Consider the following 226395-nt stretch of genomic DNA (forward strand, 5'->3'; position numbering starts at 1 on the left):
GGAAATGTTAATATGAACAAAATAATTACTCTATTTGAATATTGATAAGACTTATTTGCAACAAAATCCTCTTATAAATATAAAGAAGGAACACTGATCACTATGGAGCTTGAAAAGCAAAATAACAGAAAATGTCATCAAGAAAAGGTACAGTCATAGGTGAAAGACTTTCATTACATTACTTTTCAATATATCTCTTCTACTAATGTCAGAATAACAGGTCAAGGCTTAAAATTCCCAGCATATGCCATATTTATTAGGCAGAAATACCTGAACTTCTTGCACTCTGAGGATTTTCTTGTGATTGCAGTTTTTTAAAGCTGCTGAACCAATGTTTTAATTTAGCAAAGATAAATATAATTTCCTGTGTATGACCTTGAATTTTAAGTCTCAACCCAGAGGGAATATTTACAACCTGTAAACAGGCTCTGATTATGGAAATTCTGATAAATCTCACCATTATGATGCTAGTTACATTCATCTTCCAATTTTTTTCCCCTCTCCCCTCTCTAAGACATAAATATTAACAGCTGACTAAAATCCTTGTCTTGGGTGTCTATCAGAACATCTCAGACATTTTCAGCATAAAAAACATGGGTTCACTTCTCATTTACTTCAATTTGACTTAGTGTGTATGAAGTCAGCTTGTATTCAGGCCTGTATTCCATTTTGGAGTGTTTTACAAAGTAACTCATATTGGCAAAATTTAAGCACAAGATTGACTACCTTCATTTTCACAAAGACTGTAGATTTCAAAAAGTGTTCTTTTTGCTTGTTCTGACTGGCTTTGCTGTCTCATACTGCCACTGTAAAGCAGGAAGTTTCTCTTTCACTGCCTTTCAGAAACCATACATCACCTCCTAAGTGAAATATTGACAATATAGACAAGAAGCTGGAGACCAACAGGGGTGTATCTCGGTTCTATTGAATCCATATTGTGAGTGCCCACCAGCGTTTCAGGTTATGCAAACTGGTGCTTGCTGATCATCTTAATTCTTGTGACAAAAGCATCATCAGTCCATGCTTGTTCTTACTTATCATACAGTTCAGCTCCAGTAGGGCTACTACTCATCCCCAGAGAAAAGGATACCCATATCTTGAGTTCTCAACCCACTCTTCTGATGAGCAGAAGAATATTTTGCTATTTTACAATGCCAGTATACTGCACCTATTGTAGTGTTCTTTGGGGTTTAGGATTCGCAGTTATTAGTGTGATTATCATTTCAGTATTTGGGGAATGAAAGGAGAAAATAAAATCTTCTCTAGAGTCCATCCCCTACAAATATATTTATTAAATATAAATATAATACGTGAGTGGCCTTGGTGTCAGCTGTCTTGTTGATTTGAACCAGTACAACTAATCTGTAACAAGTCTCTCTGCGAAAGTCCTCTCCTGTTCAGCTTCACAAACTGCTTAAACCTCCAAACTCTGGAAAAGAAGTTCAGCTGTTAGAGACTGATTTGGAGAAACCAGTCAGCAATGTGCTGACTGAAATTCCTGCTGCATTGCATCAGACATAGCTAAGGAGAGGGCAAACCTTCCAGAAACTGAAACACCCTGTCACATGCCTTTCAAAATCAGGAGGAAAGATTTGTCCCTTGTTCAAGAAGAAAACACTAAATTATCTCAAAACAAGCCAAAACCTCCAACATCACAAGTATTTTAACTTTTGATCTCTATCTCTTCACCCATATGTTATCATATGATAACATGGTACAGAACTACATTACAAATTGCATCCCTCTTTTTATTTTGCTTCCTGTAGCTGCTAGTCTTCTAGGAACATTGTGGTTTAAACTGCTTTTTAAGCTCCAGAATCATAGTGAAAAAGCAAAATTCAGTGCAACTATTTGTCTAGATATGTTCATTAACTGTGATGGAAAAAGAAAACAACCCCAAAACAGAAACCAGCTGTATCCAAGCACGTATAGCAGCATGTATAATTTTCCATAGCCTTAGGCAAGAGATCTATTCATAGCAAAATTTCTAAGGTGTCAGAGTAACCAGAAATGGATTAACAAGAAGATAATTAGGGACTGATTATGAAGACTTACCAGATGGATATAAAATTAAAGATTGGGGGATTTGTTGGTTTTGAGTTTTTATGTATTTCCTAAATAATCTGTATATTTAACTACAGTCAGCAATTTTATGCTCCCTGTTACCCAGTATAGCCAAGAAATTACTTAACTGTTGTTACTAGAATTTCACTCACAAGTTCTTCCTGATTTGATTCAAATGCTTCATCTGGTACCCAGTTCATGCCTTTTGTTCACTAGGCTGTCAAAAGGTTAAAAATCAATCAGTAAATAAGCAGAAATATTTTTTATTTAGAAGCAGTTGTAGAAGGGATTGTCTTTTCAGTAATGTTTACATTACGAGCAACTACTTTTCTTTGAAACAGTACTCTTTTTGAGAAAAAAAAAAAGGGTACTCTATATGCTGTCTCATCCATAAAAATTACATTACTGAGATACTATGTTTAGAAGTCTGGGCATATATACGTCAAGAAATTCACTGTGCAAGCTCCCTAGCTATTTTGTTCTCATTTACACACAGTGAAAACTCCTCAATGGTTGTACACAGCAAGCAATGCCCATACCGAAATATTTGCACTACCTGTGATATCTAAGAAGTTAGCAAGTGAGAAGGAAAAGACAAAGTTGATATCAACATGTAGACTGAAAATGTCCAAGTTTCCTCACAAGACAAGTTCATCATTAATAAAATGTAAGGCATGCAGGGATAAAGTTTTTCTATTAACAAAGCAAGTGCTTGTGTAAAGCAAAATAGAAGCAGTGCAAGTTTTCCAAAATGTCCTTTTGCTATGCCATAAACCAGTTCTGGTAGGACAACTCCTGAAAGCTATCCACTCAGTTCACTGCTGCCACACTAAGATTGCAAGTGAGAGTGACAATAGATGTCTAAAAAAAAAAAAAAAAATCTCACCACTAAAAAAAGAGTTCATTTAGCATAATTTTCTAAACGGCTGTCAAATGGTAACAGCTTCTGGTTATTACTACTAGAGTCAAATCATTGCTCTGGTTTCAAGATCTCTAGTTTTTAATTATTGATTCCTCAGCCTCTCCAATCCCTCCAATTGTCCATTCACATGTCAGCTGTAAGTGCTCTTGGTTTATGATGGAGCCATAATAAATATGTGCATTGTGCAAAAAATATTTACCGAAAAAAAAAATTTATACATCCTAAACTCACAGCAGTACTCTGAATATCATCTTAGTGATCCCATCAGATTTTATGTCTCAGGAATACAGAGATCCTTGATAGCTCTACCTAGTCCTTGCCCTGCATCCCCAAAACAAAGAGGACTTGATACATGAACAAAGAGAAAGAGAGGGAGAGAGAGAGAAATTTTTGTGTGCTCTCACTAAATAAGTTGTCTGACAGGAAGCAAGGAGAGTTGTAATGCGCATATGTACTATTGTGGGAAAACCTATTTGGGTCTATTACAATAAAGAAACAGATGAAGAACAGTCCATCTGTGCAAAAATATGACCCCTGTGATGCTGCCAACATCAGAGTGATCTGCCAAATGATACCATCTGCACAAATTGAAATTCTTCTATGGGCAGATTGAGCTCACGTGCAGATTTAGTAAAACTCTTAAAGGAATACTGTATCCAGAGACTGTCTGCTTTGGAGGTGGGGGAAACTTGCTATCTGCTAATTCTTGTTCTGCTGCATGACAGATTGAGGGTCTGAAGGATGTTGTCTTTTACAGATTGGTGGGGAAAAGGAGCAGTATTGTGAACTTTTCAATTTCTTGGGATCTCTGAGCAGGACAAGGGCATCTTGTTCTCTTTTCCAGCCAGCAAGAACTAGCTCCTTTCCTTGTACCATTCTAAGAGGATTCCTCTTTCTCACCTCAGTGAGGGCAGCTGGAAGACCCTGGTTCAGGGTTGCACTATTACTGCACTGCAAGGACCTTATGGGACCATGATTTGGGATTCTCAATTTTGAGTGCAGCATCTCATCTCATAGAGCTCCTGACCTGCAAAGAAGGAACCTAACACTATGGCACAGCACCTTAATTGCTTTCCAACTGTGACCCCATTTCTGTGTGACCTCCCAAAGAGTAGCACAGATGGATGAATCTATAAGGAGTTTAACCACTCCTTTGAGAACAACCACCCTAGAGGGAGGACATCTGTACCCTGGAGCACAATGAGGTTGCCTAAATTCACCAGCACTTTCACAGCTGACCTTATGAGGGAGGTTTCCAAGAAAGCCATCAGAACCAACTGGCAGAGTAGAAGCTGTCAGTGTGCTCTGGAAGTAGATTGGGCCCCATGGCTTGACAAGAGCATGTGTTGCAGTCACATAAATATTAATATAAAGGTGCAACTGTTTGCACCTATACTGTTTGCGTAGGAAATGAAGACAGTGAGTCCCCTAAGCCACAGAGAGCAGCCTCGGTCAAGGATCTACCCGCAGATGCCATGAAGTTGAAAAAGAGCCTGATCTAACACAAAGAGCTTAAAGCAGTTGTGAATCTTTTTACCTGTTGCTGAGTCTCCTTTACAATTTCTCTGGACTTAAAATCATATTTTAAAATCTTCATCTGTCCTCTGTTCCTTTTTAAAAAAACAGTACATAAGAGAAGAGACCAAGTAATTGACTTTGTAGTGAAAACTAAATCTGACCATGCAGATTGCCAAAAGATACTAGTGAAATTAGAAAAGGCAAATATATATATTTCCTTTAATCCTCTTTCTGTAAGGCATTTTAGATATTACATATACAACAAATAATAATAAATTCAGAAATAACTAATGTTAATGATATCCCTGGAAAAATACACAGCATATGGACTTCACTTATGGTAGGCCTTAAACCACTTTCATTCAGTACTATTTCAATGGAAAAAGTTTGGATATCTTAGCAAGAAAGGTGATGTCTTTATGTATTTTCTTCTGGATGCCCTTCTAATACAGGGAAATATCATCATTTTTCTTATCCATAAGCAAAAACTTCTTACCAGTATTTGGTGGTCCTGATCTGAGATCAGGCCTTGTATCCACAGGTATTGATTGATTAAAGCGCAATTCCAAAACTGGGCTTAGTCTGCAATGATGAGCACTGAAGTAATCAGCTTGAGGGGTCAAAGTTCTGGAACAGAAATTGTAATATTGAGACAGGTACTTGGGGATCTCCCCTGGGCAACCCAGAGGTGGGTATGCAGTGTAACAAGATTGATGTGGGCAGGCCTTAAACACCATGATTTGCTAGGCACCACGTCCTGTGTGCAGTGCAAACAAAAGACAACCTGCTCTCTCCAAATCAGAGCTTTAGTTCTTCCCTTATGAAGACAAAAACAGCTTGCTTCTTTTCTCCCTTGGAGAGCACAGCTACTGTAGGACATGGCGTCACCCTTTTACATAAATAGATCACTTTTCAAAAGTGCAGAAGAGCCACTTTCCCTGTATTCCTCAACCTAAAGGCATTTGCAGCTGCACGTCTCCCAAAAGAATGTTAAAAGTTACCCACTATTCTGGAAAGAAGGTACTCTCCCATATTGCAGCAAAAAAGGAGACAGTAAAAGTGCCTTGATGAGTAGGTACCAGGTAGATAGGTTCATCATCAGTGACTGTTTCACATGAAACTGAAGTAGCCTGCGGAGCATCGACTGGAACTTCTTCTCCTGCAAACACCCCGATTACAAATTTGTGACCTATATCAGTTGCAAAAAAAAAAAAAAAAAAAAAAGACAAAAAAGTCAGCTATTCTGTTTGATGAGAGATGTCACCCTCCAAAATGTCCATTCTGAATTTAGCATGTTTTTTCCTTTTTCAGGGTAAGCATTCAAACTATTCAAACATGCTTAAAAAAAAAAAAGCTATATACTTGTGAGAGATGACTGATTGAAACATGCTGTCAATGGACCAGTTTCCAAGGTGATAGTGACAGCTCTTCCAATAAGTCGCTTTATAACTGGGTTTTGAGGGTGCAGGGAAATATGTATAAATATAGGTATAACAGAATGCCTTCTGTTCAAAATTATTTTTCTTCTTCCAAGAAATGTTTTAAATGTTGACAACCAAGCTGTATCAGAAAACTAATCAGCACATCGACACCCCAGAGTCAAAATGAAATGCAGACTCCACTTATCTTGAATGGCAGTTGCATAGTGACACTTGTCTTCTGTGAAAAATATTATGGAATAGAACCAAGCCCTGCAAGATTTGGGTTCTTTGTTTTGCCAGCCTTCCTGTGAGACACTAACCAAGATATGGGGCTTATTTTTTGTGGGGTTTTTTGGTTTTTTGTTGGTTTTTTTTTAGTTATACATTAGCTTATTCCTGAGTTATGTGAGGAATTTAGTTCAGAAAGTGATAAAAATTTGTTGGATGAATAACATCAGCCTGCTGTCTACATTTTGCCATCATACTAATCGCTAGGGACACATCTGACTTTAGATACTAAAGAATACCTACAGGAATTATCTTTTCACATATTTTCAGCATTAATTATTTTGCTTCCAGTTTGCTATGTCATTTTATTATAACAGAACTCAGACAACTATGTTCAATCTGCCTGGGATAAATTTCCTTAATTTTTCTCTTGAAGAACTTAACTTTTTAAAAATCAAAATCTATATACAATAATATAACAATATAGTACTATAAGAATGCTAGACATATGTAAACCACTTAGTAAATTGTGATTTCAACTTTGTTTTTATCAACATACTTTATATTATTCCATCCATCTACACTCTGCATTAAGCAGAGTGTTTACAAAAATGCAACAGGAACAGGTTGTTCTCACAAAAACCTAATGCACTAGAACACAGCAAGATATATCAGAAAGAAAATAGTAAAAATGAGACTAATAATAATGAAGGTTAATTTTTTATCTAATTTTAGAATTTTCTGCTAATATTACAGGTTTTGATGAAATTCTTTTTTGAGAAAAACAAAACAAATAAACAAAAGTAGGAGGAATTATTTGCCTTATGCAAGATGATAATTTAACTAAGTATTTTCTCAGCTGAGAAGTCTTTCAAGTAAGACTGCATAGGTTGTATTATGAGCAAGGTACTATCTTTCTCTAAGTATTTTGCACACTGGGGGATATTCCAAGGACAACTCTTGCTCTTTTCTTCCCAAGATATCTTATAAACTGTCAGGTGGCCATTTATGCCACCTAGTTGAAGGTCTGTTTTGAAGGATATTTGATTAGGTTCCCCTGATCAAGATAGAGATCTAACATTACCAGGAGGATGGTAAGTTCTATTCCCAAGTTAAACGTTCAGAGGTACATGCATTTAACATAGTTTCTTCTCCTATTTCAGACAGATTACAGATAATGTTTCTTCCTCTGTAAGATACAGATCTTACTGCAAGTTCAAGACTGCACCAATCCCATATGACAATACTGGCTCTTTATGCTATTCTACAAGATTAATTTGCTCATTTTCATAAACCATAAACTCAGTTCTAAAATTCTGTTATTTAACTGAGTTTAAAATCATTAGAGGTAAAGGCATTTAAAATTGTGTGGCGTCAAAACATGAGCAAGAAATGGCCATGAGCTAACTTCATGCCTCAAACAGTTATTCCCGCTAGACTTTGAAGAACTACATCATACACAGTTTAGATAGTTTCATCCTTTTTTTTAATTTTATATAAAAAGAAAAGCTTGTGCAGGTATTATAAAAAGCACTATACCAGGATAGAAAGCCTACAAAATTTAAAAGATTAATCGACCTACAGGAAAGAGATGGATGACCATTGATTACCCTGCACACATGTCCAAGATGATAGATGAATGCTGTTGGACCATTGATCTTTGTGAATTAGCCTGCTTTTGGTCAACGAGCACTTGTCTTTGGGACTTCTTCCATTAATAGCTATCCTGAAAACAAACAAACAAACAAACAAACAAACAAACAAACCAAAACCCAACATCTCTCACTGAGTTTTAAGTCATTACGTTATCACGGTCTCATTGATACAGCCATAGCACATCGTAATCTTAGAGCTGTTCTGCAAAAAAAGAAGAGATTGCTTCATTTTTTCACAATTCTGTGAAAAGATCCACAGGATTTTTTATATTTTCTGCCGGGACCTATATTCAATCTCCTTCTCCCATATGGTCTTTTTTCCCAATAAAGTTTACATTTACATTTCTAGAACAGGTTAAAAATGTGAGAAACTGTTCTACAAAGATAAAAATGTTTATTGAAGCTTTCCCCGACTCTCATTCTGATCTTGTACTTTTATACTTGCACAGTGTTAGATCAGTTTTAAATGAATGTTTTTGCTATTCAACAATAGAAGCAAGATCCAGATCAGCCTATTGAAAACAGATGTGAATTTTCTGCTGACCTTTGTTGTGCTATAGAAGATCTAGGCCAAGTAATCAAGTGCTTTCCTATTCCCTATTCTTTTTCTGAGATCTACTCAGATGATGAGCTGCAATCACTACATGCAGCACAAAATTCAAAATCTGATCTGTACATGTAGGTACATCATGGTTTAAAATTGAACAGATATATGAGGAAATAAAGTGTGCCTATTTTACCACCAACTATGCACAGACACCTTGGAACATGGCTATTGATCATGTCTAGGTTTGTCATTATTCACAGCAAGATCCTCAGCTTCAATTTTCAGAGTTCACTGACATTGTATACTAACTTACAAGTCTTTCAGCCTTGATGTGAACCTTCAAGAAAGACCAATATACACTGTTATTTATGCTGAGGAAACTTAGCCTGGGCACACACTGGCTTCATGTCCAGTGAAGATCATAGAAACTGCAGGCTAGATGTCTAAGGAGATATATTCTTGACCACCCAGGAAACATTTCAGCAAATGCACTGCCTGAGATGTTAATGTTGATAATGGAGAGGGTAAAGTCTAATAGCTAGCAAAATGCTCATTAAATATGATAATTTCATACAGGATTCCTTCCTTACCCCTAGAGGAAGGTCTGGTCTGACAGCAAGGGAAGAAATCACTCTAGGAAAGGGGCTGAAACAAAGAAAAGTAACAAGCAGATGAATTTTAATACTAGGCTGTGCTGGTTTAAGAGTTAACCAGCAGGGGAAATGAACTCAACTCAAAGGAGAGATTATAAGTCAGAATAACAATTTATTAAAATAATACAGTAAGTACAATCATACAAACAAACAATTGGTCTTAACCCACAAAACCCAAATGTATAACCCAGTACCCTGGGGCATGAACAAAGTGCTGTTCCTTGGGCCCCGCTTGAGTCCAAAGTAAAGGGAGAGGGGAAGAACCTGCTGGTGGGAGAGCTGTTGCAGTCTGGCCAAAAGTGGTGATTGCAGCCCAGTTGAGGGTGGTCTAAGTCTGTTTGAGAGTGATGAGCTGCAGCCTTCCTCTGGATCCCATGAGTGGTTAAAAATGTTCCAAGATTCCAAGATTATATATCCTCCAGTTCAGGCAGGAATGCTCAGTACTTCCCTCAGGGCGGGGAGTTCCACAGAGGGTGTGAGGACAAGAGCAGCCTCCTATCTCACAGGCCTCTTAACACCTAGTTTATAGCCTGAGGAGTCAGGCTCTATGGGCAGAGGGTGCGAATAGTCTATTGACAACAGTTTCTGGGAAATGGCATGGAAGGCTATAGAATACACAGTTTTGGGTTACACCCATACCATGATGAACTGGTCTCAGCTGTCCTAACTAGGACATAGGCTCTAGATAAGTACCTAAACACACTTGCTTAGCAGCAGATAAGGCAGACTATATGCAAACCTTACTCCTAATGTTATGTATATCATAATTTGTGGTCTAAAAACTACACTTTATGAACAACTGTGCTTCACAGCTCCTACTAAGCAAGATATAATAGGTATATCTATACCAAAGGTACCAAAGTTAGACAGGGTCCTTGCAGGTCAGTCTAAGATTAGAAAAATTCATCCATTTTACAATGCTCAAGGTCATTTCACCATTTCTTGAGAAAGAAAAAATATCTGGCATATCTTGGGAACTTTGTAAATCACTAAAATACATTCAGTGACTAAACTGATTACCAAATAGAACTGGTGAAAATCAGTTTTCACCTCATGGATAATTCAAATATTTCACTGTTTGTTTGCATCCAGAATTAAAATGAAAAATCTACGTTTTCAAATGATTCACAAAAGGATTCAGTTTCGTAGAAGGGCCTCAGAAATGTCAAAATGAAGTTTGACATTGCCAAGCAAGTAAAAATATTTTGTCGTTTGCAAACTTCTCTCATTTCACTTGACAGTACAAGAACTTTTGGGAGGGATGAGGGTGTGTTCAGCACAGATCTGTTTTCTCCAACAGAACTGGAGAACTCTGTGATCCACAGTCTATATTGCCAGGTCCATGCTCTCCTTGGTGGATCAGATCCTATTCTGACAACAGGTGTAATGAATGCTCTTTCCCCATCTGACTTAAAAGATACCCCTTGAGTTCAATCAGGTGAGCAAACCTCAGGTATCATTTTCTGATTCATTTAGGGAAAATTTCCATTTTAGGAAAACTGTATCTGTCATAAAAACAATGAAATACTAAAGTTCCCAAAGAGTTTTTAAAATATTAGTTTAAGTTCCCTTCCTCTAGTGCTGTTATAAAAACATCAGGGCTCAAATTATAGGGTGCTTAAGCACTTTTTGTAATACAATTGTAGAACAAGTTGCCACAAGACCAACCCGAACCCTGTGATTGATCTCTTCTATTGAAACCAAACTAAAATATTCCATTTATTTTCTTTTTTACTGTGTAGCTGCTCTCACTTCAGTCTGCTACCAGATGCTTATTTTCTGTCAGACTGTCATATCCTTTTTGCAAGCATTTTGCTCCCTTTAAAAATGTTTCCACTTAATAATTTCACTTGACCAAGGTGACTTTTTAACATTAGTTCATTGACTACACTTGTGAAGTTCTAATCAATGCAAGTTCAAAGCCTGTTTTTCATCCAAATCTCTTCTGTTTTCACTGATCTCTTGCTGAGAGAGCAATTTAACTTCTTTTGGTTATTTCTCATATATCATATATAACAGGTGTTGTTAAATACTTGTCTGCACTTTCACAACACCATTTTTCTAGCTTTCTAGAGAGCACCACAGTATTAAATAAAAGACTTCTTGTATTTGTTTTTTTTTTTTTTGGTTGGGTTTCGTTTGGGATTTTTATTTGTTTGTTTGTTTTAGGTTGTTTTGTTGTTGTTTTGTGGGTTTTTTTAGAAACATCTATGAACCTTTGATATCCACATTTGTTATCACAATATAAATCAGGTTGGAAGGACAACACCCAGCCCCACACCCTGCTGCAAGACTGCACAATATGTCCATGAGCCTGCTTGGCTACCCTTATGGGCAGTATGAAACTCTCATTTCAGTTTGTTCCCACTGTCCTTTGTGCTCCTGATCTATCATTGACATTTGTGAATTTTAGGAAAGTTCTCCTGTTCTCTTTTCTTTAACCTATGCACCAGGTTGGCAGTCACTCTGCACATGTACTGCACAAATTCTGCAAGGCGTGCTGAGGTTACCCAGTCTGCTCAGAGTTGATGCTCAGGTGTTTCTGGCTGCCACTGTACTAGTAAGGACTACACCTCATTTTGGGTGCTGGAGACCTATTTAGCCCAGCACTCCAGCCTAGAAGGACGTGACAAAGTCCTGAAATACTCCTCTGCAGGAACTCTGAGGCCTGAAGCCTTGTGTTACTTTAAAAAAATGTTGCTTTCTAGTTATAGCTTATTAATATAATCCATGTAAAATACTAATTTTTAGTCTTTCTAAGACAATAACCTCACTGAGGTTATTGTCACTTTTTCTGAAGAAACTGAAAGAGGTACCCATTATGAAAAATAGGAAAAATTTCTAGTAGTGAAGTAGTAATACAGATAGTATTTTGGGGCCCTCCTGTATATTTATATACCTCTCCTCTCATACTAATTTCACCACCCTGGTTCCTCTACGAATGAGGCTGGCATCATACAGAAGGTTCAATCATCCCAAGCTGCTCCATGTGTCCTTTCTCTGCCAGTGCCACTGCTTCTCTTCAAACCACAGTGGAGGCACCTGCTTTTCTGCCTGTTGGGAATTCTCACACAAACACTGAAAGCATACCTGATAAACATTCAGAATAGGAGAATAAGAAACTTTATGTAACATCACTGTTTTCTTTTCATAGTGCTACATCTCTCATTGCTGTCCCCAAACCTACTCTAAAACCAATATAGCCTCCTATGTTTCTATAATGTTCAATTGAAGTACTGATATTTGCTCTTAGTCTTGCCTGTAAATCAGGGTAGATTACTAGAATACCTCCTTTCAACCTGTCAGTCCAAGAATCTGTGGTACATGTAGAAAAAACTCCAAAACCTATTGAAATATATCTATGTTTACCAGTTAAAACTTCAAAAGTAATCCCAAGAGGAAGTCTGGTGCAATTGTGCTTCCACAGCACATTGTGTTTCCACAGCTCAGTCACTGTGCTTCTCTTTAGTCCTTTTATGAGTGACGTGATATGTGGTCACTCTGAAATCCATTTGCAACTCTGACAGACAAAAATCAAATTCAAGACATATTATGTCTTTATTTTGCATGCATAATTTCTTTAACCCAATCACATCTTACACAACAATTAAACCAGACAGCCATATAGTTTTAAGTCCCTTTGAGTTAAAGCATTTGAATGGTTCCTAAATTCTCTTTGTTAATCAGAAAACATCTTGCACATCTCACAGTATTTTGTACCATGGCTTATATACCCATCCACTCCTGAATTGTCAGCTTTAGGTACTTGGGTTTGAAGTAGAGTTATTAAATATGCACTCAACTTTCTGCTTTGTCTTTATTTTTAGTTGAGTCATGCAGCCATTTCATTCATGCTCCCCTTTCTGCTAGGAAGTAGATTTTCATTGTCTGAACTTGTTCCACATTTTCAAGCTGTTCAATCAAATAATGAAGCTATTTTCTACATATGTTTCCTCAGCTATATTGTCCCCTGTATATCATTATTAAAGCTTTGTGTAAAAAGAATTTTCTGAATTTATCCAAAGTTTATGAATAGTTTTGGTCATATACAGTTTTACTTTTCAGACAATTAGTTTTTTCTGTAGAATGTTACCATTCCTCCAATTAAAACACCACCATCACCTCCAGTTTTATAAGCCCTAACTTCTGTGTTGTTTTGTGCGAAAATATTTCTAGAAGTAATTTTAAGGAGTAACTGTCCCAGATGTCACTATGAAAGCAGTTCTTAAAGCCTTAAGAAATACTTTCACATCTCCAGATGAAAGATTTAGGTAATACCTAAGGGAATTCTCTGTATTTCTGTCAACGTATCTAATTTGCTAGAGGATTTGACTCCTGCATCCTCTAAATTTTGTCAGCAAGTGCAAGCATTTCCTTTTATTCTTTTCTGTAAACTCATAAAGATGAAGAACTCTGGACCCTCCCATTCTTCTGGCCAAATACTGTGCTCACTCTTCTGAATTTTTAAAGGATATCATACATTGTTTTGCAGCTCCTTCTCCTTTCTGATTTTTATTTAAGGAATATATTTGTAGCACGTGCTACAGAGAGGAATAAATACAGTTGAAAAGAGGGTATGTTAACTGGAGATTTTAACCCATGTAGGCATATTTGGAAAAATTCCCAACATTATTTCTGGGGGAAAAAAAGGAGGGGGGAAAGGGGAAGCAGAAAATTTTAATCCTTTTTGTTTACTACAGGAACATTTTACTGAATATTAGAATATTTCCCTTCTAAGCAAAAAGGAAAAAAGAAAAAAAAATGAGAAAAACTCTCTCAGATCCCCCCAGGGTTTCTCAGTCTGGCTCATTCTTCTACTGTGAACTTTTGTGGCTTACATGACTGTGGTCCATCCTGGGAGATGCAGCTTTATTAAAGACCCTGTCAAGAAGCAAGAGCAGGAAGCATTGAAACAACAGTTCCTTGGCCCTTGGCCATATCTTGGAGTATATTTATCATCCCAGGCCTACGTAGGATCGCTGGGTACTACTGAAGTCAAAACAGCTTTAAATGGGAATGAACATGTTCAGTTTGTAGCAGCTATATACTGTCCTGAGCATTTGATAGGGTTGGAATAGTAAATTATGATTCCTTTGAGATGACAGACGTGTTAAGAAGTGGGTTTTTCACACTGCTGTGCACATGTTGTTGTGGAGAAAAAGATAATTATTATTCTGACATTGTTATCATAATAATCCATAGGAAAGCTTTTCTTTTTCTCAGCCAAGCCAGTCACAGGTGCCTTGATGGCCTGTTTGATGTGTGCTGGTACTTATTCATTTCACCAGAAATGAACCTGCTAAGGTGTTTCATGTAGGTATGTAGTTTTTAAGTTTGTAAAATTAGATGCTGCCTGAAATGTATTTTTCATGTGTCCCCCACTCAGTCAGATTTACTGAAAACAAACATCATCACAATTACAAGATCAGCACACTTGAAACATATCTTTACATATCCAAGGAAATAATAACCTAACGCTTGTCCATTCTTCTTTAATATGATCCAAAAGTGAAGTCTGTCTTTCAAGGCACTGCCTATGAAGAGAGCATGTCTAAAATGTGTGCAAGCTTGAACTTTGAGGCAAGGAGTACATCTTTTAAATACAAAAAAGAAGGCTGTTTACCTGCCATGGACATTGTTGCAACCTGTTTTATATGTTAAAGAATCTCACAGTTTTCTGCCAAAACTGAGGCTGTTTTCCATTCTAAAAATAAATAAACAAATATCATCTCTTCCATATAATGCAGGCAGGAGCTATTAGCCTTCTCAACACCTACTGGGCATGGCTTACAGAAGACCTGACCAGCATAGCAGCTTCATCATGGCCAAGGCTGCATAAGTGCATGTGAAGATACAGTGCTACCCTTCATTGGAGAAGTTACAGGTCAGTTTGTGTTTTCTTTGGGCAAAAGAAAGGCCCTATACTGCTTACCTGCCCTGCTTCATGTTTTCTAAAAGGTTCTGGATGTTTTCTCAACAATAGTTGCACTGCTGGAGTCCTTCAAGCAGAGGTGAGACAGGAGTGCTGTTCCTCAGCCCCAAGGAGAGCAGTTTACAAAAGATGATCCCCAAAAGCTCCAGCACCAGGTTACCTCATTCCTGCTCAAAGTGGGGGGAAAGGGAATATATTACAATGACTGTACAAATAAATATAACATCACATTATACACATGATCACAACTATCTCTACCATGACATATAGCATTTACAATGGACCAGATCTCTTCTCCCCTCCAAATAAAAGTCCAGGAGGGAAAGAAGGACAGATCCCTTCCAGTCCTTAAGCAGCAGCATCTTCTGAGGCAGCAGTCTGTCTGTCTTCTCCACATGCAGCAGCTGATAGCTGGCTTTCTGCCAGCACTCACGAGGGAGGTATCCAAGCCTCTCTCTTGGCCCCATCGCCTCCAACCGAGGGGTCTTCTGTGGGCTTCGTAACCCCAGACAAGGTCGTTTCACCACGTCATATCACGAAGACACAGGGGGGTCTTCGTGACGGTCTGGTATCTCTTGCAGGGCCTCTGTGCCCTGTCTCTCAGGCTGCCACTGTGGCAGCAGTGCAAGGGGGGGGAGCCAAGGTCAACTCCCCCCTCATTCCATCTGGCTGTCCCGGTCCAGCTCCGGGACGTCTCTGAGCTTCTCAGCTCCTCTCTCTCTCTAGTGCTGCATGTTCAAAACTGCTCTCCAAAATAGGAGTCCATGTCCCTCTTCTCCAAGAGGGGTCTCAAGGGAGTTTTGGGGGATCTGGTACAGTCTTACCCCAAACTCTGTCTCTCTGCTGCTAGCTCTCTTTCTCCCGGCTCTGTCTTCCAGGAGTCTTCTCTGCGGTGCTGCATGTTTCTGTGGCTTCTTGGTCTTATCTCTGGCTCTCTGACACCGTTTCTCTGGTCAATCCCAGCTGCTGCTCTGTGCCCATGGAGAAAAACATCTCCCGGCATAACTACAGGCACCTAGCCCAGCTTTATGCTGTTCCAGGTCCCTGCAGCCCCCCAGCCGGGGGCTGGGAGGCCCCAGAGGGCCCGAGGGGTTCAGAGCCCCTTCCTCGTGGCTCTACAACATGGCCACCACTCCTACAACCCTTAAATATGTCTCTCTGTGCTAAATGTAAGTAGCGTTGGTAACCTCTTCTTATCAACCAGACTTTTTGTTAAATTTCAGAGTATTCACATTTTCATAAATTCCTTTTTATGTAGCCTGGAAAAAAAAAAAAAAAGGTATTTCTCAACTCCTGCACAAAAAACTGTTAAAACGAAAGGCCTGTTACCCACCAGAAATAACCAACTGCGTGAAGCATCTTTAAGCACCTGACTGCAAAACAGGTTCATACTGAAAGATCCTGTGAGTATAAACGGCTCTTTTGTGGCCTGACAGGCAAGGACTCCCAGAAAACTCCAGAAGTTGCCTCTCCTCCCTACACATGTGAGATCTCAGGAAACCTAATGAGCCTCTGTTGCTTCCCAGTGCTGCCCATTAAGATAGCTAATGGCTAATGAAGCCTTGCTGCAGCTTAACTCTGCTTCTCCTGGGTTCTGCTGCCCCAGGGAGTGGGGTGCTCCACCACAAACCTTTCACAAAATCACGCAGTTCCCATATAGGGTTTGAAGGGAAGTGAATTCAGGCTCCATCGTGGCTGAGGAGAAATTGTGCTGCTCCAAATGTATTACAATGCACCCCAAAACACAAGTCTGCTTGAAGTGATCCTGAAGAGAGTCTAAGCTTGAGATAAACTCATGCCTGTATGAAGTAGGATGGAGAAACTGAAAACAGACCTGTTAGGAAAGGAAATGCATTCAAACTCAGCAATGTATATTGCCTGAAATATACTTTTGTCATTGTCTCAGTCTTAGGAGCAATGAATCTGTTTCAGGCACATGCCTTAAATTGCTGTAAGCTTTTGTAACACCTTATAAAGATGTGTTCTCAAATCTCAAAGGGTTGCATAAAAATTGCTTTGTTTCATACTTTAATTTCAGACATATGTTTGATAAACTGTTGATTAATTAGTTTCCTGATCACATCCAGAACTGTATTTGTTTATATGACCACAGTTTGGTATAAAACAAATTATATTCTGATTCTCCCAGTCTGTAGCAACAGTCACAGCTTCAGGTTTTGTCTTTTTTTGTCTTTTTTTTTTCCCCCCTTAGTTCTTTCTAGTACAACAAACAACATGTAGTCAGGATGAGAACTGCAGACAGAAGACTGCAAGCCCTGGGTTCTTTAGGGACTCTACTGAAGGTACAGGCAAACCAGATGAATTCCATAACTGTAGGTTTTAGATGGACCCTAAGTTAGATTTGTTCTTCATAGAGAAGTGAAAAAACTGCAAGTGGCCATTAAATCCAAAGCCCTGTCGAGGACCATCATTTCCTTAAGATATAAGCCAAGGACTGGCCAACCTTCCTCTTGGAGCATGATCTTATGCCCTGGGTCAGCAGCCAGCCTAGGAGAGCATTATTGACTCCCTTCCACTCCCTCCAAATGCTCTTGATAGCAGACCTGGGGCAAAATGCCCCGTTCTTTGTTTTTCAATGAAAGCAGACACAGATGACTCCCCTGTGGCTAAGATCCCCATAAATATAGACACCTCTCGGTCAAGAGAATTAGATGTGAATTTCCTTCCTGCAGGTGAACCCTGGAAACAATAACAATACCCTGGACAAACAACAGATTGTAGCACCTTTAATTATGTTTTGCTTGCCCTCAGTAATCACCAGCAAAGCAGAGCTCTTCATATGCATGATTAATGTGATAATTAAACAAGTGATCTATAGCAAAGGCACAGCAAGTAAAGTAGAGGTTTTGTTTGTTGGTAACTAGACATGCATCTGCCTACCAACAAACAGCACTCCCTGGTCTACAGGAAGATGGCCTGATAAGGACATTACTCTGACCTGATCTTTTAAAATATTTATGCATGTACTGTAGTCCCTCATGAACCTCCACAATATTTAATTGGAGACACATAGTCCTACTACTGGTCTCTCACTGCAGTAAATATTTAATCACAGAAGGAAGTGTGCCTTTGCAAGAGGAAGCATCAGTCACTGACTCTTAAAAACAGCACAAAGGGCACTAGTACCTGGAAGAAGTATTTTACTCTGTAGTCTAGAAGTCAAGAAAGGTCCATCTGATTATTTCTGCGGTGAAATAGCAGTCTCTCTCTGTGAGTTTGACATTTATCCCCTCTTCTCTGGAAAAAAAATTAATTGAATACAGAATTATAGCTTTTCCTAGCTAGTTTATTACTAGATTTTGTAGCAGGATCCATGGTGCTTGATTAAGTGGTCAGCAACATTTAATTTGTTTTCTAAGACACTGTACAGGCACTGTACTGACAGTATAGGTTCTGGGACTGCCCAAAAATTCTCATGCCAGGTCATCCTTATACTGCCATCTAAAGTTGCCTCTCTCAGGATAGAGTTTTTAATAATCACTCAGCAAGTATGAAAATGTGTTTAAAATAATTCAGAATAAGGTTTGACTGACTCAAACAGGTGATGAAGAATTAATGGCAAAAAGACATCTGCTTTTATAAGTGACATCTGCTTTTTTAAGTGATTTGCACTAATCCTTGCAAGGTTGTTAGCAGAAAGGGGGATAGATAACTACAATCTGGGAATATGAGGGCTAAATACAACTTGATATACACAGCAAACAAAGTGATGATTTGAGTAGGCATCAGGAGGTAAAACTCAGAAAAAAACCATATTGAGGAATGTATCAGGAAAGTAAAGTATCAGAATGAGGAAAATGGAGCAGAATGTGATTATTTTGGACTCAGAACAAGTTTAGTGGGGCATAGTATACTCATTCTGCTTTGAGTCTTTTCTGCTAGAGGTCTAGATTGTTCCATGAATTTAACTGTTGAATGATGGGCAGACAAACATCTCTAATATAAAAAAAAAAAAATTAAAAATGCTTTTGTTTGAGTCTTAGTACTTAGGGTTTTTTTCTAACTGGGATGTATACCTGGAATACAAAATTATGTAGGGCAATTAAAGGATACTACTATTAAATCACTGCTTCTTTTGATTCTGAATTATGTTTCAATTCATTAGTCAGAAACTATCTTGGATTATTCTCTAATTTAAATTTTCAGAATGTGGCTTTCACTGGAGTTGATGACATAAGTTTTTCTTAATTATACTGGAATAAATCAAAAGTAATAATGCAGCAATCTGTGGAATTGCTCTGGGTATACAACAACTTAATTGGAAACAGAATTTGAATCACTAATTCAGTGTTCTTTTTTTTTTACTGCCTTGCGTGTATGTGTCGCACTACATTAATTTTATATGAGGAATATTCTAGAAATACAAACCTACCTATAACTATTATTTTTCTTTTTGCCTGACAAATGCGTATTTGTTGCAATATAGATCATTTATGTAAAAATATTTTCTGAGAAAGTTACACTAGGGTTAAAGTAATCTCAGGATGATATTACAATGAAAGGGGTGTAAATGTTTCTGATCTAAGGACACCTTTTTTCTTTTTTAATTTCAGCTAATAAAATAAATCTAAATCCTTAAGCCAAGGTTTAGGAGTAGACAGCACATAAGGATTCTAAACAAGTATTGATGGAGATAGTAGCAGACATCAAAATGTCAATATGGTGGGTTTTTTGCAACAAACAGTTTCCTAAAAAATGTCCAGATGCTAAAGTTCAGGTAAATCCACACCCACAAGTCATTTAGTCAATTAGTAAAATTGCCAATGCCACACACAAGATTTTCCTTCTATTTAAATCTGTGTTTTGCAATAGATTTGTAATGAAAAACCTAATAAAAAAAACCATCTCTATAGAGAGGAATTTGGTGCATAAGGGATAGATCACACACAGGCATATACAATTTCCATTTTTCGATAGTGACAAGATGCAATTTGTGGTCTTCAGTGACAGAAGACCAAGACTTTGCTTAATTTGTTATATGTTTAAAGCATTGGACCAAGTGAATTGGGAAGATTGTTATCAGACATCTGGCAAAGACTGTACATTGTAATCTGGGCATGTATATTATTTTGATGTTTCAGGTTTGACACTTCCCCTACTATCAAAATGTATCAAATCCGACAGATGCAGGTCAACAGCTGGGTGTCCACACATACAGCTTCCTTACTTAGTTCAAAGGCAGATTCCCATTTCTGCAATCCGTGGCTGTCATCCAGGAAATGAGAAACTGCAAATAAAAATTTTTCCATGAGAATTTTTTTACAAAATTTCTTGTTTCCCTGGGGAAAAAAACCCATGTCAACGCAAAACTTCCATCTCCAGACAGTTCAGAACATTCCTATGAATGTATTTTTCATGATTGCCTGAGAAGCCTTCTTCACTGGTATTTTTCTATGGGCTCTCTTCAGCTGCCAATACCAAGCTTGGCAAGATAAGATTCTCCTGAGTTGTTGCACAGCCCAGCCAGCCTGATTAGGTTGATTAGGAGGTCTGGAGCCTGGGACATATTAACAATTGCTTAATCTCATGACACTCTATATGCCAAGGTGGCACCAAAAACCAAGGGGCCTTTGGATGTTGTTTGTACCAAAGTAATAAACACACATAAATAAAACGAAAATTTTAAAGTCCCAGGCCCATAGACAAAAATCTGAAATTTGAACACCTGGTGAAACTGTTTGCAATATGCCAGAACAAGTCCCATGACCCATAAGACTACACCTCAAGTTTGAGATCTCATTAGAGTAGGCAATTAAGGAATCCTGAGATTCTCTAAGACTGATGCTGTAACTGCAGAGCCCGCATGGGAGCATGGGACAGACACATACTCCTGACATATTAGATTCATCCAGAAAGACGCTTAGTTAGGACACAACTACTGCTTCCCTTGCAAAAAGGTGTATAGTTATGACAGACCAGGGACAGCCCCAAGAGCCTAGATGTGGTCACCAAACACCTCACAGACTGTGTTGGAAATACCTCTCCTGCCATGATAGGGAGAACTTGGTTGTCTTACATGGGTTTCCCTTTAGGAATACTACAGTCACCATGCACAGCGGTAGGTAGTTATTTGTAGTCTAAAATTTCACCCTGGTAGGCCTAGGATTAAATAGACATAGCCACAGTGGAATCATCTCGTTTGAACATGACCAATGCAAGCCAATGGAAGCAGAGGTTCCTGGGTGTGTGTCTTCATATACAGACACCAAAGCGCAGACGGACTTTTACGATAAAAGTGTCACTTGGGAATTTGCCTGTGACCTTTCAGTGATGCATCTGGACAAGGAATCTCATCAGTGCCTTTGCCCACTGCCTCAGCAAGAAACCAAATAGAAACACTCTACCAGGGTAGGGTCAAGATCACTGAGCAAACTGTGAGCTCACACTGTCCCTAGGTGGTGGTTGGAGCCACTAACACAGTCCCACCAAAACCCCACACATAGATTGCTTCCCAGAAGTGTCAAGCTTATCTGCAGCATCCAGCAGTTCTTATACAGGTTACTCCCAAAGGAGTCATCTTAAATCCAAAAATCCTCTTGGATCTATCATCCTTAACAATAAAAAGCACATTAAAAAGTGAGATTAAAAGCCATAATAAATCTATAATTATAAGGTAAAAAAGCCAAGAAGTTGTTAAAATTGAAAACTTTTTTCTTTCTTTTTTTCTTTTTTTTTTAACATGACAGCATAATAGCAATATACCAGCACTGTTAGTTTGAAGGGCTGTCCCAGCTTAGAATAAGAAAGTAAATCTTTATGTGCATTTTAATATGAATGAAGCAGTTAAGTAGTTCTCTCTTATAAGAAAGAGTATTTTTTCTCATAATCTTTGTGTGTACTTTAATGAAACTATAGCATCTCATATTTGAAAAGTGTTGGCCAAGACAAAAATCCGAAATTGTTGGGTTTCTGGTACCTATGACTACAAATGCCTATTCAGGCTAAATGAAAAGAGAGTTTTTCAGATGTTTCAGATATACGTATGGGGAATGGATGTCCCCCAAAAGGGACAACCTTTCCACAAGCATGTAGAAATTTTGATGTCCTTGGCTGAAATGTGAAGAAAGAGGTTCTTTTATTTGATGATTTCTCAGAGGAACAAAGCCCTGACTCATTCATTTTAGTTCAATCATTAAGATATAATAATAACAGGGTTTCATCTCTTTGACAATAATCCATTTTTAAACAAGTTATTAATTGAAAATGTATTAAGTATTACTTTCAGTTTTCAGTGCATTGTTTTAATGTAGTATTACATTAGAATGACTTCAAAAGAGTAATATATATGTTACTGCAATATAGTAATAGATATACAAATATAATTTATAGATAAAAAGATACATATAAAATAGAAAACAATTCAATTTAATCATTCTTTAGCAAATTGCAGTGAAAGGGAACATAGAGATATTCCTGAGAATTGAAATTAGGATGTCTTCTGGTAGAAGGTGAATCTTTAGAAGAGTTTTGTTTTCATGGGTAGTTATCAAATACTGTTTTACAGGAGTGAAAGCAACTTGTGCACTGATCCTTAAGAGATGTTGTGGAATTCCCAGAACATAACCTACATATTTTTAGCTGAGATCTTCAGCTACAAGCAGTAGGAGGAGAGATAAGAAAGACTATGACAGCTCTTAATAAGTAGTGTGCACAGCTGTGAAACTAGGAGTCAGATTAGAAGAAGACAGAAGGGAAAAGAAATTAGAGAGAACTGTGAAAGGAGGAGAAAAGTAGAAAAAAATTCCATCTGAAGACTATGTGAGAAGGAGACTGTAAAAAAGAAGGTTTCATGATGAAGATAAAAGATCTTCTTTACAATCAAATAAATCAATGAAAAGAATGAGAGGTTGATATCTTCCTGGGAGAGGTTGATGTGGCAGGCTGACCAAAGCTTCAGCAGAAGGGTGGCTGCCCATAGCATGTGTGCAACACACAGTCAGTGCAAGATCAACCAGCATTATGCTAAATTGATGCAGTGCAGCAGTGGTAACTGCCCTTAGCAGTTCTCTTCCATTGAAGAGAAGGATCATTAAATTTTAAAGGAATTATTGTTGCTTTAATTATTATTGGAAGCTAGGGAAAGAATCACCAAATTCAACTTTTTTTCCCATATCTTTGAGTCAAAACTGTTGCCTACTTGCCCACCTGTTGGCAAGCAGGTACATTTAAATAAAACCAGACATTGGTGTGGTTCTGTTGAGCCTTTTTCAAAGGCACTAAATTTTATTGGACAAAGAAGATCCTAGGGAATACAGACAGGGACAGAAACACAGTTTGCATTTAAGCCAAAAGTGTTTGTTTGGTCGTCTTAATTTCTTGACTACATTTCAGTCAACACCCTATTTGAAAGAATGCTGCCAAGCTTTGCACAGCCAAAATGGGACTTACCTTTTTTTGGTTAATTTTAGGGATAAATTGTTAAATACTCTCAGTTTCTTATTACCACTTGCTTCTGCTGCTAATAGAAAGCTCAGAGCCAAGTAAATCAAAGTATCCAGATGGAGGAGAAAAACAATTCACTCAAGAAAAGGAGTTCAGCTTCAGTTTTCCCAAGAAGCTTTTATAAACATTAAGGAACAGAATGTTCATGAAAAATGTCTCGTCAGTGTCCTTTTAAATGTGCCACACATACGTAGCATATACAAAAATGTTAGAAGGGAAATGAAGTTCCTGTAGATACTCCATGTCATCTGGGCATTTGGAAGCCACCCATGCTCTAGTTTCAGAGTACTCAGCAATACCTATAAGCCCAGAAAGGATCTATTATAACAAAGGTTTCTATCTGCCATGTATAGGGGAGAAACACATTGAATTGAATATGTTTGGTTTGGGAAATCTGTTTTTGCCCATTAAGCAGAGCTCTCCTTACACATTAATAGAAAGATGAACGTAATGTTCATCGCCTCATGTGGTTTTGTGTGTCCCAGGAATACTACTACTACAGTCTACAACTACAAGGCTCCATCTGGCTGCTCAATTGGAGCCCAACGTGACAACTAATTGTTATGCAAAAACAATTGATTAGATTTTTATGTCCCTCAACAAGCTGACTCAATTACAATGAGTATAATTTTTCTTTTATTTTTTTTTTCTTTTTCCTTTATAGCTTATAGTTCATTTTATTGTTTTCCAGATCTGGCACTGAAGTCTGTGGACTATCAAACGCCCTTGCCAAGAGGAAGCTATACCACTCTGGGAGCTTGATGTGCTGTGAAGGGCTTCTGGGAGGCTTAGCAGCAACTTTGCCAAAGCACAGTTGATTATGCAGCATTCAGACAGAATTTCTGAGTAGTCTTGTTAACCCCCTCTCCAAAACAATTGGGAGATGAATATTAAAAATGAATTTAAGCTACTAACTGTTCATCTATTTACATCTTCTGAGTTAGTCTGCTCTTCCACTTTTAAAGCTCTATTTTAGAGATGGAGTGAGCCAAACCCTTGACAGTACTGGTCTTCCTCATTTTGCACAGACTAGCAACAAGGTCTAGGGGAAAGAGGCTATCAGGACCTGTCACACTCAGAATCCAGACTGCCCTCTCATCTTCTGGAAGAATTGCTTTCCAGTGAAGTTCTTCACATTTCTATTGATGCTCTGAGAGAAGAATTAGGACCTCAGAGATGGATTTTTCCTCAGCATTATACTGATTTCTAATAAGCTAAAGAGCAAATATAGCTCCTTCTCCCCTGCGTATCCTGTATCTGGGAGTAACATCCTTGTGTTTATAAAGATTTGAGACTGCTATACTTATTTTCCCAATGTCTAGGAGGTGTGTATATACAAAAACATCATCAAGAGTGCACTTTACCTTCTCAGGCCACTGAAGTTCATCCAGATGATGAGCATCCTCCAGGATGCTCCTCTGTGTTTGAAGGCTACTTTTAAGTATCATCAACTCAACTGGGCTGATTTCTCTGCAATGAACCTTGCCGCCACCACCACCAGCACTCACAAATTCCAAAAGGTGCCTGCCTCCTTGGCCTCCTCACTGAATTCTCTTGAAATACAGCCAGACTTGCCAAGTCCTGCAGCTGCATGACTAAACACCACACAATTTTAGGTCAGCAAAGGACTTTCTTTGTCAACTGGTGCTGAAGATCACTGGCTTATTCAAATACTTGATTCATGGGTTCATAAGAAAGAGCAATTAATGTACCTGTCTGGATGCAGGAAAGTTCACCAAAGCATCTGGGAAGGTGAGAAGAAATTGAAATATTTTCATGTTCAACAAGTAAGTGTTTTTCTCGGTCAGCATTTTAATATGAAAATCAAACATTACGAGTTTCTCAAAAAAAAAAAAAGACAATTCAAATATTTGTGGGATTTTTTGTTGTTTGGTGGGTTTTTTTGGGTTTTTGTTGGGTTGTAGGTTTATTTTTTTTCCTTCAAGGGAAAGTAAGGGCAGGGGACCTGAAGGCAGAGTTAATTTTTCAGGAGACTAGACTTCACTCGACACAACTCTTTACCTGTGAACGAGCATTGTGTAACTGGGACACTGGAGAGGGAATCACAGCATCTAGAAGCTTTATACAGATGAACTGGCCATAACCTCTGCTAAAAGCCAGAAGTTTCTTAAAAAGCCAGCTCTGTAAAGAGCTTAACTCTTTGCAATGCTTTGAAAGATTGGAATAACTACTGTTTCATGCCTACCTTAGGCTGTAGCACAAAGATGCTAAATACCAGTACATTGTGATTTTTATAAAGCATAGTTTCTTCTTGCTTTTGTAGGTGAGACCAATAAATTAAGGCCCATAGTCTATCCTACCCAGCCAGTGTTATTAGACTTGTTCCACTGGGAGGGAGTCCCAAAGGTTTCAGTCCAACATGAAATTATTCAAGCTGCACCCCTCTTTTTTTGCAAGTAACCTTTAATACTGAGTCACATCAGCAGGCCTTATTAGCAACATCAGCCCTGCTGGCCCATAGCCCCACATCCCAGGTGAGAAAAAAAGCAGCAGCTGAGAATTTATTTTGAACATTTAAAATATGTAGCATAAAGAAGAACTCAGACTTGGGAACAAAATAGATTTCTCTTGAAGAAACTGAAAAAAGGTATTTCCACACTACTAAAATCAAGCGCTGTTTAGTACAAAGCAGCTCAGCTGCCTCTCAGTTGAAGGTCATGGGGCTAGTGTCTACCATCTCAAGGTTTAGTAATGAATGAATGTATGCATCTTTTTCTCTCAGAAGTGACAGGTGAAAAGAAAGTAATTTGCTCTTCTTCTTACATGAGTCTGTGCACACTTCGGAGCACAGACAAGGAGGACTGTTGCTTGATCAAAATCCTTAACTTCCACAAAGACAGGGGGAATTTCAACTAGTGCTAGAGCTGTGTAACTATTCTATGTCAATGGATAAAGAGCCCAGCAATGAAATGGACTCAGGTCTCACATACTTAGGAAAGCTGACACAGGGTGATTGCTATTTGGAAGTGCAAATACTCACTGAAGTATATACCACGTTACTGTTCTCAGCAGCAATGTTCTTCAGCTTTAATCATGCTGTCAAAGCACTAATTTTACCAAAGGTTAGAGGGGTAACACTACCAGCATCACAACCTTTCACAAATAGTAATACCCTTCAAACCGGAGTGTTTTGCTGCAGAACACAGTTGAAATTTAATTTTCCCACCATATAAAATATTGAAATACTTAAGTAATAACATTCAGCAACATCATCTGCCGTCGGATAGTGCACAGAAACTGGGCAATTATGTTTCGCCTCGGGTGGCTAATAGGCCTATTTCAAATTTCAGGCATTATCGGATAATAACACTGCCTGCATCTGAGTATGTTATTATAATTATTAGCTGTAAAGAAAGGGAGGGGGGACATGCAAACAGGGAGGGAGAAGGATTGTTTTTAATTATTTAATTTTGAAGTTATATAAGTTTATTGTTCCTCATGAGTTAATATTCAGAGACCAAGTGCTGGCACTGCTGCAGATTTAACTCAGTTCAAACTGTTTTGTTTTCACATTCATAAAACCTAGTAGTTCTCTAGCATTCTGCAGGAAAAGCTTCAGAAATAGTGAGGTGAATTTACACTTTAGACCCAAACACAAGATAGAATAAAAAGGTTAACTAATGACTTAAACCTTTTTCATTATTTCATGTGAGACTGCTCTTTCCAGTCCTCAAAGGTCATTCAGTGCACAAAAAAACTAAATGCCTGAGAGTTGAGTGCTGTGTAAAAAACACCTTTAATGGACTTCCATGAAAAACAGAGAATAAGAAGTTCATTCATGGCTAGGCTTCGCGAACGAAGATTTGGGAAGGCTCTATCCACATTTGTTGCAGGCACGCTGGTGGCTTATGAGGCCAATACGTGACAGACATATCCGATTGCAAAAGGCACAGCAGAAAGACTCCTTAGGTGGTATATTCTGCAAGACACGGTTCTTTCTGCATTGCCTTTTCTCCTCAAGGGTGATCCTGCGTGTGTTCTCAAAGGAGACAGCTGCATTATAGATGGTGTTTCTCCAGACCTCCCGACTGGAGGCCAGAGTAGACCAGTTATGGTGATCAATATGGCCAAGGCTGAGATGTTGTTTCAGGGAGCCCTTGTATCTTTTCTTTGGGGCTCCTCTCTTGCGGCAGCCAGTGGCAAGTTCACCATAAAGCAAGATCTTAGGGAGGTGGTGGTCCTTCATCCTGGAGACGTGCCCTGCCCAGCTCATCTGTGTTCTCAGCAACATGGCCTCAATACTTGTGACTGTTGCTTGCTCTAGAACAGATGTATGGGTCACAAAATCTGATCAGTGAATAAGAAGTAAAGGCAGTTAAAAACACATATTTGTCTAATCACCCAGAGGCAAATAATCCTCCATTTGAACAGCCACCATGAATCACTTCAAGCCACCAGCATCATGCCTAGTCCCGTCCCACCAGCTTTCCAACCACATCAGAAGCCAGCTTCTCATCTCTTACACCATCATACATCTGTGTTTGTGGATATGCTAGAAATAATTGCATTCTTCCGAAAAATGGTAAACTTAAAAATTCAGTTTTTACAGATGTCTTTTTCTCTACACATACTGCAGTTGTCTCATGAATAATTTACAACTAGAAAAGCAAGAAAAATCTTCTGCCCTCTGCAGTGTTAGAAGGTGGCTGTGAAAGAAGAGTTGTTTCAGGGAACTCACAGCAATGGACAGCCAGGCACTTCTCCAGATCACTCCAAAGCAGAGCTGCTCTACCTCCCTAAAGGGGAGCTTTGGCTAAAACAAAACACTTCGTGTTTTTCCATTAACTAATCTTAAATACATATGTGGATTTAGTTGTAAAGGATAAGGTGGATACATTGCAAGGTCTCTGCCTCAGCAGCAGTGGATTTGATGAAGAACAGGTTTCCCTTTTGAACTTTTGTGAGCTTTCACAAAACAGCCTTGCCAGCACTCATGTAGCAGGTGCCAGCATTTGCAGTTCCTCTGGTCCTATGTTCCAGGAAACTAGGTAGTTGTCTCCAGTGCTTTGCTCCTCAGCTGCCTGCAAGATTTCACAGCATGGCCAGCCCAACCTGTGTAGCCAGACCATGTACAATGCAAGGAACTTGGTAAAGGGGAGAATTGATTCTACCACACATCAATAGGAGACTGAGCAGCAAACATATGCTTTGGTTAGGCTTGTAAAAACTGAGACCATTGGTAACAGACAGACAGAGCTAAGCTGAAAAACATACTGAACTGTGATCTCCAGCATAAGGGTTCTGAGATGTAACCACCGGGAGGCAAAGGCATCCTGGCTTCCCTGAGTCTACATGGGCAGAGTTTGTGCATAGCAATCGTGACCCTGACACAGCACCTGAGAATCAAAATAGGAGTGATGTTTGTGGTTACAAGTTGACTTTATGCCTTTTTTAACCACCGGGGAATTTTTCAGAAAGTTATTTTCTCAGGGCCACACCATGGAATTTTTCAGCATGATGTATGTACTTACTTAACGTTTCAGCCTTTCCAGTGCCACACAAGAGGTAATTGGAAAGGACATGAAAATTTCCATTACTGCAGAGCAGTGTATCTCAGCAATTTTTTTTCAAAGTACATTATTGATATGATATTTAGCAAATTCTGAATGGCAAATTACTTTCTAGTTTGCAAACACTGAATGTATTGAGCACTAAGATATTCAACTCTTATTGCTCTCAAATAGAAGTAAATCACATCACATATTTAAAACAAACAAACAAACCAACCCAAAAGCAGAAATAAAACTGTTTACTCTAGTGAAACAAATCTCTTAGCTGTGGAAATCTTCCTCTCTCTCTCTCTCACTCTCCTCCTCCCCCATATTTTGAAATGGCATTGGCCCAAAATACAGTAATCCAGTTTGTTCAGTGACCAAACACTCTCTCACGCCTGAAGGATCAACTTAAGATGCCGCACAGCGAGAATCAATTCATGAAGCTGACATACGAGCACCCTCTGAAGGCTGCAGTACCTGGGGTGCCTGAAATGCCATTATTCTCCCTGTAAGCAGCGAATCTCAAGAGGTGAAATCGCTTTTTCCCTGGCCTGTTTTCAATGGCAACATGTCAGGTTTTAATTGCTTAAAAGGGTCTTAAATTTAAAATGCTTTTTCCCAGGTTCTTGGATAATTTAAATCCTTGACTAGTTCATTAAAAGGCCATTTGCGATGAGGGGGGCTGGCGCATCTCTCACTTAGCACGCTCAGTTGAGCTAGGAATAGAAGCAAATAAATGGCAACTGTGCTTCCTGACACTGAGCATGAGCGTTTGAGGGCACTCACAGCAGTGGCAGAGGGCAGATATACTGAGGTTAAAGGGCTCCATTCTTCCTTGAACAAACATATAAGGTGAAATCTTGGCTTTAGTGAAGTCAGTAGCAAAATTCTCCAAGCTTTCAATGCGACCAGATTTTTCTCTCTATTAGTTCCAGGGCTCCTACAGGGTGGAGCCCTTGAAGGTGCAATGTAAATAGATAGCTGATCCATAAGGGTCCAATGTAGCTAATTGGAAAACGTAAACCAAATAGACCAACAACATGAAGTAGATGTATGCTTTGGCTCAATGCCTTCCTTAGGGTTTTGCATTTTCATTCTGTGTTCTGTTTGTGTCTGTGTATTACTTTAAAATGATACAGTATTAGATTAGACCCACTAGTGGAAACCTGATTTAAAGAAGCATTCAGGAGGTCTGTAAAAGTCAGTTTCCCGATGACTGGAAATGGCCCTATAATAAAAATGGAAAAGATGCATTCTCAAGACATTTGGAATTGTCTTTGAGAAAGAGCAATAACTGAGAGAAGTAGGAATAGCCTCTCGTACAGGTTTTGCTTTCTACGCAAGATTACTCTAAGAACTTAATATTTTCTAATTTTGGAAAATATTAATATTTTCCAAAGTTTTGGATAAGGTAGTTAGGAATATATAATTAGAAAATTTCAGATCATGTTTAATGACTATATGTATGCACATGTGTAGATGGTACTCATAGACACTGCAATCACTATTCATATATACATAAACAGCAATAATGTACATATGTACAAAGAAATAATGACACTTATAATGCAGCCACCTGCATTGTTCTCACCTGAATGCACATGCACGATGCAGACCCTCCTTTTCAAATCTTACAGACCCCAACCACGAATATTTCACCAGCCAGGACTGCTCGCAAAATTCTAGTTCTAAACGTCAATCACTTTATTAATAAATTTACTTGGCACTTTCATAACCTCTTTTGGGTAACTGATACCTTCTGGGTGCTGAGAGTTTTTCCTTACAAAAAAGCCATACATTTGTGGTATCACAGTTTCTTGCCACAAGCTTGGCACTATACAGTGCTGAAAAGTTTTGCTCTGCAGTGCAGCCTAATCTGGTGCTATACAAATGTAAGATGCTGCTGATACCTCTAATGAATTTTTCAGGTATTCTAATTTTGGCTCTTAGGTAGTTGGAAAGCTAAATCTGGGTGGAAGCTGCAGCTTACCAGAAGAGTCCAATGGTGAAGCATAGTTGTTAATTTCCAAATGCCTAGGTATTTTTATTTTCCCGATGTAGTTCTTTCCATCACAATTTAAAGTAAGCTTCTTGATTAACTTTTTACATATTTCCCAAAAAGTTCAAAAAAGGAAGTGTGTCCTTTTAACTCTATTATTTTTTAAAAAATCTATCTGCTTCCTTCCCTCCTCCTTTGAAATCTTTTTCCACCTTCGAAATCCTATTCAACAGAAGCAGCCTCTTTCTGCTTTCTGTTTTTCTGTGAAAGGTAAAGTCTCCAGGTTTTCCCTTTCTTGCTTCTCAGTGTCACTTTGCTGTACAACTGAACAGTAGGAAAACAATCCATCTCTGTAAAGGTTGTTTGTTATTAAACTTAATACCTATTTGAACTGCTGCTTCTTTTTCTTGAAGGCCTATATTTGTCTTTAATTAAGAAGAAAGGATGTGGATGATGCATAGCTAGCTCCCTCTGATCTTTACTGTTTGATCCCATCCATTTGAATATAAATGTTCTTTCTTGTTCATCGAGACACTAAATCAATGCAACAAATCCAAAGATCTACTGCAGTGTTCGTTTGTTTGTGGGATTCTTGTTTTCTGTGTTTTAAAGAATGGGTTAAAAAAGTGATATTAACATAGCTGGGCCTCAAGAGCTCAATATTTAAAACACAGAGCATAGCAAAGCTAGAGCTGTTATAGGCGATTCAGGATATTTTGCAACATAATGCAAACATCTACATTAGGAAAGCATCAAACTCAAAGAGTTAAATACCAAGAGAGGGATTACTTGAAGCTGACCCTACCTTCCAGGGAATGCAATACCAATATACACAGAGGATTAGCAGCCTTAATACAGGCTAAGTGTATCCATGTCTGACTAGCTCCTCTTTCATGCTATGGTTCAGTCCATATTCTGAATCAGTTCAATTTACTGTTCCATTCTTTTTTCAGACATGAACTACACCATAACTTACAGCTTCTTTTCTGCCCCAGATAATTATAATCCTCTCAGAGACAATGTCTTTTCTGCTTTGGTTTTAAAATTTTCCAGTTAGATTTGTAATACAAGATGAAATTACATTTCCATATCTTCTCCCACTAGCTCTCCTAGCTTTCCTGCTCTGCAGCTTTACATGCTAAACTCACAGCATTTTTTCTTAAGATGGGTCTTGCTAATCTCCTCTATTCAGCCCTGTCATGTTGGCACCTTAGGGTAGATCACATTGGAATAGGGAAGAGAAGGGACCTGGTATGTCATAAGTAGAAGATATTTTGCATATTTACCCACTTTCTCTTTTAAAAAATATTTTCTTCAGATTGCTTAATATCTTCTTCATATTGCAACTGTCTTTTGTGTCAGAGTCATTTATGAAATCCCTGCTGGAGAATTCTATCCTAAAAATTAGCCAGCTGGGGACTGGAATAGTTAGGAAATAATATCATTACAATGCAATAATGTGTTAACAGTGCTATTATAGCTTTGTAATTCCTACAGTTCTCATATTCCTGGCCTGCTATATGCTGATTTTTCCTTGCACTAAAGGAATTGCTATAGCAACATACCTTCAAACACATATGATTAATACTTTATATGCCCGTGACTGACTAGATATTTGTTCTAGGCATAGCATATTGAAAAACAAGATGGAATACCTGCCACGAATCCACAGAACAGAAACTGATTTATACTGGGAGAAAAATAAATCATAAATTGAATAAGAACAAGTTAAAAATACAATTTCATAGATTCAGCATACAGGCTAGTTGATAAAATATACTGCAGTGCTTTGATCTCTATGGTATACCTAAGAACCCAGAATATCGCAAGCCATTGTAATGTTACATATTAAAAAATGGAATCTTTTCCACACAGGAAAACAACTTCATCAATTTTTCACCTGTATATAGATTCCTCAACCTAGCAGTGAGATTCTTCCTTAGACCTTGGAGAAGATAAAGCTGTCTGAGTTTGGGAACCTAAGAAGTGGTCACATTTTGCAAATTTAATCTCGCATGCACCTTCAAGCCTATAGTAAATATTTGAGCTTCCTCTCAACTACAGTTCTGCCTGGTATCATTCAGGACTTTTGTATAACTGACTATAGTTGTCATTCCTGGTCAGAATAGACAATGAGCAAAATACATTTTCTTAAAAGCTAATTATACAAAATTTGCCATTAACCACACTGGATTACAGTTATGGGAGACTGATTAAACTTATTCTCAGAAGTCACCCGGTTTGCATAATGCATCTAATAGCAGAATTTCCTCATCTATAAAGCAAAAAGCACCAGGCTTTCCCAAGCGTAGTTACACATTTCATCTTTTAAAATTAATAAGGAATAAAGCTGAGTCATGCACTACATGGGGCAGTTGTCAATAGCAAAATTGCCTTGCTATGAACTGTCTGGCAGATTCAGGAGGATGCCCACACACTATTAACAAGTCTTTAAACCAGGGCTTTGGTACTGTGTGTGAGCTTTTGCCATGCAGATGGTAAATTCCACTGTACGGGTGGCCAGCGATGGTCATGGTGAAAGGCAAGTCTGTGCTCCACTCAGGTCTGTGGACCTCTTGGCTTTCTGAGACATCCATTTACCAGCCCAGATCCTTCAGTTCTTTTCTGTCTAACCCCTTCAACATGGGCTTTGTGTGCACGCAGAATGTGTTTCGCCCAATGCAGGAGTCGGAGAGTTTGTCATACAAAATGTGGAAGATAAATAGGGGGAAAGAAGTGTGATCAGAGTACCAAAGGGCAATCTCCAACTCAGAATGTGGAAAATGTCAAATCTCTCAGGAAAAATGGTGAAATCTGATGCTATAATTAATAGATTATATGGAACATTACTGATACTGGAGAGGCTCTTTAACATTCCTAGAGCTGGGATTATTTTTCTGGTTCCAATTTCTTGATGTTGCATGTGGTGCTCATACACAAGCCCCTGAACTCTATTAACCTGACAAGGTGTGTGTACACAACTCTTCTCAGTCTGTGATAAACACACCTTCAAGACATTGGCAAAGAGAAACATCTCAGACAATCTGTCTTAAATGACGCTAACAGAGTCACTTGTGTTGGCTACTTTCCTAAATTCTTTCCCGGGATTTTTAAAAGGCATTGTCTTCCTATGGACAATCTCAGGGTCTGAGTGTCAAGGTAAGTTTACCTGCTAGACACACACGCCTTCCCACTTTATAAGGATAAGTATCCCAGACATCTCTAGGTATCTCTGACCAATTAAATAGGCAGGTAGCTGCACGGGTGAATTTGATTTCTGACTGCTTATAAACAGCTGCTTGTCCTTTCATCTGAACGTGCACTTCTTATGCCCAAGTTCTCAGCTCATTTAACAAATTCTCAGTTTGCTCTGTTTTAGCATTTTTTGGGCTCACAGCCTTTTGTAGGCTTTCCATTTCAACTTAGGCAAGGCCAATGGAAAAAAATGTCTCTAGCCTCTTTTTTTAAGTCAAAATTTTTAAACTCTGATTGTGGCAATTTTAAAGGTTCAGACAGCCTTCTGGTATCATACTGTCACATAATGTGCCTCAGTTTCTCTCCTGGCAATGCCAACTCATGTTTTCCAAATAACTGCCTATGGTCTTGCACAGCCTCTATGTTTCAATGCTTTATCCTGAGCTTTTCCTCAAACAACTCCTCCCAAGTAATTTTTCCAAGACCTATAAAGACTCCAGCTCATGCCAACTCACACTAATTCTTTTGAGAAGGGAGTGAAAAAAAAATGATGCAAAATCCACTCCCTGTTTTCCTAAATAAACAAAACTAGGTTGTCTGACAACTGTCAGTTTAAGTGAATAAAGTACATTTGTTAGAATGGATGGAAGCCGATGCCTAAAAAAATGATAGGCAGCATTAATCAGTGATGAGGACAAAGAAATTAACTAAATTGTTAGTGAGTTAGCCCTGAGTGATCTTTCATAGAAAGGTCAAAGTCTTCCTCAGCCATCACTGCTAGCTTCATTAGTACCCACAAAACTTAACACAGGAGCTTCTCGAGCACTGATTTTTACCTGCGAGTTGACTGCCAGTTGCATTCTGAATTGGGGGAGCAAAGGGAAGAATGGGATAACACAGGCAGGAGGTAAGCAGAGAAAAAATCTCACTGTCCCCTCTGCAGTCCACTCCCTCTTCTCATCACACATCTCGTACCATCCATCCTTGCTGCAGAATCCAAGAGGCAGGAGAAATGTCATTTCAAGCTTGCATGCCTTTAAAACCACACTGACAAGGGGTCTCTTTTCTTTTTCTCCAAAAATGAGAAGGCACTGAGGGAGGCAGAATTATGGTGATTTGCTAGTCAGAGATACCATTCCTGAAGAATACCAAGACATTTCTTCTTTGGTTATATTTTCTTTTAAAATATATTTCATTTTAAAATATGCGTTACTTTAAAATATTCTAGTCCAGATGCCTATTTCATCCCCATTTGTCTGACTGCTATCTAAACACTGTCCACATATAATGATCAGGGGGATTACAATAGTGCTTTATCATAGTTCCCCATTTTGTCCAATATACATGCCTTTGCTTGTATCCTTGTACCTGTACAAAAGACTAAGACATTCTGTATTGAGGCAATGGTTTAAGTGATTTAGATGCATCCTTCTAGACTGTTCATATGTGAAGATTCCCTTTAATCTTAATTCTGACTTTGTGTTAATTTAATAAGCAAATTCAAGGCTCATAAAGCTTTAAATTGAGCAAGAGGAACTGAGTGCTTGGTTTAGAATTTCTTACTAGAAAGATAATATGAATAAGAAAGACCTTCCTCCCGAAAAACAAATTAAATTTATAAGGCCAGGTTTTAACCTGCAAAACAACATATTTTATAGCTGCAAGGACAGAGAACCTCTTAATTGCCTCACTCCAACACTTGCAGAAGGAACTTGCAACTCCAATCAACTGAAAAATCACTACCTCATCATTTTGCCCCTGCCAGTTAAAACCTGTTTCTGTCACTAAAATCCGGAGCCATATGTAAGGCCAGTAAGTATCCAGCTTCTCTGCATTAGTTTGCCCAAGTCTCCAAATGTGCTCTTAAGAGAGCAGATCCTTCTTGAGATGCCACTGGTTCAGCAGCAAAACACACCCCAGTTAGATCACCAGAATGGGAGTAGGTAGCTTTTAAAGCAGCAGAAAATAGCATTGCATCAGCAATTCTGCCTCTCTCAAATGTGAAGTACTGTCAGACTACAAGTACATTTGCAAGATATTGTCTTTCCAGAATTATTCTAGTGGGAAAGTATGACTAGAAATCAAAAGAAAAAATGTTTTTAATCACCTTCTTTTGCTATAATCTAACTAAATTAGAAAGAACTGAGTACTAACAACTGCAGAGATTTGAGATAAATCATATATTCTGGACCATATAAGATGATGGCTAGATACAACACTAAGACACCATAGGTGTAATGCAATTTTTAATTTTTCCACATGTTGAGGCAGCCTAAGTTTCATTTACCTGAATCAAGAGACCAAAAACTCTGCAGAACGTGAAGATATACTTTATTTGTCACTCAGGGATGGATATATTCCACTGTGAATACAAAAGAAAATTATCCTTCCTTTCTACACTAAAAGGAGTCTTCAGATCCATGAACACTTGTATGTGGAAGACCCACAGGCTTGCCTCTGTGAGAGAGTAGGGAAAATATCAACATGCTACATTTTGAAAAATTGGAGGAAAAGTCACATATCCTGTATTACGACATTTGCTCTTTCTGTCTCAAGAAAATGGAAGCAAGCCAGAGAAGAGTATATGGAATCTAATTTGATCTCCAAACATTTGAAAACTGTGGGATAGAGTAACTTGGGTAGATTACACAGAAATCTGTAGACATAGGATATGGCACTTACTAAATATGTTTAGATGTTTGGTAACTGTTTCTGAAGCTTTAAAAAACTTTCCATTGTGGGAAAGCCATCTGGCGGGTCATCCACATTTGCTCAATGAGAAATTCTTTGTAAAAGTGAAAGTTAAGGACTGTCCTGAGCCTGAATGATTAAGAACCAAGAGATATGTCTGCTGGCAGGGCCAAGTCCCAGACCTTTATCAGTTTCAGTTCAGACAAGAGCTGCTGGGAGAACAGTTGGACACCCCAGACAGTTTCTGACAGACTTCAGAAGGCCAGTGAGCAGTGAGGAAATGCTGTGGCCGGGACAGTCTTCTCAGACTCTGAGCACAGATGACATTTGCACAAACATACTGTGGTTATGCTACAAATTTTAAGAACTGCCTTGGGAACGAGATGAGAAGGGAATTCCTTTGTATGCAATAAAAAGTGCCCAAACCCTCATATTTGGATATAAAACTGTAAGTGAGTGAAAGTGCATAAAGAATACAAACAGAAATACTCTAGTAAGTTTTGTTTAAAATTTTTTGAGGGTATTCAAAATACATTTTAGTGTTACTGTTTACAATATTTTCTATGTACATTAAACATTTGCTTCATTAAGGAACTGTATGGTATTTTAAACATTTTCTGGAAGCTAATAACACCTGTTTTCCAGAGCTGTGTCTCCAACTCCTTGAGGTGTGAAACTTTGAGACCATCTTGAAAAATCAGGTCTGTAAACAGTTCCTCAGCTAAGAGTTAAAAGTGAAGACGGGAATTAAAGGACCTGTGCAAAACGTTGCCTACATCATTATATTAACATAACTTAGTCTGCAAAAAGCAAACATGTTTAAACAGGAAATACCTTAAATATGCTAGCCTACATCTCAGCTGATGTCCTTAATTTTACTTCGGGGATATACTGCATCAGCCCAAGTTCAGCATTACTGCAAAAGACCTTCCGATTTCCCTTTTCAGCCCTACATAGATAACCTTCCTTCATCAGCACAAAACCCGTCATTATTATTGGCCTGCTATTGCCTCATCTCTCTGCAGGACATCTTCCATTCAAGCTTCATGCTGAGGTACCACGTCCAGGCTCTGCCTTGATAAAAGTTGTTAGTATTTTCTGCTCAAAAGCTCTTGGAGTCTTTCCTTCAGAGCAGAAATTCTCATTCCCCATCTTGAATATTGCAGTGTTTCTTCCCTTACCCTTATCAAAAGCTCTCTCATCTCTCTGGAAAGCTGTTTTCCCTTCTTCTAGCTTGTTGGGTTGACTGTATCAAACCTCTCTTCACATTTTTCAGTGGCTTCCTTCTCTTTATGACATCTTTGTTTTCACTTCCAAGGTGCTCCACAATTTATCCCCTCCTTGAAATCATCTTTTATGATACAGTTAGCCCCTGATGCCAGCTTTTCTCTGCTCACTTTGTATTTGAGATTTTTCCATGAGTGCTGAATTAATGTTCTCAGAGTGACCTTGATATCTCCCTTCACATTTGTTTTCCCATTGCCTTAACTTTACTGGTAAATCAAGGCCCTGTTCTGTGCTTGTGGATGCCTTTGGGAGTTTTGCTGCAAGAATGAACAGGAGCAAGAGAGAACCTCTGCGATGAGATACTGGGATAGTGTTACAAACCTTAGCTGATGTTTTGGTTACCATGTCATCAGTGCATTTTGTTGCATATTGTTTCTCTTTCTTCTAATGGAAAAAAGTAAATGAGTAAAGCTGCATTGAATAAGGGGGGGATTTTGTGTTAAACTGTGTGTGATTCAGTTTTAAGAAGGACTGGAAGCAGTTCAGTGAAAACTAGACTGAATCATAAACTTAAAACTGAACACCTCTTGTCCTTGAAATTCAAGGTTGAAGGAAAAGTTCAAGCTTCAAATCTCCTTGGGTTTTGATTCTGGGCTGCATTCAAAACCAGAAGGGACTTATTTTGCAAATGCAATTTGATATGGCCTGGGATAGCATAAATCTCACACAAACATCTGGGAAGAATTTTGCTGATAGAAAGAACATGGAAGTAGTGTTTCTTCATAATGCACAGCATTATAAAGCTAACATGTATTTTTTCTGAAACGATTTCCACTCTGACATTAAAATGTGGGCCATTAGTCCAGAAGAATAGCAGAGTAACTTTGAATAATTCTTTGCATCCTAATTACATATTGTTATTTTTATTTCTAAGAAAATAAAAATACCTGCTTGGTAGAGCTAATGATGTCCAACACCATCAAAAGGACAGTGCAATTTAGGTCACATTTTGTGGTCTGTTCTTCTCACACTTCCTGAGCATTCAGAAAGACTGTTTTAAGGATGTTCCAGGACATATTCGTGTCTACTTCACTTCAGTCTTAGTACAGATCTACTGTCCATTAGTTCCTCTAATTCTTTCCTGAACCTAGTAGTATGCTCTGCCTCCACAGCTTCAAATGGCAACACGTTACAAAAGCTCACAACACCATGTGTAAAGACATCTTTTTGTCTGTTTTAAACCAATCTCTTACTAGCTTCAAATGCTCCCAAGTCCAGTTATTGTAGAGTGTGGCAAAGAGAAATTCTGTATTTGCCTTACCCACTGGCTTTGGATTTCATAACCCTTCATTGCGTCTCTCCCAACCCAGCTGTCTCTTAAGGCTGAACAGTCCCAAACTTTTTACTGTCTCCTGGTAAAGTAGCTGCTCCAACTCCTGGAACATTTTGTTATCCTCCTCCTCACCAGCTGCACAATATCCTTCTTCAGTTATGGAGATCAGAAATATACACCACATTCAAGATGTGAGCCCATCAAGCTTTTGTATAATTCCCTCCTTCCTCCTTCCTGACAACGCCCTGCATTTTTTTGGCTGCTGCTGCATGCTGAGCTAATGATTTCAGCAACAACTAAGAACTCTTCCCTGAGCCATAACTGTCATCTCTATGTTCAATTCAGTGCAGCAAACCAGTTTAGATTATTTTATTTCCAGATGCATTTGTTTATATTTATCTGCACTGGTAATCCTTCACCCCCTTTTTACCCTCAAGCTTTGTTTTCTGAGGTCCTTCTGAAGTTCCTTGTCATTAGCATGGCATTTGGCTGTCTGAGAGTGCTTACTGTCTGATGCTTGCAGATTGCACTGTGAACTCCCACCACCACATCATTGATGAAGGTTCCGAATAAACCTGGTTTTAACACTGATTCTGAGGGAACAAACTACTGACTCATATCCATTTAGAAAAACCACCTTTAAGGACAGCTATCTGTTTCCTGTCCCTTTACTAAGTTTAACTCCATAAATGATCCTTTCCTCCAAATCCATGACAACTTAATTTCCATAATAACCTCTGGTGTGGAACCTTAAAAAATTTTGGAAACTCCAGGTTATGTCCTTCATCCTTTATTGACATGATCATTGACACACTCCAAGTGCTTGATCAGGCTACCGAGACAGGATTTCCTTTTGAAGAAGCCATGCACCTTTCCTAAAAGCCCATGTTCTCAAAGCTTTTACTAATATTTTATAGCCTATATTATCTGAACTGATTTAATAGCCTGTAGTTATATCCAAAGACTTTCTAACCAGACTGCTGCATTAAACAATGATGCCTAATCTCCATAAAGCGTGTTCTCAATGTATTATTCATGTCCTGGAGATGGGTAAATGGTGCAAGTTTCCCAAAGCTGTAGCTCTTGCTGAAAATTATTTTTATATGCTAAGTATATAAGTTCAAGGGAAGCCAGCTCCGACAAGTGATCACACCCACCTAATTTCATTGCTAGGCAAAGAAAACAAAACCAAAATAAACCCCAGGTGTTTTACACCCTTACAGTTATAATGCAATTAGCAGCATGATATAGACTCCTTTCAACTAGGTTTCTCAGCTTATATACACAGTCCCCCCGTATTTCTATAGGAGTAGTCTTTTTATTTTTCTGTTTTAACTCCTAATTAAGTTATGTTTGTTTTTCATTCCCTCTCCATTGTTTTTCCTTCACTCATCAATTTTTCTTTGCCTTTCATATCTCTTAACTTCTTTATTTTTCCCACTAAGAAGTGGGAAAAATGCTAAATTATAACCTTTAATAAAATACTTCCCTTTGTTATTAGAATAGATCTATCTTCCACATCCATTTAAAATCAAAGTGCTGAAAAAAATGATCGATTATTGAGAAAATATTACCCTTTCAATGCCAGTAAGAAAAAAGGCTACGCAATATAGAAAAAATTCTTACAATATCAAGTTCTTACAAATGCACCTAATTTAAAGTAAGGAACATATGATGTTCTGATTTTCTAAAGAGAGGGATCTGACATTGGACAAACACACATACACACTGCTTACACATGTTATAGTGAAATTGCATGAACCAATACTCTAAGGGCTTGGCCCAACTACTCTGGCTGGCAAAAATAATGATGCAGTATCCAAACCTGTCTTTTGGGGGTTCACTTCATGGTATTTATCAGTCTTGACATTTCACCCCCACTATGCAGTAGAAAGGTTACTAAGAGCACAGCACAAATAGCCTGTATTCCCAAGAGCATATTTTAATCAGGAAGAAAAACACTAACTGCAGACTCTGATAAGAAAGGGGCTCTGTGTGAGGGAAATATCAGAAATTGCATGGAAGAGTTTTGCTCGTGCCTGCAGCCAGGCACATCCTGTGGTGCAAAAGGGAACGAACCATCACCTGCCACCAGCTAGAGCTGATCTCTGGAGTCAGGTACAGAGGTGCAGAAGAGATATGTCCTTTTCTTGCTTAGCTCCCATCACCTGTCTTTCCTGTGGATTAAAAAAGACAAACAAACATACAAAAAGTTGTTCCTTTTTGTCTATGAGGAAGCAAAATCTGTGGTACACTTGTGGTCTTATTCCCTTAATTTTCTTGGTAAATACTACTGGAAATGTGCCATCCGTTAGTGTTTCTCCCCTGATGTACCTTTCAAATTTCTTTTTACTTTATTTTGTAAGCCATAAATAGGAGGGTCAACATGGCTTCATCCTAATTTATTGCTCCTAAAAAAAAATTAAGCAGTATGTGACCACACACGGTTGCTGACTTCCACCATGCTTAGGTGATATGGCTGGGCTGGAGTCACGTCCCAGCCATTCCTGACTCCTTCAGTGGCATCTCTGCCCAGCAGCTGCATCTGGCTGCCTGCCCCTTGCCTCTGCTGCACAGCAGTCAGGCACCCACTCAAAGTGGTGGTTCGAGTGTGGGATTCCTCTCCATACACCACAAACTTGCAGCCTTGGACAGGGCCAGAGAGGTGCTGGGGAGCCCTAACCATACAGGCAAACTGGCAAACAGCAAGAGTGAGAATTCTGGGTGCAGAAACATCTTCAGCCTCTTTGTTTAGCCTCAGTGTGCTGTACTAGAGCCACAGTAGCATGCAGGCATGTATTAATCCCTCATAAGTCATCACAGGGGAGAAAGAGGCAGATACAATGGGTAGTAGATGAGCTCAGGTAAAAATACAAGAGCCAGTGATTTTGAAGAAGGCAGGCAGTGAGGGAATAGCAGGAGCTAGTTGCATATACAGGCAAATGGAGCAGACAGCCTAAGTGTTGAGTCCTCTAGACCAATCATGCTACATCATCTCCTGTTACACTGTTCCATGGACTTCAGCTTCTTGCACTGGAAACACTCTTCAGTCTCAGCATCATGATCTGGTGACTGCATCCCAAAAATGCCCATAGCTGTGCAAGCAGCAAGGGGTGGAAGACCACATGCCATCGAGTTTTCACCAGCGCACTATGACACAAAAAGCAGAAATAATTGAAGGGATTACAGCTTTTTATCTACTTTTCTGCCATGGTAAGGGTGTTGGAAACATTGAGTCCTCAGCTACTGAAGGTCAATTTGGTACGTTAACTTCAACCTCCCTTGTTGATCTCTTCACTCACATCAACTCTAGAGTTGAAGACTTGAACAAAGATGGAGAAAGGTGAGCACAGAGGTTGCACTGATAGCCTCGGATAGGTAGACTCCTAGCCTGAAGAATGGATCTCTTCCCCACGTATTTGACATCTACTTCAGAATTTCCCAACATAGCGAACTGGAAAGAACAAGTTCTGTGTGTCTGCAGTTTTGCTACTCTATTGCCTTTTTTTCCAGTTCCGTAACCTTTTTAGGTATTTTGTAGCTGAAAAAAAATCCTTATTTACTATTTTTGAAGATTTCACATTTCTAAGTGCACTTCATCATCAGAGGGGATCTGCCTCAGGACTTCTGAATGCATGGCACTGTCTGCCCATGATGCAGCCTACATTACCCTGCAAGCAGACACACACTTCCTAGTGCTGAAATTCTCAAGACATCTCTCCACTGTAGCTTCAGCTGCAGTCCCACAGCTCTGGATGCTGTGAGGTATATACCAACAAGGCTGACTGCCTCAAAAAGCTGCATGTTACCTAGCAGCAGCATAAAAAAATGTGCCTACTAAGTAGCAGTGTCACTCTCACCGCTTGACTGGAGAGCACAATGAGGCTGTTTGAGCCTAAGCCTGATCAGCATCCAGTAAAAATGAAAAACAATGTTGTAATAAATCAGCTTGAACTTCACTCCCTAGGTATTCAGTGACATTATGATGAATTTCTCCATTCACATGCAATCTGCTTCTATCTTTGCCAAAGTTTCTCCACCATATTTTCAATTCCAAAGTCATGGTCATCAATATTTGATTAATTTAACTAGGGATAGTTAAGATAACCTGGAGATATTATTTAGATGTAGAAGCCAGACATTAAAAATGAAGCACTTCTTAGAGTGTCCATAGGTCAATCATTACTCAAGTAGAAGATTCAGTGCAGAATTAAGTGGTTTTCTACCTTTGTCTGATGTAGGTTTTTATCAGCCCTAAAACAAGCTCTCTACACCACCCCACAACAATTACATCATGCATTGTTTACATCTGACTGAGGTTTAATAACATTTAAACTTGAAAAAAGGCTGCAGTTTTTAGTCTTCCATGATACCTTAGAAGCAAAATGTTCTCTATCAGGATATTTTGCCCATGTACTATATAAAAAATGTATAATGTGAATGTGGAGTATAAATATTTATAACACATTCACTTAACCTCAATCCATCATATATATTCAGCTTTAACTGTGTAAGTTTTGGGGGAGAAGTATAGCTTCCAGGGTAACTTGTCAATAGCCCATGCCTGTTACAGGATGGTTTTTCCTTCCTTCTTCCTCTGTACCCCACAGGGAAAGAACATGGTGGTCAAGACCAGAATTTATCATTCCAAAGCATAATTTATTATTAAAAGATTAATTTGTTGATAACTGCATGTTAATCTTTCCTGAGTTACAGACAAACACCACAAGGCATTATCCAAACTATGCTGGAGATATTCCCGTGGGTTTTCATATCTTCAGTAGGTTTTGGTGTTATCTTTGGCAGCACTCTAGCTGATCTCCTTACATATTGACTAGTGCCCTCACAAATTAGAGCACTATTATACTTCTTATTGTAGGGATCTTTAATTAATTAGTTCCATTTAAATCTCCTTGTTCTTGAAGCTTCATTAAACAAACGGATAGAACTCGCTTCCAGCTATCCTTACAGGATGGGTGTACAGTCTTCCTTACATTGGTGTGGATGGATGCTTTCATACTACTCTTGTATTTCAGACTGTCCAGGTTTGCCCTGCATGTATAGGTATCCTCTCTCACTAACAATTATCATGCACCACATCTGCAGAGGGATGGAGAAATTAATTAACAAAACTTTATTTTGCTTTAATCTTTTGAAAAACATTTTTGTCCAGTCAATGAAACAGATTAGCAAAGAAATATGAATTATGTAAGTGACACTACATGGATCACAATTACTTAATATATTAAATGTCATCTAATGCTGTAAGCTTTCTTAGTATAAAACTACTGTACACACAGGATTTCATGTAAAGAATTAGAAATTATATCTTAGCCCCGCAAAAAAAAAAAAAGCCTTCCAAGGCTTTCATTAATTTTCACGTAAAAATATCCAATTAATACTTATCACAGAATGTTTATTCTTCAATTTTTTTTCCAAAAGCCACATCTCAATGTACAAAAGGGGAGCTGAAAATAACACAGTTGTTCAATATCATATCTATTTAAATGAATGTTTAGCTGAATTGAATATGGGTGAAAATGCACTCACAGAATAAACAATTTAATTTTCCTCCTTAAGAGTGACCTTGCAAAAGCAGCTTTGCTCCAGGAAGTAATAACTGACTCATCATGATGACTAGTTCAAAATTAAAAGTGCCTCTGACTTTCCACACCATGCAAGTCGTGGAAGGTAATAGGCTCTACCTTGGTAAGAAGCCAGCCAGCTCCTCTCAAGGTCATCCAATCAGGCACTGCTATTTTTGGTAGCTAAGCAAGGCCAAACCACTGCAATTTTCAAAGAAAGAAGACCTAATAAATTTGAGAGGTAAGGACTGGGAAGGAAAGCCAAGTCACCCCATTGTGAGGAAGGAAGGTGAACACAGTGCAGCCAGCTGGGGCTTGGAGCAAGCCTGCTTCAGCTGCCCAGTGACATAAAAACTGAAAAAGAAGAAGGATGGATTAGAAAAATGTAATAAAACTGTTTAGGAATTTCTCCCTTTATTAGCTCTATTAATGGCCTTACTTTCCAAGGGAAGGCATCAAGCAGAGGATATTTTAAAATCTTATAACTGCAGTACACGGCATGAGATCTGAAAGTCAGAGGATTTTTCTTGGAGAGTGTGCCACCGAAGGATTGTTACCCATCACTGAGGGTTTGTGTTGCATACCCTATGGGCTTTCTGAGTGTACTATACATGTGGCCTACCTGCAAGGCAGGGACATTTTCCAGCCTCCCAGGAGCTGGCTAGTGTGCAGCTGCTTGTGGTCACCTTGCTCAGGTATGGTAGGGCTAAACCCTGCCAACCTCGCTCACCCTCAGCTCCTGCTCTGTTCCTCCTGCAGGGTAGCCTGTCCTTGCCACAGCCTGACAGATGAATCTTACAACAGAACAACATTCTACAAAATGTAGTGTCTGTTTTACATAAGCTATTTATGGACCTGGGTCATTCAGACAAGAAAGAGAGCAGGCTCAGAGGGCTGTTTGCAGTCCCATCACAATCATCCAATGTTTTTACCATTATTCTTCACAACAGCGAAGAACAAGAGCAGTAAGAAATGAGCACTGCAGCATTATAGTGACAAGATAAAACTGTATTCAGGCTAAATAGGGTAGCTGCTATCTGAAGCCTCAGGGTTTCAACTACAAAGCCAGTGTTAAGATTATGTTGATCAGACGGTTTTTCTACATAGAGAAAAGAAGAGGACAATCGAGCAAATTAGCAGAGGGAAGAAAGAGAGAGTACATGTCTGGAATATGTGCAGTAAGCCACAGAATTCATTATGAATCATAGCTATGTGTACATTTGCTAAGCCAGCTGTGTATAATATTTTATATATGCTATAGGGTAGTTTTGCACCAATAACTCTTTAAATATTATTCTGTTTCTACACTGGAAGTCTGTCCCTTCAGTGTACTGAAGTTCACCATTTCTTTGACAAAACCATATTAAATAAATAATCCACTGCTTTGATGTTTTTGGTTTGAGGAAAATGAAAACAACATTCTGCCAGTGAATGCTGCAAGGAATTCCATTTTCCAGCATTAACAGCAAACTGTCACTTGTGCAGTCACATCTGCATGCACACCTCCAATTAGGGTTGATGATAGTGTTTGCAAGCAACCTGGTCTGGTGGAAAATGTCCCTGCCCATGGAGGGCGGGTTGGAATTAAGAGATCTGTAAGGTCCCTTCCAACCCAAATCCTGCTATGATTCTATGAAGAATTGAAAAACATTTAATTTCACTGCTCCAAATCAATCTGTTGGGCTTGTTTGCTCGGATTTAATAACCTGGTGCTGCACAACTCTGAGATGCTGTTTAACAGTTTCTGAAGAGGAGCTCATATCATTATTAGCCTGGACGTTACAGTTAACAGATGTCACTCAGAACCCAGCAAAAAGTGTCTATAGTCCATACGGTTCATGCTACCTATTGGGATAGGTTACTGCAGGAGAAAGAAAGACAGAGCCTGGACTCCTGATACTCATTTTTACCTTCAGCTTTGTGCCCTTTTCACTAAATCCATCATGTTTAACACACTGCTGCAACATGATTGTTTCTACTTGACTTGTTAACCCTAAGGCTGATTGACGTTTTGGTTAGCATATATCACATTCATTAGCAGTCAGAGAAGACATCAGAGACACTTGTTCCCAAGCTGGAATTCCAAAGAAAGGGACCTCATTTTCACCTGGCTTATCTTTCCGATAGAAATGCAGTACAGTCACTAACATCATTTCAAGAATGAGGGATCAGAAATCAGCAACTACAAATCTTTTCTCATAAAGAATTACTTCCTTCTCCAGGTTAAGCAGTTGATGGCCATCCTGATCCTTCTCTTGACTAAATAAGCAAAGCTATGGCTCTGAATCAGATTCAGAATGAACTAGGAGATCTGTTCCCTGCTATGCTTCTATAAAACACTGGTACCTAAGAGCTTTCTGACACTACCCGCTGCTCCATGACTGGGACATCTGCAAGAGAGATATATATTGACATCTACATATCTACAGACAGACTAAGCTATAGATATAAATATCTGGATATCTATCTACCTACTGTATCTAGGTGCAGATAGACACTGATATAGACATCCAGGTATCTTATCTCCTAGTAGATTGATACACAGATGTCTAGCTAGCTAGCTCTATACATATACCAATATATGTCTATCTAGGTAGATAAAGGTATCAAGATATAGATAATCTTTCTTTCTTTCTGTCTATCTATTTATCTATCTATCTATCTGTCTATCTATCTATCCATCTAATCTAATCTATCTATAGATATCTAGAGTTGTATGGTTACCTATCTAGATCTACAAATATCTACATAGACAGATATCTAGATAGATCCAGACAGATAGATAATCCCTAACCATATAGATCTGTGTCTATATCAATATAAGTCTATCCGTTCCCAACCAGATAAGTGTAGATACTGGATACCAGACCAAGACATGTAGTTCAAACATTTGCTGGTTGCTCCATTCATTTCATCCCAGCTAAAGGAAAGTGATATTCTCACCAAACTAACAGTATGGACAGAAGAAAACAATATTGTTCACCACCTGCTATTTGATAAAGTTGTACTGCTGAAACAACAGGAATCTGATTGGATTTCATCAGAGGTCTCTCTGATTCTTCATTTTCTTGGAGATATTTAATTTAGATTACTAATAAAGTGAATTAAATTAGTATTAACCTTGTCTGTGAAAATGATGCTTCAGAAAGGTAAATATATTTCTCTTGGCATGCATGAAAATGAAATGCTAGATTGTCCAAATCTCAAAGCAGATGTAGCCTTTCTAATAAGTTATCACCAACGTGTAAGTCTATTAAGTTTGTAGATTGTCAAGTGGGATGATACTGGATGAATTTAGAGAAATCAGTCTTTGAATATGTTTAGAGATGAGTCTATGATACCATTCTAGTTCTAAATCTTACCTGGGTACAAAAAAGCATGGAATGTCACCACCATGTTAGGTGGACACATGTCTGAGCAAAACTGACAAGCTGAGATACAGTTTATCAGATTGGCTTTGTAGGAACTGGATAAACTTTATTATCAACTATATACTGCCTAAATTATTAATTCAGTAGAAAGAAATGAGACAGAAAAACATTTAATAAAACCCACAGTTCACTGGTAGCTATTCAACTGAGGTTAGCTTCCTAGGTTCATACTGCTTTTTAGCAAATGAGGGGAAAAGAAATGGCTCATATTACTCTTGTTTGCCTAATTTTGCTGATGATTATCATTTTATAGGGGCTGAAAATTGTATATCAGTCTCTAGATTACAGCTTGGGTTCAGATGTACCCTACTAAATTATTATCTGACTTAAATTTTCATGAGTGCTGCCTGAATACCTGGCTTTTGATGTTCAAGATAAATTAAAATAAAGTCTTATTCTGTAGTGAACTTGAGGCATCATCTGCCTGCCATGTATTTGTTTATTACATCCAGTTCTATTTTATAATTGTTCCTAAATAGAACAATCTATCTAACTATCTATCTATGGTAGAATTTCTATCCTTGTGACTCAGTTCTAAAGAAAGACATGAAAAATCTGTAATATTGTGATAGTAGAATGATTCTCATACTGTTTCACTAGCATATTGTAGAGTCTTGCATTTCTGAAAATCACTGAGTTTTCTGAAGGGCAAAAGCAAAACAAGAATACAAAATAAAAATAGAAAATCCAACAGGTTTGGGTCACTCCTCTCCCACAAACTTATACAAGCTTTATTTTTATTGCAAAGAAAGACTTTGATCCATGTCTTTGATGCTTTGTGCACTTTCCTTCACAGACCCTATTGCTGCACTGTGTTTTCAAAGAATAATATTCACTTTGAGTTCTCCTTGTTTCAGAAAGTCCACCCCCACTGACACTTCTCCTAAGCTGATGGAGATAATATCAGTGCCTTGTACCATATTTTATCCTGGTATTCTTATAGCATAAAATGGTATTACACAGCAATTGGCTTCATTTGGGTCATAAACCTGTCTCGTATGGGAGGTCTGAATTTTCTAAAGCTGCAGAAAACTATTTGTCTTGCCAGAATATGAAGAAGACATATATCAAAATTTTACAAATTACAACAACAAAATCCAGGAATCATAGTTCAATTTCTCCTGGGAAGATTTTTCCCAGCATTTCAGGGTGTAGAAGGTCAGAAGCTGCCAATATTTGCTTTTCACCAACTAAGAAGAGCTAGTTTTCCTTTACTCTCTTCCCTCCTTTTCAGTCCCACACTGCTTTTCTTTATATGTTCAATTTTTCCTTGAACCAGATTGGCTCTGATCTTCTCTGACTGCTTGCTAGACTAGTGAAAGGGGGTGAAATGGAACAGGCATAGAGAGTTCTATGGTATGAAAGAGAATAAAGGAAAAAGGAAGAATATGGGGTCTGTAATGTTTGACCCTTCTCATACGCATCACACTGCAGCACGGCACATTGCACCCAAGGTTGCGTTGTATGATCATACCCCATAAAGATGTGTTATAACCTATTGGAGTAACTCCACTGAGGACTATGCTACTCCCTTCCAAACAAACATCTTCTCTTAAAAGTCATCTGAACACACGGCAAAATCTCCAGGCTGACTTGAAGACAGTGTTTGAAAACTGTATGGAAGAAACCATGTTCAAAAGAAGGTGCTATTAGAAAGTGGCCTGATACATATTTGTTTTTAAAATGGAGCAGGATAACAATAAACATTACCAACAGATCCTATAGAAGTGACAGATGTTTAGTTCTCTAGTGAAGCTGTCAGGATAAAGGCTTGGTAGAGTTTGACTGAAGTATTTGAACCCTATAATTTCTGGTTCAGCTGTTTTCATAACCTGTTTTCTGATAAGCAGTCAAAATGCCAGTTACCTAAATGACCATTAGATGAAAAAGCCTAACCTTCCCATTCTCCCCACAGCAAAACCCTTTCTGTAGAGTTTCTCTAATTTTTAAGCTATGGAGTCTGTCAAGAACACATTTTGTCTTTGGCTAGCTGCTGAAAAAATTATATATATAGGATGGTAATATTATGTAGTTTTATGACTACATTATTTTATCCCTGTTTCACTTCATCTTTTTGGGACTCATCCATCCATCCATCTTTTGTTGCCATTGGACCCTGAATCTTCCATTGTTTATCAGAATAATTAGATCAAATAATAATTGATATTTACTGGAGCTCTTACAACTCATTCAGTGGGTTCCCGAAGAGTCTTGGAAATTGAACAAGTTCATATTTTGCCTTTTCCTTTCCCACCAAAGCATGCGCCAATTGCCTGGCAAACTCATGGTGCTGCACTAAACTGTCCTTTGACACAAAAGAGTTTGATAGCAGATCACAATTTCCCTTTCTCTACATGCCAGTTAGAGTGGGAGAGCTCAGACATTGCTCAGTTTCTCCAGATGACTAAAAAGCACTGGTTTTCACAGTGCAGAGAGCCAAGTTTAGTCTGCCTTGTTGAAAACAACACTGTGCACGAGGGTGGCTGAATATGAAATTAAAGAGAGATGTAATGAGGGGGTAGTAAGGATCTGACCAGGGTCCATGCACAGGACCCTCTGGAGAGAGGAAGAAAGAAGACAGTTTTCCAGCTGATGTTACAACCTCAGTTACAGCGTCCTGCACAGAGGAGGTGTCATAAGGAAATGGCACAGGGAGCACAGGACCTCTGCTGCGCTCTGAGCCCAGCGCTTTCACCCACTGTCACGCTGGGTCTCGGGGCACCACAATGAGACACCTGACAGTGCTGTGACTTACCACCACCCTTACATACATGTGGTGGGCACAGGGTCGTGGAATGGACACCAGCCATCTAACACTACCTTAAGCTCTTCAAATAAGTATCTGGCTATCTGTGCCAAGGAACACACTGTTGCACTTCTACTAACATAATATTTGTGTTCAACTCCTGCATGTTCTAAAGCAAACATAGCAGAGATTATTACTACTGGTGGAAAGCTTACAGTCTGGAAAGAAAAGGGCTACTTTCTTGAAGGGTAAAAAGAAGGTTGCACTGCTTCTTTGTAGTTCTCTGCACCATACCAGAATGGAAACTTCTTGAAGGCCACCTACATTTTTTTTTCTTTCTTTTTAAAGATATTAGGTATTAGATTTGAAATGTTGAGGCTGAATTGTCAGTTTAAGATTTACATAATGCAGGTCTCTGGCAAAGCTGCACATCTTTTCAGCAAGACTTCTCTTGGGAAACAGAATTTTAGAAAAATATCTTGAAACTTGAGTTATGTAAAATAAAGAAAGATTACTGTCAAATAACTGGTTCATGGAAAGCATCAGTCATATCCAAAGTGATCTGTAATGAGCTGTGTGCTTATTAAAATAAAACAGTAAATGTGAACTACTTGGTATATATTTTATCATCTACATCTTAGTACATTACCAGTTAAATATGCTTGGTGACTCTGAGATGATCAGCTGCATGGGACCTGTGTCTCACCCCTCCAAAACAAAGCCATAGCACCTCATTTCCAGCACATTGGAAAACAGCCCATTCATCACTGCCATTGGGACTGTAGCTACCTGACATTTTCCTGCTAGGGAGAGCAGAGGATTTTGCCAAGAGCTATTTGCTTGCTCACTGCTGCCATGAAGCATTGTTCTTGTCCTTTGGTTGGAATATTCTGCTCAGCACATAATAACCAGTGCACAGGTCACATGGGAGCAGAAGCAGGAGAGAGATCAAGATGTAAATGTAAATCTGTACCAGAAATAAACAAAAAACTAGCTAAGTTAGCTCAGTCAGATTAAAAAAAAAAAAAAGAGACTGCAAAAGTCAGAATGAAACGGTCGATTGTACCTTTGCAATGGGTTGATGGCATATACTCATGTTCTGATACGTATTTTTTTCACCCTTTCCCAGGAAAGACAATGACAGGCCATGGAGTCACAATCAAGGGTTGAACAACAAGAAAATTACAATGGATTTGTACTTCCATTTCCTTATTGTTTCTTTGGACTGGCAAAAGTGTTCCATTTCAGATACATTTCTGAAATGAACCACAAACATAATAGGAAGAGCAGAGTGAGAAAGTAGAAGTACAAAGGAAGGGAGAGAAAAGAAATGTGGGCTAGAAAATGCACAGCAGGATTAGGTAAGTATGCTGTTAGCATTCCTGACGTGGGTATGTACATGTCCAGGGAGCTTTCTGATGTGCTGTTGCTTTGATAAGCAGAACAGTCTTTAGGTTTGGGTTAAGAAAAAGCAAAATCAGCCAAAGGAAAGTGTCAGGTCCAACATTTGATAAAATTGGCCTAAAACTGAAGATCAGTTGAGAAATGAACCTCTTATGGTTTTCATTAGATCAACATATATGTGAGCTGATATGGAAGCACTTACCCCAAGTCCTAGAATGGCAATGCAGATCCAACAGTCCCTGGAGTGGGAGTGCAGAGCCTGGCCTGACCAGTAAGGGCTTCCTCAGAACTGCCTCCTTTCTGATTCTTTCTTATTATAAAAATACATCAGCTGGCTCTTGAAAGAATAATGAACAACTGGCCTCTGGTAGAAAAAGTAACACCAAATCACACACATGCACAGATTTATAGGTTATATGTGCTTTTCCTACAAGCAAAAGCTAGAGAATTCATGCAAATCTAAATTTTGCTCTCCCCTTTCTCTAATAATGCCTTACTTTAACAATGCCTCCATTTAATTTTTCTTAGCCTTTTCCCAAGAGATATCACAATTATAACTACCATTATGCTAAACCAGGTGATGCAGAAAGAAGTGTTCACACAATATATTTCTCATCCACATTGCACAAGAAAATTGGGAAAATACTGGTGCTGGACATAGATCCTGTACCCAGTAACATATACATGCTATCAGCAGACAGGAGCCTTTTATTTTATGAAATGGTAACATAAAACATATGCACAATGTGTGCTTACTTAACTTAAGCTTACCGCATGTACAGAAAACGTGATACTCACAAATGCCCTCTGCAAGCGTCCATCTTTCATGTTTTCTCTGAAGAAACTTCACCACGCTGAGCTGCCAAACGTGGCTAAAGCCCAGTGTGATGTCAGTGGTGGAAAGTGCTCATCACTGCACAGAACAGAGGGAAAGAACTGTAGGAGAAAGCTCTTCTGCTAACTTGCAACTTAGAAATCCTAGTTTTCCATGCTAAATAGACAAGATAAGTGTATTTCCTCTATTCCTGTCTTACAGAACCAAAAATTCTTTAGAAAACCTCTTCACAGAAGAAATTAGTCTCATGTAGGACCCATCCCCCACACACCCATTCAAAGTAACACCCTGAAGAACTAATGACACACTCTGCTTACCCTCAAGAAACTACTCGCCCATCCACCCCAGGCTCTGAGCGCCAGCCCTACCAACCACACGGGGCATAGCAATCAAACTGCTTTCAGGATGGCAGGAGGAAGGAGTTAAAGAGACTTTCAGTTTGGCCACAGTAGTGCTTTGCACAACCAGGATTTCAGACAGAGAATTATCCACAGTCAACATGGTTTGGCACCATTAGGATGGTAACAAAGACCCTGAACAGAGACTGAGCTCAGTCTTGTGTAACCCTTTGCTGCCTTAAGCTGAGTCAAAGTTAGACACTAGTTGGGATGAATATTCATGTCAAAATATGTAACACTCTTTTTGAATACACAAATTCCTTCTTCAAATACATTTTCCTAAAACCTAAATATTAATATATCTTTCCACTGTGTCCAGACAACTGCCTATTTCTAATTTTTTATACACATAAACAATATTTGTACATGTGAGGGTTTGGATATGGAACTGTAGGAACTCCCTTTGGAAATTTAGATGATTGTTAAAATAAATATTAATGTAGATTTTCAGGGGTTTTTTAGATATTGAAAATGTTTCTTTTGTGTTTTTGAGGAAATCAGGTATTGTTTGCATGATTTTATATCAGCTTAGTGTTTCTAAAACAGAATCCAATCAAAAGAAAGTCCTGAATGAAAGTTCATTCTAAATATAAAAAGACATAAACAATACCAAGGAAAAGAGCCCAGGCTGCAGGACACAGTTTTTCTGCAGTCTAAGGCTCTTTTTCTAAACTATTCTTTAGCAAAATGAAGCTCATTTTTCTTTTGTTTGCACAGATACTTCTTTTTTTTTTTTTTTTCTGAAATATAAGTTCTTATATTATGCTCTTCTGATTTAGCAGGCCTCTGTTGTACTCTAGGAGCAATATTCCCCCTCGGTGACTTATTTTTATCTTCTTTAATATTGATAGAGGTAAAGGTGGAGAGGGAGAGCTTTCTTAGCTACAGTGCTAATATTTAGCACAGAATTCATTTGGTAGCAACATGGCTTTAGCCTGGGCTGCCGAGCAAGCAATAAACCCTTTAAATGGCTCAGGGACCACTGGGGCCAGGGCTGTGAAGAATTCATGAAGCCAGGCCTGCAAAGGCTGCTACTTTGATATTGCTTTCAGTGCCTGGAGCTTTCTATCTGCATCCAGCCAAGCCTCTTTTGTAATCCTTCATATTGATCCACCCTCAAGAGCACAGCCGTGGGCAAAGGGCTGGAGCTGGAGGTCAACACCAGAGCCGAAAGTCACTGCTGTCGCCTTCAAGGTGCTGTCTGCCCATTTGGCTTAGTTGAGAGTCTTGGGGTTGCTGGGTTTGGGGAGCAGAGCTGCTGTCCTCATTGTAGCTCACAGTCGGAGAAGGAAGGAGTGTAGGAATGGACAAGGAAATGACATGACAAACAGAATAACAAGGTTTCATGGAGCCCTGCTAATAAAACGCCAAGAGCACCCTCTGATATAGTGAGGGATTCTGCCAATATATTCTGCACATAATGATAAAATCTATTTCTTTCCCCATTTCCTACCTCCCTTTGTTTATTTTCTTGCTTACAGGGCTTGCCAGGACCCCTTACTGTGCTTCTTTCTATTACTCTTTCCAGTTTAGTTGCTTTAGTATCAAGGAGATTTCTTTACTTTTTTCCTTTTTTTCCCTTTTTTTCCCCTCCCAGTAAAATAGTCTAGGGTATTTTTATTCCTTCACACTTGATAGTAATTTCTGCAGTCTCCTCTGGCCTCTGTGGCCATTTACAATGATTAGAGGTTTACAAGAGGTAATGAGTTTCTATCTTTTCCTTCTCCCCCTCTCTCTTTTACTCTCTGATCCTTTTTCTGGTACAATCTTTCAGGTATTCAAAATAAACAGGCAACTGCATAATTAACAACTTTAATGCCAAAAAGAAAATATAATTGAGCCTTCTAAATACTAAGGAAAGAGAGGGAGAGCTTGATAAATATCGCTACATTTTCTTTCAAGTCAGGGGGTTGGGATTTCTTCTCTACCCCCTTTAATTTCTGTTTAAGAACAAAAGATTTTTGTGTTTGCAAGAAAGAGGAGATAAATGATTTTAGATTTGCATGTTCTCTTCACTAGAGCCTGGCACTTTATTGAAAATAAAAAAAAATTCCATCTCAAAAATGAAAACATCTGTTTAAGTAAAAAGCCACTTGAGAAAAAAAATCATAAAAAATAATTATTATTATTATTTCAAAGCAGGACTGAAATATCCAGAGGTCAGTAGAAACTCCTCTGCGGTGATTAGTGACTGGACCTGAGGGAAAGGCCTGAAGTTGTGTCAGGGTAAGTTTAGACTGAATATTAGGAAAATGTTCTTTCCCCAGAGAGTGGTTGGGCACTGGAAGAGGCTCCCCAGGGCAGTGGTCACAGCACCAAGCCTGACAGAGTTCAGGAAGTGTTTGGATGATACTCTCAAGGACGTGGTGTGATTCTTGGGGATGGTCCTGTGCAGGGCTAAAGGTTGGACTTGATGACTGTTGTGGGTCTCTTCCAGATCAGCATATTCTGTGATTCTGTGAAATAACTAGCACTTATTTAAAGGTATCTCTTTCATTTTTTGAAACCTCCACTTAAACTGTGGATAAAAATCTGCATTAAATGATCTGCTCTCATTTCACACAAAACATCTTGCTTCTTTTGAACAACTGCAGAAGCCTTTTAAATATATCAATTTTAATGAAGCCTGTTTATCAAAGTTGGCCATATGCAAAGCAGCACTCAGAGACAGCAGCCAAGACTTTCTTCTCTGCCCTGGCCGGGTGGCATTGGAGCTGACTGAGCTACCAGCAGGCTGGGGAGTCAGGCAGGAATGGCGTGAGGGGTACAAGGCACTGCAGTCTGATTGTCAGAGTGCAGCCAAGATCTACATATATGTCATGACTCCCAGGCCAGGGGTCCATCCCCTGGGCCAAGTCAGCGCCTAGGAGGGGGCTTCAGTCTGTCACTCAACAGGTGTGGCAGTCTCACCAAGGTGTCCTGCACTGGACATTTGCTGTTCTCATAGCCTTGATGAGCCTTTGTAATGTCTCCAAGATATCTGCTGGCCACATTCAGGTCTCTTCATTTCCTTCTAGTTACTGGAAAAATACTTTCATTGTTTTCCATGTATTCTGAACAATTCTTTTTGAAGGGCAGAGTATAAGAATAGACAGAAATTTAAAAAAAGAATAAAAATTTGGAGATTGATTGTTCTTAATTGAATTCTGCCTCAGTTTGACCTGAAATAGAAACTAGGAGTCTAATCTTTGAAAAGGAGTTTGGAGAAGCTATTCTTGGACATCTTCTCAGCTTTGAAAATATCTGAAAGTAATTGATTTCTCCACTTTGACTAGTGAGCTCCCTAGGCACCTGAGCAAAATCTCCAGAAGTCCACTTCAGACCCCAGACTGGCCTGGTACATTTAGATTTCATATTAAATCCCTTAGACATTTCAATCCAAAATCCCACCATGATTACGTGTGATATAATACTTCTGTTACTCCTCATCTTTGCGAAATAATTTCTTAAATACAGCATTCACACAGGGAGATGGAAATCATTTTGGGAGTCAGCCTGGGGGGACTTGGCGTGTTGCTCCCATATTCCAAGAGGCAGCTGAGACTGAGTTGGGATCAAGCTGCTTTTATTTCTTGCAATACCTCATCTCTATGGGGCGAGTGACACAGCCTAAGAAAAGCCAAGCCTGATTCTGTGGTCTAGCTTACATTAGAGCCTCTGGTTGGAGGATGGGTTTTGGTTTCTGGTCCCAGATAAAGAATTTGCTTATGCTTTTTTACATTGGAATGTCACTGAAAAAAAGTACCAAAGAGCTGAGGAGCACACAGCAAGGCTCAGAGACCCACTCACAGCACTTCCACTCAGATGGAGATACCCAAGTAAAATGATCTTTATTTGTGGTGAAAAAAAAGATGTTTGTTTCTCAATAACCCAATATGTCATGATTTTTTTTCCAGTAAGGTGTGTTGATTTCATGTTGTATCTGATACTGCAGACTTTTTTTTTCTTGTTAAGAAAATATTATTTTTAAAGATCCTATGAACCTTTTGGAAAAACATAGTTGCTTTATCTTTCACTTGAAGCCCTGCCAGGGACAGCAGCTCCTCTGTTCTGCTGCTCCTCAAAAAACAAAAGTGAATCAGAAGATATATTGAAATCCCATACAAGAGCTATGCTTGGTGATGGCTCATGGGTTAGCCCAAGTCCAAGGCCGGTGCCAAGAGGCAGCCTGGATTCCCAGCCTATTTTAGGAAAAAACTTTCAGTTTTCTGGGCAAAAGTCATGCTCATGCTCTAACTTGGGGGCCAGGGAACAATCCCCAATCCATTTTATTTACTAGTAAAAATGTAGCCAGGGAGACCATTGTCCTAAGAATACCTAGTTGGCCTCAGCATACTTTATTAGTTGCTATTATTCTCTCTTACCTCTCTTGTCTTAATAGAAGACTTTTTTACAATAATAAAGTGAGTTGAATTTGACCCAACAGGAACATTAGTATGGGAGATCCCACACAAGCTGCTTTTGTTTTACAGAGCACACAGGCAGTGCAGCTCCAGTACTTTCACCACTGTTTATTTCTCTCTCAGTTCAGTCTCATCCTCTACATTTTCCAGTTGTCATGCTGAAGTATCTTGGCAGAATTCACACGCCTGTCAAGGTCTGGCCTGGCTCATGTCGCTTTACCACACTTACACACTTGTGTACGCTTCAGCCTTACAGTAACAGAAACTTAACACGCTGTAAATAAAGCCTATTGTTTTTACCCATGGGCAAGCCTATTATCATTAGCCTTAACTTCATAGAGGGCGAATATGTTCTGACTTATATAGCATGATTTTTTCCATTCTCTCGCCGATTTCTCTCAATATTTTATTTTAAGCTCTTTGTAGCTGAATATAGGCCAAACTCAGGACACTTCAGCTGCTCACACAGAAACGATTTACTCGGTTCCAACTGTGAGCCCAAGTCAGTCAAACTGCACAAGAAATGGAAAAAGAAAGTGGTTGTATATTTTTCAGTAAGACCTTCATGTGGAAAGGAGCCAGAATTTTCCCATGCCAAATTGCTGACCAAGGGAGAGTACCTTCCGCAGGGAGGGAGCCTGTTGGGTTCTGGCTGATCCCATGCAGGGAGGTACAGCCTTATGGGGATCTGGTGCCTGACCCAACCTCCACCAAAAGGCAGATTCAAAGATCATCTTGGTAGAAAGAAGTCATTTGGTGGCCTGATCTGTTCTCATGCCTTTGGCTAGAGAGCAGACTGGATGAAAGACCGAAATAGTCAGCATTACTAAGTCACTTCTGCAAATGGCCAATTTTGTTTACTGACACAGTCCATTGCTTTTTTTTTTGAATGATGTCACACCTTTGCTTTAGCTTTATACCATGCTATACTGCAATTCACTGATTAGGCCTCTGTTTTTAAAGAATCCTCTTCCCATTTTTGTATTTTGGCATATGATAAAATAAATTCTTTTAGTTTTTTCTTATTTTCTTGTACAAAGGCAATAGATTGAATTTACTTAGGTATACCATGGCAAATTAGGTTATCTATTTTCCTGCATTTTTGTTTTTCACTGGATGGCTATGGAACAGTGTATAAAATGCCCCATTCTAGGTCTCACTAGAATGAGGTAGAGGAAAAATAACTTCATTTCCCTTCTTTGGTTTCTGAGGATTCAACTGGCTCTTGTACCTCCAACATCATACATCGACATCCTGTTCAAATGGTTCTTTTTTTGAGTCCTTCTCAGAGGCACTGGTTTTGGAGATATTAAATAATTTTAAATTTGGTAATTTATAAACAAGGCTAGCAATGATCAGATGCATTTATTTTCTATAGTGAACTGAAGCAACCATGAACTAAGATTTTCATGGTGCATGGTCATGTGCTAACACTTTGATATAAAATAATGTTAAAAGAGGTCCATCTTGCTAAGTGTTACAATATCTTTGTACATGAATATCTGGAAGGAAATAAATAATACTGTCATTTAAATAACTTCCATTTAGGAATTAAGCACCTTGAAAAAAATATAAGACATTTTATTTTGAAGTCTTTTCTGGAAACATGAGTAAAACAACAGGTCTGCATTCAGGCTCCAGCTCATGGATATTCATTAAAACAAATAAACAATGAAGTGATGAGGAAAGCATTGCACAGCTTAAAGCCTGGTCTAGTATCAGATGAATAATTAATATATTAGTGTTGGTTGTGCAATGGCAAAATACATTTCTACATACCAGGAGATAATGAGGTCACTCAAAGAGCCTTGTGTATGAAAAGAGATTTCTGAAGAAACACATCACAGGATAATTGAGAATTTGTTATTTCTAATCCTAAGGCTTCGAATTTCCATCCCTCAGCTTTCTTTTTCTTTGATTTGTCTCAGCATACCGTATGTAGCAGTAAATACATATAAGTGAGCCCAATACAGGCAAAAGAGGGAAATACAGAAAGCAGTGCCTAATTGAGGTGCTATACTCAATTAGAACAACCACCCAGTTGCCCTAACATAATACGATATGTTTAGGAGTGGTAAACCATTTTAGTAACAATTATTCCTTCTTTTTTTTTTTCCCTTCTTTAGACGTTTTTTTAGTGCTAAACCCCGGCCAACATATTTTAAACCTTATGGAAGCCAAGTGACAAATGTCTTCAGTCATTTAGCACACACTCTTAGTAATCATAACAACATTTTTGTATTATTATATGCAGTATTGGCAGTATGTTCAATTGTGCATGGAATAAATAGCTCGCATTAGAAGTTTGCCTTAAAATTCATGTGATGGTAGCAGCCAGCTTAATTAAGCTCATCTTTCTGGGAAATCAGTAATAATAGTAATGAATGAACCTGCTGCTGACTTGCAGAAATGACAAGTCATTTCAAACATTGCTGAGTTTGGAATTAGGAATCACCTAAAGCTTCCTACTCCATAGTGCTGTGATTGGGAAAGGCAGCCAATACTACCAATATTCATCTTAGCTTGATAATTGTCCCTTTATTCCCTACTGGCCACTATACATCATGTTAGGGTTTGGTTGGTTTGTGTTTTTTTTTTTTTTAATGGGATTTTTTGATGTAATATTTCAACCAGACAAGGGGCTGCTGTGTGATTGGGTGCCTGAATTCTTCCACAAAAAATATTTAAGAGTAGTTTAGATATTTTGGCCAGTGAACCAGAAGCAAGAAGCATCCATTTGGTTTCAAAAACTAAATGTGTCTATTCAGATCATACCACCCTAAAACATGTCTGGGGGCAGGGGAAGCAAATACCTTCTACAAGAGAATTGTCTCTGATTTTGCAAAAATAACTTTTCAAATAAAAAGCAAAACAAAGAAGCTTTTCACTGGAAAATTCCCAACTAACTTTTGCATTGACAGATTGTGACTTCTGAGAAAAAGCCAAAAACAAACACAAAGGCATAGAGCCTGGAAAACTTGCCTTGCAAGGAAAAATTGAAAAAGCTGAGGGCAAACATTTGACAGAGATAGAAAGACAAATAGATGTTTAAACATATTTGAACTGCATAAACATCGAGCATGGAGAGAATTTCTCTAGTTAGACACATGCTGTCATAGAACCCATCAAGGACACTTATAGTCATGGGGCGGCCTAACAAGAGAGGAAGTCAGAGACACAGAGTATATTTTTATAGGTGAAATCCATTTTACTAATAGCAGTAAAAGAATGGAAAAGGTTAAGAGTACACTGCCTTAGTATTTGGAATGTAGAGAAGGAAGCAGAAAACAAACTAAACAAATGGAAATATTAAAGAATATAGTTGATATTATACAGGAAATATAGGAAAATTACAGAATATCCTATATCCATGTTGGTAAGAAAATGTGCTGAACAATGTAACAGAGCATTTTCTGATTTTTTATTTCTATAGCTGTCCAGAGACCAGAGTATGAAGAACCTGGATACCATGCATGGGACACCATAGACACAGAGAAGATGTTGTTGACAGGCAGTGAGTCATCATTGATGACAGTTATTTAAATAAAAACTATAGCACTCTTCAAATAAAGTTCTAGGAAAAGCCATAGGCAATAGCTAAAACCAGAAAGAGTAAACAAGAAAAGGGATGTGGGAGAAAAGTGTTTCATACCAAGAACAGTCTCCTTCAGCATTTTGAACTCTGCCAAACATCTCAGTCAGAAAAAAAATGTGCAGCAGTTTTGTTTTAAAAAGAAAGGACAGAGGGAAATCTTTGTTTTCCTTTCTTTTTCTCCTTATTAATTAATTAATAGCAGTGATGCATCTCATCTAAGCCAAGCAAAGAAAGGACAAAGAAACTGGAAATAATACCTTGCACTCTAAGTCTCTGAAATGATGGTCAGTTAGGGAAGACTTCCATTTCCAAGGGAAAAAAGACTCTTACATTTAACATTATTAAGGATACAATAAAGAATCATAATGCTCAGAATTAAGATTTTTTTTTTATTCATCACAGGGTCAAAAGTTTAGTAAAGCTGGCAATGCAAAATTTGCCCGAAAACTTAAACGGAAAAATTCTAGAAATCACAAATAATAAAGAACCATGAATTGTAGGATTGATACCCATATATGCTTTTAACCCAGATGGCCAGTAGTCAAATTTTAAATGAATTAAGACAAAGTCACTGGCTAAAGAGAAGACCTAAAAATGTACATAAAACCATAAAGGACTCCAAAGAATCAAGGTCTCAAAATCAGGAACCAGAAGTTAGAATATTTTCTTTAGTCCAGAGAGAATGTGTTCAAGGCTAGATTGGACAGTGCTTGGAGCAACCCGATCTAGTGGAAGGTGGCCCTGCCCACAGCAGGAGGGTTAAAACTTGATGATCCTCAAGGTCCTCTTCCAACCCAAGCCATTCTGTGATTCTATGATTCTCTGACATTCTTCAAAATCCTTGGAGCCTATAGCCCAGCAATCAAGCAAGGAGTCCAACAAGAGGTAAGGGACGAGACAGAGTAAAAGATACTGAAGTTCAGTTGAGTCCTCTGTAGGGTTGCTGAGGTCCATTGGTTGCTTTGCTGCTGATCTGATATAGTAGCAAAGCTTACCCATAACTGTGTTGTGGAGATATAACAGAAAAATAAATATTTCCATGCACTTATCATGTTAGCTTTGCTTCAGACTAGGTCTCTGAGTGTTATTGTTACAGGGCCAGACCACAATACTCACACAATCTATACATAATCTGGCTAGGCAGAGTTCAGAAAAAACAGATCTGGATTTCATTTTTTTTCAGTCTTGAGTAAGCTTGAGAAGTTCAAAGAGCAAAATAAAACCAATTAAACCCTATTCACCTCCATATCCACCCCAAGTTGCTGTGGAAAGGAGAGGATTCTTGGGGAATTACACTGATAATCTACCCTGTTCTGTTTTGGGGCTCCTTATCCAAGTCCTGAGGCCAGCAGCACAAACAGTGCCTTGTTCTCAGCAGCAGTGGCTGAATTCTCCTGCCATGTGGTGACACTGGTTCAGGGGAAAAGAAAGGGGAGGGGGAAAGGGAGAAGCCCTGCCGTTTCCATCAGTCAGACAGACAGTGAATTGAGGAAGGAGCAGAAGTTGTTTAGGACTGTCTAGCAAGTGACAACTGCTTGATTGGCAGGAGGCCACGATGAGCATGCGGTGCCTTTAAAATAGATGTCTATCTTCAGCCTGGAATACATTCAAATCAGGTTGCATAAAAAGCTGTTCCAGCTACTCACAAGCTACTTACAGCAATTAAAAACAGAGAGCTGCCTTTGTCTCCCAGAATCTGCATAGAATAAAAAGCAAGCAGAGAAAAACAAAACCAAAAAAAAGCAATTCCCAAGGTCAGTTCTAAGGTATTATCCTCCTTTTCTGCATATGCAATTGAAGTTTACCTATATAGGGCAGCACAAAGTCACTTCTCTGCAACACTTGATGACATACACTGCAGGAGATGAGGATCCTGGAGTATTTAGTCCATGTAATTTGGATTGTGAAACACAGGCAGGGACAGATTATCTGAGCTGCCAGTAGGCATGGTTAGGAGTAGGCAGGCAAACTATTATGCTCCAGACTCCTGTTCATCTTGCCTTTTTCCTCGGATTTTGTCTATGTTGGCCAAAAATATCATATATCCAGAGATCCAGTTTCTGAGTGCTCCTGGGGCACTTTAGCAGTGTGAGACCCAAAAATATGAAGAACTGATAGCAAAAATTGGATTCCATCCGCCCTACACAATCCCACTGTGATTTGCATTGGAAAACTCTGAATGTAATTAAGGCATGGAGGTTGCTCAGTCTACCCTAGTGCTCTGCAGAGGTATGCATCTGTGGAAGAGCATAAATAAATTTAATGAAGGGCATTCTGTCCCAGTCTGCTCTGCTTGCAAACATGCACCTTATTTGTATGTCAGGAGGGCAAAAGAGCAGCATTCCTTCCACAGAGGAAGCACTCACCCTCAGATCTCCCTAAAACAGTGAAGCTCTCAGCCACTTACTATTGCTTTGCTCTACTTCCAGACCACACAAAAAGGAATGGGAAAGAGGCTAAATGTATAGTTAGGTGATGGGATATTAACTTTCTCACAATTTGGAAACATGGAAAGAACCACAGTACAATATGTAAAAAAATATGTAAAAAAAATATTAATATACACAATATACACAATATCTATACTATATATACGTACATCAGTAAAATATATTGAGCAATACTAGTATGCTTATGGTAAGAACTCTGCCAGCTTCTTCAGCTAACACACCAGGACTTTGTCACTGTCAGTGAACACTTACACAGAAAATATTACAGTATGTTTAATAGTAAGTGAACCTTGCAAGTTTGACTGAGAGCATTGTATGAATAGGTATATGGTGATTTCTTCAGCATACTGAGTGTGCAGGGAATACCAAACCCAGCAGACCAGTCGAGGCAAAGCCATCACAACTACATGCCCCCAGGTCCATCCAGCAGCCAAGCTGAGCACATATTCCCAATAGGGGCACATGCAAATACCCATATGTGATACATGCACACACACACACACACGCACACACACACACACACACACACACACACACACACACATACACATATACACATACACACACACACATACACACACACACACACACACACACACATACACACGCACAGACACATGGCCAGCCACACAAAGTGTCACAGACACACTCAGCAATCACACAAGCACACACAGCACCAGCAGCCCCTTCCCTGTCCCCCTCTGGATGGCCAGGCTATTCCCATATTCCTCCATTTCAGTCTCTCCCTTTCCCCCCCTTTGGTGACTACCCTAAAGAACCCGTAATAACTTTTGTGTAATCACAAAAGGCTCTTCCCTGCATCCCAATGAGTCCTGTCCACATACTCATCTTTGCCATGAATTTGAAGGCTCCCCTAGGACAGCTCTAGGAGTGGCTGGGACAGGGTGTTGTTCATGTTTTCCCATCTGCCCTTGTGCCTCTGTTCTCTGTGTGGCTGCAGATGACACTCATCACACAAACCAGCACTTCTGCTCCCACTGAAACATTCTTTTTCATCAGTCTACACAAAACAATTTATTCCAAACCCAATCCACCTCTGATTTTTTCCTGGAAATACTAATAAATACCTTTAATAGATACAATTATATCAAGAAAGACAAATGATTTATCATTTTTCAATTCCATCTATTAATAAACAGCAGAGAGTTAACCTAATATTCAGGAAAGATGGTTATCCATTATTTGCAACTTCAGTTAAAATTCCTCCTAGTAAAATAGTCTGAACTGAAAAATGGGCTTAATCAAAATGGAAACTTTTTGTAATTAAGATGAAAAAGTTTTCTCTCACTTTTACAATTCTCTCCCCTTGTGTTTCTCGCTCCTCAGTTTGTCTAGGGAGAAGACAGCCAGTTTATTGACCTTTTAACCTTTCTTCCGGTGTATTAGAAAAATAACTCGTCTACTTCCAATATTTTATTTCAAGGAGCATTTTATTCTATAAAATTTCAGTTTATTTTATTCCATAAAATAACACTATCTTATTCTAGTGGAGTAAAATACAGTAGTTTTCCCAACCAAAAACTTTATTGGAAGCTTGGGAATATTTTATTAAATATTTTTCTCCTAGCATATCAGATACTCCTTAGATTTTCATATTTTACATATGTATATGCAAATATGAAAAGTATTTGCAGTAAATACTGAAGTATTTATATGTATATTAATATGTATATTTATATGCATATACATTAAATGTATATGCAAACATATACACTATTTCAAAGTGGCTCTATTTGTTTGTAACACATTCAAGTATGAACAAATTAATATACAAATTTCAAGATTGTTTTATTCCAAGTAATTTTTAAAATATGATGGAAATTTCATAATAGATTACAAATTCAAATTTCATTAGAAAAAACACCCTCTCAAATGTAGAGCATTTTACTAATAATCTAATAAATTGTTCATTGTACATCCACAAATGGATTAATTTATTTTGAATGCCTTTTTAAATAGTTATAACTTATCAACAGTCAACAAAATTTCCTTTATTCAATGATAAAGTCTATTAATTTTATTAAATATGTTTTCAGAGCTTGTCTAAGCCATTTATGTAAAAGTAAAATTTTTATGATGTAATATAGTGTCTATGTTTGCAGTAATCTGTGATGCTTGATAATATAACTGTCATGTCCTGTAAATGTATTGTAAGACATTTAAATCACTGTACAATACTGACAACGTCGTTTTAAACATGTCTTTGAGTCCTCACAATTTTTATACAAAAACCTATGAGGTTTGTTGCCACCAAGGTAATAGAAACTAAATGCTTACAGTATCTCAAGGTATATAAGGGAAGGAAATAGAGACTAGAAAAGGCCACACAGGCTAAACAGCAAATTATATAATCTGAAACACTCAGATGATCATGACTGCCGAAAAGGAACATTTTCTCTTCTATGTTTATTCAGGTTATGCGGTTGTTTCACAAGGGTTGTGCACCAAGGTGTACATACCATGAGGGTCTACAAATCTCGTTTCACTTGTACCACGAGAAGCACTGCACACATCATTGCAAAGATAACAAGATATTATTCAGAGCCCCTGGAGAAATTAAAAAACATACCCTGAAAAATGATCAGCTAGTTTCTTAGAAGAGAAATAATCCAAAATATAGAAACACAGAGCAGAAGCATGGAAAAGAGCATGAATTTACAATACCCCAAATTCAGAGGAGGGGCTAGCACAGTTTTGATCTTTAGATACAGGACATCACGTCATGATCTTGATGAAGATCAATCTGCTGCAGTATGGTGAGTGCGAAGTCATTCTCTAACAGAAATATATCAACTGACATACTGGAAAGAATTCTGATAAAGGCAAGAAAAAAATGGAAGTAATTTTATACACCAATCCAAATTCATCTGCTCTTGCTAGCCTGATGACCTATAGACATCTCTCTCTGCTCCAGACTTCTTGGGCTAAAATCTGGGTCTGTCTCTCTGACATCTCGTCATGAGTGTTTAGCTGTCAGCTGAAGTTAGGGAGGTTAAAACAAAACCGTGATTCCCCCTCCTCAACCTGGTTTCTCAATCTGTGTAGACAATGCCATTATTCTGCTTGTCACTCAGGCTCACAATATGGACATCAGCTTTGGAGAGCAGTCTGAGCTGGCAGTTTCCATCATTTTAGGCCAGCCTAAGTGCGAGTTGCCACAAAAAGCGTAACTCAATTTTTCTGGGCGACGTTTAAGTTGGATCAGTGCCCTAATCCTGCGGCAGCATGGCTCCATGGAAACTAACAGAATTGAGAGGAACATGGTGTCTCTTTTGACAACAACCTGTCCGGTCTCAAACTCATTATTGTAGTCTAAGTCCCAGTGCTAACATCTGGATTTTTTTTTTCTCCCATGCTACTGCAGAGGTGAAACTCCCCTCACACCACATCCACTTTCTGCACTCCTTGAAAAATGAAACCTTGAACAACTGTAATCTGGCACAGCTGAGCTCTCTCCAGAATGCTACTGCAAACACTGCACCCTGAAGTTGCTTTGACCGCAGCTGTCCATTCTTTGCACCCTTCACGAGCTTCTTTTCTCTGTCATACCCAATACAGACTGCTTATTTCCACTTTCAGATGATCCTGACTTTACGACTATCCTATCAATCATGTCAGTCACTGCTCAAACATTCACTCTTTAGCTGGCTTAAACTTAACTCTTACCGTAATAGTCAAAGCAAGAAGCTGTGTTTGCTTTTAGCTGGAGTTTGGTCCCTGGCCTCTGGATTGATCCCATTATTCTACACCTGAAACTGTTGATGGAAAATGTACCAAAGAGTGCCTCCTGTTCCCTGCTTTGTTCTTCTGAAGCTCCAGCAGATAAAATTACGGCAGCTGCAGCACTTGTCCATTGCAAGGAGTCCATCTGCTTGCAAAGGACATTCCTCTCTCCTCAACCCAAGCCCAACGCAAACACACACACAGACTGACGCTTAATCATCTGCCAGTTATTCTCATTTCAGTTGAAACCATTCCCCAAGGGAGTGCAGATTCGTCATTTCTAAGAACTTGCTGTTTTGAAGTTCTCTGTATATATTTATCTACAACCAGTCTCTTCCGTATTTAAAAACACACACCAGCCAGACCTATAGCAATTTACTGTTGAGAGAACCAGCTCGTGGTTAGTATCACCAGATATCACACCTTTAATAAGCAGTGAGGTAAAAGTTTTGGACCTGGACTTACAGTGCTAAGCATCAGAGCTCAGACTCAGTAAACGAAAGCCATGGCTACATTTCCTTGTGTTCCCATTGCTATTTGCACAAGAGGTCTCTTGCTTCAAAGCATGGTAGGGAACAATATCTTCATCTGCAGGATTCCTTAGAGTTATAAGAACTGCAAGAGGAACATGGTTGGTGGGAAAGACATCAACAGTTTTAAAATTAAATATAAAAGGTACAATATGAGTAAGGAACAGAACACTTTATCGGGTACCTGTTTCACCACAAACATAGGAAATATATGTCCAATCTATTAGTACGGGAAATCTACTCTCAAAGTGATCTCTTTCCTGCCATAGCAAATATATGTGATAAAATATCCAAGAATAATCACAAAGAGAGGAAAAGCTTTTGAGATTGCTACAACAACAACAACAAAAATAAATAAAAAAAAAAAGAAAGGAAGTAAACCTCATGCAATATATGCTTTAATAATACAATGTATCAGCCCACAGAATGGTCTCTAGGGGGTATAGATGGAAATACCATCATTCAAGGCATTTGCATATAGAGAGGACAAAGCACATGAGAACATAGAGTATAGCAGGTGTAATCTGTCTTGACATAGGAATGAATCATGTCCTCTGATTATAGGGAGACCAGTAAGGCTACCTTAAAATTTGGACTATAAAACTGAGCTCTGTTTTGTGATTGAACACTTAGTCTAGACTTAATTGCCCTTCCCCTTTCACAAGTTTATGATTTTCACCTCTTTTAGATATGTTGGTTGTAACAAGAGTATTTGAAATACAGTGAAGCAAAGATGATAGAAGGTGGATCTTAAAAAAGGGAAAGAAGGAATGACTCCACAATGTTGCATGTTCAAATGGTAACCTGTCCTCAAGATCTTCTCCTGGAGCTGCAGTCACTCTACCTGCATATTTCAGTGACACACTTCAGCATCCATCAGCAGCTACACCACTCTTTCTGGTAGCATTCACTTACCGACTTCCTGCAAGACCTAGTTCCTATCTGGAATTCTCACCAAGGTCTCCTATGCAAAATGTGAGTCCAACAACACTTTTCATGTTCAGTTAATACACATTAACTGTGCCACAGGTAGTTAACCTCAATCCCCCTGTCCCAGACGCTCTGTGCTTCGCCAGGAGCTCAAGACATCCAGCTCAGGTGGAGAACCCCTCACCTTGCACACATGTGACTTCAAGCAACATAAAATTTTTCTTTTAGTCTTTACTGCAAGAGGCATTACCAGGGGGAAGTAACTGTAGCCAGAGAGAGTACACACCTTAGTAATACTGCATCTCTCTACATTAACCTTCTGGGAGTCATAAGTAACAGTAAGGTTCAGAGATTACTTCAAAGTGGCCAGGGACCAACACAGTTCCCAATTGGCCCTGGGATTAGAGAGGCATAAAAGCAATTTAACGCTGAGCCTTCTTCCACACAGCAGCGCACAGCTGAGCACAGCTCCATAGAGTTTTGAAAGTAAGCCTTATGCTTTTAGTTTTGATATATTAATTCATTTTCAGGTTTTAGTAGATAACTTGGATTTATTTTTAGACATGTGATTTTGTTTAAGAAATACTTGATTATGAAAAAGTTCGTATATCCAGCAAACTGTATAAAATCCATTAAAGCAAAAGAAACTGAAAATTAGCCTGAGTGTTTTTCCCTCATAGTGTTTAGAAGAAATACTTGGCAAGCTCATGGTGGGCAGGAAAAAGAAGAAGCACCATCTTGCAATCGGTGAAGGGACATTTAATACTTCTCATAAAAATCACCAAATTTACTAGACAGTCCTGATTGATCACTAGGTTTTCCAAACTAAATTGAAAAATTCATACAAACATCAGAGCATAATCAAAAGCAAAAATTAATTAAGCAAGGTTATTTTAAACACTGAGCAAAGGAATACGTTCCTGTTTGGTGTTGTAAATAAGCAGCCAAAAAGGTTCACCTTTTCTTTGCCAATAAGGTTTCAAGTCTCATAATTTTAGGATGAAAATCACTTGTGAATGTGACAGGAGGAGAAATATTTGGGTCGGTGCCATCTGTTTAACAGACCCTTTATTTCTGTGTGATACAGGAAAGAAATATTGCAGGAACGTTCCTTGATGCCAGATGATGAAATCTCCTGAAACAGGTGTGTGTGGAAAGCCAGGGTTTGTCTCTGAGACCGTATGTGTTGTCAGCTATTACTCATCATTACACCTCACCTGCCACTTTAAGATACATTTTGTTAAGCGATTCCTGGATTGGACATTTATACTTTAGCAGATGAGGACCTGCAATTAAGTCCTGCTTACGAGCAGTTGGATCCTCACATACCAGCTACAGAGCCACCTTCGCCTGGTCAGATTTGCAGGTGTGATTGGCACGTAAACATGGCAAAACTGCTCCCAGGCCAGGTCAGTTCTGAAGAGAGCACAGCAGTTTTAGTGCAGCATCACAGCAGAACAGATATAATACTGCTTTATGTCAGCTATGCCCACACAGAACCATGGCTGGTGTCTTCCTATTGCATACACTAAGCAAAGAGAACATTGAAGAGACATGCTGGGCATGCACCAGGGTGTAAATCACATGGGATCGCTGGGCATGTGGGATCCAGGTTGATGCCACCAACAGTACTGTTTGCACATCCCAGCATGTAGTATTTCCACATGACCTGTGTGCCTTTCTGCTGGGTCTAGCTGGGGCCAACTCTGTGCATTTACACTGTGCCAAATCAAACAGGCCCCACACCAGAAGCTGGGGGCTGCTGCAAACGCATCCAAGAGGGTCTGTGGGAGCCAGTCTCATTCTTTCATGACCAGAGCCAAGGACCTGGACCCAACATCTCTGGCTGCACTCACCCTTGTCTCATCAGTGACACTGAAGTGGCCCTGCACTAAATCCTCAGTGAAACCCAGCGACAACAAAATGATCAATGCTTCACTCCTGCCAGTCAATCTCAGATCCTCACTGCGCTAGTAAACAGTAGACACGCACGTAGCCACTAGCCATTGAAATCGATGTAAATATTGGATTAGAAGCCACATTTTACAAGTGACAAATATTGATCTTATTTGCAGCAATAAAAAATCACTGATTGATGAGTAGCACAACACACGCCAGTGCCTACAGACTATATAGACATGACATTTTTGTCTCTTAGGGCATGTCCTTCATCATGGAGTACCAAAGATTATTTCTTTTTTAAACTAATACAAGGAAATGATTCGGTATCATATATTACAAAAAAAAAAAAAAAAAAGTTTCCGCATCAAACTTTTACAAAACAAGTATTCAAAGTACAGTTGGTAGAGTTTCTCCTTTTTTTCTGCTTCCCTAGTTTATTTTTCCAACTGGTTTTTCCACATGAACAGAAATCTTCCTGAAAATTGGACTAGAAGTCTTCAAATGCCAAATCTTTTCAAGCATAAATGGGCTATTTCATCTTAGTTTAAATTAATTATTGTATATACATTATGTGAACCAAATTGCTTCAGAAAAGGAAGAAGAGGAAGTCTGCACTAGATTATGCCAGATTAATTTCAGTGCAACTCCTTCAATTTCAATAAGAATAATTTACACCACGATCACTAGGAGCAAAATATGCCACAATGTCTGGCAGCTAATGGAAACTCAGTAACTCTGGCAAATGCAGTGCCCAGATTTTAGCTTTCTTTGTATAATCTTGTATTTTTTTCCAAGTGATTAAAGCATGTACAGAGAGAATCTATCAATTTTCACCTCACTCTGGTTATTCTTAGGGATTATTGGTTACTTTGAATGAAGTCTTTCCAAAGTCTCTTAAAGAAATATGGGGTTTATAAGAGATAATTTATTTTCAAGATTTTTTTCTTTCTTCTATTAGAAGTTGAGCTAGTTTGCAGTCCGGTCATTCAGAAGAGAATTAACACTACCTATACATATTAGTCACTTGTGGAAAAGAGGTCACCTGGATTTGCTGCTTATTTTCTCAATGAAAATCATTATTTATGTTAAAAAAGCCGACAGATTGTTCTGGAAAGGAAGGTGTATTATCCAATATAAGATGCCCATATAAACATGTTTAGTTTAATGCCACTGAAATTGTAAGATAAAAGCACAGAAAAGAAATGACAAAAAAAAAAGACTTTAATAAAATGCTAATCAAGCCTTCCATCAGCAGTTTGCTAACTGATTTAGACTGTAAACCAAGGCACTAGGCAAGCAATAAGAAGCAATACTTGAAGGAATGGGAGAAAGTCAGAGAGAAATTAAGAATCTCTAAGCAAGAAGACTGAGGAAACGTTCTACATAGTCAGGAGTCCTTGTCAGGTAAAAGCATTTTGAGGGAAAAAATATCACAGCTCACCTTGAAATTTGAGTTAGATTGCTAAAGAATGTGATTTGACTAAAGAGATCAAAATGGCTTTTCCTTCCAACTTCCCCCGAGAAGAAATTATGTTTAATAGCATTAGGAAAAAAACAAAACCCCATACATAACAAAAAAACCCAAACCCAGCAAAAAATGGCACTTAACCAAAATAAAACTGGACAAGTCACGAAAATAATGAAGAACAGGTCATAAAGGGATTAGACAGCTTTAAAACCAGAAAAATCTTATGTCAAGAGTAACAAAAACTATTTATGTTTTCCTCTGTCACAGCATATATTTTGTTATTGTTGTTCCCAGCACACTGAAAGTGTTCAGCTTTGGGACTCTGAAATATTAGAAAATTTGATTGGCAGAAAACAGGGAGAGGGAAAAAACAGGGTCTGGGAAAGTTAAAAACAAAGTAAAAAAATAAAACCCCATCTAGAACTGTTGTATTAGATGCATTTACTTGCAGGGAAGATGCAGGGAGGAGGGAGAGCAGTTATACCAAGCCTGGGACTGACCACAATTAATGAGTTGTGACCAAGACAGACATGAGCAGTTTCACAGCAAACAGATTTCCATTGTTCCTGAGAAGTTAGAAAATGCTGCTGCTTAGAAAAATACCAGCTGTATCCAAGAAACTGTCAGCTGCTGTTATCAATATTGCCTCTCAGTTCTTGACCCATTGCCCAGAAGTCCACTGAGTGACCTTGATCTCAATGGTTTGTAGTAAAGCAATAGCTATAAATAATGCATTAAAAGTGTTCTTCCATGTTGGCAGACTCACATTTGTCAGGCATTTCCATACTATTCTGGGCCACTTTTTGTCGTGTTCACTTAATATGTTGTACATTTTTCTTCAACTGCTTTAACGTGGATTTATCACTTCCTTAAATACAAATATATTAATATAGACTTGTCTCTCATCAAATATGGTCTGAAAACAACAGTTGGTGACTACAGTGGGGAAAAAAAAACAATTTAGGGATATCAGATAAAATATTGGCAACTTTACTACTTTTTAAAATGGTGTTTATTGTGAGGGAGCAACTTGTATGCTAATGGTGGTTTTTGTGTAATCTGATGATTCCAAATGTTTTACAAAGCAAATAGTTACATTCATAGGACGACAGAATATCATTATAGGCAATTAGGCATAAGTAGGATATTACTTATGTTATAAACTCAATAACCTCTTTATTATCAGATCATCAAAGGGGGGGCACAGAAGATACCACAAGTGGGCAACCTCTGCTCCAACGCAGGAATACCAGACCCTTAACCCAGCTTTCTCATCCACTCAAAACTCTCAGTGATGGACACTTCACACTTCTCCTTGGCACTCTACCTCTTTACTTCATTGTTAGACAGTTTTCCCAGAATGTAACAGAAATCAAACTCATCAACTTCTTAAAATCGGCTTAATTGGGATTGATTTTCTTTAACTCTCCTTTCCTAATTGCTACCTTTCTCCTTCACATTCTCTGCAAGATTTTCTTGTCAGAATCAAATTTCATAGAGGTCTCCATTAATTCGTTTTTTCTCCATCCATACAAAAAAATTTATTCCAACACAGTCTGATAAAATTTTGGACAATCCCTTCTGTTCAGGTGCAATCAGTCCGTGACAGGTGGTTAAAAGATCTCTATTGACAGTCAGATGTTGGATAACTTTGTTAGATTAAATCCACATCCATCTGATCCTTCTGCTGTGATAGAAATTCCCTTTTTTTATTATAGATTGACAGTAGACAACTACTCATTAAAACATCCCTGTTTTCTCTTTTTGTCATGGCATTGAGGCTATCAAGAAGACTATTTTTCCTCACCTCTGGGACTCTTTTGGGATAGGCATCCTTTTATTCACACCTCATTTCCTTCATTTCTGTCAGTCAGTCCTTCCTAAGCAAACTCTGATCTTCTATTTTAATGTTCTGTTTTGTTTGTCTTTATATAATTATGATTGCCTACTGGGACTTTGATGTCCTCCTGTTTTTTTCCCAAATTGCCTATGGCTTCTTGTGAGCTTGTGATGCCACCTGCACCTTTGAGCCCCACTTCCATGCCCTCCTCCTTGCAAGATTAGCAGGTCTCAGATGACATCCTTCATGGGGCTGAGAGAAAGAGGAACATGAGCCATCTTAAAAAAATATATCTCCAGCAAGCTCTCAAATCTAAGCAACATGATTCTAGGGGAATTTGGCTTTTAGCTTTCAAAATAGTGTCATGCATCTGAGTGAGCACATTTGAAGCAGAGGTGTCCCCAAAACCCTACAGTGGGGTGGGGCCACACCTCAAAGCGGCATGCTCCTACAGGCAGCCCTGGAGACCAGCAGTGCTGTGGTGTGCCTTCGATGTCTGCAGCTGAGAGATGCCCTGAAGGACTGCTCAGAGCCAGCAAGAACAGAAGATTCATGGCACGCTTGCTGAGTCTTCATATTTCTATTCTCAATAGTGGTCACTTATAGCTGAGTTTCCAACCTTAGAATCAGGAGTTTACTCCTTTGATGTACTTGATGTACCCTTTTTTTAAATAGACATAATGCACTGTTACAGAAAAATCCCTTTGGTGCTGAGAAACAAAGACAAATTTGGAGTGTCTTAGCAGCTGGGATGTGTTTCTCACCAACCTGCTAAAGTCTTTTGACGGATAAAACCATCAAGGGCCAAGACATGGAAAGAGTCATTCTGGTGAGACACTAACCAGTGCCTTCTGGCAAAGGACAAGCGACAGAGACACAGCCCAGGACTAAAGGAATCCCCATGTTGTCACAATCTATAAACAAGAAGTTTTGGGAAAGTTTCCAGGATTACTTGCCATTTTCATATCAGCAGCACAAGTTACCAGGAGAGACTTCTCTGCTTTTTCCAGTGCCTATCAACACACAACATGTGTCCCAGCTTCTTTGTCATGTGAAATTGTGAGAGTAACCATGCAGTCTTATACATCACAGACTGTTTTGTCTAATCATGACAAAAAACACTGTCTCAGCTGGTAAAACATCATGTGGATTAATCGAGGGGCAGTAGACAACTCTTAAACTTCTACAAACACTCATGACAATGCTGGATAACCAAAAGATACTTCTTTTGTCCCCGAGATTAAGTGACCTGTACTTTTTCAGATTTTTGGATGTTTTAGCAAGTGTTTAACCATCCTCTATAAGCATGATCTTTCAATAAGTGCAAATACAATAACTGACTCTTCTATGCTCTGCTTCCTGTAAGAGAAGAGAGGTTTTCATTTTGTGATACAAGTGCGTCTGTTGGTAGTAACCAGTACATCAGGTAGATATTGAATCATAAAGTCGTGATAAAACATTACATAATTATCAGCCTAGATCTTAAGCTAATTGCTGTCCTGGATAGGGATGTTTTCCCTTGCATCATGGACAACAATCCCGATCTGCTGTCACACTATATCAGAGACAGGAATTTTACTCAACCTTAAATTGGAAAGTACGTTTAAAGTATGCTATATTCAACTAGCATACTTTAAACAAACTTGTACAACCTGCTCTCACTAAAGGATCACACACAATCAATCTCATTGTCAGAGAATCTGAAAATATCTCAGATATTATAGACATTTTAGTCAAAGAGAAATTTTAAGTCATAATCAATATTATACTACTTTTAAACCATAAGTGAACAAAGATATTGAAAAACCTCACAAACTATGCTAATTTGGAATTGATCTTAAAAATTGTAATCAATGTTTCCAGAAACTTGACCTTCTTCACCTCAGCTAAAATGTGATGCTATAGAAATGCAAACACAGTTTTAGCTATAATACCACTGCTGTTTCACTACTAGTTATGCTTTCAGTAGAGACGGAACCCATGGACAGAGAGTGGTATGTAAAGCATATTTAAGTTTCTAAAACATGATGAAAAAGCACAAATGCAGTTCTTTAGTTCTGACCGGTAAATAAGCACTGACACCAGTGAGTATCATGCACCTAGTCTTCTGTGGACACAAGTTATGTTTAGTTGAACAGTCTAGTAGAGAACTTGGAGATTAGTGGTGTGGGCAAGATACATACAACACCTTTACATTACAAAAAAAAGGCTTTATACTTCTGTATGCCTGTACCCAGCCAAATAAAAGTGCACTGTCACTACTGCAGCTACCAAGTTAAAAGGTGAGAATTAGTCCAAGTCAAATTATAAACCCACTGTCTCTGGGCCCTTAGGAGCACTGGGGAAACAATTCCCTGATGCAGCTGCTGTGTATTGCTGCCAAGCAGCAGGACAGTGCACCAAGGGCAGTGAGGGAGCCTCGTCCCTCAGCACAGCAACCTCAGCCTCACACAGACAAGGGACCGCTCCGAGCCAGAGTGTCCTAAAGGATCTTTCTTTATTCTAAAAGAGGCCATGCTGTGCTCCAAAGCCTCTGCAATTTCTTCATTTGTGTGTACCCATATAGGTGTTGTCTGTCAAGAGTGGTACTTTCCAGGCTATTGCCCTTTTCTACTTTCTCTCATGCTTCACACAAGCAGGATTAGCAGGTCTTGGATAGCTTGGTGACAAGTTACAGATAGAGAACAACCCTGATTCACTGGCCCAGCACTATACCTCCTTAGCTTCAAATACCCTTCATAACACATAGGTTACAACTGTAGTCACCAAAAGTTTCTGTTTTCAAATTTCAGGTGTAGCTTTTTCCAAAACTTGGTAGCACTCACCCAAACTCATTAGACTTACAGGCACACGTGCAGAAGGCTACATGCAACCCTGGGAGCTGAAACTATTTTTCATACTCCCTGTCCAAAGTATATTTTTATCTATGTTGAATGAGAGAGGCCAACAGACTTATTTAGAGAAATTCTTTTTCTCTCTTTCCTTCCTGCCATGTTCAACTTCCAGCCCTTGCACTGCCCCAGCCAAGCAAACCCGAGAACATTTTTCTTTTACACCTCTGTGTTTTCCCTGATGCATGCACTCCTGCGCCTATCTGCTGCAGAAGATTCAGGGCATCACACTTAGCATATGTGACTGCCCACAGAGAGGATGAGGACATGGCCAGCAGCTGGCAGAAAAAGTGACATTCTCTTACACTGATATGGCGTTTAATCCTGGGTTCAATGAAATGTATGGCATGATATTTATTAACTAGCTGAGCCATCCTATAACAGAAGAAATTGGCTGCAGCTGTGACAGCCTGTGAACTAGTCCAGGAAACTGGCTGGGGGGCTTCTGAGAACGAAAATCACCACCAAATTTTAGCATCTTCCAAAAAAGCAGCTGTTTTCCTTTACCAAGTGTTGCTACCACATGGTGTCATCAGCAGAGCAGACAGCAAGGCCCATTCCTGGCTGACTGGTTCTTTCAGATTTGTGTGAGAGGAGAGAGTCAGCCATACCTGCCTGCACTGCAGTGCAGAAGTCTATGACAAAGGACACTGGGGGACACCACTGGGGAGATGGCAAGCCAAAAGATGGCCCGTCCCAGCTCTGACTCTCCCTTTCCTATGACTCTAGGGGAGTCAGTCTCAGTTAAAAGCTTCCTAATTATAAGAAAAGCCTAGACATAAACATACACACATGCACACACATATATGCGTATATATATATTTACATTCACATGTGGATACATGTATATGTGTGTGTATATATATATATGAGCATAACAGAGAGATATGATGAAGCTTAGAATTCAGCATATCACAGCTTTTCTGTTCAAACTCTGTGTAGTAGAAGGATTGTATTGGATTGCACTGGATTTTTCTTTCTTTTTTTTCTATTTTTTCCTGTTTTTTTACCTTGCTGCTGTAGACAGGAGCAGTCTGGGGGAGGGGAAGGATGCCCAGAGGCTACTTCATAAAGCTGGGGTGCTGCTGCCATCTAGTGAGGTGCCTCTGCCCGGGGACAGATATACACACACACAAGGTGTGGGAACACCTATGTGTTTGCATTTTCCAGGTAACATGGGGGGCATTGTGCCACACGGAAATTAAAAAGGCAGCTCAGCCTTGGGACAACACAGTATCCAGCGAAAGTGCTTTTTTCCTGTAGTGCCAGATTACAGCCTGTACAAGAGCAGTTTATTAAGAGGGTTCAAAGAGGCTGTAACAGAACCTACTAATGCCTGAACATTATCACTTCAGAGCTAATACATGAAGCCACCTGTCCAGGCTATACTAGCAATCAAATTATGAACATGACAATGATTTAGACCCCGTGTATGAATTGTCATGAGAGACCCCAACCTGTGAGCACAGCCTGCCATCTGACAAAGGCAGCAATAAAATGCAGCTTCTCTTCACCCAGCACTTCCATGGGAAAAAGGGAGCCTTCCCACTCACTAGGCAGCCCTTACCTAACCTATAGCCAGTTCCTAGGGTTTTAGATCACTCTGCATTAGTCAGGAATAAAAAGCAGACCATGAGACAATAAAATGCAAAGTGCACAGAGCTACCACCTTCATTTGCAAAAAACCTTGCGATTAGTATGTGTTATCCCAGCTCTGGAGGAACAGAGTATCCCCAGACAAAGGCACCAGCCTTGGGGGGTTCCATGTCATGGCTTGCAAAGCCAACCCATCCACACCATCTCCTTGTGGCCTGACTACACTTCCCCAAGCTGCCTCCTGTACTCAACAACTCACTGCAGGGCTGGATGGGAGAGTCCAGAAAGAAGTTCATATATACACATTCGGTAAAGGGAATGAATGAATTATATCACAATGTAGAAAGTCAGGAAGGGAGTTAGTTTTGTAGTTGTTAAATTAAAGCTCCAGAGGAAAGTAAGAGGTCTGGGCACTTGAAGTGCTTGTTTGAGAGTTCTCCTTCAACCCATAGCACATCAAAGCTGTTCCTCCACAGGGAGCCCTAGACACATGGTTATCTTATGATGCAGACATTTGGCATATTTTCCTAAATATGTTGAAAGACCTAAAGATGATACTGTAAAATCTAGTTTGCTAAAATACCTGAGAACTGATTGAAAAAGAAAGCACTTTAAGTGCTCATTGTGCTGGTTTTGAGTGTGAGACCATTAATTTTCTCCATAGTAGCAGGTATGGGGCTGTGTGCTAGAAACTGTGTTGATAACACAGGGGGAGTATCGTTATTGTTGAGCAGCACTTACACAGCACTAAGGCCTTTCCTACTCCTACTCCTCCTCCAGTGAGGAGGCTGGGTGTGTGTAAGGAGCCGGGAAGGGACACAGCCAGGACAGCAGACCCCAAATGACCAAAGGGATATCCCATACCATAGGGCATCATTACAGTATATAAAACTGAGAGAAGAAGGAGGAAGTAGGATGTTTGCAGTGATGGTGTTTGTCTTCCCTAGCCACCATTCAGTGCAATGAAGCCCTGCTTTCCTGGGGATGGCTGAACACCTGCCCGTCCTTGGGAAGCAGTGAATTAAATCTTGTTTACTCTGTTTATGTGCGCAGCTTTTGCTTCATCTATTAACGTTTCTTTATCTCAATGCAGGAGTTTCCTCACTTTTGCTCTTCCAATTCTCTCCCCCCTCCCGCCATGTGGGTAGAGAGCAAGTGGCTGTGAGACACTAGTTGTCAGCTGGGGTTAAAACACAACACTCATCAACTTTGAGACTTAAAATACCAAGTCTTCCAGGACTTTCTGTAACCTGGATCAAAGTGAAGCCATTCAGCAGCCTTCTGTTCTTGCATTATGGATTCCCCATTGACTGACTTGGTTGCTCTCAGGTCGGAACCTTGTGGAAACGACTGTTTTTGTCTACATTTGGATAACAGGTCTTCTAAGAAAATATTATTTTTCTGTTTCATTCTTTTTTTCTCAGGCTCATCTAGATTCTGGAGATAAGAATGCTCTTACACTGTCATAGAATTTTTTTTTTTCTTTTGAATATATAGATTCACTCTTGTGCTCTGATTTGGAACAGATTATTAAGATTTAGCTTCATACCCTTAGCCCAGCACATTTTAATTTCATGGCAGGATTATACAGCTATATAGATCTTTGCAGGACTCAGGACTGCATTTTTTTAAGTCTAGGATCTAAGGCACTGTTGCTATGACATTATAGAAAAATATCCTTCTAGCCAAGGAAAGTGTCTGCAAATTGGGACATTTTCACTGACAGCTATCAGCCTTTTCCCCTGGAAAGATATAATAAAAATTCTTAGTCTAATATTCAAGCTTCTCCTAAATCAATCAGCCAAGCAACAGTCTCTATTCTAGTCAACATGGGTGAGGAATCACACTCCAATCTGAATAAGAAACTACAGATGATAACACTTGAAGCAAACTATTTCCAAATCTTTATCAAACTAAAACTATATGCTGACTACAGATGGCACTCACCCAGAATAAAACAACCTCTAAAACCTGGACTGAGTCATGATTTTTAAAAGAAAAAAAAAAAAATGAGGACTGTTTTCAGAGCAAAAGTTTTGAGGCAGGTCTTCTGCCAGATCCCTGGAGTAGGTGACCCCAAATTAGAAATTAAATATAAACAAGCCTTTGTCATCAAAATAAATATGATGGTTGCATCACCCTCTCCCGTAATGGAACTGTAACCAGGTAGAGGATGAACTCCTGGTGTGCTGGAAAGTGAGTGAAGGAGAATTGTTGGTAGAATCATCAAACTGACAGAAATGGCCTATTTCCGTTAGAGTTGCGAGGAACCAGGTCCAGCAGAGCAAAGGATCTGGTTTAGCCTCAATGAGAAAATTAGATTCCTATTTGACTTTCTAGAGAACTTCACAGCTCCTTCACTGATGTATTTACCTTCTCTCCTTTTCCCACCAAACCATACTCACATTGAACCACTGTGCACAGTTATCACCTATAAAAGAGCCACAACCAACACACATATCATACAGGAGAGGCAGGGGATTTAATTCACCACCACAAATAATTTACACCTGAAGTCTAAATGCAAAAAGATTAACTCTGAGGCATGTCCTCATACTGCTGCTGTTTGTTACAGCACACCAAGCAATAGCAGTGTTTTTAATCTTTGCCGTAGATGGCATGTACTATAGTTTATAACATTATAAGCAATCCTCACATATTTTCTAAAAGGAGGAGAGCCAAAAAAACGCTGAGGAAAACAGAAAGATGAGACTGTGAAAAAAATAAACCCAGTGAAAGAAACATGCAGCTAAGAGCCATCTTATCCTGCTATATCTGTCCTCCCCTCTAGACACCCCTATGGAGCTCTTTTAGTAAGGGCAGCGATTTACTATATTGTAAGCCCTGTCGCTTGATTTACTGGGCTTTGGCTGCCTCAAGGAGTAAGAAAATCTCTCTCCCTTCTCAGCTTAGAACAGAAGAACATTTTATTACCATCTACGTGGTGGCCCCAGTCCTTTCTTAGTGATGCTATTTCTGGTGCAGACTGATTGAAAAGTGCTGCTGTCCCCCACATGGCTACTGGTTTGATACTTTTTGACATTTCTAAAATCTCGTGCTCTTCCTGCCAACTCCCCGTTGCTTTCTAAACCCTTTTAATCCTGAAGAATGCAAACTAATCTACAGAGAGAAAGAAGCCGTTCCTGGGAAGCAGAGCTGGAAATGTCAGAGTGGCAGAAATGATAAATATACCTGCTACGGAAAGAGAGCCAATACAGGAGAGGGGCAGTTAAGGGACATTGCTGACACTGTGACCTGTTAATGTTATCTGCTGTAAAGAAACACATAGTATATTATTAGGCAGAACTGTATAATATCTTTTTAGAAAAAGAATGGTTTGGAGGCAAGCACAAAACATGGTTAATCAAGTGGAATAAAGCAGTGATCCCTGAGGGAGATTTAAACTACTTAGACTTAAGTAAGGCTAATAAAAGTTAGTAATTCAAGAAAGTTTCCAAAAGGCTTTATTATTATTGTTCTATCATGCCTGATCTTTTGAATGGAAAGGTCAAAGAGCCTATCATGTGCTAACCTGATTGATTTATTTTCCACAGAGCACTCTATGTATTCAGAGAACATCAGTGCCCCGAAAGATCCCCTCTTCCCCCTTCTCACTTTCCACTCTGTACAATTACTTTTCAGCAGGCCTTCTCATTCCTGAAAGAAAAAGACGAAGTTTCTATTCTAACTATAACACCATAAAACAATAGACTCCAGATTTTTATCAGTCTCTCTTCATATTACTTTCCCTTCTTTCACTCACAATGCTGCATTTCAAAGAAATGTCCTCTGTCATTTCTTTGCAGCCATAGCTCTCTGCAGAAACAAGGCTACCTTCAGTCAAGTAACCACGCATCTAAAGACAAGGCAGCAAAATGTAACCATGGTTTACACTCAAGCACACAGCACTGCTAGCAGGAAGTCAAGTTTGAAAAAACCTGAGCTGTAACACACAGCTCAGTGTGTGGACAAGGGTTCTCAGCATTTCTAAGCCATATCTTCCCAGATGCCTGGTGGTCTTAATCTATTACTCTAGTGTGTCAAAAGCAGGCATGTTGCCTTCAAACTCAAACAATTTCCCACTGACAGTGCCTGACTGAAACTGGCTGCTCAGCACCCTTCCAGCCCAAGTGCGCCTATCCCCCACCCCAGCACATTTCCTCCCTGGTTCACATCACATGGGCAACATTCAGAAAACTTCCTCATTGGAATGTAATTAGGGTGATGTTAAGACTCTCTAAATACCACCTAGGTTTCATTGCTGTTTCAAGACACCAGATGCGTTTGACTGGTAAAAGCCAGAAGTTGAAGGATACAAGAAGTTAGGCTGTTCAATTCTGAATATAAGCAGAGTATTCAAAGATAAGACAGTCTGACACTTTTGGGTTTTTTATTCCTGCTGTATAATAGAAGAATGGATTAGACATTGACATTTCAACATAATTATTGTCAGAAATAACTTAAGAAATGCATCACCAAGAAAATAAAATTGTTTCTTTTTAGTCAAAGATTCACCACTTCTCTAGCTTTATGAACAATACACCACCAAGGAGCAGAACTCAACCTTCAACCAGTTTCTTTGTTCCTACCAAAGGGCAAGACTGAGAAGAAATATAAAGACACCAACAATGACAACCTGTACAGTACATACCTTAGATGACATCCTGGGTTAGCTTTAAAATGCGATTTATGTGTATTTTCTTTGACGTTTGGCAGCATATATTCCAGTACAACATAGAGGTTCCTTGCTATCAAGTATCTGCTTACAAGAAAAACTTCTAGAAGAAACTGAAGAGAAAAACATTAAGGAACAGGAAAGTAATTATTAGCTTGATGCCACCTGTGTCCATCGAAATCTTGACTTTCTCTTACACTCTTCTCTGTGACAAATCACTTCTGACACAAAATCTAGAAAACTGCCATTGAAAACTCCTGTACAAATTGAAATTAAGTCCAAAGACCTAATTTCAGTGACCTTCCATTTTACACAACCCAAACAGAGCTATCTATCTGCCTTCTTTGTGTGGTGTAGAATTATATGAACACTGGCCATCTCTCCTAGAAGGGAGTTTGACACTGTAGCAAAAGCAACAATGAAGAGTGCTAGCAGTGCTGCTTACTGTGCAACTACTAGTAATTCAGCTGCATTAAACTGAAATTTACTGAATTAATTAGGAACCTGAAATATATAGTAAAAAAACAGAACTCTGTGTTCCCTGCCTGTCAGATTAATAAATTCTGTAAAAGTTGCATTAGACATGTCAGGCTGATGAAGGGAGAACAGCACAAAAAAAAAAGGAAACTGAAGAGACAAACAATTAAATAACAAGAATGCATCCGAAGATTTCAGCATAATCAACAGGGTCTGCAAAACTCCCCCTTTTGCAAAGCATCCAACATACACTCAACCTACTTATACATTAAAACAGTGTGAATTTGATGGTCTCTCAGTCTCAAGTTGCCTTTCAGCACACCAGGGAATTTTACCCGTGTACCCAGTAACACAGGACCTACTGAAAACTAGCTTAAACCCAGAAGGGCTAGAAGAGGCATGCACAGTTTCACTGCAGACACAGCAGTGAACACAGGAAGTAAGAACAAGGTTCAGTTGTCAGCTCCATCACCCCAGGGATATCATCCTTTCTTGTGCATCCTTCCTGCTTTAGGAATATCAAAGGAAGATGTCTCCTCCCATGCCTAGCACAGTGCAGCTCTGATATCAAGGGGTTCGTGTGACACAAATAACAATGGAGGAATATACCATCACTCTTTTTGGGCCTCTCCAAATCTCTTGAGATTAGGATGGCTTCTCCCCCCTTAGGCAGTATACTGTCAATTTGGATCCTACTGCTGTGAAACACACATTTCCTTTAGGAAAAAGAAAATACACCTTCAGCGAATATAGCAATATCAGGCTGTCACTGGGAGGAAACAGGTGTGTTTCAGAATGTTGTAAGACAACTTTTTCCAGCAGAGTTTACCAGTCATCCCTAAGTGAGGGACAGGGGATAAAAAGGTTCCTCACAGTTAACCTTTTAAAAGGGCATCCTGGCAGTGAGCAACCATTTGACTTTTGGAGATCTCTGGGTCCCACAGCCAAAATCCCTCTGCTTATTCTACCCAGACAGAGAATGCAGAAATGTAAAAGAGCACTTGATTATAAACAGTAAGGGTAAAAGCCTGGTTTTAATAAGTCAGTGGTGAAACTCTCCTCAATTTCTCAAAGGCATTTCTGAGTTGCAGTATCGGTTTTGGTCTTTTAAGTTTCTGATTTTTTTTAACTTTTCCTTCTGAAATAGAGGTTTGAAAATATCTGTGATGGTGGCCACAATTACTTTTATACTAGATTATACATACAGTAGTTTGCCATTATATACTAGTGAGTTACTCTCACTATTTTCCCGTCTCCTAAAGGGCACAGTGTATGCAGTTTGGAGACAAAACTTACATTTCAATTTTCATGTTATTGCCATGCTAGTCTCCCAGGCTCATTTGAGCTTTGAATTTAGAAAGTTGAAATTCTTATCTCTCTGCCCATACGTTGTGTATGATTTGGGTCAGGTTCCAGAGTCCCTGATACTTTTTTATGCTGCGTATATAGTAGTACTGCAGAACTGAGTTTCTCAGCTCATATATCCTCTTTTGTCCAGATTAATATACTGAAGTCACAACTACCACAGCCCTTTTCTGACTTTAGAAGGATTAGAGGACCCAGAAAATCCATCTCACTTCACATCACTGTGACATGAAAAATTTAGATTCATACAGGGAGTCTGCTGCATAGCCATGGTAAGATTTACACCTCATAATGGTTAGGACATTGAATATCCTTTACCTGTGAATTCCTTTAATTTATCCTTTACTTGCTGAGCTTTGCTAGTGCTTTCTCTCTTATTAGTCATTATTAATTAGCCTTGAAGCAAACGTCCCTTTAATTTCACCTTTATTTCCATTGTAATCATCCCTTGTACAACAGCAGCCTCTTATATTTTCATGCTTGGTACACATATATTGGAAAATGGGTTTATCTACAGAGTTACACAGACTATCACAATTTATAACAGTGTGTTTAATTCTTTGGAACCAGACTGAGCACTAACTGCCTTGAGCTGTTTGGTGGGAAATTAGATTTGTGCTAAACAGCTTAAGGCTCTGGGGAATGCAGAATAAACTAGATGTGGCAATTTTATGAGTTTCAAAACTTCAAAATGACTATATTTTTATCACTATTACCAAGCTTGGATGTCATTATCTAAGATTTTTTTCCCTACATATCATTGTCCCAAAATGGATTTAAATAAACTGGGGGGAAGCGTGGTAGAGGGGGGTACTTGGGTATGCAAAACATCTCTAATTTAAAACACTTTACACTTAAAATATGGAATGGAAGAAAGAAAGATGATTTGGGAGCAGTTTCATTTAAATCTCATCTTTTAGATAAGACTACATCAGTAAATGTGATGTGCTTTCAGATGGGCAATCTAGAAGTAAAACCTAAATTGGAAATGTGGAAAACCACTTCTATCTTACTCCTTTTCCAACCTGTAGCAGAAGAACAGACCTCTTAAATCCATTCTTTTATGACACTACCCAAGTCTCATCAGAAAAAGAGGAAAAGAAACAAAGAAAATATGACAAAATCATTTGCGCTCAACAGTTTAGGCATTCCAGCTGACACCACACTTATTCTGAATAACAGCGCTGCTGTATGGACAAGAATTCTTTATTTAAATTCCCAAGTGCTGTTCATGTAATATGATAATGCAACACAATTAGCTATTTCAGCAAGACTTGATATTAGCAAATCTTTTATTGTATGATGAAGTGCCATTTCTATTATGAAATTTCATAAAATACATTTATCATGGCAAAAAATATATATATTTACAATAGGACAATAGAAATTGTTAACGAGATGATGAAGCTTCTGGAGCAGTAATTATGTGGCTAAAAGGCTGTGATTGTCACACAGTTCTTCTAAGGCAGTTCTCTGCAAGTGAGGTCTGCATTGCAATGTTTTGTGCTAAATTCACTGCTGATTCTGCCTTTGCTAAGGAAAGAAAATTGATATTTTTCCTGTCCTTAGCAATGCTGTGGAAAGATAAAATACACAGTGAAAGACTATGGATTTGCAAATGAACCCAGCATGTCTGCTGAGTTATGAAAATGGAGAAACCTTTGCTCTGAAAGGAGCAGAGTTTGAATATTTCCATATTGCTTTAGTCTGATGAACAGGCAAGACAAGCTTGACCCATCTGTCCAGTTGCTGTTGCCAGATATTGGCCTTCATAGGGTTCAGGAAAAAAAAAAATCCAAAAATGTATTAAAATTTAACTTCTTTTTTTGGTTGAATTGTCCAAAAAGCTACTTGATTAGGTCTTTTTTAAATGATAGACCAATGAACAAAAATGCCTGCAAAGACTTCACAGAGTCCTGATAGGACTTTCTACATTTTTAAGTCCTTGCCAATGAACATGTTTCCAAATAACTGGAGCTTTTAACAGGATTAGCTGTAATTAGGATTCACGTCATAAAGCCTACTGTGACAGGGAACAAGAAAGAACTGAAAAACAAAAGTAAGAATAAGATAGGGTATCAAATATATCGCAGTTGAATTACTAGATCTGGAGATCCATATAAACCTGAAAATCTAAAAAACAATAAGGAAAAAACTTGGCCTGTTATGATTTAAAAAACTATATGTACAGCATAAAAACTTGAGTCTGTAGAGACCTGGACTTCTAACTCAGTGCTTTTTTTCAGGAAGAGATTTGAAGAGACAGATGCTGTCCTCATATAGGGTAACTAATTATGGAGACTAATATACTAAAGCTTTAATAAGGGCTGTTGGCAAGTAATTACCTCCATTAGTATTTCTAGACTTACATCATTGTAAATTGTTGTTAAATGATGCCCTTTCCTGTCAGATGCATATCTACCAGGGCAGTGGTTTTCATAAAGCCAATTTCAAATTTTGGGAAAGGTAGACAGAGACTATTGAAAAGAAGAAACATTTAATGAAACCAAGAACACTACCTGTACTGTGCATGTAGATTGAAATCTTCAACCCATCCAAGTTGTTGAGCAGCCAAGAGTTAAAAGAGATTAAATGGATTTCATTCTGCAGTGTATAATGGAAGTAATTTCTGCCCTGCAACCAGTAAGTCTCCAAAGGTTTTCATTAACTTCTCTTTACTGCTGATAAGACTTAGAAGAAGAAAACTTGTCCAGTTGCTGAGAAAAATAGTTGGGCTGTCTTTCTGGTTGCTTATTATTCTTACTTTTTTTGCTGTTGTTGTTGCCATTGTTTTAAGCATATGACTATTGTTAGTAAGTTTATTAGTAAACAATATCATCTAAGACATTAATATTATACATCACAATATTTGGATAAAATTAAATAATCATATTACTGGAGCATGACTAAGAAGGGACACAATCTCTAAAAGTAAAATTTTAATTAAAACATGTGTTTTATCAATAAAGTTTGAACTTCAGTGTTTGGACAGGGAATTGGGAAGAACAAACAACAACTGCAGACACCACCACTCAATATGAATCATTCTTGTTTGAATTCTTATGCTCTTTCCGTGGTTTTAGCACTTTAGGGAATCTCTCTCTGATGTCAGTAATACTCCTCGTTAAGTAGCATACAATCCAGTTGAAGAGATCAGGGAAGATCAATTTCTACTAACAGAGAAAAAAATCCAACACAATTGCATCATTGTACATCTTCATTTGGGTTATTTTAATGACATTACGCAACTCTGCAGAGTTGGACAATAGAAAAAATTCATCACTTCCAATGACAGAAATAATTTTTCATTTTGGATATTTATCTTTTTAAAATCTTGATGCATATTTAACTCTAAGCAGTTTTCAAACTAATGAACACATGTATACAATGTTTTCTACATAGCTTTACCTCAGGTTTAGTTTTACAGGTATCTTCTAAATAGATTTCACAATAGTTTCTACAGTATTTCATTAAATCCACCTTTCTACATAAAATTTTGACTGAGAGACCTTTGCCATGGGACTCTTTAAGCTGACTAAGATGACCATTTTTTTGTCGTTATGTTTCTCTGACCTCAGGTCAGTGCAGTGGTACATGGCAGTTCCCTCTCAGAAGAATAGGAGAAAACAACACTGGCCCTCTGTCACAAGAGTCTGATTATGTATTGCTAGGATAGGTCCAATGTAACAAAAAATAAGGGAATGAGATTTTAATAGAAACATCTTCATGTTTTTCAGTCACTCAGAAGGAATTCTCCGCTCCGTGTAATTTTGTCTTTATACCATGGGAACCATCTGGATCCCTGTGTTTTCATACCATCTGTATGTGATCATTGAAACAGTCATGGGAGTCCCACAGCGCAACTGCTGTGCACTTCTGGAGCTCTCCCCAAAGAATGAACTAATACTTGAGATGACTCCATATGGTACAGTCCTGAAGTCAGCAAAAACACAACTACAAGAATTTGAGATATAAATAAATGGCAGTTGTGTATAAAAAAAAAACAACCCAGATATTGAGGATATTTTCTTGATGGTGTTTACAAAGACACCCAACAGAGCTTGAGATACTGGTATGAGCCACTGAATTTCAGTTGGAAAGGAACATCCAAAGCAGTATCTTTGTTAACAAGTAGCATATCCCCATAGGAATAGATTTATAGATCAAAATCTTTGATGTTGAAGATCTGACACCCCCACACACACCTGAATTTCAGGGAAATTTTATATCAAGTTAACTCCAGTCTAGCCCTGTGTACTGAAAGCTTGACTTCTGGGTGAAGCTTATGGAAAGGTTCAGTCTGTGTCCTCTGGGACTGCTCCTCAATGCAAATCCAACATAGCAAGTTGTGCAGCTGGGAGAGATTGATTTCAAAAGCAGGGTCAGGGCAAAGCAAGCTATTCGTACTTTAGACACACCTAACTTGCTCTGGAACTTCAGTAGCTCCTACCTGATCACTCCTCTGTGATTTTAGGAAGAAGAATACCATCGTGAATTCATGCCTGAATCTCAGTCTGGACCTTCTGAATTTAAAGGAAAAGTAAAAGTTTAGGTATCCTCAGATTACTGCCCAAGTAATGCCAGTGTGCATATATTATTTGTATCATGGCAGGAGACATGAAGAAAACAAAGATTTTATTAACTTCCTGGGGTCATTCCCGAAAGAAATTTTATAAACACTTGTTTTAAATCATTTATGTAACAACAAGTAAGGAATATACAATATTTCAGGAAATATTTTTAACTAGAATTGCTATTTTCCTCATTACATTCAATGGTTAGTTTTGACCACTCTACAAGTCACAATCTCAAGCAAATAAAAACAATGGTCAAGCAGGCAGCATGCAAAATATTCTGTCTGGAAAAGAGATGGGGACTTGGTTAATATCCAGAGAGAACTTTTTTCACTCTTTTTTCCTCAACTATCATTTTTCCAGAAAAGACAGGGGAGCAATTTCTAACGCAGTCAGACAAAATCTGTCCGTCCAAGCAGTCACGGCTACACTTAAAAACACATATAAATATAAATACCTATGGATAAACACTAGTGCCTGGAATAAGTCATTTAACATCAGTGCATATAAGGAGCCCAACTCAGGAGACAATTTTTGGGGGGGTCTCCCTAAATTTTAGGTGCTTGTTTAAGTTATTGGTTGCTTGGATCACAAGTGCTGCAGTCAGTCTGTTCTGGAGGAAGGAATCTCTGCAGAGAAAACACCATTTTGATTAATTTAATTAATCACAGCCCTTCAGAGTACAAGAAGCCCATCACATATAGCTAAACAAGACAAAATCCTCCTCGGAGCCCAGCACCTCCTCAGCAATCTTTCAGTCTCCAGTCCTCTGTCTTTAAGGAATGTTGAGTTCCCACTGGACTGGTTTCACTTAAACCAGTGCTTAGTGAAAGAGTTTTCAGGTTTTCTCTAGGAACTGAATGGGTTTGCCTACATACCTTCAGGAGAAGAAACTTGGCTTTAATTTTTTTTCTCCATCATTTATCATTTAGAATCTCTGGCTCCCTAGGAACATAGGACACTATATATAACTGCATTAAATTTATGAGATGTGTTTGAGTATTAATCATTTCACATATGTCAAAACACGTTTTGTAAGCTAGCCAAAGCCATATATAAATTTCTGTAATTTTAAAGGGTAACAGCAGCAAACCGCTAAACACAGTGCAGCAACAATGAGCTTCTAACATAGCTCTTCCTCAAGATCTTGATTTAAATTCAGGTTTATCAATAAAAAACACTACAAACTTTGAAATTTTAATTTCCTTTTGAAATAAAGGCCTCATCTAGATAGAGCTGGTGTTACTCGCCTCTCAATGCTTCCTACTTTCATTATACAGAATTTTTTCATACAGCTGCTAAATCCTATTTTCACAAGAGGAAAAAACAAAAAAGAAAAAAAATTGCACCTCCAATCATCAAAGCAGCATAATTTAGGCCTTTATTGTGTCAGTCATGAATTGTCTTTCTTGTGAGCTCACAATGTCATAATATTCTTTCTGATTAATGAGGATCCTACAATTACAGGGTAGGAACCATCATGCCATACTGCAGAGCCTGTCTAAAGGCAAAAATTACAGTTAATGCTAATGTGTTACCAAAGAGTTAGGGGTGGAATTATTACTGTCAGCAAATTGAAAGGATCTGCACCCACAAGACTGAGAGCTTCTGTCGTTTCTGGAATGCAATTCTGGGCAGCCAATGAACTTTGACCTAGGACCTCACCAATTCCCACTCCCACTTCTTGCATGCATAGTGCCACTGCACACATTATCTGGAATACCTCTGCCCACCCATCTGCAGATGGGGTCAGAAGCCTTTGAGCATGAAACAAAAGGGATCTAGCAAAAGCTAGCCTGACTAAATGGAAATCTACCGCACCAAAACCCAAGCAGTTTCAGTACAATCAACCTCCATCAGGCAGGTGAGCAGCTATGAAGGGCAAGGTATATGGAGGAAGGCAGAGGGCTTTATTTTACAAAAACTGAAAGGCAAAAATCAAATCAAACTTTGAATTTTTATAAGCAATTTTTCTCCCTGTTAGTAGCTAACAATGGATTTTCCCATCTGTAATCACACACAAAAAAATATATACACACAAACCAATATATCTTATGGTACAGCCAAAGTACTTAACTGATACCCATATGTCCAGATACTGATCCCTGCTGTAGAAAAGGCAGCATATTTTCTAAAATATTCTCTGTGACTCAGATAACTTAATCCTATGACTAAATGAGAAAAGGACATGACATTTTATGTGCTGCTTAAGTGTTTTTCAAATTTTTCTCTCAGAGAGAATTCTAGAGGGTACTTCAAGCTTTCTACTGTTTATTATTTTTCCACATCACTCAGTAGTACAAGTATATACTAAAGATCAAAACCATAGGACTTAAAATCTGAAAACCAATTTTTCCCTTCAGAAAATAAATACTCAGGATGGGAATGATTAAATAATGAGTAGCACAAGTGATGTCAAAAACCAAAGTCTCTTTGATGCTGATTTCAGAACACAATATCGTCTTCTTTGAATCCTTCTCTTTTGTCACATCTCCTTATTTAATTTCATTCTGGTAGGATGTATCATATTTGAACAACTCAAGTGGGGAGGCTCATTGCAACTTCCAATATGTCAATGCCATTAACTGAACACGTGTTTTGCAGTGGAAGAGACTGGCTGATGTAGCAGTGCAGTCACTATTTAGCAGGCAGACATCCAGCTGAAAGCCATTAACCTAGAGAAAACAAATGATTGCTCTCAGGATTTGCCCCTCCAAGTTTACACTGCTGCAAAGAAAAGTACTTCATCCCACACTGCAGTTCTCCTTCATGTAAAGAATTTTCTTTACGAAAAAGCATACCCTTCAAATTAACAAATAATTTAAAATATTTCTCTTAGCTTGGAAAGGCAACACATATTTAGGGAAATGGTTCTAGAAAGTAGGTGAAAACAGAAGCAAATAACATTTTAAGGATATGAGCAAATATTACAGGTTTCTACCAACTAAGGCGTTTCAAGGTGTAGGGAGGGGGAAAAGGAACAAAAACATTTTGACCTATCACAAGTTTTTTGAAGTTCTGGTTAAAGTAATAGTCTGTGATAAGTAGGATGTCAAGAGACTAGCTGATTCAGTAGCATTTGACAGTTATTAAAAATGTCATAGAAATTATTTTAGCCACAATTTTTAAGCATATTTAATGATCTATTGATAACCAAATATCAAGCTTTTTAGGTAAATAAAAGATTCAGCTTTAAAATATGTTGATGCTGCTAACATCATTGAGAGTTTAGCACCTAACTGAACTGGTCCTAAGATTATTGTGGAATGTGTCATTTTACATGGCAAAATTTCAAGAAAAATTCACATTAAAAACTCCCAGAAACTCAGGATGTTCCACGGAACAAATTAATCGTATATATAGTAAAATATTAATAGATTTTTCCATTGGATTTCATTTTTTGGGAAAAGTCTAATGCAAAAGGTGCTTAGGAAGATGAATAATCATTATATTCCTTTGAGGCATTTGTTAATACAAACTACAGCTTTGAAAATGTAAACTGATATATTGATTTTTCAAAACTCTTCAAATCTATTTCTTTCAGAACAAAAAAAAGAGAAAAAACCTGCATATTTAAAGAGCAGGAATCAACATAGGGGCTTCATAGTGAGTGAGGCTTGTAGACTATCTATTTCCAAGCCCAGTTCTTATAACTGGTAGTAGTGAATGTTTGGAAAAAAGTACAAGTGCGTGGCTAGTAAGCATCTTCATGCCTTACCTGTCCTCTAAACTTTGCTAATCAGCAGGTTAAGTCAAAAGTTGTATTGAGGGTAATGACCTGCAGCTGTCAGGGGATCGAGTCTCCATGAACTGGCCTGCCCTCTTTTGGAATCCATTTTGAGGAAGGATTCATGCAGCAAAACCAATAAGCAACTAGTATAGATTTTGGGGCAGACCACCAGAAAATGCCAGTCATTGAAACTTCACTCAATTCAGTATAGCACTCCAGTCTCTCACCAGCCAAGCCCATTTTAGGAAACACAATCTTTCTCCCAGTGTCAGCTAAACTGACATCGCAGACTCCTGTTTCCTCTGTTAATCCAATTGCCATTTGCATCTAGGCGTTAACAGTGCAAGCATTAGAAACAACTCACAAAATCATCTCTAAAGGCACTCTTAGAAGCCACTTCTCAGCTAACAACATCTTCTTGTTTCCGCTGATGTCAGTGGAAATTCCTTGCAATCACAGTGGAGCAGGACTGTGATGGGCAACAACTCACCTCTGCTAAGTGAGAAGTGATCCATATCCATCCTGTTCCTGGCCTCTACATTCATCATCCTCACTCCATAACACAGATTTCGACCTTATGGACTGAGATCCCATTGCACAAAGGAACGAACACTACAGCACAAACTTTTTGATTTCAACCCCCTGTTGTTGCATCAGACAATTATCCCGAACAATTTAATGCAGGAGTTTATCGAGTTTCATGTTCAAAAAAATTCAACCATCCCATTTCAATATTCTTCCGAAGGCTTGTTCCACAACCTTCTGTAGACTGCTTTGTATTCCAGATGGCTAGAAACTGTCTCCTAATTATCAACCTGAATTTATTCATGGGATCCATTCGTTCTTCTGCCAGCATTGTTTTGCAGCAACAAATTGTAGTTACTACTGAGTTGGGTTTGGATCAGCAAGTTGTAACCTAAAGGTAAAAGAATCATTGTATTGCATTTGTTTATGGATTTATTGCCCCTATAGTTATTTTAATAGAAAATATCCAGTGAAGTGCTGAGAAATATAAATGAATGGCATTGGCAGTTAAAATGATAGCTTACAAAGTTACACGACAATTAACAGTCTTCCTAAATTATAGTTTAAATTATTACTAATTATCTATATATGTATATCTCTATAAGCTAATTATCTGTAGGTTGTTAAATACATAAGTATTCTACAAAAACTTCAGTAATTATTAATAGAGTAATTAAAAAATTATCAATATTGTGCTTTGAGTAATTACATAGAAAATAAATTTATTACATATATTAACCTGATGAACTGATTTGGCTTGTTAGAAGCCTTTGTATCCTGCAGTACCTGAACCTTCTTTGCCCTCTCTGGGAGCCACAGTTGCCTGCTCATCCTTCACATCCCGCACTCACCTGTTCTGATCCACCAGGGCAACCACCCTGGCTCACCCTGCTGCCCATCTTCATCTTCTTGTGCTGCTGATGAGTTTATGCAAAACAGCTGGGCAGGGCCCTCTCCTAATGCACGTAAGAGAAAGTCAAGCCATTTGAGCAACCACAAATCCTGCCACTCTCTCAAAAGTATGTCCTCCCATACCTACACGTGTTGTTGGAGTGGAGATCCATGGCAGGGAGTGGCAGTTCAGAAAGCTTAAACCCTGTTTTCTGGTGTGAGTAAAGCAGGCAGCTTGCTACCTCCAGCACTCCTGTCACTTTCAAGAGTTTTAGCTGTTTGTTTCTGCTTGATCTTTTTGCACGTTGCCTGTAAAACAAGTGTGCATGGTTGAAGAGTCAGCAAGCAAGGATGAGGGAGCTGGAGCTGGCCAGGAGACAAAACCTGCACCACACATCCCAAATAATGACTTTGTCAGACAAAGATTCCTCCAGTCCTCAGGGCAGGATGCTGAAAAAAAGTACCAAACAGATAAAACAACATGTGTTTTTCATCCTCCCACAGCTGCTTAGATACTTGAAGAACAACAAGTACTGAGTAGTCTTGTCCAGTACATGGTTGGAGTATCTTTCCGACCAAGTGTGGCATGAAGGTGGGGAATTGTGGCTAATTCCTCTGTTAGCTGATAGAACAAAGCAGAAGCCCTGTCCTTACAACTCAAACTATACTTTGGCTCTCCAAGGTCACTGCACTAGGGTCCTGGTTCCCAGTGCAAGTTCATGGACTACTTAACGTAACTCAAGAACACATCCAGTTCTTAATAATCCTTAATGTTTTGGCGTTTTTTACTTACAAAACAGATTTCCACACAATTCTTGACTCAAAGCTGTCTCTAAAAAGTATGCCTACATGGTCTACCGCTAATAAATGTACATGGGCACATACATACAAAAGCTGCTTCTTCAAGCATAGTACCTATTTCTCCACACATGAACAGAAGGTGAAAGGACAGGCTTGCCTACTCTTGACTCCATGATAGCTTTGTGGCTGAAACCATTCCCATGGAAGAGAAATAAACTCCACTGCCACTAATCTTTATATTTTTGCTTTACAGGTTATAAAAGATTTTTGCTTCTCTAAAACACACTTAAAAAAACCCCAAAGGCAAATAATTCTGACAGTTTTCCTGAGATCCCCTCCCATACCTGTTGGAGACAATGATTTTGCTTTGCTTTATATAAAAATAAAAGGTCCAAACATGACAGGAGTACTACTGAATGAATAGTATTGAATAAAAGGGATATATACAAATAGTATTTTCCTTAAGTCTGAGTTGCATTAGTAGTAGGCCAGCATTTTTCTTCTTTCAAACGTTCACGCTTGAAAGAGGATGATATTCATAAAGGTGTATTTGGATATCCATAGCTATCTATAATTTTGTTACAGACAGGTAGTAAATAATACCAAGATAAATAGTAGCAGGTCACTGAAATTAATGGTTTGAACATTTTTTGAGTAATTTTTATAGATTATTTTGTAATATTTTTTGCAAAGAATATATCACTTAAATCCAGCTTTGAATCCAACATTTTGCACAGTCTCTCACTATTAAACCACACCACTTCTCTAAGTTTTAGATTTGCTGGTGCTGAAGATGGCAAGGAGAAAGCAGGGACTGCTGCATACCCATGAAAGCAGACTGACTCTGAGTTTTTGCATTTTCCTTGAAATATAAGTAGCCTCAGTGGAATAGAATTCAGGAAAATATATGAAATTGCCCTTCCTCCTCTTTCCCCCCATTAATAAGAAGATTCTCTGTGTGGTTTATTTTGCTTTAAAAAAAAAGAAAATCTACTCCCCATGACAGCCCGGATTGTAAATGCAGAATTTCAATTGGAAGATTAGTTAGCTTTCATGGGAATTAACAGAGAGTCCCATCATTCACAGCTAACTTGGACAACAAAATCTGTTTTCTGTCATTAATCTGGCACCAACTGGCTGACTGGTCACCTACAGCGAGCTGTGAGAGATGGGAAGTAGGGAACAGTAATGTTTATTCACGAGATAGTACTGTGGAAAACAAACAGAAAATTATCTTGGGAAAACTGTGGGCCACAGAGAAGTTCTTGTCCATTCAATGCAGGGTGCAAGGTTATTAATGTGATTCCTCAGAGCTCTTCTTTTACCCACAGCTCAGGAAAAGAAGCTATTTCCTTCTCATAGGAGGAAGGAACGGAAAAAAAATATACAAAAGATTGATAAAAGTAAAAAGAATAAACTCTGGCAATTCTTTGAGGAACTACTTATTCATTAATAATATTTACTTAGCAAAGCAGATGTTCAAATGTCAGCTTTTCAGTGTTTTAATACAGAATCTACTTTAATGTCATTACATCAAACCCTCAGTATGGCTGGAGACCAGAACTCTGGGTTTAGAACCATACCTCTGCAGGAACTCATTTTACTCCAGGTAGACAAGAGAACTTGAGAAGACACCCACTAGTTGCAGAAAGGACTTCAAAACTGTTTTGCATTTAGCAGTTGTTTCTCAAGCACCAGCCTTTTGTTCAGTTTGCAATTCCCGGTCCTGAATACTACAAGGAGGCTCAGGAAATGTGTTTGCTCAGCAGCACAGGAGTTGCTGTACAATAACCTGGGCAAATCTCAGAAGGCAGAGCTTGGGTGAATTTATTAAAGCTGGCTAAAAGTGAGTAGAACTAACACTGAGTTTTCAGGATGGCAAACCAGTGCCAGATTCCACCACAGCCTGGTCAACTAACTTCATTTGATACTAACAGGTTTTCTGATAGAAAAGCAGAAACCCATGTTGGTTGCTCCATTTTCAGATTTCTGATTGCGGAGATTGAAAAAAGATGCCAAACCAGAAGAAATGAAGAACTGTGTACCTGTGTGAGCTTGGTTCTTTGGCCACCTCCATGGCTGTGGATGCTTAGACTTAGATAAACCTTTCATAGGATTCCCCTGAATCCATATTGTAAGCAACTGACTGGTCACATATCCAGAGAAAAACAGAATATGCAAGAGGAAGTGCAATTTTACATCCTAGTTTTCAGGACATTCTACTGTTCTGTGTACTCCTCATCAACATTACTGTGGGCTGAAAAAGGCAGAGATGTGCACCAAGCCCAGCAATAGCCAAGACATTGTGTATTTTCCCTGAAATACGGGATGCCGTTCAGCTCGGGGTAGTTGTGCTGAGCAGGAGCACAGAGCCTAGAGGAAATCTCCCCTCTGTGTGTAAGGCATTCTGTACTTTTATCTTTGAGTTAAATGAGTAATTTTTGCCAAAAGTGAGAGAGAAGATCTGCTCTCAGTGAGTGACGGTGTCTGCCAGATGCGTGCTCAACATAAAAGAGGCTGTAAGTCCAGGACCTTCATCACTCTCAGACACAAAATACACTCAGATGGCTAACAGGACCTATTTTGCTTCCCTAGCAGGCATCATCTTCGGGTTTAGTCCTCACATGAGCAACAGCTCCCACCTAATCTCCGTATGATTTTTTATGGAGCTGGCTTCTCCCACAGAAAAAAAAGTGACTGATTTTCAAGTTACCACTCAAGACCTTTGTGCAAAAAAAGACTCTAAGTGGTTTCTTCCTAACTTACTTTAAGTAGGAGGTGAAAATGAAACTGTGGCATTTATGGCTGATTTTGTTCACTGCACCTGTAAAGTGAACTTGCAGTAAAACTACTTATAACAGAATTATTTTTTTTTCTGTCCAGATCAAAAAAGTTCATTATTAGCATGCACTTGATAGGTTAATTTTTCAGGTCTGCATGCCTAATTACAGCACTTTGAAGGAAACATCCTATACAACAGCAACTCAGTGTCTGTGTATTTAGTCCATTTCTTTCTAAGATATATATATATGCACAGGAATATTAGTGCCTTTTTTTTTTTTGGTAAAACCAAATCCATTTAAGAACTTAGAGTGCGCCGTTTTAAGCAAGTCAAAGTATAAAACAGGATAGAGTAAACATCACCAACTCACCAACTAACAGTTTCTTTTCTTTTAGTAAATATATTTTTTCTCTTAGAGACTGAATTTTCACTGAAACAAAATATGTTAGTGAGAAAACAGCTTTGCACTGTCGTCCTTCTGACATTTACAGACTATGTTACAGTAAAGTAAAATCAAGAATTTTGAGTTGAAGAAAATTACAATCTTAGTTAAAAAAAAGGAAAAAAGAAAGGAAAAGAGCAGTACAGAGTAAGGAGTTGAAGTCAGCTTTATTCACTGGCGTGACACAAGGATGTATGAAAGGTAGGAAAAGCTCAGTTTTTTTGAGAACTGGAATTGATTACCAAGAATCAAAACAATACTTGGCTTCATAGAAACAGTCTATTACAATAGTAATGCTACAGTCTTATGTAGTGTTTTTATTGTTAGGTCCCAAGGCTGTTTATAGTCAACGCACATAAGTGTTGTTGAGTAGTTACAAAATGCACAAAGCTTGCTTATAAAACACTTTTTAAAAGGGCCCCTCACCCTCTTAAAGACACCTAGATAAAAATGTGACCCACAGGGCCTAATTTGGCTCTTGATTGCTCTGGTACATGGAAGCTTTGCCCAAATTAATGCCACCAAGAGCCCGAGTGCATCTAAACAACTGAACGACCCAATCACATTGACATATAACATTAAAAGGCCACAGAATAAAAAACCTGGTCCAAGTCCATGCAAATTAATGGAAAACTTTCCTTTTTATTCCCCCACTAGGGTAGAAGGTGAAATATTTACCAAAACAATTGGTGTTGGGAATACACAATTTCCCTAGAAAGAAAGATCTTTACTATTGTACATATTTAGAAGGTAGGAAGACAGATGTGGAAGGCAAGAAATCAGATCCCTGGAATTAATAAGGCTTCAGTAGAAAAAAAGACCTTTCAACTGTGGGACCTGCAGCCAATGCCAAGAGCTACTGAAATGTGTAAAGACACAGACAAGACAAGAAAGAAAGTGAGCACACCTGTGCCAATAAAAAGTCAAAGCTGCAAGTGCATTAACCAGACAAAAATACCCCCAAGAGGTATCACAGACAACCTAAATACTTAGAAACAACAGTTCCACTACTAACCTCACATAGCTTTAAAGGTGAGTCTATAGCAAGAAGCAGTTTGAGGCCACACATTAAGTTTCTGCAAGTTCCTTCAAGACGTGTTGTACCATGCAAAAGAAGGGAAAGAGTGCAACTAATCCTATTTTCTACCTTCTTCAGCTGCCACCTTCAGACAAGGTGCACAGCGATTAGTGCCCTAGTCTTTCAGGTATCTAGCTACAGCAGCAATCTGTGCTCAGTAACACATTCAAGAAGACCCAGGTAGAATTGCATAATTTAGCTGAGAATTAATTTAGCTAACACTACCACTGGGGAGTTCCCATCTCAGGGATCAACTCTCTGGGGAAAGAAAGACTATAATATCTAATGGGACATCCAAGCAGAAGGGCCATTTTTTATATTTTTTTGGACTGTTCCTTAATATTCTTGTCACATATTTGTGGGTATGTTAGAAATACTTCTTAGATTTTATTGGACAGAAATTACATAGAGGTATAAAAAAATCATGAACTACTATCTTCTAATCAAAACAGCCTTATGACGACTGGAATACCACATCTATCCTCTCTAACTGGTCAAACTAAAGGTGTCTTCTATTACTGATTTCCTCATACATTTGCTCCAAGTTTTGATGTCAAGTGGACAGTAGGTCCACACAAAGTTTGCCGTATTGGGGATTTAGACTAAAGCCTTACAGCGATTACATAGAAGTTTAGAATCACAGAATATTCTGAGTTGAAAGAGACCCACAAGGATCATCAAGCCCAGCTCTTAAGTGAATGGCCCACACAGGGATCAAACTCATGATCTTGGTGTTATTAACACCATGCTCTAACCAACTGAGCCAATCTCCCAGTTTTGTTGAGGTTCAAAAGCTTGGCCCGTAAGACAAACAAGTTCTTGGAATTTAATTCTATTGGAAAGCTTTTAATCAGAAAGACTGGAAGACTGATTATCTTTGTGAAGAGAACGAGTAAACTAACCCTAACAAATGGACTTAATACGAAGTATGTTTCATGTATCATTAACTATGTAAGCAAATCTATCATTGACTTCATAGGAGAGGGGTGAGCCAGTAAACTAGAAAACTAATGAAATGTTTCTTAATAACTGGATCTTCCTTCTTTGAGAACAATGTCTCTGATTTTTTTCTTTCTTTTTACAAATGAAGCTTGGGGTTGCAACTTAGCAAATTCTTAAATCATGCAGCTAACCACACTATCCATTATGTATAGCACAGTGCATATTTTATCAATAGCACTGTTTTTGTTAATACTATTTCAACTAAATAAGTAGGGGAAAAATTGTCCACATTTTGTGGGTATTTTCAGTTGCTGAGTCAGAAAACAAAATAAGGTCTAACATCTGCATGTATTTTTTGTTCAGTAAAGCTTGCATCTCCCTTCAGGACTGAGAGCAAGCAAACTGCTGCTAACCATGATAATTACACAGTACTCAGCATGGTGAGTAGAATAACATTGTAATTGTCCAAGGGTTTGAACAATTTGGACTGATTTTGTATAGTGTATAATTTACAGTAAAGATTCAGAATGTGTTTTCTTTGCTCCAAGAACACTTTCATCCTTTAGTTTTGGATCATTATGCATGGAAACAAGCATCCACAATCAAATTCAATCCAGATGAAGAACATCTGCAAAAATAGAATAATTTATTTTATTGACATTTACATTTACATAATTTTATCTGTGTCTGATTTTGCTTGTGACAGTCAAGGTAATATAAAATAACCAAGACCCCATAGAGTCACTCAGACAAAATAAAAGTATGCAAACGCTTGAAATTTTACCATAATCATAACAAATTAGTGACAGTGACTGAAGCTGGGTGAAAGGACTCAAGAAAATATTAACAGGGTCCGTAGTTATGTATTGTTTATTTTCCTCCATGAGGTCAGGGCAAGACTTGATCATATGCAGTTACATATTAAGACCCTCATTCTGCAAAAATCTAAGTGCTTATTTTTACACACAGAAGAGTCACTGTGAAGCAACTGAGATTAATAACAACCAAGAGCAGTTATAAATCAGGGCCCGCATAATTTCTGAGTATCAGATGTGGTGGTGCATAGCAATGGGAACAACGAGTACCAGAGCCATCTTCATTGCCACTGTGTGTAAAGCAGCAGCATGACTTAAAAGTGTTCTAACTTTTCGCAGAAAGAAGTTAACAGTTCAGCTCTGTGAATGTACAGTACCATCCTTTATGAGACACAGACAAAAATCTCTACAAAAATAATCAGAAGTCTTAACAATGCTTTGTTTTCTATGGCCTTTAAGGACATAATTTTTTTTTTTTTTTTGTGGAATTGTTTTAAGTGGGGAAGAAAAGGGAACAATAGAGCTGAGGAGATGTCGGGGGAAAACGGGAGAGGATACGCTGCAAATATACAGTGAAGGCTTTTATTTTTTCCCATTAAGATGATTCTCAGTCAAAAAATGTCTTGAACAGTTGTGTTCCTGACTTGAAATGGGGAATTTCCCTCTCAGAGATTGCACTCCATTCTCATTTTGGTGAAAAAAAGAGATACCAAAACCAGTAGGATTTTTTTTTCTTTCTTTAATATTTTGTGGCTGCCATCTATAAAATGAGAATAAGAAATATCTTTGAAGAAAGAATTAAGGATAAATATTTCCAATATTGTTAGAAAGTTATATCATATCACAGAATAGTTCTAGCAGAGAATTAAGGACTGTTTCTAAATCACAGGATTGATTTAGATAGCTCCAAAAGGACATTTCTAAAGCTATTGAACTCATTGCTATTAGAGAATTTAAAGGGGTCATCGTGCCAGTTGCCAGCTTTATAATACTATCTCAGTATAGCAGTAGGTTAAACAGTAGATCCAATATCTGCATTCTTGAAAATTATGTAGTAGAATTACATAATAGGTGGTTCAACAATTTCTACATTAAAGACCTTCTAATGCTTCTTCTGTGCTTAAGATAAAATTTTAATTGTACTAGGTAAAACTGGACAAAAATTTTTAACTTTTTAAATTACCATTAAGTCTAACAGCTAGAGTAACTGTAAAGGAATTTAACTTTGCACATTGGATTTTATATATCTGACTTTGAACTGTATATCACAAAGACTGTCAAAAGTAAGATTCACAATCTTGCTTCCTATCAAAATGGACTTAATAGCAGTTACTGGACACAATGTATCAATGGCATATGACTGACATTTTATGCTTAGACAGCTTTAACCTATACAATGAGGAGGAGGAAAAATGGGACTTGTATATAAGGTGATATCCTTCTTAATGTCAACAAATATTAATCAGCTCTGGAAAGCAAGCCTGTGCACTATTGAGGCTAGGTGACCTTAACAATCAGAAACAGATTTTTCAATTAATTCAATATTCATCCCTATAATGCATTTAACACTGTAATATTGCAAGTCAAAACTTCAGACAAATCTCAGTTTCCAACAGTTGGTCTGATAAACTTAAAAGCAGATGCTACCAAATTAAACAACAACTAATAAAAAGTAAGAAGACAGAAGAAAATAAGGGTTATTTGCTTAAGGAGGTTTTCTACACATATTGCTATAGTTCTGGAGAAATGATTTGCTTCTTGCACTACTTTCTTCACTGCCCACAGCTCTAAAAGGAGGTGATGAACCACTATGAACAGAAGACAACCATTTGGTTGCTTTGCAAACTACACTTGGCTTCTATGGCATTGATTTCAACATTATCTCCTGGAGTGAAAACTCCAAGCACAGATGTAAAACTAAATGGTCCCAAATTGGCTGCTACACTCAGTAACATTGCTTATCCAACACACATTAGACATAAGATTTCTGAATTACAGCAGCCCTATAGCATTTATTCAGCAGGAGGTTAAAAACTCCTTCCTAAGAAAGGAGAGCAAGACCAAATGAAAGACATCAATCTGATCTAGGCACAGAATATCTTGGCAGATGTGGACATGAGCATGGCACCTTTTCTTGACATAAGCACTAATATTAAGGATGTCATTGTACACCACACTCTCCTCTGCTATTTCTAAGCTATTAGATTTACCTATATATCGGTGTATAGAGAATATATTTGCATATTCAATGAGTGCCCTGTGTCAGCTCTTGGTCTCAGGTGTACTCTGCAGAATTCTGAAGCAGTCTAGGTGAAGGAAGCGGAATCAGTTCTGAACCAGCAAAGCACATCATCTCAAGAAAGAATATGTTCATAAACATGTTGCCAAGCTGAACTCCTCACACACATCCTTTCTCGGATAAAAGGAACAATTTTATTTTACTGAATATAGTCTAGCCAGGTACACCCAGGATTCTGGTTCCCTCTCTATCCCAGGGGATGTAATATATAGCTCTCATAATGTACCGCAAGTGTGGAGGACAGAAAGTGGAAGGGAATATCTCTCCCTCCCACTGAATAGAAGCATTTAATTTAGGTATTTCTGGGCACAACAGGAACCCAAATTTTAAGTTGGTCTAAGCTCACCTTTGTACAAATAAAATAACTAACATAAAATGGAGTGTTTTAACAATATTATTTTTCTCCATTACCACAGAGGCAATTGAACAGGATTTAGGGAATATGTTCTTCAGACATGTGAAATCCTATGTTAGATCTTAAATTTTTTTTAGTTTCTTATTTGAAGTCTGTAAGGATTCTCAAGTCCATTCCAGGGAAGAGAATAAGAATCAGAAAACCTGGAAAGTAAATTTCCCAGAGCTCCCCAGGTTCTGTTCACCTCCAACAGGTCTTCTGTCAGGATATGGATCTACATTTGCCTGGTATTTCCATTTCATTTCTTCAGTAACAGTGAAGTTCCTTTTTCTTAAGAAAATTCTAATCACATATTTAAGACAGTCCACAGGCTTTTAAATAAATACACACTGAACTTTTGCATTGAAACATACAGAGATTTGGAATGGTTGGGATCTAGCCCAGAAAACTTGATTGCAAAGCAGGGTTGTATTTATGTCAGCTTTGCAGAAAGCAACATTTCAAATTCTAAAAGGAGACCTTTATATCTAGGTTCTACATTAAGCAGTCTGTTGTCTGGAAAATTATGCCAGTGAAAAGAAAACTGTTTTCTTAATTATCTCAGCCCATTCTAACCCCAACAGTCTTTTCTTCTTTTTTCTAATGAGGCTCAACCTGTGGAGTTTATTGTGTGTATAATTTCTGAGAAAGGGGAAAGAGAAAGACTGGGGTTTTTTATTATGTGATGAAAACAATGGAGCTGTTAAGGGTTGTGGGTTTTGGGTTTTGTTTTGGTTTTTTTTTGGGGGGGGGGGGTGGTTTAAGGATGCATGCAACAAAGTATGTCCCAAAGGATAGAATGAGATTGCTCACAGAGAGATTTTTCTTGATAACTTTTTTTCCAGGTTGCAACTATATTGAGTCATATACTCAGCTTCTGTAAGTCAGCATAACTTCACTGAAAACACTTATTCCAACAGAACATCACTGTTTTACAGTAGCTAAGAGCCTAGACAAAAATCTTGCAGAAACAACACATCCACTTAAAATAACTCCTCTTCTTCATTCCTAGCAAAGCCTCTATTTATAGGTTATTTGAATACACAGTAAGATGTCAATACCTCTTTGCCTTCCTCATCCACAAATGACCATTATATTTTATGCAGTTTATTTTTAGTGAACAGACTTGAGGCAATTAACTTTGGAACCAATTTGGTAAACAACCTTATCCTTCATCATCTTCCTACTGCAGTTATCTTTTTCCTGTTTCACGTGACATTGGTAGGAGATGCACCATGGCAATCCCACCTGTCCACTTCCCTAGACACAAAACCTCTGAGATTCAGAGAGATATATTAGAAGGGAATTTAAAAGTAACAGAGACAGTAGTTTCTGTAATGGTAGGAAAAAAGAAGTGTGAAACAGGCAGTAACTAGTTTGAATTTTTTTTTCAGGAAGCTACAAACAGACTGTTCAAGTGACCAGCTGAAGTCACGGAGTGCTAAGCATTGATCCCTAACAGAGAAAAACCTCGCTTGCTATGTTAAAATCCATTTTTTCTTGTGCCTCTCCAGAAAGCACAAATGAGCTATTAGAAATAGCACAGCTCTCCATGGCAAGAACAAAGAGTACCACAGGTTGCTCCTCAGCATCTGATTTTCTTCTCTTGGAAGCAGATCTGAAATCTCATAGCTGAGTTTGGGATGTTCTTTGTTTCAGGAATCTGTTGTATGTTGTAATATTCACTGGTGGGTTTTTGTAATGCCAGGCACAATGCAATGAGGGTATTTCACATTCACATGAAAGCAACAGAAGCTAACTTTGCCTTTTAAGCTCTTGCTTTATTGCTGCAAAGGTGTGTTTTGAAGTAATTACTCAAATATGAATCAAAGAAAAAAGTATGCTGGGCACTGGAGCTAATGAACATACGTCCACAAGGAGGTACAGCAAAATGAGGATTCTGATTTATATATATTTATAGTGTTGCTAGCTGTACTTCTGACTCCAAGTGCCTCAGAGCTATGACTCTTCAAGTTTAAGTTAAAATAAATGTTAAAAAAAATAAAATAGAAAAAAATATTTGTTACTTTTCAACCATGCACAACTGGTTACACACAGCACAAGCAGGAGAGGCTCCATCCAAGGCTCTACAGAATGGTCTTGGAAGGCAAATAACGGATTGAAGCAGACATGTCAATTCTTTTGACTGAAGTAACACATATAAAAAGAGTAAAAAAGCGCCTCAGTAAGAGGCCACCAAAAGCAAGGGAGCCTAGATTAACATGGATTGTTACAAATATAAGTCTGTCATCAACTCACAAATAAACTTGGAAGGAGTTTGTGCTGTTTTAATAATTGACTTTCTCTTTTAACAGTGTTTTAGGGAAAAAGAAAAATATTAATTTACCTATTCATTCTCATTGTCAAACATTGAAGTTAGAGCCTTTCACAGCAACATTTTTCAGTGTTGAACATTTTCATATATTTTAATGACTTTTAAGTAGTGTTGTTATTTTTCCATAACAGCTGTCTGCCTTCCTTAAGATATGTATATATGTACTTGACTAACTGAAAAGGACACTTGTATGCAGCAGTTTGTACATAATCCAACATTTCAGCATTTTCATAGTTTGCTGGAGACATAGCTCAACTCAACTGCATTTCCAGTGAGACTGATGCAGTTGAAACTAGGGAGATATTATGAGTTTAACTGCTAAAATACACAATTGTCCCAATCTGTTTGAATCTATAATTTCACTAAGTGAGAAGCAAAGAGGCTAGATTATGCATACAACATGGTCACAATATGTACAGTAGGGAATTTTGTGTGGGAGGCCCTTGTCACAGAGTGTACAAGATGCTTTTCATATCAGATAATCTAAGGAAAATATGTGGGGACGCAGCAGGAAAAGTCCTCTTAACTAACAGTGGAGAGAGAAGAAAAAGATATAGTGGTGCACCTAATGGCTAAAATATTTGATTTGCCTATAATAGTAGACTTGCCTTTTATTTTCATTTTTATTGAATTTCTATGTACAGCTGTTTTTAGAACCATCCAAACGCCTAAGTACTTAAAACTTTATTTTTAAAAACTGTGAAGAATTGAAATTTACTACTCATATTCTTAGTGCTTTGAGCATTTTAAATAATCTTAACATCCTTTCTCCAAGAACTCCAGTGTTTCGGTTTTATCCAGGTATACCAACAAGACATCTCCCATGGGTTCGGTTCTGTTGTACTTAATCATGCAATGGTATCCTTAGTATGCATCAGAAATGTGGATAAATACCACTGACATTACTAATGCATCTAGATTTATACATACTGCTGACAATAGAATTAGAAAACAAACTTTTTTCTGAGATTGTTTAAATTCAATTTATCAAAACAGACATTTTGACTCCGTCTAATCATCCAATCGCACTGATGTTTCTCAAGCAGACAATTTATGCTAATATTCACATGCTTAAGACTCCCAGCAACTCAGTAAATATCCAATCCTTCAGTGATAAATTGTGCTAAGAAGCACGGTAATATCAAAAACTATTCCCAATACCACGATGTTTCATCAGAAAGAAATTGCATCATTTTTCTTACAAGATAATCAAGAGAAAACAAAGAAAGTAAACATACTAGAGAATGCAAAATGTAAAGGTGATACAGCCTAGCACACATTGGTTAAAAAGTTATGATGGAAATGTAAACTGGGGGAGATATATTCACTGCAAGAAATTCACAAATAAGCAGTGATTGCTCCCTAAAGACTTCAGACAAGTACAAGGCAAAGGCAGGACACATTTATAGAAAGATACATATGATGAAGAGGAAAAGAGAAATAAATTATACGGCAAATAAACCAGATCCCTTTTGTCCCACATCTAAAGCATCACACTATGTGAAATTTCAGCTAATAGCCATGAAGTCCAGAAAATGAGTTCCATATACAGGATGGGAAAAATATTTGCCAACCTTTACAGAAATTCACATCACAAAATTGGCCATATATACATACTAAAAGTAAACTTAATCAGTGAAACAGAGTTGCAACAAACAGTGCCTTTAGAAGGAAAATTAGAGTTCCTTTGTTTTCCCAGACCAGCCTACAGCATATAAAACATTATGCCAAGAAAGAAACAACATATGCTGGGGATCCCACTATCCTCTATCAGGACATTAGCTCCCACTTCTTGGGCATGTTTCAGGGACAATACTCCTACTTACTGTTGGACACAAACTTAGGTGGAGCCCCCAGATGCACTAAGGTGAATTTTATAGATAGCAGCTGAGCTGAAATACTTTGAGGTGGCAAAGGCATGTCCTACTTAGTTAAGACAGATACCCCAAACCTAAACATCAGGACCGCATTAAACACAGATAGCAAATATATTTTTGGTTGTTTATGTGCGCTGGGCTTCCAAAGATCTCAAAGCTCCCCAAGAGCCTCTGAGTAGTGGACAAGAAGTGCAGAACCTGTGGAATAGAACTAACTGGAAGGAAACTTCTGCACATCCATTTCTAGATCTTCAACGTTTCAAATTTCCAGCGATGAATATATCATCAAAATTAACCTTCCAGATTAAATTTCCTGGAAATGCTAAAATATGCTGCACTAGAAGCAGTTAATACAAATAAATAATATACATGGTGAATACAAATAAACTAAAGCCAGTATTTCTCAATTTTCATTTTAAAGACCACCTAAACCTTTGAAATGGAACTCCAGTCCATCTTAAGGAGTATAGGTATGTTACTTCTCATTTCTAACCAAAATTAGACCCTGCTTTGAATGTTCAATTATTACTTTCTCTGTTTTAACTGATGAGATTTTTTTCCTGGGAGATTTTTTTCCTTGACATCATAGTTAAGTTATAATGCTTTATCAACCACAGCACACAAAGGATGTTGCTTTAGACAAAGAGAGGCTGTAAACCTTATGACAAACTTTGTGTGTGATTGTTATGGATGACAACGTTCAGCATATTTTTCTTATGAACAGCCTTTAAAAACATCTATACAGTTGGAATAAGTTTGGAGTTTATGTAAGCAGTGAGAACGAGACTACAATACATCTAGGACAGGGGAAATGCATTATTTTTACTTTTCAGACAAAAGGAGTGTCCAAATACCACATATATACAAGATGTAGTATATTAATTATACTGTCACTACTTTCAACCGAACTGTAAGGCTATGCATGTGTATCTCTTTTCTCCTCAGTACTTAGGACTTGGAGGTTGCCACTGCTGCTGTCATTTGAAGTACAAATGCTATTACGGATCTAGGATCTCAGTCCTTCATTGAAGAAAGTGTTTTGGAAATTTCTAATCCACTTACCTGGAAGGGACATTCTTAATCAAATGAAGCTGAAGATAACAATTCAGTGGTGAATCAGAAATTTTTTCAGTGCCCAGAGAACTTTACATTTCCCACCTGTTTTTCCTATATTGCAGTTCTCCATGCTAGTGTTGAACCAAATCTGAGGAGGGGAATGATGTTATTATTGCATAGAAATATGCATCCTTCTGAGTTTCAGCTTCACATTTCTCCAAAGAAAGACTGGATTATGTGATTTAATTCTACAGGCAGCTGAGAGTAAAATCTTTTTCTGTCATGCTTCATTGTGAATGACAATGCTTATAATATCTCTGCAAGATATAATTTTTTCATGTCAATAGAAATTTGATATTCATAATCTAAGTAACAATTTTCCTTTGTAAATGCCCTTGTTTTTGGCTGCCATGCTCCTTATGGTTGTTTCAATTCATCATCTCCTGCCTGTAGAAAGAAGAAATGCAGCCATTTATTCCAATGAAGAGAGGAGAAAAGAGACTTTTGTTTTATGGAAAAAATGTAAAAAGCTGGAGAGGTTAATACAATTAGCCTAGTGCTTGAGGTCTTTCCCATCTTCGAATTTATTCCTAGAATTCTGAAAAAAACCCAAAACTGTATTTGCAACTAAGAGTGGGACATTCTAACTCTTCCATATATAATTTCATTCCTTTGTTGCACTTTTAACTGTTTAATTGCAGAGGGTGGACTATATAACTTCCTCTTTTAGTAGGTTCTTCACTGAAAATAGTTTACCTGCTTGGAGAAATGCAATTGACTTTGATTTATAAGCCCTAACTAAAAGGCATGGTATCACATTGTTCTGTATGTGTATAAGAACCCATTCGTATAGAATATGGGGCAGAGGGTGGGAAGGGATTTCCTTTTAACTGCTATTGAACAACTGACCTAAAGCCTGAGGACTCTAACTTGATATTTTTAGCATTACAGATGCATGTAGCTTTGTCTTGTCTTCTTACATTGTTACACTTAAGGCTGCAGGGAAAGCACACTCTGCTTATTATCCAGCTGCTAAGATGTATTTGCAGCTACACATTATTTGCAAGCAGGCTTAACTCTTGCTTTTCTATTTTATTTATTACCATGAGTTATAGGGAAATAGACTTTTACACCCATCCAGAACACCTGTGCAAACTAAAAGCCCTTTCAATCCAGCAAACATAATAGGCAAGTGGGCAAGAAGTGGCCTTCTGCTGACCTACAGCAGAAGATCCCACAGTCAGACATGTCTTTCATACTCCTGTCTCTCCCCAGCAGGCAGCTTCCAAGGATGCTGTGACAACAGCTTTGGCAAACCTTCTAGTCCTCTGTTGTTTGTCCTTTGTTAGAAAAGCAAGAGCTCTGAAAGAAGCAAAAAATTTGTACACTTTACACAGAGAGAAAAAAAAAATCTCACTTTCATCCATAAGAGAGATTGCTGTGCTAAGGTTCACTCAGTATTAAAAAAATGTATAAGGCAAGATATCCCGAACAGTCACCTCTCTAAGATTAACTATAAGTACACGTCCTGCTGTTTTTCTGATACAAAACTACAACAAATCTTCCTCTTTTCCTCTTGGTGTATCTCAAATGTCAGATGAGGGGAAAACTTAACAGAAATATGAGAAAAGGCCACACTGGTAGGTCCTCACCTTTTATAGGAGTACCTACCCATGCTTAAATGGGTCCCTTTCCACAGCAGAGTTAAAGATGGAGCAATTGTAATAACTAGTAACACAGTACGATCAAACTATATTACATACAATTTACAAATACAATGTTTATATTTAGTACCTTTAGCTGAATGCACAAGAACAGTGTTCCAAAAAGGTGGTGCTCCTGAGGTTTTGTCCACAACCTAGCTTGGTAGGATAAAGGGGAGTGGAGATGTTGGAAATAATTAAAACCGACGCAAAGTACTTTCATTCGCTGGAAAGTGCCAACACCACACCTCTGTATTTTATTTACTTCTTCTGTGCAAAGTGATTTCCCCTGGTCACAACAAAGATTCTAGCATCTGTGCCCAGATCTTTACTTTCTTAGCTCTTTCTCTCAGCTGAGCCACCTTCCAGCAAGCAAATACTTTGTCACTAATCAGTCCCTTTTGTGGGCTTGCAAGTTGTGGGAGATTTGCTCAGCAAAACATACACTACAACTGTTCCTCTTCATCACTTGATTCCGATTTGCACTTAGTGCTCCTACTGCTGTTGATTAACTGATCTTTTTTCTGTATTTCACTTGTTGTTCATTGCCATAACTATACATTTTGGTATCCTGAGTGAATGCAACTTGACAGAGAGCATGGTGCTGTGTGACATGTCTCATCCACATGGCACACTCAGGAAAATTCATCTGAATTATCCTTTTAAGTGGGTCAGTTGAACCACATTAAAAGCCTAGCATAAATACAACCTAAATCTGTTTTTGTTTATTTTGCTGCAGTAACAAATTAAGCAAAATTAAATCAGGCCATGCTTTTGTTTGGTTTGGGTTTTTTTCTAAACGTATGACTTCACAGGGCTGTAATATGGTTTACCTAAGGTACTTTCAGTTTATACCTCTGTTAGTCTGCACAGGTAAACCCTTAAAATCCAGGAATTAGTGTTCAAGACAATTTTCCTATACATTCAATTTCAGGATCAGAGTGGGTTGCTTGATGAAACAAACCAGAGCAGCCAAAGCACTGCTCTCAATTTTCCATCCACATACTGCTCCCCGGACCCTCAATTCCACTGCAGTGGGGACTAAATTCCCAAATTCTGCATGCCTGTCTTTGACCTCCACTTTCTGAGATGCTCTTCTCCTGGAAAAAGATACATATCAAAACAAATAAGCTTCAGAAATGAGGGGAGAAAGTTGGAATAAACTAAAGGAGTGGAATGCAGCCAAAAAGTAAACACAGGTAAAAGAAACAGTGTCATTTCCATGGGAAGCAGAAACAGGGGGATCCTGTCTGTGCTATTTTAGTTAGACTGAACTAACCAGAGGGTATGATGTGGTGAAGGAAGAGAGGGGATAGAGGAGAATCATTAGTTATCTTCATATTTACTTTTCAAGTTAACAAATATACTCATTTATGAAAAACGTGAGGTGGCTTGGGAAGACCTCCAATAAGCAGCAGGCAGGGAGCCAGCTTTGGCTTGAAACACTTACTGAAATGACAAAAAAAATAAAAAAAAAAAATAAAAAAAAGCCCTAAAGTGAAGTCAAAATCCCTAATGCACTTGAAAGCAACGATGTCAATCTGCAAGTTCATTACAGACAAGAACAAGTCCCCACTGGTGAGAAGGTCTCAGATACAAAACATCTTTTTCAATGACAAAGTCATCAAAAGCCAGAAGCATCCATTCCTGTGATCCCACTGCTTTTTGAAGAGAAGGGGCTGGGCTGCAGGGGGAGCTGTGCACCCATCGTTTTGGTGAAGCAGTTGATAAGGTAATATGTTCTTCCACATTACAGTGACATCTCAGAGGTGTGTTCTCTATAGCAGCAGCAATATACAGACTCAGTGGAACCACAGTCTTGGCTACATTTCTGTCTGCATTTATTCTGTAGTTTTTCCAGCAGCTCTCCGAGTGCTACACTGAAAGTGTACTCCTGGACTCTACAGTTTTGTCTTGTGTATGTACTGTTTAATTTAAACTGGTGCAGTAGTTCCATTCTCATTTAGCACAGGAAATTTATCCTTTTTCCAAGGTGAAGAGCCAAGCACAGAAAAAACAACATGGTTTAAAAAACTTTTTAACTAATGACTACACCTTCTTCCAAATTCCAACTAAATGCTTCTACCAGCACAAAGAATGTCCAGATGAGTATCTGTCAATTTACCATCAGTACTAAGGAGATCAAGTGTCTAAAAAATATTTTCTGGCCAATCACTTCAAGAGAAGTTTAATTTTGCAGTATTCATATGGCCAACACACGAGTGGTAAACAATGTTGCATCAGGTATGCACATATTTGGAAACTGAAAAGGTTTTATAGTGACCTCTGAATCTGTAGAACATGCAGTGTGCCTGCTAATTTTGTCAATCTAAATTTATGCTTGATTTAAATAAAAATGAAGCAGAGGAGCCAGCTTAAGAATTCAGTATATATTCCATTTAATAGATAACTAAGCACACTGAGTGTATTTGATTCAGTAAATTCTGGTACAGACATGCATTTCCTGCAATACACAAGGAATATAGGCCAGGATGTAAACCATAAGAGGAATATAGGCTATAAATAGGAAGTGGAAATGATCATTATGGTTATTTCTATCTAAATTTATGGTGATTTATGACTTGGATATATTCATTTAGAGACTGACTTGGTAGCCGTGGAGGCTATTTTAAGTGATCAGCTCTACAGCCACAAACCTAACACACAAGTGCTTGGATATGGCACTGATGATAACTAATAGAAAAACCTGGCTGCAACAACATTCATCAAAGTGAGCAGTCTTGACAAGACCTCTGTAATCCCCTGCTTCAGCTGAGAAAAAACCTTGCTCTTTCCTGGGCTGTGCTAAAGCAGTTTGACCATATATTTTCAGCCAAATGTTGCTAAACAAGAAAGTTAATAATTTAGGCATTTTTTGGCAATCTGCCTTGCGCCAGGCCTAACAGGAGGCTGAAAGCATTTGTGTGATTATACCAGGAAAAACACAAGTAAATACTCTAGAAAAATTGTTAATGGAGTAGAAGAGGCATTACAGCTGGACTGTCTCTACAAGCTTATTTGTCAATGTCTCTATGTTGCCCAGTTGTTATTTAAAGCCACTTGGCAAAACTCTGTTTTTACCAGAGATCACAGAAGAGTAATTTACTGACCATTTCCCCTGCTTTATTCTCAAAAGAAATTTTCCATAGTCGTTTAGTCCCAACACTGTTAAAAACATTTATTTAGAGAATCAACAATGGAGAAAATGTAAAGAAACTATTAAACATAAATAAAAATCAACATGAGCAGGTGAAACAAATTAAAAAAGGAATTAGCAGTGCAAACATATGACATTCACATTTAAACATGAGAACATGGAGGTAACTTTTTAAAATGGTTTACACCATAAATACACCCTCACCTCCATCAAACCGCCTTCTGGAGTCTGATGATTAAAAACCTGTGAGGGTGTTTCAGCCTCAAATTTGGTTGCTAGGTGAAAGTATCGCCTCCTTGGCTTGTATACACTTGGGCATATCAGTCATTGTGGTATGGACCTGTAAAAAACTGCAGCTTACTTCTAGTTCAGAGATGCAGAAACTAGTTTGGTTTCTTAAATATTAGCCTTGAAAACGCTATCTTGTGGTTCTTGGTCATGCCCTGGGCTTTGGGAAGAAGAATATACACCACAGCACAAAAGCAAAATTCAGATTTCATATGTTCCTATTCACTGAGAGCAACAAGAACACAAGCTGGTGTTACGCAAGGTTTCTTCGAGAGAAAGCTAATTCTTTTGACTCAGACTTCCAATACTCTGCAGCAATAGAGCATCAAAGTAGCATGTGTAGCATATGTGCCATAGAAATTGATCAATGCTGCTCTAATGAGCAGCAAAGGGCCATGTTCTCATGTGACTCCACCAGAAACTGCCTGAAAAATGAGCAGAAAAAGAAAGTATTGGCTTACTATATAAGAAACTTCATTCTCACTTCCCAAGTATTTCAAGAAAAATAAAACCGTAAGAGAAGAAAAGTGTTTTAGTTAGCATGAGTATTGAGACCCTTTTTTTTGTTTTACAGGTAAACCATCTACTTCTACCAAAAATCCTAGATATTTTCAAGACTAGTTTTTGGTGCAACAGTCAAGAGGAAATACACGAGAAAGTATTTTAAGGTTGACCTGTTTGAAGTTCAGAGAGGAGTAATATACTCGTTTGCCTATCAACTTCAAACAGCTACTGTCTGTGCACACGTTGTGTTTATCACCAGGGTATCTTGGCAGTTATTCCAGCCATATGTCCACGATGTCCTCATAACTTTGCATACAAATGCTGCAATTTCACGCACAATTTATGAATTTACACTTAACAGTGTGAGGCAGCAATGTTCTCTTTGTTAAAGTGGGACAGAAGCCATGCCACAGCTTTTACCTTGTACATGTGTGTGCATCTATATTGTTTTTACCATTCATTCCCACCTGGACTGTGAGGACAGCTGGAGACAAGGTGGTTGTCCACAACTATGCATCTTTTTAGCCAGGATAATCTCTACATACATATATGTAACCAGAGAAGGGCAACATAGTTGAAGATCTGGAGCACAAATCTTAGGAGGAGCAGCTGAGGGAACTGGAGTTGTTTAGTCTGGAGAAGAGGAGGCTCAGGGGAGACCTTATTCTCTACAACTAACTCTTCTTCACTGAAAGGGCAGTCAGGCATTAGAATACTCTCTCTGGGAAGTGGTAGAATCACCATCCCTGGACTGTGGATGTGGCTTCCCTCAAGGGAAGCCATATGAGAACTTGGTCTGTTCAGCCTGGAGAAGAGGAGACTAAGGGGAGACCTCATTGCAGTCTACAACTTCTTCATGAGGGGAAGAGGAGGGGCAGGCACTGATCTCTTCACTGTGGTGACCACTGACAGGACCTGAGGGAATGCCCTGAAGTTGTTTCAGGGGAGGTTTAGGTTGGATATTAGAAAGAGGTTCTTCACCCAGAGGGTGATTGGATGCTGGAACAGGCTCCCCAGAGAAGTAGTCCCAGCACCAAGCCTGACGGAGTTAAATAAGCATTTGGATGATACTCTCAAGCACATGGGGGATGGTCCTGTGCAGACCAGGAGTTGAACTTGATGATCCTTGTGGGCCCCCTTCAACTTGGCATATTATGTGATTCTGTAAATCTGTTCCATTCATTGTTCAACTGTTGGTAGATGCATGCTGTTCAAGTACCCACCCATTACTTCTCTGAGCCCAGATCTTTCTACACCAACTATAGTCTTTACAGCTGAACCAACTCCTGTTCTCCCTCAGGCCACAACAACTCACCCTTTATATGGTAGTAATTGGCTTCAGTTGCCTTGAAAAACATATGCTGCTAATGAAAGCTTCTAGTCTTCTGCCAGACCTCCTCACACCTGCAGTCGTGCCTCATGATCTTACTTGACATTGTAAAGCTTTCCAAAGCTGGAGACTTACTGCATTTTTGGAAGTGACAAAAACCTAACCAACCAACCACACACATAAACAATCACGCCAGCCTGCTGAGCAGTCCCTACTTGATGCAAGCCAACTACTCCTGCTGCTGTATCAGGGGAAATCAGGGAAGGTTACACACATGTCCTCCTTCCTCTTGTGAGTGACAAATCAGGGAATGAGGCTCAGAGCCTCATGGCTAATTTAGCGACAAGGATGTTGAAGTGGCTTACAGAGACTGCTCTTTTACTAGTATCCCAGACCTTGCCACTCTGCCATTTACTGGGGCTTGACAGGTGCTCTGCAGCTGCTGCTGCTGCTCTACATCAGGGAGAGAATATCCTGCCTTTTGTGTACCAGATGAAGAAAATGTAGCCTATGAGACATAATAAGAGATTCCCTCTGGCCTCTGCAGAGACTAGGAATGCCATAATGGTACACCAGTTAATACATGGGGAGACAGAAAGAGCAATAGAGCACTGGAAAAAAAAATACAAAAAGAGTCCATGCATCTAATATATTTCTGAAAATGATCACTTTCCTACAAGACACGTGGGAACAACAGCTTTAACTGGCTGTGTAATGCCCCTTCACAGAGAAAAGGCCAATCTGCCTGACAGATGACACTGAACCCAGAAATGCATGATCATTCTCCCTGGGCCACGAAGCAATAAAGTCTCTGCACTAGAGTTACTGCCGCTATTAAGAGTAGGGGCAGGGCATTAATTATATTCAGAGCAGAAACAGAGGTACAGGCTGTGGCATAGCAGCATAATAGTATTGAGACTGTCATTTCCCAGTCCAAGCTCCTCTAATTAAGTCCCAGCTGAGGTCTCCCGTTCAGGTCCATAATCTCGATTTCAAAGGTGGGGGAGGGAATAAATAAATAAATAAATAAATAAATGCAAACAGTTTAATCTCTCTCCAACTAAAGAAGGCCAGCTATTTGGAGGGATTTGTGGGTATTTTTATTTGAGAAGGTTGGTTGATTGTTTTTATCTAGTCTGCTGGCCTATTTCGAAATTCATCAACAGCATTCGCACCATAGAACATGGATGACCTTGCAGGCCACCTTGGTGCCTCTTAGGCTTGCTTTTCACATTATAGCTCAAGATTCACTAAAAAATAAGAGCACAGGAAAAATCCCACCACAATCTTGCTCTATATCTCCACATAGTGATTATATCTAACATTTAACAAAGCACTATTATAACCCAGTCCTGATACCAAGACATAGTGTCATGGCACCTTATATGACTATTTTCCTTCCAGTTCCCAGATTGTTGTATGTAAATTTGACAAACAATTCTGCACATCTTGTGGTGTTTTCCTTTTTTTAATTTTTTTTCTTTTTTTCTTTATTTTTTTTTTTTAGTGGTAAGAACTATCTACAAATTTCTGCTACTTAGTACTTTTAATGAAACTTCATTCCCCGTAAAAAAAAAAAAAAAAAAGAAAAAAGAAGCTTCAAGGACAAATTTGGGAAAATTTAATTTTTTTTTTTAAATTTACATACTCAATGACATTTCAAACTAAAAGTTGAAATTTTATGTTGCTTCATGAGGAAAATGTTAGCAATCCCAATCCTCCTTATTTTTCCATTTGTCGATACACTACTTGAAAATAAAAAAAAAAAAAAGGATTTACAAAGGTGAGCACAATTGAAAAGAAAGAAATCACAATATTTGGAAAAAAGACAGTCCTTTTTCTTTCTAATATTTTCATTTTACTTCTAATTTCTTAAGTAGAGTCCATTCATGAGTGTACCTTGCTGTCAGCTTCCTTTTTAAATTTAAACTAGTTTTCTTATAGGTTTATACATTCAATCCTCTTGGGGTTGTTTAAGAAATCATTAGTCAATGGTTTATAAAATTGTAATTTCATTTTCCCAGGTTATTAAAAACTAATAGCATGCCATTTAATTAGACTAGATGATGAGAATCCACTTAAAAGTTAGAAATAGACTTACAAACTGCCTATCCTCTTCCTTACTGCCAAGCAAGATTTTATAATAAATCATTATTCCTTTTAAAGGAATTTAGTAATTACAAAGGACTTCATTATATTCACCACAGCTATACATATTTCCATAAGTTATCTCATTTATTTGTAACAAGAGTACTATTAAGTATAGCATTAATTTATCAGAGCGGGGTATGGAAAGAAGCCCTTAGAGGATATTATTGGTAATGGTCTGAAACAAAGCTTTTTGCTTTTCTGAAGAATGAGCCTCAGCAAGAACCCACAGGACTAACTCTCACATCACAGCATGGCAGTGCTTGCGAGTCCTGAGCAAGGGGACAAAGTACCAGGCAAAAGAGCCCTTCCGTGGCCATGTCCTTTCCAAGTGCAGTTCCTGTGCTGAGCCTTGAACTTAGATGACAATTACTGTCAGGTGGAACACAGGCCTCTTTCCCTAAGGAAATGAACCGAGACCTCCAATTTATTTCACATAGCCTATTTAAGAGCCATTGGATAATAATGGCCTTCAGTCATTGCCAATCCACGGTGAATTTAAAATAGTGACTTAGAGGAGAAAAGCTCTATGTCATAACCCCCTAGGTACATGATCCCCTCTATCATGCCATTTATTAGGCAGCTTGGCTCTGACACCACATTTATTTATACCATAATATTTCATGCTACATAGTCCGAGGTTAATAAAGTCTCATTAATAGTTGCTGGTAGTCCTCATAAAGTTCTCCAAGATTTCATTTTACAATAATGACAAAGAACCTCACAATTTATTTTCCTCTTACCCAATCTCAAAGACTCTACAGCGAAGGCTAAAATGGGGGAAAGAAGGGGAAAAAAAATCCCATAACAGGAAAATAGTTATCTGTGGAGGAGAAGGCAGAGCAAAATGTGTCTCTCTAATAGGCAAATATGTTTTCCCTGTGCACCAGACTATATTTCTATTGGTTAGTCAAATACTGCTTAAAGAAAAAACCTGGATAAGGATGACAGTGATTTTTAGTTGTTGTCTCTTTGCTGCAAAATTCTCATTGACCTGACTTGAATCAGAATTTCACCTCAGACCCTAGGCAGACTGCCATTTTCTGGAGTCCTCTGAACTTCTGAAAGATGAGTAGTCTTTCTCTTGAGGTCTTCTTTGATAAAGGCACAAGGGAATCTGTGCCTTGGTGCTTTGATATTTTGATTCTGAATATCACTAAAAATTGCTGATGATTTCTAAAAGAATAAGATTTTCAAGACATTGGGGATTGGGTTTTTTTTCTTTTGTAAAATGTATGAGCTTCTTACAAGGCACTTCAAGGGTTTCAGTAGATGCTCATAATTTCTTTCTTAACCTGTTCGATATCAGAACAGCTCTGGAACATTCAGAAAAGAAAATAAACTAACATATCAACTGAAGAGACTTCTTAAAATCTGTGTATTAAAAAGAAGCACATTGGAGCTTTTAAAAGAGAATAAAACAGGCAGCTGAAGGAGTGTGCCAGAAGATCATGGCAGAAATAAGATGTATATACTTTTTACATGTATGAAGGAGGAGAACAGCACATTCAGCACAGTCACTTGTGAGACAGGACAAACTTTGCCTCAATATGTCTGTCATTCTGAAATAAATACACAGTGTCTCTTCATCAAAGAAATCACAGTCCAAAAAAAGGAAACAGGAAGAAGTGAAAGACAAGAGAAGGGATGAGCAAGAAAATTATTTGTCTACGATCAACTTGAAACCTCCTGGCTCCTATTCTACACCCAACTTTGAGGAGAAGGGGTCAGGTCTAGTCTCATTTTCTTCCATATGGGCATTCCTCCCTTCCCCTGGCCCTAAAATTAGTGTTCACATGAAGATGGAATTTGAGGGGTTTGGAACACAATAGGTAAACACTGCATTGCTTGAAGAAGAGCAGCATATATCAGTTAGTGCTTTCTGTAATACTAAAGTGAGATTAAAGAATTATAAAATATTTATTCCCCCTCAGTTTTATGCTTATGTATGGCTAAGCACAATTTATGCATTATATACTAAAAAAATTAAGTTTTCACTGAAAAGTGAGTTATGAGTGGAAAGGCTACATATTCCTTCAGAAAGAAGGGAGGTGAACTTTTCAAAAAAAACAGTCACACGTGAGGATAGAGAGATGGATGTCAGAGCCTGTGAACACCACATATATATACCATATATAAACCACATATTTGAGATTTCTGCTGTATTCAGGTATTTACAAAGACAGAACTCACAAACAATGTCAGAGTTCATAGGATTATGAATAATAAAAAGGAATAATAAAAGTAATTGTTTCTTAAATAGCATCGGAATTATTCAGTGAATATCTAACATATATACACAATTTTGCAATCGCATCACACACTAAAATTTAAACATTTGCTCAAATGCTCAATCAAAAGACATGGGATTCTTTTGATATGAAACTAAAAATTTACATTTTCCTTTAGTCTCTCATCGAGATTATTTTATGTCTGTAAATTTTATACTAATAAAATAGACCACTGTATGTTGATGCTGATCTCTAGCATAAGAATTAGGAACAAAGAAATCAAGATAAGACCATTCTCTCTGTGTATTTGTTGTTGTCATTGTAGGGTTTTTTAATTCATATTCAAAATCATCCAGATGGGAAGTACCTTTGGTTTTTTGTTCTGTGAATGACAGGAACAGGTATGAACTGGGCACACTGAACTATTGCACTTCTAAAAAGAATACTTGCAGAAGTTTTACTTAGGATTGTGACTTTCTGTGTGCTTCCTTCTTTTAGATGTTCTTTCCCCTCTTTCATATCTTCTACATTTTTAATAACTGTTTTGAAATAAAGATTACATGGGAACTGTCCATCTGCTTGTGCAATAACATTGTATAACTCAACTGCAGTCAGACAAACTTCAGTTCTAGATGACTCAGGGCAGAGGCTCAGATTATGAGGCATAAGACTGTCACAGGATTGTTGCCCAGGCCTGGGAAAGGAAGATCTTTTAAAACTGATATGCTTAGCAATATTGCTTGAAAGAATGCAGAAGATAGGGCAGTATGTTAGAACTGCATTTCCATAATGCAACATCTGTGTTACAGCTCTCATGAGCCCCTACATAATTCAGCATTCAGCTCTGCCTGTAACTGTTTCTAGGTATCGATCTAGCAATCTGCAGTACTTCACATCACACATAAACAAAATTCCATTTATTTTCACACACCTATTGTCCATTATATAGGACCAGCACATCCAAAAAGCAAATGTTCAGCAGGATTTTAAAGATGATTTTGTAATAACAACTCTTTTTCATCTTGTTTTTGTTATTCATCAAAGGGTTTAAACTTCCTGAGCAGCTCAACCATAAGTTGTCAACACACAGGCTAACACAGCATGAGAAAGAGAAAACAACCCCACCCACAAACTCAGCATACAAACAGGTAATCCTCATTTGCCAAATCTATTACATTAAAGCACCTGTAAAAAGCAGAGAAATAGGAAAACAAGGGTGGTGGCTTCTGTTTGCTCTAATTCCAATCAATGAGAAGCAAAAAAGGTTGTGGGTACATAGAAGTAAGAAAAGAAAGGAAAGGGTAAAAGAGAAAACATTCTGCAAACAGAGCACTGAGCAGGAACACAAGAAACTTAGGGGTGACCGAAGCCTAGAAACCTTCAATACAAAGACAAGGAATACATGTAAAAAAACATAAAGATATCAGAAAGGCAAAAAAAGGAAACTGGCAGTGCTTTGCAGTCATCTTAGGATCTCAAGAATCACCTTTAGCAGTCTAAAGAGAGGAGAAGCAGAGACAAAATGCATCTGCCAAGAAGTCAAGTGTTGACATTTATTACATAAAAGTTTTTTAATGATTTAGAGTCACAAAAAATTACAGAGAAGTAAAGAAACATCAATAGCTCTGACACGACTGTAGGTAGTGGGAGTAACCAAGTACTATAACTAGAGAATTAAATATATGAAAACACATATGCAGGTGAACCAAAAAATCTATATATCCATTTTCCAGCTGAATTCAACCTACAGAAAAGGTAGAAATATTGAAGTTACATTTGAAACCTGCTCGCCACAATTAATATTACATGTATTTTACACACTTCATTCTTGTTTATTCATGACACCTTGGTAAGAGAATTTTCAAGGGTAATAAGGTACAAAATCACTTCAAAGAGAAAGACATCTGGAATTTTGATCAGATTATTATTAACATTTATATTCATAATTTTCTCCCTTCTAAAGTAGTTCCAGGTAGCTCCGTTTGTAACAATAAATTGAAGAGTCTTAATTGTGATACGCAAGGCAAAACAGGAAAGATGAAAAAATACCCATCCATTTAACAAAACAGTTTTAAAGAAGAAAAGAGGTAGCATGGAATTCACGCTGAAGAGAGCGTCATAGCAGAAGAGGCAGAAAGGTCTACTCGCATAAGTGTTTCTAGGATAATGCTGAAAACAATAGGATCTGCAAATATTTCTCATGATGAGGAGCAAGTATGAAATCACAAACACACAAGATTTTTGATCCCAAACATCCAAGGATATGGGCTTCCAGTAATATCCAGGCTGTTGTCACTCTTCCATCACGTAAGATACGCATCTAATTCCAAATGAAATGAGGAAGGAGTCACAAGTGCACATGTAAACCCATAAGATCCTGCAATACCCAAATGTGTCTGCAGGTCCCAGTGAGGGACAATGTGCTCATAGACGTGATAAGGGCTTGAGTTTTTATTATTTTTTGTTTGTTTCAATTTTTTTATTTTGTGGAGAATTGACATCTCCTTTTGAGAATAAAAAAGTTGAAGAGTGGGATGGGAAAAAACAGTGAATAAACTTTTCAATATTTAGACTCCCAAGGAGCAACAACAACAAAATACTCTTTTGAATTTTGAATTGACTTTTTTTTCAGACTCAAAACAGTGGCCAATATATTTTTAGTACTAGTTATCACACACGCTTTTCCATCTCCCTTCATTTTTGCCTTCTCAGCACACAACCTCCTTTCCACATTCCTAGCCTGAATAAACAAGAAAATGGGTTTCCATCGTCATTGCTCAGTAGTAAAGCAAAGCAGGAAAATGGAGGAAGAATTAAAAGCTATGCATAAGCAATTAAGTGAAAACATATTCTGGTAATAATTTGAAATTATTAGAAGCAAGGCAACGTGAATCTGGAAACATTAGCTCAAGTTCAGAGCCGTGCTTCTATGTGCTGCCTCTCACCACATTCACATTTCTCTTGCACTGCTTATTCTTGCTCCAGTCCTTTGGAAAGGGATTATCCCAGGCAGTTACTTCCAATAACAGGGATTTAGACTCAGTGACCCAGAAGGTCCTTTAGTCTGATGTCCCTCTGAGTAGTCTAATTCCTGCCCAGCCACACTCCATAAACTGCAGCTTTCCAAGTAATAGCTTGATCGACCTTTTCCTTACATACAACAACATCTTTTGTTGAAAGCAGAAATATTTGTCTGTATCCTAGCACTAAGTTGTACCACGGTAACTGGGCAAAATAGCATTCTGTTTGCACACTAGCAAAAAGAGGTAACACTGGCATCCAAAGAAAGAGTTTTATCTATAAAATCTTTTATTTTAGAGTATTAGGCCTGGATTGAAGTTACATTTTAACCATAAACATTGGAGAAGCTGTCCCAGATGGTAAATGTAAAACGTGATGTAAATTTTAATGAAGAAAATAAGTCACTAATAACCATAATGCCAACACTGCTGTGTTTTTGGTAGATGTTAATAAAGGAAAATTAAAAAAGAGCATGCAGCATTCAAATAAGTGCTTAAGAAGCCCAACATAATTTGCTAATTCAGCTATTCACACTTTGATTGCACAGCCCCTGGTCATCTGCTCACGTACAGCTGCTTCATGTAAAAACAAATAAAAAAAAAGTTTTATTGTCCACCAGATGTCCCAGCTTGTAATACTTGCTGCTATAATTCAGGTCACCCAAGGTTCAAGAACATTTAGAAATTAATCGTTCTCAGATGGCCAACCTTGTGACAGTGGTCAAGGCACTTTGGCTGTGGGTTTATTCAGCCAGAAGGTGAGAGAACTCTTCTGTATTGAAAGTGCTGTGCCTTCATATTATGAGTATCATAGGTATCCCAAACAGATAATTACTACTACAGCGTAGAGGAAGAGCTGGAAAGAGCTGGAGGGGGAAGAATTCAAGCAATATATGCCCTGTCTCATAAGGCCACTGAAAACCCATTAAGAGGGCCCTACCAGGTTTGTTTTCTTTCCTGAAAATGGATTTATTATTATTAAAGAAAAGGTATAAAAGCACAAGACACAACAACCACTGCTTTTCTCCCTCAATGTTCTCACTGCTCTTGATAGGGGGCTAGACTATATACGTAGTGCAGCCAGTGCTTCTCCCCTAATCAAATGTAAAAATCAATGGAGCAGAATTATCAGCTGGAGCTAAAACATCTTGCATGAGGGGTGCCTGCTGTTGTGCTGCATAGAGCAGGTTTAAAATCAGCAGGCAATGTTTTGTTTACGGATTTTACAGGGCTGACTACTAAGGAAAGGCTGGGCTGGAGGGAAAGACAGCTTGTTTCTGCAAACACCTCCTCCTCCAGAGCAGGAAAAGGGCATCGGTGAATGCAGGGAATCTCAGCAGAGGCAGGGACTCCTGACAGAGCCCTGCTGAAGGCACGGCTATAGTACATAGACCCCAACACCAGATTCCCATTAGGATGAACCAAGAAGGCTAATGATTTTATACAAGAGTGCATCACACCCAAAATACTATGCCTTTACTGCACAAGGTACTAAACAACCTGAAATTTCCCAAACGTGTCAAGATGTTTCAGAGCAATCTTTCCCTAAGTGGGACCTGTGCAGCCTGTCTTAGCAACACAAGCATCTGTTTGTCACCTTCTCCGATGATTTACAAGAAGCAATATCTTGACATGAATGTTTTGCAAGGAATAATGTTCTGCTATACATAATTTACACAGTGATGCAGAAGATAGGAAAAGTTACATGTTTGTCAGTTACCTACCTCTCATCACACCGTTCCTCTCAGTACACTGAACTTTTGCACCTGTATGCAGCCAACAGTAGCCCCTGGCACCTAAACATGTATTGCAATTAATAGAAAAGTGATTTGAGTGAAAACTTTTATTCTTGAACTTTACTACTATTAGCCTCAAAATGGAGAAAAATGCAAGAAACAGAGTATTAGTCAGATACTTACTCATTTCGCATAAAAATGAAAGTCCCTCTTGTCCTACTATGGACTGAATTTTGGAAGTGTTGTTAATATCTGTGAAGGGGCTTTACCTCTCAACTTGAACAGCTTTAAACCATCAGTCTATTTGTTCTTCAAAGCCTGCCTTTCTCATTTTGTTCTCACAGTTTGTGAGCATCTCCTTGCCTATTTTGGCTCTTCATCCCCACAATTGACCTGCCATGATGCCCACACAAGCCAGTTTATCAGAGTTCCCTCTGCTTCTCATTTTATTGCCAAGTCCCAATGGATAACCACAATCTGTGTCCTTGAGTGCCTTCAAAACTTCAGTCCTCCTTAAGGTTGTGCCTGCTTTCCAGCTGACACTGACAAAGAAATGCCACTGCATCTTTTATCTTTCTTCATTTCTCTTTTGAAAAGTTATTCCCACCTACACCAGTAGCCAATTGCTGTCTGTACTCTGTCACTTGGTGAGGCACTAAATAGCCAACAACAGTCTAAAGGACATGGAACAACAGCTGGCTCAGTGACTAGGCTACACTGAAGACAAGGGCGCACTGCTGCTGGTACAGGAGCTGTGCAAAGATTCTTGCATCTTCAGGGCCCTCTGCTATACTGTGCAACAGAAACAGGAGAAGAGCAACCTGGCTAGGTGCTAGCCTCAGGCTCACTATGACTTTGGGTCAGCCACTTCACCAGCCTTAACACTTTCTGACACATCAAAGCAGCAGAAATATCGTTCAGAAATGCAGTGAGCTTACATCCATTTAAAAGAGTGTGGAATAGACTCAGGGAGAGTGAAATGCAGCAGCTTCAAACAGTTAAAGGGATTAGGTTTGAAGAAGTTGGATCAAATTTTAATCATGTCAGGAGAAATCCACCTACACACCCAGGGAGCAAAATATCTAGCCCAGGACTTGCAAAGAGATTGTGGTTGCAAATGCACATCCTTGCCTTTTCCCCAGCTCACCCAGCGGCTCCTGGTTAATTACCCATCCAAAGTTCTGTGCCAAGTCTAGGTACAATTGGAAAGCTGTCTTTTCATTCCCGTTTATTACAAGTCCCCAAAAGCTGGGGCAAGTGTTGGAAGGATTAAATCACATTTAAAAAGAAAAAAAAAAAGCGGATGTGGAAGGGAACAGAAGGATGAGAGGAGATACCTGGACTCAGTGGAGGTGGGGTGCAAAAGGAGGGAGCAGGTGCAGGAAGCAACAGCATGACTCCCAATCATTTCTGTGGAGGTCCTAGTACAAGCTTTTCATCCTGGAGTGATGCTGGCAGCGTGCACCCCTTGTGAAGACAAAAGGAAGCCTGATCTGCTCTGTGCCAAGATGGCAGCCCCGGCATGCAGAATGCCCTGGAAACCCGCCCCAGCTGCAGTCACTCTGCCATTTTTGGCAGGCAGCACCATGGCACCAAGTGCCACTCCTGGCCATTGTACAGGCTCATACAGACTAATCCTCTCAGAGGTTATCCTAATGAATTACCAGCCACTGGATTAGATGTGAGACAGGCTGCAGCTGAAAGCTTGTACCTCTGTTTCTAAGCATCAGTTTTAGTTTCCAGCTATCAAAAGATATTTTTCCCCCTTTTTATTCAACTGCTCTGTTGAAGACCCATTGATCTGAATAACAATTTTGTTTGACAAATGACAAAATTTGATTCTATCTTTTTAAGACTCAGTGTCACTTTTAGGTTATTGCTAGCTCTCACAGTTTCATTGCCAGGCAGACAATAACAGGTATTCTTCAAGCTGCAAGGACTAAAGTCCAGGGATTTTGTAACTGGGAAAACAATATGTGACCCAAATCTAATGGCTCAGAAAGCAAATGTAAGGAAACAGTGATTATTTGTCAAGTCTCAATTTTAAGCCAATTTCAGGAGCTTCTAAACATTGAGGGTTGAACAATTTGTATCACTGCCAATTCCTTAAAACAAAATTTGTCCCCTCTGGTGTTTCAATTAGGCAAACTGCATTGTGTCTACAGACAGACAGTGTTTACAATTTCAATAACAGATCTTAATACCTAAGCAGACATGCAAGCAACTTATCTCACTGTGTTTTCTTTGAGTGTTTATCAGAAAAGGTTATTATTTTCTTGGGACTCTGCAATTAGAATTCACCCTTTATTGAACTCTGTCATACTTTGAATTATCCATTATCTGTTGTTACTAAATAGCTACTTTTGATTCTCATTTCATTTGCAGTTTCAGAGAATGGTTAATTCATGTAATTTAATGGAGTTAGGTCTTGCTTGTACCAGCAGAAAAAAAGCGTTGTGACTTCCATTTTCCAGCCTCTTAAGCAGTTACAGGTCTGATCTCTGAAGTCCATGGAAGTCAGTCACCCTTCAGACAGGTAACCTGAGCCAGATTCTAAGTCTGATATCTGGTGAAACCAGCAAATCAAAACTGATAGCTGCGGTAAGGCAACATCTGAACAGGAGGAATATGAGAAAGGCTTTAGAAGCCAACAGAGGACATGGCATTATGTATAGAATACATGAATGTTGCTAAGGGCTTTTTTTTTCCTGTCCCCCTTTTGTTCCTAAATGATACTTCTACTAAGGTTTTTCCTCTAGATTTCACAGTTCCCAGTCTTCTGTGCTAACTGTAGCTAATACTTTTTCTTCCACTAGCACTAATCCCCTAGCCTTATTATTGGTTTAAAGCTCAGCCCAAGGGCAGAAATAGGGCTTGCCATTCAAATAAGTATGAATGTATTAGCATATGTATTAAACTCTAGGAAGTTTTATTCTGAGGATGTTTTGCAATCCAAAGACAAATTTGGTTTTAAATTCTGGGGACACCTTTAGTGATTGTGATCTGACCTAAATGGTCCCAGATGGGGTGTATTTTAGAGATACAGGCCTATATATTTCATGCAAACACTCATGTGAAAAGGAGATAATAGATCAAATATTCTAGTCAAATAAATAAATAATTCCACAAATACTAAAGAAAAAGCCCACCTAGAAGAAAAGTAGACAAATTGCTATACAAGAGGGCTACTGTCAGACAAGTTTAAAGTGCAGTTTCAGATCTTCACTTAAAAACTTTGGCACAAAGAATCTCTTTCTGATGATAGCTAAGTACATTTAGTTCTGTACAGCATAGTGCACTTGGTAAAGCACTGTAATGCTTCTCTTCCTTCCCCTGATTCTCACTCTTTCCACATCCCTAGCAACATGCACTTTATAGTACAGAAGCTTCAAATAAATCAAGGGCACAGGGTCTATGGAATGGCACAGAAAGAAACAAGTGCCTCCCCAGTGAATGGTTTGTAAAACAGTGCAGTAAAGGTGAAATTTGTTTTTGCAGCTACTGCAGAGGTTTCTGTATAAGGACATTACCAACCAGAGGTCCCTTGCTGCATACCATTATACTGTGATCTGTGTGGCTTCTGTGATTTAGTCTAGATCACACATTCCAGTTAATTTATCTTCAGAGTGCCCTAGCGTGATCCAGATGTACCACCATCTTCCCAGGGACAGAAAATGAAGCAAACAGAACTTAAGACCTCCATCAGGCAATATTTCATAAATAATTATTTCTTAATAATCATTAAAAAGGACAAAAATAAAAAACAAACAAACAAACAAACAAAAACCCACAGAAAAACTGACCAGAGGTACCATGTGGGGATTCATCAAGATACAGACTATTTAAATGAAAGTTTTACTGAAGACCCAGGTTTATTTACCTTGATATCACTTTTATCAACTCCATGAAAATTTGTTTTTTATATTTTAATGCCAATAAGACATAATCCCCTTTAAATTAAAAGTGTATCTATTTCTCCCTCAAGAATGCTTCATCATCTGAATCTGCAGTGATTCTGAAAACTTCACATTAAGTGTAAATCTGTAGCAGAAATCTCAAAATTACCTACTAGGAAAAATAAGCTTGTGAATACTATATGTAACCTCAGTCTACTTGTAATAGTGTGTTTAAAGGTTGGCTAATGAAACCCATTTCATTTAAGTAAGATGGTCTCCTTTTGCATTATATCTCTGCTTACTATTCATGGCCTGCCTGGGCAATACTTTGTTAAAATCCCATTTTAAAGCCCTTGCTTGTGAGATGACATTTTAATGTAGTCAGTGCTCATCTCCAGAGTTTTTCTATGAAAAAAACGTGTCTGTTCTGGGGAGATAAAGCAAGAACACACACAGACTCAAAACCCCTCACAAGGGGGCAGAGGTTCAATGCTAATGTTTCTGTTCTCTGCAATTCTTTATTAAGTAGTTTGTTAATTAAAAGCCTTTTTTGTTTGGTTGGTTTTTGTTTGACAGAAGCAAAGCATTTGATCTGTTAAACCCTTTATACGTGGTCAGATGTGAATCCCTCTCATCCGCTATCACCACAGGACTACCTGCAATCCTCTTCAAACACCCGTTCTTGCCTTGGAGCCCATGGGGATTTTGCACAACCTGAATTTATATTAGCTCATGCAGTGCATTTTCTTCCCCTCACCACCTGCCCCCTCTTTGTCAGAAGATGTCTGTTGACTTGAATTCACAAGGATATTAACAACCTTGGGGGTACTTTTTCCTGAGTTTGTCTCTGCAAGATGACACTTGACATGCTTGGTGCCACAGTCTAAACACAGCTGGGCAACTGCTGCCCAGACATGAACACTCATGATAGATGAGTTTATTTAAAAGCTGTGTCAGATACTGATGACTGGCTTGCAACACCTGCCTCACCAGCACCACAAGAAAGTTGCCAGACCAGGGAAACACCAATCATCACTCATCAGCAAGAGATGATACTTGGCTAATAGTTAACTTTCTGACCTATTACTCTGCTTTCTGTTTATGTGCCAAACCATGAAAGATGAGGGGGCACACATTTAAGTCACCTGATGGCAAACATATGCCAATATTTACCTGCACTTTTTGATGCTGTTGTCATTCCCCCTGAATACAAACAGCTACATGGAGCATAAAAGAAAACCAGAGCTAACTTGTAGGCTGACTTTGCTGCATACTACTGCAGACACAGCCTTCTTCACAAGAATCATCCTACAAAATTTAATTCATTCAGCAACTAAACATCTCATATTACGCATCAGTGCTGATTGTGCATCAGGCTGGCATGTGGAAAGGTGATTCATTCCTCTTATTTTAGCATGGGACTAGAATAGAAGCGCCTGTCTCTCTCTACACTTAATATAGAAGCACCTGAGTCAGCAAACTTGTAAATGGCTAAAAATAGAAAGGCTGAATCCCTCTCTCAGCTCTGCAGTGTAGACCAGCCACAGATACAAACCATCTGTGTCAAAACCAATGTCGATCACGAGGAAATTCAGGAGACTCTCACAGCCAAAACCATCTCGCCCACCACTTTACTAAGGGAAAGCCAAGAGGACAATTAAAGGAGCATCAGTACCAGGCCACAGCATGAGCACAACAGACAAAACGTGATCAATTCCAAGAGGAAGCATGCATAGAGCTTGGGAACAGCAGGACCTTCAGCAGCTGAATGACCAGCAAACCACCACTGGAGTTATCCGCATGGCAAACTGTCTCATGTATCTGTTTGTTGCAGAGATGATGGATGCCTCTCACCTGTGGCAGCAGGATTCTAATATCTCTTTTCTTTGTAAACCAGCATAGTTATAGGAGAATTGCTAATAATGTATATGAGACTTCAAAATTAACCCAATCAGAAGGGAATATATCTTAATTTCTTATTAAAATCCCAAGTGAAGAAGAGGAGATTTATTAAAATTATGCTCAATAGAAAAGCAAAAGCAAACCAAAAACAGTAGGAGACTTTAAAACTAATTCTCATTTAAAGAACAACAGTGTAATTTCTAATATGTTTTTCCAATCAGAATAGTCCTAATACTGCAATGAAAATAAATATAGTTGACCACAATGCAAATGACTGAGAATTTCTCCACTTGTTTAGAGAGAGGAAAGAGAAGGTGGGAAAGTGAGAAACCTTTCCCTGCAAAAGCAGGAGTAGATGAGTGTGTTAATAAAAGAGTACTATTAATATGTAAGTATGCAAGAAATAATAAAGTCCAAATTTAATACTGGAGTTTATAGAATTAATATTGCAAAGAGACTCAAAGGCTTCAATAGAATAAGAACCAAGGCATCAGTATTTCCAGGTCTGAAAAGTCATGGTCTGTTTTGGGTTTTTAATTTGTTCAGCTCCTCTGCCAATCAAAAACTTCTACAGCTTTCAAAAATTATTTAGAGGCGAGATGAGGAGACAGCATGATCAGAATATATCTTACTTTTAGATCAAGGGCCACCCACAACTGTCAAAAAAATCTTAGAAGAAAAGAGGATGGATAAAATATGGAAAGTAGTGGTCATACCAGTAGCTGGTTACAGTGCCAATTCAAGCACTAGTTTTTCCCATGGACAGACCAACCTACTTAAATTGAAAATGCCACACACACACAGGTTAAGAGATGGTTTGTGCAGAGGACAGTTAGAAGGGATATAGATATTTGCAGAAAGGATCTAAGAGGGCAAGCAGCAGTCAAGTCAAAATTCAATAAAATAATATATCCAAGTAGTGTGAGTGTTTTGAAGTTATCCTAGCAGGTCACTGATGATTACTTTTTTCACAGAAGACTCACTTGCATATCCAGCTTTCTTTTTTTTTTTTTTTTATGTTCTATGTTAGTATGAGTTACACTAGGGAAATGAGAAGGACCCACTAAAAGCACCATCTATATTGACATGGTGCAGCAGCATGTTCAGGGGTCCCTGCTTCTTCATCTTCCAAATGGAAGATTTGATCAAAACTTCCACACACTTCTTCCAGGATGTGCTCCCAAATTTCCTTCCACAGATAGCAAGAGTTTATCACATCTAGAATGTAGAGAGTGTACCCTGTCATGGACTTCAGATGTAGCACAAAGCAGCACATAGATAACCTGGGAGCTCACGAGTGTCTGCTACCTGAAGTGCAGTCCAAGTGATCTGAACAAGTAGTAGCTTACGTAGTTTAAGAGCAGAGCCTAACAAAGACAGGAGACTAGTGTCTGGCAAGTTAGGAGCAGAGACCAAGTGCAATAGGAATTTTCTCCTCCTCCAACCACTGGAGGCAAGTGAATGTCAGCAGTATGTGTGGCAGTCGCCTGCAGCTCTTGCATTCAACTTCGTTGTGCTAAAATGTCAAACATGATCTTTGCCACTGGCATAAACATTTTAGAGAGCTTCAGGGAATATACTTCATTGCTTACATCTCTGCTAGTTCTTGACTTGCAACACAGGAAAGATCCCTCAGAAACAAACACAGACTGTGACTTGTAGTGAAGACTAGGATTTCAGCTGTGAACAGAGGAGGTTTGGGAAGGAGGGGAGGAGAGGTCTAAAGATTTGAGAAATTACAGAAAGGTCAGATGCTTACCTTACACATGCAGCTCTTTCAAAACAAACTCGTGCCACATGGTACTCTTAAAAATATAAATAACACAGTTCCCGCAGAATTTATAATTTCATATACAAAGTTCCCCAGGAGCAGCAGAAACCAGTTGTACAGAGAAGAGTGAAACACCAAGATTCAACTCAGTGTGAAGAAAGAAATATTTTGGCTTTCTCTGTGCCTATCAGCATGGTGATCACTTTAAATGCATAAGGCAGCAAACGAACACTTCAAGCACATCGTGTTTCTTAGCTTCATGGCCTATGTGAGATCCTGTTCTCCAAGAAAGCACTCTCTAAAGAATAAATGTTCCTCCTCCTAGTCAAATCCAGTAAACTTTGAGGCATTGCATGATGCCTCATGAAATCTTTGCAGAAAACACATGTTCCCACTAGGGTAAAAAATTGGAAAGGATCAAAGTAACAAATGAACACTCAATGTTTATAACCAATTAAGAAGTCAGAAGAGGGAAAATACTGCAGTAATGATCTGTATTTTTCCCCACAAGGTGAGGTAGTCTTTGATTTAAAAATATAATATATTTTTATATTCTATTCCCACTTTAGCTCTGTTACTAGACAAACTTTACCAAGAGGACAACAAATTACAAACACATAAGGATTGAAAAATATTGTGATGCACAGCTCTATATAGAGACTCTATTCCAACTCCAGCTCTGTTACTAGACAAAATTTACCAAGAGGGCAACAAATTGCAAACACACAAACACATGTATACTAGGGAGTGTGATGTCCTGAAAAGATAGCCAGCCTTATTAGTTTTTTCATCCCTTGTAAAGAATGTACATAACTGTGGCAGGATTGCTGAGAGTTGTGAGTTATATGGGGCTATATATAAACCTAATACAAGTTGTGCTCTCACAATTTGAATTAAGTGGAGTGTACAATGTGGCTAATTGCATTTATTCTTATCTTTATGCTCCCATACAATTTCCTTTCATCTTAGGAGCTGTGTTGGAAAAATGTAGAGACCATGCTAGTTTGTATTTTGTTAGCATTTATTTTATGAACTGCAATCTCAGACTACATATTACAGCTGTCAAGAACCACAAAACTTTAGAGAGAAGCTGCACTGATTTTTTTTCCTTATTTTATGCTATTGTACCACTGTCACAAAAGGTATTAAAATGGACAAACATTGCTTCATCATTTATGGCTTTATACAATTGTTGCACAATGAATGATATCCAAAAAAAATCCTTTTTTTCCCCCTTTAATGCTGGCAGATATAACAGATTGAGACATTGCTAGACAACTACTAGACTGAAGTAATTAAACAGTGTAATGTGCAAACAGCATTTTAGAGTCAGCAATTAGATCATTCAAATTAGATGTTTTATTTGCCCAAACTTGTCTGTAAATCTCATAGAACAAAAGACTTCATTTACAAACAATACAGCACCAGACTTTCAAAGCACAATGCTACAGCACTTTAGACCACTGCCTGTAGTCAGAGCCCAGTTCCTCCACTTGCCTATTCCTTTTCCTACCTGCAGCCCTCTTCAGCAGCAGAAATCTATCACACTGATGCATTGGCAAGACATATTGTCATTGTCATTGTGATACGTTGGAGAGAACAGCATTGTAATAAAAATAACATCCCACTGCCTGCTCTGCTTCAGACCTGCTTGCATGGTAGTAAAAAGACAAAAACTAATATTCCTGTGAGTTTTCTCTGTAGTCCAGGTCCACTTATTATCTAGAAAATGGTGTAAGTCAATCCAGTGAGTACCTACAAATCTTATAAAAATTGACAAATGACAGACTGTAGCATTCATTATTTAACACTGAAAAATCCACACAATTAATTTGTCTATACAGCAGCACAGGAAACACCTCTTTTATACTTTGCCTATCTTAAAAGACCAATGACCTTTGTTTCTCTTTCTCTCTCCTCAAGTTAATTCTTAAGGGATATATTTTGTCATTGTGCTGTCTGTGGCCACTTTCCAGATAGAGACAAAAAACTAACTGAGAGATCACCTACAATATTTCAATCCACTCTTTGACAATGCAATAGGAGCAACGCACCTTAGATAAGAAATCTCCCTATATCTTAGATAAGAAATCTCTTCCTTAATTAAATACTGTAAAATCCGTTCAGAAATATTGTAATGAGTTTATCCTAACACTTGACATTATCTTCCCTGTAAAAACAAGCAGAACTTGTGTATTAGTTTAAAGACATGTATGTGGCCAAACAAAAGAACACAACCCATTCAGAGACAGAATACTGCAGTCCACTACAAAACCAAAGTAAATTCTATGTTGGCTACAAATTTCTTATGGAACTTTGTCAGAACATTTTTGAGTCATGATTATAATATCCTGATATTTACAAATTAACTCCACTCTCTTCTGAAGCCTCCAAACTGAAAATGTTCCATGTCTCCATAGCTTTAGATAATTAAGAAATGCACTGGATACCTAAATCATATCCATCCTCAGTTAGGTGTGCATTAAGATGCATTTATCCTGATTTCAGTGGAGTTGGAACTAGATGTTAAAATACTCCTCTTTAAATTTAAAGTTATTTTGAACAATCTATGCTTCTAGGAACTACAGCAATAAAAAAAAATGGAATAATCAATGGGACCATTTATAAATAAGAGTGTTGGAATCATCTGTAGAAAGAAGTCTCCCTTCATTCCTTCAGTCTTGGGACAGGTAATAGCTCTTGCCAAAGCAAAGCTTCAAAGAACATCCTGTAGCATAGCAGGACTTCTGTCTTCAGAGGGTTAGTTGGTCTTGAAGTAGACATGTCACTTGGCATGAACACTTTTCAGTTCTCAATATTCCTTTATACCAATGTGAAGTTCAAAAGTGGAGAAAAAGGATTTTCCCTTAGTTTCTGGCTCTCAAAAGTGCTGTCTCATTTTCAGCCAGGAATTGGGATGCAAACTTATACTGTTATACCTTTTATTATTAATATTGTTGGTTTTACTCTTTGTTTTCTTATCTCACGGCTGTTTCCAGTAGATTGTGCTTACCTCAAACCCTGATCTTTACCTTTTGTGTCTCCATTTGGAGGGGGGAGGGACAGCAGCGCTTGGGTTTTTTTAAGTAGGAGTACTAAATTGGAGAATACAATTCCTAAACCATGATACACACCCACTAATAAGATCAAGCGCAGTAACAACCTTGCCTATGCCTAGCACAGTCCCAGGTTATTGTGATAATACAGTGTTCCTATTTAATCGTTCTTTTATTTCCTGATGGCGAGAAAATGGGAGGTAAATTCCCTTTCCTCAAGGAAAAGAAACCCACATACTGAAATTACCAGAGAATTCACCAAAAACGAACAGAAAGGAGAAGTTAAACTGAAGACAAGGGCAGCAAAACCAAAGTAGAAATCAAGGACCCATACAGGTGCCAGGAATGGCCTGGAGCCCCACGGCCCCTGCAGGATCTGCCGTCTCTCTGAGGTGCTCAGTGGTAAAGAGTACTGCTGCTCTTTCTGTGACAGATTCGCCAATTACTCTGGCACCAAAATACAGCTGACCTTAGCTGACCTTACCTTTCCTGCTGCAGCATGTTTACTTGCAAGGGGCACTGGAAATGCCCTGATGGTGAGTACAGCTGGCCTCCCCAGAAGAAGAACTAAGAAAAGACAACTCTGAAAAGTGTAACACGTGCTCCCAGTGACCACCTTCTCCAGGCCAGTGCAAGAATATCAATATAATCTCAGATATATGGGAGGTCAGACTATAGAGACTGAGCATCTTCTTGCAGCCCTCGATCGCTAGACTCTTCCATCTCCCTCCTTGAGTGCTCACTCCTTGAGCACATACACAGAGCCCAGCATTATTTAGCATTTATCATTTCAGCAATACAAAAGTTCAGCAAAAATATAATGATCTTTCCCTTTTTCTGTATATATGTGCTGTTTGTTTACTTTTGCTCTCACGTGAATGTCATTAGAGCAAGGGGCGGAGGTGTGAAAAAAGAAGACTGAAGGCATCATTGCATATTATTATCAGTTACTATATATGACCTTGCCACTGATACTTCCATTTCTGATTTAAGGAAAGAAAGTCAAAATGATTCAAAGTAGCTGATAAAAACAAACCAAAGCTACTGGAGTGTGATGAAAGCAAAGGAAGATTATTAATATGTTGCAAGTACAGGAGAGAGACACTGTTATAAGATTCAAGGGAAATAAGGCAGACAAAAACATCTGCAGTGAAAGTCTAATCCTTTGGAATTAATTCATTTACTGCATACTCCTGTCTTTTGAAGTTTGGGATTCACAGCAAATATTACCTCTTGTCAGAAGAGCTTTGACAGAACACACTTTGAAATACTCATCATCCAACCGCAAGGATAAAGTAGGCATTAGAAAGAATGTGTTTTCTTTTTTTGTTTGTTTTTTTTAAGGTAGTTATAGACACTAAGAGCCTTATTATCATTCTAGGGACACATTTCAAGGAAAATAAAAATAATTGTGAGGTTATTTTGTTTCTTTCTTTTTTCTTCTTGTTTACAAAAAGTTCTATGATCTTGACCACTAAAGTGCACTGAGCTCTTCATACTGTATAAAACATGTACATTGGGTCTTCTAAATCAGACACAGACCAAATAGCCCTGCAAGAGAATGAGAAAAATCAGGAATGTCTGCAAGAAATACTGACATGCAAAAATTAGCAGGTATGCCAAAAGATGGGAAGATAAAGTAGTAGGGAGGGCACTTCATCCAGAGCCTGACTACAGACTCCTGTCTGACATGTGGAATCCCCATCACTGGAGAGCTTTATGAACTGGTAGTGAGGGATGGGCTAGACGAGTGTCTGAAACACATCCAGTCCAGATTGTCTGTGATTAATATCTCTTGTTTGCATTAGAAGAAACTGAGCCATGGATGAAGACCCTCTGGTCTAGCCACTGCACACATGGGCCTTTATTCCATTAAATTTAGAAAGGCTGGAGACCATTCACATCATTCACATAATTTATTTAAAGGCTAAGGTTCCTTGAACCTCTGCAGCAAGGCCTAATTACCAAGCAGCATGTTTCTAGGTCTTTCCTTCTCTATAACTGACATACTGCTGAATATGGTTCCCTAAAATCCAGCTCACAGGCATGCACACCCCACCTCCCAGACATCCTACTCCTTCAAAACAGGCTGGATCAAATCAAAGGAGCCTGTCATAAAGGAAGCAAAGAGCTGCAAAGACTTCCTGTCAGACGAGTAAGGAGGACAAGATGGTGACAAGTGTACCATCTGGCAATTTGCTCTTCTCCCCGGGGTTTCAGCACACAGCCCAGATTGAAAAGCTTGCAGGAAATCCTTCCTACACCCGTTACCTCTCAGCTTCTGTGTTACTCTCCTCCTCACGCAACTTCCACACGAATTGGGCAATGTGTTGCTTTCACAACGTACAGAGACCACAAAATGATCCACAGTAGCTGGTATCACTGAAGCATACACAAAATTTCCTGTCCCCTTTCAGTTTAACCGGACAATGCCGTGGCATCCCAGGCTCCAGAGCCTGAGGCAGGCAGGTGGTGCACTCGGAGTCTGCAAAAAAAGCAAATCACCAACGGTCCCATCCCATTATATTTACACTTTTTAAAAGCCACTTTGTTCTGTATAAAATCATGTTAGAAATCAGGGGAGTTGTCACGGTAGGTGTGACACACACCTCCTATAAGTGAGAGAACAAGGCTCCATTCATGAGCTGGAGGCTAGGACTACAACCATTACATCACAGCTTCAAGCTGTAAACAGTTTAAATCAACCTTTTAAGATTCAGCTTGGCAGAATCTACACCTGCAATCCTAGTGATCTCAAGTGTCTAAACTCCATCTACTTAAAAAATTCAGGGAATTGCTTGTATTTGTGTAAGAAATTGATAAAAATAGTAGGATATAAAAATATATATTGCAAGTCAAGTTGAAGGACAAGTTTCTGGTACAGGACATGCTAGGTTTATTTAAGAAATGGTTTAAAATATAATACTGAGTAAAGAACTCAGCAATCAAAAATAAACCAGTTAATGAATAGTGTATGATAACTCTCAAAAGAGCTTTATTCTGTAAAATTTTCCAAGCATTTTACATTTTTAGAAGAAGTTCCAGTGTCTAACAAGAGTCAATATGAACTGGCTGTAGTATTCAGTCACAAATGTTATATACAGAGAGAGAGAGTTTGTGGTTTTGGCAGAACCCAAACATGGCAAACAACCATTTGCATTGAAGCTTTCCCATTTCTCTGCCTTTGTCAAAAATAATTAACTGTCCCTTTCATTAAGGCATCATTGCACAGATATCAACTTCTCTTTTTCAATACTGTGAGAGAGAACGAGGCATACCAGCCTTCTGGATTACCCAGCTACAGCTCTGGCACATAAACCCAGTCCAACAAGGCAATCCTGTGTTTGGATATGCAGATTTGAAACATAAAATCTATTACGTCTTTCCTCTCCCCTCTCCTGATTTATCTAGCAGGACAAATTTTGATGTATTACACAAGGGTGCAAGTTGTACAGGACCCACATGATGCACACATCAAAATATCAAGCCCAATTCTATTTGCCTAGTTACATCAGATTAAATACAGAGGCTCGTTAGATTTCGGTGGAGTTTTGGCTGGGGTAAACATTAAAAAAAAAAAAACCTAAAGGAGATATATTCCTGGAATGAGAATATTTTTTAAAACCAGCTTAATTTCAAGAAAAAGGAATTGGTGATAGAAAACTTAGCTAATTTCTTAGCATACAATTCTATTTACAGGACAATAAATTCATTCAACCACCTATCAAATAATGGTACTTTTTGATGGGCTTTAAGTTGTGTCTTTATAAAAAACTTCATTAGGCTACTAAGACCCTTTCACATTATCTTCAACTGGAAGAGCAGCAATAAATCATTTCATTGTTCATGATCCTGCTCTGACCCCTGACAATCGAAATGCTCATACATAGTCTAATATCTAATTTTTTGAAAAAAAAAAAAAAATTAATTTAAATGCAAGCTTTTTCAGTCATGGCATCACATAAGAGAATTAAGCTAGTTTGGAATAAGGTCATTCTTTTAGCAAATCAGTAAAGAATATGAAATAAAATCAAACTACAGGCTAATCTGAATTCATCTCACTGTAAATAAAACACATAGCTCTGTTTACATCCCAGTTTGAATAAATCAGCATAAGAGAGACACTTTTACTTCAGCTGAACAATGTACTATATGCTAATCTCACTACAGTAAGTTTCAATAAGTTTTGTTTAACTTAAAGGGGACACAAACTTCCTGCACAACTTCCACAAAGCTTCCCTTGTATTTTGCTTTCAGGATTTTCCTAGATAAATAGAGATACATTTATCCATACAGCTTTTTGCAAATTGTATATACAGAGTTAGTTTACCCCGTGCAAAGTACATATTGCCTCCAATACAGAAACCCCATATCTATGCTAGTGCAGCACTGTTCTCCAGCCATGTACCTCCGGTTCTTAGCACAATGTCAATGACAAGACAAGCCAGTGAACCCACAGGAACCTTCTCCCATGTTCTTCATGTTGGGCAGATCATGTACTCTGCTCCATGGGGGATTTTTTTTTGGTTTTTTCGGAGTTTTTTTACAGCCCCCAAACCATCTTCAGTAACATTAAGACTGAGGTGATATCCTTCCTTACATTACTAATATGTTTGATTTTTGAACAGTCTGATGAACTATCTTCCCCACAAAATTATCGGTAGATATTTCTGTTCTAGAGTTTACCTTGCTTTATTTATTCATCGATGTATTTTTCCTATTATTCTCCCTAGTTCTCACTGTACAGTGCCTTAGATGTGCAAAGGAGGTTTTTTGTTGCCCTCATTTAAAAGAACTTTTGAGTAATATCTTTTTTTTCTTTTTGTTCGGCATCCTTCTCTGCATGTAGTAACTAAATTTCCTGCATTTGCTTGATTGTTCTTTACAACTCCCTGACTCCTCTTTTCAGCTTGCTGTCATATACTGTTTGATTTTCAACCTTCAGATTCTACTTTTCTGTGATACCATTCCCTATCCCAGATGGCCAAAAAATATGTTCGTTTCCGATAACTTTGTTGCTTTCTTTCTCTTTTTCTTACCTTCACAAACTTTCTAGCGCTGCATCGCTTGTTCATGATGAAACGTGACCCAAAATACTGTTCTTACCTAATTTCCAAGGTCTTCTTAAGATTTCCTTCCACACAAAGATCATAAATCTTCTCAGTCAACCAAGCAACAAGCAACAAGCAATTAACTATTCTGGGGTCTTGTTTAAAGAATGTGTCATGATCAGATTTTCCCATCTTCCTCTCCCTCTACAGAGGTATCATTTTTGCCTCTCCTCTTTGTCATTCATAAGCCAAATATTAGTTTAAGATACTGCTTGAGATGGTCTGCAGTAACCATCAGGAACTGCTTACAGTATGCTAGAGGGATTCTGGAGGACACTTGTGAAGGTGACTGTGTCATATCTTTTGCTGTAACGCAAGCAGCTAAGTACTAATTCTAAGTGTTAAAAGGGGCCAGGGCATACATGAGCAATGGACATCTGATCTCCAGTCACAGGACATATCAACTGCAAACAGGTGATTTTGATATTGTGAAGGGGAACAGAGCAAGAATTATCTTAATTTACTGGATGTAATCTCACAGTACCTCAGTGAATAATTGCTGCCCATGCTAACATGAAAACTTAGATAAAATTTTAAACTTAGATAAAATTTTAAAGGTAGGCCTAGAAAAAAAACACAACTAAACGCTTCCATAATAAATGTGCATAAACCTAGGGAAGTACATACCAATTAGTCTAAAAGGGGCCTCTAGGATGTAGGTTTGTGGGAGATGAAGGATCTGTACTAAATTAAGAGGCAACACCTTACCTGACTTCCTTCAGGTCTTGCCACAAAGCATTGTGCTAATACAGAAATAGTCATTTGTAGCTCCTCTTATTCCTTTGCTAATTCATAATTCTGTTGCTCTTGCTCTACTTTGGAAGAACAGTTATCTGTAAAAACTGTTTATCAAGCACAAGTCCTAGCCAGCCTGCAGTATCCCAAGCAGTTCCCAGCTGCAAGGTGCAGGGTAGTATGTGACAGGGACTGTATCAACAGACAGTGAGATGAGATAGTTATGGTTGGTTGCAGAAGGAGAGTTCCCCTTGTCAGATAAGAAATTACTTTCTGTGCTTATTACTTACTTTTCAGGAAAAGAGGGCAAAATCTAAACTGCCTTATCTACTAACATAGAGTAGACTGCAATAATACTCCTGAAAAGGAAATTGTTATCTCATCTTGTTCGAAAATCATCACTGATTTTGGTCCCCTGAGTTGTTCTACAATTGTAGGAGATGCAGGAAAACTTGGAGCATTGACTGGAAAAAATTATGTGATCCATTCAGATGAGCTATTCTTTCCTTCTGCTAGCTAGTTGAATTAGAAAGCCTTATCCCAAAAACAGTCTCACACGTGGTGTGGGCCATTTTTTAAACCCTGTGCAACAGAAGAGATGAAAGGAGCAGGACAAATAATGGAAAACAAACATTTCCATGAATCCAGCCTCTCATTTTGATTCTGGTTTTTTTGTTCCCTTTTCCACACCCATTCACATGTATGAGTTTGTATTTGCATAAATGCTGAGAATAAGGGCCATACAAATACTTATTCATATGCAAACAAGGGTATTCACTCTTCTTCCAGAAGCGTTTGCCCTCTGTTTACAAGGCTTCAGTAGCAAAATCACACAGAAGAGAAATATCATGAATTCCAGCTGGTCAGTGATATCCCACCAATAATGCTCACTAGCGCAAAGAAAATAAAAACAAGCAAACAGAAACACACTGATGTTCACCATGTCTTGATGCAACTAGGTACTGAGAATAAATATACACAAATCAGACTCTGCACACATCATGCTTATAGAAATACTGCATTTGCTGATAAGCTGGCTGTTTCATAAAGACAGAGTCACCGTCTACCACAGTGGAGAATGGTGGAACACCTACCTCTGCCTTTTGCTGCTTCACAGGCAGGCAGATTTTGACTGCCATTCAGTAGTTTCATTCTGATGCACAAGAGCCCAGAAAGAAAGGAGAAACTCCCTAAGGAATGGTTGAGATGTTAACTTGGGAATGGAAGCAGCAGCATTGAGGTCACTGGCACTGACTTCTATAAAACAAATACTAGAACTTGCTTTTCTATCTTCCTGATAAATTAGACCACTGATTTCTTCTATGGCTGATAGCTCTCTGTCCCACTCAGCTACTGAAACTGCTAAACTTCTTCCGTCCTACTCTCCATTTGGCCAGAAGCACCTAATGTGTTGAGTGCACTTACCCTAGAACCACACTGGGCCACTTCCTGGCTTTCAGATGTACACTGAGCCTTGCTCTTTATTTCTGAAGTAAGCACTTACAAACACAGTGGTACACAGTGACCTCATCCCTCCTTCTTCTCTTGCCCAGATCTCCCATCCTGAGGGGTATTAGTTTATGGATGTATCAGCATTTTCTGACAGTAGGTTTGGTTGAAAACAATCCCATCTTACCCATGTGTCTTACCATCCACATTCTTTAAGAGCAAAAGACCAAATCTGAAGTATGAGATATTCAACTCCCCACAACAAAATGGAAAGCTTTACATACAAAATACATTACTTGTTATGGATTTTACTCATAAACTGTGAAGGCAAAGCATTGTTCTGGGACTTTTTCCCCATTAATCCTTTGCTAGGAATAATCCTATCAGTGATTTGAGATATGTCCTTCTTGCTTTCACTTTCATCCTCAAGAAGCGTTCTAAGAAGAGAAAAGTCATTTTATTAAACAGGATTTTTGAAGCATCTTAAATAAACTCATTTTTAAAGAAACTTAGAAATGCTGGCTCACATCTTGGCATCAGTTATGACAGTGCAAACATTGACACAGATTTCACAATCAAAATTTGTCTTTTGCATCTGTTGTCTACACAAAAAAAAAAAAAAAAGAAAGAAACCCACAATATGATCAATATTCATTCCGTATGCAGAGTGAAACCTCCCTAGATCTAAATTACAATTATGTTTTTAAAAATCTCTTCACAAGAAACACTCCACTTAGGAACAGGGAGTCTACAGCTGGGCACTGACCAAGCTCATGCCTGGCAGGCAGCGCAGCAGCCAGCACCCTGCAGAAGCCAGAATGACCAGTCAGTGGTGCTTCAGCAGGTCTGCAGTGCACCTGCAGCTCCTGGGATCTCAGCCCTAAAACAAAATAGCTGCCTGGCAGCCAAGAGCCTGCTCCTCCACCAGCGTCAGAGTGCCAGGAGTGGTTTCTAAGACATCTGAAAATAGCCCAGGAAACAACTGCAATTTACAACAGAAGTAATACCATGCACATTCTCAGGGAGGCAAACACACGGTCAGTCAAACCAAGAAAGGGGAATTACAGTAATGAGCATTCAGAACACGGTTCCACAGGAAAACCATTTTGGTAACACATCTCAAAACGTACTGAGTTTTCTTCATGAGGTTGGATTCTTTTGATTAAATCAGTAATTTTAAACTTTTTAGAATTACCTATTTTTCACTTCCTTTCCCAGCAAGACTTTCTGTTTATTGGAATTATCTTTGGTTGAGGTGCACCATTTACTCCCAGGTTTTTTCTCATTTTCAACAGATTTGCATGGGGCTGGGCTACAGCAATGAGCAGGAAATAGACAAGTCTTCTATGTATTTTGATAGAGACACATTTTGCATTCACTTAATTTATAGTTTGTATTTGTATGGAGCATAAACTGTATAAGGAAAGCAACTGATTTACAAAACAGACTACATGCAGCACATACAAACTGACTCCTCTTACCAAATAGGAAAGACTTTCTCAATGCAACAGCTTGGTGCAGAAGAGCATGCTGAGCTGAAAAGCAAATACAGCTATCTGATTAATTGATTCTGACCTCATAAATATTATACTTTGGGGGCTCTAATGGAACTTCCTGAGGGTAAATTGCATGGTTCACCTCATTCATTTATATCTCTGGCTGACAGATGTACATTATGAAATGTCACTGAATATGCTGGCAATAAATGAGGTATAACATTAGCATCTTGGTTCTGTTTTCCTGAAGGAACACTTTTGTTAAATGAATCCCACACCAGTAAAAATATTATTCTCTACTAGGTACACTTCTTTCTATTTTAATCAGTCCCACATAAATATATACTGGCCTTCCAAAAACACAGAGCCCTAGTAAATTAACAAAACAAGATGCTCTTTTGTTGTGCATGTTTCCATTGTGAAACTATATTGTTGGAGAATATTAGGCTGTGACAAGCATTTGATAGTGTAGTAGTTGCACTAATGTTATGGTTATTATCTTTACTACCACACAGTGAAACACAGTTAATTAAAATATAGTGAAGAAATTGCTCCCTTTTCCCTGCCCACACATAAATGAGACAATAAATTTGTTGTTGTAGTCAGCATATAGGGTCCCTTGACCTCTCTGCATGTATTTAGGCATTATTCCATTTTATTTTATTTTTTATTTCATTGCCATTTGAGACTGATAAAACTGCATACAGAGGTCTTGGGAATGACAGCAAATAACCATAATATGTACAATTTAATGAAATTATATACTGTGGTGCATTGCATTCATAAGAATATGTGCCACACTACTGTAAGGTATGCAAATTCCAATAAACCATTAATCCTTGCCATGAGCAGGCCATGACTGCAAAGGTAACTTTGCCAAGGGATGGGGTAAGGGGAAAGAGAGGAGAGGAGGGAGGGAGGCTGAGGGAAGGAGAACAGAGCTACTGGCAAGTGTGGTAGTTAGAGGAAATGAACCATCCTTTGGGATTAAACCTACTCCTAACTACCCCCTTTCCTCCCACTGGTAAGGCATAATCATTATAAAGAACAGCACTGGAAAAACATGTAATTTGTCTCTCAGTAGTTGCCGACAGCTATGGGAGGTTTAGGAGCCCAAGTGAGGCTGAAAGTTATTTCATTATATACTGTTACCTCTAGGACAGGTTCTGAAGAGCTGCATGGTGTCTGGCTGCTGCACCTCTGCACAGAGTGGTACAAAGGGCAGCCCCCATCTGTAGCTGCTTCCCAGACACTGGACACAGGCACATTCACCTCTAGCAAACCTTTCTCAGCAAGCTCCAAAGCTCTCTCTTCAGTATTTCAGAAGGGGAGTGAAGGAGGGAGAATGATAAGATTAGGAAAATTGACCATTACAGGAATTTTCTGCAAACAGAGATTGAAAGTAAGTCACGGAATTTGTGCCTGCTCCGCTACTACATCTGTGCACTTATTGATTTACTCTCAGGCACAGACTACAGCTGTACTGTAAAGGGGCTGCACAAGACACCTCTGTCTTTGCATAAAACTGTAGAGGTCAGCTGTCACTTCAGTACTTACATTTTTTTGGTTGAGTTTATGCTTTCAAAAAGGCTAGAAAAACACGTGCTAGAGGCAAAGAGCACCACTGAGCACTAAGAGCAGGAGCAGAAAGCATTGGTTTTGTAGTATCACCTCTGCTGCACGCTGTGAACGGTTCTGGGAGCTGCCAGACTCTGTAATTGGGCTCAAGGTGGCTGCAAGGGGAGAACAGTGTCCTTGGCAGACAAGGATACCTGGGATCCAGGGACATGGATGGTATGAGAAGAGCTCCTCCCCGCTCCAATGTAATTTACTTTGCTTGGTCAAAGTCATGAGTCAGACCACATAAAAATCATCAGGGTTTTTTTGTTTTGTTTTGGGTTGGGTTTTTAGTTTTGTTTTGTTTTCTTTGTTATTCTAAATAAAGCAGTGGAGATGAGGGGAAGCAAGTTGTAAACTCTGTGACATTGCCTTCCTGTTCAGACTTCTTGTCTTTTATTCTGCTAACAACATGACTCCTAGTCGCAATGTTTGCACGTTTGCTAGCATACCTGTCTGTTAAAACAGGAGCGGAGATATGTTAAAGATCAGTAAATAGGATTTCTACCCCAGAAAATCTTTAGAAAGTATGTTCTTAGATATAGACAATTAAATATTTATATGTAAAAAGCTGAGAGACAAGTAAATATGGTGATATTGGGTTTCCCTCTTCTTTGCATTTTTCTACCATTTAAGAACACTTGTTTCTTCTGCTTCTATCTTGCATACAGCTGAGAAAAACAAAACACAGAGAAAACAGGCATAAATAAAGCAAATGCAAGTGCTTTACCAGTTTCTGTCTAAATACTATCACACCCACACCTTGGCTGAAAATTTGGATTAAACAAGGGACTCCACACTGCTGCATAACGGGGGACATCATCATGTGCATGATTACCTCGTTGATAAACCAGGGTCTCAGTTACGCAGTATCCAGTGCCATAAACCTAAACCTGCCTAGGCATCAGACAGGTCAATGTGCTCTGAGGGTGCTTAGTGCTCCCACTCAACCTGGACACAGAGTGAGTTTTGCCCTGCTCCAAAACGTTTTACACTGTCAATCAAAGGTGGATCCATTAGTCATGGTCATGAATGACACCAAATTGGACAATTACAATCCCATCCAGCAGGGAGCAGTCAGGTGAACCAAGTATGTGCCATTAACCCTGTCTAAATCCTGGGGTAGAAAGCAGATCACTAACACAGAGAAGTCTGCTTCAAAAATATTAAGCATGTCACACTTGTACTTAATGTACAATGTCTAGACAGTATTGACTGTATGTACAGACCATCCTCTCAGGGATAACCATCTCAGAGACCTGAAGCTGTGCAGCTATAATCAAAGCTTACAGTCTTTTTGGAAGCCATTTGCTTTTACACTTAAAGTTTCCCTGTGTGGCCTTGCAAACAAGGTAGCTATATATACCTCCCTAATACAACAGGTGGAAGATGAGGAGAGGGGAAGTCCTCCAACCGACTGTGAGCAAATTTACCTGCTTTATAAAGCATTGTGGGTGATAGGAATAATGTTCTATTTATCTACATAGAGCAAAATTTGTTTTTCTTTTAAAATATCTAGTGTACTGGTTTATAATTTTGATCCCTAAACATCAACAGCAACCTTTAAGACAAGAACGTATTGTTTTCTCCTCACAGACTAGGTTTGCACTACACAGAAAACAGATGTTTTTAAACTCCACAAAAACTCCACTTTTCTTACAGCTAATTTGGTGGGTTTTTTCACCACACCTCTATAAATGGCCCAGCCAAAACATCATTAATTTTACCTCCAGTGGCTCGCCACACTCTAAGGGTATAAGAGCCAAGGACCAATTAAATTGCCTTAAGGCCCCAGGTTTGTCAGTTGTTTTGTCTCTCAGGCAAGTCAAGCCCTGCAATAGCCAGTGCCCATCATGGCACAGGAACAGCCTCTCAATTCGCATTTATTTGGCCAGCAGTGTTCAGGGAGCTGAGGACCGCCAACCATGTCAGCCAGCTCCCTGTATCGTTCTTGAGCAGCATAGCAGACACATCACTCAAAAGTTTCTCTATTCGCAAGTGACATTTCCATTAAAAATAAAAAAATCCTGGGCTGTCTTTTAAAAGACCTGAAATGCATTGCAATCTCCTTCTTTTTAAAGCTGGTACCCATACTGTTGTGTTACCCATTTCTCCTTTCATCCTAATGATCAAGCAAGAGGCACACTGTTGAGGGTATTTGCAGCGCACTCTCTCTCTGCTATTTGTGATTCAATAGCTGCCCAGATAAGGTCAGGAGCAGAATAATGTCTGGCCAGCTCAACATGCATATCTTTGGAGAGAAGTCAAAGGAGAACAGAAAAGAAATGAGACCAAATACATGTCAGAGGATGAAAGAAGAAAACAAAAGGAGCTTGAGAACTTAAGCTGACAGTCTTGAATGCTCAGCAATAATGCCACAGTGTTCTCCACACCAGACAGAACAGCATAACCCGGAAACTTGTAATATGTGCAGAGCTTTCTTTAAAATTAGGGTAGGTATCCATGATGAAGAAAAGAGCCTTTCTGAGATGACAAAGGAGTGAACATTTGGCAGACACCTATCAGTAGCGTACACTTGCAGTATCAGAGATTGGTTATGCAAAGGTAACTTACAGAAACACAGAAAAATTAATAAAAATCAAATGACAATTGTTGCAAGGAAGGACAATTTATCCCCCATCTCTGACCTTCCGATTCTCCTTGAAGAAGTAAACAGTGCCATTCCTCTAAAACACTAACCTTTCTCAAATGAAACCACACTATCTAACATCAATTTTTTTCAAGCATAGGCCATAATGAGGGATGGGGGGGGAGAGAAGACAAAAGCAGAACGACAAGCCTTAAAACAGTGTGAGCACTTTTTCTGTAATATTGAAACAGATCATGAGCTCTAGCTCTCCAAAGATAAGCAAAGGAATCTTGCTTAAGCATTCCTGAGTGAGTTAGCTTGGGTGTAAGCTAGAGAAAATCACATATTCTGAAATACCCATGATAAGCCACTACCATTTCCCCCTCATGTCATGCCAGCAGAGCTGATCTGACTGTTGTTTTTTTTCCCCTGCTGGACTAGGCCAAATGACACCTTCCCAATTACAAGAAGATACAGAGAAAAAAAATATATTAAAAAAAGTGTCTAGCATTGAAAGTTTGCTAACTCCTCATGAGGCTACATATTTTCCCATTGCCTGGGTCAGCATACATGATCTATTGGTTTTTAGTTATAGCCATACCTATATATCTATCTATATATATTACACACACATCCCCCTATCTAATTGGTTCAAATAATTAACTTACAAAAGTAGGTTACATATATTTCTCTCCATAAATCTTCAGTGGAATATAATACCACGAGTTTATGACAACCTATTTTGGTGATCCTTTGTTAAGTTTACTAGCTTGAGCTCTCTCCTAGTCTGTATGCTGGCTTCCAACTCACAGCCTGATCGGGAACTTATAGAAAAGCTAGACACAGCTCAGAAGCAGCTGGGTCAGCCTTGGAAGGCAAACCAGGAACCAATCACAAAGGAACTGCTGTCATGGACTGCCTCCTGGGGACCCTAAGTTATCTTTGGTAACAGCCTGCAATGTATCCAAGAGGATCTTGGAATCAGGACATATTGAAAATGTGAGAGAGAGAAGAAAAGGGCTATCATGCCCCCTATGTACGCCAGAAGTAGGAAGGAAGGTATCATGTCATTTGCAAGGTAAGCACAAGAGCTGATGGAAATGAACAAAGTTGCTTGTGTTAAAGCTCATTCATATGAGTGCCTGGGCAAATCATAAGAAAAGCAAGTCAACTTGCATTCTGAAGCACAAGCCAGAATAGCCGAGAAAGTATTGGCTCTAACAGTAAAGAAAGAGAATGGAGAAAACTCACAAACACTGCTCGTCTTCTCAGAGACAGAAGCCAGCTTTCCACTTTAGAATAGATCCCCCTAACTAGAAAAGCACTGAAAAAAATAAAGTCAGATCCTGCCTTTGATTTCCTCATTGCAATTTATGTATCCTGTCTGCCAGGGAATTAAAAGAAGAGAAGCAAATACTGGAGATTTGCATAAGTTACACTGAAGCAAAGATGCATGCTGGTCTTCAAAGTGGCAACCTTCAATGTGGCTTCTTCCTTCCCTGCTCACTTTATTTTATTATTTTTTTCTTTAACCTTTTTTTCCCTTAATGAGCCTCTCCCCACTGCCTCTCTTCAGAGTTACACGGAAAAATGCTGCCATCCAGCGGCATTCCCAAAAAGAATTCCAGAGGCTTTGAGGGTCCGAAGAGCAGGATCCCCCCTTTATCTTCCCAGAGTAGAGAGGCAGCAAAGGGTGCTCAGGAGATGGAGTTTAAAGACCTGCTGGCACCCTGCCTTTCACTGCCAGAAATGATTTTCTCAAATCAAGGAAACAGTAACTCCAAGCATCCTGCAAAGCACAATGATTATTCATTAGCTGAATCTGGTTTAATTACAGGTAAACAGAAAAAAAATCCTTTGAAAAGTCCTGATTTTTTTCCCTAGTACTATTTAAAGAAAACTGTACAAAAATTGACTGAAAAGTCAAATATCTAATTTTAAAAATGCAATTAGAAAGATAAAATCTGTAATTTTGAATGAAAAATACTTCCTTTTTCCTCATTCAGCACCAAAAATTTGGAATTTCTCAGGCTGAAATAATGCAGCCTGCTTCCATGTTATAGAACACTTTTTTTTCTCACCTTAAGAGCATTTAACATTGTTCAGTAACTTACTTGGGGAGAAATGTCCATAGCCTGTAAGTTAGAGTTTGAAGTCATACATACATACATACATATATAATGGCCAGTCTTCGCGAGCGAAGATTTTTGGGAAAGGTCATTAACCCTTCCAGCCTGCGCAGTGGATTTTTTAGGTGAGACACAGCGTGCGCTGAACTGAGCCCACCCTTTAGTCCTGAGGTTCATCTGCCGGGGCCGAGCAAAGCTTGGACAGTGGCAGTGAGGTCCCCAGGATGTAGGTTTGTTTAGAGTGACCTTCTCTTAGGTGGATTGCCTACCAAGGCTGACGAGCTCCACCTGCCCAGGGGGCCGGGAATCGAACCCGGGTCGCGGTGGTGAGAGTCAGGCACTCTAACCACTAGACCACCAGAGGCCCCACATACATACATACATACATACATACATACATACATACAAGTTTTCGGAATCCATTAAGGCTGTGGAGATCTCTTCATCACTTTGGTAAAAGCTTGAAAATATCTGTTCTGGACTAAGAAATTGTACTTATAAACACATAGTTTCATAGTTAATGTTGCTGTCTCTGGAAAGGAAAGTCAGGAAGGACTAGAGCAAAAAACAATCCTCTTAAACAAGCACACACACTTGCAGAGAAGGTCAACAATGGTCAAATTAAAAAAAAAGTGTCATTGCTTATGTATCTTAGGGTAAAGGGATCTTGTATAACACCATCACTTAAAAATACATATGTGTAAGACTAATCCACCAAGGTTTTTATGAAAAATTAGCATGTTTGTGGACCTTTCTTTTGACTGCTCCTTTAGCAGTATGTGTTAGTATATTGCATTCAGGTTGTGTCTGTAGCTTGAGTTTATGCTGCCTTCTTGCTCCATGCATCTCAGTCACCAGAAATGCTCAGCTTGACATGAATTTATCTGCTTCCAGAAACAGGCATGCAGCTCCCTCCCTGCCCTCTGCCCCCAAGGGGTGAATTTTGAATGCTTTCCATGGTGCTCACTCACAGGTGGTTGACTGCCAAGGCTAGCGCTCCCTGATGTCCAGTACCCACCATCCTGCCCTGGGTCACCTCCCAAGGAACAGAGGACCCTCTCCTCTCTTTCTCCTTCAAGACACAGCAATCTCGCAGGGACAAAACCAGTCCTTTATTTTGAATACAATCAATAATTTATGTTCATTTTCCCCAGTTTACAAAATCTACTCGCAGTTTCAACCTTTCAATCTCTTTACACACTGAATGCATAACTGCCTATTGCACAGTCCTACACTAAGTCCTACACTAATGAACAAAAGCCTCACCAAAGGAAGCAAAAGTGGTGACTGGATCATCCACACAATTCTCCCATGGGAGTGGTTAGAGTCAGACTGAGGGCTGGCTGGGTTTCAGTTGGACTGTCAGCTGTGGGGCAAAACACCAAGTCTGTAGATTTCCAGCTCATGTCCAGATTCCACCTTCCATATCATGACATCTACCTCCACATGTACCCATGAAAGAAAGCTAAGATAGAAAACTCATTGCCTCAGAGTAAATATGCAGCTTGGTTTCAGTTTCATGTACTTTATTCCCCGTATAAACCACTTTCAGTAACCCCACCAATTTATGGCAATCTTTTTACATGTAGTAGCTCTTTGAAACCCATAAACTGCAGGCCTGCGTGTAAATTCAAGAAAGACTATTTTTTTATTTCTGAAGCTTAAGTTTTCCATTCATGCAAAGCCAAAAAAGATAGTTCAATTTTAAATCAACCAAATCATCAATCAAAAGGCTCAGCCTTATAGGCAAGGTCAAGACATCTGTATACAGGACATAGAGGGACACATTCACAATATGTGGTAAAGGGACGTATATTCCACACATTACAGTGATAATGGAAGGCTGCAGTCCCTGTTAGACACCTTGGTTAAATCTATTGATGATCATTTCCTATGCCTGTTTATCCAAATTGTCTCTCCACTCTTTTTCCCTCAAAAAATGTTTTCCATCCTTGTCAACAGCTGGCTACCCTAGCTAGATGTTTTGTGAAATCCTTTATCACTCCTGTTTAATGTGTGTCTACTCTTCAACTAGACATGACTTTACACTTCCCAGAAGTGTTGCTGTGGTATGTTTTAAAACAATGAAGAATTATCAAAATATGAAAATACTGTCCTTTGGGCCTATTTAAAGCCATTAAAATCCAGCAAAGTTCAAGGAAAGACAGACTCACATTCCACAAGATACCTTTTCCCTCCTATGTTTTACACACATCCCTTTATTCATACTAGTTGCATGAGCCAGTTTCTGTTAATTTTACAGGAGTCAAAAGACCTAGATTGTTAAAACATTCTGCTTACTGGCCTGCAAAGGGTCATCTCTTTCAATGATTGTCATTAAGCCCATTACTGCACAATTTAATCATAGATGCTTAGAGAAAACACTCAAAGCAAAATATCACAATCAACATGTCTAAGTGTATTACATAATAGATTAGTAGAATGGAAGCTTCCAATTTCCCGTCAATACGACTGAGTAAATTATTTTCTTGAGTAGACTAATTACTATGAAATATCTCAACCAAAACCTTTCCTAAACTCCATCTATCAGTCATTTACTACATGTATCCTTATCAGAAGAAATATCCATTTATCTGCTCCATTTAGAATAATGAGACTAATGACTTTATAATTGTTATTTACCAAAATCTGTTGAAAAAGTAATGAAGGAAAAGCAACTGTTGCATCAAGTAACTAGAAAAAGACACTCCCACCATTGATGCATTTCAACAGCTGCAATATTGCTTACAAAACCTTTGACCTGGGCATAAAAAATTATCAGGGAGAAAAAGTATCTGTTTCTTTCTTTCAAAAGATCAAAACCTTCTCTGGTCCTGTAAGCATTTTCTATTGAGAATAAATAAATAAGCTTTAAAAGAAAGAGTAGATTCGTCTTGATCTTCATTAATCATGACCAAAAAAATGGAAGAAAGAAAGATAGAAAGGAAAGAGAACCAATAAAGAGATCCTTACTTTTTTCATCTGTTTCTTAACCTTGTTTCAGTCAAATAACCCAGGTTTACCAAGACTGTTTCAAACTCAAGTTTCTGCTAACCTGTCTCATTTGGACTACAGTGGGTTTAGTCAGGGCTAAGCACAGCCACTAAATCAACAAATCAGAGGGAGGTGGCATATGGAAAACAAGCAGGGTAAATATCTGACAGCAACAGCCTCTACAGTCGACATAATTGGAAAATGACACTTCCACAGCCCTAGGTGGTAACTAGACAATACATCAAGGCAAAATGCAAAACATATGATATGGTATTTTCAGCTGCCATCAAAACCCAAGGAACGACAAAGTTACCATTAATGAGAAAGTATGCACGTCACCTCCCATGGGATAGCCTGTCTGTGGGAATTGCATTGCCAGCAGTGGAAATTGCACTTTTTGGACAAAGACAAAAACAGTAGATTCAGCATTGTGCAGTCTTTCTGTATGATGGAGTAAGAAAGGTGTGGACTCCCACCTTCCCAGGATGCTTTTTCTGAGCTACACAAAAACATGCAAAGATAAATCATTATGGAACTGTTAAACTAATACTGCCATCACTAAGTCACATCATTTCTCAATGAAGTAGGACTCCTGTCACATGTAGCAGTACATTTACACACCTTCAATAATGCTCTTGCTTGCCTCTCACTTTCAGTTGATAGCACTTCATCCTTCCAAGTACTTTGCAAACGTTAATGATTTTAAAATAAATAAGTAAATAGAACTGTCATAATACAATGAAGACCCAGTCTAGCAGACTGTTTTGCCCAGGGCTGCAGGCAATAAATCAATGCACTACAAGATAGACATATAGTCAAACTGAAGGTTCAAAAAACACCTCACATCTAGGACGGTACCACAGAAGTAACACAGTAAATCTACCAACAGAACTCCATTATATTTAAGGGCACTTCAATCCTGGATCTTTATTTCAAAATACTCATTAATATCCTAAAAGTTCTCTTCTGAACTGTCAGACTGTTGTGTTGACACACTCATATTGGTCCTTTATTCACTTAAAGACTCACCATGATAAATAACGGGCCGGATTTAGTCTCTCTCTTCAGGCCCCCTTTCATTTTATTACCTATGTCAACTGTGTCAAACATCAAGACAGTGCAAAGTTTCTCTCTCTCTCACACACATCCACACACACCAGTCATTGGCTGCCTTTTCCCTTTGAGCATCTTTTAGACAGAGAGCCTCTTGAGCTTAACATAATAGAGAAGACTGTATTAAAAGTGTACGCTAAGTCACACTACTTCACATCAAACACACCCCAACAAGCAGAATTTATGAGATAAATTGTTAGGGAGTAAAGGAAACAGATATACTTAAATACAGAAATTAAAATATATATATATATAAATAAGCAAAACCACTTCAACTGAAGGAAAAAGATTAAAAAAACCTTGAACTTGAAGTCCTAATGGACTATGCTGAACAGCCTTATTGGATTGGGGATGCATTCCTTCTCAAGATATCAGATATCAGAGTGGAAATAATAGAGCATGTAATGAATAGAAATAAATCTGAAACTGGAGCTAAAGTGAGACTGGGACAATACACCAATGAGTTGTTATCATATGCTGGTCCAGTTCATAGACTCTTTCCAAGGCATCCAGCATTAATTTCTGTTGAAAAGAGATCATTCAGTCTAAGCAATACTGTTGTTTTCCTATTCTAAATTCCTTTTCACTTATAAGCTCTTTGCAGATGGTTAAAAAAGAAGAGATTTGAAATTCCACACTAGAAAAATAAAAATATTTTAGAAGAGGCAAAACTACATGTAAGAACTGCAATATTTCTTTTTCCTTGCCCTTGTGTTTTATACACAGTTAAACAATTTCACTGCATGCTGACAAGGTTATACTAAAGGATGAGAATCTCTGAGAAATTATTCAAAAGAGATAGGACTCAATAAAAATTCCTGTATTTGAAAAACTGCAACTAATATGTCCCATGTGAGACATCAGCTCAAGAGATTTGATCATTTTTGGCTCACCCCTGAGTCAATGCCTGACTAGTCTGAACACTTACACTACTAGTAAATTGTTCAGCAGGACTGACGAGAGAAAGGAAACCCCTTCCAATGAAAAACATTGCACTTGCAGTAGGTTTTTGATCCCAGCCCCATGACGAGATAATGTAAGAAAAGAGGGTGATATGTTTCTGGTTTCTTTGGTAAGATGCCATTTTTAACAGATAAGAAAAGACATTTTGTCTCAGATAGTTACCAACAGTGATGCAGCCATAACACCTATAAAAATATTTTATTAGTATGAAGGCAATGTTTTCCTGTCAAAAAGTTGATCTGGTTTGGAACGTGCATGTCCTTTGTTAACAACATGCCTACCAAACAAATTCAGAGAAAAACTTACCTTACAGAATTATGCAAATAGGTATTCAGTTTAAATCATAAGCAGTGTTTAGATATGGTAAAAAAAAAGTACTAAAAAAGATAAAAAAAATTATAGCCTATCCCCATACATTCTAGTGCACATCTGCTTTACAATTGCTTTGTAGGAATGCTGGGAATCTGTCTACAAACAATTCACATAGAAAAACATTCCAAAGATACCTTAATCTCTTTGCAATTTATTTCAACTGCCTTTGTTACCAAGACTTTGGTTAACAGAATAGGATAAGCGTACAATTTGGAGACAAGTATTGTTATCAGAACATTACTGTTAGGATCTCAACAACCGACTATTTGAAGGAAAGACAATCAGAAAAGACATAGAAACAGGTTTTACAGTTTCCAGCCCAGTCCTGCCCTTACCTCCTACGCCCATATGAAGTCTTTGACTATCCTGGCTGAAGATACTGTACCTAGTTTGAGGAGCTTATAGCTTTGAGAATTAAAGCAAAATCCAAACTTTGTCTGAAAGTCTCTCCTCCTGTCCTCGTGTATTCACCTGAGGTTAGCAAAAGGCAAAAACATAAAGGTCCCTTTTTTGTTGCAGCAGCAGCATGGGACTGTATATTCTCCAGGATTTCTCCATCTAAAATTTGAGTGACTAACTTTCCACATTGTTGCTTACAAAAACTTTGCCAAGCTCCACTGTGATGGCTAATTCTGTCATGTTTAGAGTCATTAGGAATAATTAATGTTTAGTATCTATAATTTTAAAATGGGACAAATAGAAACCAGGTCTAAACCAAAAAAAAGAACACACGAAAGTGCACTGACTTGAATACAAGGAAGATATAGAAAATCTTAGAAGTGGACAGAGATGTATTTAGCAATTGTACAAAGCCAATATTGCAACAAATTAGATAGGGAAGGCCTTTCATGAAAATAGTGCAACACATATCTTGGACTCTGGGCACAAAATTCATTGGAGATATGAGAATTTCACTTTTTTCTCCAGGCAATCATGTCTATCTCCGCAACAACAAACACTGCTTATGGAGTGAATTCATATTCTTCATGCTTTTCATTAAGCCACCTGTATATCTGAATACTTAAGCAAACATTTGTATAGACAAACAGTGACTATTATACCTTCTCTTGCCTGAGACCTGTTTTTACACCTGTACAATATTGCTCCTTAATTACTCACCATCTGAAGCTTAAAACAATTCACTACTGCTTTGAAGCTGGGGGAAACCAGGATATTATCTTCTCTAAGAAAATTCAGAGCAACCTCTCTGGAACCTACACTGATAATTCCCTCCAAGACAAGAAGATGAAAAAAAAAAATTAATCCCAAACCTGTCAACTGTAGGTTTGATCTAAATTTGAGAAATTCAAGGAGACTGAGAAAAATAAAAACTGTTACTCAGACACTCATAGAGTGTTTGTTGAAAAAAATAAACAACTTACTACTGGCATAGGGTGATGTGCACCTGGGGATTTAAATCTGTCAAAGGTGCTGGTCAGTCACTTGGGGCAGGGATGGGAGTCCCAGTGATGGGAGTCTGTTGCAAGTGAAACCTTAACCTGGGTCAGGTGAAACACCCCAAACTATGGCTCTGCAGATTCCTTCTATCCAGCTGACCCATGGCCTAGCTGACCACTCCAGTACATGTTGGAATCTGTTGTTATTATCTCAAATTTCATAGAAAACACCCCCTAACCTTCTTACCTACATATAAAATACTCTATTACATGATCACTTTTGCATCTGTAGGAACAGTTTTAACTGACTTCACAGGTGTTTTATCAATGCACAGTTTGGTCTGTTTTGCAGCAGGAATCTGCAGTGTGCCAGGGTGTTGCTGGCACACTCAGCTTCTCCAGTCAGCATGCCAATAATTTTATTTAAGCAGAGGAACTGGTCTGAACACAGGAATAGTTGCCTAGGGAAAATCAGCTGTCTAAATTCCCACATGGAGAGCTCCAAATATTTGATCAAATATTACTCCAAGTATAAGTCAAATACTTTGCTGTGAAGATACCTAGTAGTTCAGTCAATGACTGAGTTTCAAATCCACTCAGTGTCCCAGATGAGTCCTTTATCTTCTAAGTGCAGATGACTAATGAAGAAGTTCCTGGACCACCCAGGCTGTTAAAGACTGAAGTGCAGGTGTGCATGCAGGTACATCCTTGGCTATGATTATAACACAACAAACTTGACTTTTTTATTTATAACTTGAATACCATAGCCCTCACAGCAAAACAATCAAAAACAAAACAGACAGCTACTGTTACTTGTTACATGGATGCTCTTGGAAGTCCCTGCTTTCCAGAGAATTAGTCCCCTAACCTAGAGACCACCATGGGGCTTGCCCACAAATTCTGCATCTCAAACATTTGAAACATCATTTTACAGAAGAGGAAGCAGGACCCTGCATTTCAAAAATTTGCTCTCACAGCTTGATGGGTTACAGTTCATGGTGAAGTTACCATATTAATTTCTTTAGAGTTCAACTGTCCTAAATATTAAGTTATACCAAACAGGGCATAGGGCGCTGAAGAAAAATCAGTATCTCGCTCTAGTCAGTAAACAGCATTTTGCTCACGCTGCAAAATTCTGCTTAAAATAAAGGCAGTTTTGCTTAAAATAAAGACAACAGTTCTCAGAAGGCCACAGATATGAATATCATCTCAGCCAGCACCGGATTTTGTGAGCATTAACAAGCTGAGAAAAATATGCCTCACATTTATGAATGGTGTCTATTTAAAGGAAAGGCAACATATGGCAATTTTTATTTCAGGATTAGAATGTTAAAACAGGTTACAGTAGCACCTACAGTGCCTGACCGCTAACATGACTCAGGACAGGCATATGACAAAGAAAGAAAACTGTGTCAGTCCTAATTGCTTTTTCCAGTACTACATGTAAACGTACTGGAAAGGTCAATAAGAGACTATATTTGTACTTCAGTTATCCTACTATTCCAATTTTAGCTCATGAACTAGACCGAAGGAGACTTGGGAAACATTAGACATTTAAACATGGTAAGACATTTAACATGGTAAGAAACTCAGCTACTCGGATAAAGTAAAATTATTTCTGTCAGAGTTCATAGCTCTCTATATCAGCTACTGAGTGGCAAGTACATAGATCTCATCTGCATCTTCATAAAATGAAGTGATTACTACTTCACTGATGGTTAACTGTACCAATACTGGAGTAATTCCAAACCCTGAGAATCCATTAAGCCTTTGGAAACTGGGTGCTTTTTTATCCACTGCTGCCAAGATACCATTCTTCTCGTACAAAAGAAGTTTAAATTCTTAATGTTTGCTCCAGGCAATACTTTCCAAACCACAGAGGGTCAAGCAAAAGAAAAAGAAAGCAATACATAACCTGAGATTTGTAGGCAAAATCAGGATGGCAAAAGATGAAGATAACCTGTTTTGCCATAAATTAAGAGAAAAATAATTTACTACAATGTTTTTCCCCACAAATTATAATCCTTGTTTTTCTTCAGCTCTAACTACTACATCCAGTGGAAAAATACACATCTTTAAGCTGTTAGTATAAAAATTGAGTTGTTCTGTCTAGACCCGAAGCATCTGATTACTGTACCGGAGGGAACCTGAGAAGCCTTTCCTTTCACTGGCAGCAGCAGATTTATAACCTATGTAAGACACTGGGTCTAGATTATTTCAGATTCCTTTCATTCTCTACAAGCAAGGTTACACAACAATTAGATTTTTTAGACAGTGATTTATTTGCCAAACATTTGAATTTCTATGTAGTGCTTTCAGTAACAACTTAGCAATCTGCACCCCACTCTTTATTCTGCTCCATTTTCCAGAAGTCATATGACTCCTAGTCTATCACCTTTGATCCTCACCTTGGATTTGCCCTGCTGTTCATTATCAGAACTGCTGGTATTCTTAGGAAAGAAAATTATTTAATCTGACTGTGCACAGCAACTGAAGTTCCTGTTTGATGCACAGATTTGGGTCCTCAAAAGAGGCAGTAAATAAGAGAGACTTTTGTAGAGAAATGGAATTCAACTTCCTACTTGTTCCCCTGCCAAGGGCTTGCAAGACCTGCTCCTAGCTTTGCTGTGCTGTGGAATTTGGGTCTTTTTGTACTGAAATGAATTAGAGGGACTGTTATGTAAATAAAACACTACAATTGGCCATGGTTCACTCAGTCTAGTTGGCATGCTGTCTGGGCAAAAATGTATTTCAGGTTGAAAAATTTTTTAGCTTCACTTAAGACGACAGTTGACACCTTTTCTACTCCATTAACTTTTTACAGCAATCATTTTTGCAGTAACAATTCCCAAGATTTTCCTTCTACCACAATCCACATTGCAGGGAAGAGTGGGCTATGATCCTTTCCAGGCATATAAGTTTAAAGCAAAAGACTTCTCTTTTCTGCAGGATTTTTCGTGAGTCAATTTGTTTCTGATTACAAACCTGTGGAAGTCGTCACTCAATTCCAAATAATTTCCCAGATACTTACACCGACATGACTTTTTCTATAATAAGTTGCCATATTTTATGTAAACAGCACAAGCATTATGTGCTGCTCTAAAAGTTCATCTGTTTGATCTGGTCCTGTCAGGGCATTTTGAATTAAGGTATAAGCTATTTTCTCTTGCTGTTACCAATACCGTGGACAAAAGCCACTTGCATTGTCCTGAATAAGTATTGCCTTACTGCTATCACTGTAGGAAACTCTTGTATTTTTTAACATAGATACAGAGGCTAAGATTACTAACTAAGCGTTTGCTAGTGTTTTGCTTCCCATAACAAGGCTGACTGCAAAAGCAGCATGCCCTTCTCACTGCTCCAGTACTTACACCAGCAGGACTGTCATGAATTGTAATGGATGGCTAATCATACCTTGTGCATATTGTACAGCTCTCTATTTGATAGTTCTAGGCATATTTATCTCAGCTTGCAATTTACTCATGTCAGGCTGTATCCCAGCAGCAGACAGTCTGCCTCTTCAAAATGTTATTTCGCTTCCAGAGAACTGGCAATTTTCCTCCTTCAGTTTTTATACAAACTCTGCTGAGTTACCTGAAGCCTCTTTACAGACTTTTGGTGTCCTTTTTTGTGTCATTCCTCCCTGTATCCCCTCTTTGTCATCGCTTCTTCTGTCATCATTAGCAATCCACACACTGACATGCCTTCCCAGGTGTCCTATTCCATGCTCCAGAGAACTGTGCAATACTGAATGTGCAGAGCATCTGATACATGGTGATAACCTTCCCAAGCAAGCCTTGCCAGAGGCACCTTAGATGCAACTCATCCTCAAACTTTATCTGCCAGGAATGTGTGAGACACTCACCTTTCAAAACTAATAGGAAGGCAGCTTTTTTTTTTTTTTTTTTTTTTTTTAGTGAATGAGTTAAGCACACAATCTGCCTCTTTTTCACCATCTGGCAAACGAGTCAGATAGCCCAATTAGCTGAATGAAGAGGAAGACTCTAGAAACTACAGACTAATCCAAATTTTGTTTAAATTTTGTTGGAGAAAAAAAACATTACAGACACTCTGTTTTTTTTATTTAACTTCATGAGAAAAATGTCACAAATTATGTTTTATCTGGCAGTAGTGTATCCCAAACAAAACAGCAGTTCAGATGGAGAAGTTTGATCTTGAATCTCTGGTTGATTATTCAGGTTTTGTGGTGACTTCTTTAAAAGACTTTCTGCCCTTTCTGCCTTCAGCCAAATTATTATGGAAGGTAAAAGCCCCAGCTGTCAAATAAGTAAATTTAACCATGTCAAGCTAGTGCAGAAGATAGCAAATAAAGATCCAGAGAAATGGAAAAGTGTTAAAGCATGAACCAAGCCACTACCTGCTCCGAGGGAGCATCCAGCACACAGAAAATGTCTGTCTGATCTGATTCTGATTTTTTTTTAGCATCTACCAAACACTCTCGAAGTAGTCCAAGTGTTTCATCAGGTTAGCAGGTAGAAAGGTTTTTTTCCCTAATATCAGAACTAAATGAAAGCATATTATTTTCTACTATATAAACACAAATTAAGTTAATTTCTCCCTATCATAAGCAGTAAGAAAGAGCATGGCATCCTGATATCCTCTGTATAGTGTATATCAGAAATAGCTAAGGATCTATTAGCTAAAAACCCCCATTCTCTTCATCTTTCCTATCAGGCCATGGTTTCTGAACACCTTACTATTCTTATTAGTTTTTTCTCAGTTCCCACATTAGAATAAAACATTTTTTAGTGATTTTATGAAGATTTACATTCACATCAGGTTATTATTCTGTGATTAGTCCTTGCAATAAAGCACTGGAAGATGATTACAGTATCAGGAGTCTAGGTTCAGGCTTCAGAAGTCCCTCTTTAAAAGGTATCTTGCCCAAGGCATCTATATTAAGCAATGCTTCCCTACTAAATTGCCTCCATCACTAATGCTGTTTCTCTGTGATAAGCATGTTAATCTATGGATTCCCAACAGAAGCATATTCACCAACATCCAGAATAACTGCCACATCTAGTCCACTATAGTTCTGCCATTTGTCCTTCCTTTTGCTTCTTCACTTGTGGGTGCAAATGTCCCAGGACAAATGTCCTTTTAAGCTCACTTCTTTCCCTACCCCATTCCCACAGTGGGGATGTTAGCAATCAGCAGAACACAAAGCAATGTCCATGAAGGTTCTTTTCTAATATGCAAGAATAAAAGAAAAGCTGGAGGAAAAAGGAGAGATCTTCATCACTTAACTATTTCAAAATGTCAGACAGCAGGCAGCTTCCAGGATACTAAGGGAGTGCACAACATCATCATCTTCTATCACAACACAGAATAACACCACTCTATGCTATAAAGATTTGCTATTTTACCCAGCTTGCAATGACTTCAATGAGGTTAAGGTATAATGAAGAGAGGAAACCAAGAATGTGAGAAATGCTTTCACAGCACACATTTTGCAAGGAGTTTTTCATTCAGTAGTCCTATGAAGGAGTTACTGAGATGCAACCAGCCTTCCAGCCTATTTCCTCCCCTTGCTTCCACTGATTTCTGCTCACTAAATAATGCTTTACATGGAAAATGATGGGAGATGTCAGAGACTGATCAGAACCAAATTTGACTCAGGAAAGCACGTTGTAAGACAGCAGACTCTCCTGCACTGTTTGTCAGATGGACAGTGTGGAACTGCATCAAGCTGAGACAGTCTTTCATTTCCTATGCTCAGTATTCCTCTCTCACATTAAAAACTAAGACCACTGATGTGCAAGTACACCAAAGAGGCATATTTCTACACAGACTGGAAATAAAAATGTCTATATTTTGAGGCAGTAGAAGTGCTAGCATCACAGCAGTTTGTCTGTCTGTCTATCCAGGCCCATCAGTCCTTTCTTGTTATTGTGGACCCAAGCAGATACCTGACAGGTCACGATCAGCCAGACAGGGGAAGTTACTGTATTCTGAGGTAGAGAAGACATGCAGAACATGTTTCTTTTGTATTCTCCAGAGCATTATATCTTAATACCGCAAGTGTGAAATAGAATTACTAATGTCCTCTCCTCCCCCTTTCCCCCACACCTTAGGGAGAAGCCCTGCAGAATTTAACAAGAAGGTAACTCATCACCTTCCACAGAAATGAAAGTTTTCTGAGGAGGTTACCCCTATCACAACATGAGAGTGAATAACTCCACTAGGACAATGAAGTTCCACTGGGATAAAAGCATTAATAAAGGATTAAGAATTTTTTGCAAAATTCATTCCTGTCACAAGATACTTGGAGCCATTCCACAAAAGAGATAAAATCCTCTGCTTAGTTAAAAGAAGTGGTTACAAAATAACCTTTCATAAAGGTTTCCTATTGAATTTTTGAGAACTTTTCCATTAGTACAGAATGATAATATTGTCTCTGGAAAGTGCTTTGTTCATGCAATGGCACACCATCTGTACAATTCCACTTCATCTGAGCTATTAGGGCACACAAAGGTAGGTAGAGAGGGAATCTATTTTATGGAGGCTATGCACCACTTCAGAAGAATGAAGGTAATAAATGCTGTGACTACCAGCATACCTTCCAAATGCAACAAGATACTCATTTAACTTCACAACTTAAAACCTATCTGAAACCACATAATTGGATGATTTTCCCAGTAGCTGACCAAGGAGGACAAACAAATGCTCATCCTGTTAAGACAGAGTCATATTTGGAATTGAGGTCATCGCTACAGAAGCCAGATAGGGAATTCCTCAGCTTTCAGGGCACAAAGGTTTTTGAGACTTTGTTTAAGACCGTGTGAGAGAAAGAGGATTCATTACTGACAGTGGATTTTAAGAGAAAAATCATTTCAGCAGTAGCATGTTTGACCTCAAGTGTAATTTCTGTATTGCACAGTGCAAATGAAATACACTATTTCTAGCAATGAAGTAATTCCAACTGGTAAAACAAAAGATACTGTAGACTGAGAAGTATCTGAGGAACTGACTGTCTATCATAACAAATGAAATGAAAATTCCACTCCATTTAGTGTGCTCCCACAGGAGTAATGCACACAGCAAAGTTACAACCAAATGGAAAACGCAATAGCAGCACTTAACTTCATTTTCTTGTATCTGTTCTCAATTTTACAAGGGATATACTTTAAAACATCTGTAATAATTATAATGAAATTGTTTTTAAATTAAATGTCACAGAATATAGTTGAGAAAAAACAGCTTTCAGTACATGAATTACATATCATTTTAAAACAATACACAACAATAATTAACTGCAGGTACATTTAAAGAAAGGATAGTGGAGGAAACTTAGTGGAATGGCCCTTTTCCCCCCCTTTCCTAAAAAAGTTTGGCACTAGAATCCCAGTAAAAGGTACCCCTCTTCCCAGCCCCTGCTTCTGAAATCACAAATCCTTTGAAGAAATTATGTGCCATTGGTAACGCTGACATATCAGAAGACTTTCATTACTTTCCATTTGACACTGAGTACTGTGAAGTACGCCCATAATTCTAATTCACCTGTTTGAAATTATGTTATCAGAAATGGTTTATTTTTAACTGGAATAAATAAATTGAAGTATGTTTTTAAATATGTATAGGGAGAGTGTGTGTGCACGTGTGTGCGTACACATAAATATGTATATTCAGGCTTGCTCATGCGGTATGAGTACCTTTCTGGGACAGGACCCCTACAAACCCACCAACTTCTCCTCCTTTACTGAGCAGACATCCTGAGAGCTGAGGTTCTCCTCTTGCCAGAAAACCTTGAACAGCCAGAGCAATGTGCAGAGATATAGGGAAAGCTACAGCTGAGATTTCAGTTTATCCAAAGAGGTAATTAATGGCCACGTGGAACAGGATGACTCAATACCTCTTAATAAGTCACAAGTGGTACAGGTATGAGCAAAACAGGCAAATCACACAAAATGGTTGTCATCACGCTCTTCTCACAGCGCCATGTAGGAATGCATTCTGTGTCTTACAAGGTATAGAATATTTGTTTCCAAGTGGTTATAGATACTTTGTGAATAAATGTTACTGACATTATATTGTGTACCCTTATAGCTCTAAAGTACATTTGCTACAAGTATGTACATGGCGTTCACACCTATGGAACAGTTAACCTGGTCAGTCTAGCTGAGAATTAGGACATCCTTAAAGGTTTTAAACTAAGAAAATAAAGGGGTTGTTTCATTTTTTTTCCCCAGCAGAAACAAAACTGAAGCAGTATAAATAAGCTGATTTGCTACACATACACACATATGGTCATTGCCATTCCATTCACTCGTAAAATGCTGCTGTTCCAAACCTTTTTAGGAGCAAACACCAAACTCCCCAGTTCCCAAACATTGAGTGGACCTGCAAATCTAACACTAATGACCCCAGTGAGAGGATTCCCTCTGGCATTCTTAAAGCCCTTCACTTCTTTCAGTAGTCATCTTTCTCCCTTTGATCCTTTCAATATATTCTAACATAGCACTGTTTAACAACCTTCATACAGGTAAAAAAAAAATCTAACAAGAAGATTTTTTTATTTGTTTATCTTTTTTTTTTTTTAACACAGCCAGCACAGAAAAACTTAATCCTCCATGAAGACTTGATATGAAGCACCACTATATCACTTTCACTTTGACTTCACCTTTTTTGTTCACAAAAGCAAATGAGCAGAGAATACATTTATAAATTTTAACAGAGCAAACTGAACAGTTCAAGCATACTGTTCAATGATCCACACAAAAAAAAAGCAGTCAAAAATAACAGTTACTTCACATCAAGCAACTCACTTTTTGTTTTTAAAAGTACTCAAGAGAAAAATCAGAATCAAAAAATTCCTATCAGCTCCAAAGAGGTGATGGACCTGAAATAAATTGAAATGCACTTAAAATGTCCATTTCTAAATGTTTTTTCTGTTTTTTTCAGAACTGCCAACAAACTGAACAGCAATCTGTTCTTCACAGTCTATTGCGCTCTTAAATTTTGATACACCAGCACATTAAATTGAAAGTGTTTTAATCAATCAAAAGTGACTTCTCAAGGAGTTATATTCCTTGATGATAATCTTACCTTTACTGAGAAGAGGCTTCATCCTTTTTATACCTTTTTACATTTGATAAAAATACTACACAAACTTTTGTTTCACTTTGACCCTGTAGTGGAGTTTGTTTAAAATAGGGCTGAATCCAGCTTTTTGTCTTTATGTAAAATGACACTAGGAAGAATAACATATTTAATCAGGACAAAGTACTGAATATTTACTACAAAACCAATTTAGTCTTTCTGCAGTAGGATAATTCTTTTGTTTATTCATCCCACATCACCACCATATTTGAATCAGTGAGCTTTTCTTGATATCTCCTAGTCACAGGTCTGCAGCTGAGGAGCCTAAAAGACCTTTCTCTTTCCACTCTCAATAGTAAACTAAAATAAAAAAAAAAAAATCTTCCCAGAAAATTTAAAATTATTAGGTCTACAGCATATTTTTCCCAAAAACTAGCCATAGATCCCCATTCCTTGGACTGCCATGACTCACATACTTTTTAGGTTCTATGAAAACTTTTGATCCTTGAGGATAAATGCCATCCTCACCACATGTGGGTGAGCTCATTAGTGTTGGTGGGTTTTGCAGACCATTGAAAACTCTTGAATCAAAATGCCATTTTCTAATCAAATGATTTCTTTGTTGTTGCTTACAGTACTGTAGAGCTCTGTGCTCCCTCTGTGCACAGGAAAAGTTCCCTCAAGATGACCTTTATCCCAGACAGTGCCCATGGAAACAGATCTCCAACCATTAGTGGCACTACATCACTTGTGAAATTGCAAACATTGGGAGGGAAGATGGGGACGGACATTTCCACCTATCCACTAGAGACTACAAGTCATACATACTCATCAGCTGAAGAGCAGATATGCTAAACCAAACTTAGGCCTCCTTTCCCTGTACCCTCACTAACCAGACACCAACTTTCATTCACAGGTGACTTGCTCCCTGCAGTCCACTAAAGGAAAGCTGGACATGGTATTTTGGAGCGAGGGAAAGGAGGAACAGTTCCTGACATTGTCCCTACATCTTGGCAACTTTCATGTTCACAAAGCAAGGTAGCAATGCTGAAGCAGGCGCAAGTACTCAGGCATAGATTCACAGGGACTCTAATCTATTTTATTTTTTTTTCAATTTCCTCAGGGTGTAACAGGTTACAATTAAGCCCAAAGAGATTTTACTTTCATTGATACTGTCACTGGAAGGTATGTTTATGTCAAGAGATCACTTCGTATTCTTAAACTAACAATTTTGCTCTAGGGCTTTACAAATCCTTCATGTATACAATTTGTCATTAACCATTAATTTCACTACCATCAGCACACTAAAACTCTGAAGAATTATACCAGGTATAGATAGGAAACAATATCACTGCAACAGGATGAAACCCCCAGACACACCAGCTTGGAGCAGCTCTGGAGATAGGGCTTCAGGTTCCTTATTTTGCTTTCACATTAGCAAAACCAATGCCAAAAAAGGCATGAAATTTCATCCCACCAGAGAAACAGAGGTCTTATCTTTCTCAGGGCTCATTTTCCACTCTCATAAAAATCTGAAAACTTTGATCACTAAAACATGAACAAATCTACATTAAACTATATACTGTGTATGTGTTACCTCTTTTCAGACTGCTTTGTGTTTAAGTCAGAGGTCTCTGAAATATTTTTTCTGTCTTTTCATTGAATGAAGACCAGAAAAGTTCCTCTGATGTTTCAAGGGATATTTTAATCTCAGGTTAAGTTAGTGGAATACCAGAAATAAAGCAAAGGCTGTGTTGTGAAATTGCATGTTTAGAACAGAGCTATTGAAAAAATAGGTGTTCTTACAAATTTATTACTTCTTAATTTCAAAAAGAACTTGACAAAGTGCTTTTGATTGCCGTCCATAGACAGAAAGGGATGAGTCCTTCATCTGAACATCAGTGCAGTTTTGATATACAAATCTAGTTCAATCTCAGAACTGCTGGATTATAGGAAGGTTTGATTTAATTCCGCATTGTACTCTTGATGCCTACAAGGCTCTGTCAAGTCCAGACTTGTTTTGCACAAGGGAAAAGTTACACTTGTACAGTACAAAGGAAATGTCAGTTCCCGTCATTTTCCACCCCTTTACCCCATCCCGACAGATATCTATTTTTATTCTCTATGGATTTAAACCAGCTACTAATCAGAGATAATTTCCTGTGGAAGATGATGTTAGAAAGACATCAATTAATGCAAGGCCTAAAATCCCAATCCAAAATTATCACTAGCAATTAAACAGGTTCCAGAAGTGTGCCAGAGAATATGCCACCACAAACATGTATAGCATCTGACTCTGTAAGATAAATGTGTGCACCAGCTATAACAACAGGACAGGAATCACCACATTTGAATATTTAATAAAATACTACTCTAATCAATGTCCCAGCATCCTACACATAAGAAGTCTTTCCTCATTTCTATGGTGATGAACTTATACCATGAAACTGGAAATCTAATTACACTTGCTTGTAACTGTGATCATAGAATATAATTATAGCTATTGCCAGCCAAAATAATTTGACAGCTGCTCCTTAAAAAAAAAAAAAATCTTCTTACTTGACTGGACATACTTCGACAGGATGGAATTCAGAAATTTAACCATTAGCCTAAACAGAGAGGAAGAAGTGAAGGAGAGACAGCATTTGCTTAGAATATTGGGAAACATTTCAGAAACATACATTGAAGAATGAGTGAAAATATAGAATTTATTTGCTAACTTAGCATGAGCATTGATATTACTGTTTCAAAATTAGTTCAGAGGGAAAGCAAAATTATAAAGAAGCCTTTCTCCATTGCATTACTGTGTCTGGATGGATAAATCTTAAGAGAACATGAATTTGGCTGGGGACAGTGTGAGACAGTCTAGTGACAACAAAAACAAGTGGAGACATATGGGGGAAAAGAAAGACAAAAAAAAATCCAAACAGAAACAAGAGGAGAAGGTTACTACCCTTCTTGCCATTCAGTCAGCTCCAAAATACTGTCAGCTTTCCACCCCCAAAAATGTGTTAGTACCATTTCCTAGCAGAGCACAAGGCTCTGCTGTACAAGCAGCAGGAACAAAGCAACAGCAAGAGAGGCAGTAACAGAAGCAGGACAAGAGCCCCCAAGGCAGCAGTAGTGGCTTCAGCACCTGCTGTATCTTCTTTCCTCACTAGCCACAAAGCAATGGGGAAAGGAAATAAAAAAAGCATTTATTCTCTTCTTGGCAGATGAATTCTCTAACTCACCACCTGCTGCCCAATTCTAATAGCAGTATGCAACATCCATGCAACACTGCAGAACAGACATGGAGTCTCTGGCACCAGGAGCCTCTGCATAGCATAAGGAAGCAATAAACCCCACAGCGTTCCCCTTCAGTTCTGAAGCAGCCACTAACAATCTTCTACACACCAATCCTGACTCAATTAAAACAGCAAATTGTGTTATTGCTGGTGATTCAGGCACAGCAACATCATTTTTTGGGAGGCTGTGCACGAAAAAGCCCAGATGTGCTCATAGGATATCAAGACCTGACCAGCTGTTTGGGTGATAGGAAGAACCAGGCCAGAATTAGTCTGTTGGGGAGTGGGGAACAACAGCAGCAGGTCAGAGGGTTGGGAAGAGAGAGAGGACTTGTCTCTTACCTGTCTTCTTAATCCAGGGGACTTTTACACCCAAATTTCAAAGCTTTGCTCTCGTAGAGTTACTCTAAGCATCAATGTAACATATGGCTTAGAGAAGCACTCAAGCAGGAAATATCTACAGAAAAGTGGAGATTACTGACCCATAGGGCAGATGTGAAGCAATCTCTCTGGCTGATTTTGCCACTGCCAGCAAAAGGGTCCACAGGAGCAGTGTGGAAGGAACCAAAACAGATACATGGCATTGTGTCATGTTTTCTAAAAGCCAAACAACAAATAGCAGAAGAATCAAGCCTGAATACACCACAACACCAAAGGTATTCATTGCTTTTGGAAAACTGCATAAACATTAAAAACATCAGAGCCATTGAATGAACCTGACTCACGAATTTTGAAATATTTATATATATAACTTTTATATCAAAATGCTCTTCTTAAGAAAAATAAGAAATGTAAAACATCTTTAAGAGATATTTATCACAAATATCAAGTCTGCTTCTGATGATTTCTAATACATGATTAATATATTAAAACAATTACACATGAGCAAATTATGTGCAAGTAAGGAGAATTGGTGATATATTCTATGTGTGCATAATGCACTGAATCTAACTTTAATTTGTAAAAATATAACATGAATCACTTGCAGGTGAGCTATGAACTTGGTTTATAGTTGACATTTCCCCCAAAGTGCTGTTTATGATCCATTGGAAGAAAAGCAATTTTTATATTTAAGCAGTAGTTTCCTTCTATCTATGAAAGATATAAAATAACACATTGAGCAGTCAGTAACATAATGCCTTTACCCACTTTTATTTGGTAAACAATGTCATAAGGGTTAGCACAATTTTTGAGCAAGCTCAGATTTTGGGGGACACAACAGACAGTGTGCACTTTAAGTGATAGATTTCCTGTCAGAAAACAGTTGCTGTAGTAGGAAGGATAGTTCACCAGTACCATGGTTGTATTTCACCCAGCCTGTTCCACATGCTGAATGACATAGTAGGCCTCAGCATACAGAGTATATGACCACATAATTTTCTCACTGCATATACACAAGCAAGAAAAGTTTTGAAATTAGGGCTAAACTACTTTAAATACCATAAGTCTTGGAAAACTGGTTTCATAACCTAAAAAATTTTCCTTTGCTATATGCATATGCTTTCCCACAGTTCTTTGCTTCTTTGGAAATGAAACCTTCTGCAGAGTGCATGAGGTACGGTGTTAGGGCATTACTCATCCTTTTCCCATTAAGGAAATGGTTTAATTACAATTGATCTGTGAGGAAGAGGAAAAAGAGGTATTTTTCTGCCCTTTCAGTGAGTTAAATTAGGTCACCAAAGAATCCAAGGAGCACCATAGCTGCTGCAGGAAGGATGAGGATAAATTGCACATCCAGAAAAAGTTAGACCTCCTCTTTTCAGCATCAGCGAGCTGCTCTGTGCTCTCAGCTTTAAGAAGAACTATAGTCTAATAAGGTAAAAAAAAAACAAAAACAAAAACCAACAAAACCCAACCAAAACCTCATTTTGACCATTAGTCATCAACAGAGTTGGCACATCGCACGTGCAGTGCTATACAACAAGATTTATCCTCATTAACTAGCAGCAGGAGCAGGCTGTTAATCTGAGGAGGGAGGAAAGTAGCAGCAGGTGTGGGAGAATAGGTTTCTGGGGGAAAGAGAAGGGAAATCCTTGTGAGAATCTCTTCACTAATGATTGTGGTCTGGCACTAGCATTGACTTCTTACAGTACCTGCTCAGAGCTAAACAGTGCATCAGAGACACTGCTGAGAAGGTAACCGCTAGAAGGGAAGCAATGTACACATTGCTCACTCTAATCCACCCCAAGGGACCTATTAACAACCACCTCAGTTACCCTCACCTTCAGGGGTAGATTATAACATCCTCCCCTTATCATTGTGCCCCTACTTCTTTATTTTCAAAGATGGGAAAACCTCCTGTTCCTAGGTCAAGCAAGGGACGTGGTGCATGCCATGTCACCAGTCTCACTTTGAGAGGCGGACTGAGGCATCTCTCTGCCGCACGGACATAGCCAAGAAAACAGCTTGATTAGAGCAACTGAGCAGTAAAAAGCTTCAAGAGAGTTGAGGGGCTCTGAAAGCATACAGGACAACAGAAATATATTGAGAACAGTGCTGTGTCCTTAAGCAGGAAGAAAAACAAAACCAAGATAAATTTTTTTTCTTAGACTAGCTGGTGCATAAAGCTTGCTCTGTCTTGTATATCTTCAGAGCTTTTTAAGTCAGGCAAGAGGTAAAACTATGCAGCAGAACTACAGGAATTTGAGTAGTACTGCATGCTACCGGAAAACAAATAATTTTGGAGGAAACACAAAGTACATAAGAGTAAAACAGACACAAAGTATTATAGAGCTTATGCACGTATCTCACAAACACAAAAGGGAGTGAGGAAAAGTAATGAGCATGCCTGGGGGAAACCCCATCATGGCAGACCTGGCATGCAGATCACTTCCAAGCTCTAACTTTAATACACGAGCACACAACTGGAATTTGAGTAGCAGAAGCCACAGAGTCCCCACTGAAGTTGAAGGGCTACAAACTGGCATCCATCCAGACCTGGGCATAACAAGGCAAGTCAAACAAGCTTACATGATATCAAATACAAGAAAGAGAACGGAGGATGAAGCCTTAGTTACTCCGCTAGCTCCATCAGCACACATGGAGTGCTCAGAGAATATGCAAGTTTAAAGAAACTTTACACTGGTACAACGGAAGTAGCTTGTGGCAAAATCTTAAAATAGAACATAAAGTTTCAGTTAATCGCAGCTGCACGGACAGTTGCCACAGCAGTAACATTGGCACTGAAAGGGAAGACATGGCTGGGCAACAAAAGCTGGTGGTCAAGTGTGATGCACTGAAAAGTTCTCACATATGACAGTCAATGCTGTCTCTGGAAGTGCATATAATTGTATGGCAGTTCATATGAAACAGTGTCTCCATGCTCAAATATACTAAAACAGTATACAGCCTCTTTCTAATATTAAGGTGCGAGATAGATAGTATGAGTAAGAGGTGTGAGGCCACAAAAAAGAACAAAATGGATAATTTCAGAATAGAAGCAGCAAAATATAAGAAAACATGGAATTACAAAAAAAAAAAAGTCAAAAACAAGTACAGTGAGGCATGAGAACAAAACTAGTTCTCAGATTTATGCAAGAGTTCAAGTTGCTGTTTTGTCAAGCTTGGCCTCCAGAGGAGTTCGGTACTCAGTGAAATAGCACATGGATTTGATAATTTTTCAAAAACTGGTAAACACCAAACAACTGAAATTTTAGTTCCCACCCTCACCACACAAGGGAAACAGCATTTTCAGAAAAAGAATGTGGAAGATCCATCCCAAGCAGCAACACCTGAACAATGAGCACACTATTAATGAACAAAGGAAAGGCTGGGCTTTCTTTGCCATGGTAGCCATTACAATCTTTCCACCACCTAAAGAAAAGTTACACAGCACACAGGGGAATTCCTGTTACAGGAGCAGATGTTTCTTAAAATAATGCATGTTCTGGATGTTCTTAGTAAAAAGAAATGTCTTAAATCACTTACAAATAGAGATCAAACAAAGGACTGTATGACCTGGCAGAATAACAGTGCTTTAAACAGTTTTCTGCAGTACTTCAAACATCAGAAAGCTGTGTTTTGGATTGCTCAAAGTCCTCAATGAAAGTCACAAACAGGCTGCAGCACTTCCAAACACCGATGTTCTCTGCAGGAGGGTGAGCCAAAGGAGCCTCCACCTGAATGCTTGCAGCCTTCTTGCCACCTCTCCTCCTCTCTGTGCATTCAGTAGGAAAGAAATGAAGAGAACTGCAAAGGCAGAGCTAAAAGCTCCCTTGAAATTGAATTCTGACTATATTTTCAGCATGTGCATACACATCAAGAACAAAGAGACCTTCAGCAAAGCACTGCTGCAGAGCCATTCCTAGCTCAGAGATGCCATGGGTTTTGGTTAATATTGAGCTCTTACTTCAAAATACCAACAACAGTCACTGTCTTCTATCATGCCTCCCTAAGCATTTTGCAAATGTTTGTCAGATAGAATGTTTTTTCAAATTCATTTGTGAGTCAACTTGGGTGTGATATACCAGACCAAGGAACATAATTTCATTTGGAAAGGTTATCTGCTCTCTAATTTCTATTGTGAAAGCAGATCATGTTTCCATCTACCTTCAACCAGACATTTTACTGTTGGGTTTTTTTTCACCTCTCCTTTTTTTTTTTTTCCTCCTAATAATGGCTTAGTGTTGCCAAGGTCACCAATGAATCATTTTTCCTTTAATACATTTGAATATATATCAGGCACATTGTGCAAGAAACATAGTTTATTATGATGTGGAATAGGTATCTGTGGATGCTATAGCAGAGGTAGAAACCCATTTGGTCATGACTCACCTGCTCTCTTGTGCAAAGTTTCTAAGGTTAAGGAATTTTTTAAAGCAAACAGAATTAATGCAATTTCTACTGTAAAATTTTATATGTACTCATGTAAAAATTGTTACTATTTATGCAGAGATTTAATTGTCTCTGCCCTCTTATGGGCATAGAAGTCAAAGCTATTAGTGTAAACAGATTAATGTGAATTCTATACACTACAGTATTTCAATAGCTCAGTCACCAGTTTTAATTAATACCAAACAGAGGTCAATTATGTGCATGTAGAATGTGTTCTTTGCCTGTTATTTGTTTGCAGTCTAGAAACAGTGTGCACCACGTAAAGTTAGGGTAGTCAAGAAAATTTTAGTATTTACTAATCACTTGGCATTAAAAAGAGAGATAACATTATCCAGAAGTGAATGTCATACACTGATTAAAAGACTGAAGTTAATTTATCCTATCCCAGATCTCATTCTGCTTTTCTGGGAACTTCATACTTCTTCCTATAGAAGTATCATATAATTTCAATAAGCTACAAAGACCAATGATTCACAATGACATATGTAATCACCTGTTAAGTGTATTCCTAGTTGATTTGTCCATGTTTGCAGGCATTACTCCCTAAGAAAAGGTTAAATGGGCTGATTTTTTACAGCTGCCCTAAGAGCAGCTGCCTTCCAGTAATAGAACATTTTAATCTTGTTAAGCATTGTATTCAGCACCCATATGAATCCAATAACATATTATATACAATTGGTTCATGCTCCAGTGCTGTCACCATAGAGATAACAACCCTTCCTATCCCCTCCAACTCAGCAGGATCAGTTGGGCAAATCAGTCACCACCAAACTGAGTTTTGCCTTGGTGCATTCCCAATAGCAAGCAGAAGGCCAAGCTACCATGTCTGCCATCCCTCAAGTTAACACCAAAGAATATTTGTGAGATTAGTGAGTGAAACAAGGCAGTTGCCAGGCTGCACCTTCCTCAGCAACACGTACCCCGTGCATCCAGCTACACCCCTCACATCCAGGGCGCTGATGATGTGCTGACAGCTCGTGAGCAAGCCAAAGATTATTTTCTCAGTTCAGATGCTCATGATGAGCATTTTTGTTTTGGAAAGTATTCAAGCATATGAATAATGCTTAAGTGCTTTTTTAACCTAGGGCCCCATTACAAGTTACTCAGTGAATAATTGCCAAGGGGAGTGTTGAGTCTAGGATATAGGCGTTTTTGCCCTTCACAGAACTTTTAGGAGAGTTTAAAAGAGCTTCTGGAGATAAAACAGTGCCAAAAGAACAGACCATGAACAGAAACAGCAGGATCTGATAGCAACATTCACTAGCTAATATTATGCAGAATATTAACTGCTTTTTAGATTAATCTTCAATATTATTCCAAGGCTTGGAGTACAGCTCTGTAGAAGAGGGACTATAGTTGATTCAGTTTCTTATGTCATATCAGGTACCCAGGAATTCCAGGCTAGCACTAGATGTGCAAGCCAAAGCTCAGGCACTTGAAGTTTCCAAGTTTTAGCCAATAACATCACAAACTTTCCTGCAGTCAAAGTCACTAGATATCTTAAAGCTGTTTAAAAACTGATTTTTCATTGCTAACATTATTGTAATTTCCCCATTTTTATGCTAGCCTAATGTTATCTCTTAATCACCTGGAGAAAAATGGCTGCAACAAGAAAACATATTTTTATAAAAAAAAAAAATCACACTTATAGAAGAAAGAACATTAGAGAGAATTTATTAAGCTTTTTTTGTCCATCAGTCAAATGATTAACAGTACGATGTTGGAGGTAGAAATTAAATAAACTACCATGCCACTCTAGACTATTTAGTAAATTTACTCCATTAGAGGAGGATATTAGATAATAGTATTCTACCTTCTTGGGATTTTTTTTTTTCTGGTTGATGAGGAGAAGAAAAAGAAAACTCAAGAGAGTCTTTCATTTTAGAGGAGGAAAAACTGCCAAACCAAAAAGGTCAGGAGCCACACTATGTGCATGGCAAGGGGAATAAAAAATTCTCATGGTATCCCTTCAAAGATGTGGTTACGGTCTCTGATAGCTCTCCCTGAGCTCAGCACAGAGCAGGCTGCCTTGCAACCATTCTTGTTTGGCCCAGTGAGCAAATACCAAGCGAGGGAAGAAACCAGGTCAGACCCACCTGTTAAAGGCTTGTGTCACACAGCACTCTGTGCCAATGAGGCTGCCCCAGCCTGAACAGACAGAAGCATCAAGCATGGATTGGATAGATGTGATACAGACCTAGAGAAAAAAACTTCCCTAGATGACCTGGGAGACCACCTTTAAATCAATTCATTTATATAACAACTGTTGTGTTTACAAGATGCCCAAGATTTGGTTTTCCACTTCCATATTATAAATAATTCTATATTTTACATAAACAGCTCCATACAAGAACAAAATAATAGGATGCAAGGATCAAAACATTCACAGTCTCAGCGTTGCAATTCAGTAAGAGCAATGAGAACATGTAAGGAAGCAAAGATTGAGAAAAAGGCAAAGCAGGGATATCTTTTACTGGCTGTCAGTACAAACAGCTAAATAGATTAAAGACTTCTGGATTACAATATCACATGGACACCATAATGCATCACTGGACTAGTTAGCTAGACATTTAGTATAGGTTTGACTTTATTAAGAATCAAAACACTGAAAGCTAAGGTCACAGTGAGCATTAGCAACTTCTAAGAACTCAGCTTATAAACAGAAGAACCTTCTGAGAAAGGAGAAAATAATGCAGACTTTAAAGGGGAAGGCTTTAAAATAATTTTAAGATAAGTCATACAGCAGAACAGTATATAGGCTGACTTATGTAAGCAAATATCAGGGAATTAAGAAATCCAGTAATGAAAGGTAGATGGCAGCATGTATTTGATTAATGAATGAGGGAAAAATGCTGTGTAATACTAGAAAAAGTTGCATTAAAGTCACATAATAGAAGCTTAAAATCCTCACTTATAACTAAGTCAGCTCAGAAGGATCTTTCTAGGAGAGGCTCACAACAGACCCAGAGATTGTGCACATAGATGTCTTGACATGGGCTCAAGAGCTGAAAGCTATTGGTGAATGTGCCAGCATTGGAAAATACATGTGTACGTCGCACATACACACATATAATTTCGCTTTTAAAACCAAGAGGGGGAAATTATGGTGCTCCAGCCAACAGGAAGAACTGACTAACCCGTAGTACTGCTGGGTCCACAGTCTTTGTAGCTCAAGTAGGTACAGTGAAAGCTGAAAGGCAGGAAAAAATGTAGGGAGATAAAGCCAACATGCATCTATGGAGCAGAGGGACAAATAGAGCAGAGTGACAAGAGCAGCACAGAGCAGAGTTTCTCAGAGCAGCTTGCTGGCACCAAGGTTGTTCTGGTGCAGTTTTCCTACAGCATGACGAACACTTTTTAGAGGCTGCAGTAGCATTCATACAACAGAATGGCAGACCTCCCACTCTGAGCTGAAAACAGGGAAGAAACAGTTCTACTTAAAGTAACTACCTTAAAAAGTCAGCCCGGGTGACTGTCAAACTACAGGGAAGATGGAAAATATAAAACCAAGTTTCAAATCAGAACCATCTGCAGTGAATTGGGATGCAATTGTGAAGGACATCAGTATGCAGTTCTCATTTTTCAGGAACACCTTCTTCTATACCAGACTCCTCATCATTGTTCAAGATCTCAAGCTTGCCAATTGCCAGGAGGTCATCCTCTTCTCTCTCCCTGAGCAGGAAAGAAGAGGTTTCCCTAGCCTGCCCCATCATTAAACATCTCTCTCCCTTCTCCATGGGGAAAGCATGTCCTCTAACTCACCCAGACACGCTTCTCACACATTCTTCACAGACAAGAAATCATTTCCTGAAAATGTTTCTCCCTTTCCCCTCCAGAAAATAAATCCTACTTATTTCAACTAGCTCTACACAGTAATAATACTGTGGTGTCTCCATATCTGTAGTAATACAAGTTCTCATGTCACCCACCAACCCTCTCTCCCCTCTTTGGCTTCACTACAAGCTTTTCTAGTTTTTCGCTGGCCAGGGAAAAGGACACACAAACCTGACAGCCACCCTGCCAATATGCTTGGTAGACATTGACTGCTAACATCTGCAGATTTTGGCTCCCTTCAAGCCCAGGGGAGATGTTCCTCTTCTGACTCACTTGTCCCATTCAAAATTCCACTTTCCCATCTATAAGTATCTGCAAAGGCAGTGGTGTGTCTGTTGCAGAGTTATGCCTTCAGCCCTTCCAGTATCACTGCTCATGACAGTGCTATGACTTTAAATCCAGCGCCTATCTAAAAGGACAGGAAGAGTTTTGGTCCCCTGCCATAGACCAACCTACCACAGGCTGTTCTCTGGACCTACACTAGGCTCTATCAGAATTGCAGGCTACTATATGCATCCTCTGAAGTCACACCAAGACAAAACTTCCTTTGTCTCCTGTGTACTAACTTGGTACGAAAGATTAATGGAATCCCTGACTGAAGACAGAAAATTGTGTGACAGTTAAGGTACCAATGTACCAGATATTTTTCTCTCTGAACAATACTAGCTACTCAAATTGTCCTTTTTATGGGGAAATGTCTGTTTTTCAGGGAATCTTTTCCAATCTCTACTAAAGTGCATACCAACACAATGGAGCACATCTTTACAGCTAATGAATTTTGGAAGAGTTCACAGAACAGATTAAAATAAAAGCAGAGAGATTAAAATAAAAGCAACAGGGAGGATGAGTGCTAGCAGCTGAAACAGAGGAGAGGATCTCCTTTCCACTCTCATCCAGGGCCCCCATGTCAGCTATAATATGCTACTGAATTACTCTAAAGAAAATTTTTCAATAACAGATTTTTGTTGGTTACTTTGAAAGGTTTATCACTCACTGACTTTAGAAAGATTTTTAAGTAAGAAAATTTATACCTTGTGAGGTAGGAGGAGGAGAAGAGAAAATAATAAAAGAAATCCAGTAAATGTAAATGAACATGCCAGAAATCCTGTCTATAAACCAGAGAAAGCTGTAAGCAACCCAAACTGAGTCTACACTTTTGCAATAAATATTTACAAACTTGAGGGAATATATACAACCTGTATTTATAGGTATATTTTCATTTTTAGTCCATAAACCTTAATACAAGCATTAGTGTTCATTCCTTTAAGGGGGAGAGGAGGGAGGGAAGGAAGGAATTGAAAAATACTACCAAATCACCCTGTAGGTCAAACTCTCTTTGATGTTCAAGCAACAATAAATGGAGTTGGTATTGTTACCTTTCTAGAGAGAACTCAGTGTGCCCTGAAAGCGGCTGAAAGCAAGCACATGGTAAACAGAAAAAATGAGACCAGCAGGTAGCTGCCCATCCAAAATACTGCACAGAAACATATTATGCTGGCATCAAGGATGCATTTGACAGTCTTGAGACAAAAATGCCCTTTTGTCCCCAATACATTGTTGTCTAGCTAAATGACTAGTAGGATTAGAAAATGCAGTGGGCTGTGAGGAATAAAAGGAGGAAGGGTGAATTGAGGAACACCAGAAGGAGTTATCATTGCAGACTCATAAGAAAAGAATTGCAGAAAAATATACAATAAAATTATGCAGAAGAGATTAATCCTATGTGGTATTATAGTTCAAAGGCATATAATCTCAAACAAAACTTTTTGAGATTATTTAAACAAAAATAAAATCTCCTATATATAATTTTAAGACTACATGAGAGACTACTGAAACTGTTAGTTACTGGGGAAAAGTTTCAGTGTTGCCTACACTGAATTTCCAAACACAAATCTTCAGTCTGGGGGTGAAAAAAACTCAAACTATAAAAACAAACAAACAAAACCAAACAAACAACCCACAGCAATTGCTATCCACTGGCTTCTGTCTTCATTAAGAAATAGCTTCAGCTGAGTGACTTTCTGCTTAAAATTCTGTGCATCCAGCCTTGCTTCCTGATACCACCCTACTATTTGCCCTAGGAAAGAAGCTTCATAATGGTGACAAAAGCTACAGTTACTATGTCATATTTTTCCAGTTTTGATGCCTTTATTTGAACTCAGACAGACAGAAGGGCTTTCAGCCACAGGAATAGTAGAAGTCCATCTTCTTCTCTAATTTGTGCCTTAAATTAATCATGTCTTGTTTTCACTGATTCTCTCAATTCATGCCTCCTGCATGGCACTAGTCATCTATCTTGTAAGTGTTTGGGAATATTTGCAGCCATCAGACTGAAGGCAGCACAGCAGAAGTGAAAGTGGTGCAACACTTGAGCATTTAAAACCTGTCGTATTGGCAGTGGGAGCTCTGGTCAGAGAAGTGAAGAAAATTTTTCAAGATTTTGGGAGAAAACTGCTGATCCTCTTTCAATAACAATAGTTTTGCTGCAATTTAACATAGAAAAGGATTGATACATTAAACTCTTGGAAAGAGTCTGGCTTTTGCCCTGATTGACACGTAATACTAAACATTAAATACTAAAAAGCACTTTGACTGCTGTCCCAGAAGAAACCTCATTAATACAAAAGGCACCAACATTTGAGCAACAGCATTCAAAACCATGTGCAGTAAGAAACCCAAGGGGAGAGGTGGTTACTCTGCTACCAAGCTAGACAGAATGTTTTTTTATGAAAATAAAATTATGAAATAAGCTGACAAAATCCAAAAGTCTCCCTGTTATGTGAAACCACACCCTCATAAAATCTGGATGGCCATGCAGCTTAAGGGGTAGCCTCTCCACTTCCATCAGGAAACACTGTTTGCAGATGTTCAGCTATTTCTCTCATGTCCAATCACTTGCATCCAGTAGAGTATTAATAATTCACTCTCAGATATTAAAATTGAGATTATTATGACCCTCACAGAGACCGAATACAGTATGTATTTCTCAAAAGGAAACATTTCCATTCCTTTGTTGGATGGCTTTCAACTATTCTACTCCATTCCTACCTCCAAAATCCTGATCAGTTTACAAATCTTTTCCCTGTAACTTCATATTTCACCCTTCTGTTCCTGCCTCAGTATTTCCCCTCCTTCATCCCAAACCAAATTACCTATACACTTTCAAAGCCACCAAGGCTCTCTGGACATCAGCATGAGGCTCAGTTAAAATTTCATAGTATGTCAAGGATGGGTCATTGTGGTGAGGGAAGTTCATTACGATCCCAGGAAATGAATCATGGAAAAGTTAAGATCAGAAGACACATCAGAAGGTCTCTAGTCAATTTTATATCTTCTGTATTGCCCTCTATGACTCACTATAGAAAAGCCTATCTCCATCCTCTTGATAAGCTCCTCAAGTTTATTGACAGGCCACTATTAGGTCCTCATGTAGTTCTCTCTTTAATGGGCTGCATAGGGCAAGTGCTCCAGCCTCTGACTGTCTTGCTGCTAAACTTGCTGCTAAACTTGCTCCAGTTCAACAACTTTCTTATATTTGAGGTGGAGTTGGAAAATGGGACTCTAGATTTTGCCTAACAAATGCTGAGTAGAGGGGGATAATCACTTTCCCCAATCTACTGGCTGTGCCTGTTCCACTTCCTGGCTCAGTCTTGGGTGATTCCACTACTTACTCAGATGTAACTTTCTGCCCTTCATTAGCCACCAGGACACTGGAGCTAACCTGCACTTGCAGGCCCACAGCTGGAGAAGCAGCCACTCCCCTGGTGCAAAAAAGTACTAAGCTTTCAGTCTTCTCCATCAAACCAAACAGTTTCTGGCTGCCTCTCCTCTGTGCAGTTGGGAGTTCAGGCTCACATCTCCACAGGGTCTATGAAGATCCTCTCAATTGCTTTTTCAGCTTTCCTCATGGTGCACATTAGCTGACCTCCTCCAGACTGACCTTAATGTAGTGACACAGGTCTTCTATCACTGCACGACTCCTGCAGGCAAGGACATCATCTTCCTTGGCTCTAACCTCAGGAAGAGGCCCTGGGCATCTCTGTGTTCCCAGACCTGCAGGGCTGTGTCTGTCCTTGGGAGTTCCCTCAGGGTTCATGCCTCTGCTGAGGGGTAGAGCTCCAGCAAATGCTGGAGATCATGCCCTGTGACACTCCACTTCTGTAGGTGCTGAGTCCCGTGTTGTCAAGCAGAGTCAAACCACCACGTTTGGTTAAGCAGGTGCAAATTAGCGTCAACAGTAAACATCAGGCATGGCAGGTAGATATTTTTTTCTGGCAATCTTGGTCTTACTCTGATTTTTATTACATCTGTAGTAATTTTGCCATATTTGGTCTATTTATATAACCTGTAGGTATACTTCTCCCAGAAGTCCGATGAAGGGATACGTCTGTTCCTTCCACCCTGAGTAGCTTTTACTGTAGAGAAGGAAGAGATAAATATTAGAAAGAGGAGATCATAACTGAAGACACATTGAGAAACATTATCGTGAGTTTATATGAACTAGACCCTTATGTATATAGACTCTTGAAATATATTATTCCATCCTTCTGGTAAAAACATTTAAAGAGGTGCAAATACAGGAAGAAGGATTAGAAAGTTATTGAGCACTCCTAAAATTTCATTTTCTAGTATTTAAGAACAACTGAATGCGCTTCTTAGGCATGATTTCCATTACATAAATATTTAAGATAAAATATAGGCTTGCTTTTCAAGTAGGAGATGCACTGAAATAGCTTTGAAAAAAAGTTTCCCCCTATTGTTACTGGACTTCAAGTATATCTGTTCTCTTATAATTAAAAATGCTATTGACATCACATTTAATTCATATTCTTATTTTGCCAATGGCCTACAGAAGACTTATCATATTAATTATTAGTAATGAGACAGTTTTAACTGCCTACTGTCACTAACTTCTTAAATATGTACAATAAGATGCATGCTAATTGTAACAGATAATTGGTACCTGTCCACAATCTGCCTCTTTTAAAATTGCTCTGAAGTAGACCCAAGAGTTAATTATCATAAAACTCTATTTTTTAGACTGATGAAGTATAGCTTTTTCAAGCAACATATTTCTGAATTTAAGCTGAACCTTGTTCTTTAATGAGAAGGAAGAATTTGTCTGTAGACTTCCTGACTTAGATACCCAGTTATCCACCCAGAAAGGCTAGAGGATTTTATCCAGGTATACATTTTGCTGAAACCCACTGAAGACTTCAGACACCCAAAAAAAAAGGTCTCTTTGGTTTAAAGGAGTTTTGGGTCAAAATATCGTACCAGGTATGAGAGACAACCCCACAGCTAATAAGACAGAAGAAACAACTATAGCATTGGTGATAGAGGCATTTGTCACAGAGGGAAGTTCAAACCCTTTGGCCTGAAAGATAAAGACAACAGGATTAAACTTGAGCATTTCCACCACAGAAAGCTGTTCCCCTAATCTGCCCAGAGTCAGGCAGAAAGTATATGTCTTTCATTCTTGTCTGTTGGAGCTCCTCCCCTTTTTATTTGGTTTTGCACGGATAAAAGAAAGAATAAACCTGGAATGGGACATACCATACTGGGGTTAAACCTCTTGCTCTCATTCTTTCTTTGTATAAATACTGATTTATTCATACATTTCACTTATAGTGCAAATATTTTAAAAATAGCAACAGCTCCCCATGCCCCTCTGACTGTCACTGAAGCTCTCCGTTGAAAAGCAGTGGGGGTGAGTCAGCGCAGCAGGGATGGCAGCGGTTACAGATGCTCGCCGTGACCTGATGATTCCTTAGGGAACCGTGAAGGAAATTCATCTGACAGACGCAGGTTGCGTCCCACATTGCCACAGCCAATACGGCCTAATAAAAGCAGGCAGTTGAGTGTAGTGACTGAGAGGTGCACAACGAAAAGGGCATCCTCTGCACTCATCCATGGTCAGTCAGAAGACATAATATTAGAATGACTGTAAACTCTGCAGTGGGAAGGGGTTGGAGGGGGGAAAGGGAGAAAAGAAAGGAAGTGATCTATGCATAATTAGCCTCTACCAGTAATCAGGTACAGCTTTCTCTATATCCTCAGTCCACTTCCTTTCACAAGCTACTTATTTTTAATGTAAACAGTTCTGTGTTCTATCTATTTTTAGGCAGTTGCAGATGGGAACAAGGTGATGCACAGCAAGAAGAAACCCAATGTAAAAGCCATATTCTTCATTCTGCACAAGAGGAAAATTGTTTCCTATGTATAAGATGACTGTCAGGAGAGTGGTCATTCAAATGTGCCACATCCTATCTATATGTGATTTGAAATTATATCCTACCTGCTAGTTTGCTGCAGCACTAAATTAAAGTATGCGTCTTGAGTCCACATATGTATTATTGCATCTATAAGCACCTTCCTCTCCTCACAAAGAACCTTTGTGAACAGTAGGTATATGGCCCATTCAAATGAAATATTCACAGAATCACAGAATATTCTGAGTTGGAAGGGACCCACAAGGATCACTGAGTCCAGCTCTTAAGTGAATGGTCAATATGGGGATCAAACCCACAACCTTAGTGTTATTAGCACCATGTTCTAACCAACTGAGCCAATCTCAGGATCAATTTGGTATTCACACAAAGGTTTCAACAACATAAGTTCCTACTTCACATAAGGGCCATGGAAAATGAGTTACAAGCTGCTGGGCAAACTCCAAGAAAAGAATTTCCCCCTCATTAGATCTGCAAGTCAAGAAAAGTTCATAGTTGCACTCTTGTTCCTGACTGTCATCTTCAGCGGCTCCATCCACATGATGTACAACACACAAGTAAAGTTCAAGCATGCCTTAATAAAGATATCATTAAGCCCTAAATAAGTACACAAAACTTTCTAGGTGATCTTTAAGGTCCCTTCCAACCCAAACCATGGAATTCTATGATTCCATGTCTGAGTTTTCTACTTTTAGATAGGCCTGAATTAGGAAAAAAACGCCTGTCTAAGACAATGTTCTGAAAGTATACAACTCATCTACTCTGACCCACAAGATGTTGGAGTCTAATGAGTCACATCTTTGTGTTCAGACTTATGGTAGTCATAGGTATTTGTCAGCCTGACAAAGACATTTTTAAAAGTTAACCATGCCTCAGAAGCTGCCTTTTTTTATTACTTGTTTGTTTGATCTCCACCAGTAGGGTCCAAACAGCCTGGATAAGAGCAAGTTGAAGATTTTGACCACTCTTCTTCCAAAACACACAGGAGAGTCTTGCTCATGACCACTTACAACACTATATTAGAGATTTGTTATTTGTACAAACAGGTAGTTACTTACACTCAGGAACACCATGGTCCAGCTACAAAGGCTAAAGAAATGGAGTAGCTGTGGACTTTGGTATCATTTCCACTGATGCCTGTCCAAAGGCTTGCAGATGAATCTCTCACAGCTGAATCAAAATTGTAGTAACTGTTGCATCACGGTATCCTTTGCCTTCAATTCTGGCCATCAGATAAGACATTCCTATATTTTTTGGAGGGAACAGATGCAGATGCACAAAAGCCCAAATTTAGACGGCCCAGCCTCTCTCTAACACCTTGCATTTAATTAATCTCATGAATTTGGAGTCTCCACAGTCCAAAAGCTAAGAGTGGAAAAAGCCATTAGGGGTGTAGGAGTACGAGGGAGGCCTCAGCAAAAACATACCACAAATGTGTAGCAAGGAGTCCATCCTTTGAATCTGCTGCCTGACAGCAAAAAGCTGAAATTCAAGGTGATGACCACTGATTCCAAAACTGTATTGCTGCCTCAGCCCAAATTACCTTGAAGGCAGCTTATTCTGCTCTGACAGGTTATGCACTGTAGTAGTTCAGTATTTCATCTGATCCTTCCAGCATTAAAATTAATTCACTGCCTCTCTAAAGCATCAGTTTCAGCACTGCTTTTACCAGAAGTGGACCATTAACTTAATCCCTCTGCAAAGATCCAAGGCGCCTTTTTGAGGGATTTCTCCTGATCCTCAAATTCAGTCATTGGCCAAACCCCTCCTGCATCCTTCCAGCTGCAGGAGGAAGGCCTCCATAATAACATTTAGTCACCAGATGGCACTAGTACAGAAATCAAGAAGCCTGGAGAACTACATTACCCCCCCAATGACATAAGATAAAACCATCCGACGATTCATCTGTAAACATTTATTTGAAAACCATAACCTGAGTTAATTAATGCTCTGAAATTCTTGTTAGATGAAGTTGCATTGGCTTATGATCTTTAAATAAATATAGATGAGAAACTTGACAGGCATCCACCACGCATTTTTCTGTTTTCTTGCAGCTACACAAAACAGGGTATACAGAGTCTCTCACTATACCTGCAAGTACTCCAAGTGAAGACAGTAGCTATTAAGTGTTGCAGTGAACTAAAAAGAGCCATTACATTTAGTTCTGGCATACTACTTTATTATGAAGCAAAAGACATCCCCATAGTAAAGGTAACTGCAAATCTGAGGAGACAATTAGAACTGATGGATGTATCCCTCCCTCTATACAACTCCTGTTTTTTAGCTGCATGTTGATACAACCTCTTCTATGGATACTCCATTCAATGATTCTCCTCTTGAAATATTATCAGCTCTGAAAACAGCCAATGTAGCTTAGCTAAACTCTAACAGTATCTTCAAATTCTTACAGCAGTTTGAAGGGCTTACACTTTCCGATAAGTATTGCCACCAGCTGGAGAATGGACTGCCAGAGTCAGTTTGCAGACCCAATTCAGCATTTTTTGTTGAGATTCAATCCCAGAGATGTCAATTTGGGACCTGCCTGTTCTTCTGATCTAATTTTTCCTTTGGGTTCAAGAGTCAAGTCACCCTTCCACGGGACCCTTATAACACATACACTTCTTCGTTAACCAAAATACTCATTTTAAAGCTCTCCTCCCAAAGGACTGAGATATAAACATGCATTAAAGATGCTTGTGTTATTAGGGTATAGACAGATTGAGACATTGCCAGGACACACATTAAGCTTCTGACTAAAGGTGAATGCAACATCTCGTGCCTAGCCTGGCAATTGGCTAGAAACACGTTGTTTATCCCTTATAATTGAAGTTGTTTCTATACAATTCCTCTTCAGAGTATAGAGTTCAGCACTAGAAAACCACAAAAGTTCCACAAACACAAAAAGGAGAAAAATATGGCTTACTAAATACTGGTAGAAAACAGACACAATAAAGTACAAGAAAACTAGCATTACGGGACTCAAGCAAGCATGAAGCATAGCTTGCTGAAACATAACAATTGTGTAACCCTGATTTTTTTGAAGGTGGAAAATTGTGCAATATTTCTACAAAAACTGGTGACAAAATAGATCAGTAAGGTCAAGAGTTAGAACATGTCAGATAAGTTATATAGCTATCTAATCCTAATAGGAACATATAAAATACGTTCAATAGGGAAAAAAAGTACAGAAAGGTTCATATTATTCAGGGCATAAATGAACCTCTAGAAAAAAAGTGCAGATTATCTGCCTCATAATTGGCTACATTTAATTCCACTAAAGAATCAAGCATTATCAGAAACAACTTAATCTGAGCCTTTAATGCAATTTCTATGTTCACATATCCCAGCCTCTCTCTAGCAGAGCTCTCAAAGCAAAAGAAGAATTATATACAGTCATGCAGAATGAGAGCATTAAGTGTCAGCATTTATATTATAAATAATGCCTTAGAAGGCAACAACTGCTTAGAGACCAAAATCAGCAGCTTGCCAATTGGACAGCACGTGCAAGCTGACATCACACGGCTCCATAGCTAGTACATAAGCACATTAAGAGAGACCTTTGCAGCTCTCTTTTTAATCTGCATAATATTAAGTAAATGAAGGAGCAAAAAAAGGAAGGCTTACTCAGATTATAAAAAGTTGTTGACTGAAGCAGCACCATAAAGGCCAGCAGGTTAAAGAAAAAAAAAAAAAAACAAACAAAAAAAACCCACAACAAAACAACAGAAGTGAGGGAAAAAATGAGCAAGAGGAAAACAGATGAGGGTCACTGTGGTGACATTCAGGTCGCAGGAGGTATATTCTGCTTTACTATTAAAACTAGAAATGAAGGGGTACTGCCCACCACTCGAGCAAAAAACACCCACCCACCCCCAAACAAAAAAACACCACACAAAACTAAAAATTTTGGCCCCATGAAAAAGGCTTGGACACACAGGTCCAGAAACATTTGGATCCACTCATACAGTACAAGAGGAGTAAGAGCACTTTGGTGTCTGACCAAGTTTGAAGAGAAGTCATCCCAGGGGGAAAAATTAATATAATTTCAAAAAGACAGTTGGGCTCATTTTCCCTTCTCTTTGGATTTATCCTACTGAGAGGAAAGTATACCTCAGCACTTCAGAAAAATAAGCAAAAAATAATAATGGAAGATGGAGCAGGAAATATAAAATGAAAAGTGAGAGTTCACTTCCTACCGGGTTTTGGTGAGGGCAGTTAATGTACTTTTTAACATTACATGGAAAAAAATACTTGGCATAATGGAATTCACTTTGAGCTTGTAAACCTCAGGAACACACCCAATTCCCAAATTGATTATAATGGAAAATTGAACGGCTTGTGCCTGGGTTTTTGCTTGTTTGTTTTGACACCCACTCTGAGGGAAGGAAAACCAGATTTTATATGAAGGTTAGTGGAAAAATGTAGTCCTTATTAATCATTTTCCCTTATGCACTATTGAAAGGTGTTTACATACACTGTGCCATCAAAGGCAATGCATGGAAATACAATGATAACCTCGATTCCTAAGGTTTTTCAGCTACATTCAGCTCTTGAATGAATCAAACTATATTATCAAGATTTGTCTGAATATCACCTCCCTTACAGCTCATTAAACCTGCCCTTTCAAAATGCTGCAGTAGCTGAAGCAAGAGGCAACACAGAAAAGATAAAATGCAACTGCTCTCTGCCAGTCATCAGGCTGCCCAGGAAGCTCCTCTGACGGCATCTGCCTCGGGCAGGAAGGGTGAGGCACATTAATGATTGGAGAGGTCATAGATGTAGGGAGATTTGGACACTATCTGAAGGCAAAGCCATTTTACCTGGGCATTTATATATATGGTTTGGATTTCAGAAACATCTGGGGGTTGCTTATAGTTTCTTTGAACACACAGGTGTTGCTTTACATTCAAGAGGGTGTCATATTTAGAAAGGTGTAAGTTACCTTCATCCTCCCACAGACTGGTATATCACTTGTTTACTGATCCTCTGAGGCAGGAAAACTTGGAGAACAACAACTGTGATGTAGAATTTCCCCCAAAGCAGCTGCCACATTTGGATTCAGCTAGAAATATCCTCATTGGTACAATTATTTGCTCTCAGTATGACACAGCTGTCAAAGATGATGAAACTGAAAAATGTCACACTGCTGCTTTCCACTCTCCTTTCACAGCCCTGTTTTGGTGCCACACAACAGCACTGATGAAAAACTGCATTCTTTAAATACATAGCACTGCAAAAAGCTTGACAACATTGGATATCATGGCAAATGTGCTGCTGTGCAAGTACCCAGGTGTCTGAGGAGCAGTTTAAGCACAAAAGGACAAAGAAAACAAGATGAGGAATTCCAGCAGCAAAGCCAAGGGAAATACGTCAATTTTGCACAGGCTGGACCAACAGACCATCACAATAGTTTGACCCCTCTGGCTTCTTCCTTGGTGTTTCTGATCCTTGACCTTCTAGCTGGGTTACACTTACACACTCAAATAGTGCAAAAGACTCCCAAGCCCTGCAAGAGCCTGCCTTGAAAGCCACCATCCTTATCAGTAGGTCAACATACTGATGGAAACTTTCTCAGCCCCAACACCCAGAAGGCCTCTAGGAGACCCTATAACCTCTGCCAGCCTTCTTTTTCTCTTGGAGGCAGCCTCTTTGATCTCCTCTCCAGCTAGGACACAAATCCTGGGCCTGACTAGCAAATGAAGGCAATTAAAGGAGCAAGCTGCCCTGTAGCAGTCCTGCAACACAGTGAGCTAACGAAATGAGAGCAAGAGCAACAGCATGTGTACACATATGCAAAAAGCAGCTGCCTCCAAAAGGTGCTCAGTAGCAACAGACTGGAAAGACTCTGAAGTGGGAACAATCAAAAGCATTAGAGTAAATTGCTCACAGAGAAAAGGGCTGAGGTTTTGTTTTTCGTACAAAAGAAAAACAAATAATGAATTGTGCAATGCGGTTAGTCTCACTTATGATCAAGCAAAATGTGACTTAAATGGAGAGCCCTTGAAATCACATACATGGTAAATTCAGCAGAAATTACACAGATTTTAAATATGTCATTGAGTGTTATGCAAGCAATGATAGCTAGCATTTTGTAAATCACAGCAGAAATATTTTGCTTTGCTAATAAGTGATCCTTGTTTGGCTTTTCAGCAAAAACTTATGCATCTAGACCATGACATGAAACATAAAGCTTACATCACTGCAAAAGTATTACTAGTCAACTTCTCCCTACAAATGAAATCAAATTAAGAAGACCATTTCTGGGATCTTTCTCTGCCTTCCCGGATGGTCAGTGATTTTCAGACTGAAAGAACTAGTCAGTTTGACAAGACAACCTTCTTCATGGTATAAAGCAATGCTTTGGAAGATTTAAGTGAGGGGAAGCAAAAGTCCTACAAGATGGGATTCCATTTTCCACACATCCACTTCATGTTTCTATCTTGACCCAAGCCTAGCAATGGAAATCAGTAGGCATAATGTTTTCAGCAAGTGTCCCAGGAACAATTTTTTGCTACAGCATTTCATGGCATTTGATGATTCATTGGTAGTACTTGATTATGCACATTTTGATGAACTGTTGTCACTGTGCAGGGTTGGGAAATAAGCACACACATAGAAAGTAAATACCTCCAATTGCCCTTTGACATTATTGTCATAACTTTCCCAAGTCCCTCTATTTATTTTTGGATCAGTTTTGATTACTGTTTTTCAGGTTCTCCCAAATGTGAACTGCTTTTAGGTTCACTAGTGTAAATCAAGGAGGGAAGGTGAAGGGAAGGGTAGTGGACAGCAAGATTTACTCTATATGAAAAAGCCTCACAGTATTAATTCAACATCAGATTTGGAAAGTCAAGGTCCCAGTGTCAAAACTCAGAGGTAAAGTTGAAATCCCTTACAGCATTCACTAACATAACACAATACCAAGATGCATCCCTGGCAAAGCCTGATTGAAGATGTGAAGTTGCTGGAGAGCACAAAGCCTTCTCCCTTTAGGAGCAGACTGTAAGAGTACATGAGAAGTCTCTCAAGGCATTAGTATTACCAATTTATGATTCAGATATCTTCATATTTCAAATCCATCAGTCACATATCACTATTTAGACATCTCTCAATCCCAGGATACTATCAAATCCTCTAGACGGTTTCTTTTCTGCAAACACCCACAGGCAGCACATGCAAAGTATCATTTTAATGCTACATAATGGGAGTTGAATTTGGTCCCAAATGCAGTGTCAAAATTAAGAAAATACAGCCTGATGACTGAGTTACCTACAAGTCATCTTGGATATAGAAGAAAATAAACCAGATCCCTGGTTTAGGACTTTTTAATTTTTTTTTACCTTTTGTTCCATGCGGTAATTTTACTGAAGTTCAGCTTTAGACTGTGTGCCATCCTGAAACCAAGTGAATAATTTTCAAGTACTGTTGTATTTTTGCCTGTTACAATATAAGTCTTATTAACAGATGACAGATTAAAATATTTGACAGAGGTGCAAGTTAAAACAGTCCTGTAGTGGACAGTAGATGATGTTTCTGAAGACCTAGCTGTAATGCCAAATCTGACATAGACTAGGTATCATCATTTAAGCAGATTGCTCCCCATTTTGTCAGAGCAGTATTAAACTTCCACCTGTTTTACGCACAAGATGCTCTGTTAATAGTGAAAGTACATAGAAAAAGAGCTGAAGATAAAGAACAAAAGGAAAGATATCACACACACTTCCTGCATATACAGATTCCACTTCAGGGGAGCTAGGCTTGCATGAATTTTCTTGGCAAAAAGACACACTCTCTGCAGCTACTAATATCAACTTTGTGGCTTTTGTGGATGCTGTAAGACTCACTGCACCCAGAAAACAGAGTACTGGTTTTTGTAAGTGCATCAGTTAGCTGAATGAAAGGGTAACACTTTCATAAACCTCTACTCAAACACATCATGGCTATAACTGCAAAATCTCTACCAAAAGAGAAAAACAAACAAAGAAACAAAAACATCCCCTATTAAGAATTGCAAATCACAACAGTACCTAGACTAGAGGATAGAAGAGAGAATTCCCCCTTTGATCTCAATTAATTTCCAATTGCAAAATGACATGTGAACAGAAATCCAGTGAGTCATAGCTGAGTAACATGATTTTGTGCAACAGCAGGGAAGAATTATTAAGGAAATCAAGTCACCATAATACGCAACACAAAAATTTACATGTGGATGAATTTAGGTCTTTTTAACTGCAACAGCAAGCATAGGCTAGGTAAGCAGAGAGAAAGAACAAACACAGAATACTAAATTAGAATTACTTCCTTAAATACTCAGATTGCAATTGCTCTAGAGAACCATCTTTGTTTACAACCTTTACTTGAAAATTTTAATGACGTTGCAAGAGAAGCAAGGCACCACCTCTCCCCAGTAATTTTTCATCCAGACTTAATGATCTCCACAGATCAGAAAGCACAAAACTTAGAAATAAATAATTGATGGTTTTACACAGTCTGAGCTGGCTGAATCATCTCCAATAGCCTATTAAAGCAGCATCATGAGCTCAGCTGTTATAAAACGCCTAGAAATCCCCAGTTCTTCCTGCAACTGAAGCCTTTTTTCCTCTCAAACTAAAGACAATGAGAAAATCAAAAAAATTTAAGAAAAATCTGAGGGGAATGCAGGGAGGGGGGCTTGCATTCTCCCCACCCCCTTTTCCTTTTCCTTTCTTTTCCTTTTTCCTTCCCTAATTTGCACAGCTCTAGTCACAACTTTCTCTGCACACCTACAGCTCTCATGCAGGCAAGGAAAACAAATAGCTGTTACAACAAGAGAGGCACGCTCCCAGATTAGGACCATAAAATCAATAGCATTGTTTCTGGGATACTCTCAAGGATATAGTACAATTACAGATCATGGCATTATAGCTAACAGAGTTCCTTTCCATGTTTCTGAGCATAAATACCATAGCCTTGCTACTTACATTTAAGGGTAGACTTTACCCTCATAATATACATATCAAAAGATTTTTCAAGACATTAAGACATTAAGGAGCACAGAAAAGCCCAGAGTTTCATGAATCCAAGTTGTGCTATAGAATAATAGAATCATGTAATAGTTTGGGTTAGAAGAGAAAAAGGTGACCCTGAGAATAGCTCAGTTAATTAGAACATGGTGCTAATAATACCAAGTTGTGGGTTTGATCCCTGTACAGGCCATTCACTTAAGCCTATACTTAAGCCTGTAGTTTATCAGACTATTCTGGATACACAGACCCCTTAATCAGCCCTCATTGCAAGAATTTTATGAGGATAGAACTGACACTATCAAAAAAACCCAAACCAAACCAAATCAGACAAAGACAAACAAACAAAAACCAACAAACAACAAAAAAGAAAACAAACAAAACAAAACCAAAAACCAAAACCAAACAAAACAAAACAAACAAAAAAAAACAAAAAAAAACACACAAAAAAACAAACAAACAAACAAACAAAAAAAACTGCCTTCACCTCCAAGACTAGTTCTTCAGTTTGTGATCTTCTTGGAGCACCATGTGCTGGAACCACTAAGAGACAGAGGATGGAGAAAACTCTAAGATAAGAAGTTAAGCTGTTAGTTGCAACTTCTGCAGCTTGCAAAGCAAGCAAGCACTCTGAGCTAAGCCTTTCAAAGAGCAATTCTAGTTGATAGTCTAGCAGTAAGGAGCCATGAAAAGGAGCCCTGTTCTTCCATCCTCTATCCCTGGCCACAGAATCTTATTATCTCCTTGCCACAGGCTGGAAAGTAAATGGCAGTCACTGCTCATGCATACAAATCTAAGTTTTCTCTGATTTAGCAGGTTTACTGCAGCCAGTTTGGTGTAAACAAATCTGAGAAATAAGAAACTACCTTTTTTCTTTTTCTTTTTAATTGCAGTTAGTTAGATGCTGGATTAATTTTGCTGCACCACAAAACCTTGTCTTCAGGGGTACCCTGGGAGCAAGTTAGTATGTCTATAGGACACAGCACAGCAAGGAGCAGAATTTTTAGCTCAGGTCACAAAAGCAGACCAATAGCTGCTCAGCACCCAGCTGTGCTTGTCTCTATCTCTGAAGCACAGTGTCCTATCAGCAGTATCAATTTTACTTTCATGACAGGTCACGGACACCCTAATGTTGATAACTGAACAGATTATTCCCAACAGAGTAAAAATAAGGTAGCAAAGATGATCTTGCACTATCATTGTTGGTTCTCAAACTCTGGTTTCTCATTTTTTCCTATTTACTATTTAAACACACAAAAAAAAATAGAGCTATGAAAATTAAGGTTAGTAAATAAAATACGATATATAAATTTCTTCAGTGAAATTTCGTTTTTGAATAATTAACTGTTTCCATGACAGAAACATAAGAATAATTATTAAGAGTAGCATTGTAGCCCAACCTAGCTGTTCACATTTGAATAGAAAGTTCCACCTAATAAGACAGCCAAAATCCAGACAACTAACCCAAGAGTCATGACATCATGAACTAAACATGTAGAAACCTAGTTTAAGACAAGATATACCTCTGCAGGGTCTCCCACACAACACAGTTATCACTATCTTTATGCTGCCATTATCTTTACAGCACTGTCTTTATGCTGCTATTGACTGAATGGGCATGAGAATATGTTATCTTATAGAGTTGTCCTACAGAGCTACTGATCAAAATTGATTATGCTTTTGTTAATGTAATGATGGTCATAGGCTAGGATGGGACCAAATAATTGGGACAATTAGGTATGTCTACTAGAATTCAGTGTTTGCTAATATGCTTAAAAACATACCTCCCAAAGAAAAGATAAATAAGAAAATCCTAAAGTCTCTTTATGGTAACTAGTCCTCATCAAATTACTGCTAATTAATGATTCAAAATGCATTAGAACATCCAGATCCCATTTTACTGAACAATGTTGTATGATTCTCTCTCTTTCCCTGTCTCATCTGAAGAGTGTGCATAATGAAATTCTACCCCTTTTCCAACCTCCCCTAAAGCTCCAAACAATACAAAATGAAAACAAACGAACAAAAGCAAAACAAAGAAAAAATCTAGCATGCAAGACCTGTGAGGTAGGGAGAGGATTTGGGGTAGTGTCAAAAATTTCATCACTTTTGGAAACCTATATAGTAAAAGTACTTTAAAAACAGCAACTTGTTTATGACTGCGTACTCTATCTAAAGCAGCACATTAAGAAAACACCAAAGCAGAGAAGGAAAAAGGGAACTAAAATGGTTAAGAAAAAAAAAGAATCTGGATCAGGAAGATACTATTACAAGTGCCTAGGGGAAAAATATTGCATTTTTTAAAATTAGGTACCATCTCCCAAACAATCTTTTTCTATATCCTGACAGTTCCTCAGTACAAGATGTGCACTGCCAGAACTATCCCATTTTCCAGTGCTTCTGATGGGAAAAGATATTATGCTATAATGAATCTAACAATCTTATATCCTCTATTTATAATGGACTCAGAATGCTCCAAAAATAATTGGGCCAATTTCTTAGCTTCAAGTCTTGTAGTATTACCAGTGCTTAGCAGCAAAGAGAATTGAGCACTTTACTAAGTAATAACATGAAAATTCAAAGAAAAACTTTCCAGCATAGTGTGAAGTTTTATCAGGCATTGAGTGATTAAAGTTCACTTCAGACCGTGGTTAGCTGAGGCAATCTTTTGGACCTGATTTATCAGAGGTAGGGGGTTTTAGCCACTATATATCAAAATACTGTACTAGAATGGAGCCTGATAGAATGCAGAAAGACTGAACTAAGCTAAACAAGTTTCATTAAGGTGATCGGAATTTACATATCTTCCAAATATAACTTGTAGATCAAATTTTCCTAGCAAAGGGATTAAGACTTATTCTTAGCATAATAATTACCTAGACAAGGAAAAACAGATCAGCAACACTACCCAAAACCCTAATGTTGCAATAAGGTCTAAGTAAGCATTTGTACAGCTTTAACATACAAAAGTAAACCAAGTCATCCATCTACCTTAACATGAATTAACATTTAATTAGCCCAGAATACATATCCACAGTAGATTTCCATTTTGCTGCCTTTCCCATAGGCAGTGTCACCCTCCTCGCCCAAGTTCTGGTCTTCCTTTGAATAACTGAATGTTTCATACCATAGATCCGACCTGAGCAACTGCAAAATCTACTTGAATGTTTTATTTGCAACACAATAAATTTAAGTCTAATGTATTTAAATGCTACTTAGAAGCAACACTTTCAGGTCAATTTGTTGGTTTCTTAAACATCCACAGGCACTTCAGGTTTGCTCTTGTTCAGAGCTCCTACATCTGACATCATCAACAATCTGAAGTGGCTGTGATTTTCTATGTCACACTTACCTTATTTGCTATGGCTTTATAAAAGCACTGATGAAAGATTTATTATAAACATGTTCCAGTAGACAAGATTCTCAACTCCCAACTATCTAACTACATTCCTCTGCAGCTATACTTGCTAAAACACTGTTCAATGGCACATGATTTCATCAGACACAATTTGCACAAATAACACTAAGAGCAGACTTCATTTTTAACATCACTAAAAAAATAAGGGCTTAGGTCAGCCAGAATTTCTGATGGAAACAGGATGACTTCCCTTTCATATCACTCATTTGTGACTCCACAGTATTTAAAACTCCAATTACTGTGTACTGATATATAATTATTTTACTTCAATTCACCTATGCTTAGAAAAAACACCAAAAAACAAAAACAAACAAACAAAAAAAAAAAAAAAACAAACAAACAAAAAACACAAGCAGAAAACCCACAACAAGAAAAAACCACAAATATACAGACAGATCAAGCGTCTGTTTATTCTGAAACAACGTAAAAATGTTAAAAATATTTAGGGGTATTACATCATGAAAAAAAACCCCAAACAATTGAGGGTTTTTTTCCTGCTGTTTTTTACCCTGGGGAGATGCAATTTGCTGTTCCATTCTGAAATAAAGTACAAGTACATTGGTTGCAACGTGAAAATTTCCAAGAACTCATTTGTTCAAGAACACATTTTGTGTGTTTACTAGGTGCTTGAGATAATGGAAAAATAAGTTTGGAACAGTGAAATTTAATTTTGCAATTAATGACCTATCATATCTATTCCTTTAAAGATGCTTATGCCTCAACAGAACTTTTATACTCAGGAAAGTACGGCAAAAGGAACACTTCAATTTGAGGCATAATTTGACTCCCAAGTTTTATAGCAGCCTATGTATTATCCCATTTCTTTCATTAGTAGGTTTTAAAGTACTTCACAAAAGAGATCAGTACTATTAATCTCAAGTTCCAGGTGGAGAAAGAGGTTCTCACTGAAATACAGTTTTTTCCAACAGGATATGGTTTGGCCCCTCCATACATCAAGGTAGTCCCTATACAACCTACCACATTGTATTCTTTCTTGCTTTGCTTTACTGGCTACAAACATGATATCAAATGCATGAACAGAGATGCTACATGCAGGAATTATATGGAAGTAAACTGTAACTCAGACTTGTGGCACAGCGGAATTTGGAGTCTTTAGAAACCAAGCTTACTAAGTTTTACAGAAGTAGTATAAAGTTACCTATGAAGACAATACTAGCAGAAGTACTTCTGTACTAACAGAAGAGTACACATGATCTCAAAAACAAAACAAAACAAAACAAAACTGATTTTTTCCTGGCAGAAGTGTCTTCACTCTTCCTACTCAGGGGTTGTGTCTAATGCCATGAGGAAATGCAGAGCGAGGGCACTGTGTTTGTACATGTCCATGACAGTGCATTGCCAGATAGCCCTCAGGAGACACCTTTGCCTCTTGGTTACCACAGATGCTCAGGCACATATAAACAAATGGCAACAGATGCCATGATTTGAAGGGTGCACTTATGCAATTGCTTGCAACATAACAAGATTTAACGCTCTTGAGAAATGCTTTGATATTGGCTTGGGGTTAGAGAATGTATTAAACACTATAAAAGCCAATTGCTGAGGACTAGCTAACAATTCTTTCTTTTATAAATACATATTACACCCACAGAAAGTGTCGAAGTCTTGCCTTCTGTTGGGGAAAAGCTACTGAAGAATAGTCAATAAGCAATTTTCTCCTGTTAGCCAAAAAACATCTAAGTATATCAGCCAGCTCAGTTGCCAGTCTCTACAGTCAAAATAAATAGAAGTTTCTTCGGGAGGCTGGGGAGATTAAACAGTGTTTGTGATACTTGTTAAGTATTTCTTGACAAAATATTTCAGCGTGATGAGATTTTGTACTAGAAAACAAAGGCATAACCCACCATTGCATTAGCTAAAACACACTGTGTCTCACCAAATGCAGCTCTGAGAGCCATCAGCCATTCTATTCATTTCAGAAAGGACTGTTACGAATCTCTGTTGTAAAATGCCTCATTTCATTCAAGTTACTCTGCAAACCAAGTCCCTGTTGCTCACAAGCATGAATGAACCCTGCTATAGTCCAAGCGAGAGCATTGCATTCTCAGGTTGGCTGAAAGGTAGCAATAATGGACTTGCAACAATCCTCTTTGGTCTAAGACTCAGACTGAAATAGCCTTCCCTGCCTAACTGCCCTCTCTTAATCACTGCCAAGATTGTTTCTAACTATGAGTACCTGTCTTCTTTGAAATCCTATTCTAAGAAGGGAGCAGGAAATTTGTGCGGAAATTACAGGTTAGCACTCTGGTAAACGCATAAAATACTGATGTGTTCTGTGGCTTGCTGAGACCACCAGCACTTTCACATCACCATGTCATGATTGTGCTATGATTATTAGCAATCCAAAATTAAAATACTTACTCTGAAAATGGATCAGTTTGCTGTTTCATGCTGTCAAATGAACCTGTAGGCAGGCATTGATATTTCACTGGGGTCTGAAGGTGAATGGAAATGGAATTGAGCTGAATGCTAAATTTAACACTATCCACAGGAAACCAGGGTCTCTGAAACCAAAACAGATGAATCTTGCAATGAGTAAGTATTGGATTAGCAGCCTGAATGCTTCACCAGTTTCATCTTTCTTGCCAATATTATATACGAAAAGTCTCCCTGTTCAGTTCCTGCTTGTCAAATAGGTGCCGAGTAATCAACTTCAGACCAGGTTGATGGGGGATAGGTAGCAATGAAATCACCTTATTAATATGGTAAATAGATTTTAAGGGTCAAAATATTAATTTAAAGTATCCTGGTTTTTTCTTCAGCAAAAGGCTATCTAGCTTGCAGTATATGGGCCTTCGTCCAATTTTGCCTTTTGTGTTACAGTGATAGGAAGGCAATTTGCCACTGCCACTTCTACTAATCTATCTTCAAATCAGAAGTGAATGAACTAACAGAGCTTCAAGGACAGAGTTAGCTGAACCTTCACTAGGAGTTTCAATGAGATTAATTGACAGGATATTTTAAAACTCCCTTTGACAGCCTGACAGCAAGACAAGTTGGAACAAGGGAGTGTCCTAGCTCTGTTTTCTGTGTTTATAAAAATGCCAGACAGCGCACTCCACAGTGAGGTGGGAAGCAGCGGAGCTGACAAGTTGCTCCTTCCCCAGGCAGATCAGGGTGGTATATGGAAATCTTTACCCAGACACAGGATGAATAGAAAGGAAGCCATGAAAGCTAAAAGCAGACATGTCACAGCAAATGCCTCTCTTACTGCAAGATAGCAACTCCTGGAGAGCACAGAAACGACAGGATGTATCTGCTGGTACCTGGCACAGCTCATTCATCTAGCAGTAAAACATTTTTAAAGGTCTTAACAGTAGGAATGCAATACCCCCATTTTTGCCAGGTAATGACTTCCTGATATGAAAAAAAAAAAAAGGGGTTGTATCTTGTTATTTTTAAATTCACTACACTTTTTAATTTTTTAATTAAAATGTTTTAGAAATGAACATAGGAGATACCTTAGAAGAAAAAAGATGTTTGAAGGATCGTTGCTCTGTTCATCCCCAGTAGAGTTGCTTGCAGAGGAGAGGAGCTGTGAACACTTTTACACAAGCAAGCTGCATATTTCTACAACACTTTGCTAGAGTAGAATTCAATCTGAGCACACTGTCAAAGGAGGGCTGATGGCAGGCAACTAATTCATTCCCTATTCCAGGCTTTTTATTCCAACAAGTTCATTTCACAGGATAGTTAACAGATCTTCTCATGATAAGGATGACTGCTCAAAGCACTTAGGGTGTTGCTGTTTTAATATCAAATCTATACTGAAGTGGTTGACACAAGTAGTGCCATACAAAGTAGCTTACTAAGGCTAGTGGAGCAGAACAAGACATGAAACCTAATATCAGCATTCCTCTGTTTCTGAAAGTTCAATTAAGTCTCTTGATGCCCTGGATATTTTTCAAATACGATGCCTTCACACATTTTAGTTACAGCAAATGTAACTGTATTTGCAGATTAATTTGCTGGGTAAAGATTTCACTCTGAAAGTATTCTTTCAATTTTTGTAGTCCTTACACACCTAACACGTTCCCACTGACATTTATGCGATATGAGATTATTGCACTTTATTTCTTTGCAGGGAAATCACCCGAAAGGAGGAAGACAAATCATTTATCACCAGTTCAATGCATATGTCCTGATTTTACGTGGTATGTAATTGTTTATATAATAAATATTTATAATGTAAGGAAATTAAATATTATACAAACCTACTACAGAAAAAAATATTTTCAAGCATTAATGATGAAAGTCAAAGAGAGTTAAACTTTTCCTCCTGTTTTCCAAAAAGTGCTTTTGACTCAGCTTTTGAACTCACCCTGGCTGTTTCCACGGCCTCGACTGAAAATCTCCTCTCTCTCCTGCCACAGAAGTCCTTTAAACTTCACTACTACTTTGACCCATTGAATCCTTTTCCAGGTCATTAGGTATCTAAATGTAACAGAACACCTATTATGTATGGTTTGTCCTAATTATCAGAAGTCATGAGGATTGTGATGGTTGATTCATGAACCACATCTTTAACAGAATGAGAAAAATATTAGCTCAATTAATTTGGTTTTGAGTTCTTTCTGCAGCCTTTATTTTCACAAAGATATACACACACAATCCCATGTCACTTGGTCAATAGAGAACGAGTCACCCGCGGTTATGCTGCTCACACTTTCACCCTCTAAACTTGCATAAGCAATTAAAAAGAATTAATTGAATGTATGGATTGCACTGAAGGTCAAGACTCATTTTAACTCATACCTAGATATTTGTTAGGAGCAATCATTGAACTGTACCATCACTATGGTATCTATATCTAGTGAAAATGAACATTGATTGTTTTTGCCAATATTACATTGTTGTACCAGCTGTCAGTAAACTGCACTTTCCTGTCAACAAGGAAGAAGAACAGTGCAGAAAACAGAAGTGTCAGTGATGGCTACTATGCTTTGTTTAAGGCACGTGGAGATAAAAACACTTTGTCTCAAAATAATTATTAGGTTTTGGAAGTTTCCCTGAATTTTGAGAGATCGTTCACAAAGAGACTCAGCCAAATAACATTTGGGCTTTTTCAAGTATATAGAAGTTTGTCCATGAAGAAATTTCCAAATGCTCCCACATATCTAAAATGGTTGTGTTCGTAGCCCAATTTGTTTAGTGTTAAAATTGCATTCCCCTCCATGTCCCCCCATCAAACCCTGTGAACAGTACAGGTGTTGAGTAGAGAAACAACAGTTTTAAGTTTTGAATTTGCAAATGCCTCCTGAGATTTTGCAAAAGCAAAAATCTAATTCTGAGCATGATAATTAGTAGAGAGACACCTGCATTTGTCAGCCAAGCATTCATGGTCTCTATTAGTCTGCTTACAGTTGCACTTAACTTGCTCATTGAGCATACAAATATCAAATCCATAACAAGCAGTTTCCTGTAACTGCTGCTCATCCCAGTAATGACCAATAGAAAGGAGTGACAAAACAAAAGTCTGCACTGATATCTGTTATTCTGAGTTCTGCCAAAAACACCACAATGGGTAAAAAAACATGGAGGAAGAGGGGAAAAAAAAAAAAGGGCAGGGGGAAAATGCTTACACAGTCACAAGAGGGACACAGGGTCATGAGAGGTGATCTTTATGCATTCAACTAGATGCAAATTAGTTGGTCTGTTACACTCGGAGAGAAAAGAAAATTCTGCAGACACATTGAATACTTCTATCTTATGCCAGGGTCAAACCAAAACTGTTGACAAATGTCAGCAGCCACATGAGATGTTGAGCAACAACTCTAAAATGCCTGAGACCACACCTTTTCCCTCCTCTACCTCAGATCAAATGAGTTTACATCCTTACATGAATCCTGACAGGCAAGTGCCATATTTGAGTTTGACTAGAACTAAGGTAATGGTGCTAGAAGACTGTTGAACAGCTTCCAACATCTAGATTAGCAAAAGTATGAAGACATTCTTACATTTTTAAAAAGTTCATGGCCTCAGTTATGTTGGAATATTAAAGTTCTCTGTGGCCATCAGTCTGAACTTCTGTCACAGCTACTTCAGGGCAACTATAGCAACTAAATCACGAAGCATCTGGGGGAAAGCAGAATCCCAAAAAAGCCTGTGATTCATTCTGGAGTATATCCTGTTACTTCAGGGGGCGAACACTATTACCAGCACTCATGACAGTGAGCAAGTCTGATTTGTCAATATGATTTTTTCCAACACTGAACTCAGAAACCTGTAAGAAATCTTACTCATGCTTGTGGGCTTAGAGATTGGTAGAACTGATACAGAAACTGTTGGAGTTTAGCAGCAGTGGTCATCAGAACTAAGGGAAGCATGCAATGAATTTATTGTTTAATAAATTTTCATGTTCTCTGGTTAGCTTGAGTCAGTCCCCACAGGAAACTGAAGGGTTTCTCCATAGGAAACCTTCTGCATCTACTTCAAGAGGTAAGATATTAATTTTATTTTTAATAAAATATTTTTTTAAGTATCTAAATTAACAGAAGCAACAAAACACTACTTCTCTCTGTGCTTCAGGAGTAGCAGTTATGTATGACACAGTTATGTTTTCATCTCTTATGCTGTATTTCTTCCGAATACATCTAGTTGTCAGATTTTGAAAAAATGAAGAAAAATTAGATGAAGGAAAAAAAAACCTTTTCCTGTTAATAGTATAGGGCTTTTCCTATAACTCACTGCCTTAGCACTACTTCCCTCCTTAGTGATATTTTGGTACTGACAATGCAGTGCAAATTAAGAGAAGTAAGCCTTTCTGCAGACAGAAGCATACTTACAGAGTTGGACTGAAGCCTCAGCAGGACAATAAAGAAGCTCCTCTAGAAAATAAAAAATATATATAACTATAATAGACATTTAAAAGGAATATATCTCCCAGACATATCACCTTCCTTCACAAGTGGAGACTGCAGGATAATTTATGGACACTAGCCATTTGCCACTCCTATTGGCTTTCTGAATTTCTTCTTCAGACAGGCTGTGACTGTCAGAAGACACAAACTGCACGTGATCCCTTTGAAAGCAGCAGCAACCACGGCCCTTTTTTCTACCCACTGAAATAAGGCATGACCTTGATGTTGCAAGTCTCTAATTAATACTCAAAAAAGCAAGTTATATATACACACCCAGTGCAATATATGAAAATTAAAAAGGTTTCCAGCTGTAAAGTTCAAATATCAAGCTACTCACAACCAGGCTGAGTGGATCTGAGAATCCTTTAGAGTCAGCATCAAGCATCACTGATGCACAAACACAGCACTGTTTGAAGAGATTTGTGCTTAATTTGTGATTGAAGGCTTGCAATTCATAAAATAGAAAGGAAGAGAGAAAGAAATAAAGCTGGTCTGCAGACAAATAGATTCCAGCCTACCTGCTTTTTGTACTTCTGTCCATAATTCTGGAAGCTGGTGCTTTGCTGTGCTGATGAAACTGTCATTGAATTGATTGTCTCAGTTGCTAAGGAAACCAAAAGGATGATGCTAATGGATACTATTTATGACAACAAAAAGCTTAGAAAATGTTTGCCATGAAAAGATGATGTCACAAGTTAGTTAAAAGCTACCTTGAGTATTAGCACAGAAAAGAGAATTAGGTAGGATTTTTTCCTTTTTTCCCTCTGACACTTTTTTTAATCAGACACTTATGGCTTTATGCACTCCAGCTGGTTTGACCTTTCAGCATCACTTCATAGTAATTTTTCTACCTTTATTTCAAAACACTGAAGTTAGCTCAAACACAGAGTCATTCTAATTCTAAGTAGTCAAGCCTAGGATTTTTTTAAAAGCATCACACAATGTGCAAAATAGAATTTTACTTTGGGAATGCTGACCAGAAGACAGAATTTTTGAATCAAAGGCATTTGATTTGAGATTCTTCCACCTTTGCTCTTATGAACTGCAAGTTATGGAAGATTTTCATAATAGATATGGCAGACCTCATAAAATAAACCTCTATGTGACAAATTATATTTTCAAGACCTTGTGTTTATATCATCATCATCATCATCATGGCTAGGCTTCGCGAACGAAGATTTGGGAAGGGCTCTACCCATGTTTGTTACAAGCCCACTGGTGGCTAAAAAGGCCAATATGAGACAGGCATGTCTGGTTGCAAAAGGCACAGCAGAAAGACTCCTTAGGTGGTATATTCTGCAGGGCACGATTCTTTCTGCATTGTCTTTTCTCCTCAAGGGTGATCCTGTGTGCTTCCTCAAAAGCATCAGCAGCGTTATAGATGGTGTGTCTCCAGGCCTCCCGATTGGAGGCCAGAATAGACCAGTTATGTTGATTAATATGGCCAAGGCTGAGATGTTGTTTCAGGGAGTCCTTGTATCTTCTCTTCGGGGCTCCTCTCTTGCGGCAGCCGGTGGCAAGTTCACCATAAAGCAGGATCTTAGGGAGGCGGTGGTCCTGCATCCTTGAGACGTGCCCTGCCCATCGCAGCTCTGTTCTCAGCAACATGGCCTCAATACTTGTGACTGCTGCTTGTTCTAGAACAGATGTATTGGTCACATAATCTGACCAGTGGATGTATAGGATTGTGCGGAGACAGCGTTGATGGAAGCGTTCTAGGAGATGCAGGTGGTGGCGGTAGATGACCCATGATTCAGATCTATATAAGAGAGTAGACAGCACTATGGCTCTGTAAACATTGATCTTTGTACTTTTCTTCAGGTGTTTATTTCTCCAAACTCTTTTATGAAGCTTTACAAAAGCACTATATGCCTTTGCTAACCTGTTGTCTATCTCTCCGTCAATCTTACCATCCGAGGAGATGAGGCTGCCTAGGTAATTAAACTGCTGGACTGATTTGAGCTCTGATTCGCCAATGGTGATGTGGGGATGAAGGAAGACTTCCTGAGGTGCTGGTTGATAGAGAACTTCAGTCTTCTTTAAGCTGACTTCCAGCCCAAAGAGCTCAGCAGCGTCTGCAAAGCAGGATGTTAAATGCTGCAGGGCTGCTTCTGTGTGGGCAACAAGGGCGGTGTCATCAGCATAAAGCAGCTCCCGGACAAGATGGTTTAAATAGTAAAAAAAAAAAAACCAATGTCCATTAAAAAGAGACAGATTTTCAAAAAACATAAAAAACCACCAGGGAACTGCAAATTATTTTTTCTTTCTCCACAAGCTACATGTTCACAGCATGAGTCATATCAAAAGCAACCACACAAGTCTGAATAAGTGAAGGATCAAGCTCCAGGCATGTATTTATTTACAGAATGCTCAAGGAGTTATTTCTGCTCTGGAGTCACAGATGACCCATAGTCAGACACCTTGTTGCCATGGAAATCTCACACTATCACTCTCTGCCTTGTTCCCATTCAAGATCCTCCTTTGCATCCCTGGTCATCCCTGCCTGCCACAGCTCCCATGGGCCCCTCAGCTTGGGCAGGCAGCAGCTGCTGGCAGGACTGGAGCACATTTAACCCTATCTGGCACTTCCAGTTATAGGAAGGTCCAGAAAGTGAATCTTTAGACTTATGATACTTTACTGAACATCTTTTGCCACCTTACATTCTCATGCACAGAGATATCTCTAAAGTTGTGTCTTATTGCTTAATTAGTGTTACAAAGAAGTAAACACAGAAACTAGTGCCTGTCTGTGCTACTGAGATAGTAGGAAGCCCTAGCCAATTAACAAGAATTTGTTCTTAGAGAAAGAGAAACAATATCCTATGTCTGCTCTTTCTTATGGGAAAGCCATTCACTGAGGCAATTCAGTGACAGAGTTCATAAGGCACATCCAAAACAACAACATAAAAGCAACATAAAAACAAAAAAACCACACACACCAATCCCCCAAAAATTTGAAAGACAGAGGGAAGCACACACTGCACATGAGCACAGAGTCATAGAATCTCTTGAGTTTGAAGGGACCCGTAACGATGAGAGTCCTACTCCCTGTTCCTTGCAGGACTACCTAAAACTAAACCATGTAGGCAAGAGAATTATCACTCCTTGAATTCTGACAGGTTTGGTGCCATGACCACTTCCCTGAGAAGCCTGTACTAGTGGCCAACCAGCACCTCAGTGAAGAACCTTTTCCTAACAGAATCACAAAGGAAGAATCATAGAATGGATTGGGTTAGAAGGAACCCTTAAAAGTAACCTAGTACAACCCCCTTGAAATGAGCAGGGACCTTTTTCTGTTAGATTGGGTTGCCCAGAGCCCATCTACCACCTCTCCGGGCAACCTGTTCCAGTGTTTCACCACCCTCAGTGTAAAATACATTTCTTCCTTATAACCAGTTCAATTCTACTCTCTTGTAGTTTACAACAATTACATCTTGTCCTATTGCTACAGGCCCTACTAAAACGTTTGTTCCCATCTTTCTTATAAGACCACTTTAATTATTGAAAACCAAAAGAATGTCTCCCTGGAGCCTTCTTTTCTCAATGCTGAACAACCTCAATTCTCTCAGCCTTTCCTTATAGGAGATTTGTTCCATTGCCCTGATTCCCATCCCCCTCATCATCTTCATAGCCCTCCTCTGGACCCACTCTAATATGTCTTTCCTGTGATAAGGACTCAAGGTCGGATCTCACCAGAATGGAGCAGAGGGGCAGAATCACCACCCTAGACCTGCTGTACACACTTCTTTTGGTGCAGTCCAGGATACGGTTGGCTTTCTGGGCTGCGAGAGCACATTGATGGTTCACGTCTAGCTCTTCATCTGCCAGTAACCCCAAGTCCCTCTCCACAGCGCTGGTCTTCAGACTGTACTGATACTGAGGAGTGCCTTGACCCAGGTCCAGCACTTTGCACTTGGCCTTGTTGAACCTCATGAGGTTCCCATGCGGTCACTTCTCATTCGGGCCAGTGTGAACCCAATAGGAAGGATGGTTTCCAGATTCCCATTCTCCTGATATTGGGAATTGTGGAGAGCTCTTTCAATCTCCACTGGTGGCCACAGCCTGCAGAACCTGAACAAGTTCACCAGGAAGCTCTACACCAGCAACAGTCCCACCAGTCAGACTGAAGTAGCACAGAGTAGCCTCATGCTTTCTATCCAGAGGGCTGTTCTATACACCATCACTGTTGGCTGGCTGGCTGGCTGCTTCCTATGTGCTGTCCCAGTCCAAAGCAACAGAAGAACTTTAGATGTTTTTTGCATCATCTCTGCAGTTGTAAATCTCTGCATAATGAGAAATATAGCTCTTTCCTAATACAGAAGATAGGAACAAGGGCCTAAAATAAGTTAGAAAATATAGTATTCAGAAAGCTTATTGGAAAAAATATGGAACAGCAGTTCATTATACCATCCAAAGAGATACAGGGCTTTAAAAGCACTTCCACTGACGTGACCCAGTTGCAGACATTGACCTTTGGTGATATTTGAAAACATTAAAAAAAAAATAATCCTAGTCATTATTCTTCATACAAATACACAATTACATTTCCAGAAAGATGTCTCAATTTTACCCGGTCTGTAAGCATTAGAACTGCATCCTATCAAGACACACCTACTTGAAGCAATTTCAGTATGAGACCATTAGTATCACAGTGTAATTTAAGGAAAAAAAAAAAAGTTATGACATTTCCAAGTCACCTCTAGGCAAAAGCATTTGAAGAAAACACCCTCTCACTACTGCCCAGTGCTGCTGTTCACCTTTTAGCCTCCTCTGTGGCCTCAAGAGAGAAAGCTAAAAACAGTGTTACTGACACTTTTACAGCTTGTGAAATTTAAATAGCTCTCTTTTTGTTTGAGATAGAAGGGTATTTTTAGTAGTAGTAGTAGTAGTCCCAGCACTGAAAATTAGCCCCTTCCAATTAAGGCTTCAACAAGAAGTAATGTCTTCCTTCAGGGAATACATTGACATTTTAAATTAAGAAACGTTCCAGCTAACAAGCCTATAAATCTTCCCAATTAAGTGTATTCTTTGCTAGTTTATGAGTCTTCTGTTCAATTTGACAATCCTAATCTTTCATGGGGTGCAGGAAAGGATGAGACCTCTGTGGAAGCTGCTTTCCACTTCTTGTAGTGGAAGGGGATAGAGACACGTTCACTGACTATATTTTTATTTGACAGATCTGAGCCAAATGGCACCTCAAAGCCCAGATACTCTTCTTTGCTGTCAAGTAAAAAGGTTTTCAGTCAACCAATAGCCTCTGTGACACATTTCTCATTATCTGTAAGGAAACTCTGTCAGCATCACTAGAAACACAGCACGACATGACTCTCCCACAGGAGCACTTTGCACACTTCTCCATGGATTATGCTTTTACCAATCAAAGCTGTCAGAGAACAAAGTCAGGGTTTGTTCTAGGAGGCAGTGTCATGCAGTGGTGATTGGTGGTGCCAGATGAGGTAGGCTGGAGGTGAAAACTAGCATAAGTACACCTTTCAGCAGCATTAAATGTAACTTTTCTTTCTGTTATAGATGGGTTTATTTCCTTCTGATATGTTGAGAGGGTAGCTGAAAAGAACAGTTAAATATGAGATATAAAAGAGACATCTGAAAAAAGTCATAAACAGTGAGCAATACAAGAAAAGAGCATGGAAAAAAAAAAGAACAGAATATATGAAGAGTTCACTGCCTTTTTTGAAAGACAGATGCTATCATCCTAAACTGGATGAGGCAAGCAAGGGTACCACCTAACACACTGTAAAAACACAGCCAGCTGAAACACCATGTTGTCTAACCAAGTGTGATCACAGAATCATGGTTGAGATTGTAAGAGACCTCCAGAGATCATCTAGTCCGACCCCCTAAAGCAGCTTCACCTAGAGCAGTCTGACCAGGTTTGCATCCAGGCAGGTTTTTAATATCTCCAGAGAAGGGGACTTCACAACCTCTCTGGGCAGTCTGTTCCAGTGCTCTGTCACTCTCAGAGTAAAGAAGTTTTTCCTTGTATTCAGATGGAACTTCCTGTGTTTCAATTTGTGCCCATTGCCCCTTGCCCTGTCATTGGGCACCACTAAAAAGAGCTTGATCCCATCTTCTTGACATAGACCCTTAAGATATCTGTAAGCACTAATAAGATCCCTTTTTGGCTGCGTCTTCTCCAGGAGAACTGGACCAGCTCCCTCAGCCTTTCCTCGAAAGAGAGATTCTCCAGTATCCTAGTCATCTTTATAGCCCTTCACTGGACCCACTCCAGGGGTTTCTTCCCTTTCCTAAACTGAGAAGCCCAGAACTGGACACAGCACTACAGATGTAGCCTCACCAGGGCAGAGCAGAGGAGCAGGATCACCTCCCTCAACGTGTTGGTAATGCTCTGCCTAATGTAGCCTAGGATACCATTGGTCCTCTTGGCCACAAGGGCATACTTCTGGCTCACAGACAGAGTGACATAGGTTTTCCTCCAGTCCTCAGGCACCTCTTCTCTTCTCCATGACCTTTCAAAAATGATTAAGAGTGGCTTAGCAATAACATCTGCCAATTCCATTGGCACTCGTGGGTGTATCCCATTGGAGCACATCAATTTGTGGGTGTCAGGTCTCCTAAATGATCTCTAACCCCATCTTCCTCAACCAAGGGAACATCTTCCTTTCTCCAGACTTTTGTCCTTGCATCCATGGTCTAGGATTTCCGAGGGCTGGCCACAGCAGTAAAGACTGAGGCAAAGAAGGCAACCAGTAACTCTGCCTTTGCCATATCCTTTGCCACCAGGGCACCCACCTCATTCAGCAGGAGGCTCTCATTTCACCTAGTCTGTTGTGCTAGATATGGCTTCCTCGTCACATCCCTGCTTACCCTGACAACATTCCTGTATTTGTCCCAAGTGATCTGCCTCTTTTTCCACATTTTGTGTACTTCCTTTGTCAGGATCTCCTCTCTGATCCATGCAGATCTTCTGACCTCTTTTTTGATTTCTTACTCATAAGGATGCATCAATCTTGAGCTTGAAGGAACTGATGCTTGAGTATTAACCAACTCTCTTGGACCCCCCCCTAATTCAGAGAGTGTACAATGTGGTGCAACTTGAAGCCATTTCCATGTGACAGTATGCTTTGGAACTGGAAGCTATTAGCACCTATGCTGGCCCACAACACAGAAAGCAATAGTGCACTGTCCCATAGGTACAGCCATACAGTCACAAATGAAATATTTCACAGAGACATTTTAAAAAGAAAATTTTATTGATTTAAAAGAAAAACTAAAGTATTTTCCCAAGGCTATCATCCCATACAGAACTACCGGGTGAGGGGAGGGTGTGGAAAGAAAGAAAGGAAAAAGAAAAGAAAAAAAAAAACAAACACCAAAATACACCATAACATGGATAACATGAAGCAGAGTTTCTGCAGTGTGGCCTTTGCAAACCAAATAACATTAGTCTATCACAATTAAGAACATCCCCATCGTACCAGCTCCAGGGCTGCAGCAGCTGACCTCAAATTCTGAAAATAAGACAAAAGCATCCCTTCCCAAGCTCAAGATTGCAAAAGACAGGTAGTAAAGGAAGTTAATATTTCTGCAATGCTTTTAACTCACATTCTGAATCCACAAGTCTTAAGACTGTGGGTTCATCATCAGGGTTGCTCCTCAGAGCAATCTATATTTAGTAGATTCTGAACTGAAATTAGTAGAGACACACACACATGCTAAGATCTCTCATTAAGGATAAAACAAAAATCAAACCAACCAGACAAAAAACCTGACAACTCATTCCAGTAACAACAGAAATGCATCACTAGCTAAGTGCATTTGTGTTTACAAAACCTCTAATTCTCAATTAGGTCTGTTTAGCACCATGCATTATTGTTGATCCTAATGTAACTTCTATTGATCACACTACAGCAACTGCCATTGCTGCCATGTAAAAATCTGTACAGTGATAGAAACCTTTCCACATATGAACCTAAATGAGAGTGTTTGCCTCATTAGTCAGGAAACACTGTCATGCTCTAATTAATTCATAGGAGGCAGAAAATGGTTAACACATGGCTCTACTCTTACAGAATTAAAGGGGAAAAAAACCCCATGTTTGCTTGTATTTCCACTAGTAAGAGAACATCTCTACACATTTTCTAAGTGTTTACCACCTCTCCCAGAGGCACAGACAGTATCTTATATAGGTACCATTCATTTTGATGTTGAACACAATGAAATCTCAGACCCAGAGGCAGACCACATGCATGACTCATTGGTAGTTAAAGCAATTATGGCCATTATAAATCCAAATAGAAAAAAGAATAATTTAGAATGCAGCTTCCTAGTTAATCACTACCATGATTACAATACCAAGAACTGTTTTAGTAACCAAACATGATGCAAATATTTGGTCACATTCCAGCACACAACAAACCAAGAAAACCACATAAGAGATTTAACATCTCTAGCAATGGAAGTCTGGAAGGTACTTTGGGTCAGTGAGTCCTACCTGTTGTTAAATTTTAAGCCCCATTTAAATAAGTAAATAAATGAGAACAAAAAAAATATTTCAAAGCAGCCATAGTCTGGGTTAAGTTTTGGGAGAGTAGTTTTCAAAACTCTACAGTCTTGGCTGGATAGGGAAATCAAGAATCAGAAAGTCCTTACAGTCTCAGCACAATTGCTTTGTGGAACATCGCCCAACATTGAGGGTCAAGGTGTAAGATAGGTTCCCATTACTCTCCCACATAAAAAAGAGGGAGCCACTTTACATTGCAGAAGAGGTATTCAGAGAGACACAGTCAGGAAGGAAGAAGTATTAGCTAGCCTACTTTTTCTCCTGCTGCTGTCCCTGGAGGAGTTTTCCTTCCTTTGGACAGGTCATTCGTGACCATAGCAATGCAACCCCTAGTTCTTCCTATTCCACACTCATTTGTTCCCAACCCCAAGTGTTTTTTCTCCGTCCAATTTCCTTTATTTTCTTGCTCCATCCACAGCATTGTTTCTATAGTGACAAAGGATAATTTGAGCAAGTGTTTCAGGGACTTGAGGGATCATGGACTCCCAGTGTATTTGCCCACACTGAGCACCGGGCCTCCATCTACTGGTTTTACAACATGGAGGGAAATATTTAGTGCCCTATCTCTTACTGAGCTGCAGATACAAGTGTCTTAGTCTGAAAAGAAATCATAAAAATGTCACTTTCTCCCTCCTTGCACATGCACTCACACACTCCTGGGCTCTTTTCTCGTTCCACACATTTTTGTTACTATTGAGGACTGCAGCTTGATATCAAGACTCATTTTTATACAAGGAATGATGAGCATATATGATAGCAAAAACAAGAGGCAATAAAGTAAGAAAAAGTGAAATAAAGGCAACAAACCAAAGAGAAACACTTCACATGAAAAGTCTGTAGTCCTCCTGAAAACAATCTTGAGAGTAACTACCCCATCTCACAGCAGCAAGTATGAGGCTTGCTACAGTGGCACTTCATACCTCTCAAGGCAAAATTGTTCACTTTCCCCAATTTCCCTTAGACTCAAATGCAGCAGAAAATGTCTTCTTTGCCCCAATGTGCATACAGAATGATACTTACATGTTTCACAGGGAAGAGCACTAAGATATATTATTTCTTAAAAAAAAAAAACAAAACAGACAAGAAGAATAAACACAAATGCTATTTTGATTTTCTTTGGTCTATTAAGATGCCACTATAAAGTTTCCAACTAGAAGAACTATCTTCTCTCCTCCTTCCTTTCCTCTGAATAAGTTAGAGTAAATGCTGTGACTTGATTTTATCAGGAAAACAATGCACTTGCTCACATTGACTAGCTCCTGCTATTGGAAACTTTAATAAGAAGGGTAATATGTCACAAATACTCCTTGTCAAGAGAGAAAAAAATAAACAAACAGATGTTACACAGAAGGGTGCAAAAATTGTTGAGATTTCACATTAAAAACGTTAAACTTTCAAATTAAAACAATATTTCTTAAAGCAGAAGTGTTGCACTATTATTAAAGCTTCTGAAAACCATTCATCATTGTGCTACAGTTTGTTTCTTAAGTTACAGAAGAGCAAGATGGATGTTAAACACCATTCTAAAATCTTAATATATAATTCTAAAATTCGTATATCTAAAATTCTAAAATTTGTATATCCACAAGGATCCAAGTAGAGCATAAGTGATAAGACAAACAGATTTGGTATTCCCTAGCATGGACAAAAGAGAGTCTAACTTAGGAAGGAAGGAAGCTCATGTGTGTGGCATGCTTAAGGCAACTTAAGGATAGCAACACTGAATAAAAAGTAAAAAAAAAAAAAATCTCTGTTGAAACACATTTTTTCTTTATCTTCAAAGAGACACAGAATTTGCTTTCTTACTTCCACATTTTTGTGATTGTTTTTCTAGGAAAGATGCACAAGACTACTTTTTAGACCACTGCAAATCATTTAATAATTTTCCCACTCCAGACTTTCATCACGCCTTTGGCAGTAGGTCAACTGCCACTCATGAAAAGGCAGGAGAGAGAGTCAAGTGCTCAAATAGTCACCAAAAACAAGGTCCACTTGGCTCACACAACAAGGTTTATAAATGGTCCAGAAGGAAAACAGGAGTCAGAGCACCACTCAGGTTTCTTCATTGTGAACAAAAAGCAGGTGGTTGAAGAGTGAAAATGCAGGAGGGGGAAGGATTACCATCTGCCTCTTCTCCCCCCTAGAATATAGTTTTCAAGATCCTTCCAGTATACAGTTTCTGGATCTCATCCCAGCTTTTCCTCACATTAACCGCCCATGCTGACAGGTGCTTCCAGCATTCTTCACTGGATAGCTCATGTCCTTCACAGTAACTCAACTCATAGGTGCTCAAGAAGAAAACATTGAGAGTAGCTTTCATTCCCGACACCTCACAAGAAAGCTGATTGCTTTTGAGCCAGGAAACAAAGATGACAGCAGTGGAAAAGCTGAAGGCAGAAGAGATGAAAGACGGGTAGTTTGGAACTGAAACTTCGTAATGTGCATTTCTACCCTTGAAAATGAGCACATCAGAAATCATAGTCAGTGGCCTTGATCCTCTCAATACACCCAATCTCATCATGATCACTTGTGCCCAAGGGAATTGCCAAGGTCCATGGCCATAAGGATACTACATCTTATATCCCAAATACTAGCAGAACTCAGAGATCTAAATTACATTGGGAAATCAACAATGTACAGCAGCATCAGGATCAAAGAAATGTGCAAGAATACAGAATTATTTTTTTTCCATGTGGTTGGTTTTGGGTTGTTTTTTTTTCTTTTTGTTTAGATGGCTGGTTTGGGTTTCGGTTGGTTGGTTGGGGTGGGTTTGTTTGGTTTTGGGGGTTTTTTTGGGGGGGGTGGGAGGATGGTTGGAGGGAGAGGGAGGGAGTGTTTTATTTTAATCTTCTTTGTCAAAGGTACTGTCCTCATCCCAGCCAAGACAGCTGCTCACACCAGTGAAGCTGCCTGGGTGTTGTAATACTTCCGAGAGGATGTGCTCTGCGTTTCACATAAAAGTGATTATATATAGCCATCATGCTCCTAAAGGAGAAAATTAGGGACACACACTCTGTATTGTCTACAGAGAACATGTTTTTTCTCATTCTAGAACTGTGAGCTTAAGAGCCACAGCAAGTAGGTGATTAGGATGAGAGCTGCAGATTTGCTCTTGGGCTGGGAGCATTATTTCCTCCCACCTTCCATAGTTGCAGCATACATACATTGAATATTTTTGTACTATATGATGCCAATACAGCTTCACAGCTCTTCCACAGTTACAAGACCTTCCTGACCTCTAAAACAATTATCACTGTCACTCCCTCTCTGCCTCCTGCGTTTTTTCCATGTTTGTCTTTCATTCAATATAAATTTTCTTCCATCAGTGCCCATGGTAACATCTATAGAAATAGCAACAGGCTAGACAGTGGCCATGAACAGCTCCCTAACCATGGAAACCTGCCAACATTTATCGTAAATATAAGATGTGACACAGAAGTAAAAAGCACAACAGCATTTCTCATACTCTGTTGCACATCCTTGACACATTGTAGTAGCCAGACCAATTTGTGAATATGGTGAACTGCTTCCCTGGCCTTTTTACATTTATAAGCATACGGATGCACTGTAATGGCATGTTCAAAGATTCTAGGACTATAAATTCAACTAAACAGTTACCTTCACATTAGCCATCAAATAATACTCAAGTCACCATTCTATCAAAGATATTACTGTGATAAAGATGTACAACACACAGTCAGCCTCTTGATGAAAGACACACAGAAACTGTTTTATACTGGAATATTTTGAAGACACATGCTGAATATTTAAAATTTTCAACAACTAGGGATATGACTTTTGCGTATGGGGGGGGTTGGTTGTATTTTTTTTTTTAAAGCAACATTTGTTGTGAAATTGGGATGAAAGGTGACACAATCATATTCCAAAGAATTAGTGATGGTAGTTTGGAATCCTGCAGTGATTTCTTTTAAAACAATCACCAGTTGCTTCCCAGAATATTTGTTTACTGAGAACATCAAATAATTAAATTTACAGTGGTGAATCAGAATGGGTAGCAGAGCCAGCCTTATTTGGGAAGCAATCAAACTATAATTAGACTAGAAGACATTGAATGCAATAAACCACAGATATGCATGCTGTTAGAAGGCTCCACACAGGGACAGAGAAACATTCAACATGCAGCAGAGTAGTCGTCCACCTTGATCTGCATGGGAATCAAGTCCAGATCTATACGCACTTTAGAGAAAGGCACAAGAAAGTCCATTCCTAGTTGCTATATGATGCTCAACTACTCAGTTTTTCAACTCCTTCAATCAATTTAAGATAGCTTTTGCCCCTGAGCACAGAGGTTCGCATCTCTAATTTAACAATCAAGTATCCTCAACCATCATTGAACAACCTTTCCCTTTAGGTTACGTATTTTCATCTGAATGCTTTCTACTATTACCTGGAATGCTTGGTCACCTGTGAAAATGCTTCTCCTTTCTAAATCCCTGCCAATTTACAGGTTATATGACTGTGGATGCATCGAGCCTTGTTCAAAAGTTTTTATCATGGAGACTTGCTAATGGTTATATTTTAATATTTTTGCATTCAAGACTGCTTACCAGAACAAGAAGGTGATTACCATAATTGATAATATCATTGATAATTATGAGGCTGTATTTTCAGCTCCCCAAAACATGAAAGATCAAATGTGTTTTGTATTATCCAAGGTATTATTTTAAACTGGCATACTGTAGCAGTTTAAAACTTGCATATGCATTTATGACAGTATTTTCTCATCAATCTCACATCGATGGATCTAGATGGATCTACCTAATCTACCTACATCTGTGTAACTATTCATGGAACGGTTTTGGTTGGAAAGGACCTTAAAAATCATCTAGTTCCAACCTCCCTACCATGGGCAGGGACACCTTCTACTAGACCAGGTTGCTCAGAGCCCTATCCAGCCTGGCTTTGAACACTTCCAGGGATGGGACATCCATAATCTCTCAGGGCAACCTGGTCCACAGTAAAGAATTCCTTCCCAATATCTAATATAAATCTACCCTCTTTCAGTTGAAAGCCATTACCCCTTGTTCTAGTTTTACATGTCCTCGTAGAAAGTCCTCCTCCTACTCTTTTGTAGGCCCCCTTTAGGTACTGGAAAGCTGCACTAAGGTCTCCCCAGAGTCTTCTCTTTTCTGGTCTGAACAGCTTGTGCTCATAGAAAAGGTGCTCCAGTTCTCTGATCATCTTCATGGCCCTTCTCAGGTGGCCTGCATTAGATCCCAACTACAACTAATCCTGATCCACAAACTCTCAGTCAGCTGCTCATCTGTGCGCAGGCAGAGCTTCATGCACTCCAGTTGGTTATTGACACCATCCACACCTGCACCCCTTTTCTGCCCTGCAGGGGCTTCCTAAAGAGCCTGTATCCTTTCATTCCAACACACTAGCCACAGGACAATCCCACCGCATCTTCATGATGCCCATATGAGAAACGGCACTACTTTTAGAGGGGAATTTGGTCTTTTACCTCCAACATCCCAAACAAATATTAACTTCTTTTAAGTCCAACTCTGAACTCCCAAAGCTGCCTTTTCCTTCTCTCATATAGCCAGTTAAGAGGCTTATAGCCTCAGTCTGTCTAAGCTAGGATAGTCTGCACCTTGTCCAAACTGCATTTTGTCACGTCAGCCTCCTGATCCCTCCTTCAGGTTCATGTGGCCAAGAAAAAACGCCCACAGGCAGAACTGAATGACCATGCAAAGGTGGGGCTCAAGCCATCTAAAGAGTTGTTGTGAAAAGCATCAAGTCCTCGCTCAGTCTGCAGCGCAAATTAGGGGACATTCCATCACAAAAATCTAGGTGGTGCCACCATTTATCCAATCCATGACATCTTGTCTCACTTCAGAAGTGAAACTTGGTATCTCACTGTGTTTTTTTGCAGCACATATAACTTCTTATTTGGGCATAAAAAGCTCCAACATACCACACTCAGAAAGGTAGTCTGCTCCCTTACAGACCTATATACAAGTGGAGTTTAGCATAAAAGTGAACTGCCAAAGAGGGCTGCAGTTGCAGAACAGTGGTTTCACTTGTAGTTAGTCCTGTGACAGTCAGTTGTTTTTTATACTCCTGTAAAGTCACAGGACTATTGCCAGTTTGTGCTTGGTCGGCAATTCAGTATTCTCAGATGTTTTCCTCCGAGTCATTCCTAACGGCCTCTGACTCACTAAGAAGAACTAAATATAACTTCTGCTTCATTCACTGCTACTACAACTGTGAGAGGAAAGCAAGCAGAGGCAGAGCACATGAGTCCTAACCATACCACCCCCTCAACTTGCAAGCTTAACATAAACCACACTGGTTTCCTCTAAATGCCCAATGATACAGATACCACCATCATAGAAACAGTTATAGAATCAGTATTATCAAGTGAACTGCAAAAAGTGGTATCTCAGTAGTATCTGGCACTTCACTAATTACTGCCTGGGTAATGAAGCTGAAGCTTTTCACACAGCTTGATCTCACTGTGGCAATTTGCTTGATGTAGCCTAAAGACTCAAAGAACGTGATACTTCTTTAGGAGTTTAAGGGGGGTTAATATCCAAGTACAATTTAAAGGATATAATTAAAATCTCACTTTTATGCTTTTCCAAGAAACTAGCCTCTTAGAATTTTGAAGAACAAAACATAGCCAGGCAGATGAGAGAGATTTTCAGTAAGTAACAAACCTGGAATATCAAGACAGAAATTAATTCTCTATTCTACCATCCCTGAAAACAGAAAGTAGCAATAAAGGGAAACAGAGAATATCATTGTAGGTCTTGAAGGAGAAGGTCTTATGATTATATTTTTCAAAATTAGCAGTGAAATTTAAAATTATTCTAGTGAATTAAATATCTCAAAAAGATAAAGAAAAAGCACTGTTCTTTCTGTGCTTCTGTAAAACCAGCATCCTTAGAATGAGACATGGTGGTTATAGAAGATTCCTCCTTGGTATTTGATATAACTTCTAAAGCAATAAATAAATATAGAAAACAAACACAAACTCAGTGACCCTTTTGGACCATCTAGACTTGGATTTTATGTATCAGTTTACGTAAACCAAGTAAATTACAAGTTCTTGATATATTGTGTAGCCTGCAACCTACATTTTCATTAGGCTTAGGCCGCAGGCATTTTTTTTAATTTTAGAAAGTGGTCCACCCAACCTTGAACCTAAGGAGCAGCTATCATGTGGATAATTGATTTTGGTTACTTTCTTAATTGTCTTTCCAGTGAATACGGAAGGTGCATATGTCCCTTTGACTTTCAAAATACAAAAGTCCAAGTTAACACCATTCCTATTTCTGCCCTTTCCTGTTAACAGTTTTTCCATTAAAAGCATCTTTCATAGAAAGAGTCAGGGGTTAAGGCTGACTCAGGTACACATAAGACTGATTAATCACCAAGAATACAGAGGCTACCAGCACAAATTACTTTGAGGGAGGATGTGCACACTCCTCACAGCACAGTTGAGCTGTGCTGCAAACTGCTGAGGATAGAGACAGCATGGTTTATGGTACAGAAAGCAAGAGTATTGCTGTATGAGAAGCTTAAACCCAGTCTCAAAGCAGTTCAGACTAAATTGTGGCTACTATTTTCCATGGCCTTTGGATCAGCATTCTAACCTAAAGTACCTAAAGCATTTAGCATCACTGTAACATCCATCCCTTGATTTTTGGCATCTTTTATCCCAAAGGCATCCTAGATGTAAACACCTGCAGGCCAAAAAAACCACTGCCTTACATTTTCTTTGCTGACAAAAACTGCATTCTCATTTCACTTTTAAAGCTTGTCTCTTAAAGTTCTCTTCACAGTTATAAAGGTAGTAGACTGCCAGATTCCAGTGCTTAAATTTTAAAAAGGGCATAGTTCTGTATCCACTTGCAGTTACTAAAATTCCCATCCTTTTTCTATCATCTGTTTGAGAAGTGGGAAGCCATTTGCTTATAGCACATAAAGCAGGAAAGGAAACCAGGCTTTTGAGGGGACTGATGCCACATACCCTCATATCCATATAGCCTTCAGTCAGTGGATTTGTTCAAGGTCTGCTCCCATATTTCATTCATGTTGTTCTGAATGTCTCAGAGATAAGGACCAGAATGAGGTACAACTCCCTGCTTCACAGGGGCTCAGTGTGAAAGAGGTCATGGAGTGCTGGCAGAACATCATTCATCCTTTTCTAGGCCCAGTAAGCACCAAAAGCCTCACAGGTTACACAGTAAAGCCGTGTGCAACTTAATTTCTTACATTAGAGGTTTCTGAACTCAAAATCAAAGGCCTACAGATGTGCAAGTTTCATTCCTGTATCACAAAGCCTACCTCACTAAAAGGAGATGAACAAAGAGAGACACTGCCGGTGTTGCGGGGGAAGAGCAGAGACATTTGAAAGTAATCCTTTCCTCAAACAGGATATGCACTTGTAAGAAATCAGTACAGCCTCTCATGCGTGAAGACCTGAGAAAAAGGACAGAAACCTTGCTAGCTAGATTCAGATTCCTCCTAAGACCTCTCCTCATAGCAAACAGTTTGCAGAACTGGAAACCATTCACTCTGTGTTGGAAATAAGTAATCCAATGCAGAGCTGCTGGGAGGGTTGGGACGCTTCACATAGAAGGGCTGAGCAAGTTGTATGCATTCACTGAAATGCAGTGGGTATGTGGTATTAAGAGGGCATTGGTGATACTGATTATAGCCCTTATTGAGAAGGGGGGGAGGTTGGGCACAGAGGAAGAAGCAAAAGCCACAGGCTTTAAATATTAACATGTTTCCAAAAGCTGACTAACCAGAAGAGTGGGATGACCATCTTATAGCAAGCTGGGTATTTTCAAAAGTAGTCCACTCTGAACAGGAGCTGTAGCATCCTTGACAGATCTGCTAATATCCCCTGTGAGAAGCAAATAAGAAAGTATTTTCAGAAGGCACCTATGAGGTGTAAGTATCAAGAGAGGTTAATTTTTATACATGCCATGGTTCATACATCAATTATTCTAGTACATGGGGCTGAGAACCTCCAATCAGACATTTATGCTCCTGTACCACAGGAAGGACAGTGTCTGAGGGGACAGAGGTGGACCTAAAGGGGCTAGAACTACCTGTTGAGATATTCAGCACTTTATGAATCCCATTTTCAGAAAACAAGGGAACAATTTATGCTCAAATTCAGGGCTCTTCTGTCATTGTTCTAAAACCTTGGAAGGCCTCATACTCAGATTTCTCAGGGGTATTTTAAGTATTTAAATCCCATTATCATGTATGAGCTTTCACAGCTCAGCAGCTCAGCATGTAATTCAGGGGATTTTCAAGCATGCCTTTCTCCCAGTGGCTCCTGTGTGAGTTAGTCACGAAAAAAAATGAAGGATAGGACTAACTATAGAATAAAACCTGATGGAGGTGGTCTATCTTAAGGATTTTCTTTGGAATAATAATTTTAAGAACAACTATATTTAACTGTACAGCTGAATTCACAGTTAAAAAATAGTCCCTATTACTCAAGACAAACTCTTGCTGTGCAGCATGTCATGTTCTCTGCAGTGTTAGCGGATAGCTGATTTTCCCCCATTTTGTAGCAATCTTGAAATCTTATGCCCCAACTTTAGTTACTGCTTTAAACAGAGCACAATTCCTACACGCTTCCCTTAAAGGGCATACTAAAGCTTTAGTTTTACCACCTCTGAATCTCCAACACACTCTGGACATTTGCAGACTAATCATAAGAATTCAGCAATGCCTCAACATTGCCAAGAGGAACATTACCTTGTATATAACTGTCCGGCTTAGAAACTTTGGAAGGGCATCTCCCCCAAGAAAGAGCATCATACTGATGATTAGTTATGGGTTTGTCTGTGTTATCTCTTTTCCAGGTCCTCTATTTCTATTATCCCTTCAGATTTACTCAACTATTTTAAAAATTAGGCCTCACACTTTCCCTATTCTCAGAGATGACACCCATCCTCTAATAGTCCTTATGAGGCAGCTGAAAATGGTACCAGACCTGCTTTGATTCACTCTGACCACTCCCAAATGAACATATGCCAACTTGATTTGGCCTTTTGAAAAACACACTGGAAAAAACAGTGCTCAGAACAGAGTTATTCAATGGGAGATGCCCCATTGCAATCCCAAGATGTGACTGTAACTCACACAGATGTGGTCAAGCTAGACATAACCCTGGTTATCTGTCTCAGTTTCCATGCTCTTGACAAGCCACTGTGTTCCTACCATGGCTCACTAGCACTTGCTTCATGGCTCAGAAACTAGGTCCTAAGTGACTGTGGCCATGCACTCCTCCTGACGTACAAAGAGTACAATATTTAGCTCCAAGATTTTCTAGCAGATACCTCCCAAACCATTGGAAATGGGATCTTCCAGGTTAGCCCAGCTGAGATCTGTAATCACGACTGAACAACAAAACATAAGAGGGGCACTAATGCACATTAACACAACATAATATAGGTGTTTTCAAAAGAAACCCACATTTATTGCATGTTATTCTAAGATTTATAAAGGGGTATGCCTGTAAATGTATCAGCCCACATCAAAATTCAAGCATGCAGAATCTAAGAGCAGACAGCAAAGACAGAGAAAAGCAACAAGAAATGTCCTGTTGTGACCTCATCACCTGAGGAAGTTGTTAATGCCTAACAAAAGACATCTCTGTGGTAAACCAGCTAGCTCTTAAAATGCAATTATAACTTCACAGTAGCCTGGAACAAATAATTTACAACTTCAAAACGTCCAGGATTGAGGCAAAATCTTGGTGCAATTAAGGAATTTATTTCTCACTTATCAATGAATTTAACAAACACAAGAGACAGAAGAAACTATGAAAGTGTAGGCTTTTTAAAAGTGAAACAATTGAGGAATTCATTATTTTTTTAATTTACATAGTGAATTGTGCTCAGCTTTCATAAGTCAGACCAGGACCACTTGCAAGCATCTTAAGGAGGGAAAGGGGACTCCCTCTGTACAACTGGTAGAGAAATCAAATATGCAAAGCCTCAAGTAACAAATCATCCTCCTGCTATGTATAGCCAATACTTCATCTAACGCAAAACTCGGCTGGAGCCCTTCATGGCTTCTTCTAATACATCCTGACCCTGAGCACTATTTTCTTCAGCCACAGCTGATTGATAAGCTCTTCTACACTCAGAGCTAAGAAAAAGTCAAGTTCCTTCTTGGAACTTTCAGACAGAAGATGTGGATGTGAACATGGGGGACTTCACTGAACAAATGGCTCTGGAGCATGAACCTGGAACTTCATTATCTTCCCGCATAGCCATGTCCATGACAGTGATCCAGCAAGGGCAGAGGTATTATCACCATCTCGTGACACCACTTAATGTCATGCTGCCTGACCCCATTTTGGCTCATGGCACTTCGACAATGCAGGGCCATGGCCACAGAGCATGCCTTTCATGTGCAACATGGATAGTGGGGAAAAATAGGGACAGACATGCATGTGACCCTAAAGAGAGAAGCCAGGTCAAGTTGCCTCAAGACCACACAGTAAAAGACCTGGACCATTCCAGTTACTGACAGACACATACCTGAGAATGATTTGGGTTAGAAGGGACCTTAAAGATCATCTAGGTACAGTACCTTATAGAAGTGCTTGGAACTGCAGAGACAGTTGGCTTCTGCTTCTAAGAGATGCCAAGTACTATAAAAATTATAAAAGTTTCCTTAGTATAAGAAAGCCTAACATTGCTTTTATTTTTTACATGGATGAGTCAGCAGATAGGAAAGGCAATTCCCAAATATAGTGCCTTGCACCAGAGGATACAGCAAGAAGAAAATTTGATCAGGCTTCCTCCCTCACACAGATCACATTGCTTGTGATGAGGCACATCAGTCAAACACCACTGCCCATCATCAGCACTTCCTTTTAAGGTCCCTGGAGTATTCCAACAGCGAGAAAAAGAAAACAGTATTTTGCTTGATATGAGGAGATGAGTTCCACAAACTTTCTGATGTGGTTAAGACTACTTGGGGTACCCAGATGGAAGAAGAATGAAGAGACCAAGTAAGTAGCTGTCTGTATTGTCACACTCTACCCAATTTTAGGTAGTCTCTTACCAAAAGCATATTCTCTGGATAATTTTGAGCTTCCCCTAGTAAACATTCCAGACAAGATACTTAATATATATGCTGCTCAACATTAACACTGTGTGCTGAAAATTTTGTTAAACTAGAGGTCTGTTCTAACTGTTGGCTGTATTTTAGTTCTGTAAGATGTAACAACCCTATAGCAGTCCAAGCCAGTCCCTGGCTTGCCACCTTTTTCTGAAACAATACTCAGAAAATACTGTCACCTCTAATCAAAAGCCTCCCTGCAAGATGATGGGTATTGCTCTGCAATTCAAATTTCAGAGAATTTCTGCTTTATAGCCATGGGTCCCAGAAGACAAAATTCATCATAGTTCTACTAACT

At 38.7% G+C, this 226395-nt stretch overlaps 1 long non-coding RNA gene across 2 annotated transcripts; it reads right to left on the reverse strand.

The window, feature by feature from the left end:
* Positions 1-7580: 7580 nt before the first annotated feature.
* On the reverse strand, positions 7581-206030 carry LOC135419566 (uncharacterized). Of its 2 annotated transcripts, XR_010433045.1 has the most exons (10): positions 205942-206024; positions 205349-205390; positions 200925-201067; positions 53329-53443; positions 52733-52894; positions 41450-41541; positions 20129-20188; positions 18088-18198; positions 8946-9000; positions 7581-7879 (listed from the first exon to the last, which is right to left on the reverse strand). It is a non-coding gene; the product is annotated as an uncharacterized LOC135419566 (long non-coding RNA). The 2 variants fall into 2 exon arrangements; XR_010433044.1 differs by lacking the exons at positions 41450-41541; positions 205349-205390 and having other exon boundaries at positions 7587-7879; positions 205942-206030.
* Between the last annotated feature and the right edge of the window lie 20365 nt (positions 206031-226395).

This window comes from Pseudopipra pipra, chromosome 1 (genome assembly GCF_036250125.1).
Source record: "Pseudopipra pipra isolate bDixPip1 chromosome 1, bDixPip1.hap1, whole genome shotgun sequence".
Classification (NCBI taxonomy): Eukaryota; Metazoa; Chordata; class Aves; order Passeriformes; family Pipridae; genus Pseudopipra; species Pseudopipra pipra.